Source organism: Ictidomys tridecemlineatus, chromosome 14 (genome assembly GCF_052094955.1).
Source record: "Ictidomys tridecemlineatus isolate mIctTri1 chromosome 14, mIctTri1.hap1, whole genome shotgun sequence".
NCBI lineage: Eukaryota > Metazoa > Chordata > Mammalia > Rodentia > Sciuridae > Ictidomys > Ictidomys tridecemlineatus.
The window spans coordinates 21,882,310-22,170,667 of NC_135490.1; the positions used below are offsets into that span (position 1 = coordinate 21,882,310).

Consider the following 288,358-nt stretch of genomic DNA (forward strand, 5'->3'; position numbering starts at 1 on the left):
AAGAAATATTGTAACAAAGAGGAAAGATGAACAATGTTGAATATTTGAGAAGATAAAGGTTTTAGGGGAGGATTTATTTGGGGGGGTATAGAAGATGAATTAGTTATTCAGTGCTACATGAAACATTACTACTCACTTGCTTCTTACAACATACAGTCATTATCTGCAAGTTTCTGTGGAGTCCAGACATGACCTAGCTGTGTCGTCTGCTTCAGAGTCTCAAGAGACTGTCATTTTGGTGCCTCTGTGGCTGTGGTCTCATCCGATGCTGAACTTGGGAAGGATGCACTTCCAGGAGCTGTTACAGCTTTTAATTTCCTGTGGCTGTTTGACCAAGGACCACAGTTCTGATACCAGGGATTGAACTAAGGGACATTCAACCACTGAGCCATATCCCCAGCCCTATTTTGTATTTTATTTAGAGATAGGATCTCTGTGACTTGCTTAGCTCTTCACCTTTGCTGAGGCTGGCTTGAAACTCACAACCCTCTTGCCTCAGCCTCCCCAGCTGCTGGGATTAGGGGCATGTATCACCAAACCTGGAAAGGACCACAGTTTTGATGGCTGTAGGCTGGAGGTCACTCCTTGCCCCATGAACTTTGCCAACATGGCCACTTGCTTTCTCAAAGCCACTGAGGGAAAGAGTGTTCTTACAAGACAGGCATTTTGTATCTTAAGCACATACATGTGCCCAATCATGCACATTGTCACTTTTGCTGTATTCCAATTATTAGAAGCAAGTCACATCCCACCCACATTCAAGGGGAGGGAAACACAAAATCATGAATACAAGGCATTATAGGGATCATCATGTCTATGTACCATGGAGGACTTAAATTTGGTATTAAATTTGGAAGGCAATAGCTATAGGAGAAGCAAAATCAATCAGAGGTCAGGGCTAGGTTCAGGGGCACAAGCCTATAATCCCAATGACTCAGGATGCTGAGACAGGAGGATCACAACTTTAAGGACAGCCTGAGCAATTTAGCAAGATGCTGTCTCAAGATAAAAAGGCTTGGGAATAGTTCATGGGTAGAATACCCCTGGGTTCAATCCCCAGTACCAAAACAAAAGCTGGGGGGGGGAGTACCAAGGACAAGGTAGACAAGGGTTTAGGTCACAGGTGAGTATGATGAATTTGGAGAGGAGGGCGGCTTTTTTACTTGCAACATACAGGAAAAGGGAGTGAATGGGAGAAATGGTCCCTCCACACCCTGTTTCATTTGTTTTTGTTTGGGGATTGAACCCAGGGTCTCTTGAACACTAGGCAAGTGCTCTGCCTCTGAGCTCTAGCCTCAGCCCATGGGAAAAATCTTGACGTGGAAGAAGGAAAGTTCCCAAGAGAGCTCACCTCTGGGGACCTCTGTGTTTCTCAAGGAGTAGGAGATGGGGTTATGTGCTGAGTCTGAGAGTGAAGGGGGATTTGAGACAGTTACTATGGAGAATGTTGTAGATGTTAGTTATAAGTGGAAATAAGGAGATCAAAGGAAAATAAAAAGCAGACAGGTTCAGCTTAGATCATATAACATGAATGGTTTTAGAATTCTCTTCTAATAATGCTAGGTACAGTGTAAAAATGTCTGATTATTGCATTTAAGCTATGTAAGGAGGCAAATGAGATCAAATGTAAGAACAGAGGTTTTTTTTTTAATTTAATTTTAGTTGTAGATGGACACAATACCTTTATTTAGTTGTTTATTTTTATGTGGTGCTGAGGATCCAATCCAGGGCCTCGCATGTGCTAGGCTCTACCATGGAGCCACAACCTCAGGCCCAAGGACAGAGAGTTGAAAGGGCAGATTCCCATGGGGGCAGACAGTAGTTTCAATAAGACTAAGGAAATGAAAAAGAATTTTTAAAAATAATAATAATAATGTTATTTGAATTTCCAGCAAAAACTGAAACACTATCTCCTCCAATTTTTTTTTTCTCCTCTTTGGCTTTCATAACATGAGCTCTCCAGATATTTTTATTCACTTGTTTGAAATTTTGCTCTTTTTCAGTAAATCTTGTTCTCATGCTCACCCTTTATCTGAAGGTGATCATCGGGATTTTTCCTTGGGTCTGTTTCAGGGTGATTTCACCCACCCCCATGGACTTAATCACTCTCTAAAGGCTGCCAATTCTGAAAGTCATATTTCTAGTCCAGATTTTCTCATTAGTTTTACCGTATGCCCAGCTGCTCGCATGAGCCACAGGCATTAGAGCTGGACATTTCAAAACCCAGAAAGCATCATTTCTCCCTCCTCCCGCCCCTCCCCCACCCCCAGGGCTCCCCATCTCCAGGAATGTACCACCATTTACTTATTGGCTCAAAGGAGTCCTGATGTCATCCTTGATGCCACCCTCTCCTTTTCCTTTACCCCATACCCATTTATATAACACCTCACCACCGTTCTCCTTTTTCTAGTCCTACTCTTTGACTTTCATCATTTCTCTTCCACTTTCATTTTTTTTTTTTTTTTTTTGGTACCAGGGATTGAACCCAGGGGTGCACACTGAGCCACATCCCCAGCACTCTCTACTTTTTATTTTGAGACAAGCTTTTGCTAACTTGCTTAGGAACCTCACTAGGTTGCTGAGCCTGGCTCTGAACTTGCAATCCTCCTGCCTCAGCCCCCGGAGCCACTGAGATTACAGGCGTGCACCACTGAACCAGGCTATATCATCATATTTTGCCAGATTACCCCATCCATCTGCTGCACTGCCTTACTACTTCTAAAACAGATTCTCTGCAATCTTTTTACCCTCCCTATAGATAAAGGGAGCTTGCACTATAAATCTTATTCTGTCAACACCTCTCTTCCCACCCTGACACACACACCCCACTTAAAATTCATCATTGACTTCCTTTTGCCCATAGAGTAAATAATAGAGGATAAATTTTTACCAAGAACTTATTTTGTTCCAGCACTATGCTTCACTTTTTACATGTTAAAATTATAAGTCCTTTAACATGCTATTTCAGAATATTCATTACCAGGTCCTAGAGTGGCTTTGTAATCTCATCCTTGTCTATTTCCCCCTCTTTACCTGGCTCATTACAACTCAGTCTTCAAGAATCAGCTCAGTTGCCTGGAAACCTTTATCCTAGCTTCAACTTCTCTTATGAAACACAAGCCTATCACAATCTATGCTGTTACTCCTGTCATTTGTCTGTCTGTAACACTACTCGGCCTTATTAATTATTGTACCTGCAATGTCTTTAAGTACCTCCTATAGTATATAGTCAGTAAATATTTGTTGAATGAATACATGAATCTTGGATGTAAAACAATACAAGAATTGATGGAATTCAAAGAGGTAGCTCTTTGTGTGGTCCCGTATCTTTATTTTTTCTTCATGTTGATAATTTTTTTTCACATTTAAAAAACCAATGTCTAATATTAAGCTACATTATGCTGTGATGTTATATAATATGCTACCATCCCCCACAAATCTTTAGTTGGGCCCCCGATACAAGAAAGCCTTGAAGAAGCAGTGCTAGGGAAGAAATATATCTTCAACAGCCATATTCCCCACTTGGGTGACTGGAATACGTAGATGAAGTGTCAAATTCATGAAGCAAGGAATGAGAGCTAGAATTGAGTCGAAGAGGAAATAGTGGCTAGGGGCAACTAGGCAAAAACATAAGTTCTCAAAGTCTGGTTGAATGAGTTCGCATAATATAGGAACAGGGGATTTGAGCTAATTTTATTTGAATCTCAAGGCACAAAGTAAGCCCCGTTGTTATGGAACCGTAATAAAAGTCAATTGTATGTCTATGATTACTCTTATCACTAATATTATGACTGTTGTTCAGCATTGTTTATAGCTACCTGGAGGAATAGCAGAGAAGGGAAGGAAGGGTTACTAAAACAGATTAAAGACAATATGTTTTGGGGGAAGAATCAAATAGAACTTCTTCAAATGAGATCAGTGTTTTAGGTTTTTGCAGAAGACCTTTGAAGGAAAGGCTTGCCTTACCCCTGACAGAATATATATCTAGTGTTACAGAACTCAGGGGATATCTACTTTTTGTTTTCTTTCCTAACAAGTGTGTAGTCATGTGCTAGTTAATGATGGGGATATGTTGTGAGCAATGCATCATTAGATGATCTCAACATTATGGGGACATCACAGAGCAGATTTACACCAACCTAGATGCTGTGGCTTACTATAGAATTATGCTCTAGTCATTTTATCCTAGGCTATAAACCTGGATAGCATGCTACTGTCCTGAGTACTCTAGGCAATTGTAACACTGTGATATTCGTATTTCTAGGAATATCTAAACATAGGAAAGATACAGTAACATAGGAATAGGCATTTTTTCAGCTTTCTTATAATCTTATGGGACCACTGTTATTAGTCATTGACCGGAACATTGTTATGCGGCATGTGGCAATACGTTGCCCCCCCTTTTTTAATAAGTTCATCTCTTTTATTTTTTCATGGTACTAGGGATTGGTCCCAGGGGCACTTTAGCACTGCACTTGTTTTTTATTTTGAGTACTTTAGTAACCACAGGTGATAGGTACTTAAGATTAATTTTCTAATCTTCTAACAAAAAAAAAATTTCTAATGAGATGATTTTACACGACAGAATCTTACCTGGGCATGGTGGCTCATTTCTGTAGTTTTCCAGTGACTCGGAAGGCTGAGACAGGAGGATTGCAAATTTGAGGCCAACCTCAGAACTTAGTGAGACTCTGTATCAACTTTTAAAAAAATAAATAAACAAAAAGGGCTAAAGATGGTAGCTCAGTGGTAAAGCACCCTTGGGTTCAATCCCAATACCAGGAAAGAAAAGAAAGATAGATACTTTAAGCAATGAATAAGAAAAATCTATATCTTGAGAATCCTGAATAGTATCCTGAGAAAACAATGGCTGCCAACTATGTTGAATAAGGTTGGGTTTGTGCGATTCCAGAAAGTACCTGCAGCAGAGCAGGGCAGGGGTGTCTCCTACCTTCCTCATCCCACATCTTGGGTTGCTGCCATTGTTTATCTAGTAAAGGATATAAAATTATTGCATGTTCTTTTTACATTCACCAGGATCACTCACATGAACCTCAGTAAGACTCTGTGGTTCCTCTAGTCCTAGAGCATCCTTTCTGCCAGCATCTCTGCCCCACAGCTGGAGATTAAGGTGCATCTATGTGTTTGCTCCTGGGCTCACACTGCATCATCTTTCCTATTGAGACTGGGTATGAGGGGATAATGAGTAAGTGGAGACAGCTACTTTTACTCAAAAAGAAACTGAAAGTCATGAATTCAACAAATATGAACCATTATTTTGTGTGAGAAGAAATATATACACAAAGTAAAATTACAATATAAATAGTTATTATAAAGGCATGTTTAAAATATAAAAAACATACATAAAGAGTGATTAGTAGGGTATGGGAAGAAATAACAGGGAAAGGTCCATAAAGGAAGTAGCGTTGACACTAAACCCTGACTTCAACAGGCAGGTTGATTGGGGAAGGGAATGTCAGGTAAAGGGGACAACATGAGCAAAGATTTCCAGGTGAAAGGAAAGGTATTTTAAGAATATTTCACAACAGTGTGATGTGGTAGAAGATAAGGTAGTATGATTGGGATCTGGAGTGTCCCTGAAGGCCCGTCTCCAGGACAGTGATGTTCAGAGGTGGGCTTGTTGTGTGAAATGATTGGACCATGAGGGCTCTGACCTCATCAATGGACTAATTCATTGAGGAAGTCATAGCTGAATGGTTATTGGGAGGTTATAGAAACCATGGGAGACAGCTGCGGGTGGCACGCACCTATAATGCCACCAACAGCCAAAGTTCTGTCAGGTCAAATATCTTCCTAGCTTCTCAAATCTTAGCAGGAAGTAAAAACAAGCTTCACGTGAGTGTCAATGTGCCTCATTGAATTGGAGTTCTACTCAGATTTGTTTTCATAGATCCTCTTTTGCACCTCAGTGACGTGGGAATCCAGAGGATTGCAAGTTTGAGATGAATCCTGTCTCAAAATAAAATAAAAAAAGGGCTGGGCATGTCACTTAGAGATGAGGTCTCCTGGGTTCCACCCCCAGTACCACAGTCAAACAGACCAACAAACCAAAAAGAAGAAGAGAAACGGTAAGAGGTAGAACTCATGGAGCCGGTTGAAGGGAGTAGGTTCTTGGGTCATGTCCTTGAGAACTTGATCTTGTCCAGGGCCCTCTCCTCTCTCTCTCTTTCTCTTTCTTCTCTTTTGAGCTTCCATGAGGTAAGCAGCATTGCGCCATGATGTTCTGTCTCACCACAGTCCCAGAAACAACGGAACCAGGTCATCATGGGCTGAAACCTCTGAAATCATGAGTCAAATATTTCCTATAAGTTGATTTTTCTCAGGTATTTTGTGGCAGTAATGAAAAGGTGACTAACATAGGGAACAGAACAATTTACATTGCTATAAATAGAAGTGGAAACATTTTTCAGAATATTACTGTGAGGCCTTTTTTTTGCCCTCTTAGATATTTTGCTATGATCAATGTTTAGATGACCACATCAAAAATAGTTTTGGTTGCATAGTTGGGTTAGTATACAAATTTTAGTGTCTAGATTGGGATATGAACTGTAAAGAATATTTGTATTTGAACAAATAAATCATAGAAGAGAATGGTTTTCACTATCACAACCAACAAAGAAAAATATAAAAAAAATAACACTATATAGTCTTTTATTTTTTATGCATGTTATTATGGCATTTTTAGTTCTAGCATTGATTTGGAAGTAAAAATAAGCTTCACATGAGTGTTAATGTGCCTCTAAGTGTCTTACCTCATTGAACTGAAGTTATACTCAGATTAGTTTTCATAGATTCTTCTTCTTTCCTGTTAAGATCCTAAAGGCTAGGTAAATGTTCATAATATCTCCTTGAAATGATAGATTTGGCTGTTGGAGGCATGATGAGCAAAGGTTTTATAGAAATGTCTGTGAGTATTTGGTGCAGTGAGGTTCAATCTGATGTCTAGCATACAAAGGGTGTGGGAAGATCATCTGGAGTCCAGTGAATGATGCTCTGACCACCCTCAGACCTGTCCTGCAACTCTCTCCCAGCACAGCAGCCTCAAATCACTTCCGTTTTTGTTATGGTTTGGATATAAGGGGTCCCTGCCCAAAGCTCTTTGGTTAATGCAGGAGTATTCAGAGGTGAAATGATTGGATTATGACAGCCATAGGCAAATCAGTCCATTCTAGTTTGAATAAACTAATTAATTAGTAATTTGAGGCAGGCAGGGCTTGGCTAGAGGAGGTGGGTCACTGGGCCAAGTCCTAGTAAATTCATCTCCCCTGTGGTCCCTTCTCCTTTCTCTGCTACCTGGCTGCCATGAATGAAACAGCTTACTTCCACCGTGCCCTTCCACCATCAAGTTCTGCCACAGTTGGGCCCAGGGCAATGGAATCAGCCCACCATGGACTAACCTCTGAACCATGAGTGAAAATAATCAGGTATTTTGGGCACAGCAACACAAAACTGACTAACACAATTCTCTAATTAAAGAATATTATCATAGCCCCTAAAAAAGGAGCTACCTACTAATTATTGATTCCTTCCCATCAACCCTGCTGTCCCTGCAGAGCCCTAATCTACTCAGTCTATATGAGTTTGCCTCTTTTGGACACTTGATGGCCATGGATTAATACAAAATGTGATGTTTGTGTCCGGCTTAGTATAACTTAAAATAATGTTTTCAAGGTCCATCCATTATATTATTATAGCATGTATCAAAGCATGCTACTTTTCATGGTATAATCAGTATATAAGTAAAGTACCATCAGGTAATCTTTGCAATTATTTACTTCTCCCTTTTCTGGAAGAGAATTAGACATCACCACCCCTAAAGACTTTAGACTTGATCATGTGAAGTGCTCTGGCAAACAAGGACATGCATTTTTTAAAATTTCAACTTTAAAAAAAAAAATTTTAAAAAATAAAATTTCCACTTTTTTTTTTTCCCCGCCTGTGGTACTGGGGATTAACTCCAGGGCCTCACACAAATGTTCTACCACTGAGCTGCATCCCCAGCCCCACTCTGGCTAACAGAATATGAGTGAACCAGACAGGTGTCCCTGCCAAGTAGAAGCTGGAAGGGTCAGTGTGAATTTCCACTACCTCCCTTGTTCCTCCTCTTAGCCACAAGAATGACCTGGATTGTGCTGTCCGTTGGCCTGGGTCCCAGAATAGGAGGATCCATGACCGACATGTAACAAGAGTAAGAAATAAACTGCATAAAGAGCAACTGATATTTGGGGGTCATTTGTTATTGTACTGAAGTAGATTGATATTCATGGAGGAGAGAAATTTCATTTTATTGTCAATTGTGGATAAATATTCTGGTGGGGAATGTTATTTAAGATTTACTTTGAGGACTAAGAAGGATTTCAGCGGACAAAAAAGGCAATGGGAATAGCATGTGCATATATGCAAAGGGAAAATGCAGAGAATTCAGGTGTTTGGGGCGCAGGATAAAAAATCTGATCCAGAAATGATGGTATGAATGGAGAGAAGTGGAGGAGATGACTGGGAAAATCCTTTCAAGCATATTTACAAGAACTTGAATTTGAACATCCCACTCTGGGGCTCACCATCTCTTGCAGTAGACAAAGAAGAGAGTCTCTGGAAGAGAAGGCTGTTAGTTAATTGAGATGTTTCCAACTTTGAGGACATTTATTTTGAGGACTGAGAGAAAAGGTCCAATTCAGAGTCAATATATAAACATGCAAAAAAGAAAAATGGTGATCCAAGATGGAAACTTGGAAAGTTTTTCTGTAGCCAGGAAAAAAACAACAAAGATCATAGAAGGTAGTGAGAAATTTAGAGGTGGAGTGAGTTCAGATCTCAGTGTCAGGAGAAGAGACTGTTGTCCAAAGTGACAGTAGCACAGCCTTGGTAGGGAGTACTGTCACTCCTGAGGAGGAAACGGGTGCAGAGGCCTTAAACAACTCCTCTTGAGGGTGGTGCAGAGTACCTGAGCAACATGCGAAATACCTGCAAAGATTGCTGGTACTTAGCAAATGTTTGACCTCTTTATTTTTCTGTATGGAATTTACTAGGTCCTTGAATATGGACTCTTCTCAAGCCAGCACCCACAGGTCAGTCAATGTCTGTTCTGTCCATGTGTTCTCTCCCCTGTTCCACTTAGCTCACTGCCATCCTCCTGTGGCCTCTCAGGCACCTCTCATCCCAGAAAATCCCATATCCTAATTTTATGGTTCATGGAAACCATGATTTAAGTTCTGGGTGAATTTCATGTGGACTTTAATCTCTTTTGCATGGCTTGCTGGGTTATGTGGTTCCTGAAATGCTGTTTACAGCATCAGACATCCAAAAAGTGGCACAATTGGTTTGCACATAGACACTGAATCAAAGATTTACCTGAAACCCAACAAAATAAATGAAGCTAGGTGCCAAGGCCAATGTCTCGGCTTGGCACCAGAATCACGAGGCACTCACAGCTTTGTAGGTTCAAACAGCAATTCTTTATTCCCGCTCTCACACCGCCTCCACACAGGTCCAGGGGCAAACACGTTCTGCTGTCTCCCGCACAAACCACCTACTCCACGAGGCTCTCTCCAAATCCCATTTTAATCTCACGAGAACTCAATGGGAACAAGCAGCAGGAACACCCTAATCCCAGCAATAATCTTCAACTTCCAACTTCCCTAAAACCCATTATCTTAAACTGGCAACGCCTTAAACTCAAGGAGCCGGTTACTTCCTCAAACCTGATCAGCTCTAAACCCGGATCTGCCTTGGTCCTTGAGCAAGGTCACCTCATTAAAGCATGCATGCAATGTTCCATCAAATGTCCTCTAAGCAGCATGGGGTACGCTTGGCAAGGAAATTTCGATGCGTCATTCCTACTTGGTAATGGCCCTCAGCATCTCCCCCCTTCTGATTAATTAAACAACAAGCAATGCGGCTTAGGACCGTGCCTGGTAGGTTGTCCAATTCAACATATGGTTCTTACCCGTCATCGGATGAACTGACCTCTAGGCGTCAGTCCCCTGTCTTAGGTTGAATCCACTGCAATCAGATCAACCCGTCGCTGACTACCGGTCCAGCATTCAGCCATGCTTGTGGATAGGCCTAAGCACCAGTGGGGGGGTGAGGTTCTTGCCTCACCTCTGTTGGCCCCCAAATTTAACCTTGGTGCCAGTGGGGGGGTGAGGTTCTTGCCTCACCTCTGTTGGCCCCCAAATTTTAGACCATCACTAGTAGAAGGGAGGAAGATACAGAAATGCCACGACACCAAGCCAATTGACGGCTCCTTTGGAAAAATTGCATCACTGGTGACACCATCAGCAAAGATGTCAGCATTACCACAATTAACATGGGGTGCGCTGGCAAGGAAATTGCATCACTGGTGACACCATCAGCAAAAATATGCCAGCAGTACCACAAACCGCTGCACCAGACGATAGTTCACAATGCATGCAACTGATAAATAGTCCAGGCAAGTTCTGCAGGCAGTTCAAATCGGAGGAGTCTATCAATATGTCCATTTCCTCCCAAAGTAAATCAAGTCCTTGATTGAGCATTACTTGTTGAGTTATATTCATTGATGCATCAGTTTATACAGTTTACTGTGGTAGCTATCATAGAAGCTGTAGTTTGGTTTTCTTTGTCTTCACCGGCACTGGGATGGAGATGGGAATTCTGGCAATGATGTTAAAGAGACATTATCCTGAACAGAATTATTAAATATGATGAAAAGGAAAAGTGAAAGTAAACAAACAGATCTGTTAATCACCTTTAAAAACAATAGTAAGCAAACAGATCTGTTAATCACCTTTGAAAGCAATCATTAACAGCTGTTTAACTAATTTAAATTAAACCACTTAAATCACGTGAATAAAAAAAAAATTCGGATCCATTTTTTCATGAGCGCTCCTCATATAAAAATATGGACATACACACATACTGACATGCAACACAAAACAGTGCATACATAACATACAACATATAAGACAATAATAACGGCCTTGTAGCTTTACCTAGGTAAAATCTCCATTGCAATGTTTAAAAACTCCACAGTCAAAAAATAAAACACAGTCAAAAAACAAAACTGATCAGAAAAACATTAACCTAGGTTTGTATGAGCTCAAAAAATAAAATAGAACTTTACGATGTGGGAAAAATGCAATAATAAAATAGATATTGAAAAAAAGGCACCGTGGTTAATCACTGTCGCAGATGTAAGAATAGCCAAGCTGGAGCTCTGGATATCAGCTGTTATGGATTTGAGTCAAATTATCTTTTTTTTTTTTCTGTAGAAATTGTTTTGGTTAGTGTCTCTGGAATCCAAATCGGCTGCTGTTCTCCCTGTAGAAACACAAAAACAGAACCCCGACTCCAGACAAACACTGGGTCAGAAGCTTTCCATTGTCCTGTTAGAATATCTTTCCAAAGTACCTTAGGCTTATGTACATTTTTCGGATACATATATCTTTCCGCAGCACTAAGTCCTGATGAATCCAAATTTAGAAAGTTTAGAGTAAAAAAGGGTTATTTTAAGTTTATCTTTGGGGGATATATATACCCCTTAAAGATCCTTTTAAATTTAAGTCTTTCAAAAGCATTCTGCCTTACTTTTTAGAATTATTTTGGTCCTTATAATTTTTAGATGTGGTTTTAAACCATAGTTGTCTAGCCTTTTGCATTTTCTATCTGAAATACCTTTACTTGACATTTTCAACCTTTTCTATCTTATTTCTATCTTCTAGTTTTCTACTAAGGTTTTTATATTTACCCTTAGTAGCTTTTTTCTCTCCTAGTTTTCTTTTGTTGTTTCTTTTTCTGTGGGTTTAAAATTCTTGTCTTTCTACATCTTTTTTATCTTCCGATATCTTTTTTATCTTTCTACATCTTCTCTCTTTCTTTTTTTACCTTCCTGTACTTCTATTTTTGAAGTTTTCCACTTCAAAATTTTTAATCTTCTTTATCTAAATCTTTTATCTTATTATCTTCCCATTTTCATGGGTTATATTTTTTTTCTCCGTCATGAAGGCATCTTAACCACCTTCAATTTAACCTTTTAAAGCCTTTTGCAACTTATTTAGACATTTTACAACCTTTTACTTTACCACACAAAGATTATCTCATCTCCCTCTTTTTGGTTTAATAAGTAATAGTTTGATGAGTAAAGCAATCTTTTTTCCGCCATGAAGGTATCTCAACCACCTTCAATTTAACCTTTAAAGCCTTTTAATTATCACCTATACTGTACTTTTAAATGTACTTTTTCACCACCTACAGCTTCACTCTTTTAAATGAGGCTTAGATTCTGTTTAAATCGCTTAATATTAGTTTACATGGCTGCCCTTCAACCAAAGGCTTTTTTTTTTTAAACTCCATTAAGAAGCTTTGTCTCAATCTGCCATGTACAAATACCTTTTTTCTTTCTTCCTTTCTCAAGCTTTTAAAGTAAGTCTAGTTTCCTCAAAATTTTTTTAAATGGCATTTACAACATTTTACTTTACCATACAGAGATTATCTCATCTAGAAACATTTATTTAACCTTTAACCTTTTATATTAAAATATATTTCCATATCTTGAACCTTTTTATATCCCTTTTTTAACCATTAACACTTTTTATAAATTCACATTCTGAAACAACCCTTATAAAATTACTCCACTTTAATAAGATGAAATACTTTCATGTTTTTTAAGGTACTATTATACTGTAATTGAAACCCAACTGAAACTTCTTATACTCTTTGTATATAAATTACACATGATAGAATCTTAACACTTAGTAACCTTGTTTCAGCAAAGACACAGACCAAAGCAATATTAAACCTTTTTCCATTCACCAATTTATGAAAACACACATAATGTTTAAATATATTACCTTATGGAACTTAATAAGTAAAGAGTACTTGATTTCATATCTAGTGGTTGATATTTTAACACTTTAGCTTTGTAAATTAATCAGATGTCTGTAAAAACCAAAATCTTAAACAAGTCTGGTAAACAGAACTAGCCATCTCTTTCTTGTTGAAGAAAAATCCTTCTACAGGATACCATGATGGCCCCTTTGATATACTTAATAACTCGTCTTTAAAAAGCCATGGGCTACATTTTTGTATCATATCAACATATGCCCTAATTTTTCTTGGTCTTACTGGGGTGCCTCCTTCCTCTAACAATCTCTCTTCCTTGGAGGCGAAAAACTTCAAACCTTGAGTCAACCATTTTCCCCAGTTTGCCTGAGAAAGTTCTAGGAACAGGCAACTTGAAATAAAAACAAAATAAATCAAAACAAGAACACATTGTTTTTTGAAATGGTCACCCATTCTCTCGCCTTCCCTCAGGGGGGAGCGATTTTACTCACCTCCAAATTTCAGACGTTCCGCGTACGGGCCACCAAAATGCCAAGGCCAATGTCTCGGCTTGGCACCAGAATCACGAGGCACTCACAGCTTTGTAGGTTCAAACAGCAATTCTTTATTCCCGCTCTCACACCGCCTCCACACAGGTCCAGGGGCAAACACGTTCTGCTGTCTCCCGCACAAACCACCTACTCCACGAGGCTCTCTCCAAATCCCATTTTAATCTCACGAGAACTCAATGGGAACAAGCAGCAGGAACACCCTAATCCCAGCAATAATCTTCAACTTCCAACTTCCCTAAAACCCATTATCTTAAACTGGCAACGCCTTAAACTCAAGGAGCCGGTTACTTCCTCAAACCTGATCAGCTCTAAACCCGGATCTGCCTTGGTCCTTGAGCAAGGTCACCTCATTAAAGCATGCATGCAATGTTCCATCAAATGTCCTCTAAGCAGCATGGGGTACGCTTGGCAAGGAAATTTCGATGCGTCATTCCTACTTGGTAATGGCCCTCAGCAGCTAGGATGAAGCTGCTGCCTGGCATCTAGCAGGGCTGGCAGAGACCTCCTCCACAGCACATGGAGGAGCAAGTGCACAGCATTCCCTGATATATTACCAGGAGCTCCAAGCTGTAGAGGGGAGCCAAAGCAGGCTGCTAACACGTCGGAAGAAACTTGGTGTGAATATACATATATATGTTACATATCTATGTGAGCAGATAATATGCATCTATATATAGTCAGCAGAAGCTGGCAATGAAAACAAGAACTCTCTACTTTCTCGGCTTACTCAAACTGCATAAAAATAGTGTTTGACAATCAAAGGAACAATGTGCAAGCCTTTGCTAGCTAAAGGCTGTGTGCTCGTCCTATGAAAGAATCTCTTAAGTATCTTATGGTCTGGCTGCCTGCTGGGTTCAGAAGCCAGAGTCCAGCTCTTTGTCATGTTCTGTGATGATTTAACAGGGATAATTTCAAGAAGGGTTTTACGCTCAGGCATTATTCATGTGTCAGGGAAGAAAGGAGAGCTTTCTCTGAGCTAGTTCAGATTAGGTGATTTCTTGGAGTGATGACTCCAGTATATGATAGGTGAGGCTGGGACAGGGTATCTGGGAAGAACGAATGCACACAAACCAATTGTGTAGATTAAATGTGTTAAATATATATGCAGATATGCAAGCACTGACACCCATTACACACATTTTTGAGAGTTCATAGAGTTTGAGGCATTGGATAAAATTTCTGGGGATTACAAATACACATTACATTATAATTCTATTGTAATTTCATCTCATGTTATTTGATATCTGTACCCTCAAAGAAATAATTTATTCTACAAACATACATTGAGCATCTATCATGTGCCAGGCACCATATTTGAAACTTGACATTCAAAGATGATTAAGCAGAGTTCCTGGCTTTGAGGTCCTTCTCAGACATTCAGTATGACCAATGCACGTTATTATTCTGCAATGTAACTGAGGGCTATAATACTGCTAGGAATAAAGTATTTGGGAATTACAGAAAATCGTTCCAGTTACTTTTGCTGTGTAATCAGTTAGCCAGGACTTACTGGCACAAATGACCATTTTATTATTCTTACAGATTTGGTGGGTTAGGAACTTGGCAAGGACACAGAAGAGATGGAGAAGAGATGAATTATCTCTGTGCACAGTGTCTGGGATCCCAACTGGGAAGATGTGATGACTGTAACTCTGGACCACAGTATATACACATGGCCTCTCCATAGAGCTGGGCTTCCTCTCATCACATGGCGTCTCAGGCTAAAAGTGAGTAGGTTCCAGCAAGCAAGGTGATGGTCCCATCATCCTTTATGACCCAGCCTCCTTACGGCCCTAGCTTCACTTTTGCCATGCTCTATTGGATGAAGCAGCCTTGAAAAGGAAAGGGACAAAGATCCAAACTCTTAAAGGGAGGAATGTCAAAGAATTTTGTGGCCACCATGAAAATAGAGTGCTTCCCTAGCTTGGATTCATCAGGGCTTCATGCAAGAGGTGTTATTTGGGATGCATCTTGAAAAAGGAAGAGAAGTTTAAAAGGAAAAGTGGGGGGGGGTTGGAATAAAAATGATTCTTCATAGGAAATAATACAGTGTGGGCTCACACATACATAGGGACTACAGAAATACAAGAGGAGTGGATCAGTCATCGGAGGAAAGCCAGTCTCACTGCTTTCAGTGACATCAACATGTTTGGGCCACTAACTCATCGCCTCGATTGTCCATCAATATACAAGATGTTTATATTTTGGCGCTACAGATTGAACCCAGGGGCACTTTACCACTGAGCTACATCCCCAGGTCTTTTTATTTTTTTATTTCTACTTATATTTTTAAAGGTTAACTATAAAACAGCCTCAGGCTGGCCCTTCAAGAGGTATCCCAGAAAACGCACTGTTATTAAAACAAAATGAGGAAATGTGGTGCTGAGTCCAGGGGTTGGCAGAGGAGCTGTGAGGGACAGTCCCTGCGGGTCATGCCTCTTTCTCCTAAAGTGCAAGTGCTCATTGCCCTGAGGTGGGTGTGCATCAGAGTGGGCTTCCCATCACCTATGTCCCCCACAACTCTTGTCCCGTCCCAATTCTACACATTGACAAGTTTTTCTCCATTAAGCATCACCGGGGACTTGATGCTCCTGTCAAAAGCAGTTATTGCATGCAGCTCCAGCTCCAGCTGAAAGCTGATCTTCATATTTTTTCTTTTTCTTTTCTGCAGTCCTGGGGATTAAACCTAGGGGTACTCTGTATTTATTCTGTATCTATTCTATATCCCCATACCTTTTTAAAGTTTATTTTTGAGGCAAAATCTTGCTAAGTTGCCTGGGCTGACCTTGAATTTGCGATCTCTCTGCCTTGGCCTCCAGAGTAGCTGGGACAGGCAGGCACCACCATGCCTGGTATTCTCCATGTTCTTAAAGGTGCTGTGTGGTTTTTATGGAGTTCATGTCCCCATTCTTCTTGATGACTGTGGTAAGCCTGGCCACCTGCCTGGTAGTAATGTCAACACTGAGTGACTTCAGGGAGTCATCAAAATTCTTGCTGTCTACTGGCTTCCACGTGCCCAGAAAGGTATCCATCATACCTTCTTGGTTGGACTAGGCTGATATCCATGCTACAAGAGGAAAGGTGTGCAGAGACTCCGAGATGAGCCTCCATCTTAATTTCTAACGCAAATCTTCAAAAAGTCAAAATAAAAAATTTAAATGTAAAAATGCTTATAGAATATGGATCTAAAGAAAGAATATTTTTGTACAGTTGTACAGTGTTTGCATTTTAACCTACGTGTTATTACAAATAAGTAAAATAAAGTTTTGAATAATTATAAAGTTTATGAAATAAGCCAAATTTCTTTTATTATTGAAGAAAGAATTTTTTTTAAAAAATAAATTTAGTGTAACCTAAGTGTAGAGTGTCATAAAATTTCCTGTAGAGCAATCAGGTCCTAGACCTCTACATGCCCCCTGCTGCTGACTCACTGACTCACCAAAGCAGCTTCCGGTCTTATAGGATTCATTCATGGCAGTGCCCTACATGGGTGAATCATTGTTTATCTTTTATACTGTATTCTTTTCTTCCTTTTTGTTTTTCTTTTGTGGTAGTGGAGATTGATCCCAGGGCCTAAAGCATATTAGACAATCACTCTACCAGTGAGCTATGTCTTCTGCCCCTTTTTAATTTTATTTTGAAATTGGGTCTCACTAAATTTCTGAGGGTGTTGCTAAATTACTGAGACTGGCCTCGAACTTGTCATCCTCATGTCTCAGCCTCCCCAGTCACTGGGATCACAGGCATGCACCACCATGCCTATTTATACTGTATTCTCATTGCACCTTTCTATGTTTAGATATGTTTACCTACATGAACACTTATCATTTGGTTACAATTGCTGCAGTATTGCTAGGAGCAAATAGGTTTTAAAACATATCTTAGGGCTGTAGGAGGCTATATCATGTAGGTTTGTGTAAGTACTCTCTGATGTTCACAAAATAGTGAAATCACCTAATGATGAATTTTTCAGAATGGATCCCTGTGGCTAAGCAATGCATGACTGTATATTTATTTGGGAGAGCATTGTGAAGCAGATAGATTTAAAATTGGTCCCAAAAGTGAAAGGACTACTTTTTCTTTAACAAACATATACAAAGCATGCCGATTTCAACTCGACCCTGCAGGTAGCTATTGTTATTGTTCAATTTCAGATTAAGAAATTGACTCCCAGAGAGATTAACTAACTTGTCTAAAGTCACACAGCTGGTTGGTGGCAGACCTAGGATTCAAAGCCCGGCTTCTGAGTCTAGGCACCACCCAAATGTGATACCTTACCCTTAGACAACTGGAACTGAACAGTGGCTAAAGTGGAAGGCAACACTAGGACCTTGAATTTGATCCCTGTGACAACTGGAGCCACTGATTTCACCTCAAATAGCAATAAATGTAATCTAAATTGTGTTCACATAGCTACTTATTGGCTGAGTCAGATAAGAAAACCAGTCTTTGGCCAGGCATGGTGGTGCACACCTGTAATCCCAGCAGCTCAGGAGGTTAAGGCAGGAGGATCTTGAGTTCAAAACCAGCCTCAGCAGCTTAGCGAGGCTCTAAGCAACTCAGTGAGACCCTGTCTCTAAATAAAATACAAAAAAAGGGCTAGGAATGTGGCTCAGTGATTAAGTGCCCCTGGGTTCCATTCCCAGCACCAGGGAAACAAGAAAACCGGTTTCTGGCTTTTGGTTCAGTGTTCTTCACTAGTCCCCGAGTCTCTCGTGCTTGGAGATAGTATCTTTTGGGATCTACACCACTTCTGAATCTCTTAAATGATAACATAAGATCTGGACTCTTAAAAAAAAGCAGACATCACTGGTAACTCATGCCCTACACTTAGGTTTTATCAACAGGGTACTCCAAAATCAGTTAAGCCAAATTAGTTGGCTTACTACATAATTGTTTCAAAGCTAAGTTAGAAGCACACAAGGCATGCTTCTGTGGTTTGACTCTCCAAGATGAAACATGGTATGTAATTAGAAGCAGCTCAACCTCTCCATCAATTTAACTCCTTTTTTTATGGCTGTGAGCTGTAGCTGATAGAATATTTTGCTGCATGGTGTGGTGCCATTTAAACATACATTCTGACACCAGTCAGGACAGACAGTGTTAATGTAGCAATATGACTGACTGAAAACACCAGTACATTATCCAAGTACAAAATGGCTATGTCAGCAAACGAAGCATTGGGTAGAGAGGATGAGTCAAAGAACATTAACCTTGCATTCAATTTGAGTCTTACATCTTTCACTTCCGTGTGTACTTATGGAACCAAAGATCCATAATGGTTAAAAGACAGTGATGGTGGTGGCGGTGGCGGGTGGGGGGTCTGCCTCAGAGAAATAAAAGGAACAGTTGGCAGCTTAATATCAGGTTTTGTGGAATTAATGTTAAATGGACCTTGTGCTGTGCTAGTCATTTTCCAAAAAAGACATCTAAACATTTTCCATTGGGATGACTGTGCATTTTCACTAAGATATGTTAGAAAGTGGTAGGAATAATGGAAACAATGGAAACGATAATAACCCTTGCCTCAGAAATGCCCGCCAAGCTGACTTAGGAAAAAAGATCGAAGTGAGTTAAGTGGATCATTTGTGAAATTGAAGGTGGTTTAAAGAGCAAAGCAATACTTCTAGAATTGATATATGCAATATATAAAGACACAGCATGGGAGAATTTTGGCAGGAGGTGTGCAAATATATTTAAGATATATATATATATATCTTTAATCATCTTTTATATATAATTTCTTTAATGTATCATATATATTTATATATAATATCTTTGTACAATACCTTTAATACATATCATGTATTTGTATATAATATCTTTAATATATGTGTGTATATATGTTAAAACTATGCTTCCTGAATGTATGCATATTTGAATTACCTATGCATTTTACACAAACTTCTTTTCTCTGATGAGGTGCTTGGCATGTCTCCTACTTTGACTTCCTAGACACCCACCTCCAGCTGGTAGCAGGAATGGAGAAATGAAAGCATCCAATACTGGTTTGTAAACCAGACCAATGGCCAGCATTGGGACCTCCTTTCTTTCTTCTTCTTCTTTTTTTTTTTTTTTTTAGTTGTTGATGGACTTTTATTTTTATTTATTTATTTATTTATATGCATTGCTGAGACTCAAACTCAGTGCTTCACACATGCTCGGCAAGTGCTTTACCACGGAGCTGCAACCCCAGCCCCCTTTCTTCCCTTCTTGAGCCTATTGGGTATTGTGTGTGTTCAGAGTGAAAGAGAGCTGGGTACACGCATTGGTATGCCACAGCCTCCTCTACAGACACTCACACACTCTGTACGCGTTTCTTGGAAAAGCAAATAAGACTGTTCACTGATCTCTAAGCTGTCATTTCAAAGACACATTGGTGGGGAAATTGATCTACAAGTATTAAAGCATTTTTGGTTTTGTGGCATTAAGTTGACACAAAATGATCCCATATTCTCTTCTAGACCAGAATCTATTAAGTACTTATTTGAGTCTATTATAGACACTCATTTCTCTTTAGAGAACCTTTCCAGCTAAAGCCAAGTGTGTCACTAGCAATGGAATATGAAAACTTCTACTTACATAAGCTCAAAGCATACAAAAAAGGGAATATTGAGAATTCCTATTTGTAAGTTACATGGATTCCAAGGGTTGAAGAAGGGTGTGTTCCATGGCCAGGATGTGTCGCTGATTCTGAGCACTTACTTTCCAAGTTTGTCATGCGTATCAAACTTTGGTTAATGCAATGGTCTTCCATGCTGAGACCATACATGGTATGTTTGCAAAGACATTATTATTCAATAGAAGGAGTTTGGGGAAAGAGTTTATTTTACCTTCCAGAGAGAATTGCTTATAAGAAAAAGGGACTATTTTTGGATTTTTAAAAATTCTATTAATGTCAGCTCTATTGAAACTCTTTGATTTTCTACCCTGTTGCTTAGAAACATTTTATTAAATGTTGTCAGTGCTTCATCTGATCTGATTTAAAATGTGACTTTTATCTGTCACTGTAAAATGAGCTCTTTGCTTTGCTGTTTTCCAGTAACTGTGTTCTAAGTTATTTATAGTTATTAAAAATGTTTTATTGACAGAAGGATGATAGATCAGGGTGAGCCAACGTCTGGCTTATCTATTTTAAGGACCTTGGGTGGGGGTTGGTATAGCAGAAATTTATAGCAAGCAAAAACAGGAGTGATGAGATTTTAAAAAACTTTCTTCACCTTTGACCCTGAGAATCTGAGGGTAGGCAGAATGAAGAATGGTAAGGGTTAAAACTCCTTTACCAAATTCCTGCAGCCATCCCTTCTGTATTCAGTTGCTTATCACCATCACCTGAAATTCCACCATCAGGGATATCACCTTAATCTTGCTAAGCTATCAGATTCAAACTTACCTGAAGACTTGAGTAATTAGGTAAGTATGAGACCCAGCTGAAGTGAGGTTCATCAAGAAGCACAGAGGGATCAGGAGAGTGGGGATGAAAGGGAGGGTTAAAAAGAGACAAAAACAAAGATGACATATTTGGAGTCCTCCCCTCCTCCTGCTGCCCCACAGGCCTGGGCCTTAGGCTGGGGAGTAATTGGCTTCCAGAAAAGGGAGAAAAGTCAAATCTACCTGAGCCTACTACTACCCTCTGCTTACCATGACACATCCCATGGGGCAAGGCTGGGAAATTGTAAATAGAATAACTAGATTCTATTCTCCTCATGTAGCCCCAATATTTTTATAGAAGTTGTTTTATAAAATTCATAAAATCCCTAAATGTTGACTCAATTGTATGGATGGTTTTCACTGGGCTACCCCCACAGCCCGCACTGCCCCCTCTTTAGATTTATCCTGATTTCCATGAAGAAGAGCTGCTTCTTAACAAGGGATTAATTAGTCATTCAGTTAAACCTAACTGTTGGTCTGGGAAAGCACCAAATGTTGTTTATAAAAGTAACACCCATGCTGGGCACAGTGGTACACTGGGAACAGACTTGGGAGGCTGAGGCAGGTGAATTGCAAATTTGAGGTTAGTGAGACTGTCAGCAACTTTGCAAGACTTTTTATTTTTATTTTAAATGAGAGTTTTTTTCTTTTTTTAACATTTTTTTTTTTTTTAGTTGTGGATGGATACAATAACTTTATTTTGTTTTTACCTGGTGCTGAGGATCGAACCCAGGGCCTCACACATACTAGGCAAGCACTCTACCTTAGAGCCACAACCCCAGCCCAACTTTTTATTTTTTTAATTTATTTTTATTTTTGGTGGTGCTGGGGTTTGGAACAAATTTTTATTATTTTATTTTTTTTAAACATTTATTTTTAGTTATAGGTGGGCACAATATCTTTATTTTATTATTATGTGGTGCTGAGGATCGAACCCAGTGCCTCACACATGCTAGCGAGCGCTCTACCACTGAGCCATGACCCCAGCCCACAATTTTTTATTTTTTTAAAAATAAAAAAGTCTGGGAATGTAGCTTAGTGGTAAAGTAGTAAAATTGTAGCTTAGTGGTAAAAACCCCTGGGTTCAATCCCCAGTATATTAAAAAAAAAAAAAAAAAAAAAAGAATCCAGCTCACACCTTCTGAAAAAAGCAGCAGCTATTGATATTATAGCTATATTTCTAATTAATATACTTGTATTATGTCTACTAATAGGTATCTTAGGATTGCTATATTAGACCTTGAAGATTATCTCAAATCAATTGAAATTAAAAATCCCTCATATACTCCAACAGAGTTTCTCCCTATAGAGAGGGTGGCATTGCTTAGTAAACTATCATTGTTATTATTTATTAAATTTTCTCTTTGTAAAAAAAGACTAAGGCCCAATGACTTGATGAACTTTTGTGGTTTCTCTGAGTTCTGTGTCCATTTAATCATAAAGGAGTCTGAGATAATGGAGCACAAAGCCAGCAAGACACAAAACTTCCCAACTGGTCACTGCAGTTGTACATCTGTACACACACACACACACACACACACACACACACACACTCACATTTAGGTAGTGATTCCTGTTCCTCACGTTCCCTGATAGGGAAAAGGCAGCCTCATGTTATTACTATGGATTTGACCATTTCAACTGTAGCACTTTGTGTAATATGTAAGGCTCAGTATTTCAGAATCTCTTACCCTGCTGGGTGATTGGCTTTAGCTTCGGAGTCCAAGACCTAAAATAATAAACAGTGGCTTTATCTGACACCAAGGAAAAGCAAATTACTATTACACAGAGGTGATCAGACTACCTTAAAGTTTCACGTTTCATGGGTAAACCGACAAGGCTCAGGGAAGGGAACTTCATTTATTAGAGGATTTTAACTGGGAGATGCTAAAAAGGAGCATGAGCTAAAAAAAAATATTCAAATTGATCATAATTTGATTATGTCAATATCACTTCCAAAAACAAATAGGTTTTAGCCATGATTCAGGCAGCAAAAGCTAATAATAACACTGTGTGGAATTACTATTTTTGCCCATATGCATCTGAGTAGTTGAAGCAATCTCATGGTATGATTAGGCACAAGTCCAATCTATGACAAATACTGTGGTCTAAAATAGTTACATGGGAAACCATTGGAAATGTATTTTACGTCTGAGAGCTCTCAACCTGGTGAATCAGTACATTTTACCCTGTTATTCAGTGTTTATATACTTCACTGGAAAACAGAAAGCATGTTTCCACCATTTTATATCGATGGTCATAATTGAGGTTGATAATGCTTTATACTTGTAATATTCTGAGGAGCTCATGACGATTGAGTGTTGTATGTTCCCCGATCTTAAGGCAGCTATTCTTAAGAAGTACGAGATGATGGCAAGATTCTATTTCCAGACAAAACGTGGACCATTTAAGTGGAAAGATATTTATAAATAATAAGTCTGTAGATAGGTGAGATATAAAATCCTGCCTCACTGTAAAACATTGCTTTTTGTATGGGCAACTCTCAACTTGTAAATTCCATGAATGGTCAAAATGTGCAGAAGCAGGTACTCTTGAGTTTCCTTTCTTTACTTCTGTCAGTTTCTGTGCCCTTAGACTTAGTAGCCTGCAAAATAATTGTTGTTTGACAGCACTGGTGAGGTGGCTTGCTTATGTGGCCTAACCTACTGAAGATGGATGGAGGTTTCAAATCTGGCAGAGACTTATGGAAATTTTTTTCTCCTTCACAGCAACTGAAGTGGACAAAATGTTAGATCATTTTGTCTAGAAGGAAAAATGTATATATACATTTTAATGTGTCCAAAGCTGTAGGGTAACAAGAACACAGCAGAAAGTCAGTGGAATAAAATAAATCCCCCGTGTACCCTAGCAGAGGTTTCCTCATATAAGGAGCATTCTGTTACTTGGTAGAATCTCACTTTGTCATTATTTATTAAATTCTGTCTCTAAAAAAATAAATTAATAAATAAAAGAAAGAAAGACTAAGACACAATGGCCTGATGGACTTTGGTGGTTTCACTGTGTTTTGCATCTGTTTAATCATAAAGGAATCTGAGATAATTGAGCACAAATCCAATGAACAAAAACCCATGGCCTCCTTCTTTCATTTATTGAATCAAAATTAATTTACTGTGAGCTGATATGAACCCTAACACCTGAGCATGCATAGATGCCCAAAGTCCACCTCTTGACAATGCTGAAAGTCAGACTTATGGACAGATTCAGTATGCTAACTGCAGCACAGAGATAATCAAAGGAGGTGGGGCAGATTAGGAAAGAAGGCCAAGGATTCCAGAGGTGATGCAGAATGAATAGCAGATAGGTAGGAATGTGTAGGGGAGGGCTCAAAAGAAAAGGGAGAAGAAAGGGATTCCCTTAAGCAAAGACACAAAGGGAACAAGCAGGGAATTATTTGTTTTTCTTGAAGCATACAACTGATAAGGAATAGCAATGCTTAAGGCTGGGGGGAGAGAGAGAGGCTTGATGAGACTGAGACAGGATGGGGAAGGAGACGTGAGGGCAGCACAGTTCTTGGATGCATTGTAATGGCCAGGGTTTCAAGTAGAGAAAAAAAATCATGGCAAATGAGGAAATTGGTAGATCTTTCTGTGAGCAAGTTGGAGAACCAATTTGAAAGGTATAAGATTATAAGCAGCGAGCTAAGAGAAGGCGGGGGGGGGGGGGCGGGGGGGGGGCCGGCTACACTTAGGATATAAAAGGGAAAGGAAAAGGTGTGAGGTTGGCCCTGATGCAAAAGCATGGCTTCCCGGAATGAGAAGATTTGCAATGATTCACTGCCTTCAGGTCATTTCCAAATGTTTAATTTTATGGAATTGTCTGGGGTGGGGAATATATCTTGAGATGAGATTGACATGTGTGCCAATCAAAATTGTTAGAAGTAAGAAACAGAAACGAATGCTGGATAATTTCACCATAGAGTTTATTAATAGATATTGGGTAGCCCATAGACTTTCTAAAGATGGCCAAATAGCCTCAAATAGCCAAGCTTAGAGGTTTAGGGACTGCTCAGCCAGTCTTGTGGTAAGTTTAAAACATGTCTGAAAATTCGTACATACACACACAAATACATACATATGCACATATTCACATATGTATATATATTTGGTAACATATAAAATATATATTTTTGTGCATCATAATTATACATAATAGAGTCATTATGTCATATTCATTCATTTATGCACATAGCATAAGTTGATCAGTTTCATTCCCCACTACCTTTCCTTTTTCTTCTTCCCTCTTAAAACTTGTCAAGACAGGGGATGGCTGCAAATTCTTTGACACACTTGCTATTAAGAATTGGCATCTATGTCCCTTCCCCTTGAGTTGGGTGGGCTTGTTCCTGATTTGAAAAATAGAATATGGCAGAAATAATGCTCTGTAACTTTTAGGTTAGGTCTTGGAGCCCTGAGCTACCATGTGCAAGGTCCAGCTTCCCCAGTTTTGCAGAAATTACATAGAGAACTATGTTTCATGAATTCTTAATTTTTGACTCATCTCCCCCCAGCCTCAGACACGTAAATGAAGAAACCTCCATATAATTCCAATCCCCAGATTTTAGAGTTATCCCCAGACAGTTTAGAATCCCATCCAAAAGGTCATCCTCATTGGGCTCTGCCCAATTTCCCGACCTACAGAATCCATGAATATCATAACATTGTTGTTATAGGGTGGTTTCTTGGTACAGCGATAGGAAATCAGAACACAGCATTGCCTCAGTGGCTGGCTACAGACCCTGCAGCTAGTCCTACTATAACCACATATACCAGCCCAGATGACAGAACCTCGACCACTGCTGGCCCAGGAGCAATGGAGGTGCTGCCAATCCACCCCCGGAGGAGAATGGATGCTGCATGGCCCCTGCTTCCCAGGTTACAGTCCTCCTATTTAACTTCTGAGGAGGATGTGTTTTATTTGTGAAGCCACGTCTGAGCTGCAAGGAAAACTGGTAGAATATTTGGCATTCTCAGCTTCCAGAGTGAGAAACAGGCTCTGTCTCATGGGAGGGAGGATTTCTCAAACATGGGAAAGGGTTTTAGATACCGAGCTGCCTAAAAAGAGTGGCAAATGTCCATCACTGGGTGCACTGCCAAAGCCAGTGTGGAAATGGGCACTACTCCTGGCAAGACTCTTTAGATGGCACAGACTGAAGACAGGGGTACACAGCGATGGGGTTCCAGGAAGGAGGTGCTATCCCCTACTAGGGCCAGTGTAATGAAGGCAAGACTTCAGGATTCTTATCCCACACCATCTTGTTTCAATTCCTGGACTTTAACTAGTACTTAAGTCTTCCTTATTTTTCAGATTTTCTAGGTCATGTCATTCCCATGACCAAAATCCTCCAAAAGGTTGCTCGTCTCAAATTAAAGGCTCAGTTCTTACAGTGCTGACCATGCCCTACAAGACCAGCCTCCCTCCCACCCCTGCCTTCTGTCCTGCTGCTTCCCTTTCCCTAACTCATGGTGGATTCTTGCTGTTCTTGGGAAACTCCAAGCATTCTCCTATCTAGGGATTTTTAATTTATTCCTATTATGGAGGCTTTCATAATAAGACACTATATATGAAACAGGGATATGCCCCCTTTCACCATCCTTTTCTCTTTACCCTGCATCCTTATTGGCCCCAGCACTTATCACTAACCAATGTATAGGTATTTATCTATTTGCTTATTGTCTCTTTTCTTCTCCTAGAATATTAGCTACTTGAGGGAAGGGACTTTTTTCCCCCCAGGCACAGTATCTCTAGTGCCAAAGCAGTGAGTAAATACTTATTGGCTTTGTTTAAGAATTGTTAGCCTTAATGCCTTTGTTCTGATGCAACTGGTTATTATTGTAAAATAAGGTCTTGGCCTGTGGCCAACTTGGGAGGTTTCTGTGTGGATGTATACAAGGGCTCTACTAATGATTTCTAAACATGTTTATGTGCGTTGTGTGTGAAGTGAAGAAGAGACACACACCCACGACAGGTTATGCCTTTCTTCTTGTTATAAATCTCTACACCATTATACTGATTTTTTTTCTTCATAGCACTTATCACTTTCCATCTTCTCTTATTGGGTATCTGTTAACTGTCAATGTTGACTAGGTCATAAGCTCCATAAGAGCAGGGACTCTACCTTGTTCACTCTTGCATTTCCGATAATCAGAATGTTACCTCGCATGTACGTAAGTAAGCAACCAACAACATTCTTTGAATAAATAACAATTTTATTCATCATCAATATTATCATTTGCTATGGTAGTATACATATATATTAATATATACATAAATCATATTTATTTGCAGGAATATGGATAGAGGAGAATGGACAACAGTGCAACCAAAATAGAACAAGGTGCCCTTGACCCCTGGGCTATGATAGCGCTTGCATAAGGCACAATGAATTGAGAATCCAGAATGGAGTTCTATCAATTTTCTGGGTAAAGATAGATGGATGATCAATTGGATTTAGATATTTTGGCATGACTTTGTCAAGGTGCTTACATTGCCTTGTGATGGGAAATACACAAATCAAATAAATTTGCACATCAAAAATACCACATGCATTGTTGACATGGGGATACTAGGCTCTGCTGTGTGTGTAATATTTCTCTTACCCAAACTTTAGCCATGTATCAGCCAGTCCTGGAGGTATGACAAATGGGAATGAAAATTGGATTCATGCATAAATACTTCATGAATCTGAGATGGATGGACTCAAACAAACCCAAGATGGTCTAATTTATCAGGATGCTTTTATCAAGCAAGTGTAAATGGAACGTCACAGGAGACAAGGGCAGTAGTTCTTTGGGCTTCAGAAGCTGTATTTCTGTTCTAAACCACACCATCATGATTATTATCATTCAAGATGAAAATCAATGATCCCGTTTTCTGACAGCGGTTGTTCGTTGTTCCCAGGAACTGCCGTCTCTCTTCCCTCAAGAGGGCATTTAGAATTTACAGCTTTCTCCCTCGCCTTGTTTATCGTGTCCTGTTTATTCGCAGAGTGGCTGGTGATCCCGTGCCAGTTTGGCAGCATTAGGAGGGTTTGCTCTCACATTCTCTCAAGAATAAGCCTTAGCTCTCTGGTGGCTTAGAATTCCCTTCCAAATGATGACTGCGGCTGGAGAGGCCAAGAACTTTGTGCCAATCAATCCTAGTTTCTATGGCTACGAAAGTCCCCTGAAACAGATAATAAGGGCAGATTGTTCTTTATTTCTGAATTCATTGATATAAAGTGTTTTTTAAAAATCCATACTGTAAATTTATTCTCTCTCTCTCTGTCTCTCTCTCTCCCTGTGTGTGTGTGTGTCTTTCTCCTACCATTGGGATTATAGCCAATACCACTAGTTAGTCCCCAACTGTCATTTATCTCTACTGTCTTCTTTTCTAATGTAATCCTGATTTTGTTCATCCCTCTCAGTAGCTATTGATTTCCGAGAGAAGATTGACCCTAATCGCAGAGTGTTTATTCCTGTGACTGATTTTGGGATGGGTATTTTGCTCTTTCGGGGTAATGAGATGTGAGGAGAAGTCTACTAGTATACTTACGAGACAGTTCCCTTCCCCAAAATAAAACAACACAAACAAACCAATAAGAACAAGAAGAAATAGCCCTCTCCTATTTTCTATTCCCAAATGGCCTGTGTGAACAGGTGATGGGCAGTTGCCTTTGCCATCTGGAGGTTCTCAGGAAATCTAGTTGAAGGAACAGGCAGCAAATGGGACTGTCCAAGACTAGAGAAATCCTTAGTACTTAATTATGCTGATGATTTAACCAGGCTTGGAACCTCTTCATCTCCAGAGTCCCTATACAAGATTTTAAAAAATCCTAATATGTTTAAATCTATTTGAGTTGGGTTTTCTCCTACGGACAGCCCAATTTCTCCCTAATTCAGCTATTTTCTTTCTAGATGTTTGCCCAACATGTCTCTGTAATTCTTCTCTCTTTGCTGGCTTGGGAAGTTTTGAACAACAGTAAGACTTTCTAGTAATTTCTATGCCACAATATCAAAGATGGCAAGTCTGTATTTCCAAGAGAAGGCTATTAAATCTATTTTTCAGTGCTAGAAAATTCAGTGTTTTTGTATTGTATTTTTAATATATAAAATTTCATTTCATATTTTCATTATCTCAATAGGTTTTTAAAAGCCTGTCATGTGAGGAAGTCCAGGGAGAAGATATTTCACAATCCCAAATATACTGAGAGAAAAAACACCATTGCCAAATTGCATGTATATGTGTGTGTGTGTGTGTGTGTATGTGTGTGTGTGTGTGTGTGTGTGTGTGTGTATATATATATATATATATATATATATATATATATTTTAAGTAGCCAAGACGGATTTCTCAAAACCAATGAATTATCATTGTTCTATGTGTTTCCTCATCTTTGTGTTCTCCTCCCTATTTCTGCTAATGGCACTCACATTCTTAGTCATCTAGGCTTAAAATCCCTTAGTGTATTTTTGGCTCCTCTCCCTCTTTGTCTGGAAACCATCTGTCGAAAGCCCCTGATGATGCCTTCTTAGAAATGTCTCTTACATCCCTTCTTTTGCTCTGCGGAGTTCAGACCCTCATCAATAAACTGTAACTCTTGTAGTTCCAGGAACTTAAAAAAAAAAAAAGCCCCCTGAACTGCTATCTGTGCCTCCATTTTCTCTCCATCCATCTCTCCAAAGCAGGGCCTCTCATGTTCGCCCTCTCCTTAGAGAGGCCGTGTTGCTCAAAGACACAATCAGAAAAGGCATTCGGGTCCCGTGAGCTGGCTCCTGTGGACCTTCTAATCTCCAGTCTCCCTGCTGCCTGTCTTGCATTCTATGTTCTAGCCTATGAGTAACCTTTGCCCTTTATTGCCTTGACCACTAATCCCACATTGAATCTCTTTCTTGGAAAGTCTTTCTTCCTTTCCTTTATCTGTTCACAAGCGAGAGCCCTTCATGGATTATTTAAAATTTTCTTCTCAAAGTTCTCCTTGTTTCTCCCAATCAAAAGTATGCTGTTTCTCCCTTGAAATTCACTAGGATTTTATCTCTTTTTTTTTTTTTTTATCAATGAAGGCATTTACTACTTTTTACCATCCTTAACAGTTACTGACTACTATCTTACATATGATACAAAAACGTGGTGTCAAATATGAATGGTCAACAAATATATGAAAAAGTGTTCAACATCACTAGCAACTAGAGAAATGCAAATTTAAATGACACTGAGATTTCATCTCACTCCAGTTCAGAATGACAATTATTAAGAATACAAGTAACAATAAATGTTGGCCAGGATGTGGGGGAAAATGTACACTCATACATTGATGGTGGGACTGCGAATTGGTGCAACCACTCTGGAAAGCAGTATAGAGATTCCTTAGAAATTTGGAATGGTACCTCCATTTGACCCAGGTATCCCACTCCTTGGCATATATCCAAAGGACTTAAAATCACCGTATTATAGTGATGCAGTCACATCAACGTTCACAGCAGCTCAATTCACAATAGTTAAGCTATGGAACCAGCCTAGGTACCCTTCAACAGATGAAAGGATAAAGAAAATATGGTATATATACATAATGAAATATTAACCATCCATAAAGAAGAATGAAATTATGACATTTGTTGGTAAATAGATGGAACTGGAGATCAGCGTGCTAAGTGAAATAAGCCAATCCCCAAAAGCTGAAGGCCAAGTGTTCTCTCTGATATGCAGATACTGACTCACAATAGGTGGGGAGTGAAGAGTCACTGGATTGGACAAGGGGAGTCAGGGGACAGGAGGGAGGATGGGACTAGGAAAGACAGTAGAATGAATCAGACATCACTTTCCTACGTTCACATATGAAAACTCGACCAATGTAACTCCACATCATGTAGAACCACAAGAATGGGAAGTTATACTCCATGTAGGATATATGTATGATACATCAAAATACATTCTCCTGTCATATATAACTAAAAAGAACAAATAAAAAATTAGATTAAATTTCAAAAACTAAACAATCAAACAACAACAACAACAAAAACATGGTGTCCTTGAGGACAACAACCATTTTTCTATTCTCCTTGGAGACTACATCACAAACACCTAAAACATAAAGTTGAGTTACTGAAGAGTGACTGGCTGTCTGCTAGATATTAGATCTTCTGTGCATTGAAACCTTATCATCCTCTGATTAAATTAAATGTAATAAAATTTTGGAATGAAAGAGAAATCATTTGTCTTAGCAAGTTAGTCAGAGACCACCTGAGGGAGAAGGCTTTAAGGGGTGATGAATTCAGAGTCATGTCAACTGCGAAATAGGATTGATTTCTTAATTACATATTCCAGAAATCTTCTTCATGTGAAAAAGATTTTGAAAAGCCAACAAATGCTTCAAGATTATTTTCTAAGTCTATAAGTCCTTTGTGGGTTTTCATCCGATGATTATTACTTGAACTTTACAAAAAAAAATCAGATTATTTTGCTTTACTGAACACTACCACTTCTTGATGAGCCAAGAATGTATATGTACTATTATCAAGAGAACACAAACTTTTACAAGAACAAAGTCATTTTTCCACCTTGGCTGACTTATCAAGGTTAGGGCGGAGGTTGTTCCTTTTCAGGAATCCTGATGAGCCACAGGATTATCTAGTTATCAGTTAACACAGGGAGTTCTATGGAACCTCAGGAATCTTGAATCAGCTGCTCTTCAGATAAACAGTCCAACACACTTAGGTATGCAGGAATTCTGAGATATTTATAGAATTACTCTTTACATCCCCTGCCTTTTTAAACCAGGGATTGAAACCAAGGGCACTTAACCACAGATTCCCTTCCCAAGCCCTTTTTATTTTGGACAGAGTCTCCCTAAATTGCTTAGGGACTTACTGAGTTGCTTAGGCTCACTTTGAACTTGCAATCCTCCTGCTTTATAGCCTCCTGAGATGCTGGAATTACAGGCATGTGCCACCATGCCTGGCTTCACATTTTCTTATCTTTAATTTTTTTTTCCCATCTGATTATCTTAAATTTAATACACAGTGTAAAACAGAAGTAAACACAGAGATTATTAGATTAGAAAAACATCATATTCATTTCCATGAAGATAGTGCTTACTGGGGAAAAGAAGATAATAAACTCTGTACTACAGTAGAATTTGTTCTGACTCAGTTTAAGAACAGATTATAAAATACACACTTTTATAACTGGTAAAAACAACTTTCAGAATATTTAACAGGAATAGTTAAGATTTTATTTACACAGTATTTTGATGACATTGAAAAACAAGAGTGCCAACTTTCTGCCTATATCTGGATCTCACAGGTCCTTTATTATGTGGTTATAAAGAATTTAAGAGGTGCTCAGAGAAACTTAGTAAATAAGTCAGCTGAAGTTATTTGCAAAGAGAGTTCAGAAAGATTTCTACCTCTTAGTTAAACAGTAGCTAGAGTCCAGCTTCTCATGATTGTGCAAATGCTGGAAATGAGGGATTATAGTGAGGTTGCTGTTACATAAGAAGGCAGTAGCTGGGCCTCAGTGCCAGACACCAGGTCAGTGGGGAGCTCCGGGATCCAGGGCCATTCTCAGATTTGTGAGGCAGTGATTTTAGAGTTCAGCCATTCAGGAGAGCATGACACAGAAGCCACAAATGAACTTTGGCAGGAATAAGTTTGGAATGTGGCTCTGAGTCCCATTCTCACCAGGGCCTCTAGGCTGTTATTAAACTTCAGGAAAGAAGCGTAGTGTTAGAGTAAGACAAAGAACTAGCTGCTTTGGTTTTGAGAGTCTTTCTGTCTGCATGGTGTCAAGGAGAATGTGAGGGGGATGGGTATATTTTCATGGTTGCAGATGTCATTTTTGCCATTGGAAGATCTCTCTATGTCACATGGCGGTGTGATTCTGCCATTAGAAGACCAGCCCTCCTGATTTTTCCATAGTTACTACTTCTGAGAATGATCAGAAAGGATAGTGAGCTTCTTTGCCGGTGGAGTGCTGGGTTGTATGTAGGGAAGGGTACAGGAAGAAGGGCACATGGGTGTGGAAGCAGTTTGTCACCTAGGGAAGCAATTCCTGACCTAGTATCTTGAGGCCTCTAAGATGAGTTTGATCTGCGTCCCGAAGAACAAGGGTGAACAGACAATGTTCTGATGGTGGTGACAGTGGCAGGTCCATGGCAGTGGAGGGTGGCCTTAAAAGGAGGGAGGGAAAATTGCCTTGTGAAGTGCAGGGATCAGTATAGCAAAGAGCAGTCAGGTTAGTGGAAATAAATCAGGCCTGACCATTTTGACATTTGGAAAGAAAGGTGGAATTAAGGAGGTATACATGTTAATCTTTCAGTGACCCTTATAAAATAAGGGGGGGGAAGTGAACCCCCTTTCAAATATTAATTGAAAACAATTAATATTTGGGTATTTTATGTATGTTAGTTTATGTGTGTGGTGACCAAAAATGTCTGAAAGTGACCAGAGATATTCAGAGCTGTGATGGTAAATCGTGGTTGTCAACTTGACTGGATTGAGAGACGCCTAGACACTTGGTAAAGCACAGTTATAGGTGTGTCTGTGAGTGTGTTTCCAGGGACAGTTGACATGTGTCAGCGAACTGAGGGAGGAGACCCACCCTGAATGTGGGTGGCACTGTCCAGTAGACTGGGGGCCCAGGTGCAACGGAAAAGTGGAGGCGGGAGGCTTCCCTGGGCAACCACGATTCTTCTTGAGCAGTATGGGTTTTTGCAGGTGGCCACAACTTGTAGACACAGGACTTTAGTTTCTTCAGCCTTTGAACGTGGACATATACTAGTGACTCTCCAGGGAGTTTCCACACCTTCAGCACCGAACTGGGCCTGCCCATTGGTTCCTCTTATTTTGAGGCTCTAGCTTCTTGGACTGAGCAGCTACTGGCTTGCCTGACCCTTCAGCCTGCAGATGGCCATGGTGCAAATATCCAGCCTTTGATTGTGTGCACCGGTCTAACAAATATCCTCTTATAAGTGCATATGCATTCTATTTGTTCTGTTCTTCTAAAGAACCCTGACAGTACAATGGCAGAAATATGAGAACCAGTACAAAGTCAATATCTCCTGAAGTGTATGTTTGCTTATGTAAATTCAAGTACCAGTCTACCGGTAAGCATCTGGCTAACCTTTAGGCCAGAGGAAAACAAGGTGTTCATTACCCAGAGGCCTGGTAACTGGTCTAAGCTTCCCTGTGACCAGACCAAGATGCACAGACACAGAAAGGTGGTTTCTCTGAGGATGAAGGGTGACTTCTTGGAACAATGAAATTGTAGCAAGTGGCAGAAATCCTCCCTCTCTCCACAAATGGTGTGAATGGTAGCCCTTCCCAGATGCAGGCCTGGGCTGGGAAAAGCAAATGTATGTGAGCTACACAGAAAGTGCAGTCTCGGGTTGTCACAGTCAATGCAGACATAAACGGGCGTGTCAAGCGCCATTTAGCTTTTTACTTTCTCCAGCCTCAATCTTGAAACAATTCCCTCACTTCATGAGCCATATTTTCCTGCTCCTACAACAAGGAGATCCACAGGCAGCACTGTCCTAAAAGCAAATCAGGAAAGATAAACACACCTTTCTATTTAGGAAAGGAAAAATTAAGCTCTTTACTGCTCGTGGGCGAGTTTTCATTTGGGGAAATTTTACCTTGGTGAAGATTATAGAAAAGGCAACATAGGTTCCAGAGACCGAATTGGCCAATTGTCCTTCACTAGAATTCTTTTTGTTTGTTTCTTTTGAGGGGAAAAAAAACTTGGAATTAAGCCAGGGCACCACTCTGCACAGTTCTTGTGTTCACCTATACCAGGGGTGCATTTACTGTCCCCACCAATATCTGCACTATAGAAAGGAGGTGGTTTTATTCACCTGATCCTCCAGTGACTGTTAAGTGCTTGCAAAGAACATGACATGTAATGGCCTAGAAGTAATTTTAATGTCACAATTTATTTCTCTTGAATTCACCACGGATTTCTTCCTGTAGAAAATTGTCTCACCATGATAGAACTAGAGTGGACGAAAGCCTTTTCAAATATTGGGTTAAAGTGACAAAGAAAAGAAAATGGGGGAAAAATTTTAAAGTTGTATTCTATTCTTGAATAAAATGAATCTACCAAGAAAAATCATTGTCTTAGACTGTTTGGACTGCTGTAACAACAATACCACAGACTGGATGGCTTATAAACAACAGAAATCTATTTCTTACAATTCTGGAGACTGGGAAGTCCAAGATCAAGATTACAGCAGATTTGGTGTTTGGTGAGGATCTGCTTTCTCATAGATGGTACCTTCTCACTTTGTCCTTATGCATTGAAAGGAGCAAATGAACTCTCTTGGCCCATCCCCCCTTATTTTTTTTAATACTGGGGATTGAATCCAGGGGCATTTAATTGCTGAGCCACAACCCCAGCCCTTTTATTTTTTATTCTGAGACGGGGTCTCACTAAGTTGTTGAGGGTCTCCCTAAGTTGCCAAGGCTAGCTTTGAACTTGCCACTCTCCTGCCTCAGCCTCTAAGGTTGCTGGGATCACAGGTGTGGACCATGGTGCCCGGACCTTGGGCCTCTTATAAGGGTTCCACCCTTACAACCTAATTACCTTCTAAAGGCCACACCTCCAAATACGATTGCACTGTTTTAGTTTTCAATGTATGAATTTCAGGGGGACAGAAACATGGACTGAAGCACCCATTTTGGGAATAGGGCTCTGTACAAGTATGGTTTCAGATTTAAAGAGATTCTTCAAAATGTACTTTTTGGGCCGGTGGTGGAGCTCAGTGGTGGAGCTCAGTGATAGAGCTCAGTGGTAGAGCACTTGCCCAGCATATGGAGACCCTGGGTTCCATTTCCAGCACAAAGAAAAAAAATGTAGTTTTTAATCTTTCATTAGAACCACATGTCTAATTTAATTCCTAATAGATCCTAATTAGCTGCAAGATACACCTTTTTGTTTAATTAATATGTAGTAAATGCCAGTAGTCTTTAGGGTTTTCTGGGAAGCACTATGCAGATATGGATGTGATACTGGTCTTTACAGGGCTCACTGTCTAGTTCATGCAGAATCTGTATGAACTTGCTTTTATGGTCTTGGGAAAATTATTTCTGTTTCTTGAGTTAAAGTACCTGTAAGACAGGGAAGAAGAAGAGTGAGTACTATTATGGAGGGGAACCAATGAAAAGGCTTAGGGTTTACTCACTTTTCTAAATATTCTTTGATACTAAAAAATTTAAAAATGGGCCAGGATATTTACCTCCTGCTGCTATTGATGAGTAGAAACAATCTTATAGGACTGTGAAATGCATCATATGAAGAGAAAACAGAATAAAATTTAGAATAAAAATAGGAAATCAAACATCATAGTTGAAGTATCGCAAGGATTTTTGTGTTTAATCTGAATTTTGAGTGGAATATATAGATATTACTGATGCTGTGATTATAAAGAACCTTTTGAACCTGATGAAAACGAAGAATCTTAATTAATTCATCATATTCAAAATAAATGAGCATTTGGATGATACTATTCCACCAAAGTCTGCCTTTCACTATTAGTGGGAATTATTTTTCAAAAATGATTTGACAATTTTATTTTTAAAACAGAACACTAATTAACTTAGATCCAAATGCTTTAAGCATTGAGGAGACAACCATGAGTAAGACTGAAGAAATTTCTTAACTAGAAATTATGTAATGAGTACAATATTTTGTGATTTTAGTAATTAATTTACATATGCTGATGCACCTACCATATGCCATATTTTACCAATTCGTTGATATCTGGCGTGGCTGGTCCTGGGTGACGATATGAAAAAATTGCTTTTCAATTTTCTCATGCCTCCAGTGGACAGCTCCTACCTCAGTCTTGCAGGAAGCCAGCCAGCACTCACGGTATTATCTGGCCACTCAGGAACCTCCACCCAGTCCAGTCCTGCCCATCTGCTGGGAGTCAAGATTTCTCCTCTGCCCTCTTCAATAGTCCTGTCTCTCTAGGTGCTCACATTTCAGTGGGTCAGGTAGAGAATTAACATGAAACCAATTCATACTAGGAACAAAGGATCCTGACAAGAGTTAATGATGATCACAGGCCTAGGACATTTGCATAATAAAAATATTACTCAGAGGAATGAATCCTTCATTGTGGCATTTCAAGGGCTTTGAATGAGGACCTTTGCAGACTCATCAAGTGATTCTGTGCAGGAATAGGCCCCCTGCACTTTCCTTGGGTTTGGATCAGGCCTCTTTTCTCTCAACACTGTGACCAGTTGTCTTAATTTTAGTACTTGAGATGGTAATTGGCATTAGGCTCTCACTGAGACCTGTAATGCTTTCTTAATGTAATATCAGAATTGATAGATATCTCATTATTGCCATGATGCAGTAGTTAAAGTTAGATCTTGTCTTATTCAAGGACAAGAATGTGAGGACCACCAGAGTCACAGAGGTTGTTTGTGTTTTTGCCCATGACTTTTTCTTTTTTAAAAAAAAAAAAAAATTGGAGATTTAACCAACAGGTGTTTTACCCAGTCCTTTATAGCCTCCCCAGTCTCTGGGATTATACAGCCATGTGCCACAGCCACCAGCTACCCAAGATTTTTTTTTTCTTCCATTCTGTAAGCCTCAGTTGTAGGACTTTGGAGCAGTGGTGAGTACTAGACATTTTGGATCTGGGAGTAATCTTCTTTCCTTGAGACTTGGTTAGACATGTAGAAACTATGTCTTTCTTCTATATTCTGCCTGTCTTGGCTGCAAGGGCAATTTAGGGTATGAACCGGCTGTTCCAGAGTTCCTACACTCTGACCTAATGCTACCTCAGATTCAAGGCCTCTCAAGAATTCTCTAGGATTTCAAGTGTGTGAATGTCCCCTCTCTTCTGCAAACTACCCCCATCTTCATTGTCCAAGCCATTCTAAAGTGCTGGGAAATCAAGCTCCAAGAAATGGATAAATTGGCACATATTTTTATGGAAAATCATACTTATTACAATTGGTTCCAAATAAATTCCACTTGTCTAATTAAGCAGATTACCGATTTTAAAAAGTGTGTTCTGTACATACCAATGTCTCTAACAGTGTCATTCACAATAGCCAAGTTATGACACCAGACCAGGTGCCTGTCAACTGATGAATAGATAAAGAAATGTGGTATATACACATGATGGAGTTTTATTCAACCATAAGAGCCATAAATGAAATCATGGCATTTGCTGGTAAATAGGTGGAACTGGAGAACATCATGCTAAGTGAAATAAGCCAGGTTCAGAAAGTCAAGGCTCAAATGTTTTCTCTCATGTGTGGAGAGAGGAAATTTTTTTAAAAGGGATCTGTTATGGCTTGGATATAAGGTGTCCCTTAAAAGCTCACATGTGAGACAATGCAAGAAGGTTTGGAGGAGAAAGGATTGTGTCACAGCATAATATAATCAGCAGATTAATCCCTGATGGGATAATTGAATGGTGGCTGGGGGCAGATAGGGTGTGACTAGAGGAACTGATTCACTGGGGGCGTGGATAAGGGTCTAATTTTTTTTGTATCTGGAGCGTGTACTCTCTGTCTGCTTTCTGATCATGGCCTGAACCTCTTCCATCCACCATGATATTCTGCCTCACCTTGAGCCCTGAGGAATGGAGCCTGCTGTCTGTGGATTGAGACCTCCTGAAACCTTTAGTCCTCAAATAAACCTTTCCTCCTCTACAATTGTTCTGTTCTGGTCCTTTAGTTATGACAGTGAAAAAGCTGACTAAAACACCATATCTCATGAAAATAAAAGGGAGACCAATCCAGGAAGGAGATAAAGGATTGGGAAGAGGAGGATAAGGGGGAAGTACTGTGGTACAAAATCTACCAAATTATGCTGTGTCCATGTATGAAAACGTGTGCACACATACACATACACATCTAGACTCAGACCATTGCAGCGAATATGTATACATTTTTGTTATTGATTGAGACACTTTTATGATTGGGTATTGGACCGAATCTAATTTAGGGGTCATAAAGCATAGCCACCCTCTTTAGAGCTCACACAAATAGGAAAATCGTATCAGAATTTTTCTATATTGGTGAATTAGATGTTTAATGAAAAAGGAAAATAGTTCAAAGGTGTGTAACTCTAATTTGTATTTTTACATAAAAAATTAAAAAGTCTCAAAGAAAAAGATCTAAAATGGCAAATCCAAATGCATATGTAGGGACTTGAAGAAAACACACTGTTTCCCATGTTCTTGTTGTCCACAGTTCACCCTCTTTAGTTAGTAATAGTCATATTCATGTGTTAGAGCAGAAAGCCTTCCAGTTTTAGCTGCAGATAAACCATTACAACTGCTCTGCTTTTATAATCACACTGTAAATTTTTCATTGATTCAAAATGATTGGGTGTAGAATGTTATGATTAATATAGTCTGGTTACTGAGAATCTGTGTCTTTGTATGAAACACAACAATTACCAATTTCAAAGAATTCATAGATAGTAAAATACACCTAATCCAATCACCTCAAATTCATTAGAGAATTAAGAGAAAGTAACTAAGCAAGACACAAGAACATGCTGGGCATAGTGCCGTACACCTGTAATCCCAGCCGCTACAATTGTTCTGGTCCGGTCCTTTTGTTGCAGCAGTGAAAAAGCTGAGGAGGCTGAGGCAGAAGGATCGCAAGTTTAAGCCAGCCTCAGAAACAGCGAGATGCTAAGCAACTCAGTGAGACCCTGTCTCTAAATACAAAATAGGGCTGGGGATATGGCTTAGTGGTTGAGTGCCTCTGAGTTCAATCCCTGATTGAACAACAACAACAACAAAAACCTACCACATTAATCTACTGAAGTAATGAATCAGCTGATTTGTATATACATTTTTTTTTCTGGCTTTTGAACCACCTTTTATTTGAGTCTTAGGCTTTGGGTATGTGTTAGGGAGGTGGAGAAAGAACCTGATTTTGGCTTTAACGTCTGTTATGGTTTGGATGTGATTTGCCTCCCCAAGTTTCACATGAGGGAGGCTTGGTCCTCAGTATAGTGGTGGGACCTTTGAGACGGGACCCAGTGGTAGGTCCATGAGCCACCTGTAAGGACTGGTGGGGCTTTCATCCCTCTCTGGCCCTTTCAAGATTTGATCTCTTCCTCTCACCTGCAATCCTGGATTCTAATGTTGGCATCCACTATGGAGGGACGCAACCAAGGGGAGCCCTGGCAAGAGGCTTTGCCTGGCTGTTTGGACTTTTGGCATCTGAAACTGTCAACTAAATAAACCTCTTTTCCTTACAAAGTTAGCTTGTCTCATCATAGTAATGAAAAAAAAAAAAAAAAAAAAGACTAATACAACATCCCTATCAGCAGAAACCATCTGAAACTCCTGTTTCCCAGTGGTACACGTAGTTAGTGTAGTAGCAGCAGGAGTGCCCAACCTTTTATATGGATATGATTTTAGTATGTATTGTCAGTAAAGCAGACAATTTTCTTGTGTCAAGGAGTGCATTAGGTTCCCAGCTCAACAAAGACCCAGGGACAGTGTTTAAGACTTTTGACTCAGCACTTAAAAATCTATCAACAACAGAATAGTCTACTACATGAGTTCCCCATTTAGGATTTCACTTGCAAGATGTTCAAGTAAAAAAAAAATTATATATATATGTGAATGCTGTGTGTGTATATAATTTTTTTTAAACCACTCAATTATTTTGCTTGCTTGTTTGGTGTGCTCTACAGAAGAATACCGACTTTGTCCTTTTGGTTAATTTTTCACTTGCTAAGTCTCCTTTCTCATCCACCAGGACACTCACCTCTTCTAAAAGGAATCAAGCTCTTGCAGCTCACTGATCCTCAAAGTACCTACTTGGCCTTAACCTTTGATTTGGTGTTGTTCAGGTAATCCATGGTGGTTCTGTTCCTGATACCTTCTCTTTCTGTGCACTCTTCTGAGAGTTTCCCAGTCATTTTGGCAATCTTAAGAGCAAGTCTGATGTTGCGTGCTACAAATGATTTTGTGATTTAGATAAAAATCTCTTTGAAATTTGTCAGGAAAGAGTTAAATCTTCTGAAGTAGGATGTAATTTTGCAGTTTTACATAGAAAAATGGTTCGTTTTTTTTTCTTTTTCCCAAGAAGTACTGCAGATGCCAAAAGTGGGGATAAGAATCCACTACAGATTTCATATCCCTGGGAAGAGTAAATCAGGCTACAACGACATGCCCTTCAGGTAGGACATGATACACATTCCACACACTTGTGCAAACCCTTTATTAAAGCAACAATCAAGATACAAGATAGATCTTTTTTTTTTTTTGCTACAGTAATGACAACTTATATTAGTCATTTGTTTACATCCTTAATAGATTTTTAAAAGTGAACATTTTATAGTTCACATAATCATCAGATTGACATTTCTGCCCACATTTTTTCATCTTATTTTCCAATTTAACAAAGGACATTCAGAACTACTGAAATACAGCAACCCAAACACAGGTGAAAGCGTCTTCTTTGATCATAACATTATTAGCTGTTACATGGTGCTGGAAAGTTACATTGGGAGGCTTTTATCACTGGTCAAATGAAAATAATTTATGCCAGAATATTCTTAGAACTACTTCTATTTTTACATTTCCTTTAATAGCTTTCATTTTGATTGTAAGATTCTTAGCATTAGCCCCTTAATAAATTCCACCTCTTAAAAAAACAGTCACTTAAAGAGTGTCATCATCCTCACATATTTTCTTGTCTAACAGGTAAACACTGAGTTCTTTGGGAAATGTAATAAGCAATTCTGTTCTATTTGATTATTTTCCCCCACAATTGATCTGTTTAATCCAAACCTGCTCATCACTGAACATAATTATAAAAATGTCATTAGGAAGATTAACTTTGCTATCTATGTTGAGGGTTTTCTTTTTTAATGAATAGGTGAATGTAGAAGTGACCAATATCTTGAAGATAACAGGTGCTCAAAATATATGGGTGAATATACCATGAGGTTTGGTAGATATTTAAAGTTAGCTTAAAAAGCAAGACTAGAAATAGGAATTACTTTGGGGAATGCCAAAAGAATAGGTGAAAATAGGTAAAGGATAGTAGTTGAATTGTGCTGAGAAAAAAAAAACATTATCTGAAATATAATTTAATGTTCCATTTCTTACCAATTGAAAACACTGAAAGGAAATCTCCAGTTAACAGAAGCAGAGGGATTGCCATTTACGTTTTAGCACTGATACACCATATTTTGAATGCTGAAAGGTGACTGATTTGCCTTCCTAAAATATTTCTTCCAGCAGCAGGAGCTGGTATTTCTACAGTCGAGGTGGTTTGTGTTGGCTGCATTGCACGCAGCTCACTGGATGGTCAGTGTCCCTGTTCAAAACATGCAGGTGTTCTCTGTGCCTGACATTTTCTTCACATGCTACAGAGCAGAGCAGATCCTAGATCACTGGTGAATAACAACCCAAGCATTAGATTTAAAACATGCTATCTATTAAAAAAATTTACATAGCCATGATCCAATGCACTCAGTCTACCTGTCAAGTTGCTTTTTTTTTGTAATCTCACATGTGCCCTTCCAAAGGAAGTTGAAACACTCAGACTTGTGCAATTGAAAATGAGCCAAACAATTAAAAAGACGAGGGAAGGGAATCCCAGTATCCATTGTGTGGGATGTTGGGCCTTTCAGCCTTAGTTGTAGAAAGGCTTACAAGCATCCCCAACGAGATGGACATAATGACATGGCACGACAATGTGGTAGGTGAGAACACTCAGGCAATTTTAGAGTGATTCCTTTATGTTATATTTTACATACATCACATTTGGTTCCTAGAGATTTTAGTCAAGTATAAGTATTTCTTTTTGTCAAGTATGATGTACAAAAAGATGAGAATAGCAGTAGATGTGCCCTAAATATATGAAAATATAATATAAAAAAGAAAACCATTATAAATTACATAGATTTCCCATATAAAATTCTGCTTTGTACCCATTTAGAATAAATACCATCCAAGTTTATAGATCATCTAAGTGAATTAAGTATGCACACATATCTTGAACTTTTTAGAAGTTCAAGAAAAAAATTGCTAGGATATGACCAAGAAGACTCAGAAACCAGAAGTTGTTTGGTTTTAAGAATGACTACATAAGACCCAGAGGACATGGCTTGGGATTTAGCGCTGGAAATTTTAAAATTGCTCAAATAAGTCCAGTGTATGAGTGTGTGTCTGTACAATACTTCAGCCACACTTCTAAGAATTCCTAAGAAGCTTGACAGTTCACTTTATTTTTGAAAAGTCATGAGGTCTACATTTCATATTCTAGCATAAGGGCCTCTCTCATTTCATGAATGCTGTAGGATGGAGAGGAACCGTATAGGATTTCTGGAAGGAGAAATTTTCATTATCAGCCAAGCTCCCTGTAAGTTGGCTGTTATATCAAGAGCATTTTGATGCCTTAAAGAAGGAGTTGTGAAAATCTATATCACTCCTGCCCCACCAGTCCAAAGAAGAGAGACCAGACCATTCCAGAAACATTCTTTGGTCACACATTTCAGCTCTTGTTTCATAAAAAAAAAGCTGCCCAGTTTATTATCCCTAATCAATCTCTACATGGAATGGATGCCTTCCGTGGTTTTCTTGTGGAAATCAGCATGGGGTTTGGTGGAATGAGAACTGGATAGAATGGGGACAAGTTCACCTGACATCACAGATGAGTTTCCTAGTCTCTGATGCTATTTTGGGCTTATAATTTGAAGGTAAGAGTTTGTTAATCTCCACAACAATTGGAAACCTTTATATTCTAAGAAGGGGAGACAAAAAACTAACCTGCAAATTAAAAACAAAACCATAACCCAGGGATGGGAATAGGAAAGAGAGTGGAATGAATCCGACATAACTTTCCTATGTCCACATATAAATACATCAGTAGTGAAACTCCACATCATGTACAACCAAAGAACAGGATCCTAATTAGAATAAATTATACCCCATGTAAGTTTGTCAAAATATACTCTACTGTCGTTGTACGTGTAAAATGAAAAAAAATTTAAAAATCGGCAAAAAAACAAAAAACAAACAAACAAAAAAAACCCAAGAACAAAACCCAACCATAATCCAGATAGCCCAAACAGGAATGATGGTCTTTTGACTGCTCACTACTAATTTCATTAGGTGAACCCCCACCCCCACCACAAGATGCTTCCAACTAGGTGACCTTTAAAGGTATGTCTGGTCAAACCGTGCCTTGCCAGATCACCTTCCATATCAGTTACCTATAAATAAACCCATCATCCAGATCTCTCCTAAAGCCATGCCCACTGACCTCAGTTACAGAGCCAGACACCTTTAAGGTGAAGTATGGATCACAAGAGCATCCAGTCTCATGCACCCATTTTTGCTCCCATTTGTTCTTTTCTTGTGCAAGGGGGATTACTGAGGATTGAAAACATTCCATAAAACTCTGTTTGAACTTGAGGGATGTAATGGACCACTGAATACTGCCTGCATGTTTTACAGATGAAAAAAGATTAAACCCAGGAAGAAGGGACCTTTCCAAGATCACTTCCCCAGATGGTGAGAGTGAAGACCATGTGGGTCTGCTCTCTCACTGTGGCCCTTTTAACCTCTGACTTCACAGCCCCAGATGCTCATCACACTTGATACGGCCATGACTCCTTTGCTTTACATGAAGATGTAGTAAAATACCATCCTAAGACTGAATCTAAATTATGGAAGTGGTCCTAATGATTTTTGGGGGGTGGGGGAGGAGAGATTCCACAATTTGTTTAAGATGCTATGGTTTTTCAAAACTAATTCTCTTTATTTGAGTAATGCAGCATAAAAATATTTGGAGAACCCAGGGATGAAAGCAAAAAATCTTTAGAGTAATTGTGAAAAATACTAAAGATGTTAATATTGGTCTCTGAGAGAGTGATGGCGTTCGGAGCTCATCTAGTCTGCCCCCTCTTACAGACAGGGAGAGTGAGGCCCAGACTTGCCCCATGCCAGGCAGCCAGTTATTGGCACAGTCAGGGAAATGTTAAGCCTCTGGATGACTAGTTTTATCTTCTTTCCATAACATCACACTGTCGTGTGGGATTAATAATTCAATAATTTTGGCATAAAACTTGATGGCATGGTTCTCTATGCCACCACCCTAGTCATTCACTCTCCCTTTCAAGAACCAGGAAGTCAGTAGGTCGTTTACACAAATGGACCTGGTTATGCACTTCATAGATCCTTGTATTTATTGCCCTAAGTCAAGTGTTTTAGTTGACTGACAGTGCGTGGTCCTGCAAACCCTTCTGAGATGCCAAGACTCTATGACCTATAGGAATTCATGAAATGCCTCCGTCTTTGGAAGCGATACATTTTCCAGGTAAAAGAACCAGTCTTGGTTTGGAGGATGATGTTACTTCAGTGTAAATAGTTTTCATGAGCAGAGTGGGTATATTTAACCTTTTACAATCTCCCTCCACACCTCGGTTGAGTTCCCCAAAAGGCTCTCAGAATTGGACAGGTAAACACATTTTTTATTTGACTATTAAAGTGCGATTCTGGGGCCAAGTATTTCTCAGTTTCATTAGAGCAGCTTCATTGGAAACAAACAAACAAAAGCAAAGTATGAAAACAGACCTGGGGAATGAAAAAAAAATAATAATAATGATCCTAGCAACTACTTTGGAACATCACAAATGACTTGCAGATATCAGTCCTGGAACCGGTGACTGATACCAAAGCCTCTGAGGTAAACCTTTCTGGAGAAAAATAAAAGTGAAGGTGATAAAGAGGACTCCATCAGAAAGAGCAATTAGTATTAATATAATATCAACTACTCTGTCATAAAGGAACAGTGAACATAAATAAAACTGAGAAGAAAGTGCAACAAACACATGTATACGTGCGTTTGCTATTGCAGCAGATCTATAATTTTTAAAAGGAAAAGCAATGCCGATGCATTGGACAGAGCTCTGGAACTCGGGAATATCTTACAGTAGTGTACTCTTTGCCAGAAGGGCATCGCCAATGAAGGGGTTTGGCAGAAAATGGCCCATTCTAAAATTCATATCACAGGGACGGATACCTTCTGTGTGACCCTTATCAATTCTGCACCCTGATCTTTCTCGCATCCTTTCTACGGAGGAGGTGCCAGTCCCGTAACCTGTGCGCAGCTGTCTCCCCTTCTCCAACGGTCTCACTCCTACCTACAGGGATGAGTCTCCTGGTAAGGCTTAGCGGCAAGTGCGAACTACATCTGTGTTACAAGGAGCAGCCCCTGATTTTCTCGATATGCATAGCTTTTCGGAGTTGCTGTTAGACATGGCTTTCGTAAATAATGCAGGTGTTTTTGTCACGTGTCACGGCTGGCTCTGTGACTTCCAGGTGAGCTGGTGGCAGGCCTCGGTCTGACACCTCCACGGGTGTCGGCTCATCGGACGTGAGCTCGGTGGATGTGACATCTGTAGAAGGTTCTGCGGTCTCCGGGGAACGCTCGGCTGAGGGTTCTGTCTCCTCTTCATCTCTGACCTCAAACTGTACCCCCTCTTGGTCGTCCGCGTGATCCTTCTTGGACTGGGGGTGAACCGACACCTTGATGGCAATCTGCTGAGGCTGTTCGTGCAGCGAGGAGGCGTCCGAGTCCGCAGTGGGAGAGTCACTCCGCTTCAGAGAGTTGGGGATGGTGAACACCTCATCCCCGTCGGTGGCCTCCTGGCCTTCGGGTGTGTGCCTTACAAAATTCTGTCCCTGCTCCTCCAGCCCAACCACTTCCATGATTTCCTCCATGATGGTCCTGCAGTTCATGATGAGGGGGGGCAGAGGCACACTCCTGGCCAGCTCTTCGATGTAACGGGCGAACTCCATGGTTTTGAACTGGGTGACTTTGGCAAGCTCTAGGGTTTTGGCTGAGGTGATGATGGGGATGCGCTTGGCGATCTCAAAGGCCTTCTGCAGCTTCTCTGCACCTTCTGTCCTAAAGAACTCGTTGATGGCTTTCTCGGTCTTCTTCAGGTGGCTGCTCATCATGCACAGGCGGGTGATGTTGAGGATCATGACGATGGTGAAGGCCACGAGGCAGACAACCATGTAGTAGACGCCCATGTCTCCAGAGGTAAAGATGACTCTCAGGGTCACCGTGTTGTTCACAGTGCCGTAGATGTTAGAAGCCACGCACGTGTATTTCCCGCGGTCTGAGAAGGACACCTTGGTGATGTTCAGGAGGCCGCCACTGAGCATCTGCCACTTTCCTGTCAGGAGAGAAGAGATGATAACCAAGGACATAGAGTCCCCGTTACTACAGACATACACTGGATTTCCAAAAAACATCTCCTAACAGTTACAAGGGACACTGGCTCAGTGTGCTCACTATGTGCCAGTGACACGTATGAATTCGTTTCATCTCTATACCTGCTCAGTGAGGCGATGCTAGCACTGGCCCCACTTTATAGGATAAAGAAAACAAGGCCCCCATTAAACAGTCTTCCCAAGGCTACATGTTTGGAAGTAGTAAAAACTAGACGAGCGAACGTGTATTCAGTGAAGAGGCTGTATTCTTTTTTCTTGTTTCTTTTTTTGTGGTGCTTGGGATTGAACTCAAGGCCCCACGCATTGCCAGGCAAGGGCTCTAGTCCCAAGGCTGTATTCTTCACTACCACACAATATGGTGCGACTCCACATCCTAGTGGAAAAGGAGAGGAACGATCTGGAAAACATGGCTCTTAGAAAAGAACTCCTTAACCGTAGCATCTGATTTTCTGGACTGCCTGTGAGCATGACTACTGAATACATATTCCCTGAGGATTTTAATGCCTCTCAGAATATAAAGCATTTAAGATTCAATATCGAATCGGGAGTAAATCAATTATAATTGTTTACTTGGGTTTCTCATATTTGAGATTGATCTTATCCTTCTACAATCTCAGTTAACTGGAACACAATTTATGTCATTAATTTTGACAATCTGCAATGAAGACTCTAGACGACTTCAAGTTACAGGCTGATAATGTGACGGTTCAGAGGCTGGGTATGAATTCCTATCGGTTTGCTTTTAGCCTTGCAAATAAATTAGGCCCATGACAATGGAAATCAGCCTGACAAGAAAGAATGCACTTTGAAAAATGCAATTCTTCCATCCCCTCCCTGGAAAGGATCTTGTGCTGCTTTGGGAGTGAGGCTCTGAATCCAGGGACGTTCTCCATTCATTCTTAGTTTACCGGCAGCTCAGGAGACCCCTGGGAAACACCACACTAGGTTTACTTCCAGGGTCTTGGGGCTGAGTGAGAAATGAAATCCAACTACCTCCCTGGGCTGTCCTATAGAGCAAGGAGTCTCCACAACCAGGCCTCTTGGGAGTTCTAAGGAGCAGGCACATATTTCTTGATAAGAGCACTGTAATTCCCTGAGCCAACCAGAGAAACCTCTACTGAGAGTCGTGACAGTTTAACCCACAGCTTTTAAAAAAGTATCTACTCTGCATTTTATTTTACTTCTTTCTTTCCCTTATGACAATGACTTTTACTTCTAATTAAAAGCTTCATGCTTCCCCAAATCAGCATGCTTAAAAAACAAACAAAACCCAAAAAACTCTCAAGCACGTAAGTGACCAGGGTCTCATACAACTGTGGAATGCAGCAACAGAAGGCCTGTTCTATTCCAATGTCCTCTGTGCCAAGGGACATTCCTGAAGAGGCTCAAAGGGGCAGCGAGGTACCTTCCTGTAGCTACTTGTGCTATTGGCTCACTGGCTGTGGTGAACCTGGCAGGAGGCCTCTTGGTAGATGTTGACACATTACTGTGCCTTCTGAAAGGACGTCAGTGAAGAGTGGCTCCTGGCATCCCTCAGTAACATGTTTCCAACAATTCAGCCAGTGTACTGCCCCTAGGAATAGACAACACTGGTTTGGGAAGGCTACACAGACCCAGTATCTAGACTGTGACATTCTCTCTCATTCATGGGTGAGCTTTCCACAGCTCTTCTTCCCTGAGCATCAATTTTGATTCTTCAGTTGCAGATTAATTCAAATATACATGACTTGGGCCAGGGAAGTTACTATTGTCTTATTTTATATTTGCACGTTTTATAAAATAGACCATGGCAAGAATGGGAAACACACACACACACTGGTTGATGGAAAGCTTATTCTATATGGAAGGAACTGGATTCCAGAGATTTACAGACTAGACTTGTGGGAATTTCTCATATTTATCTTCCTCCTTTTGTTGGGAAATAAAGTAGGAAATAGGGTGCAGGACATTGAGAAGGTGCAGTTACTTCTGTGGGGAATGACTAGGATCAATTTGCTTATCTCTTCCTTTTCCCCAAACCGTTTTATGGAGAAACCCTGTAAACACAAGGACACAGTGGTGTATTCTTGGGCGAAAAGAAGAAAAGTAGAAGAGAACACTAAATAAAAGAAGCATCTGGTAGAAACATAAAAGTTTTTTCCCCTATGTCTGAATAACAGTTTTAATGGTAATTTTATCTAATTGTTAGAGAAAAAGAAAACACAAAAATACATACTGGTTACAAGGTATGGATGTTTTTCTCTACTGAATATTTTAAAATGTTTCTGAACTTGACCTCCATAGTTCTTTTCCAAGATGATTTTAATTGTGGAACTGTATCTAACCTGGAACCAAGCAGTTGAACTCAGCAACTTGTAGATACTTTAAAAGTTTGTTGTTACAGTGTTAAAAAGGACATAGTTTGGAATCAAACTCAGTCTAACTAGCCAATACCCATGGTTCATTCTGGGAAGAGTGTGAGATGTCTGGCAGATGAAGAATGACTTGGGGAACATATTCTGACTCTTAGCCCAGGACTGTGGATCCCTAGAATAACACTTCTTAGATACTATATCCCACACTTACTCTCTTTTGTTCTTAAAGTCTGAAGACCAGCCATGCATCTTTAACTTCACTATAAGCCATGACAAATATGAATTCACATACTATGATCCTACAACAGTTATTACCAAAACCCTAGTCAAATGGCTGAAATCACAGTTCTCTGCCAGCAATTTCTTGTTCTAATGTAGGACAAAGGCATTGAAACAACTCTTCAGTTTTCAGTCCTTTACTAGATTCCTCAAGAACACACACACACACACACACACACACACACACACACACACTCTCTCTCTCTCTCTCTCTCTCTCTCTCTCTCTCTCTTATTTGATGGATTAAGGTATTATGAATGCCATTTAGGATTCTGTTCATGTGTGATATGGTGAAATGAGTATGTGACCTGGACTACAGATTCTATTAGCAGACCATCAAACAAGTCTAAAGTTTTCAGAAGGCAAAACAAGTACAGCACGCGCACACACATGCACACACGCACTTACACATGCACATCCAAGGACTATGTCAGAAAAACTATAGAGTTCTGACCTTCCAACTTCAAAGGTTATACATGTCTGTCTCTCTATGCTGATACATACATTCATTCCTTTCTAGAAATTAAGGCTCTAAATACTTTCTCTCAGCCTCAGCTTCCCTTTGGATTAGTGAAAACTAGATTTCTGCATGCTCTACTACTGCATAGAGCTCTGAAAACTTGACTAGTAAGATATCCCACATTCTGTTCTGGGTCTTCTTCCACCAGGTTGGGGCAGACTAAGAAGAATCTCCACACTGTACCTGCCCAGCCAGGAACATTTTGAGGACATGCATCTCAGTCTAAAAGTACCTTGCCATGAGACTTGACCCACATGAAGCAAGTATATACAACTTGATGTTCCCAACTAGTTTAAACTATAACTGAATAGGAATGTCAAAGCTATGCTTTGAATTTTCATGAAGCTTCACTGCTTCTGTACAAATAAATACCTGAACTGTCAGCAGCTCATGCCAAGTCAGTTCTGGAGGTGACGATTTTGGAGGCAAAATAAAAGAGGTAGACTTAACCATGAATATAACAAGGTAGACCTGTATGTAAAGCATTCTTCCCACCAGCTCCTTATTCACTTCCTATGCCTTGCTCAAATTGTAATGTCCCTTGGAACTTCCTCACCCCTTCTCTCCCCACTGCTGTAAGGTGAGGCACATACTAAACACTGCATGTGCGTTGTTGCATAACCCGAGATCACCCAGGAATCCGTCAGTCTTCCCCCCAGAAACCCCCTGCATGTGAGTGGTGGGGACAATCTCTCCTTGCAGATGTGTGTCTGAGCTGTAACTGCGGTGCCCCCGCTATTCTGCACAACAAAGCTGACATTTTTAGAAGGGCAGCGATCTTTTTTTTTTTATCTTGTTCGCTCAGTCAATGGATATCACTGAACAAATGGTCCGTGTACCAGGCTCCACGCTAGAGGATCAGAGTACAAAGATGAGTTCTAAGAAGCGATTTTCTGACTACAGAAACCACCCAGCCCAACAGGGAAACAGATTCTGGCAGCCAGGTCTAGTGCCTGAGCTGGGGGAGAGCACCAGGATGGGGTGGGAGAGGGGAGGGGCCTCCCAGAAGGGGGCAGCCCTAAGCTCCTGCAGGGAGAAGAGGGATGGGAACACAAGGGCTCTAGTCCAGAGGGGGATGGGGAGGGAGGGAGCTTGTGAGCAGGAGCAGGAACACATGGGGGCTGCTGCAGCTGACAAACCACGTGTAAAACTGAGGGGTGGGGGCTTGGATGGAGACAAGGCTGGAGAGGAACGCAGGGCCAGGTCACCGGAGAGTCCCAGATGGGAGCTCTCTATTTATCCAGGAGAAGGGCAGCTGCCCCTTCTACCTTTGTACCTCATTTGCCATGAGCTTTCCCAGACAGACCTGTCTTATTCCCTGTCCAAAGGGGTCCCAGGACCTTCCCACCCACTTCCTCTCTGCCTCTCCTACCTCCCTGCGTCAAGTCCCTGCCTGACCCATTAGCCTAGTTCAAACCCCACCATCATATCTCCCTTAGACCCCCAAGAAAGCTATCTCTGATCCCTGCTTAAGTTGGTGAGGAAAACCTGAAAGTCTGGAAGCAGATGGAGCTAAGTATAGGGATTTTTTAAATGAGTGGGGATGGATACTCTATTGGGGTAACAGTCTGGTCACTTGACAAAAACTAAAGGTCAACCCCTATCTTATGAAATGTATAACAAATTTCAAGTACTCTGAAGATACAAATGTGAAACTAAAAGTAGATTATATTTTTCTATAAATTTGGGATAGAAAAACCTTTTTTTAAGCATCTGAAGAATATCAGAAGTGTGCAGGCATGGTTGTGCATGCTTGTAATCCCAGCACCCCAGGAGGCTGAGGCCAGAAAATCTCCAACTTCAAGTGAAACCATCCTCAGCAACTCAAAGAGGTCCTAAGCAACTTAGCAAGACAAAATTTAAAAAGGGGGGGGGGTGCTCTGGGGATGTAGCTCAGTGGTAAAGTGCTCCTGGGTTTAATCCTCAGTGCCTTTAAAAAAAAAAAAAATCTCAGAAGCTTATATAGGAAAATCCAGATTTCCTCCAAAATCAAGATTTTTTTTGCACTATAAAACATCATATTACAGAAAAGCTAAAAGCAAATGGCTGGGAGAAAATTCTAGGATATTTGACAGACAAATATTTAATGACTATAAAATTTAAAGAACTCCTGTGAATTAAACAAGTCAAGACAAAAACCCAAAAGAAGAAAATGGGAAAAGGTCATACAGTCACGTATATACATATAGCAATACTAGTGTCTATTTTATTCTGCTGCCCTTTTTATCCCCTCTTCCCCTCCCCTCCCCTCAATGTGATTCTGAAACCTGTACACTCAGAAAAATGAGAAATTATACCCCATTTGATTCAAATATATATATATATATATATATATATATATATATACATATATATATATATATATATATATATATATATATATATATAAAAAGAGAGAGAATTGGGGAAATGTGAAAAAAAATAAAATGGGAAAAGGATATGAACAGGTAATCACAAAACAGTGAATACAAATGGTGTCAAAGTATACAAGATTACTACTGATTAAATAAATTAAAATTAAAAGGCGTCAAAGTAAAGTTGACCTTTCATATTGCTAAAATAAGGTCACTGATTACACATTATCTTGCTGAAACTGTGGGGAAAAGAATACTCCCAGGCATTGCAGGAAGAAGATAGGCTGGTCAAACCTTTGGAAGGTTGATTTGGAGGAATCCAACAAAATTTAAAATGAATTTAACTTATGACTCACTTTTAGACTCCTTGAAATTCATCAAATCAGGCAAGCCTAAACTGGCAATTCATACATTAATGAATGCAAGAAAATCAAGATAATGAAAAATAATCTCCTTTTCAAAATAATGTTTCTCTCTATGGACATAGTTCTAGAGCTTTCTTTCCCTGCCAAATGTCTCTGTGAGAAGCTATAGCTCTGTCCCATACCAGGAAGGTGACTAACTTGGCATAAATGTGCTCAGCATGGTGGCCTGCACACATTATGGCACAGTGTGATACCAATAGAGCAGTGTCAGATAGACCTTTTAGCAAAAAGATTAATAGCATCACATGGCTGCAGCTAAACTTAAAAATAGCAAGAAATTCTGTGCAATAGGGGTTACTGTGACTCAATATGCAACCAATATATGGCACCAGCAGAACTATCTATTGCTTATGCAAACAACTTCTGATCAGATTACTGCTGCATAGAAATGAGCAGTATTAACTAACACACACAGGAACTGAAGAACTACAGGGACAGTCTAGACTATACAGAGACTCTGCAATCAGTTTTTCTCCAAAAACCATGTTTACTGGAATCCTAAATCGTCCCAGCTTTTCTGGAGAATCACTAAGCATTGAAAATTAACAGTATGCCCAAATGCCAAGCTCGTAGAACTTTCCACAAATTACTTATTTGAAGGAAAGGATTTTTGTCCTCAGAGATATCATATACTTGGTGAATATGAATGTATAAACAAACCAACGCATGGTTTATCTAGATCCCCAAGGAGTGGGATAAACAGATTAAAACTCTGTTCACAATCTCCTTTAGATACTTGGACTCTTAAGTTACACATAACCCTGGCTTTCCAAGGAGGAGAGTTCAATCTACCATAACAAATGTGCTATTTTCTTGAAATCAACGTACATACAAATATTCAGGTGGTGAGAGTTCTGACCCATGTTTATGCAAACATGAACAGAATATTCACTTGAACGAGTTCTCACACTAAATTGACATTCTTCAAATTGGCACAAAAAATGGTGTTTGTGCCAATAAATGTGGCGCATGTTTTGCACTATGTGAAATATAGACTACTGCAGAGAAAGGATCCATGCCTTTTTACAAAATAGAATTGAAAACAAATTTAGTACTGCATGGCTGCACCTGTTTCAAGGCTTCTGCAGGAGATGACAGCTCCTTGAAGCCACTGCAAAGAGTCAGGCTGTAAATACCACAAGCTTTAAGGGCTCTCACGCTCCCACCTGTACCCACCACGCCTCCTAAGAGACCTCTTCAGAGAATACCAGGGCAACTCGAACAAGCTATTTTCTGTGTCATGTGGAGCAGAGGTAGCCTGGGACAACACAGGCTCAGCTCAGCTTTCAGCTCAGGAAGGTGGGGGTGGAAAAATTTTGCTGTTTAGAACCTGCAGTTCTGTTATGCTTAAAGGTATTAATATCTGAAAAGAACCTAAAGCCTTTTTACATTCTGGAAAAGGAAACATCGGCTCCTCTAGCTAATTTGATCTAGTCCTTTTAATTTTTTTTAAAAAAGTGCCAAGCATGTAGTTCCATGTGGGTTAGCAATAGACTTTTCTGATGGTATCTACAGGTAGTCTCCCCAAACAAGAGCACCCTATATTTGCTTCATCGGAATAACTTCCATTTTGGGAATCTCTGCTGTTATCTGTATTGGAGATAGAGCTGGAGGGTTCTTTTTACTACTAACACTGAAGCTGTATGGGCTCACATCCAAAAGGGAGCACAACTTTCTAAGGAAACACACAAAGTGGTAGTTCCCAGGTTAGCCCTTAATATGGTTGAATTTTGAAAACAAACCATACCATAAGTTATACCCTTCTTATGGAAAATTGCATTATGGGTTCAAACATCTGACTTGAAAATCTACTTGGAAGGTTTCCTTTCAGTTAGCCAAAGGGTGTTCCCTTGGTTGAGCAGGGTTCTCAATCTTGGCACTGAAGCATTCTGGGCTGGATAATATTTTGCTGTACACTGTAGGCTGTTCGGCAGCATCTCTGGCTTCTACATGGTAACATCATCCCCCTCCCCCCAAACTGCATTCTCTATTTTGATAACCAGAAATGTCTTCAGATTTGGCCCTATGGGCTCTGGGTGGAAAACAGGTTCCGGTTCAGAATCACTGGCTTGGCAAATATAAAGCTTATCCTGGGTCAGCTGTGTATCCTTTGAAATTTCCACATACTCTGCTTTTCAGAGAGGGAAGGATATTGGAAATCAAAGGGCACCTTTTACACAAAAGTGATGCACTGGGAAAGGAGTCCTCTGAAGGAGCAATTTACAAACTTGCTACCATTGTGGTTATACCATTATTTTAAAATTTCAAATAACATGTAAGGGTTATTGATTTTTTGGGTGTTTACTAAAAGTTTTTAAAAGATTGAGAAATTGAGATTGAGAATTAAGAAATAACCCAGAAAACAATTTCTTTTCTTTACAAAACATGCTACAGGAAGAAACTGGGATTTTAGCATTTGAAATCTATTATTGTGAGGATATCATAAAACATTACTACCATTAGAATAATAATAACCACCATTAGAATAATAACGATGGCTGCCATTCCTGAGAGCTTGGTATGATCCAAGTACTATGCTAAGTATTAACAATAGTTTTTTCAAGACTCAAAACCCCACTCAGTAGGTAGTACAAAAGTCTTATCTATATTTCATAATTGAGAAAACTGTGGCTTGTTGTCTCTCCCAGAACCAGTTAAAATGAGTTTCACAGCTTATTAAAAAGTTCACACATGCGCACAAAAATAACAATGTAAACTAAAGGTAAAATTGATACTAATGAATTCCACAATACCAGAGCAGCAGCCCTGACCACTGTGAACTTTATACAACTTAGCTGACTCATGTGCCTTTTCATTAAAGTGGTGGTGGCTCCAGAGGCTGAGGCAGGAGGATCTGGAGTTCAAAGTCAGCCTCAGCAAAAGGGAGGCGCTAAGCAACTCGGTGAGACCTTGTCTCTAAGTAAAATACCAAACAGGGCTGGGGATGTGCCCCTGAGTTCAACCCCTGGTACCACCCCCCTCCTCCCACCAAAAAAGGACTTAATTATTTTTGGTGACAGGATGTTACAGGAGTATGAAAAATTCACAGAAAGCCTAACTTAAGGAAGAATTTCAAATTTAATCTCTAATAAGACAAATGTGTTTATAAGGGTCTATACTAGCTGGTTTGTTCTCTCTCTCTCTCCCTCCTTCTTGTACTGGGGATTGGGGACTAAACTCAAGGGTGTCTACTACTGAACTACATTCCCAGAACTTTTCATTTTCTATTTTGAGACAGGGTTTCACTATGTTGCTGAGGTTGGCCTTGAACTTGTGATCCTCCTGCCCCTGTCTCTGGAATTGCTGGTATTAACGGGCCAGTACCACTGCCCTGGCTCCAGCCAGCTTTCTTGAAACACTTACTTATCATACATTAAAAGTGCTAATGTAAATTTCAATGGTTTAAAGTCACAGTAAGAAGCCATGGCAAAAATACAGTGGCTTACTAGTACTTGAAATAATTGGGGCTTTTTCATAACTCTTCCTGGCAACTACCCATTTCTACTCTACCTCTGGTAAAAGGCAAACAGAGAACAGCAGGTATTGTGGCCATTTGTGGTTATTCCTGTGGTTTGAATTCTGAGCTACTTCTGTAATATGGATGATGGACCGTCCCCAACAACTCCAGAAGGTGAGCTACCAAAAATAATCTCCTTCCAGATGTAGATTACACATTCGCTCCTCCTGACCCTGTGAAAGTGAAGTGATAGGCACCAGAGAAGCCAAGTGAACCAGCTGCTGCTCCTGCCAGTGGCAGGAAATAGCCCATTCTGTCTAGGACTGGCGAGACTGGAATGAATAACAGCTATCTTACTTTCTCAGCATGAGAGAGAAATGGAAGTATTTCTTTCCTGGCTCATCACAAAGCAAGTGAGTGGTAGCATGTTCCATGAGCAGCTCACTAGGTGATACTAAATGCTGTTGGGAGTGTGTGTCATGTGCAGACACCGTGGCACCAATTCTCACCCTGTCTAACTTTGATGGTGGTCATGATGCCTCTTCCACCCATAGATTCCTCCCACATTTCCTCGGGCTGGGTTAGCTGCCCTACAGTATTTCTGCAACCTCAAGGGCAAGCAGATACTGTGGCACAGAGGGAGAATCAACACCAGCTGGCCATGCTCTGGTTGTGTAATGTCTGCCCCACTGACCCAGTTTCTCATCTCTATATGGGAGGATTAATAACGCCCACTGCCATGCTTCTCGTAAGGATTAGAAACAATACTGTACTTAGTACAGTATTTGTACTTAGTACAGGGGCTTAGTGAGTGACAGTAGTTGTTAATGATGATTACCTTGATTTTTTTTTTTTTTAGTTTGGTTTTAATGGTAGTCCTAGTGTACCTAGGTAAGGTGCTGGGATGTCAGCATTATTTTTCACTCCATATTCAACTCTGTTGAGTTATAAGTTAAATATGGCTCCATTTAAATTTCTAGCCTATTGGTTTGAAAATTGAGATCTATGTCTGTGTTATGAAATTGACAGTTCCTGCATCAGTAGTGAAAAGTTAAGGATTATGGGTTCTTTAACAGGCCATTCTAGCTCTGAGTTCTAATATTTAAGCTCTCATTTCTGCTATTTTCTATGTATTGCTTGGTTGGTAGGTGTAATGCTTTGTGTAGTACCTGATGTAATTTCTGCTCTGAAATTACTATTATTATGCATTATAATTATAAAAGCTGAGCTGGAACATCAAGTACTAGTATTGTGAGTGCTTTTTAAAAATCAAAAGTGTACCTTAGGAACTTAAAACGGTTAACACAGCAAGGCTGCTGGCCACAAGAGTGCTAAGTTCGGACAGAGTAGTTCTCTACGTCAAAGACTTGAAGTTCACTGACAGGTTGCCACTAACGACCATCTGAGCATCCACAAATGAAGAAAAGTGAGCCCAATATGACCACCATCTAGTTCAACTCCTCAATATACAGATGACCAACAAATAGCATCTGCTTGCCAATAGTGAGTCCACAGTTACAAGGACCTTTTCAATGAAGACGTCACACATTTTAGGTACAACTCTGGAATAATGCTCAAAGAGTTGTGAGTAAAATTCAGGCCCCAGCATGATGCTGTTCTGACTTAGCAACCAACTCTTCAACACCCATGGATAACCTTTGCTTCAGGGTCCATGTGAAAGGTAGATTCAGGCTTGGAGTCCTTGTTCCCCTCAATTCAGTCACCCTGATATCTTAGCAGTGGCCCCACATTACAGAAAGATCTGGTGAAGCTACAGAGGCCTGAGTGTGCCTGTTACCATAGCTACCACCCAGCTTTCATAAGTGTGATGTCACATCCTTCTGACGTACAGTCGTGGAGGAAGGGGTGGTAGAAATGGAAATCAGTGGGGGGGGGCGGTGGGGGTGTTCCCTCAGCATTCGGCTCTCATTAGCTATGGCTCTAGTCATACCCACTTAATTAACAGCAGGACCTTGGGAAAAATGTCAGTAAAGGGGGATTTGAACTGTAGTGTCTGGTCAAGGCCCTTTTAGCTGGAAATTCCTATGGTCCTACAATTTTACTCAAAGGGGAAAGATTTCCACCCTCAGCTTAAACATCCATGATCCACAATATATAATATTTTGACTTAAGGGAAGAAGTTTTATTATACTGTACAGTCTTGGATAGCTAACCCAAAGCAATGTCAGTTATAGCATTACGAAAGCCCACATCCCAGGCAGCTAGACTTCTGGCCGCCTTAACCATTGGGAACACGGCAGGCAAGAAAATTCCATTCACTTAACTCCTGAGGAGTTAGGAGGCATTAGCCTCGATTCTTTTTTGGAGCAATTAAGATAAAATGAAGGAAAGAGATTAAAAATGTAGGTTTTCCTGGAGCAGAAGCTCTTCTGGGGATTGTTCACTGGTTAAAGGGGAGGGCCCAACAGGAATGAAATAAAGGAATAATCTGCCACTCCAGAACAATGATCTTTTTACTCCCCCACCCCCCTGCCCTACTTTATCACACAGCGAAATGCTGAGGAAAGTAGATTAACTCCTTCAGGTCAATCAGATCAGGCCTGGATTTTCAGACAATCACTTCTCACACCTAAAACAAGAAGTGTACCCATTCCCCAGGACTCCATCCTCTCTCTGGCTGGGCTTAGGAAGGTCATTCACACTTTTTGATCAGAAACTCATTCATTAAAAACCCAGCGTTCTTCTACTGTCCGGTGCCATTCTTAGGATTGCATCCTCCTTCCCTCTTGGCCTCAGTTGGGAAACTTCAGCCAGGTCCCCAGGAACAGGAGATGACCACTGCCAGTGGCTGAGAACTGGCACAGAGATTTCTTTTAAGAAGCGTGGTCTTCAAGTCCCCAGTGGATGAATTAAACTGACATTCAATGATAAACAACTGCTATATTGTTTACACGAGCCATTTCCATGAAAGAAGACAAGACTCCCTTACAAACGGAACGTGTCCTTAGGGTGTCTATAATGGTTTCGAGTTCATTATAGAATTCCAAGAAGCCTTTAAAAGACTTCCATGTTTGCCTTTTATTTTCTCATCAATGAGTGAAAAAAATGAATTAATTACTGCTTTGGATTTTTAAGAATATATATTCTCTCTCTTGCCTCTGAAAAACAAGACAAAATAGTATTGTTAAGTGATTTCTATGAGAACAACCAGCATGAAGGGTGCTGGCCTGCAAGTCTGTGTTTATATTTTATGATATTCAAAGCCTACCTCCTCCTTTCTCCTTCTCATCCTCTTCTTCCTTCAGCAGCTTGCCAATGGAGTTATACCACTTAAACTGCAGTTCAGGGTTGCCATAAACACTACAATTAATCAAGGCACTGTTCCCTTCCTTGACTATGATATGGTCGGTTCTGGTGATGATAATGGGCACAGAGCCCAAGACCACGTCAGTGCCATTTAAAGTGCTGTTAGTCACACTCTCAGCAGTTGCTAGAGTGGACATGAGGATTAAAAAGGGCACAGAAGGTAGAAAGCACAAAGTCAGATGGCTCTTCAATAGATCCATCTTCTTTGCTTGCTCGGTAAGGCAATAGATGGTTTGCCAATGGAATCTTGTCTCAGACAGCACACTGTTCAGAACGGGCCATGGGGCAAACCTGTCCTGGATCCATGGAGTTGGTGCTTCATTAAGAATCTGTTAAAAGAAGAAAAACCACACACACACACACACATAAATATTAGCATTTATACTTTCAAATGCTATTTGTAAAATAATAAAAAAATTTTAAAAAGATACTATTTATAAAAAGTTAGCAATCCAGCTAAAATACAAACCCACATCATTTTTAAACAAGACACAAATCCAGAAGGTGTTCCGATGTTAAGTTCTATTTTTCACAGAAATTTTAAACAGTATAACTTTGCTACTTTTTGCTGTTAAAACATATAGCTCTTATAGGGCTCGGGTTGTAGCTCAGTGGTGGAGCGCTTACCTTGCACGCGTGAGGCCCTGGGTTTGATCCTCAGCATCACATAAAAATAAATAAATAAATAAATGGAGATACTGTGTCCATCTACAACTAAAATAATTTTTTAAAAAATATAGCTCTTAGTAGGAACAAATATATTCCTTTTACATTGATGTTACCTTATTTCATGGAGTTCAAAAATTGAGGCTTCTTTCATACAGCATTACAAGGTTTCTTTCTAACCCGTCACCTGTCTTCATTGTGACCTTATTGATCACCGGAGGTGTTTCCTAGTCTCTTCCAGCAAACATGGCTTCCAGCCTATCTCACTGCTTCCTGCTCCAGGTCAGCCAGCATTTGGAAGGACTCTCTGGAATGAGTCTGCCATTCTCAGAACTTGCTATTATGACTTCCAGGACATTCCTTCCCTGCACCTCATGCAATTTCCCCTGCACCTGTGAACTCTCTGCCTCTCTCTCTCTCTCTCTCTCTCTCTCTCACACACACACACACACACACAAAATCCCCTGGTTTCAATACCCATCTGCCTCCTAGAGGCAGGGGGCATCATCAGGATGTGTGGGGTGGCACTTTGGGTGGCTACGCTTCCATGTCCAAAGAGCTAACCTTCACCTACTCAGTTCTTCATTCCAATCACTAATTCTGCTGCCACACCTAGTCTACAAATTCTAAGTTCTGAGGTTCCAAGTAATTATGAAGTTCTAAATAAATCATCTTTTAACTGCAATTGGCCATCCTTCCAGATATTACTCCCCTCACTAGGCTTTCCAGGTTTTGTTGTATTTGTTTGTTTCTTTTTGGTACTGGGCCAGGGGTGCTCTATCTCTGAGCTACATCCCCAGCTTTTTAAATTTTTATTTTGAGGCAGAGTCTCCCTAAGTTGCTCATGCTGGCGTTGAACTTGTGATCGTCCTGCCTCAGCCTCCTGTAGCAGAAATTAACAGGTGTGCCTGATGCTTTCTAGCACTTCTGTTTTTCTCAGTCTCTGTCTCTTTGCCCCCTCCTGATCTGTAAGCTTTGTTTCTGTCTCAGTCCATACTCAAATCATATAGACTACAATCCCCCAAATCCCCAAATCCTCAGTTCCTGTCTTCATGCACATGTACTCTGTCAGTCCATGACTTTGATCAAACCTGTTATCCGAGCTCCTACACCCCAGAGGCTGGAATACACTGGAGAGAACCGTACAACCAAGTAATTATTTCCAAAATGAAGGAATGATCTCCGACCTCACCGGGCCCTCAGTGACATCTGGCAGTTTGCTTGCCAGTGCTCAGCCTGCTCAATCTCCTGTTTCCTTACTGGTATGGGCATCTTCAGCTTGCCAATCAACCATCTTGGCACAGCGATATTCCTACGTTTTCAAAACAAACCAACACCCCCTTTCTTCCGTACTAAAACGTGCAGGCATGAATTCCCTCTATTCATCTTCCTACCTTTTGGAAAGCATCCTGTGCCTTATATTAAATCCCTCACCTGCCATTCACTACTCCTCAAACTACTGTTTTCAGAATTTTATCTGCTTTTTCCTTCAACAGCTCTTGTTCAGGGCTACCTGTCATTCCCAGTTACCAAGTTCTCATCCTCTCCTTACCAAATATTTGTGACAATTAAAACTGTTCACCATTCTTTCTCAAAACTCTCCCAGGCTTCCTCACTCACCTTCGGATTGCTCTCATTGCCTCCAGAATCCCACTGGCCTCTTCTGTTGATCCACAGCTCTGTCCAAGTTCCCATCCCCAGCCTTTGCTCCACTCACAACCTAACAACGCCCAAGTCCACGCACGTTCTCAGTCCTCTTTCTGATTTTAGATTGATGTGACCAATTTCCCATTGGATGTCTTTACCTGGACCCTAGATGTCTTACTGTCAATTTAATGCAGCAAAACTGAACTCATCATCTACAAAACATGCCATGTTTCTCAGATGCCTATTTTTTTTTTTTTCAATGCAATGACACAAGCTCGAGCCTGGACTCACAACCATTGCAAGCTTGAGCCTGGACTCACAACCATTCCCAACACAGCGGTCCCAGGGAGTGAGTCCTGGTCCTTGGTTCAGTGAGATTTTATAGGTTTGGGGGGGGATTTGGATGCCTATTTTTAGTTCTAGGGACCACCATTTGTGCTGTGCCTGGGTATATCCTCCATTCCTCCACTGTATGCTCCCAGAACACTGAATCACACATTGTTGATTTCACTTTTTAAATACTGCCTGGATTTGTTCCATCATTGCCATCTTCTCTTATCAAAAACTGTGTGGTGGTAAGCCTCAGTTCAGGCCTCTCCAGCTTCTCACCAGAAACCATGTGCCAGCCTTCTGCATGATCTGCCCACCTTCAGTTTTTCTTGCTTCCCATCGAGTGCCTATAACCACTGCTGGAGGTACCAATCTATTACCTGGATTTTTACTGTGGTAAAATTGGCAACAGTGCCTGCATTATAAAATCTGAATTTTTTTTTTTGCTTTTTATCAATTCAAAAATATTTATTGAATATCAATATTTTTGGTCCTGAGGAGATAAGAGAAAAAAGACCTTGAAACAGACAACAGATGAAGTACATATGTCAAAAAGGATTTCAGTTAGTGATGCACACTTTGAAAAACATACCACCACGTGCTCAGTGCTGAGTCAGGCAGTTAGGGAGGACTCTCCTGAGGAGGTGGCCCCTGAGCCAGGACCAGTGATACTAAGACTGGGGTAAAGAGTGCTTTGAGAAGAACAATCAAAGCAAATACCCAGAGGAAGCTAGCAAGGGAAGGAGCACTGCAGGATGGGCTGGAGAAGTGGACAGACCTAGATCACCTGAGACTCTGTAGGCCAGAGCAAGGAGTTTGGATCTTATTCAGTGATCACTGGGAAATTCTATGCCAGGGAGTTATTATAGGGTATTATTTCTTTTTAAAAAATCAAGTTGACTGTGGTATAATTTATGTATCATAAAGATGCCTATTTTAGGCATGCATTTTAATGAATCTTGACAAATTTACACATCCATGTATCTACCACCATCAACAAGAGGCAGAACATTCCTATCACCACTAAAAGTCCCCTGGCGCCCCATCCCAGTTTCAGGGTTCCTATGGGTCCAGTGCTGTTATTTTTGTGTATTCTCCCAAAGAGTTAAGTTCCATTTTCTCCCCATATGGATATCCAGTTGTTTCAGGACCATCTGTGCAAAAGACTCTTCTTTCTTCAATGGACTATGTTGCCTTCTTGTCAGAAACCACCATGGATGGGTGGGTCTGTCCCTAAACTCATTATTACATTCTGCTGATGTGTAATGTCCATCCTCATGCCAACACTACATGACCATGCTCCCAACACACAAGGCGTTCCGTGAACTTGCTGAAACAGATCTATCCAAGGGCAGAAATGATGATTCCATCTGGTATGCAATCCCTGGTGGTAATAAATTAGCTTTAGACTGCATAATTTTTCAGTAGAAGAGAGTTTCCTTGGTGGGTGGATTTCCATACTCCCCTCCTGACTTCACTGCGTGAGTGCCTTAGTGACCGGCACATCTCCCTACCAGCAGAAACCCTGGCAGAGGGAGATAGCACAAGCTGCGGTTGCACCCCAGATACTGCTGTGACTCTGGAAATGTATTTCTTTACTTGGCTGAACTTGTGGTTTCCTTTTATCAGGCGGTTGTAAGATGACATGTTCAATATAGAAGAGTCCTCAGGAGCACAGCCCCAGGTTTTAGACAGAAGGGGCCAGGATTGGGGTTCTAATCACATTGATTGGCTGTGTGTTGTTGGTTAAGTACTTAACCAAGCACAGGATGATGATAAGGATTCGTGATCAAATGTACATCCAATACTTACTGCTTGGCTTGATAAACAAGAATTATTAGCAGCATGTACAAAGCATCTTTTACCGGAACTGGGCTTTTTCAGTCTATTTTTAAGTTATGTCATTTAAAAAATATACCTTGTTTGGGTTTTGTTTGATACTTTCTTGACTATTGTCCCACCCCCAGAAGTCATTACAGATGACATCCGGCACAGGGTCCTTTGCAGGGACTCAAGTCTGAAAAAGTGTGAGCTGTCCCTCTGAGCTCAAATTACAGTGAGTATCCTGAAGGCAAGAACTGGTGTCACTTCTCTTTGACTCCTGATTCCTAGGCTAGCAGATTCCTGGGAAAGCTGGGAATGGAACCACCATTTGACCCTGCTATTGCCCTTCTCGGACTATTCCCTGAAGACCTTAAAAGAGCATGCTACAGGGATGCTGCCACATCGATGTTCACAGCAGCACAATTCACAATAGCTAGACTGTGGAACCAACCCAGATGCCCTTCAATAGATGAATGGATAAAAAAAATGTGGCATCTATACACAATGGAGTACTATGCAGCAATAAAAATGACAAAATCATAGAATTTGCAGGGAAATGGATGGCACTAGAGCAGATTATGCTTAGTGAAGCTAGTCAATCCCTAAAAAACAAATACCAAATGTCTTCTTTGATATAATGAGAGCAACTATGAACAGAGCAAGGAGGAAGAGCAGGAAGAAAAGACTAACATTTAACAGAGTCATGAGATGGGAGGGAAAGGGAGAGAAAAGGGAAATTGCATGGAAATGAAGGGAGACCCTCATTGCTATACAAAATTACATATAAGATGTTGTGAGGGGAATGGGAAAATAAACAAGGAGAGTAATGAATTACAGTAGATGGGGTAGAGAGAGAAGATGGGAGGGGAGGGGAGGGGGGATAGTAGGGGATAGGAAAGGTAGCAGAATACAACAATTACTAATTGGGCATTATGTAAAATTGTGGATGTGTAACTGACGTGATTCTGCAATCTGCATTTGGGGTAAAATTGGGAGTTCATAACCCACTTCAATCTAATGTATGAAATATGATATGTCAAGAGCTTTGTAATGTTGTGAACAACCAATTAAAAAAAAAAAAAAAAAGAAGATGCCTGACTAAGTACCTCGAGTTGAGGGAAAGAGAATCAGAGACAAGACACGTAGGAGATAGGTCCTAGCAAATACGTGGAATTAATACACATTTTTTTTTCACCATTAGGGAGAATGTAACAAATGCAAGATCAAACTGAATTTTAAAATGTATAAGTCAAGAGCTATTTTCAAGTTTTGGTGTTTTACTTTCAAATACAATGTGCTAGCAAGAATAAAAAGAAGGGGTTACTGCTGTGCTATGATATTTTAATAATGTCAGTAGGCACTTTGGGCTGGAATATTGACTATTCAGAAGTGGCAACTAGTTTCTTAGAATCCTCAAGAGGTACAGAGACAGAGATGTGCTCATTTTAATGTGGGAAATGGTTTCCCCTCTCTTCTCCATTCTTACTCCCATCCTGTGCCATTTCAAAGTTACTAAGGGATAGAAAATGATGCACAATTTACAGACTGTATTGAAGCATTTTTAACTCTAAAAACTGTGAATATCTATTTTTTAAAATAAAGCACTGAATTGACTACCACAAATGAATTAATAGTTTTAGTAAGAATTCACTGTATCATGTACCATACCCTTTCAGTTGTGATTTTTTTTTTTTTTTAAAAAGCATTTGTTATGTGCTGGGCACCCTGCCAGGGACCTAGGGGCTGGGGAATGCTACAGAGCTCAGTAACTCATAGGCCACATCCACTTATGATCCAACCAGGGGTAGAGAGACAGAGCATTTCAGCCTAATCTCCAGGAGTGGGTTTGGGGATGAGCAGGTGGAAGGGACACTGGATACCTGGGAGATAATTAGGGACAATTAGGTTGTTGAAGGCCTACCCAGTATCCATCACCTTCCCCGCCTACTACAAGTCCAGGGCTCATAGAGGGTCTCATCCTTCTGGTCCCCCCCCCCACCCCCGCCGCCGCCCTGCAACATGGCATCTGTAGAGTGTCAGAACTTCTGATAATCTTCCCTGCATGTGATATTGCACTTACGTTTTAATGTTGAGGAAACATCTTCTCACCTTCAAGGAGAGCCCCTGGCTGGCAGAAACTCTCATACAATTCTGCAGGGTTTCCTCAATGGGAGGCACCCAAATGACATTGCCCCGCGTGCTACACAATGACACACTTACGTGGACTCCAGTGGCAACTGCTTAGAGTGAATTACAAAGCGTTGCCTGAAGAACCTAGGACACTGTGTGACTCTGGATGTTGGGGAATATTCGAAGGTGACCTTATTTTAGCCTCTCAGTCTGGGATCTTCCAACAGACAGCGAGGTATAGAGTTAATAGCACTCCAACACTGGCTCATCCCCCAAGAGAAAACCTTGAGTACTGTGATCCAGCTGCTTAAATCCTACTCCTTCAAAATTCAAGAACAAAGACCACAGATTGCAAATCGAGCTTTAGCCAGAGCTACAATGGACAGATTGTTAAGCTTGATGTGTTCGCTCATGGGCTTTGGGAAGACTTTCAGAGAATATTTTCTACAAACCGGGGCAAAGAGATAATATTTAGCAAACATCACAACGTTGCTTCTTTAATTCCACCTCTTCCTTATCTCCCCACAGCTTTATTTTACCTAAAGACGGTTAATGAAAAGCTTGAGTCTTATTTCTTGTTTCTCTACCTATAATCAACAAGTCCACTGCCCAGGCATTTCTGGAGTTGGTAGAGAAAGGGCTTCTTGTTGACAAGTGTTCTGAACTACATGAATATACATTATTGTTTTTTCTTGGCAGTGTTAATGCTGGCATCTCCCCATCCACTACGATGAATAACTTATACAGTTACACAACTGGATTTTGTCACAACATATTGAGAGTCACCAGGATTTTCTGTGCATGAATGATGCTCAAACACAAAAACAGCCTTTGGCTTAAAGACACTTCTTGATAGGTTTCCACTGAGGAAGAAAGGAGGGAATGCACGCAACCTCACAGGAATTAGAGGCATTAAAATACAAAGTCATGACTAACAGCTAACTTCAAATTTCTTTCTCCTATGTCACAATTCACTACAAAAATCCACACAGATCTTTTAAAATTAAAAATGATTTGAGTCATTTCAGAGAAAAAAATTGTGACACCAAAATTCTTACTGGCTCATTCTGTCTCACTTAACAGAGGAGTCTCTGTGTCTGTCTCTCTTTCAAGACCAACATATACTAAAATTTTAGGTTGTTAAGGTGATCTCTGAATATGGACTATGGAAATCAGAGTCAAAGGCCAAGACGTTTGTGGAATTTCCATGAATAACCCCAGGGGTGGCACAAATCTAGTTATGTTTTCTCTGGATGCCCAGTGGTATTACAGGAAGACAGGTCCTCTGTCCTTTCTTCCTTTCTTTGACATGTTCTAGTTTATCTGGGTACAGAGATTCCCAATGGCTCTGATCCTACAAATATCCAAGTCAAATTAAGGGGTGGGGCAAAAGGACAGATGGTCCACCTAGATGATGAATGACTAGTTCAGGAAGATGGGGGCTGGTTCAAAAGGAAATAAAATGCTAATACCTCCAGAGAACTTCCGCCTCTAACCTGTTGCCAAGGTTACCTGCCTCCTGGGAATTATTCCTCCCAATAAGGAGTTGTTAATGAAGTACTTCCTGTGTGGCTCCCTTCCTCCCCTCCTGGGAAGATATGGAGAGGTACCCCTGGAAGGCTCCTTTCCCACCTTTTGGCCAGGTAGGCAAGATAGGAGAGGGCATGAAAAGAAAGGATAAAAGGGGCAGGATACTCCCAGTCCCTCGGGTACCCGCTTTGGACCCCCTCCTCTGTGGAGGAGTCTCTGTCTCTGTCTCTCTCCTCTCTCTGTTCTATCCTTTAACTAAAACTTGTTGCTCTTGCCTCGACCTTTCTCAGTCGTTCAAACTCAACACGAGGGGAACAACAAGGACCCGATCCTGTTTTATTTCCAATGTTGATATCATCACTGGTCTTAAGATGGTAGGAAGGAAGTGCACTGCTTTTAGGTCCCTTCTAGAAGCACAGAAAGGGAATCGATTCAATCCAAATCAACACACACCAAATGAAAAAAAGGGCTTTGCACCAGGCACACCCCAGGGATCAAAAGCACAAGGTAAACCAGTCCTCAGCCCTGGTCATCTGAAAATCTAGTCAACAGTTATAGGACGGTGAGACATCTGCCTCATCAGAGGGGTGTCTAGGATCCACTGGGGCACAGTGGAGAGATCACGGTAGTCTGGAAGAGCCAGGAAAACCTTTTAGAATTGACACTTTAATTATAAAGGAGTCACCAAATGGGCTGAGAGAGAGAAGTTGACCCCAAAGAGGAACAATATATTCAAAGAAATGGTGATTAGGGAGAACGTGATGTAACTAGAGAAGTGTATTAATTAGGCGTCACTCAATGGTGTGTGGGAGAATAGAGGAGGAAGTAGGCTGGTGGAGATAATGATGGATGTCGCACACACAGGCTTTGCAAGGAGGCTGAGATATGTCTAGTTCCCCTTAGATACAACACCCTGTGAAGGTCAGTGCGGCTGACAATGCTAGGAAATTGCTACAGTATATACTTCAGGAAGGAAAGAAGAGAGTCAGGTGTGGTGTACTCCTGTAATCTCAGTGATTATGGAGGCTGAGACAGGAGGATTACAAATTTGAGGTCAGCCTCAGCAAACAAAGAAATAATAAAACACCCTTGGGTTCAATTCCCAATACAAAAGAAGAAGAAAGAAGAAGAAGAAAAGAGATCTAGCAAGCAGGACCCAGAACTAAAAGTAGAGGGGAAGAGGAAAGAAAGAAAAAGAGACCCAGGAGTTAGAATATACAGGATTTACATCAGACCTCCCAAGCAGCAGTGTCTGGAATTATACCAATGATTCTCTTAGGAATGTCTCATTTGCCAAAAACCAAAGCCTGGTGTTACTAGTGGAATGCATATGAATATATGAATGACACCTTTCAACCAGCAACCCCCTTGGGCAGCACCATCTATTGGCTCCACACTTGGGAGAAGGCCTAAGTGCTAGCAGTGGCCATGCAGGGTCCACAGTAGCTCCAGCCTGGTCCCCTCACATCCACATTCACTTCACTGCCTGATGGAGGATGTTGCAAGGACAAACAGCAGCAGTGACACTCAAATGGTTGAACTGTCACAAAATGAGGGCTATATGGCAGCACATCATGAGAAATTTTAAGGTCTATGTTATTGAGTACTCAGAACAAAGGAAGAAAAAGAGACCAAGGAGCAACCTCGTGGCATTGTTGGTATGCCATTTACTTATTAATTGTGCAGAGTTAGGATAATTTCCAACCACTTATTGGGTAGAATAAAATACATACCCCAACTTGCTGGGCTGCTGTGAAGATTTACCAGATGGGCAGTTTAAACTCAGGGAAAAACATAAGGTCTCATATGGTCTACCAACTACACTAATATTAACAGCCTATAGAGAGTTTGATACTATGTTAGTTGTTTTGATACACAAAAGTTTATATTTTTCAAAAAAAAATGAAGTTTTAAATTACTGTTTTTCAAACTAATAAATGAACTACAGACCCAGATGCCACCTTTTTGATACTTTAATGGTGCATATTAGGAAATCATTCTTGGATCTTTATCACATTTTTCCCCCACATGGTATGTTGTTCTGATTAAAAGATAAGAATGATACAAAATAAATGTCTTAGAAATATAAGGCTTAAGTTATCCAGGGTCATACAATCATTTTAAAAAATCACTTTAATAAGCAGGTGAGCTATTGTTAGGTATCCAACTAAATGCAAATGGCAGTTAAGATTGTTCCTCAGAAAGGGACATGCTCAAGGGATCTGTTACTACAGTCTTTTATGGAGAAGAAAAATCAGAAAACTTTATTAGGAGGAAGAGAAAAATATTTTATTAAAAGTTTTCCTCTATAATTAATAGACCTGGAAACACATGACCTGGAAAAACTTAAATATATTTTCAAAAACTTGGATGTCTTTTCTTTATATGTGAAATGGACATCCAGAGAAGGTAAGTGATTTCCCCAGGTCATGCAATTAATTTAGTGGCTTAGAACCAGAATAAAAAGTCTGTGACTGCTCATGCCTAGACAGGCTTGGGAGTATGTTAAAATCTCTTAGTTCTAGAAAGGCAATTTTTAAGTTGTTCCAGAGTGATGAAAGGTATTCCAATCATACATGAATATTTTATTTTATTTGGTGGGGGGAGTACCAGGGATTAAACTCGGGGCCACTCAACCACTAGCCACATCCCCAGTCCTATTTTGTATTTCATTTGGAGACAGGGTCTCACTGAGTTCCTTAGTGCCTTGCTTTTGCTGAGGCTGGCTTTGAACTCATGATCTGCCTGCTTTAGCCTTCCTAGCCACTGGGATTACAGGCATGTGCCACTGTGCCCAGCATACATATATATTTTAGAAGAGCTTACTGGTGTTTCAGCACATCTTTAACTTCCATAAATTCTCCTTCCAAATAAATGGGATAAAAAATTTGGGGCTCAATTAATGAAAATCCTTAACTGACCAGAAATACACTTCTACAGATATCTGATGATAGGGAATAAACCAAACCTAGGCACTGACTACAAACAGGACGGATACACAGGCCAATGGTGCCTTCAAGCCAATTCAATCCCCCAAGCAGGTTATGATGTAGATTTTTTTTAAAAACTTGGATTCTGTTTTAGCATTTTTTTTTAACCTCTGACACATTCTTGCCATATTCCATAATGAACTTAAGGTGGTTCAGAAGCACCTCAGTTTTCTGATTTTCTCTGCCTCTCTCTACCATGAGAATATTATTTTCTGCATTTTCCCCTTGAAAAAAAATTGTGTCCTTTGAACACTCATCTGGAATACGTACATAGGGAGAATTAAAATTTCCTTCTAGTCCCAGTAATTTCTTGTATCCTCTGCTAAACTCTAGCACTACTTCTGCCCATTTTCACTTAATGTTTTAAATTAAATCTCGAGCCCATTTCCCAAGAAGTTTGTGATATATTTAGTATATAAGCTCCTATATTAAGAGTGAAGCCAGAAAGGAGATTATGAGTATCTAGAAGCCTACATATATCAGTGAATCAGGACACTTCTCAGGGCCTGGAAAAATCGTTGGAGGATCCCATAGGTCAGGGGGTATTTTACTGAAGCACTGACTCCTAGCTTCCTGTCCATGAGTCCAGGCTGCCCAGCACTATGCCTGGATGGAGGTGAACCCATGTTCCCCATGCAGCCTGCAAAGCACACTGTCTAAAAATCAGAAAGCAAGGTTCTCAATGCACTTTCCTAAATATGATGCAGGGCCAGAAGCAACTGTAAACTTTACTTTTTTTTTTTTTTTTTTTGGCTGCTTCTGGATACTTTGTTAATTCTTAAGGCCTTGATAGTAAAAGAGCCTTTGTGTACACACACAGCTGGGCAAAGGTAACTCAGTGGCCTGGAACTTGGAGTGCAGTTTCCCACAGGATCTTACAAAGGGTGGTTGATTATTTTGCAGTGTGACAGCCCATAATAAAGCTCTGGAACTCATTAGGAGAAGAACAGTATTAATAGTATCCAATCAGGACACTGTAACTTCTAATAGGAACATATCCTGTGTTCCAAGAGGCAGCCAGAATCAAGAACATGCCACTGGGCTCCCAGCCGAGATTAGATTTATTACTTTAAAAAATCAGAACTGCTGCTGATTTACTGGTCCTCTAGACCTTGCATTTTCTGCAAATTCTATCAATTTCTTAGAAGCTTTAGGTATATGTCTAATCTTCACCACAGAACTAACTTTAAAATATAAATTAAGATTTCCTAAAAGTAGGTCTTCAGAAAAGTATCTTTTCCTTTCAGTGAAACTTATGATGCTGGTGCACTATGAAGGTGGCCCTGCTGGTGGCAGAGGTTCAAGGTGATGTGGAAGGAGGTGGCAGTGGAAAGATGAGTCAAGCTGATGAGGGTCATTCTCTGTGCCTGACACATAGGTTCTTAATTTACATTTCAAAATGTCGAAGCATCCCTCTCTCCCTGTTCTTTGGTTGTTTGATTAAAGCTATTCTTTCAGATTCACAGCACAGGAGCTGGATCAACTATGGTTTCTTCTTTCAACAGAATAAAATTTTAACTGTTTTTTAAAAAAAGAGTGCTCAATAACTGGAGAGGGCAGTTTAATAGCTTTTTCTCTTTCCCTGCTTACCAGCTCATTATCACAAAGCGGAACTGCATAACCAGCATTCCTCTGGGTCCCACATGGGAAGTAATTTTAATGATGTTTGGTGAGAACTGGATCTCAGTGGAAAACAGATCAGAAGAGGTCCTGCCATTCAAACTCCACATGTTTGAATTCTGATTAAGAGCATGACAATAACTTCCGTTATGGGCACCTAGCATTTATGGTATATAAAACACTGTCACAATTAGGTGTTATCCCCCTCGCTGCACTCTAAGATAAGGGCAGGCCTCTGTGATTTTGGCCTTGCAACAAGCTTAGCATAGATAACAGGAACATATCTCAACATTGTAAAAGTTATCTCTAGTTTTTCTAGTGTTTTGAACTTGAAGGGGTGCTGTATTTTGTTGAATACTTTTTTTTTTTGCATCTATTGAGATGATCATGTGGTTCTTTAGTCTATTAATGTGATGAATACATTCATTGATTTTCTCATGTTGAACCAACCTTGCATCCCTGGGATGAACTCCATTTGATTGTGGTGCACCATTTTTTTTTTGATATGTTTTTGTATTCAATTTGCCAGAATTTTATTAAGGAGTTTTGTATTTATGTTCATTAGAGATATTGGTCTGAAGTTTTCTTTCTTTGAGGTCTCTTTGTCTAGTTTTAGAATCGGGGTGATACTGGCCTCATAGAGTGAGTCTGGAAGTGTGCCCTCTTTTTTTATTTCATGAAATAATCTGAGGAGTTTATAGCAGCACAATTCACAATAGATAAATTGTGGTAACAACCTAGATGCCCTTCAACAGATGAATGGATAAAGAAAATGTGGTATATATTCACAATAGAATACTACTCCGCGTTAAAAAAGAATAAAATCATGGCATTTGCAGGTAAATTTTGGACGGAGTTGGAGAATATTATGATAAATGAAGTAACCCAATCCCCAAAAAACAAATGCTGAATGTTTTCTCTGATATAAGGGTGCTGACCCATAATGGGGATTGGGCGGGGAGCATGGGAGGAATGGAGGAACTTTAGATAAGGCGAGAGGAAGGGAGGGGGGCATGAGGGTAAGAAAGATGGAATGAGATGGACATCATTACCCTAAGTACATGTATGAAGACATGAATGGTGTGACTCTACTTTGTGTACAACCAGGGACAAGGAAAATTGTGCACTATATGTGTACAATGAATTGAAATGCATTCTGCTGTCATGTATAAAAAATTAGAATAAATAAATTAATTTTAAAAAAAAGCAGGGCCAAGCTGCTGGCCCATGCCTGGATCCCCTTGAAGAGCCCACGACTCTTGTAATCCCTACACAGTGATCAGTGAGTGCACGCCCCAGCTTGGGCAAACTAAATGCTAAACTGTCTAAATTATCATCATGTCCAGGTAATTGTTATTTTAAAATTATATACGTAAGAGCAATACTTTTCAGAATTTGGTTGAATGTGAATAACCCAACTGACAGTAGTGTACATCTGAAAATCATTTTTCCACCAGCTGCATGTTTTTCGGTGTGATAAGATGGCAAATTTATCATAATTAAGCAACATCACAGTCATGTTTTAAACCAGATCATAGCTTAAAATGGGGATTCACTGATTTCCATAAGGAATTTATACAGGAAGAAACTTTGCTTTTCTCCCAGTTTTGATGGGGAAAGGCCCTGCAAGGCTGAGCATACTTTGCAGATGTTCTCAATGATTTCTCAGCTGGGCAGTCAGCTTTCTTTGAGTGATAAAACAATTAGGAGCCAAACATATCAATTAAATGGAACTCCAAGTATTTATGAAGTCACTATTATCAGTTTAGCACCAATTGCTGTGGGGATTGGAAAAAGTTCTTTACCCTAAAGGTATTTAGCATCTTAGTGACAGTTGCATACAAAGCAATAAATCTGCACTAGGTAAAACACCACAGGAACTCATAGGAGAGTTTAGAAGAGTCTGAAAAGGTCACAATGTTCCCTGTGGCCATGTCCTGAAGGGTGAATAAGGAAGATCAGACAGTTTTCCCAGCAGGGGTAACGGCTTAGTTGAGACAAGTAAGGGTAGAAGTAAACACTATAGGACACTTAATCAAAACCTAGGCTACAGTATTTTTTGCCAGGTTCATGTACTGCATCTGCTGTGTGTGCACATCTAGAGAACTTGGGGGTATCAGGAATACACTAGTGAAAGAAGAGGAGGTAGCCATAACCTGGAGGTAGAGATGAGGTACCCTACAAACTCAAGAGGGAATCAAAAGTCCTCAGTAGCTTCTGGATACACAAGTGCACAGGGAAATGCTGAGCTCCCAGCAAGGCAAAGGACTGGTAATACATGTTTTCTGGAAATTAACTTTAAACTCTTCTAAAGTGTTTTTGAAATGGAGAAAACAAGGTTACCTTTGGGAAGTCTAATGAGAGCTAAACTTGGTCACTAAGTAATCTAGGGTTGTCCAAACCTTGAAGAAGAAACAAGACCAAACCCTCCCCCAACAAATTTGGGGCTGCCAGGAAAAATGGTGGAAAGTTGGGTAAGAGCGGAAGTCAGCCTGGCCAGTAGCAGGACAAGGCACCCGGTGCCCGAGTTTAGTAGCAAAGGACAAGTTTGCAAAATGAGATGAAAACAGCAGCTGACAAGCAAAAATGCTCAAAGGTCACTGGAAGCTTAAGCTACCCATAGTCATCCTAGGCTATCAAGACCTCTAGGGAAGTCCTGAGTTAAACCAGTGGCCAAAACCCAACTCAGGCTTCACTCATATACCTTCCTCTCTAAAGACCAGGGAAAATGCATTTGCATGTTTTTTCACTAGTCATTATTTGTCCACCTTATCCTTTCCAGGGGAATCTTGCCTTTGGGGAATAAAAGTGTTAGCTGGTCTCATTGGCATGGTCCTTAGTGCTACAGATTTAGAGCTCTTGGTCATTTCAAGAATGTACATAAAGGGGGCAGCTGCTAGAAGAGATGTGTCCCATCATGTACTGCTTTAATGAGCCAAAGAGAACAGTCTGAAGTAGCCCCAGCCTGTACCCTCCAGTGCTGTCAGAACTGGGTGGTCCCCATCAATGGAAAATTCTGGAGCATTTACTCCAACCTATTTATTTTCTCAAGAAGCAAACCCTTCCTTTATCCTCTTCCTCCCACCATCAGCAAACTCAAGTCCTCTAAAGAAGAAATGGGCTAAGATTATATTTACACAGCTATTCAAGAAACTTTCCTCTTTCCCACTGATTACAGAGTCAATTTCAGACCATCCTTTAAGTAAGTTGTTCTCCAATCTACAATTAGAGAAGTCCACCCCACATCAATTTTCTTTCAGTCTCATCAGCAAGCTTCAAATGCTTCCATCTAGAGGTTGGGAAACTATAAGGGAATTAATTCCTTTCTTTTATGCTTCTCTTTCAAAGTCTGTGCTTGGCAAAGTAAGGTTCCAACCTCCCTGCACATGACTCTGGGGAAGGGCTTTACTGCCCCTTCTGCTTTAATTCTTTTGGGGGTACATGTACGTACTAGAAATTGGTCTCTCTGGACCTACAAATTCTTACCCTGGGTAGGAGAGCACCCGAGAGCTTCCCTAAGACAAGTGTGCTTCTGCATTTCTGTAGCACCTGATACGGATAATCTAATTAATTACGTGAGAGTTGTTTAAAATGCCTCATTTCCTTCCTTGACTCATGCGTAAATCAGTCACCGAGTTCTAGTGATTCTCACTTCTAACTATCTGGCCAAGATATCCCTGGTTTCCCCCTGGTGCTCATCATCTCTAACTGGGACCACCATCCTTCTTAACTAGCCTCCAGCCATGCCTGCATCCAACCCACATGCCATGTTGTTGCTAAAGTAGACTGGTCCTAAAAGATCTGAAACATATTCCATGCATTCATTCTGTTAATCATGTAGGACACACTTGATCCTTCATGGTCTGACTACCCCTTTAATGTTGCCTCTGCAGATTCCCCTCCTCCCACCTCCCCACACCTACCCGGTATCCTTACTGAGTCCTAGTGGCTCCCAAGCACCTCCATCCGTCTTCTGTTGCCTTCCTTACCTTACACATCAGGCAAGCCCCTACTTAGTTTTTAAATCTTAGCCAGAAGCCTTCAGGACTTCTCTGGCAGCCGGGACACTCTCTTGTCACTGATTTTCAGAATATATGCATATTGTCACTGCAACTGTCTTTGTGCACATCTGTCTTTCATTAGATTGTTAGATCTGAGGTTCTATCAACATTTGTTGAATGAATCAGTGAATTATGAATGGGTGGAATATGGACTTGAGAGACGCTGGTTTGAAACACACACTTGGAGACATTAGTGCATGGGTGACTGATGCAGTCCTGGGGAAAACTAATCACCCAGAAAGAACACAGTGGGCTACAAAACAAGACCAGGTCAGAATGCTGGGAAAGCAGAGGATGAACCCTCAGAGGAAGGGCTAAGAAAAAAGACCGCAGGAATAGTCAAGGACTCAGTATCTCAAAGATCAAAGCAGAGGAGATTAAAAAACCGAGAGTATGGTTTATTGTGAAAATGTGAAAGAGTCATAATGGAGTAACTGTCTCACCCTTAACAACAACAAAATATGTGAAAAACTAGGAAGTTATGAAAGAAGGGCTCTTACACATGATTGCCTAATAGTAATGATCACAGAAGACTGTGCCAGAGCCATCAGTGTGCATAGAGGCCAGCACAACTTACATGCAATAACTCTACAAGGACAAGTGCCCAGCAGCTATCTGTTCAACCTCTGATGCTGCTCTTGAGTCACTGTGATGAAGATTACTGTTGCAAAACACCTGACATAATCCTCATTTTTGCCCTTAAAAACCTTCCCTTGCTTCAACCTCTCTGAATATGCACATGATTGTCTATGGCTTGTGTGTTCCCATTATGAGGTTCTGCTATTCCCAAGTAAATATCATAATTCTTTATAGACTATTCTTTTTTTTTTTAGATTTTTTAGAGCTAGTGCACCACAGAGGTAAACAAAAATTATTGCATCATTTTATAAGAACACTTGGGTAAAAGTTTTATGAATTTATTCAAATGAAAGTTGTGCAATATAAATAAGTACAGTTTTATTTTTATTAAGATAAATTTTAATCAAATTTTACCATTGTTTTCAGTATGAGATATTGCTAGCCCAGCACTTGCTCTACCACATTGTCTGAAAACTGTGTGTTCCTGTACTAATTTTCTTCTTACAGTATCAATTTGGAGCTGCTCTTGTAATATTAAAGTAGAAGATTTCTTGAGTTTAGATTTTCCCAACACAGAGAGACAACAACTCAAGCAGTCTTTAGAGGGCAGATATTGAGGATTTGTCCATAAAAGAGATTGAATGTGTATGTTTCAGAAGAATGACCAAATTTCCAATATTTAAGCTTGGAAATTAGATGATCTAGTATTTAAAGCTGCCACCCATCCCCCACCAAACACAGAGCCCAAGGCAAACAGGGCTAATTAACTGTGGTGTTCTCCCAGCTGAGCCGAGGCAAGCCTGTGACTACCTAGTAGCTATTACCAACTGGTCAGAGTGGGCCTGTGTGAAATCTCATCATTTTCAAGTTAATTATGTTAAATTTGAGCTTTCACAGCTCCCTGCTCACGTGGCAATGGATGTAGACATCAGGACAGATGACTATGGCCAGGATGACGATGAGCCAAAACAAAGTATTGAGGACCCTCTAACTGACAAGTTCCAATAACTCACTCTGAATTGAAAAATCTTAAATTCAACCATTCTAAATCGGGGGCCATTGTGGTTGAAATATGATTTGGTCCTTCTGTTTTAATTTTATGCCTTTCTTCTATTAGGAATTGTGAATTAAAGTCTTCTTAAAACTTTTAATTACACACACACACACACACACACACACTCCCACACATCATTTCAGATCATCTCAAAGATGTGAATTATAATAGGCTGGTTCCAGATCTCTATTTGCCACTGACTACCTCTGGTTAGGCTCCCCTTACCAGACTGCCTGTGAAATTTGGAGTTTAGCCATACATTCTTTTTTAGAAAAACAAATCTGGCAGCAGCCTGTCCATTTTGCATTGCTATTTAAAAATCCTTCGTGGGTTTGTCATTATTTACGTATAATGGGATAAAATCCAAACTCACATACATGAGGTTGAGTTCATCACAACAAAAGGACTACTTTACTCCTCTCCTACTGCCCCTGCCCCTTATTTCACCATTTCCAAATCTTTCTTTGTATATGGTTGTGTTTGCTTTCTTTGGCAAATACCACGAATTTAGTGACTTAAAATGACACTAATTTATGATCTTGCAGTTATGAGGCTTAGAAGTTTAACATGTCTTTTTTTAAAAAAAAAATGGTTCTTTTTGTTATATATGACAGTAGACTCATTTTGACAAAATTACAAAAGCATGGAATATATCTTGTTTGAATTTAGTCCCTAGTACCTCTCCTTCCCCTTCCTTCCCTCACCCCCTGCTCCCTGCCCTCTACTGATCTGCCTTTTACCCATGGTTACTTTTCTAATTAATTTCTTGTGGATGTACATGATATATGAATACACCATGGTGAATCTCTCTATGTACATAGGAAAGTTGGGTCAAGTCCATCCCACTGTCTTCCCCCTCCCCTGCTTCCTTTCATTCCCTATTGTCAAGTCTTAATGGGCTAAAATCCAGGAGTTGGTAAGGTAAGGATCCTCGTGCTGGTCTTCGCCCGCTCCTAGAGGCGGCCCTCATTCTTTATTTTGCAGCCCCTTCTCATCTTCAAAGCCAGTGATGGAGAATCTTTCCCACGTGGCAGTACTGTGACACTAGCTTCTGCTTCCCTCCTTCACTAAGGACACTTCTGATTACAGTAGGCCCAGCTGGATGATCCAGAATAACCTTCCCATCCTGAGATCCTTTACCATATCTGCACACTCTCAGAATGGACATCCCGGGGAGTCATTTTTCTGCCTGCCATAACTGTGTTCCTTCTGCCCAGAGGATCCACTTCTGTGCTTGAAGACGCTGACCCCGTCCTCAGGCATTCCTTAAGATCCTGTGGAAATGTAACCACTTCTATGAGGCCCTCTCTCTCCTCCTTCTCTCTCAGGCCTGCATGCATGCACAGACTGAAGCACTGGTACTGTAATTTATTTGTCCTCAAGCATATCACTGAATCAGACCATGAGTCACCGAGTCTTACTCATTTTGCAGCCTCAGAGGCCTAACTATAAAAGTTTGTGGAGAAGAAAAATTAACGTGATATTTTAATGGGTAAAGAACTTCAGTGGAGGTAGAGGCAAGACCAATAAAATATCTGCAGAAGCTTCTGTTAGGGAGTATGACTTATAAACTACTACTGACAGCTCTGAATTGCTTATTATCACATAATCAATCAAACCCCTAAATATTTAAACCATTCCAGAGAGGTATTACAGCAAACTTAAAAATCAACCATTTGCATTCTATTTCTAACTTTAATGTGATTTGCTGTGGATTACAAAATATTGTAGAAGTTTTAAGTGTCCCCCTGGATTTGGCTAGAAAAGGTAACTTGCACCCCAAGTGCTAGGTCAAATGACAAGTCAGAGAAGTGATATCATATATAAGATTTCTGAATTAAGAATCAAAAACAAAACACTGCCTATCAAATCTCACTGGGCTGGTCAGAGGATAAAAATAATTTGGGCTACAATATTTATTTAACATTTCAGTATCTGGAAGTTCTTACACAAAAATTATTAAAAATCCAAATTAAGCAAAATTTAAGTAGCCTCAAATACATAAATTGCAAGCCAAAGAAGCAGTTCAATAAATTAAGGACAAAAGATCTATTTTAAAAGTCAATGGTCTGCTATGAAAGCATATTAACACCAAATAATACAGAAATCCAAACACCTGGAAGTCACCTAAAAATGAGGTGCCTAGCAGTTGAACTTTAAAACCCAACAGTTAAGTACAAAGAAGAAGAGATTATTACCCGTCTTTTAACTTGAACACAAAGTTTGCTTTGTTATTTTGTCTTCATTAGCAATAATTAAACCTCTCTTTAACCTAACTCTTGTTCATTTTATTAGTTTTATGTTAGGACACGGGAATTTTTGAAGCCAAGGGTAGTATGTTAATAAGCTTTTGGTTAGACTTCATTTTTTCCCCCTTAGCACTGAGAAAATATTTAGGATTTTTAGATACAGTAGTGGGCCTATGGATCTGTATTAAACTTCACATTCCTAAAAGGTAAATTAGGTTCAGCTGACTCCTACAGATCAGGAGCAGCACAAGGCTAAGGGGAGACTCTCCCTACTTCCACTTGGGAATTCAGACGGAGAATATAAAAACTGATGTACAGGGTAAGTTACATCATAGCAGATTTTAACCTTGGTGCATTTTCATAGAAAAGGGAAGCAGAATTATTCTATATTTCTGTTGGGGTTTTCTAAAATTTCCTACAGAAGGAGCAGGAAATACATTTAGGAATAATCAACATCACTTGGCTAAAGGGGAGAACCCATGGTCTAGTCTGTGCAAATGGTGATCATTTTGCTACTCTTGTCCAGGCATTCAAGGTCTTTCCTGCAATTACATCTCATTTATGTATAAATATAACATACAGCCAACTTGGAGACATTACCTGGAATCAGAGTCCGAGTCATCTCAAGATTATAAACAAGAACCCACCTTAAAGGCTATTTACAGCTCAATGAAATGTCAATGCATTTTAAAGGTCTATTAAGGCTGTGAACAAGAAATTTATAATAGGCTTAATAAATAAACAACTGAACCACTAAGTAGTACTTAGGGAAACAGGCTTGAGCATTTAGGTTTAGGCAGAGGTAAAACTAGTTCTCAGTAGGACAAAGACTGTTTACCTTGCTCTGGTTAGAACCAACAGGGCTAACAGTGGGGGTTTTAGGAAGAACCAACTGTAGAAGCCCCAGTGGGGTCTACAAATTGCATTTTCTGTATTAGTAAAACGTCAAAACTATATTGTTCTAACTTACTCTCTCCTGAAAAGAAATCTTTTCCCATCTTGTATTTCATCTTGAACAATTTTACTATGTTTAGCATAGTAGTAACTGGGAAAAATGTGTTTCATCTAGAAACAAACGTGAGAAAACTTCAAAAAACATTACACTTCTGCAGTGCTAGGTTTCCAAGTTTTTCATATAATGCCAAGATAAGGCAAAATAAAGACTGCTACAGTAACCAAACTTGACAAGTGTCCTTAAAAACAATGACACTGAACTGTAATAGATTATTTTCTACAACGTGAACAGATAATGGATCTGCATTCTTTTGTTTTTCATGCTAATTTGCTTTATAAACCTCCCGACTTTCAAGCATAATATTTTTTTGGAGGAGGCAGGTTAATGCTCACGTTCACAATAAATCAGTTTGGCAAACATTTAGTTTTTTAAGCCAACGAAGCACGTTTCCCCATTCTAGGCCATGAAGCAGTTCGATGTCAACTTGCTGTGGTGTCAAATGCGACAAACTCTAAGAGCTCCCGTCGCGAGGCGGCGGCAAGCTGCACGGTTTCCCGCACTCCTGCAGCACCAGGACGCTGCGCCCTCTCGGCCCCTAAAGCACAATCCGCACGCACCACCTTCAGTGCCACAGCCAGAACACTCTCCTCCCTGTGCGGGGTAAACTGAGGCACCGTGACCCGAGTGATGCAGAGCTCGATGAGATTCCCCGTTTCTGCTCGGCGTCCACTTGCCCCAGGAGACCTGGGCAGAGCACAGTGGACAACGCGTTCCCTGCCCTCAGAAGGTTACAGCAGAAGCCTAGGAGAGGCAGTTCCCAGCCCACCAGCCCCCGCCCCGAGCAGATCTCGAGCATCCTGAGACCCTCAGTAGCCGGCTGCTGGGACCTCGCTGCGCCTTAAGGGAGCGAACAGTCTCCGCCTCCGGCTGTGCCAGACCAGGCGCCCGAAAGTTCCGCAGCTCGGGCGACTGCTCGGCCGCTGACCCGATGCGGGGCTCCCTCCCACCCGTGCCCCACCGCTCCAGCGCTCCGGGTGCTCCCGCTAACCTGACACCGCTGCGCCACTCAGGTGGTAGCCGTGCACCCCTCGCCATGGCCAGCTGGAAAGCTGCCGCAGCGCCGCGCTCTGAGCCCGATGCCTGGAGGTGCCTAGTGCGGTCAAGCCGCCTCCGCCGGCGCCTCGCAGCTACGCGGGCTGCGCCACCGGCGACCGGGAGTGCGGAGCTTACCAACTACAGGAGCCGGAGCCGGCCGGTGCCGAGCATGCCCAGTGCGACTAGCCGGGCGGCGCGGAGGCGCGGGGCCGCGCGGGGTGTTGCCGCCGGGTTTTCGCGGCAGCCGCGTCCGGGGGCGGGGCGCGGGGCGAGCCAGTGGGAACCGCTGCATCCACCCGCAGAGGACCACGGAGTGGCTGTTGTGCGCCCCGGAGTCCCTCATTCAGCGAGCGCAGCCTCTGGGCGGGGCTCAGTGGCCCCCAGGGCTCCGCACCAGCACGCCTAGGGTTATTTAACCAGCGGAGGGCACTTATTTTAGGCGCTGTCGTGCTTGGGCAGCGTGACTGGTGATTTTCGTGGGGGCAGGGCGCCACCTGGGCTCGCACCGCAACTTTTTTGAGAGTCGTACTCACTGATGTTCAAGGACACCCCGGAAAAGGCTAAGATTCTTAGAGTGGCATGGTGGACGCTAATGGAAGAGGGTGCTCAACCAACACACTCCCAAACCTAGCCAAGTCCGTCCAGCCACCTTGCAATCAGAAGCTTCTCAGGCCTTCCTGGCTGTGCGCTGTCAATTACTAAACGCTATTTAAAGCAAAGCCTGCACACGGAAGAGGCTGTAAGAAAACACGCAGACATCCACTGGTGACTGCTGAGAGTTGGGTTCCGAGGATTTTTTATTTTTATTTTTTTCATTTTCTTATTTCTATTTGTGGTTTCTGTATCTTCTCAAAAGAACAATTTTTTTTAAAGGCAGAATAATTCTAAAATTGTTTTTTTTTTACACATCTATATAAGTTTCTCGCCTGTACGATCCTGCAACATTGGTGACTTTATTTTTATTTTTTTAAAGACGTGAGAGAGCAAGTGAATTTGGGGGCGAGGACCAGGCTCCTCCTTCCCGGCTCTTCTTTGCCCGCCTCTTGGTCACGCCCCAAACCGGCCCTTTTACTCCAGCGCCTCCCTCTTGGCGGTAGGTTGCTGTGAAAATGCGGAGAGGTGGATTTTGCAAACTAAAGCGTATGATGGCTTCTGCAGCCAGACTGGGTAGGTACTGCCGTCAGGTCAGGGATTGCTGTCAAAAAGAGATGAGGCTTTAAACAACTCGGTTTCTCTCTTTCTCTCTGTCCTTGGCAAACTAAACCCACGCACGCCGGAGCTCACGCCTGCAGAAGTGGGTCGGGATTCAACTGAGCATGCTCCGGGCAGTGCCAAAGTGCCGCACGCGGCTGCCTCTGCTTGTCCAAGGGTGATGTAGTACATTGAAGCTCAGGAGGTGGGAAGCAAAGCTTTAAAGATTTGTAATACATCGGCACGTGGACAGGTCACCCATGCCCGGGTCCCTGTTGGTGGGGAGGGTGCGCGGGATCTGACATTCAAGTGAATCAAAACCTGAAGATTGTGATTACAAATCATTTTAGCATTATTTTATAGCATCTCGAATAACAACACGTTTTAGCTCAAAAAACTTCATGGGCTTTCTTTCAAGAAACCTAATCTTTCTTTTCAAGTTATTCAGTAGGTATTCTTTACAATTACACTAAGGCCCTAAATTAAATCAATGTCCCTGCTCTCAAATAATTCTGTAGCATTATATTATTTTTTCCTCTTAGACATTACTGCATTCACTCAGACATATTTTCTTTCCTCCCTTTCCCTTTGAATCTCAAAGAACCTGCAGGATGCTTTTGGTATCTTAGAAACACTTGCAGTAACTGTGGAGAGCTTGTGGGGTTTTGTTTTGGTTTTTTGGTACCAGGGATTGAACCTCTGATTGCCTGCCCTTCACTCATGTCACCACTTACACTTCCCTCTTAAAACCCCACCATCTTCCCTATCAATCACAGAGCAAGGATCTCCTAAGTGGATCCTCTCTGTGTCTTCTCCCACCCATCCTCATGCCTCCTTAGATTTTTCTTTTTGGCCAAACTATATTACTGTATGTCTGCTAAAAATCGGTAAGTGAATTCACAGTGCCTTCAGTATAAAGTCCACGTTTTAAGTTTGAACTGGCTCTTGCCTTCCTCTCTAGATTCGCTGCCTGCAGGTGTTCCCTAATTTGGCCAAGCCTAATTACCTGATGTGTGAATCCATACCTCTGTGTACTGGTTGCTCTTTTGTCTCTCCAGTTCACCTGGCTAATGTTAAGCCTTCAGACTGCATGTCCCTCTGACCTTTCTGTGGTGACTCCTTCTTGAAGACCTTAATTATGGCCCTGTACTGTGTCACCATTATGGCCCCTGACCTTAATTTGATTTCCTTCATCTCCTCCACTTGTAGGCTATGTCACAACTATCATTGTATTTCAATTCTCAGTCTCAATAGAACTTTTCTTAACAAATGAATGATAGACAAATGTACACATATAAAATTTTAAGTTTTTTTTTTTAATTTTAAAACTTCTTTTTGAGAATTGTAAGTATATTGCAAAGAAAAAAAAATACAAGAACCGATTACATCAGATGCAACCTGCTGAGTGATTGTGCTCCTTTGAGTAATAGAAGTGAGATCTCAGGTTTGACTCCATTAAATCCAAGCATTTTCTTCACCTTCAGAAATCAGGGAGTGGTTTGTGACCAATCTGAAGTACTTGTCTAATTGGCCTGTAATTGCATGAAGTTCAGTATTGTATTGCTAATTAATCCACAAATTCCTTTGTTCTCTATCACTATGCTTCCTTCTGCAATGTAGTTATAACCTCCTAATTATGTGGTTACTCCTCAGAGTAATTTTTTTTTTTCTGTTGAAAGAGTGGCACTACAGGGCGGCAGATTAACTATTTAGGAATGAATATAATTTTTACAATTCTCTCAGCTCATGTTGTCAGCCAACACCTAGAACTAATTGTGAGGGGACAATCACCTGCTTCAGAATCCCCCTGGGGATGATGAACCCATTCTAGACCTCCTGGATAGAGTGGTCCAGGATGCAGTGACTTCAATAAGCCCCTGCAGGTGATTCTGTAAACTCTATTTGAGAAGCAGTTCTAAGTCATGTGATAAAAGAAATAATAATAATAATTATTAGTTCAAAACGTCAAGAAGGCCCTATTTTGGTTTACTTTGGTAGAGAGCTGTATATGCCTAGCAAGAGTATGAGTCCATTTTTAAAAAAGTACTACCCATATTTGTAATTTTTGATTAATTTTAGTTTATATTAAGAGAGTCTGTAGGATAGAAGCATAACCTAATGAAGTAGCTTCCTATTTTTTTTTTTACTTGTAGAACCACACAGGAATTTTACCTGGTGACTGATAGAGGCCAAATATTACTCTCCAGCACATCCTTCCTAAACTCTGTCTCCTTCCATGGAGAGTGAATAGGGCAGGAAGGAAGTTTGGAACCCCCCTGGAAGAAAGTACTGAGGAGTATGATTCTTCCCCGGAAGTCTGAAAGAGCATATTTAGGAAGGGGTTTTCTGGGGGAGGAATTGAAGGAAGCAAACACTTTTCTCTTTAGTCTTATGACTTGCTGGTTCAGAGGAACAAAGCCTCTTGAAAAGCCTGAGTCAGTGTTAGGAAAATATTTCCTTCCTTGTGAGCAGTTTAGACTGTGTATCAAGGTTGGTCCTTAAGAGGGATATGTGTGTGTGTGTGTGTGTGTGGGGGGGGGTCTAACCAGTTCTCTCCAGCTGTAAAATCAAGAGATCAAATGGCATGCCTGCAACTCATGAGGGGCAGAAGACCCAGCTTGAAGGGTCACACCCTTCCTGACCTCCCTCTAAGATCACACCAAAGCCCTTCCCTCCTAGCCAGTTTGCTAGACTGGATACTAACAGCTATCACGGTAGAGCTCCCCTGCCTCAGACTTCATTGTTGTAGGGACATGAGTTATTGGCAGGAGAAGGGATGCATTTAGTACTTCATCTTCCTCTTGTAGGGCAGGTTTTCCTGAGAACTGGGTGGATATTTGCATGGGCTGGTTAGAATAAGGCTCCTTTTAGTGATAGAAGTATGGAACAGAGGCCTGGAGATCCTGACTAGGGAGATGGCTGAGCTCTGGAGGAGACCTATTTGTAAAGAATTTGATTTTTCAGGGTCTTTGCCCATGGATTCTGGAGAAGTCATGTCCTATACATGGCTTGGAGTTTTATACCTCTAGTTTGTAATGTCCTTGGGAAGGCCAAGCATCCCCTGGTAAGATGGAGGAGGTTCAAGCTGGGTGACCCCAGTCATCAAACAAACAAGCAAACAAACACAACATCCAAACAAGACAACATGTTCTCCAGGATTGTGGCTCAGTGGACCAATCCTTTGTCTTCAGACTTGACCGCAAGGCCATGCCACCTACTTCAGAGGGCTGCTCAGAATGGGGGGGGGGTGTGATGCTCTAAAGCCCCTGGAAGCTTCATCGTGACCTCAGCAGGAATGAGTGTGACATAAGTGTGCAAAGTGAGACATCCAAAAATAAATGTAGCAAATTGCATTGTGATTTTCTGTGCTGGTGATTTTCATGCCCCACCCCCCGTCTCTTTTTGAGTAGTTGTTTATTAAAAGTAAAAGGTAAAGAAAGAAAATTTTTTATCTTTTGGAAAAACGAGTCCAAACGTGGACAGAGGCTGAAGGGAAGCTCCGAGGTGTGGCAAGTCGGTGAGGTGAGTGGCAGGTCAGCCCATAGACCTGAGAGAGGGGCTCGTGGAGGTACTGATGGGATCGGAGGGTGCAGCTGGTGAAGAGAGCTGGCTTTTATTTTTTAGGATGTAAAAGGTGCTGGTGGGCTTACTTCAGATGGACACTTGGCTTCCTTTCTCAGGAGCTTCCCTTTTAGTAGGTGGGGTGTTGGTAGAGCAGGGAGCCACCTCTACAGGTTCTACCCTAAGAGACTCCATAGTGGGGAGCTCAAAGGCCCAGGGCGTCCACACATTGCCACAACAGGAAAGGGGATTTGACACTAAAGTTTCCTTTGGATGATGTCACAATTCTGACTTGACCCTGGAAATTAAAGTTTCCTAATAAATGGAAACTTCTGTTCTTCCCTATTAGAAAGTGCACAGTCCCAATGTGGCAACCTTCTGTATGATGCCTACTTTCTCTCCCTGAAATAACAAATTGCATTTCTACCCTTCATCACAGGGATGATTGGTTTGTTTTGTTCTCCATCAAGGATAAATTTGCTCACGAAGAGTTTTTCTTTACCCAAGGATCGTGTGGGGGCTATAAGTACAATTATTTGGCGAAAGAAATAGCTTTCTTTATTTGGACCACATTTGATTTTCAGGCAGGTATAAACTCTACCGCTTTTCTTTAGGAGTCTTTTGGATCTAATCTAGTATTATTTCTGGCACGTGATAAATGCCAATAAATTTGGTTGAGTTGTATGCTGGAATCGATGTTATAACTACACATTGAAGTATCTTGGAGGTGGTTGTCTTAAAATACAGAGACAGTTCACTTGGTTGAAATGTCATTCAGACTTCGGTGTTAAGTCTGTATGGAGTTGATTCTACTTCTGTTTTTGTTGACATGTTTCATCTTGGTCACCAACTTGGGTCAGCCAAAGCTACCTGGTAAGTCCAGGATGAAGGCTTGGACAGGTGCAAGAATAACACTGAAGGATTAAGCTACCTAAGGAATAGTTAGTGGCTATTTTTGCAATACCATGATTCATGGTCTCTATTTGAATAGATTGGCGTTTTTATTAATTTCAATAAGCGTGCCTTATTGTTTTAATTTTGAAGGCATCTTGAAATTGACCACCCCTAGAACTTGAGGGATATTGTGATCTATGAAGTAAATGGGGCCATTTCCTTAAAGTGTAGAGAGATTGCAACTTGCTGCGGGGCACTGCTAAAAATTACCAGGAAGCATAATGACATTGACTTGCACTGACAGGGAGAAAACAGAGTAGAGTGTAAAAGGACTGCAGATCTCTCTCAGTGTGATTGATTTCATTGATTTATCATGCTGTATGTGCACTTTGGCTTGTGGTTCTAATTACTCAAAATGGACTGAGCTTGAAAGGAGAATACCAGCCATCTTCAGGAATCTTTGACGGTTACATGGATATTACATTTAATTACATTAAAAGTCCTCTAAAGCTTATTGCCCACGGGAGACGGGAGTAAGTAGAGCCGCCTGTCATCTCCTGGCCACTCACCTACCCATAATCCGGCTGGCACTGGACCCCATTCAGACGGTACCAGAAAAGCAGGAGAACAGGCTGAAGTTCTCCGTTTTATAAAAGAGCATCAAAATAGTCACCTATAGAAAAGCCGCCCTCCTTCGCTCTGCCACGCACCCCTTTTGCAGATTGGAGTTGTTTGTGTTTCGACTATATTCTCTCCTTGGGTACTTGGGTGCTTTGGGTTCTAACTGTCTCAATTTGGTTTCCCCCTCTGTCTCTTGTTTTCACCGTGTTTACTCTCACACTATTTATAAAAATAGTGTGCATTATTTAATTTCCTTTCAAAGAGCTATGGAGAGACTAATGAGAAGATTAGTGGGAAAATGAGGAACCAAAATCACCCCTGGAAGAGTCTGGGACACTTGTCAGATATATGCCAGACTGTTGCCTTCCTGTTCTGTCCTGTTAGCCCAAACTCCAGGATAGTGTTCAAAGACCACATGTCTGATTATTTCTTATAAGATCCTGCCTCAGGCATAGGTTTCCTTTAAATTCAATTGTTGTCTAACTTAAAGTATTAAAAATGTGATATGCTGGGAAAGTCAGGAACATGCCAGTTATATAATTCAAGGATCTCTGACTTTTACTTTTTATTTTTTATAGTCCTTGGGATTGAACCTAGGACCTTGTGCATGCTAGGCAAGCACTCCATCACTGACAATACCCCCAGCCCTGATCTCTGACCTGTTGGCTCTCACTGAATACCCTTTTTCCATATGTGTGAGCTCTGCTTACAGAATGCTTTGAACAGTGAAGGAACCTCACCAGGACAGCAGTATTGCTAGCTTCAAAGAGGCCACTGCATCATCCTTTTGAGGCTCTTGCGCAACCTCCTCAGCCTCCCTAAAGTGCCTGTGCCCCTGCTCCAGCAGGGTCTCAGGAGAAGGCTGTGAGTGTATCTTTCTGAAGACAGTTCTCCAGGGGACAGGAGGCTGGAAGCTGAAGCACAGAGTCATGGGGGCCTTGGGGTGCTCAAGGTCACCCTTTGTCAGGAGTGATCCATCTTGCCTCATGCTCCAGCTGCTTCCTGGTGCCTCTCCTCTGGCATCAGGACTGATGGATGAAATAATGTAGTGGTCATTTGCCACTGCCCTTCCTCAAACCTCCTAGCCCCTTATGGTGGCACCAGAGCTTGAGGCCTGGTGTTGGGAATGACAGGACTCTACTGCTGACCGCTTAACTGTCCCTGCTTCCCCAAGCATGGGCTGATGACCTGCCACATTCTTGTGCCGAGGTACTCCTGCACCTGCTGTGGCCCTATTAAAGGTACTTGAGGTCCTGTGGATGGCCCCTGAGGATTTCCTTAGTGTCCCTGAAAATCCCATCAGCGGAGCTACAGCTCTATCTAGAATTACTCTATTGTTAGAGCAATAGGTTCCTTGAGAGCAGCTCAAGAGTGGGACCATGGAATGACAGAAAGCCGGAATTTAAGAAGAGGATATATGTAAGTCTTTACTTCCTACTGCTGTCAATGGGGGGCAACTTTTTAATGAAGTCAGAATCTTTAAGATATACAAATGCATAATGATAGTTTGGGGAGAGAACAGTTTTCGTTTCTTGTATTAACTGTCTGAACATTAAGATGACTGTAGATCACATCCATGAAGTGATAAACTGAGCCATGGTGTGTGAGCTTCCTATGATTTGCTCTCAAAGTCATCACACGAAATTAGCTACGTAATTCATGAGTTTTAGAATGGATTAGATGCAATATTTCGAACCAGAGAAACAAATATTGTGAGCAAGTAGGAAAATCAAGTCTAATGCACACATTTTAATTTATTGTAAAATAAATATGCCAGATTTGCCTAACAGTTTAGGGACATTGCATAATTTATTGTGACAGCTCATTTACGAAAGAACCAGGATGTCTTTTTTTTTTAAAGCCATAAAACAAATTAGAGTGACTCTTATCCCATGATTTATTTATGGTGGAATATTAATAAAAATATAAAGCATGATGAATGCATTTCCAGTGACAGAATTACATCAAGAAAAAATTACCAGTGACCATAAAATAAAATGAATTTTACATTCTTAGTCAATCTGAAGAATTTTGCTAAACAACAAATCAAGTGATTTTATTTTTATGTGGCACAACATTAAAAATGTTTTATTATGCAAACTACATTTAATGTCTATTATATATTGCCTTTCTTCTCAATTGAGGGTTAAAACCCTGTGAAGACAGAGGTCATGTCTCTCATTCTCATAGTCTCTGCATCCAGGTATTATCCTGCATTTAGAGGTACCTGCTAAATGTCTATTGATGAAATATGAATTTGATAGTCATCAATACAGTTTTCAAATACATTGAGTTTTATTAAAGTAGGAAATAGATGAAATAAAGACAATGACTTCAGTTTGAATAGTGGTTGTTCTTCTGAAAAATAAACAATGATTATTTGGCCAAACGGATATTTGGGGAATTGGTTTTTGTAGAGTTAGGTTCCAAAGTTAGTAGATAATAAAAATTGATCTAGAAAATCTCTTAAATGGACCACAGAATTTAGCACATCTCTTTGAGTATAAAACTCATACCAAGATTCTTATGTACACAAAAGTTTCCAAAAGCAGAGATGAAAGTGAAGTCTCTTTGCACATGTGTGGGTGGCACCCACACCCATCTGTCTTGAAGAATTGATCAAATTCCCAGGTGAATGGACGTGAGGGAGAGATGCTCAAGATGTTTCTGCTTGCCCAGAGGATGCACTCCATTCTGTCTTAATAGTCAACCTTCATATGTTCCTCACTCTGAGAAGTAAATATGATATAGATAAGAAGTCATATTCGCTGTATCTTATAGGGAATGGTCAGACACTGCAATTAAGGAGTCCACTGCCTTTTATAAAGATGGTTTTATTTGAGGTGAAGGGAAACTGGAAGTGATTTTTCTGATTGAATTACACTGTCTCAGAGTTGCTTTGGCTTCAGGATTGAGGAATCCTGGAGTGCAGTTCACTCAGAAATTTTGATCCAGCAAAGAACTGCGTGACACTGTCCTGTTTGGTTAGTTACCACTCTTCGGATCACAATATACCACAGAGTGACAGTAAAACATCATTTATGTCTGAAAAGTAATTTCACTTTGTTCTGGGTCTTAGGAGGACTGTGTAACCACTGTCAAAAGAAAATTGTATAAGGTGTAGTAAGTCAGTACAGTATGTCACCATTATAAGCAAAAAATTGCAAAACCAGATCCGCAGTCTAAAGTTGATTGTATGTATGAAGTTCATCATTAGCAGTGTGTTTGGACAAAGGTATAGTATTTCCATTCCACTGGTGTGAGTACACTGTACATGTCTCAGCCATTGTTTTAATGATGTCTTTTCTAATTGAAGTTCCCACCAGAACCTTGTTTATAACCTGCATGTGGAACCTGGATGGTCAGAACTTGTGCAACATTATCCTGAGATAACTTGATGGTTTAGACGTCAGTAAGACTGTCTTGAATCTAGGCTTCAAATATATACTACCTACGATGGCTTAGCTTAGCGACAAGATTTATTCCTGAAAATTCCATGGAGGGCTTTAGCTTCAGAATGGTTCTTGGGGGTTAGGAGAGCATCAATACGTGCCATATTGTTGAGCACAAATGGAATGATGGGTAGTGCAGAGTCCGTGGACTCCATGAATTTTTGTGTTCTATTAATTTAATTACAGTGATTATTTCTCTTTGATTATCTGCTCCGTGTAAAGGGCAATGTCATGGCAGATCCACGTTGTTTTAGGCTGTGAAAGCACATGTTATTCTGATAGCACAGGCCAGGTCTGCATTTCCACTGAGTTTCAGAGTAGACCTTGCAAGCCCATAAAAACAGACCCGAGCAACAACAATGAACAGACCCTGTTTATTTCAAACCATAGAGTTCATAATGTCACATTGTCCAGATGTTTTACGCATATCACCTCAAGTTCTTTTGAAAAATAGAGTTAATTAAGTGAATTAAATAAAAATAATGGGGACACCCCTCCACCACCTCCACCAGAACCAGAGCAATACTAACACTGAAGAAGGAGAGGCATAAATTTGAGAATCAGGATGATTCTGGATCATCTTTCAGGCTGGTAGTCAGAGATAAAAGTCCAGTTCTTTCCCCCAAAGTGGCTCATATGCCAATTGGTGCCCTGTTTGACCAAGAACAAGAAATATGACTCAAGGAAATCCAGTGTGAGGGCCTCATGTCTGGATGATCTCCTGAACAAGCTGAAGATTTGTGGAGCATTCGTGCCAGCAGCCTTCCATTTGATGCAAAACCCAATAAAAGCCTCATCCGACCCCTTTTGCTATCTGTTCATTGGATCTGCCACCAGCCACCAATTTTAAAAGAGAATTTACCAAACCTTTGAATTTATAAGCTTCTTTGTAAAACAATTCCCCCCTCCATCTGCAACTCTAATCTATGATTTGCTTTCAACGTCATCACATGAAATTTGATATTGTACAAACATCTGACCAGCAGCCATTTTTTACTTTGATGATGTAAGCATTTTGTTGGGAATATATATGCAATCAAGCACTTAGGAGTTTTAGAGAGTTTCCAGGGCCTGTCTCTGTAAGAAGGTAATGTACTTTTTTTTTTTTTCTTAGTGCCCAAAATAATGCTGGGGGCACAGGCACTCTGGTTAATTTATTATGTACGTTAGTGATGCAAGAGATTTTCTCATTGCAAACAAGGTCAATCAAGAAAAATGTGTTATCTTCCTAGAGTAGACTCAATAAATATTTTGAGAGTCAACAATTTACTATGACTATTAAGTGGAATTTGCTATCTTAGCTTTGAATTGCATATGAAATATGCTTTTAAATAGTATAAACAATGCCACCATACATTAACCTTTCTAAATAGTTAAAAATAGTTTTTAAAAAATATTTCTCTAGAATTAATTAAAACAAACATTTTTTAAATCGTTAAGAACAGATTTAAAAAAATTTAAATCTTTTAAGAACAAAGGAGACTTCAAGAACATGTAATATACAGTTCTCATATAGGAAGGCAAATTACATTAAATAACTTAATTGGAAAGTGAATATTTAAATTTATTTCCTGCAGCATGACTTAGCAAGGTCTAGAATTGTATATTTTTTGCCTAGTGAGCAGAAATTTTTCTTCATGATGAATTCACTTACTCCCCACATGTGTTATTTTATATTTTTGTAGTTAATCGAATTAATAACATTAGTCAACATTAGTCATAAAAATCCAGGTCATTTCATGATTAAATAATATTGTACTTATAATTACTTCTAAACACGAGTTTTAGTTGAATCTCTTTAATGACAAAGTTATCAAAAATTTACTATAATATTTTCTGTAACTTTTAAAGAATTGATCACGAGGCAAAGCTGCCACCTTCTGGCTAAGATTTATTACTTCACTTTAGAATTCAAACTCTTTTTTTCATTCACTACAGCATAGGATGCAATACAATTTGAAACAATCCTACATAGACTTTTGAGACTTCCTAGGCTGTAGGCTTGAGATGTGGCTCAGTGGTAGAGTGCTTTCCTAGCATGCACGAGGCCCTGGTGTTCAGTCCAGTCACTGACTGGCACTGCCAATAAAAATATTTTTTTAAATGAGATTTCTTTTTTTATAGGTTGTTACAAACTGAAAAAATTGGAGCTTGGAAGTTCTAACAGTCATTTCCACAAAGCCAATAATAACAAGTCTATAGCTGCATATTTTTGAGTGATAGAAGAGCTTAAAACTAAACTGCCTTACTCTTGGGCCTTATGAGCCAAGCTGTAGCTTAGAGGTTCCTGAGAATGGTGAACCTGCTGCATTATGGTCCTCCTGTCTTTTCATTTTCTGAGCACAGTTTCACAGATGCTGGTAATGCTGCTTTGTACCCTTCAGGGACCCCAGCCTCAGGCTGCCTCCTATCCCTTTGGCTGACCCTGAGCCCCACCCTGGAGTCATCCATCACTGAGGCTATCATTAGCTCTTTGCTACAGTGGCACAGTCATGCATCCTGATCATGGGGACTCTTCAAATCTGAGCTTGAGGGCTGCTTTACTCCTGAAGACCTGTGTGGCAATTCCCTACAATCTGTTTCTCCTTTGTAAAGTGAGGCTAATCTGTTGCCAGTTGTTTTGAGCATTAAATTAGGTAATGCATGAAAAGCATTCACTCTATTATTATTTGTGAGTCTTTTAATATTATACGCTACATGTCTGTCTTTAGTAGTTAGAAGATTCACTCAGATATGACAATATGACATTTTCTCCTATCTATATTGACAAATCCATTTTTTATCCCTGTTTCTTCCCCTTTTGTACTTTGAAGGCCCCCTTTGTTGACAGACAGAATTTGTAATTCCTTGGACTAGGGAAATAACTGAATCACCATTAACATGACAGACAGCATCTGGAGGCTGGAGAGATGTTCCCCAGGGCCCTCCCAACATTTAAATCTTCTCTGGCTTTGCTCATTAAGCCTAACTTTGTATTTGCTAGAAAAAGAGGATAATGATGATGACTATTTCAATAAACAAGAGCAAGTGAGGCAATTAGTTCAATAAATGTTAATTAAGTGCCAACTACATGCAGTTACCCTGAGAATACAAGATCAGGAAAAGAGTCCCAGTCCAGAGCTACAAAAATCTCCTCATTCTTTTAATCCCACTTCTGAAGCACCTTTCCTAGGTACTACATGATGTCACATTCGGATTACCCAAGTTTGTTTTACGTTTTTGGTCTTCTAAGCTTCAAGGGCCTGAAATTTTTCATAATTTCCTTCTTTCCTCAGAAGAGTTGAGCCCGTAGATCTGCAGGATAAGTCTCTGGCTATCCCAAATGAACAGTGTTCACTGTATAAATTAAGCATTCGGGAAAATGTTCATCTTTTTAAATGCGGTGTTTAGCAAGTGCTTGATGCATGGAAAGTGTTCCATAAACACATGCTTTAATTATTGAAAAAGATTTTCAAGTTGTCAGGGTACCATTTAATTTGAACATACTTAGTAATTTAAGTGTGGGGACAGCTGACAGGATGTGCATAATGTGGTATTCCTGGGAATAAGGAGAAGGTAAGAGCAATAACTGGGAAAAGAGGCTGACACCTGAACTTGCATCTGCACTTTCTCTTCTCAGACCTGAGCCTCTGGGAACCCACAATGAGCACAAGGCAGGGAAGTGGGGGATGAAGCATTTAGGGAGGGATGTTTATAACTTTTATTTTTGCTTATGACAGAATCACTGTTTTCCTTTGAGTTAATTGGTAAAAATACACGAGGACAGGTTTTCATAATATCAACGACCCAGAGGCATGCTGGTTGATATTTCTCATATAGGTCACCAGGAATGACGTTTATGCCTCTGTGCAATTCTTTTCCTTCCCTTCTCTGTTGACCCACTCTGGCCAAATTTCCAAATGCCCTGTCCTGGCCCAAACCTCTTTATTTCTAGGTCACCAGTAACTTCTGCATTGCGTGATCCAGTGGATCAATTCTTGGTCCAGTTAAACTGGGTGGCGGTGCCTGCCTGGCTCTGTTGGTCCTTCTCCCTGTTTGCTGCCCTCTCTTCCCTGGCTCCCAGAGTTCCATACTCTCCTGGCACTTTCTATCTGATAGCTCCTCTTCAACCTACTTGGGCTCTTCTTTCCTTCAGCCTGTCCCTGTTGGCCTGGAGTGAGACTGGAAATGGATGTTGCAGATGTCCTTGTTTAATATGGAGTCCCTAATCCAAGAGGACTGCTGTCCTTGGAAAAGGGAGATATGGAGGCAGACACGCACTCAGGGAGGAGGCCCTGGGAGACGTGGAATTCTGCTGTCGGAAGCCCGAGGACAAGCAGAAGCCAGCATGGGCCCTGAAACAGATCCATTTCTGCACCTTCAGTGGAGGTTACTGGTGACCTGGGAAAAAGCAGTCTGTTCTTGTTTGGACTTCTAGATTCCAGAACTTGGAAATAATAAATTTCTGTTGTTTCAGCCACTCATTGTATAGTACGTTGTTAAAGAAATCTTTTTTTTTTCTCTTTTGGCTTAATGAGACTTTACTAAATTAAACTTGTCTAATGTCTTTAACAGATTGGCCTCAGAAACAGGGTCCAAAGTAGACCTCCAGTATCCTCAGATGCCCTGGGTCATTAACCAAAGGTCCTTGCCAGGGCCCACTGTGTCCACTGGTTCTTGTAGCTATTAGAATTTGGGGACAAGTTGTCTCAGATTTGAGCTCCAATAATTTGTGTTTTTAGCTCTGAGTGTATCTGAGCAATTCTTAGACTGGACTGGGTTTGGGATCAAACTGGATCCAAAACTTTACTGAATTGAATCCAGGCAAAGGGTTTGCGTAGGTGTCTTTTTGATTACAGGCTTGTTTCAATACACGAAGTCTGAGATTCCACCTTGTTGGACTCCAGCTAATTTTACACATAAGAGCTAAGTACTCAGGATTTGTGTATTTTTGGAAAAATTGTGTCAGCCTTTCTGGAGAAAACTTAGACTTAAAAGAGCCACCAAGGAGAAGTTTTAATTAAGTAAAATCATTTACTTGCAGGGCATATTAGAAAAGAGGAATGGAAACCTCACCAAAAGCAGGGACGCATTTGTAATTGCTATGCAGAAGTATCTAAAAGACTGAATGGGTTAAAGATTGCCTTCCTAAACTTTTCTTACAGAGGCACATGAAAAGTTTAAGGACCAAGACTGCACCTTGACTGAATTAACCCCGACTTCGCATTCTCTCTGTCAATCTTTACTAAATGCTCTACATCCACTAACCGTCCTGCTCCATTACCTTTGCACTCAGAAGATCAAGAAAAAGAGGGAAGTTAGACAAAAATGCCTTAAGGAGGGAGAGCTCTGACCAGCCAGAATTTCCTGCTATTGCTGCATTTACTCCTTGGTCTAATGAGCTTAGAGCTGAAAGCCCTTGTTTAAAAGGCCTTCTCTAAACTGAGGGAAAATCCTTGAAAATTTACCAAGGGGTTGAGAATCCTCATAGGAGCTTACAAGACAGGACTCCCGGACCTTTGCCAATTGATTCACAGGATGGTAGGAGCCTGCAGACCGGAGGGAGCCTGAGGAGGAGTCTGTGAATGATTCTCCAAATTCTCCTCACAAGATAGGTCAAAAGAACTGCTGAAAACCTTTAAAGCTGAATCCCCAAGGCTTTTTGGTTAATTATACAGTTTCAAAGAAAACAAGCAAACTCTGATGAACCAGTTTCAGATTACAGAGTTTATTAGGAAATAGTACTAGTAAAACAATCCAATCTGGAAATAGAGCAAGAGGCATCTCCTCCAGGACTGCAGTGGCAACCGGTGTGTCTGTAAGTGGACTTCCCCTGAACTTAGCAGCCAAATTAAAAAAAAGGAAAACTAGGATGAGAACTTAGAGAGTTCTGTTGAATTGGTGGCCTTGGCTGAGCATTTTGAGAGGATTTAAGAGTAAGAGAACCCACACCCCCCACCCCCCGAGTCTAGCAAGCTTATGTCTCTCCAAGTACAACAGTTACAGGGAATGAGACCAAAGGAGCCCTCTCATCCTATTTTAAATGAAGAAGTCCCAGAACCAGAAATCCTGTATTTCAAGGCGTCTACCTTCCTTACAAGCAGCAGGACACTGGGAGGTGCCCTCTTTTATATCAGTCCACCAATAGACCTTCTGTGTTTAGACCCAGCTGGGGTCCCACTAGAGGAAGCCTGTAAGCTGATAATCAATATTGACCGGGCTCCAAGGGGTGAATGGGTCTCTGTACTACCTTTAAACACAGAGAAACAAAATTTAAGACAAATGCGGGGAGGGGGTGGGGGGGCATTGTGGCTCATTGGTAGAGCACTTGCCTAGCATATGTGAGGCACTGGATTCAATCCTCAGCACCACATAAAAATAAATAAAATAAAAGTATGATGTCCATCTACAACTAAAATAATAATAATAATAATAATAACAACAACAACAACAAATGGGGGGGTACTGCACAATTCTGGTGTATACTGGGACCACTTTACCTTCCATAAGCTCCACTTTAAAGAATGGTCATTTCTGTTTTGGGGGTTTTCAATCAAGGTAAGAAGTTCCCACCATCTGAAACCATCCAATTGACTTTAGGGACATTTTTAGAAAAACATGCCTTTTTTTTTTTTTTTTTAATTATGTGATACTGTTCCAGTAAGCTTTCTGGGTAAGACTGACTTCCTAAGTAAAAAGGGCATATAACATTCTCTTCAGAGGATTGTATAATCTCAGGATTTCCCAACTGTATGGAACCAGAACTACTGTGCTCTCTATAGACAGAAATAGGTAAATTCAAACTCAGGGCTGCAATGCGCTGGATCTTTCTAATATATATGGATTATTTATGGGCTTCTTTCTCTACTGATAGAGGAAGGTTAAATGTGTGGAGTCCATTAAAGACTAAATAGACCATTCTAACCCTTTTGCCTAAGTTAATCCAAAATACACTAAAGCCTGAGGCAACTCAAGGACTTTCCTCGATTGTAGAGAACTTAAACCAACAGGGACTCGCAATTCCATGCACCAGTCCTTGTGAGACTCCAGTCCTATTAGTTAAAGAACCAATTGGACAAGTTTGGTAATGCCTTCAAGATTCTCAAGTAACTTATCAAATTGTGATACTGAGGTTTCTTGTAGTTCCAAACACTAATACCTTCTTGTCAAATATCACTGATTCAAAATGGCACACGCGAATCAGCCTCCAGTCTTTTTGACTTAAATCTTGTCAGTTTATACTAAAATGTTTTCACGTGTCTATTTCATAAATAGGCTCCACTCGAATAACAGCATCTATATCATGATCTGGGGGTTCAGTTATGAAGACTTAAAAATCACAAGTATGATAATAATGTTTGTATTGTTCATACTATTTTTCTGAAGAATGAAACCTGCACCAGATATACTGGCATAAAATCATAAACAATAATAAACATTCTGTCATGAGAAGAAATAGCAAAGCCCAAACCACTGCCCAACCAACCAATGCAACAAACAAACAAACAAAAAAACCAAACCAAACAAAACAAGAAAATCCAAACCAACCCCCAAAACATAAAACCTAAATGGTACACAGTAACCAACCTTTGCACAGTAACAGACCTTTGCTTTCCTTAGTATCCTTGTTGAGAAAGAGGTCCGGTATTTGTGTGTTCTTGGAAAAGTCAATAGAATACCTGGACTGTATCACCCTGAGGCTTACTGAAGCTGCTTTCTTTTCTCCAGTAATTGCATCAGGACCTCACAGTCCTGCAGCTTCTTAGAAATTCTACTCTCATTCGGGACAAAGATGATTCAGTGTTACACTCCCCCAACTGAACAGTGCCCTGAAATGGACTCATCTTACTTACCTTTTACAGCAATTTGTACATAAAGATCAGAAAGTTTTGATGGAAAAGTTCCAATTTTTAATTGGAAAAGTCCACTATTCAGGACATGACCCGACTCCCAAAGAGATTTCTGTATTGCTTGAGAGAACAAAACCTATTCAGATTCCCCTGGCCTACAACCAAAGACAATTAAGAGGTTTTCTTGGACTTGCAGAATACTGCAGTTCTTGGGTCCCCAAATTTCCCCTAACAGCCTTACCATTTTGTGAGCTTACTAGCAATACACTCCCAGAGCCTTTAATAAGGGAAGACACTTATAAGCAGGCTCTAACTAAATGAAGCTGACCTTACAACAGGCCTCAGCCTTAGGAATTTCAAACTATTCTAAATCTTCACCTTGTTAATTCATGAGTGTAATAATCAGGCATTCAGAGTTCTTACCCACGAATGTGGGGGACAACATAGGCCCATCTTGTATCACAGTCTGCAATTAGACCTACTGGCTAAGGCATGTCCTAAATATTTAAAACAGAAGCAACAGCAGCCAGATGGGTTTTAGGAAATGAACTTTATTATATGCAAGTCCAACTTGCTGTGAAAAGTCTATTAATTTCCAAACTCAGCATTTCTTAACAGTAGACTACTAGAAATTGGTGAGATTCTTCTCCTTTCTCCTGCTGTCCATCTAAAATGTTGCACCATAACCCTATCACTTCTACCTGATGATGGTGAAAAGCACAATTGTATGAGTGTAGGCTGAGAAAGAGTGGCTTCTCAGGTTGATCTGTGAGATGCCCCATTGGATAATCCTGAGTTCATGCTTTTTGATGAATGGGAAAATATCAGTTAAGGGTCTCCCATTAAACCAAGATGAGTCAATAGAAAAGGGAACTCTTTCCCAGTGGAAGTTAGATTGGCCTTTAGGGTTTTTTGCTCTTACCCAAGTTTGTGAATAGCTAATCTGTAAATGTTTATGCAGATAGTAGATATGCTTTTTGGAGTAGTCCACAATTTTGGCATGTTGTGGGAACAAAAATGGCTTCTTGTTGTTGGACCCACATAAAAAACAGAGTCCAAGTAGATGAACTCCTTTCTGATATCCCATTACCCTTATGGATTGCCTTTGTTAATGTTGAAGCCCCTACCTATGAACTAATCCTGAATATCAAGGAAATGTGGTATCAAGTAAATGAATATCAAGTAAATATCAAATAAAGAGTGCAATGGTTCCTGACAAAGTTGGTATATGAAAGGATATAAATTCAATGGTAAGCATGGACTCATAGAGGGTCAGCCAACCACCTGGTCCTCCCTGAGTCCTCGAAGTTTCCATTTTTAATCGTTTCCATTCTTCAAGGAACAATTTCCCTAACATCAAGCCTCTGCGTTTCCAATGAGACTGATTCTGAAAACCCAAAAGTAAAAGGGAAGACTGTGCTATTGTACATATCACTACTGCTTAGTTTCTTACACTGACTGGAAATACTACCCTGACCTTTCTATTAGTAACCTGTTCACTATCAAATATGGAAAACCTATCCAAGTGATGCCTGCAAAAGGTATGTATTTCTAGGTATTGCACAGTCAAGACCAAGGGACTACTTATGTAGGTACAAATAATTGCTTGTATAATGTTACTGAATTAGGTCTAGTAAGGTCCCTTTCTACTAAATGTTGTTATGTAGTATTATAGCATGCTACAGGGGTACCGCATAAAAGTAAGTTTCCATCAGACCTTGTTTAAGAGCTGCACAGACTTATGGATGAACAAATTTGACTGACTTCTATGCAAGTGCCACTAGGTGGCCCTCTTTTCCATTCCCTGAGGGCCTATATTGGGTCTATAGAGAATTTGCTTCCTGTTTTGCCTCCTTGTTGGTTTGGATCTTGCCATCTGCCCTGGCTCAGTCTTGGCTTCTGGATAATATTCCACCATCAGAGGGCAAAGCAGTCAGTAACTGAAATTAGTGCCAAACTTGAAATAAGTGAAGATAAGTTAGTTTCCTCTGAAGAAAGTTTCCCATAGGGTTCCTATGGAATTACTCTGGACAGCCAGCAGAATCTAGTCATATGGAATTTGAAGCTACTCTGCAAGTAAGGGTAAATCTTGGATTTTGTAGTCGATCAGTTCTCTCTGGGGTTCAGTTCTACTTAGAAGCCATTATCCAAAAAGTAAATGAGATTATACATGTTTGACACACATTTAGTGGAACATCATTCATCTTTTTCTCTCTTTGCCCATGTTGGGGGCTTGTATAAATTTGTGATGAACAAAACTGATTATCGTACCTATTCTTCTTCTGATTTTACTACTACAGAAAACTTAATCTAAAAGATGGATGATATGACTGTTTCTCTGGACCTTGCCACTAACTAAATTAGGACATTTCTCAGGGAGAAGGAACTCCTAATGTATTTATGGGAGCAGCTGACAGTTGGTTTGCAGGCATCCTGAAGTGTGGTATTCCAGAGTTTTCTAATGTTTACGTTTCTCTTTGTGGGTCTCCAGATTACTGTGTTAATAGGCTAATTACCAAAATGATACCTCTTAATCATTATCACGCCCTGAAAAAAGACTCTGATCAGCTGGACTTGAGTGTTGCTGAGCTACCTTTGTTACATAAACTTAGTATTGTTTAATTTTGATTAGTTAAGTTTGTGGAGATGCCAGTCAAAGAGTGTACTCTAGTTTCTTCGTATTACACCCTAATGACTGTTGTCACAACCTTCTGATCTTTATGTGCAAATTGCTGCAAAAGTAAGATGAGTTCATTTCAGGGCACTCTTCAGTGAGAGGATGAAACCCTGGATCATCTTTGTACTGAATGAGAGTAGAATTTCTTAGAAGCTGCAGGACTCGTTATGGAGTGCTGGGCTGGGACATCTTTGTTATTGCTGAAAATTACTAAATGAAGTAAGTAGAAGGCTTATTTTATCTCCATAAGTCTAATTTATACTTTCCTCTTCTCCCAGTTAAGGGGATTGTTAGGTCTTCATCTTGGCCGTCCTTTAGGCCCTGAGTCTCTTTAATCTCTTCTAAAGAGCTGTGACCAGTTGCCTCAGAAATAAGGATTTGGACTTGGGGCCAGGTGCTTTGACCTTTGAGGTAGAAGATGATGGGACATTTCACCCAGATGCCAAGTCAATAATAAGTATCATGGAGATATTCATATACACAAGGGATAGAATAAATAATAAGGAGATAAACTTCCAGTTCCTCAAAGGAACCCATAAGTTTACAATTGCTGGATCTTGAAACACAGTGTTAATTTGTTAAACAGTGATAGAAAACTAATACAGGGTATTTATGGTGCACTATCACAATGAGTACCTGTTGTTTAGATATTACAATGTGCATGCAAAAGAAAGCATCTTGAAAGAAAAATGATAAATGCTGACAGCAATTATCAATGGGGGCTTTTACTTTATTCCTCACACTTTCTATATTGTTTGAAAGTTTAGGATAAGAATATGTTACTTTAGGGCTGGGGTTGTAGCTCAGTGGTAGAGTGCTTGCCTCTTATGCATGAGGCACTGGGTTCAATCCTCAGCACCACATAAAAATAAATAAATAAAATAATATATTTTTAAAAAGAATATGTTACTTTAATAATTGGATGGGAAAATAATGATTTAAAAAAATATATCCTAATACCTCAAAGGGTTGTAGTAGATTTCAGTAACATAACTGATAAGAATGTGCTTTTGTACATTATGTAGTATCATGAAAACACAATGTAGTAAATTTTCCTATGCCCACGATTTCCCCTCCTTACTTAGAATTAATAGGCCTAATGCCTTCAGGTAGGTTTAATTCCAGAATTTTATTTTAAAGGGATGTCTGAAGCATATGATAATGTCTATGGTATTCTTACCAAAGGATTATTTATAATTATAATGGTCAAATTAGAACAATTTTTATAATAATCTCTCACTAAATTTCCCTAAAAATAGAAAAAAATATACCTTATATATCATTTTGAACTTATTTCTTTAAAATTTCAAAATAATGTGTTTGGTTTCGAAGATTTACAGGATATTATAAAGCAACTACTGAGCACTTCACAATAGAATCCAAGATAAAAATATTTTTTGCAGGTTGAAAATTAATCAGAAGCTATAAGTAAATTCTAAATATATTTTGGCCATCTGATGGACTTAAAGGCATTTCAAAACTTGTCTAGTTAAAATAGGACATATACAGACATGACACATTTTATGGAGTCCAATATAGAAGTCCAACATCAATGTTCATTTCTTACAAATAAACACAAAAATAATTTATCTGGAAAATCTATGAGTACTATAATCAGTTTGATTTCTTCATAAATTTTCTTTTATAAGTTGAGCTAGTCTCTGGAAGGCCTAAAATAGAAAAGAGACAAGAATGGATGAAATCAGGAGGCTATTTTGGAAAAATCTATCCTAATTTAAAAAATGCAAACAGATTACTTATGCAAAGTTGAGATAAGGAGTTGAAAAATTACCCTGGACATCACTTTTCTCTGGGGAGGATGCCTCCAACATCTACTATAATATGTAGATGGAAGCATATTGGATTTCCAGGATAATGGGGGTTCTTATAGACCTCACAATCAATATTTTCCATTTTACCTACAATGGAAATTATTTTATATTTTCATATAATTTCTGCCTTGAAAATGCATTTTATACAGTTTCAACTGTCCAACTCTCTTCATATATAAAAGCAGAAATAATTTATGAAAAGCACATTTAATGATAGGAGAAAGCAAAATCCCATCTCCCAGGTTTAAGCACAAGCACCTCTCAAAGGTGAACGGCACTGTCAATTGATAGCTCTTCTTTCTAATTCCAGATGTGTAGCCCTTAGGATCTTGTTTCTTTGCTTCTTTTCATTTTGGTTAAAGCATTACTGAGATTAACTTAAGAATATATTATTTTATTTGACCCTTAACTGATGCTATTTTCTTCAGAGAAGGAGAGTGAAGGATATTATGAATTTGTACTTCTCATTCATGGTAACTTTGTGACGAAAGGAAATGGGTTTTCCCTATGACATGTTGGGAACTTTCTGGGACTGCTCATTAGGTTCTGAAAGGTTCATCATGAAGACAGCAAACTTGAACTCCAATTTCGTCTCTTTTATCTACAGAAGCCTAAAGGGGATGTTTAATGGGAGTTCATGACTGGCTCTGCTTTATAGCATCCCAAGAAGACATTCAATACCGTTCTAAATTACAAAGTGAACACATGCACCAAAACCCAGAACTGAGAGCTAGAGTAACTAACAGAATATGGTCCTTACCACATCCATCTGTTCTGGAGAGACTGAAGAGAAGGATACTCTGAAGTAAGGGCTAGGGGCCGAGCTGTCGACATAGAAAGCATTTCCAGGAAGCATTAAGACCTAGGAGACATGGTGGGACATCAGTGATGTTCCAGTAAGGAAAGGCTAAGAGAAAACATAGGTAAAACTGTTCTCAAATGGGGACAAACATTTTTAGGTTTAAAAGTGGTAGAAGGAATCACAAAATAAAATATTCACACAAAAACTGCACACGCCATACAAGAAACAAAATTAGATGCACAGAAACTGGAAACCTGTTTACCATAAATATGGCCAATGCTATTTCTTCTCCATGTATAAAGAACACATAGAAATGGGAAGAATGATGGAGAAGAACATTGATAAAATTCTAGTTTTCATGTGCAAAGGACACCCTAAAGAAACAGAAATGGCAATTAATGAATAAATGCCTCGCCTGACTAGAAACTAATATAGATTCAAACAATGAAACACCATTTCACGATATCAAATCTGAAAGTGTCAATTTGTTCTCTTTCCACATTTTTATTGGTGTATTGTAGTTGACCATAGTGATAGGATTTGTCCTTACATATTCATATGTGCACACGGGATAATCTGGCCAATTTGGATATAATTTGACCAATACTGAAAGAGATTTTTGAGCTGGGAAACCTGAAAGATAAGCAGATGTTATCCTGGAAAGAAGCAGGGAACAGTGTCTTAGGGAGACAATATGGAGTGTGAACGCTCTGAGATGGCAAGAAAATGGTGCGAAGAACTGAAAGGAGATACCAGTAAATAAATAAATAAAGTGAAGGATTAAAAATGTTAACCAAGTGTGTGAAGATAGAGTGGGAGAGCAACTGCAGAGACACTCGACCCCTGAGCTGCGGCTCAGCCATCTTTACTTTTTGAGACAGCATCTTTCTAAGTTCCCAAGCTGGCCTCAGACTTGGAATCCTCCTGCCTGAGCCTCCCGAGTAGCTGGAACTACAGGTGTGAACTACTGTACCTGGCACAATTGCACTATGTCAGGAACAGCTCACTGACTGGAGACTCCACTGCCTTTTCATCCTGGACAAACACACTTAATTCTTTAGCCCTCCATTTCCTTCTTCCTTCCTTCCTTCCTTCCTTCCTTCCTTCCTTCCTTCCTTCCTTCCTTCCTTCCTTCCTTCCTTCCTTCCTTCCTTTTGGTGGGAATTGAACCCAGGACCTCACTCATGCATTCTAAGTACCTGCTTTGCCACTAAGTTATGTTCCCATTCCCCAGCCTCTTTCTAGTTGTGTGTGGTCACATGGGTGAATTATAACCAAAGAGGTAAACCAAAGTCATGAATCCTACTTCTAGTCCTGGGCCCTGAAATGTTCCCCTGTGTGATCTCCCACACTCTTTCCACTTTGCAGCAATCTTAGAATCCGTATGAAGATTGGGAAACAACAAGATGGAAGGAACCAGGTTCTCTGAGTCACTGCTGGATTTTATTTGCCTGTGATTGCAGCTTTGAATTTTATGTGAGTCAGAAACAGACTTTTGCTGGGTGTGGTAGTACATGCCTGTAATCCCAGGAACTTGGGAAGCTGAGGCAGGAGGATTGCAAGTTTGAGGCCAGGCTCAACAATTTATTGAGGCCCTAAGCAATTTAGTGAGACCCTGTATCAAAATAAAAAAATAGAAAGGGCTGGGGATATAGCTCAGTGGTAAAGCACCCCAGGTTCAATCTGAAATAAAAAAGAAAAAGAAAAAAAAATAGACTTCTATTGTGTTAAGTCTTTGAGATTTTGGAGTTTATAATTTACAGCAATTAATGTTAACTAGTGAAATTATGGCCTTCAAAAACAAAGTTCTGTTTGTTCTTAAATGGTAAAATTGGGTACTGTCCAGTAAAACAAGATGAGCTGGGAGTGAAATAATTTGGGGGTACTCTTGGAAAAGGATTTCAAGGCAGAAGATGAGTTTCTTGGTACTGATTAATAAAATATGAAAACTACCATTTCTCCCAATAAAGTGGAAAAGTTTTGGAATAGACTAGAAGCAAGGACATGTAAGAGAAGGAAGGAGTGGTAATAATCTCTTTTAAGATGACCAAACTTGCAGGAAAAATGATAGAATGAGATGACCATCATTACCCTAGGTACATGTATGACTGCACATATGGTGTGACTCTACATTGTGTCCAACCAGAGAAATGAAAATTTGTGCTCCATTTGTGTACAGTAAATCAAAATGCATTTCCCTGTCATGTGTAACTAATTAGAACAAACAAACAAACAAAAATAGTGTAAAAAAATGACCAAACTTTGGGCTAAGGCAGCAGTGATAAATTGGAGATTGTTTAGAAAATGTTGAGGAGTAGGCAGCAGAATAGACAGAATAAATGAAGAAGAAGAAGAAAAAAAACAAGCAAAGTTAAACATCAAGTCCACATTCTTAGCACTTAGCTCAGAGATACAAACACAGAGACATTAACCGAAGTGCTTGATGATAATGGCATTGATAGAGAAGCAAAGAAAATATAAAGTTGATTTATTATATTAAAATGTATTTGAGAACTAAAATCAGCATGCTATAGTGTAGACACATCAGTGTTTACAGCATCGTGATTCACAATAGCCAAGCTATGGAATAAGCCCAGGGGCTGCCCACAGACAAATGGATAAAGAAAATGTGGTGTATACACACGGTGCAGTATTATTCAGCCATAAAGAAGAAAAAAAATCATGACACTTGCAAATAAATGATTGGAACTGGAAAATGTCATGGTAAATGAATTAAGCCAGATACAGAAGGCCAAAGGTTGAATGTTTTCTCTCATATGTGGACGCTAGAACAAAATAAGGGAGGAAAAAAGTAGGGACATCATGAAAATAAAAGGGATATCAATGGATTAGAGAAAGAGGATTAAAAGGAAGAAGAAGTGGAATGAAATTGACCAAATTGTGCTATGCACAGTGAATTCTACCTTTATGTTACTTACAAAGCACCAATTTAAAAAAAAGATGGAGAAATGTATTTGCTTGATATAAATTAATTAAATATATATTAAGTACCTAGTATGTGACGCTACTTGGATTAGAATAATGAGTAAAGTGTGAGTCCTACCCTCAAATAAGATGGATAGAAAGGATAATGACTTTGCTCAGGTGGTCTGTCTCTAGATCTAACCTCTAGAGTCTCTTACACACCAGCTTAGGCACCCTGTCATCCACCAGTCAATTCACTCTCTCCTTTTATGTTTACAAATCCAAGACAAAAGGCATTCTAGAAACAGACCTCTGTGTTTACAAAGATTCAATGACAAACATGATAATGGAATTAATAAATGCAGAGGGATAATTTACCAAATATAATTTATTTGGTAAATTATAAAGCTATACAGAAAAAAAGTTTCCTTTAGGATTGATAGCCTAATCAATGCCCCCAAATGAAATCTCAGAAGATTTAATTATACAAGGAGAGAAAAAAAAATGACATATGAGCTAATTTTAATTGAAAAAAATCAGGATACAAACTTTTTCATGTAATTTTAGCCATGCAAAATAACCGCACAGCCGAAGGTTGCCAAGAAAATCACCATAAGTGGTCACAAAATCTGGGTGGTGAAATGATGGGCTGTTTTTAAAATTTCCATTATAATTTATGCATTTTTCACATTTCCTACTGTGAGCACACTTTACTTTCATAATCCAGGAAAACAACAACAACAACAACAACAAAGAAAGTCCCTCCATTGGAAATACTAGTGGCTACAACTTACTAGGTGCCAGGTATTTATTAGTCCAAGTGCTTTACACAGAGAATTCATTTAATCATAGCAACCACTCCTTTGAGGGATGGATTCTGACTCTCCCTGAGAGAAAGCACAGGAGGGTGACTTCCCCCACACCTCGTGTCCAGTAAGGGGTGGAGCTGGACTGAAACCCAAGGAGTGTGTCTCCAGAGGTCGTTCTGAGCCACTAAAGTAATCATCCACTGAGATGAACGATAGTGTCTCTGTTGACTTAGACCAGCCGAGGAATTATAGAAGCGCACATTTATTACAATTTGAATAATGAGAAAAATACCTAATATCAGACCATTTCTTATGAATGGTGGGCAACCAAAATATATCTCTGTTTCATTTTTATTCAAATAAAAGATTACCTTAAAGAAAAAGAGCAGCTTTCCTTTCGGGTCCTCCCTTCCACCCACCTCCCAGGTTTACCTCTTTCTTAAGGGCTTTTTCTTTAATCAGTTGTTCTGTGTCGGGAATGCCTTTAATTTTAATCCATAAGAACATTCCGGCAACGGGAACATTCCATTCTGCCAAACCTACAAACAAAAGGAGAATAAACATCTTCCAAAGGCATTTCGGATGGTATTAAATGTATTGTTCCATGACACATGTGCAGTGATTATCAACTAGTTCTTCCAAAAAAAAGTGCCTTCAGTGATAATATTGATTTTTTATTTGTTGTTTTTGTACTTTGAATTGGACCCATGGATGCTTTATCACTGAGCTTCATTGCCAGCCCTTTTTATTTTAATTTTGAGACAAGAGTCTCACTAAGTTGCTTAGGACTTCAATAAATTGCTGAGTCTGGCCTCAAACTTGCAATCCTCCTGCCTTGGCCTCCCAGGCCACTGGGATTACAGATAGATGCCACCAGGCCCAGTAATAACATTTTTTGAAAATATAATTTTATGATCCTTGAAAAATTAATGTTCTAGGTCTATTTCAGAGTCAGTGTAGGGATAAGAGGTAGGGAGAGAGACTGAATAGCTCCTGAGTACTCATGTAAAGCTGCAGCTAGGTTTTGTGGAGCTCGGGGAAGTGGTGCCTCTCTCTCTTTGCGTAATTAGGACACACCTGGGGCAAATGTGTTTGTTTCATTTTAAAAGAGGATTCTTCATCTCTTTCTGGAGTCTTCTGGTATTTCGATAAATCCCATTATTTAGTTTAGAAGTCCAATGAATTCTTTTTCATCAGAATGCAATTAATTATGAAAAGGAGGGCTTAAAATTCCAGCTTTCTGTTTCCCTGAGTGTTAGGATAGGGAAACCAGGAAGAAAGGATAATTATTTTGATTTTTAATCACTATCTTAAGAAAACAACAACAACAATTTGTTGTTGGTTAAAAATTTTTATTCAATATTACTATGAAAATTGGAAAATCGTACTCTTATCAAACAGGTAATAATTCTGTTTTTACCAAGACTTTATAGGGAATGAGATATGACAGAAATAAGGAACTGATATTTTTGGTTTATTACTGTTCTTATCAAAGGCTGCTTTTGATAAGACATTTTTAATGATACAATTAAAGCTGTGTAATCTAACTTTTTTCCACAATGAAAAGTAAATCTTAAGCTTCTTACAAATTAGCAATAGGTAATATTAGATAAATGAGGCTAAGGATTAAAAGGCAAAATCTGTGTCATGAGAGATCTGCCTTAGACTATTATTTGTCGATACAGTTTAGTTAGAAATAGAGTACATTGTTTGTTTGGGACAAAATTTTGAAAGAACTATAATATTTTGAAGATGGATGTTATTTAGCTTTAAGCAAATTATTTCTGGTTGATTTTTAGACTGATTTTTTTGAACCAAAATTCTTAGTGCAGACAATTAGGATGGGGAGAACTGTGCCAGGGTGGTGGGTATAGGATGCTACTTGTGAGATTATTTGAGGCAACATTTCCTTGATAAGAACACTGCCAGACTGTTGACTCTTTCCCACCAGATTGTTCATTCACGGTGTTTATCATCCATTCACATGGGTGCTGCTGTTTATCCAAAGGGCAGACACATGTTCCACTCACCACTTAGCCACTTGTCTGCAGCGGCCAATACTGCATCCCTCTGGCTCCTGTAGAAATCAGTGACCCTGGAAGAAGAAATCAATAGCAAGGGTGTGTTCAGTCCATTGGCTGCAGAAACACAAAAAAGGCTCTGGAGAGCAGGCTGTAAGAATTTTTTTTCTATCTTGACTACATTCTTGATAAGGGACCGGAATGTATTTGCATGACCTATCTGGTGATGTTTTTCCCTTTATTATGGGCTGATTAGAACAATGAAAATTAATAAAGCCAAAAGGTTATTTCTATGTAAAACAGGGAATGTAGAAATAGCAGGACTGGTCCTTGTGTTTAGGTATCTCAAATGGTCATTGGGAGGCTAGGAGAGTGCTCAAGATCAAAAGTATACCAGAGATTCATCTGCACTCCTCTGTATTTGCATCAGTTCCTGTGTCATGTGTCTCTCATAGTAAATTGATTATTAAATAAAATATTTGTATGTATGAGTAGTTTATCCTCTAAATTGAGGATATAACTTAGTGTGAATTTCAGATTGTCGTGGACATGGGTGGCCCTGGCTTTCAGACCGTACCTGGGATGCTCCTGAGTCTCTCTAGAGAAGAGCCACTAAGATGAAGAGGCTGTGACTTCTGGGAGACTATCTTATTGCCTATCTCAGGATACTTAAGGAAGAAGAAGAGGGAATCAGTACTGGCTGCTCCATACCTTGTCCACTGGGATCTTAACATCTTATAAACATCTTAACAAATGATTTGATACCTCTGTACATGAGCCAGGAAGCCCTCTTCTCCCCACTGCTGCAGAAGCTCCAACACCATGAACTAAAAGAGACAGAATGGTAACAAATGTCACGGCTCACTCCCTGAAAGTGTTTGGTTTTGTCAGATGTACAAGTAAATCACTCCTGATTACATGTGTATGCATATTGGCTGACTTACACCAATCAGTGATTTATAATAAACAATAATTAATCACATGACTACCACATTAGTCAAAATGAAAAATATTTATATAGTCTTGTCATATGCTGGGCACTGTTGTAGCATATCGATAGATTTTTGGCTAACTTAATCTTTGTAACAAGGTCATTATTAGGCAGATTCTTTTTATTTTACCAATAAGAAAAACTGAGGCATTAGGGCTAATTTTTCTGATGAAGTAGTCAGAGAACTCATATTCAAGGACAGACTGTCCAACGCCAGATCCAAGCCATTGCTTACCAGTCTATTGCCTTTTCTCCCCCCACCCTCCTTTTTTTTTTAAAGAGAGAGAGAATTTTTAATATTTATTTTTTAGTTCTCGGCGGACACAACATCTTTGTTGGTATGTGGTGCTGAGGATCGAACCCGGGCCGAACGCATGCCAGGCGAGCCACTGCCTGAGCCACATCCCCAGCCCGCCACCCTCCTTTTCAGTGGCAAACCCAGGGCCTTGCACCTGCTAAGCAAATGTTTTGTCACTGAGCTGCATTTCCAACTAAAATACACACACACACACACACACAGTAGATATGTAAGTTCTATAATATTTAGAGATTTTTCTATTTAAAGTGGAAGTTCTAAATGTTATAAACTAATATTGACTCTTTGATGATAGCAGGTATAAATAACATGGGAAAAGTCTCTGACCCATTAAAATATGGGGACATCCACACTTTATGGAATTTATAAGACCAAACAAGTGTCCCATAAAATACAAACTTTCAGATACATTTTGAGTTGTTACATAGTAATTCTATCCTTAAAATCTGATTTTAAAGATTGCAATAATTTTCAAATATAATAATTTCTCAGAGCTTGTGGGAAAATTTATACTTTCTCCCAAGTTAAGTTGACCTTCTTTTCATTAAAATGCATTCCGGCTAGTGTCTGCAGGAGAGGGCATCTGTGCAATGAAGGCCATCTGAGTTACTTAGTAACTCAGATGTAAGAGGTTTGAATTTCGTGCTCCCACGGCAGGTTCCAAGACAATAAAGCTAAAGTCAACATTACTTCAAAAATTCAGTTCCATTTTGTTCTGTTTCACAGGCTTTTTTAGAGTCCCCTGAGGGTACAAGATTAATATGATGCCCTGATTCTCAAGACGTTTGGGTTTTTGCTGCTCAGCAACACCAGGGTCATTCAGTTTTCATTCGCCTGGTATCTGATCTTCTAATTCAGTCTGTATTTAGAACCAGATTTAGCAGTGGTGATTTTTCTTCCCTGTCACTGTAGCTTAATCTCATTTGCCAACATCTACTTTATTCTTATCTGATTTTTTAGAACTCCTGTTTCCTAAATGGTACTTACCTGTGAGAAAGTACAGGGGTGTAGGGATGAAACTTGAATGTGTAAAAGAATTCTTTCTATCAGGGGTTTTGGGCCAGTTAGGAACCCTACCCTCAACCTATACAAAAACAGAAAAGGCTCCATGTCAATCCCGTATTAACAATTAGTACACATCACCTTGCTGATTTCATGAGGAAGAGAGCAGTGATCTGGGCTCAGATGGATCTAGACAATTAGAACATTCTAATAAAACTAAGTTCTTATTTTTTCAAATACAAATTTAAATTAAAGTGTACATGTATAAAATCATGCAGGTCTAGCCAAGTATTTCTGAATCTCCTCTTTCTAGTCTCTCTATAACTTTAGATTCATGGCCAAGCATCTTTGACTACTGGAGATGAATAAAGAGAAAAAAAGGCCTATATTCATATTCACAAAGAGACTGGTGTTTATCAGGCAAGTGGAATACAAGTATCTTAAATGAGAAGAATTGTTTGGACTAAACGATACTGAGGCCAATCTCAGGTTAGAGACACAGGACTTACCCAGAGGACAGGACTTTTGAGAAGCTGTCAGCTCTGATGACACGCCCATCAACATCCATGGAAAGAAATGTTGGTTCCCAGGGCTTCAAAGGAGAAGAAAATTACTGTTAATTTATAAACTCAAACTGCAGGGTTATTTGTACAGAGCAGAGAAGAGATGGATTTGAAACCTGATGGCACTACTCTTATCTTTGACTCAACCCTTTACCATGGAGAAAGTAACATGTGCACGTTCTTTTACTAGCATCTGCCTGTCTTCAAGGCTTTTATTCCAAATACATTCAGAAATGCTTCTGTCTTTGCCCAGATGCCATGGCTACGAATTTAGAGGTTTCTCAAACAGGCCTTCTTTGTTCCAGGAGATAAAATCTGGATTAACAGATTTAGAGGAAGGATTCAAGAAAAATTTGTTTGAACAAGATCAAAATGAAGAGAACCAGAAGCATTCAGGATTGTTGAGAGAATGTTGATCCTTAGAACCAACTAGAAAGATGAAGGGGGACAAAGAGGGGAGAATAAAGTTGAAAAACATAGTCAATATGAAATAATGACTTCAAAATTTACTTCAAACCTAGGTACAAAGAAAGGAGTTCATGGTCATGCTGAGGTAGGAGGGCAGGTAGGCAAAATAATGTTCTGGCAAATCACAGAGAATTTCTGTTTTTTGTTTTTTTTTCTCAGTGGATTTAAAGGGAGCACTGAATCCAAGCACATGTTCTCTGCAACCCTGAGAGCAAGTAAAATATCAGATTTGAGGAATCAGGCATTGGGTAGTCTCCCACTACCACTGTTCATTAGAAAATAGTAATTGTGAAAAGCACATCTGTGTACAGTGAAAAGGAATCTAAAAGCCCATTATTCTGCAGATATTGTTCAGAGCATAAATGACAGAAATGGCAACTAAGTGGCCTGTTGCCTGAGGCCTCCCTCTGTGTGCAGAATGGAGAGCACTAACTGATCACATGTCTAATTCTTCAGCTTGAACATGGCTTCCCCGACCTTCTTAGCCCTACCATCACATGGAGGTCGACACCCAAGGTGGAATGCTTAAGGAGCTAGATAGAACAGAATTTCAAGTTCAAGACAAGCAGCCTGACTTACTCTGTTCACTTAAATGCATGGTACAGAGAGCCAGCTACTATTTTAAAGGTAAACAATTTCTAGAAAGAGTAGTAATAGAAAAAAATGAAAAGTGCTAATCCTGAGATAAAACTGGAAGACTAAAAAATTAAAGTTGGTAGCAAGTTAGTAATAATGCACTAATTTCAGTGCAAAAGTAGACAGTTCTAACCGAGCAGCCAGACTGACCTCAAATGCTGCACAATAACTTACAACTATGTGTCTTCTACAGGTGAAATGAGTTGACATCATCACTTACCTTGTTAAACTGGAGAAAATAGTAAGGATCATCTTCTATTATGAGGAAATCATATTTTCTTGCAAGCTAAAAGGTTAAAGTAATATATTTACTTCTTAGGAACTATCTAAAATTAAAATCATTTGGAATTGTAATTTTTTTGGTACTCATTTGTCCATTCATTTGAGAAGTGGCTGAGGGTCTGCCATACCAGGCAGTGAGGATAGAGATGAATGAAGAACTAAAGACTCCTTTTCTCCAGAAACCGATGTCTAGTGGGAAAGAGATGCATAAGCCAGTGGGCAATGAGCAGAATAATCATTAGATGCAAGCAGAGGTTAAATTCTAGGAACATTCAATATGATCAAGTTTGAGAGACAGGTAGTTATTAGGTTGAATCCTTGGGAAGCCCTCTCTGCAAGGTAACACTGGAGCTCAGAATGATGGGAATAAGTTGTACAAACATCAGGGGAAAGATTCTAGACTGAGGAATGCATGAGAGTAAAGATCCTGGGGTAAGCAGAAAGTCTGGCATGTTTAGAAAGAAGGCTAGAGTGACTGTAGCAAGTAGGCTTGGCAAAGATGGTCAGAGAAAAGGCCCAAGAACAGAACTGACCATGTCATTTGGCTTTGCAAGGTGAACACAGGAATTTGGACTTTAACTGCAAGAGAAAGACACCCGGGACTGAAACCTGAGACTGGCTTCACATTTACCAGGCTCCTACCCTGCAAAGAATGGTCCATTGGTCAAAGACCGAGAGTGAAATGCAGCAGTGTCCTTATCCTAGTCTGGTGACAGCAGGTGTAGCTTAGGAGATGGGTCTAGGAATGGTAGTGTAGAAAAATGGATGGATTTTGAATGAACATGGGGGTTAAGTTCACAGGATGGACTGGATGTGGAGGTTGGGTGGAGAGAGGGAAAAGAGAGGGATGTACGCTAACTAACTCTTTGTGGACATACTATTTATGGGGATGGAGTACCTGGAGTGGTTGTGGATTAGAGGTTTGGGGTAGAACTGGGGAAAACAGGAGCCCCAGTTTGGCCCTGTTAAGTTTGAAATTCTATTAGACATCTATGTGGAGATACAGGTAGAAAATTAAGGACAGAAGTCTGGAGTTCAGGAGAAAGGTAGAGCTGAGCAATGTGGGAGTCATATGTGGAATGGAATGTATAATCGTGGAATCAGATAAAGCTTTCTTGGGGGTTTAGGGAAATGAGCAGAGAACCCAGGAGAGAGCATAGGAGAGTACAAATAATAACAAGAAAACGTTTTGAAACTATATTTTCTGAGTAAAAGGACCTGATTAGTATCTGTCTTACGATTCCACTGAAAATGATTAAATTCTATATAGTTTAATACAATTTTGGTACTTATTTTTTTAAAAAGTTATTTATAGGGAAAGCTTAGGGAACACAGATATAGAAAAGAGATTTTAAAAACTTCTCTTATTTTTCAAAGATTTCTGTATAGTTCAATAAATGTTGGATACTTTAAAAAATGTTTAGGGTGAAAATCTAGGCATCATAGATACTAAAAGAGATTTTACTAAAAAAAGAAAAAAAAAAGGAGCATGTCTCTTATTTTTGAAGAAAAATAAGAGACATCTTTGTTACCCGAATGATAAAAAATAGGAAGCAGAAGAGACAAGTTAAAAAACCCAAATTTGAAATAATGAAAATCAAATGTGGGCCAAATATTAAAGAAAAAGAAATCTCAAAGTTTAACATCAGGCCAAGAATGTTATTTCTGTCATATGAAACATCAATTAAGGGAAAAGAAAAATTTCATCAACGAAGGACATAGTGATTTCTTGTGTCTAAATTTACTAGAAATCTCAGCATCAGTGAGCTACTTTTATTAAAAATTATCTTCCTCATAAGCAAGAGGGTAACAAGGAAGGGAACTTGACATCACTCTTCCAAAAATATCAAAATAAAAAAGCATAACCACCTAACCCATTTTTCAAAAATACCTCATAGATTTTCTTTTTTCGGTCACCTCTCAATGAATTTCCAGTTGGGTTGTTGCCATTTGGGACAGTGTATAGAAATTTGGGGGTCTTTTTCTTGGGGTCCTTTGAATCTTCTGGTTTCCATTTGCAAAGTATTTCTGTGAGGGAGTCCGGAATAATCCCATATTTATCGCTGGGAACATTAATAATGTTGCAGCCCAGTGGTAGCAGCTGTATAGCACAAAGAAAGTCCAAGAGTCAGACAAGAATACGAGATGGAAGTGCCACTATTTTTTTTTTTTTTTTTTTTAGTATGGACCAAGAGCATTTTACTTACACCCTTGAAGATATGAACCTGTACTCAGCTCCAAGCTCTGGAGGGCTGAGGTTACGTACTGTAATTCTATTGTTCCTCTGGGGTAGATTCTGTTATTGTCCCACTCTACCTCCTGTCTGTTTGCAGGGGAAGCATTATACTTCCTTGCCCCATTTAGGTTTGACTTGGCCATGTGCCTTGCTCTGGAAAATATCTTTTGAGCAGGGGTGAGGGGTGTTCCCTCCAAACAGAAGTTTTATAAACCCTAGCATCTACGTCTGCTTTCCTTCTTCTTTAAGATTGGTGGTGTTTGAGATACAAGCTGCTTCTGTCAACTTGAGGCTTGGCATGAAGGTGACATAGGAGAGAATGGCAGCAGTCTTGTGAATCTGTAGTGTGAGGGAAACAAACTTTTATAGCTGCAAGCCAATGAGATACAGGGGTCTTTCAGCATACAGTCTCACATAGCCTTTTCTGAAGGAATTGTTTTAGAAGGCAGAATTTGAAGTGGTTCTTTTTAAAATTTTTTAAAGATTTATGTATGACAGCAGAATGCATTACAATTCTTATTGCACATATAGAGCACAAATTTTCATATCTCTGGTTGTATATAAAGTATATTCACACCAATTCGTGTCTTCATACATGTACTCTGGATAATGATGACCATCACATTCCACCATCATTTCTAACCCCGTGCCCCCTCCTTTCCCCTCCAACCCCTCTGCACTATCTAGAGTTCGTCTATTCCTCCCATGCTCCCCCTCCCTACCCCACTATGAATCAGCCTCCTTATATCAGAGAAAACATTTGGCATTTTTTTTTGATTAAACAGGTAACTTTGAACACCTGCAATGATGGGAAATGTGTAACTTACTTAGGCAGTCAGGTAAGACCAATAACTGAAAATTTCTTATTCTGAGTTGAAATCATTTCCCTGTAGTTTCCACCTTTCAGTTCTGCCCACCTGAGAACATGGACAAATACATCTAATTCTTCTGTCGCATGGCTAACTTACATATTTGAGAACAATTTCCTGTCTTCTCTGGGACCTTCTCTTCACTGCTGTGGTTCCTATAACCATTCACTGTGGTTTCCAAATCCCTATTCATTATGACTCTACTTTCCTGTACTTGTTCCAGTTTGTGGACATATCTATATGAAAGCAGAGTGAACCAAAGAAACCTAATTCTCGGTGGTGAGGTAGAGGATCAGACTTTTATTCTGGCTATTCTAGTCTCATTCATTTCACAGTAGAGTGGGAAATCCTAAGTATGCCATATTAGTTTGAAGTTATATTAAGTTGACATGCAAAATGGTTACACTTAGGCATACTGCAACAAAAGATGGTAAATACACAGCAAGTTTTTATAAATTAAGTCACATTTCAAATAAAATATTAAGATGTGATTTGCGCACTCATTAGTGCCTATACATTTGGATTTTAATAAAGAAATGTATGCAGCAGAGGATACATTTAACCTATTTCACATACATCATTTAAGATTCTCTTGTTTACAGATGAAAGATGCTATTTTAGTTTTCAGTGGGCAGATAATTCTCAAGGAGCAAAGCTTTCTTCTATTTACTGTAAGAGAAATGCTGTCATACAGAAATGTGTACTCACAGCTTGAATGGTTGCTGAATAAGCAGGTTCATTTAGGAGGATGTTGTCTCCAGGATCAACAAGCATTTCAAATATCTAACAAGAGAGGCAGAGGTAAGCTTGGATAATATTATTTTCATGCTCAAAACCTTTTTTGTTGTTTAAGTTCAGAGGACTCTAGAGTTGGCAAATTTTCTGTAAAGATCCATATAGTCACTATTTTGTTGACCATAGTGTCTGTGTTGCAATCACTCATATCTTCCTGAATAGTGAAAAAAAAAAAAAACCAACAAACCCAACCAGTAAATGGGTGACCAAGTTCTGATAAACCTGTATTTACAAACTTAGATGCCAATCTGGGTTTGGCCTTCAAGCCATAGTTTGCCAACTTACATTCTAGGGTGAAAAAGAACATAACTGGCTTGGCTCCTAAAATCCATTGTTTCCCTTTATTGCTTCTTTGAAATGTGTTAAATGCCTACTAGTAGTCAGGCCAGTGTAAGGTTCTGCAGATTAAATGCTGAGCAAAAGGACAAGGTTCTAACTCTCACAGAGTTACCGGTCCTCTGGAAAGTTAGACACTATGCAAATCTATATGTGATCAAAAACAGTGGTGCTTGCTATTAGGTACAGATGCACAATTGCAGGGCTTGGGCATTTAGGGAACTCAGATAAGGCTTCCCTGAGGAATTGATAAGTTGGTGTCAAGGTGACAATACATACATTTTGAGAAACTGAAAGAATTCTGGGAAGTGAGATTGAGTATCCAGAAGGAGGTAGAGAGAGGCTAGGAGAACTGGGCAGACACCACACCACGCAGGCAATCAGGTAAAGGGAGGTGAGTAAGAATTTTAAGGAAGGAGTGGGGAGGAAAGCTCACAGACAATCATTAAGGAATGGGCCTTCTGGCTGTAATATGAAAGGATAAAAGAAGAGCGAGAGCATACGGGAAAAAGTTTGGGAAGTTTTTAGGGTGATTAGGGAAGTTACTGCTGCAGTCCCGGGGATAGGTGGGGTAGTCTGAAGTAGAGAGGTGGAACTGTAGAGAAGAACTAAGAGCTCTTTAGGAAATGAAAGCCAACAGGGCATGAATATGGACCACAGGGCAGTGAGGAAAAAGAGTTGTCAAAAAACGATTCCTAGAGTTCTGATTATCCAACTGATAGATGGTGGAGATGGTGCTCCTCACTGAAATCCAAAACCCAAACCTCATCCATATCTGAGGGAGAGGATGAGGAGCTCTTTTGGTTTGGTCTTTTAGTCTGGTGGACGATGGACATACGAACTTGGAAAGAGTTTGGATGTTACTGGCATATGGTTGATCAGATGGTGGTGAACGCAGGAATCCAGCAAAGTGCACAGCTGAGGAGATGATCTGCCAGGACTGAGGCTGAACTCCATAAAGTAATGATGGGTAAGCACAGGAGGACCCTGCAAAGATGTGGCACAGGGGAGCTGGAGAACCATGCTACAAGGTTGGGAGACCCAGTGGAGAGGAATTTAAGAAGGTTGGCTGGTTGATAGTGTTAGAGGCTATTTAGAGGTCAATTATGACTAGGTTTGACAAGTCTTAGAGTTTTTGACCACTGACATCATTGGTCTCAGGCGATGGGTTGTTCCAGCCTATATCAAAGGGGTCATAATAATGACTTCTTACCTAGTGATATTTCACAATCCTGTCCTCAAGCCCTTCTTCCTATCATTTTTAGCAACCTACATCTCAGAACCAAAAATAGGACCATTTCCAATAGAGACAGGAGATTTGACTTTTGTTCTCCATTTTGGCCTGTGATGTTCAACTCATTTTTTTTCTTATGGGGCTTTTAATATCTTAAGACAAACATGTTCTTCTGAAAAGTTCCAATTGACTCAAACTTTACAGAACATCCTAGGGCCAAAAAAATCACTTATGTGACTTGTGCATTACTAAAAGACCAAACAAAAACCTAATTATGTCCATTTTTCCATTTCAATTAGGGGACATACAAAAGTCAAATATCCTCAATTAAAAGGGAAGGCTGTTTCTCATCTGACAGCACTGTTTAATAGATGCAGACAGAAACACAGTAGCCCAAAACAACAACATCCTTCCTGGATAACAAAGTGGAAGAAACATTAAACCAGATCCCTACTAAGGCCCCTGTAATAAGCATGTACACAAATAATCAACTATTTATTTACTAGGCCATTTGTGCTATCTTCCTTCTTTTATGTGACTGGTGTTGTGACAGGTGGAGAAGAAACTGTCTTGAACATCTTTCTGTAGAAAAAAGCTCGTCATCTACTTGCTAAAATAATTGTATTGAAAGAGATTTAAATATGAAATCAGAGAATCACAAATGCTCGTCCTCATGCAAAAGCTCTACCAGTAGCCAATCCTTTTACTTTTTTTTATAATTAAATACAAAAAAGAGGAAGGAAAAATTGTTTTAACTTCTAAAAATCTTTAAAAGGTATTATTACTACAATCCATTATTCTCTAATAATAATTCAATTAAAATTCACTAAAGCTAACCAGATTACAGTTTTCACAAAATAAAGAAGAAAAATAGCTATTCTGGTTTAATATAAATAACGATAAATAAGAGTCATATTTTAATTTAGATGTGAAGACTGAATATACAGAATCTGTATTCAGGACTGATTATTCATGAAAAAGAAAAGAAAAAAAAACTCAAATAGATGAAACTGATCAAACATGGGTCTTTTTATTGTGAGATCTACCAGTGGTGATTCCAACTGTGGAGTTCTAAGAACCCAGTAAGGAGGCAGATGGAATAGATGACAGAGGTAGGGAGAAAGAGAGAGGCAGGGGGATGGAAGGGATGAGAGAAGATAGAGACAGACATGTATAGCTGGTCCCTGACTTAGAATGATTTGACTTATGATTTTTTCCACTTTATAATGGTGTGAAAGTAACATGCACTGAGTAGAAACCGCACTTTGAATTTTGATAGGGATCTTTTCCTAAGCTGGTGATATGGCATATTGCTTTCTCACAGGATGTTGACAGTGGCAACTCCCAGTCAGTCAGGCAATTGTGAGGGCCAGCAGCTGTGTTACCAAGTTATGAGATTCAGCAAGTGTTGTAAATGTACGTCTGACTTTCCCAGATTTTCAATTTACAATGGGTTTATCAAGATGGAGCCCAGTTGTAAGTCAAGGAGTGTCTGTATAAGATCTAGAGAAGTATAACCACAAGGCAGATAAAATGCAAGCAGTGTTGAGCCTGGGGATTCCATAAATAGGCACCAAAGGAGTACCATTTTCATTTCAGAGGTATGAGGATGTGCCCTCTAGGGAAGTTTGAAATTCTATCAGAATTTCATATATACAGGTAAAAAATAAAATGTAACCCAAATCTTTGAGCCAGATAAAATGAGGCAATGCTCATGAGCTTTTTTTGGCTTTTGGTAGGAATTGAGTATTCTTTTGATGGGGAATCTCTGTTTAATGATTCATAGCTCCAGGCCATTGGTCACATGCTGTGTATTTCAGAGAAATCAGACTGACAAGTGATATTAAGAGCAGATAATTTTTGAAAGTCACAATAAGGGAAACTTATTGTAATAAGGGAAAGAAGAGGGAAATATTGATAGATTAACTTAAAGAATTACTATCTGGCTTTTGTTTATTGGAACCATCCCATATATACACTTCTGTCCCTGGGCTTTGTCTTTGAGTTTTCCGTTTATATTCTAGGTGAAGGTAAGAAAGACTACCAGTATTCTACAAAACATGAGCCTCTTGTGGTTGAGGGAGAGATCGCTATATTTAGGCATATTTGATTCTTGCATGATGGCTATCTTTTCCTTGCAGTCTTACCTTACAAAGACCATCTTGGGAGCCAGATGTGACACATAAATCCATTTGTCCTTGACTGGGTGGATAATGAATGGTGGGAGGATTATGCAATTTTATTTGCAACTGTTTTAGCCAGGACACAAGTTTCGGAAGTCTAAAGTATAAAATGTATTTGTAAATCGGTAGTAGTGAAGTTATAGTAGTACTAATCATAATAACAGCAGACAGAAAATAAAAGGTATCTTTATACCAAACCCATTATACATTCAAGTTAAAAATCCTAAAATGCTAGTGTCAATATTCCCATGTAAAAGATGAGGTAATAGATTTAGAGATTAGAAAATTCACATACTGTCAATGAATCAGAAATTCACATAAAGTCAATCATTTAATCAATGAGCTGAGATTTGAATGTACACCTTTCCGATTTGAAAGCATAAGGTCTTTCTTTTAGCTAGAGCATACACTGCATAATAGATTCCTTGTTCTCTTTAGGAAGCTTTCTGAAGACTTCTTGGAAGTTCAGGCTCAGTAAATTATTTGTATCATGGAAAGAAAAGCTTAGGTATAAGTTACATGTAATTCATGCACATTATATTTCAATATATTCTTCAGTTGCAAAATAAAGAAGGTTCTAATAAAGTCCCATTTATAGATTTCATTAACTGTCTTTTATCCTTGGAAGAAGACCAGGTAGCAAAAGTCTTAAGGTACATATTTCAGCTTGCCTTTAAGAAGTTAGAGATTTTTGAACCTTTAAAAGCAATGTATTTGCATAGTTACCTGTTTAAATGGGGCCCTTATTCAAGATTGCTGCTTCTTGCATCATCCATTTCTTCCTTTCTCCCAATATGCTTTTTCACCTAGCCATCTTTTCAGTTGTCATACTCAGCTCGACTCATACTTCCTTCTAGAAGCTTCCCTGGCTTTCCCAGCCATTTAAGTTTGAAATGTAGTGACTGAGTAATGTTAAGTAAATATTTAATATCCCTTTTGTTTTTAATTAGCACTTGAAAATTCTTCCCTGAACCTCCCTAATCATGGAACACCTCATTAAAAAGCAATGTCACTTTATGAGCAGGATATGAAGATGAGCAACCATAAAATGATGTTATCTATGATGACCTACCCAGAAGTTGTAGAATACTGAAGTGCTTCCTTCATCACCTCTTCTCCAAACTTGATGGAATTTCCATTTTCTACAGTGATAACAGCACTCTTAAAGGGGAACATTTTTGCATTTGGAGTTCCAGCAGCCAGGGAGATGAGTGATTTTGGTGCCTTGCTCACAATATCAGCTAGGATAAACATGGAAGGAGAAGAAAGATAGTTATCAACAGAGACAACTTAGTGTGCATTATAGTCAACTCCAAAGTGTAACAATTTCTGGTGATAAAATGTGCTGTGGGTGAATGTTGGTGTCCACCCCCTCTCCATTGGTATGTTGAAACCCAATACCCAATGTAGTAGTATTAGGAGGTGGGGGTCTTTAGGCAGAGCCTTCATGATTGGGATCAGAGTCCTTAAAAAAGAGATGGGGAGGAAGGGCCCCTGCCTCCTTCTGCCATGGAGGATACAAACTAACCCCTTTCACCACATGAGGACCCAGCAACAAGGTACCATCTATAAAGAATGGTCCTCATTTGACATGGGGTCAGCTGGCACCTGGATGTTGCACTTCCCAGCCTCCAGATCTGTGAAAGATAAAGTTGGTGATATTTTGATGTAGTAGCCCAAATGGATTAAGAGAGAATGTCAGTCTAAAGTAAATACAGAATAACTTTTTCTGGGCTTCCTTGTTGGCGGTGTGTGTGTGTGTGTGTGTGTGTCCTGAAGAATGGAGATGATCAAACAGAAGGCAGAGGGATCAGGAATAAGCAAAGTGTCACAGAAGACCCTCTTTCGCTTAACCCTTGCCTTCCCGTGAGTTTTGGGGCTCAGCCTGTCTCTCCTATTGTCCAGTCCCTTCCAATTCCACACAAATCTGCACTGTGTATATGCCTCCACATCTTTCCAGGAAGATTCTATGTGGCCAGCCTCTCTTCCAAGGATCCCTCCCACAGGAGGCAGCCTGACCTCCTCTGGGGCTGTTCCTCCTCCACTCTAGCAGGGCTTCTTTGAATACAAGGGCTAATGCCTACTTTATCTCTGCGTGCAGAGCCTGGCTCACAGTGAGCCTTAGCAGTGGAATAAAAGGTTGCCACCAAACCCTGAGCTGGAAGAGCAGCGTTCTCAGTTCCACCCCGGCACCAGGGGCATTACCCCGTTTCTCACCGGTGGCTCTGATGGGAGAAGTCTTTCGGACTGCGCTCCTGGCGGTTATGAACCGTGCGTAATTCATGCCTCTGATGGCCAAGCACCCAGCTCCTTCCTTCGTCAGTGGCTCCGGACTAGAAAAAAACGAAACAGCGCGCCGGGTGCTGCCTCCTAATTCCCCACTTTGGCAACGTGACGTTGTTTGTCCCCGAACACGGTGACCAGAGGACACGACAGAAACTCCTCCCTGGCTGAGGGCCGCGTTCGGTCTCTGGGTCTAAATAGGCCTGGGGAGGTGACAAGTTGGGCAAAGTCCACCCGCAGAGGGAGAGTCCGCGTGCCAGGTCCGAGAAGGCTCGGCCGGCCGCGCCCTCTCCCGCCCCCAGTCACGGCCTATGGTCACCCGACGCGGCACCTGGGGTCCCGGGCCAAGACCCTCTCGGCTGGCGCGCAGGACGTGACACGGATGAGGCCTGGCCGCCAGGCCCTTGCGATCCCGCACCCTAGTCTGAACCCATTCAAACCTTGCAGGACTCTTTTGCGGTTGGAAGTTGCCCCAACCCAGCGTCCAGATTGGTGCAGACTTGTCCCTCGGAAGTTGACGGGCGGCTGGAGGGACCCAGAGGTTCGCCACGATCCTGATCTTTGAGTGCCATCTGGTGGTCGCCGTGGTTCATTGCAGCGCGACATCTCTAAACTGAGCCCTGGAGGTCACTTGGGGCTGCGCTCTGGTGGGTGCGCGGGTACCCTGCGTCTTCTCTGCCACAGACAGCATTTTACTGGTCCAGACCCTTGCTCTGAGCAATTCTCATTTTTTTTATACCAATAAAATTATCGGCACTATCCTGGCAAATGACCAAGGCGACCTAGATGAATTCCAGGAACACTTTCTCCACGATCTCGTGCTCAGGTGGTAAAAGTGAGGGCGGCCTGTTGACAGGAATTTTTGAAGAAGCACCCAGAATGTCTCTTCAGTGTCACAGTCGGTCCTCTCTCCTGTTGAATCTCCTGACTTTTCATTATGTCAGAATTAGGTTGAAAGTGGTGTTGCATATGGCGGAAACAAGGAGATGATTCCATGAAACCCTTGGTTTATTGACATAAACAGAATTTTTTCTTTGGTTCATAATATTGGGGGGAGCGGGGAGAATGTAAACAAACTTCAAGGGGAATACACTTGATAGAGGAGGTGTGTTGACATTTCCAAAATGATTGCAGTAGGATGGAAGCAGGCCTTTGTGGAAAATAAAGTTTAATTAAATTTCAGGAATACCTTTATGTACTTGATGACCATAGCTGAGGTTGGAGATTACACATGAGGTCTCTTTATACCACCTGCTAGTGTTGGTGGGGGAGGCTTTGGAGGTTTTCTCCACTCTAACAGAGGGTCACTTCATTGCAGCCTGACCTTTCAGCATTGGAGAGGCAGCTGAAAGAGCATAGTTGCCTCCCCATACACTCCAGGTCTTCAGAGAACCCAAAGTAAAAGATTCAAAGTCATCAGATCATAAATGCAGGTTTTCAACCTTTAAACAGCTTGTGAATTATTGTCTATTCAATCTGTCCTGGAGTCAGATAGATGAGGTGGTGGGGGCCACTGATTTGATTATAATCTGGGTGATGATTCAGGCCAGCTAGGGAGAAGTGGCCCCTGAGAGCAGATAATGGGATGCCTGGGGGCTATGCTATGGTTAGAAAATACAAGGCAGAACACAGCCTTGGTGGTGGGAAAGGAAGTGGCAAGGGTTAAGTGGTGAAGAGCTTACCAGTCAATCAACACTGCAGGTTGAAGGTAGAATTGATTGTCAGGGAGGCCAGACTTTGGCTTTGTCAGGAGCAACGGAGGAGTTCTCTTAAGGGAACTAGATTAATGAGCAAGGCTCTCAGCTCGGTGCTGCCTCTTTAAAGACTTGGCTTTAGGACCGCCAGAGGATAGAACTAAAGGGGCAGATCTTTTCTCCAAACATTGATCGGATCCTTACTCTGTGCTGAAACTGTCGTGAATTTAAGACGATAACCGAGACAAGTCACTGCTCTTGAAGAGCAAGAGGGGTCACAATGTCCTACGATACAATGTCTGCATCAGAGGTGGATGCAGGCAGCTAAGGAAAGCAGAGAAGGCAGTGATTATGTTTTGTGAAGTTCTCAGTTGGATTAGAAACAAAAGTTTCTATTCATTTCATCTTCCTCTTATGGTCTTGGTCATGGTCACATGGTCACAGTCTAAAGTCAGAAAGGGTCACACTCTGCTTAATTGTCATCCTATACTGCTTTCTCTTAAAACTCAGAGGTCACTGATGGAAAGATTCGTTTGCCACAGACTTTTCACAGTCCTTTCTATAACCTGTGAGGGAATCAAGCTTCAGAACACTAAGTTGGTTCTGAGAAATTTTGTTCAAGTTCCCATTTACATACTTTGGGGCTAAGCTGTTGAGATAGTTTGGGAGGTGAAGAGAGATGGAAAGTGTGTGTTTGTTGGGGGATGGAATGGGAAAGTATATTACCTATTATTATGTGACAAGTTATCCCCAAACCCTGTAGCATAATTAATCTTGTAGGGATGCCACAACGCAGTAGGACAGACTGAGTGGTTTAAACAATGGAAATTTATTTTCTCAACTCTGAAAGCTGTTGGTCCAAGGTGGAGGCGTTGGCAGGCTTGGTTACTGTGAAGGCTGTCCTCCTTGACTTGCAGATGGCTGTCTTCTCTTTGTGTGCTCACAGGGCGCTTTCTCTGGGTATTCCTGCAGCCTCTTCTTCCTCTTTTAAGGACTCTAGTCATATGGGATTAGGCCACATCCTTATGAACTCATTTCATTTTAATTGCCTCTTTAACGTTCCTGTTTGCAAACACAGCCACATTAGGGATTAGAGCTCGGACATTACTTATTCCAAGATGAAATTGTGCTTGCCTGACCCGGAATAGCCAGAGCCAGGATGTTATGAAGGAGAACTCATACCTGCTTGTCGGAGATAAGACTTGGTTGTTGGACTGCCTGAGGATAGAACTAAAGGGGCAGATTCTTTCCCCAAACATTTATTGAATTCTTACTCTATGCTGAAACTGTAAGGAATTGAGTTATTGCCCTTGGAGAGCAGTAAAATCCTTCTTGTTCTGCACACCCCCTCAAGTGTATACACAGATTAATGCAACAAAGTTTTATCTTAAAATTCTTTGAGACTGCAACAATTCAGATAAGGTGCTTTAGAAAGAACACAGCTATCTAGCTATTAATGTACCTCCAACCATGAACTGACACCAGCTCTTGCCTCAGTCTCCATGACCAATGAGCTGTGTATCCAAGCAGTTTATGTGACTCTCTCCCTATTTGTGAATAAAAACTTTGCTTACCCTTCCTCCTTTTTTTCTCCATTTCTTTCTTCTTCTTCTTATTGATGATCTACTCCTTCTCCTTCTCCTCCTCCTCTCTTCCTCCCTCTTTTTCTTCGCTGAGGATTGAATCCCAGTGCTTCCCACATGCTAGGCAAGAAGAAGACAGAAAGGGAGGAAAAGGAGGAGGCTAGGCAAGTGCTCTACTACTGCGCTACAGCCCCAGCCCTCCCTCACCCTTCCTTGTTAAGGTGCATCTGTGGCTTGCCTTATTGTGCATTCTGAATTATAATTCTTTTTTTTTGCTTATTTCCAAATATGTTTTTCACATTTAGAGAGAGAGATTTTCTCCATTGTCTGTTTTTAGTTTGGTTAGGCTTCCATAGGTGAATTTTATTTCAGAGATGGTGGGACACAATTTAGCTCATAAAAATAGTGAAAACATCAAATATTTATATCATCATTTTCATGGGGCAGGAGTTCAAGAATCGCTTAGCTGACAGCTCCGGTATAGGACATCTAAAGAAGTGAAAGGCAAAATATTGGTTGGAGTTGTAATCATCTGAAAATTTGATGGGATTGAGAGGACTCCTTCCAAAGTGCCCACATACCTCATATGTTAGCTTCATACAGCTGCCAAAACAAAGAACTCAAACTGGGAGGCTTAGAACAATAGGTAGTAATTGTTTCATATTCTGGAAGCCAGAGGTATAAGATAAAGTGTCCTCAGGGTTGGTTTGTCCTGAGAACCGTGAGGAAGTATCTCTTTCATGCTTGCTTTCAATCTTTGGCATTTGTAGGTTTATAGTTGCTCTGATTTTCACTTTCGTCTTCACTTGCTGTTTTTTTTCCATGTGTGTCTGTGTTTAAATTTGTCCCCCTTGTATGGACGTTAGTCATATTGAACTAGGGCTCCCCTTAATGACTTAATTTTACTTGATTATCTCTGTAAAACTCTATCTTCAAATTAAATCACATTTTGAGGCAATAAGACTTAGGACCCAAAGACACTATGGGGGAGTCTTTTTTTGGGGGGAAGGGGAGACACAATTTTATCCATAACCCAGGACTATTGGCCGGGGACCTCTTGCTGGCTATTGGTAGGAGGAATGGGATGCTGTCCATAATATACCTCTGTGTAGGGATGCTTGGAGGTGTATGACATGGACAGCTTGTTTGAGAATATCTTTGATGACCTACTGTCAGAATCTATTCTTCACTGCTCTGTCATATTCTCTTCATTATAAATGAGTTGCTAAGTCTGGTCCACACTGAAGGGAATCAGTTTCATCCTTTGAAAGAAGGAAGGCCACATAGTCGGGGACATATTTTGAAGCCCTCACTGAAGCAATCCAGGGTTAGATCAGTCAGAAATATCAGTCAGAGTAGTGATATGAGAGTGAAGTAGGAATCGCATCGTGGAGATATTGTCATAAATGCCAGCGTCAGACACTGGGGCACTCAAGATAGGACTTACTGAATGAGAGGGTGGATATCTGCAGTTGGTGATCAGTCACACTAAACAGAAGAAAAGCTGCTACATATAGAATCAGAGAAAGAATTCTCTGGGGAAGACAGTTGTACCAGCAAGGCTGCCTTGCTAATTTCAGATATTCTACTTTTCATTTCTAGATTTTCTCTTTGGTCCCTCACAAAGTTTCTCATTTCCAATTGACATTTACAACCTTTTACATTCTTTGTGAGTGTGTCTTCTAGGTTAATTGTAATGGTTTGTTTAACATGGTTACAATAGTTGCTTTGAAATCCTTGTCTGCTAATTCAAACATCTGGGTCACATGTTGGAAGGGCGACCCAGAAAGGAAAAGAGTTCTTTTTCTTTGCTTTTTTTTTTCCTTGAGACTAACTCATATTTTCCCTGACCCTTTATATTCTAAGTAATGTCATGAATTTATCATGACATTGCGACTGTTATGCTGTAGCGACTCTGAATTCTGTTATATCCCTCCAAAGAGTGTTGAGGATTTTGATCAAAGAGTAATCTCTCTCTCAAGTCAGATCAGGTCTTTCATCTTTAGCTGGATTATCTTTATTCTTTCCTGTGCATGCATTGATGATGGATCAAGCAGGAAGTGGGACAGTATTAATATACAGAATTTGGGATGTCTTTTCTCAGACCCTCTCTTTTTGGGGATTTCATCATCCATTTTTCAGTGCCTGTAGTTGCCTTGAACTCTGTCCTTTCCTTCTTTAGGCCAGAGACACTGCGGATTTTCTATTAGGGTTAGCTTCTGCCTAGGTGTTGATTTTGGCTATTCTCAGGTGGGAAGGTGTAAAAAAAATTCCAAGTATAGATTGCCTGCAGATTCTGTGTTCTAGTGGTCACTTTCCAGAACCTTCAGATTTTATTTCCTTTCCTTTCTCACCCACCCTTCTTTCTCTCTCTCTTCCCTCCTACTTTCTATTTTCCTTCTTGAATTTTGTGCATGACTTAAATTTGTTGTCTGGAGGAGGTACGAGTCCACTAGAAGCACACTTGATCATAGCCCAAATGGCAACTTGTGGATACGTCTTCTTTAAACAGATCTGAGGCAGTGTGGTATAGATAATGGTTATGGCTTTGGAGACCAGACTGCCTTGTTTTAAATAGCCTTCCCACTTACAAGCTATGTGTACGGGGCAAGTTACTTAACCTCTTTATATCTAAGTCACCTATTATGTAAATAGGATAAAAATGTTACCTATTTCATAGGATTATTATAAGTACTAAATGCACATAAATTTGCTTTATAGCATATGATATAACAAGTGCCCCTTAAATGTTAGCTGCTTTTATTGTTGTTATTATTAGCAATATTAATAATGTAAAGAGGGACAACTCAAAATATTCAGAGAAATCCTCCTTACAAAGGAAAGAAAATCCTGCTTAAGAAGGATTTCTCTCAAGACCAAGGGGACTATATCCACTGAATTGAAAATAATTACTGAGTACTTAGCATCAAGTGTAAACTGTAGGTTGAATTTACTAAGACCAATAAATACCACCTATTCTTTATGAGCAAGTATATGTATGTGTATTCAATGAATATGAAAAATCAAGAGATTATGATAGGGACAATGAGAAAAATATAAAGTACATGGTCCTAGTACATACGTAAAGCACAGAGATGGGAATGATTAATTTTAAAGGAAATACTTGTTTCTCACTGAACACACAAATTTTCCATGGTCTGAGAGAAATTTAAGTTTCAGAGAACCAATGTGACTGAAGACTATGCTAGGCTTAAAATCTAATAAAGAGAAGTGTGTGATTTTATCTTATTTAGCCAACTATTAGACATAATAGAAACTCAGAAAAGAAAGAACTATTTTATGCCTTCTTGACCACTTGTTTTTTTGCTCTTTTTTTCTGTTTTGTTTTGTCAAAAAGAAGTATTCAGCTGGCAGCTGAAATGAGATTAAAAAATGGACAGCAGGGTATTGTTCCTTTGGATAAGTCAAGTCTCCCGGGGCAAGAATTGATTTGGCAAATGTTAATTTGATGTTTCCTATGGGCCAGCGTTGTACTAGACACTGATATAGGAAGGCAGTGCAGTGTGGTTAATGGTATGGCTTTGGAGTTCAGACTGGTTTTAAATCTTGAGCTTCCCACTTACACATATGTAGGGGGCAAATTAGGTAACCCCACAGTGCTATGAGACTCTAAAATGGTATAATGTTGCAGTCTTGGGGGTCAAAAAACATCGTGTCTTTAGAGGACATGATGTTCCTACTGTGATTTAGTGGTTGAGTAGAAGAGTGGGTAAGAAGCAGGCCACTTCCAACGGCATAAGCAGGATGAGCAAAGCTTTACTGAGTGACTGGAGAGGGTATCTTCAAGGAAGTGAAGGAAAACTAGACATAAGAGGTGAGGGGGAAGAGGTGAGACTAGGGAGAGAGCCAGAAGACCAGTCATATGGCCCAGGTAAGCAATGGTCAAGGTTGTATCCCTTGTCCCAAGAGTAAGAGAAACAACTGAAGAGGTCAAGTTGGGGGGAGGAGGTAGGGATAGAGGTGGTGTGGGAGGTAAAGAAGAGTTGGAAAGGGCACCATGATGAGATTTGCATTTTGCCTGCAACATATTAAGATGAATTAGAGGAAGAACTAGTGGGTAAAGGGAGATCAGTTAGTAGATTATTATAGTAATATTAATGAAAGTTGGCTTTATTTTGACTGAGAATTGGTTATGAAGGCAAAAATGGAAAGAAATGGACATATTAGGAAGTAAAATGAGCATCATTTGATGGGTTGGAAAGGGAGAAGGGAGAGGAAGTGATAAAAATGATTTCTAAGTTTCTGATAGGAAAAGCTGAGTGGACAGTGGTATTTACGGGGTATGGGTAAAGGGAAGGGGCTTAGATTTGGGTGATGCTATTTTGAATGTAATAGAAATAAGAGTGCTCCTATTACTTGTGTGTAAACCAGGATACTAGGGTAAAGAATGGTGAGCACTGTTAGCACAAATGTAGTAAACAAATTGGGTAAGAAGGTAGAACAGGATTTGCCTTGGTTTTACTTTTTGGTTTTAGCTAGTAACAGAATAACGTCTTCAGAAAGAGGGAGAAAATATAGATTTATATTATTGTAATTATATATTACATATATATTTACAGAGATAAACTTCTCCTCCATGCTACTAGCAAACCTTTGTGATTGTGTAGAACACTTGATTGAATGGAAATAAAGGGGAATGGAGAATTGTGGTCTCCAGTCAGGCCGAGAAACAGTGACTTCATTTCCTTCCCTCTTCCCTGTCTTTAATGGTCTTGGTGGTGATACCTTCTCCAGAAAGAGTTAAGTCTTGGTATGGTTAGACCTTGTGTGGGTAAAGGTTTAGTTTGAAAACTAGACTTAAATGGTAAGATGATAAGTTGTTAACGATTAATGGACATATTTTAAGCAGAAAGAGTTTCTAATTTTTGGATTGTGAGCAAAAGTTCATTTGTTGGTAGGTTGGTTAAAACTTAATGTTTATTTTTTTTTCTTTCAATTAATGATGCATGAAGGGTGATTGAAGTTTCTGTACCTTGTTTCTGTTGAAATACATTCTCAGTTGAAACTTGCATTTCTAGAAAAGTGTATCTGTTCGGTTTTGATTAAGCACAATTTAAGAAGAGTTGATTGTATTCTGTCATTGTTTCAAAAAATGTTTACTGAGCATTTTATATATTTCTAGGTACATTAGGCACTGGGGATACTCTAGTGAACAGGACTGCTGTAGTTGGTTATGGTTTGTTCCTCACAAGTTCATGTATTGAACGCTCGGCAGTGGCAGTATTGAGGTGGTTGAAACTTAAAGAGATGAAGCCTATTATTTCCTTATTTTGCCTAGCTACACTGGATAAAATTTTAGGTACTATATTGAATAAGGAATGGTGAGAGTGGACATCCTTGTCTTGTTTTTGATATTAGAGGAAATGCTTTCAGATTTTTCCATTTGGTATTGGCTTTGTGGGGTCAAGGGGAGGTATTAGGGAATAAAATCATCTTATATGCATGTATGAAAATGCCATAATAAAACCCCTGATTCTGTATAATTAGTTTGTACTGAAAAAAAACTAAAAGGATGTGGAATCTACTTGAAAGTTAGGTCACGGGGGCTCCATCAACATGTCTTTCAGCAATGGGTCAGGTCTCCTGTGGGATATTATAAAGTGAGGTCATCCATGCCCTGGCTCAGTCTTCATGATACTGGTTCACTTTCTGCTTCTCTACCATGTTGTGTTGCAGCCAAAGGAGCTCTCACCAGCACACTGAACCATGCTGTATGAACCCTTTGGTCTCTAGACCTGTGGACCAAACAAACTTGTTTTTTATTTTGAAGTTACCCAGCCTCAGGTTTGTTGTTATAGCAACACAAAATGAACTAAGACATAACAAATGCAGTTTCTGTTTTTTTTTTAGAACTTCCATATCAATACATTACTAAATACACAACTAAAAGCTTGTTCAGCTTTAATATGTAAGCATCCATGAGAAGCATGGCAAAGTTGAGGAAGTACAGTCTACCTGGAGTTAATATAATAAGTAATGAAGAAGGTGCTGGTAATTGACTTTGGGATTGTGGGTTGGTTGGATCATAAAAGGGTTTGTTATCCAAATGAAAGAGTTTAAACATCTTAACTGCAATAGGTAGGTTTTATCTGTGCTTTTAAAGATTATTCTGGCTACCAAGTTGGAGAAATAAATGTGTGGAGTAAAAATAAATGTATGGAGTCACATTTTCCTTTTATAAAAGCCAGGTGGGAGATGATGAAGACTTGTATTAGATGGTAAGAATGGGAATGTAGGAAACAAATAGAATTGAGAAATACTCAATGGACAGAATAAGGACTTGTGACATGTTGATGTGGACAGGGAGAAGTTAAGGATGAGTCCAGTGTGTTAGTTTCCCAGGTTTGACATAACAAATCACCACAAACAGGGTGACTTGAAACAACAGAAATGTATTCTCATAGTTCTGGAGGCTGGATGTGTGGAATCAAAATGTCATCAGAGCCAGCACAGTGGAGCACACCTGTAGTCCCAGCGACTTGGGAAACTGAGGGCAGGAGGATCGCTTGGGCCCAGGAGTTCTGGGCTGTTGTGTGCTTACGTCGATAGGGTGTTTGCACTTAGGTTCGGCATCAATAGGGTGACCTCCCAAGATGTGGGGGACACCAGATTGCCTAAGAAGTGGTGAACCAACCCAGATCAGAAATGGAGCAGGTCAAAAAGTCATCAGAGCCTGTATAGATTTTTTTTTGGGGGGTGGTATCTCTTCTTGCTCTTCCTAGCTTCTGGAGGTTGCTTACCATGCTCAGCATGTTTTGACTAGTAGCTGTAGCATTCTGATTTCTGCCTCTGATTTTACATGTCCTGCTTATATCTCTGTCTCTCTCTTTCTTTCCTTATAAGTACACTAGTCATTGGATTTAGAGTCCCCTCTCCTCCCGTATGACTTCTTAACTTGGTTACATTGGCAAAGGCCCTATTTACAAACAGGGTCACATTCACAGACTCTGTGTGGACACACATTTTGGAGGAACACTGTTCAATCCACTACAGTAAATGTCTAAAGAGGCCTCAAATGCAATAATCCGTTAGATAAAAGGACACCTGGGGAGTTTACAGGGAAGAATTCAGCAAAGAAAGGTAGTGTTTTGAGAAGGACTGAAGGCTGCTAACAGGACAAACGCCAGCTAGTTCCCAACTCTGGGATCCCGTGGGTACACCACTGCACTGCCTGGGAGGGTGGGCGGTCCCACAAGTCAGTCTTGGCTATGGAGAATGACTCTGGAACAGGCCACTGAGTTCTGTGCTAAGGGCAGCATGGTCTGCAATGCCGAGTGGAGCACAGGGCACAGCCCTCGGGAATTGGAGGATCAGGGAACCTGCCCTGGGGAAATACACATGTGGAGTAAAAATAAAAGTATGGAGTCACGTTTTCCTTCCCGAGACCAAGGAGTGACAGATTGCTTGTGGTTTTGCAGGGGGTCAGGACCGAAGACACCAGGATTAATGGCAGATCACATGTGTCCTGCTGTATCCCTCCCAGCATAGAACTGGGTGGTTCAGTTGCCTGCTGCTCTCAGAGTCACTGGAAACCCACTGTGGCTGTGGCATTGGCCCACTTCTGGGGCACACAGGCCAAAAATGCTCCAGACAGAATGTTTGCCTGGTGCAGCCCGCATTCTGCCTTCACTTGTTCCTGGGTGAAATCCAGCTGAGAGCAATTTCCACTAGCTGCAGCCATAGTTACTCTCACTTGACACCTGCTGGGTACCACACCTGAAAGTTCCAGGGGACAAAGAAACCCTGGACACCTTTCTGCTGTCAGGGTGAGTAGCCTAAGAAGACCTGGAGAAAAGGTTTGAGCAGCCTAGCCCATGATCATCCACCCCTACCCCATTCACCCTCTTTGCACCTTGGCTAGGAGGGGGAAAAATATATATATACACACACACACACACACACACACACATATATATATATTCATACACACATATATACAAATACACTTATTTGTTTATACATGTATATACATATGTATATACATATTTGTATATATACATATGTATATGCATATATAAATTTTAAATTATACATTTCTTTTTCTGATATTTTCATATTTTATAATTTTTTTTTATTTTTACTTTTTAAAAGTTAATTTACTTTTGTTTACTTTTATTTTTCTTCTGTATTTCCTTTTCATTATTTTTTCTTTTTATTTCCTTTTTTTTTTTTTTTTTTTTTTGGTGATGCTAGGGATTCTGCTGAGGGCCTCCCTAGCACCGGGTGAGTGCTTTGCCTCTCACTTACACTCCCAGCTCAGCTGAGAGGAAGTCTGCCCAAGTATCAACATGACCCAATCTGGCCTGAATCCTGGTGAATACTTAAAGACGAGGAGGGGCTGGTGTAGTGGTGCAAACCTGTCGTCCCAGTGACTTGGGAGGTTGAGGCAGAAGGATATCAAGTACAGCTTCTGCAACTTAGTAAAATCCTCTCTTAGAAAAAAAAAAAAAAGGCCGGGACAATGGCTCAGGAATGACACGCCCCTGGGTTCTATCCCCAGGACAAAAAGAAAAGAAAAGGAAAGAAAGGATGTAAGCTCCCAGGTGTCCACTCATCCTCAGGTGGGCACACCTTAGGGTGTTTGAGCTCCCACTCTCGGGAAGGCTTCCCTGCTGTAGCAGCAGAGAGAAGAAACATGTTTACTAACAGTGCACGTTTAGGAGTCCTCTATCACAGTTGCACCTGCACCTTGTCTGGTTGTACATTATTAACAAAACTGGAGGTGGGTGGCATAGAGGGGGAGTTGTGGTTCCAATTTGTGCCTCTTCCCATGAAGCACATGGATCTGCATCAGTGTCAATCAGAGGACAAGAGTTTCTGGCCCTACCACACAACCGGAGCAAGCAGCATCGTAGTTATTTTCAACTAAAACTGCCAAGTACCAGCAGTGCCTGTGGACACGCCCGTCGCCTGATTAGGGATACCACTTCCTGGGTAGGAGTAACTATGTTTTTCTACATACAGCACACCTGACTCAATTTTCAGAGTGCTCCCACTCTTGCAAAACCTGCAGAGACAGTGGGTATCTCCATTTTAAACTGTTATGCTTGTGCCCAAATCCACAACTAACAAGCAAAGAAGCTATACAAAGATTACACTGTCATGTTCAGTGGGAAGTAAACTCAAGAGTACCTGCTGAACCCTACCCTAAGACAGATCATCAGGAGAAAGCCACTTTCCAAGAAGGTTATCACATGAAAGTGGAAGAGATACCCATCTCAGCAGATATTCAAATCTCAACATAGAAACTCAAGAAATATCGAGAAATATGAAAAACAAAGTATATGGCACCTCCTGAAGCTCCATAATAGATTTCAAAGATATCAAAGTAGGTGACATTTTGGATAAACAATTCAAAAGAATGATTTTTAAAAAGCTCAATTAAATCCAAGAAAATGCAAGTAAATAGTTGAATAAAATAAGGAAGACAACACAGGGTATGAATGACAAGTTGAGTAAAGAGACAGAGATATTAAAAAAGAACAGACTAGATCAAACAGAGCTTGAAGGGTCTTTCAATATATTACATTCAGAGAAAAATAAATAAATAAACGAATAAATAAATAAAGAAAGAAAGAAAGAGAGAAAGAAAGAAGAAAGTATTTAATATCTCTGGGAAACTATTAAAAAATCAAACATCTGACATGTAGGTGTCCCTGAAAAAGAAGAACTAAAAATTGAGGACGTAAATAACCTCTTTAATGAAATAATGGCATAAAATTTCCCTAATCTTGGGAAAGACATGGACATTCAAGTTCAGGAGGCATTTAGAGTCTCAAGTAGATATGATCAGGAAAAAACCTCTCCACGTACAATATAGTTTAACTGTCAAAACACAGGACAAAGAAATATTAAACAAGAAAAAAGTGCCAAATCATACTCAGAGGCAAACTTACTAGACTAATGGAAGATTTATTAACAGAAACTCCAAAGATCTGGAGACATGGAATGAAGTAGTTCAAGTCCCGAAATGCAACCAACATTACTGTACTCAACAAGGCCATCTTTCAAAATTGAAGAAGAAATAAAGACCTTCCAAGACAAGCATAAACTAAGGGAACAAGGTTGATGGATGATACATGATACATGCATGTATGGAAATATAACAGTGAATCTCATTCATTTGTACAATTAATATGTTAATAATTATAATAAAAATTAGAAAAAATTTCAGGCTATGTTTACAAGGTATACATGAAACAAATAAATTTTGTGTTTGGATTTTGGTCCAGTTCCCAAGATATGTCATTATGTATAGGTAAATATTCCAATATGAAAAAAAAGTCTGAAACACCTTGGGTGTCAAGAATTTTGGATAAGGTATACTCAACCTGTATCTTGAAAATGGTCACTTCTTTCTAGTTACTGTCCACAGAGTGTAAGTCACTATCATATGCCTCTCTTATCCTCAATTTTAAATTTCTGTCTTATCTTCTAAACCTGAATCAATTCTAATAACATTGCAGCCAGAGTAAACTTTTTAAAGTGTAGATTGGATTATATTTCTCTCCACTTAAAATCTTTTAATGATTTCCCTTGGGAATCCAGAGTAAAATCTTTTTTTTAAAATTTGTTCTAATTCGTTATACACAACAGCAGAATGCATTTTGATTCATTTTACACAAACGGAGCACAACTTTTCATTTCTCTGGTTGTACATGATGTAGCGTCACACCATTTGTGCAATCAGACATGTACCTAGACATCAGACATCCACCATCTTTCCTACCCCCATGCCCCCTCCTCTCCCCTCACACCCCTCTGCCCAATCCAAAGTTCCTCCATTCTTCCCATGCCACCTTCCCACCCTATAATGGATCAGCGTCCACATATCAGAGAAAACATTTGGCCTTTATTTTTTGGGATTATTTTGCTTAGCATGATATTTTCCAAATCCATCAGAGTAAAATCTTAAGAGTCAAGAGTAAAATGCTTGTGGTCTTTGGAGTCTGCATGATCTAGTCTCTGGCTATGACTCCAGGTTCACCTATTACCATTCTCTCTCCTACTCTTCCTCCATCTGCATTGGTTTTCCCAACAGATCTTTATTATACCAAGGTCTTTTCTACCCCATCATTTTTCACATGGTGGAAAGAACTTCACTATTTACTGATGTTTCAGTTTTGGGGGCATTATTCAAAAATTTAGAGATAATAGGAAAAGTTCACCAAACATCTTGTTTTTTTCTGTTCTGAATTTCCTCTTTTCCTTGTGTCTTTTCTCTCAATTTCTCCCATTTTAATAAAATAAAATGGAAGGGTGAAAGAAGCAGTAAATGACATGTAAAATTTATGAATTTTAAAATATGAACTCTTTGAGAATATACAATCCATGTAACTTCAGATGTAGTTATTTAAAATTTTCCATGTTTCCTGGCTTATTTAGCATTTGATTCCCCCATCAAATGTTAAGATATTAGAATTAAACTATTTAATTACAGAATTAGGTATTATCTTAGGCAGTTAGCAGAAAGAGGATATTTCATGAAATTTTGGCTTCATAAACTCATATACTCATGAATTGGAATTTAAAATATTTTAAGTTTCTTCTATTGATTAATATCTTAATTTGTTTGGGCTGCTATTAAAGAATGCATAGACTGAATAGTTTATAAACAACAGAAATTTAGTTTTTACAATTCTAGAGGCTGAGAAGTTCAAGATTAAGGTGCCAGCAGATTTGGTATCTGGCCAGGACCAGCTTTCTGGTTCATAAATGATGTTTTACAGTTGTGCTTTTCCACGGTGATGGCAAAGAATCTCTCTAGGTCCTCTTTTATAAGGGCATTCCTTCCAAAGGTCCTGCCTCTTAACACCATCACCTTGGAGGTGAGGATTTCCACATGTGAATTTTTAAAAATTTTTTAATTTATAAATGAACTATAACTTCCCATCCTTCAGGTTGTACATGATGTAGAGTTCTATTGGTTGTGTATTCATGTATGAACATAGGAATGTATTGTCCAATTCATTCTACTGACTTGCCTACTCCCATTCCCCCTCCCTTCCCTTCATTCCCCTTTGTCTAATGCAAAGTACTTCTCTTCTTCCCTATTCCTCCCTTATTGTGAGTTAGCATCTGAATATCAGAGAAAACATTTGGCCTTTGGTTTTCTGGGATTGGTTTATTTCAGTTAGCAAGATGTCTCCAGTTCCATCCATTTACCAGCATATGCCATAATTTCATTTCTCTTTATGGTTGAGTAATATTCCATTGTGTATAATTACCATGTTTTCTTTATCCATTTATCTGTTGAAGGGCACCCTAGGTTGGTTTAAAAGTTTAGCTATTGTGAATTGAGCTGCTATAAATGTTGTTGTGGCATCATCGCTGTAGTAGGTTGATTTTAAATCCTTTGGGTACATGCAGAGGAGTGGAATAACTGGGTCAAATGGTGGTTCCATTCCAAGTTTTCTAAGGAATTTCCATTCTGCTTTCCGGAGTGGTTGCACCAGTTTGCAGTCCCACCAATAATGTGGGACTTCCCCCCCCCCCACATCCTTGCCAGTATTTATTGTTGCTTGTATTCCTGATAATTGACATTCTGACTAGAGTGAGATGAAATCACCATGTAGTTTAAATTTGCTTTTCTCTAATTGCTAGAGATGTTGAACATTTTTTTCATATATTGGCCAATTGTATTTCTTCTTCTGCGAAGTGCCTAGTTAGTTCCTTTGCCCATTTATTGATTAGGTTAAGTGATTTTTGGTATTAATTTTTTTTGAGTTCTTTATATATCCTGGAGATTAAGGCTCTATCTGAGGTTCACGTGGCAAAGACTTTCTCCCATTTGTGGGCTCTCTCTTCACAGTCTTGATTGTTTCCTTTGCTGTGTAGAAGCTTTTTAGTTTGATGCCATCTCATTTGCTGATTCTTGATTTTACTTCTTGTGCTTTTGGAGTCTTGTGAAGGAAGTCAGTTCCTAAGCCAACATCAACACGTGAGTTTGGAGGGAACACAAAAACATTCAGACCATAGCAACTCTGAAACATTTTTCAAGTGTCCACTTTACATATATGTATGTGAATATATATGTATGTTTATTAGCCACAAGAATATGCATATAATTGGATCAATAAATATAATTTTTGTGTCATAAATGAAATGTTCCATTACACAAACAAATTCCAGAGCATCTTTGCATGGACAGTTTGAAGGCTATTCATGATGCTACTGACGACAAAGGTTTAAATGAACTCCATATATGAGCAATTTCTTCATTCAGTGCATTAGTTTTCTAATGCTGTGCAGCAAATTGCTACCAATTTTAATGGCTTAAAACAACACAGGTTCATTATCTTGGCAGCTTTTAGAAGTTTGTAAGCCATGGCATGGAGTGACTGGATTTTCTGCTTAAGGTGTGACTAGGCTGAACTCAAGGTGTTGCCTGGGGCTGCCATTCCCTTCTGGGATCCAGATCTTTTTCCAGGTTCTCTGGTTATTGGTAGGATCAACTCTCTTGTGATTGCAGAACTTAGATCTTCATTTTTCTTCTAGCTGTCGGTTGGGAATTGCTCTCAGCTCCTTGTGCCACCAGAAGTTTACTATAAAGAGGTTCGCTTTTTCCCAGACCAGACAACTGAGGGATGCTCTGACTTTCTCTTCTGCACCTACTGGAGAAAACTGTACTTTTATAGGGCTCAGTGATTAAGTGAAGCCCACCATGATCATATTTTGATTTTAAGAGCAATGAATCTGGGACCTTCATTATATCGTCAAAATAGTTTCATAAAAAAAAATTGGGTTAGTGTTAGTTTGAATAGCAACTTTATTCCATTTTATTAAAAAATGTTCCAAGAAGGCTAATGAATGAAATCTATATTATCTTGTAGTTTTTCAGTTTTTTTGGCATTTAAAGTATATTACTAAAGGTTATACAATCAAAATACCAAAAACTATGAATTATATAAATTCATTTCCGTTTTCAAATTTTAGGGATATCTTTTAAAGTTAATATTATTATTACTGTGTAAAACATCTCTATGCCTTCAAAGTCAAACTTCAGTGTAGACTATGCAGAAAAGTCACATACATTTGTTTCCTGCTTTCTATTTTCTCTTTCTCTTTGTACATAACTATTTATATTGGTTTAAAAATCAGTATTTAATTTTGCAGATAAAGAAATTTCATAGTTTTACATTTATATTCTCATTTTTACATTTATTACAAAAGGCATTATCTTATATGCATTTTCAGCACCTTGTTTTTTTTACTAAAAGATAAAATAAAGCCTATTCTATGTAGTATACATATATATAGTTTTTTCTTTCTTTTTTTTTTTTTTGTACTGAAGATTGAACCCAGGGGTGCTTGATCACTGAGCCACATCCCCAGCCCCTTTTATTTTTTATTTTGAGACAGGGTCTTGCTAATTGCGTAGGTCCTCACTAAGTTGCTGAGGCTGGCCTTGAACTTGCAATCTTCCTACCTCAGCCTCTGGAGTTTCAGGATTACAGGTGTGTGCCATCATGCCCCGCTTCCTTATTCATTTTTATAGATACACGGCTTCAATTGAGTGGATGTCCCAAAGTTTATTCAACCAGTCTTCCTGTTGATAATTGGGTTATTTCCAATCTTTTGCTAATACTGTTACTGGAGTCCTAGATTAGAGGCTTGAGTATGAGGATTGAACAATTCAGATCTAGCTACTGAATCCCCCTGACCAAAAAACAAGCAAACAAACAAACAAACAAACAAAACAAACAAACGAACAAACCCCCAAACAAATGGAAAAATAATGACGAAAAATAGGAAAGGAGTTTTAATCACTGTAGTTATACTGAGAAGATGAGGAAAATCCATGTCCTTAGTCTTGTCTTTGAGGAACTGACCATGGCTTTGAGGTTTTGCAGACAGGGAAATGAGGGCAAGGGTTGGGGGTTTGCATAGCCCTGGGGCCTGCACAGCTGCCAAAGCAAGTGATCTCAGACGTGGTCTGGTTCATTATTTTGGTTTAGATATGAGTTGTCCCCCAAAAGCTCATGTGTAGGGCAATGCAAGAAAGTTCAGAAGTGAAATGATTGGGTTATGAGAACTTTAACAATATCAAGGGATTAATTACTGGTATGGATTAACTGGGTGGCAACAGTAGGCAGGCAGGGTGTGACTGGAGGAAGGAAGTCACTGGGGGTGTATTTTTGGGTTTGTATTTTGTCCCTGGTGAGCAGAACTCTCTCTCTGCTTCTTGTGTGCCATGTCCTGAGCTGTTTCCCTCTACCACGCCCTTCCACCATGATGTCTGCCTCACTTCCATCTGAGAGCTAGGAAGTCAGCCAACCAAGGACTGAACCTCTGAAGAGTATGAGCCAAAGCAAACTCTTCTCCCCTAAGTTGCTCTTTTCAGCTATTTTGGTCACAATGAAAAAAATGTTGACTAGAACATCAACCATCATCTCAGGATTGGTCAGGTCGGGGCCTTGTCACAAAAAGAAGGTACTTGTTGGCTTTGGGCAGAGTTTCAACTCTTGTCAGGAGTTGTTTATCTATGAGACCTGTTGTTCCTGGAATCAAAGGTGACTGTAGAAAGGAATGGCTCAGGCCAACTCAGAAGGAAGAAAGAAAAGTCAAAGGCAAGATGAAGTCAAAACAGGAATAGGTCAGTGACCGGGCCCTCTCCAATACAAGCAATACTGTGTTGCCAAGCTTTGTGCCAATTTATTTTGGGAGTAGATTCCTGGAAGAGGGATTATTGGTCAAAAGATAAATGCCTAAATAATTTTGCTAAACTTTGAGAAATTCCCCTCTACAAAAGTTGTACCAGTATCTGTCCAGTTCTACAAAGTACTCAAGTGCCATTTTCTTCAGTCTTGACAATGAAGTATATTATAAAACGTTTGGAAATTTACCAGTCTAATGTATGAGAAATGATATCTCCCATTTTAATTTTCATTTTCCTTTCAAATACCATTCCAATATTGGTGTATCATGTTACTAGCTTTCTGTGACATTGAAAGAGGAAAGCATGATATTAGTCCATGAAAATAAGAAGCACCGACCAAAATTTAGCCCACATAAGAATTATAACTATGGAATTGACTAGATGCCTCCACTAAAATTACCAGGTTACACTCAAAATGTTTCTAGAAAAATTCTCATTTACTACACTATAGGTTTGAATGTTAATGTTTTGAATTTTATTTGTTATAAATAGTAAGAAAAGGTACAATTCTCTTTTTCCCATATAAACACCGAATTGTAATACCTCATACAACATTTTAAATTTGACACTTGAAGGCTGAGAAGGAAGATTGCACGTTCAAGGCCAGCCTCAGCAACCTGTTTCAAAATAAGAAATAAAAAAGCACTGGTAATGTGTTTCAGTGGTAAAGCTCCCCTAGGTTCATCCCCAGTACCTCAAAATAAATATGTAAATAAATTAGGTGTTTTCATTAATGATTTTAGGTGGGTTTTTGTTGTTAATCTTTGTAATTCCTCATTTGTTTTCCTGTGGCCTTTGGTGTCACTACAATGGGGACAAAAGGCAAATGCAGTCTTGGGCCTTAACTCATAGCTTGTTAGGCATTAAAAGTGTGGTCTGTGCCTTTTCCTTCTCTCCTGCTCCGACTCATGGCTTGTTAACTATTAGCCCATGTTGTGGCTCAGTGCATACGTCATTATTTTTCTATTTGTTTGGGGATTTGTTTGTTGTTTGTTTTGTTTGTTTGTTTGTTTTTTTGGTCAGGGGGATTCAGTAGCTAGTCCTGAATTGTTCAATCACCACATAAAAATAAACAAATAAAATAAAGGTATTGTGTTCATCTACAACTAAAAAAGATATTTAAAAAACTATTTAAAAAAGAGTACAATATGTGCCTTACTTATAATGCTAAAATAGTCTCATTGCCCTCAAAAAAAAAAACAGGTGTACCATTAGGGCCTGGATATCCCTGCTATGACTGTTACTGGGTAAAGGACTCCTCAATTCTTATCTCCCCAAAAGAAAGATTTCATTTAAGAGACACAGATAAAATAAGAATGAAGTGTTCATTTACTGAAATGAAAGTATGCTCCAAAGAATGTGATATAGAACTCCCTAAGAGAGGAGGTAGCCTGTGTTTTCTGAGTTGTGGGCTTTTGTGAACTGCTTGGGATCCTGTCATCCCATGAATTATTCACTTGGGACAGGTACAGCCATTTTTCACTTAATTGTAGTGGCCTGTGCCAGTTTTGCTGTGTTGACGAGTTCCTCAGCACAGGCCACACATTTTCTTTGATTGACAGAGAACTGTGGCCCTCAGAAGTGAAATGGCCAGTTTCATGCTGCCCAGGGATGGAGCCTGGACTTCCTTTTCTTGCCTCCCTTTCTCATGTTTGTTTACTTGTCTACTCTCACCCTCCCCTCTCAAAGACTGGGAACTCTGAAGTCCTTTGGATTGATGGCATCAGATCATCTCTTTGGCTGCTCTCTGGTTGTTGCTGTCCAGGGGTTAGGATAGGTAGGTTTAGGGTCTTTCCTTTAGCCTAAGAGGAGGTATTGGATGGTATGGTGACTTGATTTAATACAGATAATGATGGCAGTGGGGACTCAGGCACGAGAAATTGATAGTCTCCAGTAAACTTCAAGGACATCTGGAGGTCGACACCTGTTTTGTAGGACCATGGCAGCCAGGGAATTGACCTGTTGTTGTAAGGCAGTGAGGGCCTCCACCATGGTATGCAGGCAGGTCAGTGTACAGGAATGGTCTGCCATATGTTATTTCAGAAGGGCTAACCTGGAGGCAAGTCTTTGAAGCAACTCAGAGTCTGGGTACATTATAAGGGGACTACTGCAATCTGAAAGATACAGTTTTTACTGGGAGATTAAGAAGTATAGTAGCCAAAGGTCCTAATAGTAGTAATAGCCAGGTGAAGGTAGGTAAGTAAGCTTTAATAGTTTTCCATCTTTATACATCTCAGGATCTAGAGTTTTATTCTAAATGATTTGTTTTGTTTTGGTACTGAGAATTGAACCCAGGGCCTCATACATACTAGATAAATACTCTGTCACTAAGCTACATCCCCAGCCCCAGGATCTAGAATTTTATTGAAAAACATGTCTGTTAGATCATACTTGAATTAGCTCAGGACAAACATGATTTTATGAGTCTCTGTTGATGGTTATCATCAGGTACTTATGTTTAGACCCCATTTTACTTTTGGTAGGAAGGGTACAAATGCACATCTTAAACTACATTTGAAAGGGCCATTGTTTTTTCTCTTGTAAATCCACGCATGACTGTTTTTTGACTTTTCTTTTACCTGCACATTAGTAAATTTATCTTTGGTTATACTTTCCTATTGAGTGTTTAAGACCAAGTAGGTGACCCTATGCTGGCTAAAATTAACCTCTTTCCTTGCTGCTGTTGAGGTCAGCTGAGACTCCTCAGGGTCATTTTAGGAACTTGTGAGAAGCCTCTTGTGTTCCTTTTGTATTTTTTCTTACCCATTATGCCATCTTCCAAGATGGGTCAGGGTCTTACTGACCATATGAGGCTTGCCTTAATAGTGTTAGGGGCATTTCTCTTTCAAGTGACACTCTTCTTTATAAAATGTACACAAGTTATCCTTATTCTCTAGGGTTCTTATGATTGCCCTGATTTGGAGGTTGAGTGACTCACTGGAATTTTTGGGTCGCTGGAGGGATCCTGTGAATCCCCGAGTCTTGCTTGACCCCAGAAGGCAAAGGGCAAAATATTGGCTATTTTGTTAGCCCTCATATTTTCTTTGCCTTTGGTCTCCATATTTTGGTTGACGAAAAACCAGAAGGTCAGTTACACCAGTCTTGAAGTGGGAATTAATTTTAACTTTTGTAATTCACAGTTATCCCTTCCATTTATTTGGGGTCAGTTTTAGAACTGGGAGTCCTATCTGTCCGGTAGGTGATGGCTTATTAGCTCAAGTTACTACAGAATGTTCTATTAGAAGTCATACTTCTGGAAAATATTAATAGATAGCACACTTTTACATGGAAAATACAAAATGAAATTAATAAGAGTAAAAGCATGTTCAGTTCATAATGATAAGAGTGGCACAGTTTGCAATGCCAAGTATTTGGGCACATCCAATTCTGTTTACTCAAAGATGATAGTCATGATACAATTCAAAGCTCACAAACATAAACCTGAAAAAAGTTGTTCTTCCAAACAGTTATAGCTTGGCAGACATCCGTTTGATAGGGTGCTTTCCCAAGCTTTCCGTTTCATAAATGCACTTAACATACAAAGAAGCCAGCGTGCCAATCATGGCTGACACTGAGTCATTGGTTCAGATGGCCACTTGTTGCTGTGGGACAGGTCTAGGTCAGCCACCACCACTGTTCATCCCCCTTTTTAGGATCCTCTAAGGAGAAGATCATTTTTTTTCCTTTTAGTCCTAAGTGAGTTTGAGGGTTAGTCCTTGAATAATTGCTTAAGAAAACAACCCTTGAGTAACCAATTTTTGTGGTGGCACATGTTTGTGATCCCAGGGACTTGGGAGGTTGAGGCAGGAGGATCACAAGTTTTAGGCCAGCCTCAGCAATTTAGAGAGGCCCTAAGCAACTTAGTGAGACTCTGCATTAAAAAAAAAAAAAAAAAAAAAAAAAGGTCTGGGGATGTGGCTCATGATTAAATGCCCCTGAGTTCAATCCCTGGTACAACAAAAACAACAATGACAAAAACAGCAGAAGAAATGCCATTTTTCTTCCCATTTAGAGAATAAGACTCAATATTTAATGTAGGGGTCAAGTTGTATTGCAGAGAACAAACTGATTTCCTTTTCTTAAATCCTCTGCTTTAAAATAATCCCAATTTCTCTGGAGGGTGAATCTCAGGGTATGAACATCTGGGCACCCATTTGGAAAAGAAAGACAAAGTGCATGTGAGAGAGTGAGGCATGTATTCTGTCCTTCTCAATTTAGAACCTGTCTACCATCCCAAAGGGCTCTGGCCTTAAGCACAGTGACCGGGTACTCCACCCTTCCCTGGCTCAGTGTTCTGGCCCTATGTGCTGTCACAGGTTGTCCTGAGTACAGGACCTCCTTCCTTCCCAATTGGAGATGTTGAAAGCCTGCAAATTCTATTTCATTTTTCTGCCTGTGATACAGAGCCATGCTGTCTGTGGAGCCAAAGTAAATGCAGATATCCTCTGTCACTGATTCTTGTGACCATACAGGGAAGATTTCAAATGGGTTGCACAAAGTAACAGGCATGAGTTTAATACAGGAGAGAAAGGGGAAAGGGGAACTCTTTCAAGGGAGGAAGGGAATAATGTGAATCCTCTTAGAGAGGAAAAGAATGGTGCACCCCTCCTGCCCTCCTATTTTATTAGGGTTCCCAGGGAAGTTTCCATAGTCCCTCCCAGGTCCACCTCTTAACTTTCAAATGATGGCAGGATTGCATCAGAATTTCAAGTCCATACTACACATGTTCTTATCCTTTGGAGGGGAGATTTTACTATTTTAATGAAATGTTAAAGATCCAAGTCAACTCTGAGTCCCTTTGGCCTGAGGCAATCAGTTCTTATAGATTCTAGGGTTGGGGACTTTGCTTCTAATTATCCTGTGTCCCTGAGTGCTGGAATCTGGTCTGTATAAGGGTCACAAAAGTCCCCCCTTCAGGGTAAACCTTGTCCTTATTAGCAAGGAGGAGACTTTTGGGCCTGCATTTCTTCTGCAGATAACAAGATGTTTGCTGAGAAATGCAGCAAATCCTATTGACTAAAGTCAGCCAGGGCCAGAGTGGCCTCAGGCAAGCTGCCTTTCAAAAGAAAGCTTGTGGGGAGGGGGCAACACAGGAGGCCCAGTCCACAGAACTATCCCTCCACCTCTTGTTCCCACTGCTCATGCCTGTCTGCCACCTATCACCCGGATATGGGCCTAGGCCTTGGCATCTATATTCTGGGGACCTTCTTCCCTATTGTAGGTCAGGATTGTTGCTCCTATGAAATTCCTCACCCTCTGCTGGAGGCAGAAACCTGTAATTATGGAGGTAAATAGGTCACTGCAAAATGCCCAGCCCAGGTGACAAAGCTGTAGTGGGTGCTTGCCCCAGAGGAAAGGAAGGTACAGTGAGGCAGGCAGGGTGTCACATCCTGGGCCCACAGCACCCCTCCCTGCTTCTTCCTTGATGATCTCCGCCTTGTTTCCCGAGGAGTGGTGCATTCCCTGATGCTCTTTCTAGCCCTTTCCTCTTTGATGCTGTGTTTTCTGCTCTTTTTCATTTCTTTTGCCCAATACGTTACACATGCCAAACTTCGTCCTCCACAAACCTTCTATGTCTTACTCCGACTCTCTGCAACTGGCTTTAGTCTTCTGACTTTACCCTTATCTTTCTTTTCCTACTTTGAGACAATGAAGTCATTTCACTTGTGGACAAAATCTTCTTTCAACGTACAAAATCTTTTCTTATCCCAAAATATTCTCTTTTCTTTTCAACCTTCCTTACCAGAGATGTCCTCATACTTATAGTCATATTTAACTTCCTTCACATCTCTCATTTATACTTTTTTTTTTCTTGGTACCAGGGTTTGAAATCAGGGGCACTTGACCACTGAGTCACATCCCCAGCCCTATTTTGTATTTTATTTAGAGACAGGGTCTCACTGAGTTGTTTAGTGCCTCGCTTTTGCTGAGGCTGGCTTTAAATTCGTGATCCTCCTGCCTCAGCCTCCTGAGCTGCTGGGATTACAGGCCTGCGCCACCACACCAGGCTCATTTCTACTTTTGATTCCTGTCTTTCACACTCCTCTGAAAACACTCTACGGAGCCATTTATATGATTTGCCGCCATGTTCTTGTCTCCATGTGCTTTTGTCTTTGCCTTCACTCCTTACTCACACTTCATCCCAACACGTGTAGGAGCTGGGGAGAGCTCAACAGCTGCCACATCCTGGAGGGACTAGTAACCTTGGCGCTGGTTGTTATCAAGGGTGAGAGCCAATAGAAACATTGCCAGGGCTCCCCCCAACCCCCACCCCTTATAGCAAGAACAGAAAATTGCTACATCCTTTGATATATCATTATCAGGCCTTGAACCCCAGGCTGGACAGCATGACCAGCAGCCCTGGGTGCATCAGGAACAGTCCCTACCCCCATGCTCTATGAGCCCTGTCCCTGGGGTCAGGGAAGAGACAGGGATGGGGAGCAATCACACCGTGAGGTATGTGGCCTGGCCCCTCCTAAGACCTCGGCACTCACAGACCACTTACCCTGCAGGCAGAGGGAGGTGACAGCCTGGCTAGTTTGCCTTGTTCACTGGTTCACACTGGTTTCTTGGTGCCACACACCAGACCCAACACTGGATCCCTCTGTCAGCCAGTGGTGGGGCACCACTGATGGGGTTCTCCAGGCTCTGCAGAGCCTAAAATGGTGGCATTTGCTACTCTGCAGCCTCCACAATCCCTGTCTCTGCCATGTCCCTCCATTCCACAATTTGAGACACTTAAGAAGTAAGACTGGATAGAGACCCTGGGGTCTGGGATCAATTCAAGGACAGAAAGAACATTTGTGGAAAAGAAAAGGGAGAAGGTGGAAATCCCAACTGCAAGGAAACAGACCAGAGCAGCAGGCATGGCAGAGGCAGACTGGTGAAGAGAGGAGCAGGAGCGAGTCTCACGGGTAGCCCAAGAGAGAGGTTGGCTAAAGGCCTGTCAGGTCTTTCACTCTTGCAGTGATTCAAGTGCAGTCTGAGACCTGGCACCAAACAGTTTATTATTGTCTCTTACAGTTATATGAGTTGACTGATCTCAGTGGGCAGCTCTCCCCTGCAGTCTCCTGGGTTATAGTCTAGTGGAGGTGGGAGATAGAATCATCTCAAAGTTTGATTGGACTTGACATCCAGGTTAGCTGTCTAGTCACAGGCAGCTGATGATGACTGTGGGCCGGGAGCTCCATACTCAACTGAGGGCCAACACCTGGCTTCTCCATTTGGCTTAGACTTTTTTTTTTTTTTTTTTTAAATCTATAGTAGTTGCTAGGGCAGTTAATGATCACATCTGCAAATGGCACAGAATTGCATTTCCCACATTGAGTTAATCGAAGCAATTGCAGGGCACAGTTCGATTTCAAAGGGTAAAAAAATATAAATATCTCTTGATGGGGGAGTGCCAAGTCAAATAGCAGAAGAGCATAGAGGATAGGAAATCATACTGAATTTCTCTTTAAAAAGTACAATCTGCCGCATGACATTTTTTTAAAGGTATGCTGTCAAAGTATAACACCATGAATTATGCATCTGAAGCTAAGGAATGTCTAACATGAATATTTAAGTCTTCTTTACCCAAGTTTTTCACACTTTCATAGATAGTGAAGTTTTAACTTTTTCTTGTTTCTATCTAAGGGTTAAAATAAAATTCCCTACCGAGAACTGTTTCTCTAGGTTCTGGCTTTTCTAGTTTTATTATATCCATTTTCTTTGCCTTGTCTAGAGTAATCAGTACAAATATTCAATTTCAGTGCATAAGGTGAACTTTGCTGGCTTGCTAGAGAATTTTGTAGTAGAATCTCTATAAAATTGATCTTATGATCTTCACTCATCCCGGGACAGCTTTAAAGAATAAAAGAATTACGTCCAGGTACTTCTTATCATCCACTGCATTCATAATGTAAAATCACTCTTTTAGGTTTGACCTTCGGATTTATAGCTCTTGCGGGGCATTATAATGTAATGACAAAAATAGTTAATGCTTACAGAGTGCTCACTATATAATAGGTGCTGTGCTCGATATTTTAAATACATTTCACTTTATGATTCGGATACTCTTGTAGATGAGGTCACTGAATCTTAGTGAAGTGCAACACTTTGACCAAAGGCACACAGCTAGTAAATAATAGAGTCTGAGCATCCAAATCTACTGGATAAGAGAATGAATATATTCCCAAAAAATCTGATCTGGCTTTGAAAACTGGACAATGACTTCTTCAATGCAAGGCTACTCTCATTTTGATTTAGTATAAAATGGCAAACACTATCAAGACTATACATCAGATAACATAAACGAAAGCCCCAAGAACCCCCAGTGGTCAGTGGGCATGCAGAGGGTCCTAGAGGTACAGTTTTGCTATACAAGGATTGACCCTATATCAGAGTTCTCTAGAACCAACAGAAATCAATCAATCAATCAATCAATCAATCAATGATTTATTACATTAGCTTACATGGCCAGCAGCTGGAGGGTCCTAGAATGGCTGTCTGAAGGCTGAGAGCTGAAGGAACCAGTAGTTGCTCAGTCCAAGAAGCTGGAGCTTGGGGATAAGGTTCACTGATGCATCCCCAGTCTGGAACCAAAGGCCTGGTCAGAGGGTGTTTTGGAAGAGTCGAGGAGCAGGGCTGTGATGTCTTGAGGTGATCACAGCAGCAGTGGAAGCACCCACTCAAGAAGAATTGAGCTGATATCTGCTTTGACTTCCTTGTTATTCTACCTTTTTGTTCCATCCAGGCCCCCAACCTATTGAACTGTGCTGCCTTAAATCTCTGCCAGATTTATCATCACCTTGGAATTCAGTCTCAGAATGGCCTCTAGTCAAAATCCCAGTAGAGTCCTCCTTCCCCCTGGGCCTCTGAGTTTAGTCTTCACCTTGTGCAGTCCTGTTAGCATTCTGATCTCGTGTGCTCCCTCCAGAATTGCCCAACAAGCTCTGCTCACAACATTCAAATGCTTTTTAGACTGCATCTCTAAACTTCTCAAAATTTCTCTCACAGACCAGCTGTAAAGGCTTCTGAACTACATGGTGAGGTTAGATAAAGCAACCACTCAGCTTTTCCTGACCAATTTATGTTTTAGTCAGTCAGCTCCTGTGTCTCTGTGAACAAAAGATCTGATAAGAACAACTCAGAGGGGGAAAAGAGGTTCTGTCCATGGTTGGACTTTGTAACTCTGGGTCCGAGGTGAGGCAGAACATCATGTTGGAAGGGCATGGCAGAGGGAAGCAGCTCAGGGCCTGACTGCTAGAAATGAGAGAGGGAAAGGGAGAGAAATAGAGGTGGGGGTTGGGGAGGGGAGCGGGTATGCTTCATTCAACAGGAACAAAATATAAACTCCAGAGTCATTCCACCAATGAATGATCTCCTTCCTCCAGGCACACACTTCAGGCCAACAGTTACCAACCAGGTAACTCACATCAGTGGATTAATCCACTAATTAGTTTACAGCTCTCAAAATCTAATAATTTAACCTCTGAATGTTCTCGCAATGTTTCACACATGAGCTTTTGGGGAAAACCACCTCATATCTAAACCATAACACCCTGTTATCATATAAGGCACTATCTTACTATGCCACAGGTTTTTTTTTGTGTTTTTTTTTATTGGTTGTTCACAACATTACAAAGCTCTTGACATATCATATTTCATACATTAGATTGAAGTGGGTTATGAACTCCCAATTTTACCCCAAATGAAGATTGCAGAATCACGTCGGTTACACATCCACAATTTTACATAATGCCCTATTAGTAACTGTTGTATTCTGCTACCTTTCCTATCCCCTACAAAGCCACAGGTTTTTATCTCGGTGCTATAAAGAACCTGACCATGACTCACTATAGATATACTTTAGTCTCTAAAGAAGGTGCATCTGTATTATTTGGGTTGCAAGTACACTTATTTTGATTTCTGGAAATAACTTCTAAGAGAGAATAACATATATGTGGGAACAAAACCACATACCCACTACTAAGTGCAGATGACCAGTGTATTATGCCTCAGTCAAAATGCCTGGCATGTATCTACAGACCTACACACACTCCTGGAGAACCTGGCAGCTGCCCTTAATGATTAAGTCCCTCCTGACTTTGTAATAGGGGAAATGGCTCATATTGGTGTGCTTGGTCTAAAAGAGATGTCAGAGAAATACATGCGCATCAGATAAAAAACAAAACAAAACAACAGAATAGATTGTTCCACAAACTTTTTTGTTATTTCTAATGTCAACTGCTTGTTGGTTATACCTGTTTATAATATTCATCAATGTTTCATAGAGAGGAAAAAAAATCAGAATGAACTATTTCACAAATTGGTTTTTGATTTATGACAACAACCTCTGTGTTTCATGTCTGACTGTCAGATGAATCAGTGTTTCACATGGCGACAACCAACACTAGGTCTTCTCTGTTCTTCAGTGGAAGCCAAGAGCTGACATTCGCCCCCCCTTCCTTTATATCTTTGCCAGCATGAAAAGAATTCTTTCACAAATTTGGGATAAAGTGCTGAAAGTGGCCAGTACCTACCCGTGGGCCTTTATCTTGTGAAGACTTGAAAACTGTCCCAAATAAGAGAACTGTAGCAGCTGCCTGGGTCACCACCCCATTAAATAATCAGTGTCTGTGTTCCCTAAGATTTCATCCTAAGACATTGACAGCTGTGTAGCAATGGCAACAAAATAATGTTTCTACAGGTAAACGACAATGCCACTTTGGTAAATTGGAACCCATCTTTGATGTATGAGGCAGGATTCCATCGGGAAGTATATGACATATTTATTGCAGCAGCATTTATAAAGGCATGGCTTGACGGTGGAGGATCTGCTAAGATAGTTCAGACTCAGGGACTACACCACCCGAGAACTACAGAGGTGAGGAGAGGGGTTTGGGTGTAAAAGAGATTATTTTCCAGGGACTGTAACCTGGGGTAGAGGCAGTTAGTCTGGGGCCCACCTCCAGGGAGGGAGCCCAAGGACCATACTAACCTCACAACCCTCTTTTTATCTTTTTCTGGGTACTCACCATTGACTGAATCCAAATGAAAGCTACAGAACAAGGGAGCCTGCTGATAGGTCCAAAGGGATGTGTGCCCATGGCCTTAGGCAAAGCAGAGAAGCTAGAGGAGCCTGGATTTGCAGAGCAAATGGAAGACAAGCAGCAAGTGTTTGAATTTCTGTTCTAATCCTATCATGTGTGTGTGTGTGTGTGTGTGTGTGTGTGTGTATTTATATATATATATAAAATGAAAAGGTGTAAATTTCTTGTTTAAGTGGAATATAATTGGGATTTTTACTTTCATTGTGGTACATCCCTGAGGGGAAGAGCAAGCTCCTATCATTGGGAGACATTTTTGAATTTTTATTGATATTGAGGCGTATGAACAGATACCATTGGCAGAACTAGAAAAGACAGTCCTAAAATTCATATGAAAAAGACCTAGAACAGCCAAAGCAACTCTAAGCAAAAGGAGCCATGCTGGAGGTATCACAATATCCAATTTTAAATTATCCTACAGAACTATAGTAACAAAAAAGCACATTAACCAATGGAATCAAATAGAAAACACAGCAACAAATTCACACAGATAACAGTCATCTGATTCTTGACAAAAGTGCCAAAGACCTCTGTTGGTGCCGGGAGAAATGGATATCCATATGTAGGACCAAAGTAGATCCCTGTTTCTCACACTGCACAAAATTCAACACAAAATGGGTAGAAGATGTAAGAATCAGACCAGAAACTTTCCAACTGCTGGAAGAAAGCATAAGGTCAACATTCTGACAAAAAGACTCAGGAAACGACTTCCTCCATAGGACTCCTAAAACTCAAGGAGTAATACCAAGAATTACTAAATGGGATGACATCCAATTAAAAAGCTATCATGGGCCTTTATCCTGCAGATTCTTGGAAACTGTCACAAATAAGGAAACTATACAGCAAAGGAAACAACTAGGAGCATGAGGAGAAAACCTACAAAGTGAGGGTGCATGGATTGCTAGAGGATGATGACTTCAGTTCTTTTAGATAAACACGGGGGGGGGGGGAGGGGGAGGTATGTCTGGGTCACATGGTGGTTCCATGTCTACTCTTTTGAGGAAACCCCGTACTGATTTCCACAGTGGTTGTACTAATGTACGGTCATACCAGTAGTGTATAAGTGTTCCTTTCCATCCACATCCTTGCCAGCATTTATTTATATTCTTGAGGGCTGCCATTCTAAGTGGTGCAAGATGAAATTTCAGCGTAGTTTTAACTTGCATTTCCCTAATTGCTAAAGATGCTGACTTTTTTTTTTTAATATGCTTGTTGATGATTTGTATTCCTCTTTTGAGAACTGTCTGTTTAATTCATTTGCTCATTTATTGACTGAGTTATTTGTTGGTTTTGGTGGTAAGTTTTTGGAATTATTTATATAGTCTAGATATTTATCCTTTGTCAGAAAAGTAGTTGGCAAAGATTTTTTCCTATTCTGTAGGTGCCCCCACCCCCTGCTTTTTTTTTTTTTCTGTTGGAGCAGAGAAAAAAATCTGATTGAAATCATTTAAAGTCCTAAAGCAAGGATTAAGATTGAAATCATGATTTTGAAAGCCTGTGTTTTTGAAATTTCCCAAGCAGACTCTTTGAGGTCATCTTCTTCCAACTAATAGTTATGGTCTATCTGTGAAGCCTCAAGCAAGACAATGAGCCTATGGCACCATTTATTTTTACCAAAAGAATGGGGGCTTACCCCACAGGGAGGCCTTGCTGAAGGATGGTGCAGAGAAGCAAAGATTGTTTTAAAGAAATCTGGGGGATCTGTATACGGGGTAAAGTTGGGAGTTCATAACCCGCTTGAATCAAACTGTGAAATATGATGTATTAAGAACTGTGTAAGGTTTTGAACGACCAACAATAAAAAAAATAAATAAATTAAAAAAAAAAAAGAAAACCAAAAAAAAAAAAAAAAAAAAAAGAAATCTGGGGTAGTGTTGGAATAGCAAGTCTTTCAGTTTAGAAGCTTCCTTTGTAGGTGTGGCCAAGAAGTGACAGGGAAATTATAAAACCCAATGAATATAGACAATAGAAACAATCCAAAAGGTAGCTTGTATTCACATGATAAAATTAAAATTATCAATGCAAAAATATTTAGAAAGTATGCAATTTAATTTTTTTAACAGAAGACAGCTTTATAGGTTGCAGAGGAAAATTTTGGCTAAATGAACAGTTTAAAGTCTGGTGTTTTACAAAATATCAGACCTAGTCATGTTGGTTCACAGTGTTCAAGTGAAGTTTTTTTTTTTAAATATTTATTTTTTAGTTGTAGTTGAACATAATACTCCTATTTTATTTATTTATTTTTATGTGGTGCTGAGGATTGAGCCCAGGGCCTTGCCTGTGCTAGGCGAGTGCTCTACCACCGAGTCACAACCCCAGCCCCTTAAGTGAACTTGATTTTGGCTCTGAAAAACAGCTTACTTAATTAACATGGGGGTGGGGGGAGAGCTAAACCCTGGAATAAAATATTGAAAAAGGGATGTTTTAACAAAATCTTGGAGAAGGAGGACAGAAGTGCATATTATGAATTTTATTATTGTAAAATTAAAAAAATTGTTGATTTATTTGTATTTTGTTCAGGTCTCCTAGTGAGTTTGTGTGGAAATAAATGATAACGCCAGCATGGCATTAAGCTATCTGAGTGGCTTGCATCTAAATGACAACGGGATCTGTTGAAGAACAAGGAAATCTTCCTACTTGACAGGCTTTAGGGTTTTGTTGTGGCTCTTGTTGGATGTGTGGGTGCTGGTAGGAATTTCAATGACTATACCGATTTCTGGGCTTGACTTGATGGGCCCTGCTGGTCTGGAATTTGGGTGCTCTTTTCTTTTCCAACCGCTTCATGCTGTGGTACTGTGAGAAAGAGTGCCTGGTGTCCATGTTTTTTTCAGAAAAGAATATGAAGTCTTCCCAAGGGAGGCTGGATCTGACCTGTGATGAACTGGAAGCATGTGACAATGATATGGTCAGTATCTTGCCGGGTGGTTCTCTTTGGGACTTGTCTTGAGATGGATGAGACTTTCAGTTTCTTTCTTTCTTTCTTTCTTTTTTTTTAATAAAAATATTTTTTTATTGATTTTTTTTAATATATGACAGTGGAATACATTACAATTTACATTGCACATATAGAGCACAATTTTTCATATCTCTGGTTGTATATAAAGTATATTCACACCAATTTGTGTCTTCATACATGTACTTTGGATAATAATGATCATCACAATCCACCATCATTTATAATTCGATGCCCACTCCCTTCCCTCCCACCCCCTCTATCCTATCTAAGGTTTGTCTATTCCTACCATGCTCCCCCTCCCTACCCCAACATGAATCAGTGTCCATATATCAGAGAAAACATTCGTCGTTTGTTTTTACAAAAGTACAAAAACTTTTGAAGAATTTAAGCAAAAGCAAAAATGAATAGGAAAATAATGCATGGGTGTAAATAGTCCTATGTGGTTGCTACAAGTGAGCTACCAATCTAGCTCTAAGCTTCCAAGTGGCTAAAGCTTAGAAGGAATACAACTGCTGTCAATAGTTTCCAACTTGGTGAAGACATGAGGATATTTGAAAATGACTGGCTCCCACTTTAGACATTCTGGATTAACTATAACAGGGAAGAGGCCTCAACTGCACAGACAATACCACTGTAAAGTTTGGGAAATACTAGAATAACAATAAGATTTTCATTGTCCAGAAGCTAAAAAGAAACAATTGTTCAGGGATGCAGAGTTCTATGAAGTATTTTTTCTGAGGGTTTTTCTAAAAAAAGGCATCCTAAGTCAGGAAGTAGTATACTACTTTCTTTTTATTTTTTTATTGGTTGTTCAAAACATTACAAAGCTCTTGACATATCATATTTCATACTTTAGATTCAAGGGGGTTATGAACTCCCATTTTTACCCCAAATACAGATTGCAGAATCACATCGGTTACACATCCACATTTTTACATATTGCCATATTAGTGACTGTTGTATTCTGCTACCTTTCCTATCCTCTACTATCCCCCCTCCCCTCCCCTCCCATCTTCTCTCTCTACCCCATCTGTTGTAATTTAATTCTCTCCCTTGTTTTTTTCCCCTTTCCCCTCACAACTTTTATATGTAATTTTGTATAACAATGAGGGTCTCCTTCCATTTCCATGCAATTTCCCTTTTCTCTCCCTTTCCCTCCCACCTCATGTCTCTGTTTAATGTTAATCTTTTCCTCTTGCTCTTCTTCCCTGCTCTGTTCTTAGTTGCTCTCATTATATCAAAGAAGACATTTGGCATTTGTTTTTTAGGGATTGGCTAGCTTCACTTAGCATAATCTGCTCTAATGCCATTCATTTCCCTGCAAATTCCATGATTTTGTCATTTTTTTAGTGCTGCATGATACTTCATTGTGTATAAATGCCACATTTTTTTATCCATTCATCTATTGAAGGGCATCTGGGTTGGTTCCATAGTCTAGTTATTGTGAATTGTGCTGCTATGAACATCTATGTGGCAGTATCCCTGTAGTATATACTCTTTTAAGGTCTTCAGGGAATAGTCCGAGAAGGGCAATAGCTGGGTCAAATGGTGGTTCCATTCCCAGTTTTCCCAGGAATCTCCATACTGCTTTCCAAATTGGCAGCACCAATTTGCAGTCCCACCAGCAATGTACAAGTGTACCCTTTTCCCCACATCCTCGCCAGCACTTATTGTTGTTTGACTTCATAGTGGCTGCTAATCTTACTGGAGTGAGATGGTATCTTAGGGTGGCTTTGATTTGCATTTCTCTGACTGCTAGAGATGGTGAGCATTTTTTCATGTACTTGTTGATTGATTGTATGTCCTCCTCTGAGAAGTGTCTGTTCAGGTCCTTGGCCCATTTGTTGATTGGGTTATTTGTTATCTTATTGTTTAATTTGTTGGATTCGCTGCTCTGGCTGTTTGGAAACGTGTGGGGCGTTATAGCAGTAACTCACAGCTGCCCACATGGAGTAGTGTGGGATGGAAAATTGAGATGAGAGCTGGTAGGGAATGTCTTGCAAGACTGTGGAGCTTAGTGGAAGCAATTTGCTGCACACAGATAGAACAGGAGGAAGGGGACAATGATTGAATGAGGAGGTAGAAAAGAAATATGTGTGGGTAAGCGACCCAGAAAAATGAATTCCTGGTAGCAAAGGACACATGCATAGTAACTGACCTTAAAGTCTGTCTAACTCACTGAGACTGATCATGAATGTCTTTTTTGGTCACCTTTGCTATGGGGTTGCCATGCTCCCAAGTGCTAGTGTTAGTCAGCTTTTCATCTTTGTGACCAAAATGCCTGACAAGAACAACTTAGAGGTGCTAAAGTTTATTTTGGCTCATGGTCTGAGAGGTTCAGTCCAATGGTCAGCCTGCTTTATTGCTCTGGGCCCAAATGAGGCAGAACATCATGGCTGATATAGTGATAGGGCAGTCAGGAAGGAGAGAGGGGGGGGGATTTGGGTGGGGGCAGGAAGCAGCTGCAGCAAAAATGCATACTTCCAGGGCATTCCCCCAAAGACCTACCTCCAGACACAGCCCATGTAACTAGGGTTACCACCCAGTTGGTCCATTCAAACTATAAATCCACTGATTCGGTTACAGCTCTTGTACTCTAGTTATTTCCTCTCCTGCATTTACACCGGAGCTTTGGGGGACACTTCAGAACCAAGCCATAACAGCTGGTAAACTACTTAATGACAGCCCTCTTTTTTTTTAATGCCTATCCAAGTCATTTTCAGAGCTATCTGCTTGCCTTAGTTCCTGGAATGTCCTGAAGTATTTCATAATCATTTCTCGAATACATGAATACTTTTTAAGTATTTTACACGGCATTTGGCAATTGGGTTACATAGGTGGATAGAACCACATCACAGAGAAAAGAAGAGGTTAGACAGAAAAGTCTTACAAGAGTCATGGTACTTACTAGCTGGGTGGGTGGTGTACACCTGTAAACCCAGCAACAACAAAGGCTGAGGCAGGAGGATTGCAAGTTCAAAGCCAGCCTCAACAACTTAGCAAGGCCCTAAGCAACTCATGGAAATCCTGTCTCTAAATAAAATATAAAAAGGCTGGGGATGTGGCTCAGTGGTAAAGCACCCCTGGGTTCAATCCCTCACACACACACACACACACACACACACACACACACACACACACACAAGTCATGGTATAATGGAAAGGAGAGCAGAGAAGTACACAGGACACATGTATTTTTTTTTGCCTGGTTGTGACACTAATAGGCTTTGTGACTTTAGGTGATATAATTATTTTAATTCTCCTTTGGAAAGTCAGGGAGCTTTACTTGAAAAGAAATATTAAATATTTTATTTGAAAAATGAATATAAAAATAAATGTTAATAAAATTTAAAAAGCTGTTGAAATGATGCTTGATCTATTACTGAGTTGAAGGGTAGGAAGTCAAGTGGAGTTAGTTACATAAGGGACAAACTACTCTCTAAAAAGAGGCAATCAGTTGTTCACTGGAAAATGTTTCTTCTTTTCTTAATTCTTCTTTTTTTAGTTGTAGGTGGACACAATACTTTTATTTATTTTTGTGCGGTGCTGAGAATTGAACCCAGTGCCTCACAAATGTGAGAGGAGCATTCTACCCCCGAGCTAGAGCTACAGCCACAGCCCTGGAAAATGTTTCTTTTACATCAATTTTTCCCATGTTGAAATTGGTTCTGCTGGCATCATACCCCTGGGAGGCAGTGGGCACATGGGAAACATTGGAGTTTTTGGAGACAATCTTGGATTCTATACTTCAGACATGTTGAGGCCCACCAAGCGTGAGAAGAAAAGTGATTATTGGACTGATATGAGGGTGACCACTCTGGGGGAATGGGGGATGAATTTTAGCCACTTAGAATTAGTGCTCCCCCCAAGAGGCGTCTAAGGGATCTGGGTGTTTTTTTTTTGCAGAAAAAAGAGAAAAATCCATTATTTTGTACAATTAATATGCATTAATAATCATAATAAGAAAGAAAAAAATTTACAGCGCAGAAATATTTCCCACTAGATGGGGAAAAACACTCCAAGTTTGCACATTTAAATCTACTGAACATGAAATACAAGCTCAGTACCTTTTTTTGGGTAATGTTTTAAGATTTTTAGTAAATAAGAGAGCTCTCTTAAAAAAATGAAAAGAAAAAAAAAAGGAGTTATAGAAAACTGTGTTGTTACGACTGCATTAGTTGACAAGAATAACACATGACATTGATTGGGGGTTGGTTGCTAATGTTATACATCCCCAGATAAGAATTGCCATATAAAAGGTTTTCTCAGAGGTTATTAATTTTCTGGCATTAGGGAGCCTGCAGAAATCTGAGCATGAGGTCAGAACGATGCAGATATATGTGGTTTTATGCTGCATGGTTCCCTGGGCAAAAGAATTCTGTAACCTCATTTCAACTCTGTGTGTGAGCAAGTGACATTCCGAGTCTCTCTCAGACATGTGCCTGGGTCAATTATTTACATTCTTAAAGTTTCAGTTCCTTATACAGAATTTCTGTATAATAATGCCTGAATGGCAACTGTGCTGTAAGGATATGAGATCAGACTTGTGACATCTTTCATCCAGTGTTTAGCACATACAAGAAATTAAATAATTGGTAGATATGAATTTTGGTTGTGCAGAAAGCAATCCCCCTGCCAACAAAGTTTTTTTGTTTTCTTTTTTCTTTTCCTACCAGGAACTTCTCATCTTTTTAACTGCATTAATAATAGCACCACTGGAGAGGGGTATGTCAACTGGTCCTAGTTGAAGGAGGTGAAATTGACAGTACAGTGGCAACTCTGCCAGAAACATGGAGCAATGAAGTGGCAATTTGGTGTCCCCCATATTGTTATAATAATGTCACTGAAGGTGAGCTCAAGAAATAAAATTGAAGCTTATTTTATATAAATGTTTTACCGATTTTTTATTGTTCTTATTTCTTTTCGTGGTCAACTAGTTTGAAAAGATTATTTTGGTATTAGAAATGGTCTGGTCAAGTTGGGCGCCATGGCTCACACCTATAATCCTAGCAGGTCAGGAGGTTGAGCCAGGATGGTCATGAGTTCAAAACCAGTCTCAGCAAAAGCAAAGCACTAAGCAAATCAGTAAGACCCTGTCTCTAAATAAAATTAAAAAAAAATGGGGTTGAGGATGTGCTCCTGAGTTCAAACCCCTGTACTGCCCCCATACCCCCCTCCCCCCAAAAAAAAAGTCTGTTCAAGGGGAAAGAATCCCTTAGGGCAAAGGAATGTACACATTCTGGATTCTAACTAAGGTGTCTTTAGCAATCTTTTTCTTTTGAATTTAGTTTTCCCATGTCTACAAAGACTGAGAAGGCTATGACGTTGAGTGGAAAAATTAGTCTCTGAAGGCTTTAACTTCTAAGGCAGCAAGTCGTGTCTCTTTTGGGCACAAAGCGATGAGAACCTCCACAAGCCAAGCTCAGACTTTCTTGAGGTTCGGATGCAGGAGCATTTTCAGGCTTGAACACTAGGTGTCTCCCTCGCACTTGTTTTTAGCCCAGGGATTCAGCGATGGTGTTTGAGGCTCAGGCCTCGCGCTTGATTGATGGTTCTGAATCTTTCTCCCGCACTCACAGTACGTTTGTTTCACTCTCCTGCTAATAACGTGCTCTCTGCACGAACCTCATGCTCCTGCCTCCATTCTCTTGTTTATTGAGGAACAGAACTCCTTGATACTCTCCATTTCACTGCTTCCAAGGTCCCAACATTTTTGCTCTTCTTTTCTGCAGAGTGTCCTGCAATATACCATGCCTAGCTTTCTATCCAGAGTTACTCTTAACTCACTGGATCTGAAATAGCTTCTGAGAAGTGTGGTGAGTCATCGATTTGTTCACCGAACAAATAGTTCCTAGGTTTGTGTTTTGTGCACAACATAGATTCACGTTTTGATATGAAAGCTCAAAGTTTTGCTCCAGACGCATTTAAAGAATACTAGCTATAAAATGAAAATTCCCCAAGGTACTATAAAGGATCTATGTAATAAAGGATTTATAAGAGTGTGGAGAATGGTCAATTTTTTCTTAAAAAAATGTGTACTTTTTCCTTAGAAAAAGATGAATCCATTCTCTTGTGAATGCTTTGGGGAGGGAGGGGCTTATTTGGAGAGTTCTATTTGGGGAGGGAGGAGCTCACTGAGAAAGAGGGATAATAAGTGTTTGGGTGGTGCAGGAAGAAACTACCTGAAGAGAATGGAGAGTAGTAAAAAGGATTGGCTTGGCTGGGCACTGCCTGGATCCATACCCTCATGGAGTCTGATAGATAGTGATTAATTACCTGGAATGAACAGACCCTTACAGTGTGCAGACCCTGTAGCTCAGGGATGACCTAGTTACATGTCCCAGGTAAGCAGTCATTATCACTGGGCCTTGGGCTGGGGATGAAGCAAGTGTTCAGAGCAACACTTTTCCTATCATGTGTGAGGGTCTGAGTTTGAACCCTAGCCATGCAAAAAGAAGAAATAATAAATGTAGGCATTATTGTGTTTAGCTCCAAGTCGTCCACAGTTAACATCCACAACTAAGATGTGACTGAATACTCGTGTCAACATCACTCTGTCTATACCTGGAGATATTAGTCAATTATTCATCATCTAAGTGGGGAATCAGTGTAACATCCCATGTCTTGAGCAAGATACATTTTGGCTAACTTGTTCTTCCCTCTGCCAGGCCATAGGAACTAGCAAGCTCAAGTAAACACTGGACTTTAAATTTTTTTTGTTTTGTTTTTTTGTCATACAGTTCTGTAAATTTTATCAATGCTTTATAATTATATGTCATTGTGGATTTTATTGTTACATATTTGTATAGGCACCACCATGACCACTGCATTTCCAATGGCTGAGCATTAGCAGGAGCTTCTGTTTTGGGAGAAGCACCTGACCTAAGAGAGGCAGAGGTAGATGCCACAGTATTATAAAAGAAGCTGTGGTATTATAAAAGAAGGCCTACTTAAGGGGCAGAACAAGGACTATGGGTGATGGTGAAATGTCAGGAGGCAAAGTCATTGGCTGAAATATTTGCCTACTTGAGACAGTAGATGCAACCATGATTTTGTAGTTCCCTTCACTCTTAAGGAAAAGCTTAATTCTATTTTGATAAAATTTTAGACTTCTGCATATATATAAAAAAACCTAATTACTTTCTTTTCTTGAAAAGTCAATATCCTTTGAAAGTCCGTCATTGACATCATATGCTATCCCGTGGCTTTATCAATACACTTACCAAGGATTTGGATTTTTATAGGGAGGACAAACTCATCAGATTTGTAAGTGGTATGCAGTTAACAGGGTTGATTAAAAAACCCTAAATGAATCATAATATATTATTAGAGAGAATGAAACTCTAAAAGAAGTATAACTAGGATAAATATCAAGCACTATATGTAGTTGTTGCTTTATTATTATTGAGTCAATATTTAAAACATAACAAAACAAAAATAAGAAAACATCAGAATATAATAGTTCATAGTATAATATTTGGAGTTGTACATAACTAAAAAGTTAAGATAGATTTACCTTTGTGTTGTAGATCATGTCATGGAGATCATTAAAATAGATCTGCTGAGTCATGGAAAACTGTTCCATTTTTCCCTCTTTGGGAACTATACTTTGGAGGATCGTAGTCTCAAAGTCAGTTTTATATATTCTGGAAATTTCTGACCAGAGAAATTTCCATGAGTTGAATAAATTGAATAACTTTAATTTTCCATGGTTCCAATCAAGAACAGTATCTGCATGAATCAGCTTCATAATTCATGGGCCAAACCAAACCAAACGACCCTATCCATTTCATTGACTTTCTCTCCTTGTGAATCAAAATAAATTGAGCATTGAATTTGTCTTCAATAAAGTGCATTTTGGAAACCAAACCACCTGGAAGGGAAGCAATGAAACAGTTTTCCCTTCTGCAATATTTTCTTGAATTCACTAAATGATTTAGGGTTAGGCACAGGAATATATATATATTTTTTAAAAAATCTATGTATCTGAAAGATTTTTGAACTTTTGATTTGATACTTTAAAGATTCCCATGTATTTGAGAAACATGTCGATGTTAATGATATGATTCATCCCAGCAACTGACAGCACATTAGTTATTGGTTTTGCAGAAGTGGAGCTGGCTCATTTTTTTTTTTTTTTAAATTTTTTGGGGGCACATGGAAACATTCCTCTGGATGATAATGTAATTTTTCAAGTGTTGATCAAGATGAGAGATTCTACAGTGCTATCCTTAATTTCTTCACAGTCACTCTATGATACAAACAATTTTTTTCTCTTACACTTTCACAATTCTCTACTCTGGTGTCACGATTGCTGAACTTCTTCACGATCACCTAGCTCAGACACAGGCCCTGCTGTTCACAGTCTCTGAGGGATCGGTAGTGAGCTGCTAATGTACACTACCAAGTTGGGGGTGGCTCCCTAGTACTGGTGGGGCTGCAGACTGGCAGTAACAGAATCACTTATTGTAAGAATGACATTTCCTATAATAAAAAATTATAACACACAAAATAAAACCACACTAGTGTTCAGGAATAGGATTAGAGAGATCTAGCAGAAAAATGTGTGAAATCATCTTAGAGACAATAAGAAATCATACTCCTTGTTATGGGTTGAATATTGCAAGCCCCCTAAAGGCCACGAGTTATAGGCTTGGTTGTGAGTCTGTGGCACTGTGGGAAGATGGTAGCACTGGTACAGGGTGGGGCCTAGTGCAAGGTCAGTGGGAGCACGCCCTCCATGGGTTACGAGACCCCCTCTCCCTTCTCCTTTCTTTCCTTTTGCTCCTGGGCTCCCATGAGGTGAACAGACGTCTTCTGCTTTGGGCTCCCAGCCATGATGTTCTGCCTCACCACGGGGCCAAGTGACCATGGACTAAAACCTCTGAAATCCTGAACCAGAAGAAACCTCTCCCTCCTAGAAGCTGATTTTCTCAGATAACTTGTCACAGCGATGGAAGGCTAACTAACCTCTCAGTTAGCCTGAGCGGTTTCACCCAGCTGGGAAAATAATCAATGTGTCATGTAGTGCTAGTGGAAGTGGATTCCCACGAGGGAGTGGGCAGCCTCGTGGTGTGAGCTCATCAGGCCACACCTGGGAATCGCTTTCAGGTTTTAGCCCTGTGAGAAGCAATGGCAATAGTGAAATCATTAAAAGAATAGAGATTCTCTTGAGTGCAGAGGTTGGTGTACTATTCTCATATTTGGACTAGGAAAACCTTCAAGTTCTTGGGTAATTTACAGATGGCATTGCCTCTAAAGATTCAGCAGAAGGTCAGAGAACTGAAGGTAGAGATTCCTGAAGGCTTTGCTTGCGGAGGAGTCCCCAGCACAGAAAAATGACAGACACAGAGTAGTCATTCAATATGAACTGAATAAGCGACTACTGGATTTCTCGCTAATATGAAAAGTGGTGTTTGAGCTTCCAATTAACTAGAGCAATGAAGATGTGACCGTCCATTTAGGCTGATTTGTTTAGCAGTTTATGTGATCTCTTAATTGTGAACTTGTACATGTGTAAGGAGATGTGGATATACAAAAAACAAAAGAACAAACACAACAATGCTACATTTTTAATCTGAAACCAGAATTCTTTCAACTTACCTCAGCTGAGCAGCTTACCTAGCCATGATTTTTTTAATGCTACCACCGCCAGTGAGTAGATTGCAATACTTATCTCTCCAACCAAAATTTTGACTATTTGTGAAAGACAAAATTAGATGGAGCTAGAATCAATAAAGAATCCGACTAAGACACTATAGTACAAATGAAATGAATCATAGGAAATGAAATGACTTCTGACAAATGCCGAGATGAATGCTGTTGCACGAAACTTCGGCTTGTCATTTGAAATTGATATTGTAGGGAAACTAGTTGCAGCATGAACTTTAATATATAAATCTTCCATGGCACCGGTGTTCATTAATTTAATTTCTAAAGATGCTGGGCATTATGATATCAAGTATATTTCTGAGCACCTCTCACTCATTTACTGATTTCAGGCATCCAATTCTTTTTTTCCCCTGTAACTCACACAAATGAACTAAGAAGGAAGTTTATTTTAGAATTCTAGAGCTCTCATTTTTGCTTAAACAACTAATCATAGGCATTTTTAAAAATTATTTTGTACTCTTTTACTTTTTGTAGTAAAAAGGTGGAATTTGAAAATTCAAGACCGTATTTGAGAATACCACCAACACAATGAGATTATTCAACCTGATGCCTTTTGGTGAAATAAATAAATGCAGATGTTCCCCAGGCTTATGATGGAGTTATGTTTCAATAAGCCTATCATAAATTGAAATATCATATGCAAAGATTCTTTTAATACACCTAACTTACCAAATATCCCAACTTAGCAACACAGAAAACCACAAGAGTAATGGCTGTTTTCCTTCATGATCATGTAGCTGACTAGCACCTGTGACTTGCTGCTGCAACCTAGCACAACAAGGGACTATTATATCACATATCATTAGCATGGGAAGAGGTAAAATTGAAATTTGAAGCATGATTTCTACTTATTGCATAGTTTCTGCTCCATTGTAAAGTTGGAAAATTATAAGTTAAACCATCATAAGTTGAGGAGCCTCTGTGTTTGTCTGGGTGTCATGCAGATGTATAAAATAGTTTAATGGGCAGCAATCATTTGGTGACTTAAACTTTCACTCTTTGGAAGTGTGCAGAGTTGTAGAGTACACTAGTTGACATACCACCTGAAGAGGATAATGATACATGGAAATTTTTTTGAAGATCAGAATTTATTTAACAAGAAGTTTTATAATGCAAGAGATTAAAATGCATATGGATATTATAGATTCTTACAGCTATATTAAGGCATAATTGGCTAATACAATGGTGCATATTAAAGAGGTACAATGTGATATTTGATGTACATATACATTGTGAAGTAATCACCACAATAAACCTAATGAACACATCTATCATCCTTTGTTGTCATAAGAATACTTATGATTTACTTCCTTAGCAAATTTCAAATATGTAATGCATTAACTATATTTACCATGCTGTACATTATATCTCTAGAAATTATTAGTCTCATAATGGCAAATTTGAACACTTTGAACAAAATCTTCCAATTCCTAACCCCATCCCTAACCCTTGATAACCAGCATTCTACTGAGTTTTTAATATTTTAGATTTCACATGAAAATGAAATCATGCAATGTTTGTGTATGTCTGGCTTATTTCAATTAGTATAGTGTCATCTAGGTTTAAACATGTTATCATGAATGGCAGGGCTTCCTCTTTTTACAGGTTAATATTCCATTGAATGTATCAATATCACATTTTTAAATTTATCTATTGACAGATACTTATGTTGTTTTTCTATCATAACTTGCATTAATAATTTTTCAGAAAACATGGGAATACAGATATTATAGATATCTCTACAATGTAGTGACTTTATTTTCCTTAGGATATATAATCAGAAGTGGGATTTCTGGTTCATATGATAGTTCTATTTTTAATTTTTTGTGAAAGCTCATTATCATTTTCCATAATGGTAGTATCATTTTATATTCTAACAAACAATGCATATGGATTCCCTTTTCAACACATCCTTGCCAAAAAAATAGTTTTCTTTTGACTTTTTGATAATAACCATCATAATAGGAATGAGTTAATATCTCAGTATGGTTTTTATTTGCATGTCTCTGATGGTTATCATTATATAAAGACCTTTTTTGTCTTTGTGTTTTTATATAGCATTTGACCTAAAATCTGCATTTCTGATATAATTATAGTTACCCCTGATGTCTTTGGTTTTCATTTGCATGGGATATCCTTTTCCATCCCTTTATCTTCAGTTTATGTGTGTCATTAGAGTTGAGGTATGTCTCTTGTAGACAGCATACATTTTTGCCTCATTTGTATGTTTTAAAATTCATTCTGTAATGCTATGTCCTTTGGTTGGAGAATTTGATCCATTTACATTTAAAGTAATTATTTATAGTTAAGAATTACTACTATCATGTTTTGTGTTATGATAGTAGTAATTCTCAACTATATCACTATGACTAAAATATCTGACAAGAACAACTTAGGGAAGGGAACATTTATTTTGGCTTATGGTTTTAGAGATTTAGTTTATGGTTGGTTGACTCCATTGCTCAGGGCCCAAGACATAGCACAACATCATGGTGAAGAGTGTGGCAGAGGGAAGCTGCTCACTTCATGACAGCCAGGAAGAGGGTGGGAGAGAGGAAGAGATGGAGAGGAAGAAGGGGAGAGGGGGAGAGGGAGGGAGGGTGAGGGAGAGAGAGAGAGAGGAAGAGATGGAGAGGAAGAAGGGGAGAGGGGGAGAGGGAGGGAGGGTGAGGGTGGGGGGGGGAGAGAGAGAGAGAGAGAGAGAGAGAGAGAGAGAGAGAGAGAGAGAGAGATTGGGAGAGGTGCAGGCAAGAAGGGGCCACAGGGAAGATGCACCCTTCTAGGGTATACTCCAGTGACCCACTTCCTTCAGCCATGCCTCACCTGCATACAGTTACCATCCAGTTAGTCCATTCCAAGTAGGATGAACTGATCAGGTGAAAGCTTTCATGATTCAATCATTTTATCTCCAAACATCCTGCATTAATGCAGGAGTTTTGGGAACACTTCATATCCAAACCATAATGTGCTCTTAATGTTTTTCTTTCTTTTTTAAGTACACTATTTGTTTCTTTCTTTTCCCCCCTTTTTTTTCTTTGTAATTTAATGATTTTTCTATAGTGGTATGCTTTGACTCCTTTATATTTATCTTTGACTCCTTTAAATACAATATTTACTATACGTGTCTGTTTTGTGGTTAGCATGAGGTTTGCATAAAACATCTTACAGATAGACAAGTTTATTTTAAGCTGCTAGCTTAAACTACATACAAAAGCTCTTTACTTTTTTAACTTCCCTTATTTTTACATTTTAATGTCACCTCTTATTATTTGTGTATCCATTAACATGTGCTTGTATCTATGGTTGTTTTTAATGCTTTTGTCTTTTAACCTTTGTAGTAGAGTTATAAGTGATTTACACACCATAATTATAGGATTGGAGTACTTGAATTGGAAAGTGTACTTATTTTTACCAGTGATTTTATAATTTGATGTTTTCATAATACTAATAGTAGCCTTTCATTTCAGTTTGAAGAATTCCCTTTAACATAGTTTCATAAAGCAGGTCTAGTGGTAATGAATTCCCTCAGTTTTTGTTTTTCTGGGGAAGACTTTATAGTTCCTTCATTCCCAAAGGATAGCTTTGTTGGGTAATGTAAGCTTGGGTGGCATTTTTCTCCTTTAGTGCTTTAAATATATCATTTCTGTCTTTTTCCCCTGTAAGTTTTCAGCTGAGAAATCTGCTGATTGTCTAATGATAGTTTCCCTGTGCATGAGAATCTTCTTTTCTATTATTATTATCAAGATTCTCTCTTTGTCTTTGCTTTTTTTTTTCAGTTGATTATCAGGTCTTGGTGGGGTCTTCTTTGGGTAGAATCTGGCTGGAGACTTTTGAGTCCCATGTATTAAATGTTTATACCCTTTATCAGATTTTAGAAGGTTTCAGCCATTATCTCTTTAAATAAGCTTTCTTCCTTTTCTCTCTTCTCTTTTCTAGACTCATCCTATAGGCTTTCTTTATTCTTTTTCATTTGTTTTTATTTTTTTTCTTTTATGATTAGGTATTTTTGAATAACCTCTCTTTGATTTCACAGTCTTTCTTCTGCTTTACCAAGTCAGTAGTTGATGCTCTCTATGGCATTTTTCATTTAATTCATTGTATTCTCCAGCTCCAGAATCTCTGTTCAGTTTTTATGATTTTAATCTCTCTGTTAAACTTCTGATTTTGTTCATGTATTATATTGTTATGGTTTGAGTATGAGGTGTCCTCCAAAAGCTAATGTGTGAGACAATGGAAGAATGTTCAGAGAAGAAATGATTTAGTTACAAGAACTGTAATCCAATCAGCTAATTAATCACCTGATGGGATTAATTGAGTGATAACTGGAGAAAGGTAGGGTGTGGCTGGAGGAGGTGGGGCATTGGGGGTCTGGCTTTGGGGGTATATATTTATATCTGGCAAGTGGAGTCTTTCTGCTTCCTGAACATCATGTGAGCTGCTTCCTGCTGCCACACTCTTCTACCATGATGTCCTGCCTCACCTTGAGCCCCAAAGAATGGAGCCTGCTGTATGTAGACTGAGACCTCTGAAACTGTGAATCCCCCAGAAAGCTCTTCCTCCTCTGTGGTTGTTCTGGTCAGGTCTTTAAGTCAGAGTGGTGAAAAAGCTGACTAAAACATATATCTCATGTGTTATATTTATCATATTGTTTGGTTGTCTTCTGTGCTTCTGAGCTTTCTTAAAACAATTATTTTGAATTTTTTGCAGGCAATTTGTAGATTTTTATTTCTCTAGGTTGGTTGCTGAAAAATTATGATGCTCCGTTGGTGGCATTGTTTCCTGTTTTTTTCATATTTTCTGTTACCCTGTGTTCAGGTTTGTGTATTTCTTTTCTGGATTAGTTACTGCTTCTAGAATATATGGAATGGTTTTGGTGGATAAAAACATTAATCTATGGGTGTGTGTGGGTCCTGGTGATGAGGGGTGCCAGGGCTCTGACACCAGGAAAGTGCAATGGTGTTTGCTTCTGGAAGCTCTTCCAGCTGAGGCCAGTTATTATAGAATAATAATGAGTCCTAGAAAGCTAAGACTATGGATGTTCATGGTAGCAGTGGGGAATGTTGGGGTTTTCAGTAGTGTAATCTACTGGAATTCTCCTGATTTTTTTCTCCTACATGAGGCAATAATTTTTGGTTCTTGTTCTGATTTGTGGATGCTGTTGCTGTGGTAGTAGCATTAGTGTCTGATGTAGGACAACAGTGGAACAGCCTTGGAGCTGATCCCTAAAGCTTGGACACATGGAGAGTGACAGCAGTGCTGGAGACCAGGAAGTGGACTAGCTCACTATGGTTGTGTAGTCATTGTTTGGCACCTGGACTCATGTAGAGAGACCATTGGTCCAGGATGGTGCCAAGAATGGACAGTCACAGTGCAGCCATGGAACTGGGGTGTGGAGTGTGGGCAGTGAGGAATGACAACAGCTCTGTGGTCTGTCTGGGGAGTGGATTAGTACCATGAGACAGTGACCCATATATCTGAGTTGCTGATGCTCAAGAATGGCTGCCATCTATTTTTTAAAAAATCAATTAACCCATGTAAGAAATCAACATTATTAGTTGATGAATAAACAAAGCCTACAGTCATTCTTATAAGTGAATTCATAAATGCTTTTTGGATATGACATGAACATTTTATAGTGAACTGAGGCTTTGTAATATAAGGAGGAGCTGTTTTGATTTGGTGTGGAAAGAGTGTGAAGAATTTAGCACCTAGAAAGAGAGGGGTTTTAAATGGAGAAACTTTGAATTGGGCAAAGGGGAGGGAAGGGAGAGGATGGGGCATGGGAGTAGGAAAGATGGTGGAATGAGATGGACAGCATTACCCTAGGTACATGTATGATTGCATGAATGGTGTGACTCTACTTCATGCACAACCACAGAAGTGAAAAATTGTGCTCCATTTGTGTACTATGAATCAAAGTGCATTCTGCTGTCATGTGTAACTAATTAGACCAAACAGATAAATAAATAAAATTTTTTAAAAAAGGAAGAAAGAGAGGGATTTTAAATCCATATTCTTTCTGAAGCTACTCTTTGGAGATTAAACTAAAAAAAAAATGAGTTGACTGAGTTTACATGTCCAAAGACCAGGGAATCATTTGGGATAAGGCCTTCTCCATCAACTTTAAATTCAATGATAGGCCCAGAAATTCAGAAAATATTCAGATTGTCTGAGAGTTTATGCTGAGGCAAGCATGCCTACAGAAGCACTCTTCTGTAATACCCTCTCTGGTAGCATGACAATCTGAAGTGCCCATTTACCCGCTCTTGAAGCTTCCATCTGACATACTTATGAATATAAAAGAAGGGGAAGGATAAAGTCTCTGGACTGGAAATTTTAAACTGATGCAAAATTCACATTGTTCTTTTGCCACTTGCTAAGTCTTCTACCTAAATTGTCATCATCCCTCTTTTAGTGCATATCAAACTATTTTTATATTTTATCTCCAGACACCTAGAAATAGTACCACTCAACTATATACATAATGTATGATATGCCTGAGTTTTTCATGGCTTTTTGCAGTCACTTATTTCTTTTTCCAGACTCATTTTTACAATTACTTCCCTGTCCACTTCTTTTCACATAGGCCAGGCATGTGGATTAAGGATGTTTGATGAGGCCCGTGAAGGCCTGACCTCACTTGGTCCTGGGCTCCTTATTCCAGGATGCCAACAGGGCTTGAGGCCAGCAAGGGAGTGGCTGCCAGCTCAGTGGGTTGGCACTCTGCTCCAATGTCTTTACAGCAAGGGCTTTTGCAGTTGAACCATGATCCTAGAACACTCTACAGAGAGTCTTTTATACTCCCTGAACAGAGTCAGGTTTCTTGTTGCTCTTTAAATTGATTCATAGCATTGATTTTTCAATAAATAGACATAATTCCCTCTTGTAGTAGAAATGTTGGAAAATGCAGACAAATAAGTAAAATAAAATAAAAATAAGTAAAATTAAAAAAATGACTACATGGAAATAAACATTGTTAATATTTTGATGTTTCCTTCAAAATTTATCTCTGGAAAAAGTTTCTTTCCTAAATTATATTGTATCACACATGGTTTAGAATTTATGCAAACCTCTTCCCACTTAATGTTATACTGTGAACATTTTTTAATGTCATTAAATAACCCTTGAAACTATAAATTCTTACTGTTTGCAAAATGCTTAGCTATATATATATATGTTATAATCTATAGGACGATTTTACCATGGTTGGGTATTTTAGTCATTATCAATATTGACTATTTCACATAGCTAGGACATGCTCTGCTCTGCATACAAATCATGTGCATCTCTGAATTTTTAATATTTTATTATGAAAGAAATCAAAGATATATAAGAGTAGAATTAGTAAAATGAATCTCTATCCCCATTTCCCAGCTCATCAATTGTAAACTCATGGCTCATTCTACACATTCAGCTACACATTCTATGCTTCATGCTATTGTGAGGTAAAGTTCCAGACATCATTCACATACCAGGATATATCTGTAAAAATCAAGGATCTTTTAAGAATCATAGATACTTTCCCATTATCTTACCCAAAAATATTAGCTACAATTCCTGAATTTCCTACTCTTTTTAGGAGGTGGATTTTTAAAATAGATGTTCACTTCCTCAACAATGTGACTCTTGATAAAAATCACTCTTTAGAGAAGTTTTAAATTTGTGCTTCAACAGTGGTATTTAGGAATTTCGAGTGCCTGGCATCTTGACTCTCATTGGGCTATTATGTGGTATACTATTGAGCAAGTTGAAAGGTTAATAACAGGGAGACAATGGAGGGAACTGGTTTAAGCATTCATTCTCTGGAGCAGACTGTGTGGGCGTGGGTCTGTGACTTACAAGTATTATATCTGAGATTATATAGTCTTATCTGCAGTTGTGGCAATTACCTTTAGGTTGACATGCATTTTATAAGTGAAGCACTAATTTTACCTTATTTTTTCTTTGTTTTGATTCTGTCTGCTTTAAAAAGTTTACATGGGAATTAAGTTAGAGGGGCATTAGTTGCTAAGAAAGGAAAAACACAATATGACAATTTGACAATTCATTAAAGTTGTGCCCGAATTTTGCTTATTGTAACCAGTGTTGTAATTAACACATTTTATGAACAGGACTCTTTTTTTTTTTTTTGGTTACCAGGTACTTAACCACTGAGCAATATCCTCAGCCCTTTTCATTTTTGCTTTTGACACAGGGTCTTGCCAAATTGCTGAGGGCCTCACTTTATTCTATTTTGACTATTCTTATCATTTTGTGTAGGTAGGATTATAAAATCAAAGAACATGTTACTTTTTGGGAGGAGTGTGGGATTTCTTCATAGCTACTTTTGACCTGTTTTCTAGTATGTTTATATATCAATTGGAGCTGCCAAAGCAGGTATGAGTGAGCTTACCAATTTCACTTTGCCTTTGGAAGTATTGGTTTTAATTTGGAAAATAATTATCTTTTTTTTTCTATGAAGGCCTATCATGATTCTCCAAATTGATTATTAGCAGAATGAAATATTTTCCTTTTATATGTTCATTCTTTTATTTCATCTTGCCTTCTGGGAAAGAATAACTGAAAAGTAAGAGAAATCCAAGTTAAAAATAGAATGGGAGAAGAGATCAAATAGAAATTCTCAAAAATGACAAATTGTGCTTTGAGTAGTATTAGTGGTGAATTAATTTGGAAGCTCTGAGAAAAGTTATGTGATGTGTGATAGTAAATGTGGTTCCCACCTTGGTAGGATTCACTCTCTTGTAGGGTTCACTCTTTTAAGAATAACAGGCAGGAGTGCTTAATAAAGGAAGAGGAGGTGAATACAGAGAAAGGAACTGAGAGGGTCATTTAAGACATCTTGGTCTCACTTCCCTTGCTTCTGATTGAATTCTTACACATCATCTCTGGACCCTTAGAGAAAGAAGCCTCTGACATCTTTACTTTCATCTCTTCACATACAACCCATTTCCTCTAAGCTGAGTCTAGGAGATATTTCTAAAACATGAGTATGTACATTGTTTGATCTGTCTGCCCACTTGGGGCTTTAGAACCTGTGGACCACATCTGATGAGGAAATTTGTCAGCCAACACAGGACTTCCAAAATTTATGCAGCCACGTGTCTGTGGATTGATGGTCAGCTATAAACTATCTTCTCCCTAGGATTTACAGCTCACAGGAGATCTTGGGGTCAAGGCCACCCAGTTATTTCTTAGAATGGCAGTTTATTGCCTTGACAGATATTTTAACAACTATTTCGTGCCATAAATCTTTTGATAAGAAAGGTCCTACCTGTTTTACTACCTGAACATGGTTCAGAAATTGCAGAGTATGAAAAGGTAGTAGGTAGTATTTGTCAACAATTTTAATGTTCTGTTTTCAGTAACCTGAGTAATTTACTGGCAGTGCATTCCGTGTTTAGTATCACTGTTGGAGCTTGAGAATTTTAGAAAAATAAAATCTATCCTTGTTGGAAGAACAAAGGATACATTAAATCAAATCATAGTCTATTCATAGTGTAAGGTCATTCAATAATGATAAAAATAAAAACAATCATAATAACCAACTCTGAGTGCTTTCTATATGCCACAAATTACGCCAAATACTTTATATTAATTATTATTATTTTTTAAATTTATTTATTTTTATGTGGTACTGAGGATCAAACCCAGTGCCTCACATGTGCGAGGCGGGTTGCTCTACCACTGAGCTATAGCCCCAGCCCAATATATTAATTATTTTAACTTTCAAATTGAATTTTTACTGCTACTCTATGAGGTATATAATTAAAGGTCACATGTGAATTATAGATTTAGATGCACCTGGCCACTAAATAATGTAAGTCCATAGGAGGGAGAAATCATTTCCAGAATTGTTAGAGATTTCAAGATGGGATAGAATTTGAACTATGTTTGAAGGCTGAGTAATGATTGGGAAGGCTAATGTGAGAGGGAAGCTGTTTAGATGAGAAACGCCTTTGAGCAAATTTCTAGAGGCCAGGAGCTAAATGAAAGTCAGAGGAGAGTGTTGAAGAACTATAGAACATTTTCAAAAGATCAAAAAGAAAATCCATGATGTTAAATAGGCTGAGAATGAAACACATGTGTGTAACTACAAGGCCTATGCAATGAATTCTCACTTTTTCACTTGAGTTTGGAAGAATGAAACGCTAGATTCTGAAGCTGTTTTCAGTTCTACCCTTAGCCTTTTAATAGGCTACTGTGTCCTGAAATTTTTTCTCAGCAGCAGGTCATGGAGAAAAATTGCCTTGCTGTGTAGTCCTGGGATTCTCTGTTGGCCCCTAGTAAGTACTCTATGGTAGACTAGGCACCAGGTGTAGGTCTTAGTGATCATGCTGAAAAGGAAGCACTATTTGGGATCCTGAATTATTTAGGAAACTTTCTACTTCTCTCATAGAAAATGTTTCCCGTAGAAAACTATGGATTTTTCTGAAATTTTCCTTATGAACTCACTTTGTGACTTGCTAGTCTCTATGTACCACTTACTGTCATATTTAGGACTGCACACCCTGGAAGCCAAACTTTCTGCCTATAAATCTTAAATGTTCCACTGATTTAATTTTTTAAACTGTTTCCATAAGCCTTCCTTTCTCTGATAATTGGTTTTCTCACTTGTGAAATGGTGATAACAATTGTATGAAAATTATACTGTGGCTTTGGGGTATATATTTTGTATCTGATGAGTAGAGTCTCTCTCTCTCTCTGCTTCCTTATCTTCATGTGAACTGCTTCCCTCTGCCACACTCTTCTGCCACGTTGTTCTTGTCTCCGCTAGAGCCCTGAGAAATGAAGCCGGCTATTTATGGACAGAGACCACTGAAACTGTAAGCCCCTGAATAAAACGGTTCCTCCTCAACAATTGTTCTGGTTGGGTATTTTTAGTTACAGCAGTGAAAAATCCGACTAAAACAGAAATTGGTATTGAGAAGTGGAGTTGTTGCTGTAACTAACCTGACCATATATTTCATTAGTTTTTGAAGCATTTGGGAATTAGAGGAATTTTGAGATACTTAGCAGTGCAAGCTAGAAATGCTTTCAAATGTTGTAATGGAGCTTAATGACTGATTCTGATGGGAGTTCAGAAGACCAGATGTTAATAGGACATGGATAGTGAAGACAGGGCTCTAGAGGGTTTAGAGGAAAAGGAGGACACTATTGGACTATAGGCCATTCATGTTATGTTCTGGCTGAGATGTTGTCTGCATTTTGCCCATGTCCTGAGACTTTCTGTGAGACTGATTTTAAAAATGATGGACTTCCTAATCTGGTGGAAGGAATTTCTAACAGCCTAGCATTTAGGCAGTGGCATGGATATTGCTGGTGGCTTTTAGCTAAAATTATTGTGAAAATCAGGAGCAGAAAGAGAGCAGAAAGATTTGAAAAACTTTGACTTGAAAATGCAGTAGTAAAATTGGGCCTAAGGAAGTTGCAGTTGTTAAAGATATTACCACACTAAGATTTCATCTCACCCCAGTCTGAATGGCAGCTATTATGCATACAAACAACAATAAGTGCTGGCGAGGATGTGGGGAAAAAGGTACACTCATACACCGCTAGTGGGACTGCAAATTGGTGCAACTACTCTGGAAAGAAGTATGGAGATTTCTTGGAAAATTGGGAATGGACCCACCATTTGACCCAGCTGTCCCTCTTCTCCTTGGTCTATACCCAAAGGACAGCATTCTACAGGGACACAGCCACATCAGTGTTTATAGCAGCACAATTCACAATAGATAAACTGTGGAACCAACCTAGATGTCCTTCAATAGATGAATGGATTAAAAAATGTGGCATATATACACAATGGAATATTATCTCAGCAATAAAAGAGAATAAAATCATGGCCTTTGTAGGTAAATGGATGGAGTTAGAGAAGATAATGCTAAGTGAAGTTAGCCAATCCCAAAAAATCAAATGGCAAATATTTTCTCTGATATAAGGAGGCTGATTCATAGTGGAAGAGGGAGCATGGGAGGAATATATGAACTCTTGATAGGGCAGAGGGGTTGGAGGGGAAGGGAGGGGGCATGGGGTTAGAAATGATGGTGGAATGTGATGGTCATTATTATCCGAAGTACATGTTTGAAGACACAAATTGGTGTGAATATACTTTGTACACAACCAAAGATATGAAAAATTGTGCTCTATATGTGGAATAAAAATTGTTATGTGTTCTGCTGTCACATATAAATTAAAACATATTACCACCACTAAAGAATTGCTAAGGACTTTGCCCAGAGTCAATAAGAAAGAGGGCTTGGGGCATCTCAGGAGCTGGCAAGACCAAACCTATCTCAGCCTCAAGGGAGCAAAACGTAAAAAATCTCTTGAGAAGAGACTAGTGGGGTACTTTTCTTGTACGAGGGGGCCTAGGAAGTTTTTCCAACATGCTCAGCTCCCCAGGCACTCAAAGGCTGCTGCAGCCGTGGCCCCTGGAGGCTTGGCTGCTGCTTGAGATGGCAGCAGACCTCGGTGTCAACCATGTGGTACTGGTTTTGCAAGATTGCAGGAAGCTGGATTAAGGAGGTCATGGAGGCTTCCACTAAGATTTCAAAGGAAGGCCTGGGAGGCTAGGCAAAGTGTAGCAGGGTTGGAGTTCCTGCAGGCAACCCCTGAGATGATAGCAAAGTGTGGAGATTTGAAGAGGAAGTGAAGCGGCAGTGGAGACCCCTGAGATTAAGAAATGACAGTAATATGGGACATCATCTCAGGAAAGCTCCAGGAATGGAGCAGAGACGAACCAACAGAAAGGCCACTGCAACCAATAAGGCCACAGGGTGGATCTACAGAAACCCTCTGGACAGAACATCACCATGCCATGTGCCCCAGATGCCAGAAGTGGAGCTACAGGACTTGTTTGCCCAGCTGGATTTAGGTCTTGCTTTGGTCCTATCCCTTCTTTTTATGCCTTTTTTTGTGTGAGTGGAAATGTTTATTCTGTATCTTTATGTATTGAATACTTGTAAATAGCTTTTGACCTTTATAGGAGCTCACAATGCAAGTTTGCCCCAAGTCTCAGAGGAGACTTTGGACTTGAACTTTTGGGAAAACTTGGAACTGTTGAGACTACGGGGACTCCTGGAAATGGACCAAATACACGTTGTGAGTTGGTTGTGAGCTTTTCGGGGCTGGGGTGTCATGTTATGGTTTGGACGTGAAGTGTCCCTCAAAATCTCATGTATGAGACAATGCAGGAAGGTTCAGGGGAGAAATGATTGGGTTATGAGAGCCTTAACCCAATCAGTGAATTAATCCCCTGATAGGCATTAACCGAGTGGTAACTGAAGGCTGGTAGTTTGTGGCTGGAGGAGGTGGGCACTGAGGAGTGGCTTTGGGATATAAATTTTGTATCTGGCAAGTGGAGTCTTTCTACTTTCCGATCCTCATGTGAACCGCTTTCCTCTGCCACACTCTTCTGCCATGTTTTTCCTGCCTCGTCTGGAGCTCTGAGGAATGAAGCTGGCTGTCTATGGATGGAGACCACTGAAACAGTGAGTTCCTAAATAAACTGTTTCTCCTCTACAGTTGTTCTGGTTGGGTCTTTTTGGTCACAGAATTAAAAACACTGACTAAAACCTAGACTATCAGGCCCGGCATTGTTTTTGATTATGTTTCATATGAGAAATAGAAGGCAACACGTACTTTTCAGTGCTTCCTTGCAATCTGTTGGATAACATCAATATTTTTATATTATGCTTTTTCAATCCACTTCCTCATGCTAAAATATAATTTGGGTCCTTTGATTCAGTCATTATATTTTTGGATAAATACACATTTTCAGTCTCTTTGAGATGTACCCTGTTTTGATAAGGAATGTGTTACTGTTTTATAGACCAAAGTTCAAGAAGCCAAACTCTTTCTCTTCCTGAACCTCCTTAGAGTCTGTGGAGCATGAGATGGATGCTCCTAGGGAGTGTGAAGCTCCCTCCTAGGACACAACGTTCTCCTCTCTACACTGATCTGTGCCTTCACTTGCAATTCATGTTCGCCCTTCAGGAAATTCTTTTCAAGCTCTGTTTCATGTTTTTGTTTCTAGTTTTAAATAAGTAAATGAGTGGTCATTGTCTTTTTCTAAGTAGCATAGCAAAATACCATAGACTGGGAGGTTTAGAATCAAAAATTTATTTTTTCACAGCTCTGGAGTCTGGTAGTGCAAGATCAAGGTGCCAGCATGGTTAGTTTCTGGTGAGGACTCGTCTTAGCTTGTTGATGGTTGGCTTCTGGACATATACTTATAAGTGGCTTCTTAACGTGTCCTTACAAGGTGGGGACAGAGAAAGAAACATGGAGAGAGAGAGAGAGAGAGAGAGAGAGAGAGAGAGAGAGAGAGAGAGAAGACAAGAACAGTAGAGAAGAGCACTCTCAAGAGACCTGAACAAATGGTACACAACACTTGCTTCTCACTGAAAAGGAGGTGTGAGGGAACATTCTTCACCATCTGGGACCACTTGCTCCCATGATGACCACAGCATACCTCTCTGTTCCATTCAGCCCTCTTCTCATTGAATTTGGTTTGCTCCTCTGATCCCTCTTGTACTGTGAACTCTTTGAGGTCAGACAGTTTGCCTACTTTGTTGTTTCTACTAAAATGACAAGGTGATGCATAAATGTTGTTTTATAAAAGAATAAATCAGTGTTCCCAGTTTTAAGCATAAACACATCCTACATCTTGTCACCATGGTCTTGCCCATTTCCTTGGTTAAATATTTTTTTTCTTGGCTTCTCATCCACCTTTTCAAGTTGCTAGATGGTTTTCCTGTTCTTTTTTTTTATTATTGATTGTTTAAAACATTACAGAGCTCTTGATAAATCATCTTTCATAGGTTTTCCTGTTCTTAATGTAACAGGCAATGCAGGAAAATGGGCTTTTCAAACTGCTTAGCATGGTTCTTCTTCTAGTTACTCTGTTGTAATAAAAGCTACAGGTTATTAGCACATCTGTGATCCAACCCCCCACCCCCCGTTTTTTTATTCTTATTTATTTATTTATTTATTTGTTTTTATGTGATGCTGAGGATCAAAACCAGTGCCTCACATGTGCAAGGCAAGCACTCTACCACTGAGCTACAACCTCAGCCGTATGAACCCCCCCTCTTATGTTATCCATTTCTGTGTGCATTTATTTAACACAAAGGATGGAGGAAGGTCAAACTCACTTTTGTCATGTATACTCACCAAAACTCTGTTGGTCACTTTCATTCCAATATGAGGAAAGCTAGTGTCTTCTATTTCAAAAAGATATGTGATTGCTAATCTGAGTTTTTTTCCTTTGCTTCGCATTTTTCCGTAATTACACAAAACTCATTTCATTGAAAACCTCCATAAACTCCAAACTGTCAAAACAACACCCACCACAATTCATAATTGAACCAAACTAAAAAAGAATATAACACACACACACACACACACACACACACACACACACACACACACAGAGAAACACAGCCTTAAATGAAGGTGGCATTAATTTTATGCTTTGCTGTAGTGGAAATCTTCCAAATTGGTAAGTTTTTGAGGTTAAAGAGATAGAAATCCTGGTCCCTGAATCAAGACCAAAGGAAATAAAATATAAGGCAAAGTAATGAATTACGTTCAACATGAAAGGGCTGTGAATCCAGACATCAAATGTGACCAAGTGTGAGCTATTTTATTTCCTTGAGTGTTGCAGATGCATGAAGCATCTCTGATTTCTCAAGATCCAATATGAAAAGTCAGCCAGGTAGCTGCAGTTCTATTTCTTTGATGGGAAATTAGGCGAGACTGGAACGCGAGGCAGAGCAGTGCTTGCATATTTTTGAGGTAACAATGGAAAGGTCACGTCTCTCATTAGTATTAGTCACGAACAGCCCGACAAGCCTCAACTGCAACTGAAGATGGGGTACTGGACCGGATTTAATACTTCAGCATGGCTGCACCTCGTCTGTGAAGGCACTAGGAGGTTTTGGGGGAGTGCTTATCTACCCTTTCCGCCACCTGCAAGCATGGTTATTTAGTTGGCTTTGTTTCCTGTCACAGTGCCCTTTGCCTGTCTTCCCGCGCTTAATGCACTGCTGTGTTTAGTGCATTTGCACTGATCTCTTAGCTGACTTCCCAATCTCTGTTTTGACTTGTCTGGGGCGTGATTCAAAATTTCCATCAAAGACAGCTCCAGCCAAGTTCGTTTTTATGGTCCTGTTTTGTGAAGCACACTTGATTTTTTTTCTTCACACTTCAACAGATTTAAAACATGATAAAGAGTCTGGAGGACAGTGATAATCTATGGACTCATGCAGATCTGTCAAGGTGTCGAGAGGAAGCAATTGCTTCTTGGGTGAGAATGATGACATTGACTGCACCCTACAGCCTATGAACAGCATTCTAATGGCAATTCGACATTTGTCAAAGGATTTCAGCTTTGTTCTTGGCTTTTGTTTGTGCTCAGTCATCTTAAAAGTTAGGCATTTATAGCAGAATTCTATAGCAGCAGTTTTAACAATTGTAACTAACAATTTCACCGAGCAAACTCATGGCTCCTGATTGTGTGACATCATGGGTAATACCTTAAACTTTATATAGGGTTAATAGTAGTTAGTTCCCTTGGTTGCAAAAGAGACATCACTCAGAATTCTTGCAGGAACAAACATTAGAAACCAAAAGGGTTACCAGCAGGATGGATACATGTCAAAATGCCCAGATGAAAAGGAAAACAACAACAACAACAACAAAGCCAGTTGTCAGTTCATACTATCATGTTGCCCAATTAAAAAATTTTTTTTTCTAGTTGTAGGAAAGAATTTCTAAAGAAAAGCCAGCAATTTATGCTTTGCTGTTGACATCAACATATTTCTGCATGCCTATAAAAAATAAACTTTAGGAAGAGAATGGGATTATTTAAAGCAGTGGACTAGATGTTAAGAAATCCAAGATAAATGAAGTTAAGAGTACAGTCTGGAAGAAACTCACACTGTAGTGAGCATGACAGACACACCAGGCAGCACATGTGTAATATATATGGGAGACAGAGGAACACTTACCTGACTGAGGCAGCAAAGATCGCTTTCATAGAGAAAGTGACATCTGACAGGAATCTTCAAAGATGAAGTGTTCGACAAAGTTCCGGAAATGTTAGAAAATACAAACCCAAGCCAAGGCCTCTGGGGAACGTGTCATAAAGAACAGGCCTCGGATGGTAGAAATAGCTTAAAGCTTTCAGATTCCCCTTTATTCCATTATCTTAGATGGTTATAAGATAAACAATCCACATAGAACATTTGTTTTTAATTATGCAATTTATGAAGAGCATTTTTATATTAGATATTAGTTGACAAGAGGACAAGTGAACATGAACAAAAGCTAAAAAGGGAATGAAAAGACATTACACATTTCATTGCAGGAGTCTCTCTCTCTCTCTCTCTCTCATTGTGTGTGTGTGTGTGTGTGTGTGTGTGTGAGAAAGAGAGAGAGAGAGAGAGAGAGAGAGAGAGAGAGAGAGAGAGAGAGAGAAAGATAAAGAGAGAGGGAGAGAAGTTGATTAGGAGGGCAACCTCAGTGGCTATATGAGGGATACATTGCACTTGGGCAGGGTGTGGAAAATTCTGGAAGCAGAGACACCCATTAGGAACCTCAAATAGGATGAAGAAGCTAAGCATATGAATAAGAATGTTGCCAATGGAAAGAGAATAAAAAATTAAGCTGAGATATTTCACAGATGGAATTGATAAAGGAATCTCTTCATTTGTTGCTGATCTGTCTAGGACTTCTATTTCTTCTTGCTAGGTCTTGATAGGTTATTAGGTTTCTAGGAATTTATCCACTTCTCGGTCGTCTAGTTGTTGTTGAGTAACTGTTTGTTCATCATAGTCTCTGGTGTTTTTTTTTTTTTTAATTCTGTGATGTCATTTGTAGTGTCTTTACATTTCTGATTTTATTTGAGTCTTCTCTTTTCTTAGCTTATCTAGGTGGTGTCTGTTGATTAAAACAAATAAACAAACAAACAAAAATCTTCTCAAGACTCAACCTTTTAGGTACATCAATCTTTCCTATTGCTTTTCTATTCTCTATTTCATAGATTTCTGCTCAAATATTAATTACTTCCTTTCTTTGGCTAACTTTAGGCTTAGTTTTCAAATTTAGAGGTATAAATTCAGGTTATGTTTTGAGAACTTCCTTTCTTTTTTAAATACGCATTTTTAGCCATAAATTCCCTTAGTACTGGCATAGGAAACATTTTTTTTTAATTGAATGCTTGTGGCAACCCTGAGTTGATCTAGTCCATTGAAGGTGGCGGGGAGTTGGAAACTGGGGTGGGGTGGGGAGTTGGAAACCAGGTACCTGTTCAGACAGAGATCCATGCTGAGAGCCACGCCCACCAAAAAATGGTGAGAAAGGCTTTCCAAGATGGAGTCGGTCTGCATCCAGCACCTGGGTGTCTGGTGAAGTGGGGGAAGATGGGATGGCGTTGCTATCTAGCTATGGCTAGATAGCAGCTAATTGACCTGAGTGGGAGTGGAGTGCAGTCTGGAGTTCTGCAGAGGTGCTGATCAGGTGATTCTGCTATGTCACTTCAGAGCCATGTGTATGCTAGAACTGCAGGCTTTGGGTCTGGAGTCAGACCCAAAGGTTCTCAAGGAAACAAAATTGTGAACACAGTGAACACAAATGATATTATTGGAACACAGAGGCTCTGATTTCTGCACGGGTGGTCGCAGCACTGGTGGTTTCTGCAAAAATCCGCTGTATAGGGGTCCTGTTGCATGGTCTGAGATGTTGTATTTGCACTTGTTGAGACCTTGTGCTGTATTGGATTCAAGCCACAGAGCAACCGGGAACAGTTCCTCTTCTATTCCGCCATCTTGGATCCTGACCTGTTGTCTAAGTTTTGAATGCAAAAGGAAGGTTCTCAAGGAAACAAAATTGTGAACACAGTGAACACAAATGATAAAGAAGCAAAGAGTCTTATCACGGATGTGGACAGTTTTTCCAGTCTGGGTAGAAAATCCAATCAGCTACAACGTTCCCTTATGCTAAAGCCTAATTTAGAATAAGAACCTAACCATCTTAATAATCAATGAGGTCTATGAGATAAGGAAGCTGCAGAAGAAAAGTTTGAAGCTAGCAGAGGTTGGGTCAAAAGAGGTTTAGTAAAAGATGCCATCATAACATAAAGGTTCAAGGTGAAGCAGCAAGTGCTGATGGAGAAGCTGCAGGAAGGGAAGTTTTGCCAAGTGTAGTCTTCTTGGTTTGAAGTTTCTTTTTTTTTTTTTTTCCCTTGTAACATTTTGAATATATCATCACACTCTTTGTTCTAGAATTTCTACTTAATTTTTAAAAATAGTTGTTGAACCTCTTAGTCTGTTCAGATACTGTGTTTCTGCTTTCATTCTGTGGTCTTGATGATCACTTTGAATTCTTTGACAGGAAGTTTGTAGCTCTCCATTTCTTTAGGGTTATTGCTGGATCTCTGCTTTGCTCCTTTGATGGTACCATGTTTCCCTGGTTACTCATGATTGTTCCCACTTTTCACTAGTACATGTGCATTTGAAAAAGCATTATTTTCTTGCAGTCTCTATAAGCCTGGCTTTGGCAGGGAACTTCTTCCGTCACTCACATGGCTGGCCAGAGATTCTGAGTGGGTTGATTAATGGGGCCTGCAGACAGTGATCCTGATTCCAGGATCACTATCTACCACTGGGTAGGTGGGTCTGCTCTTAGGGTCTTAGGCTGGATATTGTGATCTAGGTTTTAGGGGATGAGAGAACCAACCCTTTTCTTTTTCGTAGTGCTCTAGCTGTGCCAATTCCCTCAGTGTTTGGGGTGAAGTGGTAGAAGTAGGCCTCTTGGGTTATGTTACAAAATGCAGAGGAGGTCCACCATAACTTTGTCCCCTATTTCCTCCACTGTTGAACTTGTGGCCGGAGGAGGTCTCTTTCAGTGCTTGTGCTGTCCTGACATGACAGGAGGCTGGTACAGGTAAAGTAATGTCTCATTCCATGTTTTTTCTCATTGCTGTGTTCCACCTGAGTACTATCACCTCTAACAATGATTCTGAGCCACTCCAAAATCTATTTTGCCCATGGAGGTTGTTGTTACAGTTTAGATATGAAGTGTCCTCCGTTGTACCCGAATTTTCAGAGGTGAAATGATTAGATTGTGAGAGGTATGACCTAATCAGGGGATTAATGTACTGATATGAACGAACTGGGCAGTAATTGTAGGAAGATAGGGTATAGCTGGAGGAAGAAGGTAATTAGGGGTATAACTTTGGGGTTTATATTTTGTTCCTGGTGAGTGGAGCTTCTTCTGCCTCCTGATTGCAAGGTCCTTAGCTCCCTTCCTCCACCACAGCCTTCTGTCATGATGTTCTGCCTTATATAGTGCCCAGAGCTATGCAGTTGTCTAACCATAGACTGAGACCCCTGAAACCATGAGCCAAAATAACCTTTTCCATCCCTAGGTTGTTATGTCAGGTACTTTGGTCACAATGAGGCAATGTTGACTAAAACAGTTGTTAAATTGGTGTTTCTGTGGGAGGATAAGGGCTGGGACCCCTTATTATGCTATCTTGTTGACATTATGCCAAAATCACCCTACTTTAAACCACTGTATTTTTAGGTATTAAGAGATGATTACTTTTGAGAGGCTTACAATCTGGTTGAGATATTACATTGTGTGATCTCCCTCACATGAAAAACTACAAGACAGTCTACCAGGTTGGAAACCCAGGGAAGACTTGATGTTGGGGTCTAGAGTCTGAAGGTAGAAGCCTAGAGGTAGAATTTCTTGCCTATCAAGGTACCTCAGGTTTTTCTTTAAAGATCTTCTATTAATTGCAATGAGAACCAAACCGATTATGGAAGCAACATGCTTTACTCAGGCTATCGATTTAAATGCCGGTCTCAACTAAAAAATACCAAGCAACATTTGGACTGGTTTTTGACCCAAAACTAGGTTTCATAGTCTAGCCAAAAGGACATAGAACATTAATCATTACACACAAAAATAGATGACAGAAAATGTTGTAGGTGGAAGAAATTATATTAGTGCTGAAATTGACAGAAACAGTTGACAAAGAATGAAATGGAGGGTAAGCCTGAAAATATGGATGGAGATAAGAAAAATCAGAGCTCGTTAGAAAACTATAGTTTCTTTTGCTTGACATGAATGTAACAAGGAAGGGAGTGGTGGAAATTAAACTTTAGGGAGGAATCATAGTATTCCACAAAGACTGGGATAAGCAGTTTGACTTTATTCAGAAGGCAGTAGAAATCTAGTGGAGATTTTTGCTCAGAGAATTTATATATTTTGAGCTGCTATCAAGTTTAATGTGGAAGCAATTCTAAATCAGGGTCATTCTGTAGTTGCTTGGCTTCTTTGGGAGCAGTTGTTCTTCCTTTCTGTTATATAACAATGCAGAATGATTCATTTGGAAGATGTCTGTGAACCAGATGGAAATCATTATTTGGAGATTCAAATTATTATTGTTGGGGAAGTTGGTTGCAAATGTTTTATAATTAAGATACTACCTGTTACATAAAAAGTTGATAAATATAAAATGAACCTTTGAATAATATAGAATTCTTCAATGTTTAAGTTTGTAAATATTCTATTTACTTGCCTGATTTCTTTCTTTAAATGCTTGGTGAACTTGGATAAAAATTTATGTAACATTGGAAAAAAATGCTTGACTAAGAAAAGTCAGATATATTTCCATTATTTACTCTTTTTAACCAATAATTCTTTAGAAAATTTTTAGTTTCTGATTCATCAATTTGAATTAAATCCCTTTAAGTTCCATTGTGTCTTATGTTGCTTAAGCAGCAAATTTTCCCTGTTTTTATATTTATGCTCCATGAGACAACTTTATGTTACTGTAAAAAAAAATACCGAGATGATTAACTTATAAAGAGGAGAGGTTTATTTTGGCTCACAGTTTAGGAGAATTCAGTCCATATTTGGTTGGTCCCATTACTATTGCACCTGTGGTGAGGGAGTACATTCTGGTGGGAGCACCTGGCAGAGAAAAATCCTTACTTTATGACCAGGTATGAAGAGAGGAAGAGGAAGGGACCAGGCCCCAACATGCCCTTCAGGGACATTCCCTCAGTGACCTAACTTCCCCCCATTTTGTCTCACTTCTTAAATGTTCCACCACCTCTAAGTAGTACCATGGGCTGAGGATCAGATGCAAGTCAAGATTTGGAGATTCAAGACCATTTTTGTTGGGAAGTTATACATATGGATCTTGGGGAGATTTAAAATCCAGATGACATTGTGATTTATTTCTCAAGTCTTCAGGACATTTACTTGTGAAATATTTTCTAATATAATGAATAATGGATAAGCTTGAGGAAACATAGAAGTTTGATCATGCTGTTCTAGGGAAAAATATTCAAATTTCTCTTTTGGAGAAATTTGTGTGTATTAGGATTTTAATGATAAAAATTTCCTCTATTTACCTATTGGTAATTATTTTTTCTTCATATTACTATACTAGAAAGATGATCCATCTAATTAATTGTTTTTTTAAAAGAATAATAAATAGTTTATATTAACCTGGTTTCTAAAACCCAATATGTTAGACACCTTCAACAGTGTGCCTTGGAGTAGAGTACTAGAAGGTGAAATTGGGATCCAGAATACCTGGTTTCGACTCTGGCTCAGTCACTGGTTTTGTGCTTTGTGAAAGCTACTTAATCATTTGCCTCAGTTTCCACACTGGTAAAAGGAGGAAAATAATAATGATTTACTTAACCAGGTTGTGAGGGTCAAACAACTTACTGATATGAAAAGTGCTTAAACCACTGCTTGACATACAGCACACTCTGCCTGTTAGCTCTGATTTTTAGATGAAAACCAATTTAGAACAGATCAGAGTTGTTCTGAAGAATTTAGTACCATCAAAAATGCTGAATGACTCTCTTCTGAATATGTAGAATTTGACCTCTCTGGAAAACCCACTCTTCCTAGGAAAAGTTGTCAGAAGAGAAAGCTATAATTTATCTTTCCTTGGACATGAATACATCAATTCCTAACTTCTGCAGTCTTTAGGTGTCTAATTAGTGCCAAATCTTGGGGGATGTCAAGCAAAGAATAACCTTTAACAGATAGGGCGAAGGGAATATAATTTCATAGTTGTTTTGGTAGAACTCATACGGCGTCTTGCAGGTAAGTAGAGAGATGTGTGAACAGGTAGAATTTTGGTCAGCTAGAGTGTAGATTGTGGTTTTTTTTTCTATGTAAATATAAATATCTCTAAGAGTGTTCGTATTTAAAAACTAATCCACTAAGTGAAACCACTTCTGCAAACATCTCTTCACTTTCATGGCTGGACTGATAACTTGTCAGGATTGTGGTAGCGCATGAACCATACACAGTATGTAAGTCTACTGATATATTTTAGGGCATTGTATAACATTTGCTTTATTGTCATGCTTATATTATGGAACATCATATGTGTTATATTATCTCATATAGGCAGTAGTTATGTTTCATAAAAAATTCAAAGTTTTAAAGGTGATTAATTAAAGACTTAATTCTGAATCAATAAAACTACTTCTCCTATGTCTCTAAATGTCTTATTATACTAGAAAAACAAAGACAAGGAATTTGTAGTTTCTGATCCTTAAAGCCAGAATAGATACAGAAAACCAAAGGAGAATTTTTCACTTAATTGCTTTCTTTTTATCAACCCTTTTGGTATTTCATAAATCCCATTTTATTTTCATTGACATCTTAGGTCTTCTGTTCATGTGCCCCAGGGCTGGTGATCTTTCTTTTTTTTCTTTAAACATTTCCAATAACTCTGACTGTATTTCTCTTCCCCTTGCCCTTAAATAACTACTGCTCCCTATTATCTTTTCACTTTCCCTCCCCACAGACTATTCTTTAATTTCTAATTTTGATAAAAACTCCACAGTTTTGGTAATAGTGTGGGTAAATCCATTTCCCTCAAAGCAGAGTAAAATATGAGGAATGATCTCCTTGACCTGCTCACACACTTAGTTCCTGTCATTTTTCAACAAATATTTGAGCCCTCACTCTATGTACAACATACCAATGTCGTAAGTGAATTCCCTTGCTTTTCAATTTAAACATGTTTTCTTTTTAAAACTCAGAGAATCGCTTTTGGAGCATCTTCATATCAGTTTAACATGGAAATATATTTGTTAACAAAGGATCATTCAATCTGTTATTTTTTTTAATTTATATTTTTTTAAATTTATGAAGTGCCTACTTTATCTCATCCAGTGGCAGATGCTGTAGGGGAGTGGGACATGAATACATTCGTTCCTAACTTCTGCAGTCTATATCTTTGGGAGGAAACTGAGGGAAAGAGAAGAGATGAACTAATATGTTCAGAGTACGTGCAAGGTTGTTCATGGTGTTCTCAATTAATATTAACAATAGCCTTGTGGTACACCTAGTGATCTGGATGTACTTTGTGTCCCCTGATGGCTTGGGTGCTGGAAGCTTGGTCCCAGTGTGGCCGTGCTGGGGTGACCTTTAAGAGGTGGTTATTAGTGGAATATATTTATGTCATTGGGGTTACCACCCTCAGAAGGGATTTATGTAGCTCAGAGCAAGCTGGGCTCTGCATCTCTCTGGCTTCCTGCCTCACCATATGATCTCTCCCTCTCACATGGGCTTCTGCCACGATGCCATCGACCAGGATATGACACAGCCCCATGGCTCTCTTCAGAGGCCCAACAGATAGGTCCTGGATGTTCAGCCTCCCAAACTGTGAGCTAAAGAAGCTCTCCTCTCTTCCTTCCTTCATTTTTTTTCACTCCATTTTCCCCTTTTATTATACTTTACAGTCCCTCAGATTTTGAATCCAGAGTTTCTTTTTTTTTAAGGTTAGAAAAGGAAATTATAAAGCTGGGCTCAGTGGTACGTGCCTGTCATTCTAGCTACTCTGGAGGCTGAGGCAGGGGACTCACTTGAGCCTGGGAGTTTGTGACCGACCTGGTCAAAATAGAGAGACCCCAGCTTATAAACAAGAAAAAGTTCAGAGGAGTATCGGCAGAGATTTATTTTTGTCATTATTTTTTAGCTATGTGAAGTTTTATTCTGTCACATAAGACTCTTCATCTTTGATCAGTTCTCGGGAGACCAAGAGAATAAAGTGTCAGGAGCTGTGTGATGGATGAATCTCCTAAAGTTGCTTGGGAGAGGTTAGAGTGCTTACCTAGTCTAGCATGTCCTGGGTCCCCGTGGGCCTGGGTTTGATTCACTCCCAGCTCTGCTGAAAAATAAAAGAAAAAAGTTGCATATGACTTCACTGTGACTAATTAGGCCCAATTAGCTCGGTCCCAGGTTCATTATTAGTACAGGAGTTGATGACAAAAATTAAGTAATGAAGGGTAAGTCTGAAATTCCCAGTACAAGAAAAAAAAATGCAGTTGACATCCTAGAATGTCTTCTCAACCAAAGGTAAGGGTTTAATGTACTTGGCAGCGTGACATTTTCTTGATTATATTTCTCAGCCATAGTTCTTTCACTCATCAATTGGAGACCATGTTTTCATTAAGTTGTCATCTCCTCCCATTTTCCAAGTCATAACAAAATTAAATTGTTGATGCTGTTTATTTCATGAGTTTATAAAGCACTAAGTGTAGCTTCATGTGTGTGGCTTGGGAAAGATCACACTATTCACACAGTCTTCCTGATCTATTAGAGAATTCTACCTACAGGTGATTCAAAAAAAGCTAAAAAACAAGACCAGCATTTCTAATGTAAAGGTAAGTGGGTGCCCCCTAGTGTTCAGTTTCCACAACTACTGGCGTTATGACTTAAAAATCTCCATGAAATGCCAATTTCCGCAATTAGTCTCTTGGGCATTTATCTATATCCATATCCATATCTATATCCATATCTATATCCATATCCATATCCATGTCCATACCCATGTCTATTTTTGGTGGAAAAATGAGATCATGAGACTTGGGATGCCCATGACCTACAAGTTAGCATAAAAATCACTGCATACCGGGCGAAAGGAACCAGCGTCATGGATTTCAGGACCCTGGGAAGGCTAGCCCTCTGTGAGCCTTCAGATTTCCAGTCTCATCTGCACTGGCTTCTCAGATGCTGTCCTCTTTGTTCTCCTGATCGTGTCAGAGACCAACCAAAGTGATGTCTGAGGTGTGCATTCAGAGCCTTTTCCTGGTTTCCCTCTGAAGGTGGCAGGTGACCTTCATACAGCTCCACCCAGACACGTCCCTGGGCCCTCCCATTTCCCTGCATTTGGATGACCTAAGCATGTCTCAGGCAGTCCTCTTTGAACAGCAGCTGTGTCTGTCTCTTTCTTTCAGATTCCTTGCCAGACTTAGCTCGTGTGTTTTTACCTGTATTCTCTGGGCATGGTAACAACTTACTGAGGGGAACACCAGAGGTGACAGATTAGAGAGAGCAAAGTGGATGGGTGGGGGTTCTTGCCATCTCCTTTCTCTTGTGCCATCAATAGTGAGGAACCAAAGGTTTTTAAAAAAATTCAAAAATTTTTTTAACTCTGTGTGAAGTTTGCAAGGAAGTGCACAGGTGGGCCTAAGAGAAGAGGGGTCAGGGATGTGACTGAAGTCCAGAAAAATCACAAATCTATCTCCCATTATCACCACTTCTAAGTATTCTGTGCCTCAATTTCATCCAGACTCTAAACCCCTTTTCTTGGTAAATGTGGAGCTTTCACGTGTTTTGTTATAGCAACATCAAATAGACTAATACACCTATTATTATCTTTGTTTTATATAAAAAAACCCTGAGTGTCAGAGCAGTTAAGTAGCATACATAAGTATGGGAGCAAGAATTTTACCCCAGTTCTGTCCTGCTTGCAGTCTTTCCTCATTGTGTATACTACACTAACTACTAAAAAGCAGAAAAAAAAGGGTTATGAAAATAAAGAGTATGAGAAATCATAGCACTGTTTCTTCAGGGAAGAGAAAGAAATTACAAAAATAAAGCAAAGAAAAAATAAAGGTGAAACTGATCATCTATTAAACTGGAAATCAAACTTACTATCACCATTACTAAAAAAAAGTAAAATTGATAGAAAAACAGATGGAAAAACCTCTGAAAAACTTGATTACTTGATTAAAGCTGAACTCTTAGGTTCTTCACATTTTCTATGTCTCTGCATTTCAACTTTTCATATGTATTCCTAATATCAACAGCTATGAAAGTGCAAGAACAATAAGCGGTTATATGGAAATTCCCAGTAGAGCATAGCTATTTCACTATTTGCATTTTAATGGGAAAGTTTCTTTTCTTGGGTTCCTTATGAGTTATGAGAGAATACCAATTGTAAAGCAAAAAGTAGGTTTTAAAATGAAAATGCACTTGAAAGATCACACAAAATCTTGTCATAGTGCATTAAGGGTAATCTAAACCAGACTTGCACCTAACATATTTGTCTACCCCAAATTTACTTGTCTTTTACCCGTTGCTGCCATTGTAGATCTGAGAAGAGTATTTATGTGTGTCTGAGTTTGGTTATAAATGGTCAAATTCTCCATTATGCAAAAAAAGTAAGTGTCCCTGAAAGCATTTTAAGTTTTAGAATGTTATACGATGTCTTGGATGCACTAAAAAAGGGGAAAAAGTTTCTAGTGGGTTGAAGCTGGAACACTTAAACCAGTGGCTCTTAGTTTCTACGTTAAGATTTGACTCTTCAGATACTTGAATGACTAAAACTATTTAGGCTTTGCATTCTGAGAATCACTTGCACTGGACAAGGTAAAGGTTCTTTTTACACTTTTCCAGCTTTGTTAAGAGATAATTGACAAATAAAAATCATATTACTTATAGTATATAATATGATGTTTTGCTATGTGTATTTTGTGAAATGATTAAACCAAGCTAATTAGCATATTAATTACCCCATATGTGATCATTTTTGGGGTGAGAACATTTAAGATCTGCTATTTGAATTTTCACATATACATTACATTATATCTGCCTTGCTGCACAATGGATCTCCAGAAATGTCTAACTGAAATTCATACCATTTAACTAATATCTCTTCATTTCCTCCACTTCACATAATCTCTGACAACCAACATTCTACTCTGTACTTCTATGAATTCAGTTTTTTAGATTCCACATATAAGTGAAGATCATTCTTGTTTTTGTAAATATAGGTTTATTGGAACTCCGTCCTGCCAACATGTCTGTAGCAATTTTCATGCTCTTTCAGGCACTTAGTGAGTAGTTGTGACCATATTGTTCCCAAAGCCAAAAATTGGACCTTAAGAAAATGTTTGCTCACCTATACTGGGAGCACCAGACCTCACGTAAGTTTAACTGGGCTCAGTCTAACAACAAGCAATCTCACACTAGAATATTTCAAAGATAGTGTTGCTTTAATAGTATTTTCCTTAGAGAAAAAGTAGTGGAATGAATCTGACCTAACCTTCCTATGTACATATATGAATGTACCACAGTAACTCTCACCTTCATGTGCATCTGCAAGACACACATTTTAAAAACCACTATAAGTAGATAGCGGAAAGATCAGTAAAGTAGAGGGAAGGTAACTTGGAGAGGGAGGAGGAGAGAGAAAGAGGAAGTACTGGGGACTGAATTGAGCAAATTATATTCCATGCTTTTATAATTATGTTAAAATGAATCCTAATGTTCTGTATAGCTAAAAAGAACCAAGAACCAATAAAAAGAAAAAAAAAAAAACAAACCAAAACAGCAGTTTCCATGGAATCATCTTTTAAAATAAGTTAATGTCTTTTGGACAAGGAGAATAGGAATAGAATATTCACACTTTATTGATTTCTTGTTGCCACATATTTGCTCCCATGTGCTTTCAGATGCTCATTCTCCTTCACCTAAGCTTACCTGGCCTCTGTCTTTAAACCCCAAATCCTCAAAGAGGGAGTAATGCTCAACCTTGTGCTGCCTGGCAACGAGGAATGGGGTAGAAAGTTATTCCGTGAACTTCTATTCATACTCCATGACTTCTTTATATCCCTTGTCTCTTTGTCCCCATGTGAGCCATCAGGTGTTAAATCTTTCTCTGTATTCATCCTGTCCCATTTCAGTTTTTCCATTTTCCTGACTTTAACTCATCATCATTATTTGCAAACTGCGGCCAACAAATTCCTGTTGTGGAAATGGCTGAGAATTTCAATAAGCTTTAGATTTAACTCCTTGGCATTTGAGTTACAAGTAATTCCTAGGGTAATGAGAAGAACAATGAGATCCACTAACCCTTTGAGGTGTCATGACAGGAGAAACCAGAATAAAATCAATATATTTGATGTATATGAGCAGAAAACTTTATAGGGATTTTTCTGAAAGAAACTTTTAAAATTCCCTGGGTTGTCAGATTTGTTTTTGGAAGCTGTCTCATGATGCGATTGCTCAAAGGGTGTTTTACAAAGCTGGAGAAATTTCAGATCCAGTAATATCAGAATTAATATAACAAGAACAGCATAGAGAGGTTCAAGAATCTATTTTAAGATGAAACATCAGAATCGAGGAGGAAATAAACCACAAACAATCAGAGGACTGAATGAGAATCACTACTCCATTTTAATTACAGCATCGCACATGCACAGATATAATAACTCCATTACCTGGATGTATATTTTCATGAGGAATCTGTAACATAAATTCAATGGCAAGCAGATTGCTATCACTAATAGTATCATTTCTCCTTAGAAATAGAATACAATCGCTGCACACTGGTTTGTGAAAAAAAAGATTAAGAGCCCCACACAACATTTAAGTATTTTCTCCATTTCTTGTTTAAAGTGCCTTTCTTTATGGCTTCTTTTCCAAAGGGTTAGGAAAAAAGGGAACCCATGAAGAGTTTGCTTAGTTTTGTTTACTTCAGCTTCTCTTTTCTTCTCTAGATGGCAGTCGAGCTACAGGGATTTAGACACTGCTCTTGTTGAAAGCCACAGAGCAAGCTCCACTGTTTCCGCATAAGGTATTCTGCTTGTCACAGTCCTCCAATAATGGTGATGGGGATGTTAACTCAGGAAAGTGACATAACTGTGACAAAATAGGACGAGTGCCGTGAATGAAGCACATCTTGAGGCTGTACATCGGAACAAGAGGGCTAGAGACACAAGGAGTCTATAGAGAAGGATGGGAAATCAACTCCACAGACTAACATTGGATTCCCTTCCAGGTTGACAGCAATTACGGTTTTGTGTATTGGACTTAAAATTTGAGGTCAGTTGTGCTGATGTGAAGACAAATGAGTATTTGGAAGTGTATGAATGCAAATTTAGCGCAATAAAAATTATAGACAATGTGAATATTTCATTCTTAGTCTTTTAGATCTGAAGAATTTAACTTATTTTAAAATATGATTGAAAACGAAGTGTTACTAATACAACATTGATTTTGGAAAGCTCTGAGTGCATTGGTAGAATTGAGTCCAGGTCAACTTAGATGACTTTGGTACTTGATGCTCCTTATTTTGGCCATTTTATTTTATTTGCATGTGGATGTTCAGTTGCCCAAGTACTATTTGTTGAAAGATTATTCTTTCCCCATGGAATTATTTTTGAATCCTTGTAAAAATCATTTGGTACATTAAAAAATTAATATATTACCCTGAAACTTTTTTCCATATTTAAACTCTTTTAGCAATCATGCATATACTATTTCTGAATTCTGTTTTTCTTTTCTTTTTCAGTACAGGGGATTGAACCCAGGGGTTCAATATATTTGGATGCTTAGATTCTTCTTTGAAAATTTCTATTAAGGCCATATTTCTATGAATATATTCTGTCTATTGATCCTTCCTTCTATTTATTTTCTTAATAAATTTTTGGAAGTAAGGATTATCGATCAATTGATTATTGAGATTATGTGGTTTCTTGTCACATGTACTGAAAAGAAAATAAATTGAATTTTGAGAAATTTAGTATATATAAGAAACTTAAATCCAAAAAATGTGAATTATGAAGATGGAGAAGTTCCATGATCTGCCATTTGCAAACTGGAGATGCAGGAAAGCTGGTGATGTAATTCCAGGCCTAATGTAAAGGCCTGAGAACCAGGGGAACTGATCATATAAACACAAGTATGAAAAAGGGAGAGGAATGATGTTCTAGCTCAACCAAGTATGCATTAGGGGAGGACTCCTGGATTGCTCTAAATTTTGTTCTATTCAGGCCCTTGAGGGAGTAGATAATGCCCACTTACACTGGGGAAAGCCATCTACTGTACTGAGTTAACTAATTAAAAATCTAGTCTCATCTGGAAACACTATTAGACACAAACAAATATGCTTAATCTGAACACTCTGTGGCTCCGATAAATTGACACAAAGTCAACAATTACAGAAAGAAAGATCTTGAAGACGACACTTTTTGAATCATATACACAAAGTGTGGTGTTTTCTTTCTCCAACGGAATAGAGTTCCTATATTTTCAGAAATTAGAGTGGCAGTGGGAAGATGTTAAATCAGATGAAGCAATGAGATGGAAAGAGACTCAAATGCTGGGCATTTGAAAAAAGATATTTATTTCATAGTGAGGAAGGTTTTTTTTTTAAACTATTTTTTTTAAATGAAGAAGCGTAATGAGTGTGAAGTAGGAATTAAATAAACAATGAGTGTTTTAAGGAATTTTACAGGTTGGGTTGGAAGTTCTGTGAAAAATGAAAAAGGCAAACCGGAAATGCCACCCTGTTGAGACAATTATCATGTCTCAGGTGATGAAAATAAATCACCACTTCAACACTGAGAGGGGAAACACCAGATAGCTGTAAATGATCATGACGTTTGTTTTTAATTTTACAATTAAAAAAAATACAGAGTAAAAAAGGTAGAACATAATTTTTGCTGCCTGTCTCCTTCAGGAGTTATCATTAGGGAATAAAAAGACAGATGGTTTTTCCAGAAATTTCTCTGTAGAGCTAGTATTACAATCTTTGCATAAGGCACTGATTCCAGGAAAGGTGAGATGAGCAGATATTTTTCATTATAATTATACCTTTATGTCAAAGCCAGGTAATTGAAACTATGCACTAAAAGTTAAAGGCTTGAAAACACTAACACCATGAAAAATCATTTATCACCAACTTTAAAGCGTCCTTTGGAATTGACATTAACTCTGGGAACCCACAACACCACTTAATATAGATTAGAAGATGCTGTTGGGTGACCTTGGAGAATAGTAAATATTATTTGTAGAGGGAACATTTTGGGAAGGGCAAACAACAGTGAGAAAGAAAAAAAGATGCAGGTAATTGGGATATAGAAGCACAACTGAACACAATTTGGAATGGACTCGAACTGTATCACTATCTAATTAGTCTCCAAATTGTCAATGGTCAGGGAAGGTATTACGGTTTAGATATGCGGCGTCCCCCCCAAAGCTCATGCGTATGACAATGCCAGGAAGTAAAATGATTGGGTTTTGAAAGCCTTAACATAATCAGTGCCTTAATCCACTGATATGGATTAACTGGGTGGTAGCTCTAGGCAGGTAGGGTGTGGCTGAAGGAGGTGGGTCACTGGGGTCTGTCATTCATGGACTCTGAAACCATGAGTGCCAAATACATTTTTCCTTCTCTAAAAACGTTCTTGTCAGTTCTTTTGGTCACAGGAATGAAAAAGCTGACTACAACATAAGGGAAGAAATTCAGCTTTAGGGAAAAGGGTGGCAATGCAGTTTTAAACAAAATAGCACATTTCCCTCTTTCCTTCTCAAGAGAGCTGCACTGTAGAGTTATCCAAGATCTTACTGCAGTGGGATGCCTGGAGGGAAAATGGAAGGCGCATAAAGAGCTGGAAGTGGACTCTTGGAGTTTTAGGGGGATACAGAAACATGAACCAGAGGGGAATGCCCGATCAACATCAAGGGAACTGAAGAGATGGAGAAATTTCTGAAGAATGCACAAAAGAATGCACAAAAGTACCCATGAAATACAGGGTGGGTAAAAACCTGCCAGGTCCAGAAAGCACAAAGCCAACTTTCAACAGTGCTGGTGAGGCATCACCATCGCTCTCTCCTCCACTCTATCTCTCTCCTGGAAATAATTGCTTGGTGCAGAGAAGCCAAGGTTAGCAGGCTAAGGAAAAATTGGGGGAAGAGCAAGAAGATGCCAGAAAGATGTCTGCAGGTGTTTCGCTTGTAGCAGGCTGTAACTAAACAGATGGGACATTAATGTAAAAATTATTATGGAGTTTTGATTGTCATATGGAATTAGATAATTTAATTTTTAAATGAGAGTTTGAAATTGCCCGTAGGACTTGTGCTTAAGATTGATGTAAAAGTTGCAAGACTTCCTACGTTTTTGTTTCAGGTAAGTGGAAGAATTGGGAAATTCTAGGAAAATACATGCACTTTAAGATTGAAACATATACAACTAACGTTTTCTTCTGTCTCAATGTAATAAGAAAGGAAAATGCCATATAAAATCATAGAGAAGAATAGATTTAAATTTAAACAAGTAAAAAAAAAATCAGGATTTTTTTTCTAGGTCCTTGTGTGGTCAAATTACCTGAATCAATCTGTAACAAAGATGAAATGAGAAACTATCTCACTAGCAGCAAAGCATCTATAGGTTATTCAAGAAGACCTCATCGGTTAAGTCTTTTGAGAACAAAATATTTTTTTCATAATTTTTTTGTAGTTGTAGATGAACAACATGCCTTTATTTTGTTAATGTAAATTTATTTTTTTATGTGATGCTAAGGCTTGAACTCAGTGCCTCACGCATGCTAGGCAATAGCTCTGCCACTGAGCTACAGCTCCAGCCCTGAGAACAAAATATTTTACCACAGGTATATGATAATGTAATAATGTTTCAAGAGGCAAGGTCAAAACAACAACAACTACAACAACAACAACAACTGAATAGGACATACAAGGAAGTTAGAGGACTGGAAAGAAGTGAGACATAAAGAACAATAAAACATATATGGCATTTGCTTGAAGACAAGTTGTTGGATAAGTTCTGATTTTTTTTATGCTTTTATTTTGGTAAGATTTTGCTTCTTTTATGACAAAGAGTTAAGTGTTTCATTAGTAAGAAACATGATGGACAGAAAAAGGTTTGGCTTAAAAGTATGTGTTAGTAGACAATTTCACAAACTGTCCAAAAGTTCTGAGTTCTATGTAATATTCATAAGACTTGAAAAAATTCCCGAGTGTTATGATTATCTCTTGCTCCAAAACAACTTATGCTTGAATTTCATAATTGAATGCGGATATTTTATTTTGATCATGATTTTGTAGGTTAGAAATTCTGGAGGGCCAGACTGGGTGATTCACCTCAGATCAGTTTGGCAGCCGTGGGCCGTAGGATAAAACCCCAAGATGGCTTCTGCCTTCACGTATCTGATGCCTTGTAGCTCTTGGCTTCCTTTTCTCTTTGCACAGTATGTCTGGGCCCTCTCCTATGTGGCCTGGCTTCTCACAGTTGTTTCAGAATAGTTGCTCAGGGCTCCAGAAGACCCGGTAAGAGTCACTTGTTCTCCTACAGATGGAACTTGGAACTGGAGTTATGCATCCCTGATTCTCCATATTGGTCAAAAATGGTCATAGCCCACTTTAGATTCATGGGAAGGGGAAACCAATTTCCATTTGTCTCTGGAAGGAAGGTCAAAGGTTTTTCAAGTTTCTTCAATCAGCCACACTGTGGTTTTTCTCTTTTTTCTTTTTGGGTGGGGAGAGAGGTACTGGGAATTGAACTCAGGGGCACTTGACCACTGAGCCACCTCCCCAGCCCTATTTTGTATTTCATTTAGAGACAGGGTCTCACTGAGTTGCTTAGCACCTCGCTTCTGCTGAGGCTGGCTTTGAACTCCTACCTCAGCCTTCTGAGCCCCTGGGATTGTAATTGTGCCACACTGTGGTTCTTAACCTTTTTAATTTACTGAGTCTTTTGAGAATCTGATGAAGATTTCGGGAGAATGTATGCACCACATTTGGTGTACAGTTTTGGTGGAAATACCTATCCAGAAGACTTAAATATCTGAAATAAAGTTCCTTGATGAATTTCCATTCATCAGAAATAGTGTTACCATCATTACCTTGCTGTCAGATCCACTAGCTTGTTTCTTTGGTCCTACTTTGTTTTTTCTTGAGACACTCTTGATTTTCTTCTCCCTCAACCTTAACCTTCTCTTCCTTTCCCCTTGAGGTCTGTCTTTGAAAAGATCTCGGTTGAAGTTCAGCAGTTATAATTTCACAAGGTTCATTTCTCTCAGGGTGGTAATAAACCTATGAAGTATGACTGGGTCAATATTTCTCCAAATGAGTTCTTTTGTCCATAATTTATATCCAGCTGCAGACATTCTGTGAGTAAGAAAGATAGAAAGGAAATCATCTCTTGGGACAGTATTTTAATACCAGATGTCATCGTCATGAACCAACTTTTAGGCTGTGCACAAGGATAACCTTGTTAACTGATTTTTCTATGGGTGCCCAAACTGTCTACCTGGATTTTGGTTCTTATCAGCCTCTGAATTACAAAGGTTGTTTCTCAATTTTGTTCTGTAAACATATGATTGCTGCATCCTGCAGGAATTGAAATTAGGCATCCCAGTCTTGGGATTTTTTTTTTCTTTTTTCTTTCAGAGACAATAAAAGGCTTCTTTGGCTTTGGCTTTTTATGAGGATGCTTTGCATCCTGCTCACATGCCTTGTAATGTAATCTCAAGACACAGCTGTTGTTTCAGAGAGTTCATTCATGTCAGCAGCAATTAAAAAGTCCTTTGTTTTCTAAACATGCTTCCCCAGCTTGCCTTGAAGGGCTTCTCAAACAAGGATGCCTGCAGCTTGAGGAAAGGAATCTTTATTGTGCGTGGCAGACAGGGTGTGCCGCGTTCATTTCCCTGTCTTGTTCCATGATTTGCAGCAGGTACACCCGTTCATCTTCTGACAATGAAGTTTTATATATAGAAAATCCTGGGTCACCACTTTGCCATTTTGAGATACAACCTCTTCCAGCCATGAGTTAGAGCACACTTCTAGATGGGAAGCAAATCAAATACCGAGTTTTGGGTACCACTTTTCTTGGTGTTTTTTTTTTTTCTTCATTTTACTTTGCAAATGCATCCTTGGTACTTGAGCCTCAACAGCCTGATTTTTGCCTCATTGTCAGGTGAGGTAGGTCCTATTGGATATTATCTCCTGCTCCTGTACATACTTCAGATTTCAGGTTTGGGTACCTGAAGGATGGAGGGAGAGACATGTGAGATCATGGCAGAGCATCAAAAAGGCAGGTTCTTAGCCAAGCGCAATGACACACGCCTATAATCCCAGGGGCTGTGGAGGCTGAACCAGGAGGATCCAGAGTTCAAAGACAGCCTCAGGCGCTGAGCAACTCAGTGAGACCCTGTCTCTAAATAAAATACAAAATAAGACTGGGGACATGGCTTAGTGGTTGAGTGCCCCTAAATCTAATCCCCAATTTAATCGCCCTGACCAAAAAAAGGCAAGTTCTTTCCCCATCAGTCCTCTTATCCTCTCTCAAGAGCAAGTGAGTTCATTCTTTCTGGAGGGTTATACAAAATATGCATGACATGCTCCTACCTAAATTTTACTCTTGTGAATTGGCACCTCATACATATTAAGATCAATGTCTACTATGAACATTTATAAATATTAGTGTTATTAATCCAAGTGTGTATCTTTTAGATTGCTACACATGCGAAATTTCCAATTTTAATTATTCATGTGTGTGCAGTAGTGGTGCTGGTTGGGTGGCTGGAGTGACTAGAATACTACTCAAATAATAAGTCCTTTCTGGTTTTGTTGATTACTAGGCTTTTTGGTTTGGGAGAAGAGGATGGGATGAGGGTAGGGAGAGTGAGCTAAGGAAATGAATTTATAGTAAACTGAAAAGCCGAACTTTTGCATGGACAGGAGGAATAGTTTTCCCTTAGCTTTTTAAACAATCAAAATGAGCAACTGGCCTTTCACGTGAGATATTCGTTTACCTACTTGACAATGAGTTATATATTTTAGCAAATATAAAACAACAACAAGATCAACAACAACATGCACTCCACAGTCTAGGGAAAAATGAAGGTAGAACAGGACAAAATATTTGCAATTCAAGTTTTATAAATCTATAGATTCCCTAAAGTCTGGTGACATTAAGAGCAATCATATATGTATTTTAGAGATGATTTTTCAAAAGTGAAGCTTTTGAATATCTTGCAAGCTGGCTGGTGTGCACACGTCTGGACTCTGTGGTTGCCACGTGATTGATGTGAGCTCAACCTTTTCTTAGCTGGAAAGCTGCCCTTAGCAATAGCATTCTCTTCTCTCCCAGTGTCTGAGATTTCTCATAAAAGACAGCCAGAGCAGTCTAAGGCGTAACATCCTGATCCGTCTATATTACAAAGCACTTCTCTTCTGCTGCTCTTATGAAAGAAAAGATCAAGATAATCCTAGTTTATAGAGTTAGAATTGATCTTAAATCAGCTAGTCCACATCTTGCTTTGCATAAAAGGAGGCAGCATTAGGGAGATTAAGCGATTGGCGCAGTTACATTCTACTTAGCAACAAAGCCAGGATCTGAACCCAAGTCTTTTGACTAAGTCAATTCCAAATATCAAATTAGAAAACTTGGCAAAAATGTACTAGGTGATTTTTTTTTTTTACTGTTTTATTGCAATGTATTTTACATACCATAAAATTTACCCATTTGATGTGTATGGTGATTTTAAAAGTATATTCTCAACCTTGTATGACTTTCACTGAATGTGAGAGCATTTCAATAGTCCCCTCAAAAATGTCCCCATTAAGTGTCATATCCTGTCCACCCCCAATTGCCTGTGTCAACTCCAGCCCTTGTGTAATCTGTGATCTACTTTCTATTTTATGAATTTTGTCTATTCTGAACATGTGGAATATGTCCACTATGTGATCTTTTGTGGCTGGTTTTATATGGAATAGTGTTTTAAGGACCTTTTATGTAGTAGTAAATATCAGTACTTCATTCTTTTAAAATTTCAAATAATATTCTGTTGTATAGGTAGACCACATTTTATTTGTCCATTCATCAGTTGATGACCATTTGGGCTGTTTCCACTTTTGGGATATTACAAATAATGTTGCTGTGAATATTGTGTATAAATTTTTAAAGGTGTGATATTTTAATTTCTCATGGATATATACCTGGGGATGAAATTGTTAGGTCATACAGTAACTCTATGTTTAGTATTTTGTGCTACTGCAGAATAGTTTTCTATAAGCTTGTTTTAAAAATAAAGTCAAGCTGAATGCAATGGTGTATGCTTGTAATTCCAGTGGCTTGGGAGGCTGAGGCAGCAGAATGGCAAGTTCAAGGCCAATCTCATCAACTTAGCAAGGCACCAAGGAACTTTATGAGACCCTGTCTCAAAATAAAAAAAAAGGGCTGGGGTAAATTTCCCATGGGTTCACTCCTCAGTACCCTCCTCCCGACCAAAAATAAAATTAAATATTATACTAGCCACTCCCAGTGTTTGGCTGGCACAGAACTACCTATATGCACAAGTCAGAATATGTTAATGCATGTTAAAATTTATGAAGAGGTAAAAGAAATTAATCATACTTAAAAATAAGACTTTTAAAGGCAAAATCATGCTTTTTGTACTGAATAATTTGCATGGTCTACATTTAAACTGGTTAACATATAATAGGTGTGGATTTATAATGATACAGATTTGGCCAAGTAAATATCAATGGTCTCATTAATTTTGCATTTTCCAGACATAGAAAATGAAAGCAGAGTTTAAATAAAAATGCAAAAGTATTAAACAATCATCAAGAGAGAACAGTGGCATTAAAGGAAGGAATTTGTCCTCCTGCTTGGGTCCTCTGAACACTAATTGTAGCAGGGGTGTTTACATACTGAGGAAATTTTTGTTTGAAGCAGCATTTTGTAGACTCATATGGAAACAAATCAGAATGAAGTTATCACAATTTTCATTTGTATTTCTAGTAAGGTATTTTGCCAATCATTTTTGTCCCTATATTTTTTACCCTGTAAAATGACCAGAATGCTTTACTGTAGGTCCAAGTCTGTGTCTTGTTCTGAGCTCCACCACAATCCATAGGACGTCACTCCTCACCATGGAATCCCACCTTCCTCTGGACAAGAGCAGCCATGTCCCACTCACCAGCTCAAGGACATGGGTACCTGAAAACAAATGAGATGATGCATAGAACTTTGCAAACTGTCAAGCTCTGAAACGTAAGGCATTTCTATTGGCCAGATAGAGCTGTGCTCACTGTAGTGTTCAAAGTTGTATTTTAAATGTTAAGAGCACTGATACTTATTCTTGTTTCTACACTGACCTCTGATTAGTAACCTACACTATGTAAAGCATTTAAAAACATACTTCTAAGCTAAAAGCACAAATAAAAATATAAAATGGGAAGAACTGACAAATTTCCTTAGTTATTACATTAAACATGAAAAAAAACCCCACCTCCACCACCAAACAAACAAAACCAAAAAAGCTTTTTCCTCCACCCCACATTTCTTTGGAATATATTTGAAAATGCATAGATCCAAGAAATTATGGTAAAATGCAATTTATAGTTTACATAACCTCATGTTGCATTTTATTTAGTTCTTTCTTTTTCCCACAAACACTTGAAGCCCATGGTATCCTTAATGTCACCTCTTTGAGCTCTTTTGCAGAGGTGAAGTCACATGAGACTTCACCACAGGTCAACTGTGGGCAATTTTAAATAAAATATATGTAACCCATTATATTTCTGCTGATTCTACTAGTCATTTTAAAAATAAAGTAAAATAAAACTGCCATTGTCAAAATACACTATTTACAATTTTTTTTCAAGTTTTATTTTAAGGAAAATGAGATAAAGAGCTATCTATAAAATTCATATCAATTAGCAAATTAAAAACAGTTCTGGGAATATGTCCCCTACAGTACTTCTATTTTGTGTCTTATTACTTAACCAATGTAAGTATGATTTCATTAAATGAAATTTGGATTAAAAGTATTCCTGAGGTAAACATTCACCCTAAAATAATATATTAAACACTTAGAAAGACGGTTATAAACTTTTCCTCGGTGAAAGATTGTAGACAGAAGACTAAGAAGAGGAAATTTTTAGTAAGAATATATCAGCAGAAAACATAATTAGCAGCTTGTCGAGATCATTAAATTTTGCTACTGTCTAATTTTATGAGAGTAGCAGCTGCTCTGCCACTGAATACCTGAACATCAATATCTTAAGACAACACAGAGCCTGGCTTTGGGTTATTTTTTTTTTTCTGCACCCAAGACAAAAAGACAGGGAAATTCACCAGGTGCTATTTCTGGAGAAAAATGACTTGCATTATGAACATCTTCAATTATTTGCCTCGCTTCATATAACTTCCTCTTTCCTCCCTCCAAGTTCTCATTATTCAAAAGTCATTTACCACTAAATTATAGAAAAATAGCTTCTCCTCAAGTACAAGTGGAGTGAAGCTGGGTGTGAGTCAATAAACAATTACGAGGCTCTCAAATCATCAAAAAGATGCCGTCTATGACATATGACCAGTGCTGATCTCAAAGCACATGCCACCAGCTTGTGGAGAGACTGGAAGAGGTAATATTTTCTCTTCTCTGGAACTCATGGTCCCTGTCACCTCAACTCCAGGGAGAGTTTTTTTTTTTCAAATAAAACATATTGTTTGGGGGAGCCTATACTAAAGATTCACAAGAGCATCTTTTTTTCCTGAGAAAAGTCCGGAACTCTAAACATATTTGGCAGACAGAGCCTGATATTCTAGCCGGGGTATGGCTTGGCCCATTGTTCTCTGCTTGAACTGGTAGAATTAGGGACCGTGTGGCTCAGATGGAGAGAGGCTTGGAGCCAACCAGGCCTCAGTTCAGAAGGGGCAGCTTATGAGCAATGTGACCTTGGCAAATGCCTGTTGGAAAATCACTGGATTTCTTGAGACCTCAATTTCTCCTTTTGTGAATAGTTAAGTATATGAAACCAATTAAAAAAACAACGTAGAAAGTATTTATAAGGAAAAGACACATGTTATATGTGGAAGGCAGTGTTAGGCTTCTTCACTCTTCCCTTGTCATTAGAATCCTGAGGCTATCTGGGTGACAGAGTACCCAGATCTAGGAGATTAGTCATGATCATTTCAGGGCCAACATGACAATCTCGTTTTCCATTTCCCTGACTGGTTTGGAGACATACAATCCAGTTCTGTGAGGGAAAAAAGCCTTGGGGCTCCTGGAGAGATTGTCAACTCTGAGTGTTGAGAGCAAGAGTTCTCTTTGGTATTGGGTTTTTTAATGCAAGGACTTGGGGCCTGGTGCTGTGGTAGCTGATGGGCTGTGCAAACCCAGGACTGAGGAGGCCAGTGCAGGGTGGAGTCTGGGCCCTAATGTCATTGTGGAGCAGCCTGGGGACTGCCTCATTCAGTCTTGCATTAGCAAGTACCAATCACCCTGTGTAGTAAACACCTTGTGTTTAAGCCACCCTGAGTTGTATTTTCTATTATTTGTAACCCAAAGCATGCAATCCAAAAAATAGACCAAGTAATAGGTTCTAATCAGCATATTTTCAAAGGGGTAGATTGATATTGAATATTCAAAACCCATTTTATTAAGTTGATAGAAAATAATTCACAACTTCATTCTAACTTTAATTCTATGACACATTAAAGAATTTATAGTGATTCAAAAATATTAAAAATATTTATTTATTTTTATTTCAGGGAAGATATAGTAAGAAAAGTTAGTTGATGACAATTGGATTTATTTTATTTGGAAGGCAAAGCAGGCCACCGTTTAAATCATGAATTGTAAGGGGATTTAATAATTATTACAGTGTTTATAATTTATTTATTTATTTGTTTGTTTTTGTGGTACTTGGGCTTTTGAGATTATAAAATGCTGGGATAGGGCATTTTATAATGTAGTTTGAGAGGCATGAGACCACTTAACTGCTCCCTTGACGTAGCCAACATTGTTCAAGTCTGTATTAATTCTCAAATTACTTAAAGGCTTTGATGAATCATACTACTTTGGGAAAGATTATTTGACAATAAAGCTAAGAACTAAAATATATAAAAAAAGAAATCACTGTGAACTATACCTCTGTCCCTGCACCATCAAGGGGATGCTAGTCAGAACTGCATTCCACTGGGATAGATTTCCGGTGTTAATATCATGCATATTATTCTAATGAATCTAAAAGTGTGATATTTGAGAAAGACCCATGACTTCTACAGACTGCATAAAATGTATATATGCCAAAATCTGCTGAAGGGAAATGTAATGGTTTTGTGCAACAATGGCAAAAGGAAAACAGTAATTAAGTACTAGAAACAAGAACACTGATGGTTTGGGTTTAGTACTGGTCTATATTATTCTCCAGCATGGGGGTGAAGATGGGGCTGGTGAAACTCCTTGGCTGGTCTGTGTATTGTTAGCAGGCTTCACTTTTCCTTAGGAGGAAGGCAGTGGGCACCGAATTGCAGGATTCTGTGAACAATCACCTTGGAGCTGCCAGAGGTAGTGATGGAGGAAAAAAAGCTGTCTATCTTTAGCTTTTGGGGTTCCTGGGAGAGATTTCTACCAGTCTCCCCGCACTCTGCTCTGGCCATACTGATCCATGTGCTATCCCTACTTTATCTCCCAAGTCTAGAATAGTGGCTGGTACATAGTAGATATGGATAAATTTTGAAAAAATAACGGCAACCCAGGTAGATTCTGGGCTTGTACTGCCATTTGAAATTCATCAAAAATTGGTAAATGCCCCCTATTTTATAGTTACAGCCTAATAGCTTTGTGAGTCATGGGTAAATTACATTTCTTTTTAGTTTCCAAAGGCTCTGAACCATGGTTTCCTCTGAATTTTCCATTTTCCTTCTGCATTCTGCTTTTCCCATGTGTTGTCCTTTTTCTTTATTTTACTTCTTGTTGGGTTCCCTCCATCCTTCACTCCACACGATTTTGTGCACAGCATGCTTGGTTAAAGGTTTGTAGTATGGACAAGATAACCCTATAAGAAAACACCTTAAATAAAGTAGCAGGTTTCTGCTTTCTTAAAATCCATGGCTTTCTGTACAGGGAACTTTTGATAGTTTAATCAAGCTCCATGTCCTTCAATTTAGTTGATCCTAACTTTTCTCTTTGACAAGGTACTGAATTCCTTCTAAGTATATCTGAATATCAGGGCATTCTTCATTATCAAGCCAAATTTCATTTCGTATAATTTGTACCTGTTGGTGGATAAAATTAACTTCCCCAATTCTCTGATGCCCATTTAAAGCAAGTAGCATGTCTTTTCCAATGGCACTCAGTGTTCCGGGGCTTCATAAAAGTATGAAGAGCTTGAAATGCAGTTGGATTACACATAATTTTCTCAAAAGTGAAAATATTTCTCCATATGGAAAGTTTTATTTATTTTGGAAAAAATGTACTTTATTATTAGGCTTCATATTTTAGTTCTTTGGCCACATAGCACATAGGCTGTGGTTATTAGTATCTATTGACCTCTTAAAAATGCTTCTATAACTTGTCTTGATACAGTTAAAACTGAATATTTTAAATAATCTAATATGCTTTTTCTGACAGACAAAATATTTATTATATATGAATTCATGCTTTATTGCTAAAACTTGAAGAGTTATAGATAAATTACAGATAAAATTGAAATGATGAAATACAGATAAAATTGAAATGATGCATTTTGCCAGAAGAAATTTTCTATGAGGTTTAATGTGCATTTAATTCAGAACCTACTCAAGATTGGCCTTCTCTTCGAGGAATGACTATTCATTTATGTGGCATTCTGTAGAGAAGTTTAAGGAAAACAGAATAGGCAGCTTCACTCTGGTTTTTGGCACTAAGCAACTCTGATGATTAATGACCTACATTGGAATTGGTTCTTGGTTACAGATGCCACAGACATTCAAGAAACAAGACGATAATGAATGGAAATATCTCAATAGTTCAACTAGTGCTTACTCACTGAGGGATTAAGGTGACCTGACATGCTACGATGAGACTGGTTATGTAAAATTGCATATGCTATTTTTAGCTTTTCCTTGCATGACAGTTTTTTGCATTTATAAAAATCTTAGAATTAGAAAAGTCTGTGAAAGGGAGAACATTTTAAAACAAATGCTACCAAAAATATCTGAAACCGACCTGCTAATCAACCTAAGAAAAATAGTTTCATATCTTCTGAGCAAGGGACTTTTCCTATCATCTATTTTGAATGGGCTGTGTTGTTATTGTCAGTCAGACTCTAACCTTATAGAGGTCTATGCTTTTGAGAAAATTCATGGGAGTAGGGCATTAGGGCCCCCAAAGAAGCAAAAGCCAGAAATCACTGAGTGTGATCATTTTACAGAGCTGGTATAGGATGCAGGTCTTTTTCTTCATTAAATTTAGTGAGATTTGCAGTTAGATTTGTCCCTTCAGATTTCTGCACACTCGGATTTATCATTGAGCCTTAAACTTTACCAATAACTGACCACACCATATCCACTCATCTTCTTTTGCCTCAAAGATTAATTTTCCACAAGTCTCTATTCTTTGGCTTCCAATCAGAGATTTCAGATTTGTGCAGACTGGAAGAGATGTGGTGATAGCCAAGAAAGAATTCTTGGCTGAGGACCAGTGAATGAGATGGTTGGAAATATGAACATCCAAATTGTGTTTGGAAGAACAGAACATAGTTCAGCCTAGCATCCGTTATGTAGATGCATCTAGTGCAATGGATTGTAAATGTTAAGCTGCGCTGTAGGGGAATCAAACATCACTTACAATTGCTTGCCAATATTTCATAGCGTTGAGGTTTTTGAGTAGGATGATGAGATGTGCTGATGTCCTCATGTGTTAGGAGGATAGTGCTTTTGTCAATGCAAAGCACTTGTGGAAGAAGGGAAAAATTGGAAGAGGCACTGAACAGTTTTCATTAGTTCACCACAAAGATAATGAGGACTTAAATTAGGGGAAGGGAAGTTTGACGAATGAACCTAAGAATTATTTCTGTGATAGAAGAGGCAGAGCTTGAGGTATAACAGAGGATAGAGAAAATGTAAAGAGCTGAAGCTGACTCAGAGTTTTCTGGCCTGTGGGGACCAGGGGGGATGTCTTTGTCATGTGAAGTAGGTGGACATGATGAGTTGGTTTATTAGGGAAGATGCTGAGTTTGTCAGCTATTTCCCACCACTGAGACAAAATACTTGAGAAGATCTACTTAAATGAGGAAAGATTTACTTTGGCTTACAGTTTCAGAGGTTTCAGTCCATAGTCAACTGTCTCCATTGCTTTGGACCTGGGGTGAGGTAGAACATCATGATTGTGGCATAAGGCAGAGGAGTTTGCTTACTTCATGGTGCGTAGAAAACAGAGAGGCAAAGAGAAAGGGATCAGGGACCAGACATAGTCCCCCACCGTGAGCTCCTTTCAACGTATCTCATCTCCTATAGTCTACCACACAATTCAGCTTGAATCCATCAATGGGTTAATCCACCAAAGAGGTTAGAGTCTTAGGTCCAATCATTTCCCAAAGCTCCACCTCTGAACATGGATGCACTGGAGACCTAATCTTCAACACATGAATCGTTGAGGGACACTCCACATCCAAACTGAAACACTGAGTTTTGGATATGTTGAGTTTGAAGAATTGTCGAGACACTTTTCTGTTAATTAATATCCTGTTAAAGGCAGAATTTATGGGGGAGGCCAAGGATGAAAAACAGAATTGTGGTCCTCTCCTTTTTAAGAAATATTTTCTCAACATGATCAGAGATTCAGTCTTCCAAGGGGAGGTTCATGTTTGGTCCCTTCATGCCTTCCTAGCTTCTAGCACAATGATTGATGCATAAATTGCACTGAATAAATATTGAGTGAAATTTGATCATTTTACTCTCTTATTTATTATTTCTAACTTTCTACCAGTTATTCCTTTCTTCCATACTTTTCGTTGGTGCATCGTAGATAATGGTGCATCATACATAATGGTGAGATTTGTTGTTACATATTTGTACAGTCACACAATATCAAATACAATTTGACCAATGTTGTTCTCCAGTATTTTCCCTTTCCCTCCCCTAGTCCCCCTAGTCCCTTTCTTCTACTTTACTCATAGTCCTTCAACCTTCATAAGGTTCCCCCCTTTCTTTTTTTTCCTGTCTCAATTTTGCATATGAAAGTAAACATATGATCTTTGACTTTCTGAGTTTGGCTTACTTTCCAAATATTTTCCTGAAATTTTATTCCTTTTTTATGACTGAATAAAACTCCTTGTGTATCTATACCACATTTTCTTTATCCATTCATCCATTGATAAACTGGTTTCATAGTTTGGATATTGTGCTGCTATTGTTAGAGTACACTGATTTCAATTCTTTAAGATAAATACTGAGGAGTGGTATAGCTAGGTCCTCTGGCAATTCTTTCACTAGTCTTGTGAGAAAACGCCATACTGATTTTCATAGTGATTGTACTAATTTAAAATCACACTGACCAGGTAAAAGAATTCCTTTTCTCTACATCCTCTTGAGGATTTTTTTTTCAGTGCTGGAGATTGAACCTAGGGCCTTGTGCATGAGAGGCAAGCTCTCCACCAACTGAGCCATATCCCCAGCCCCTCTCTTGAGAAATTTTTATTGTTTGTATTTTTGATATCTGCCATTCTAACTGAAGTAAGTTGAAATTTCAGTGTAGTATTCATCTGTATTTCCCTAATTGCAAACAATAGTAAGCATTTTTTTCATATATTTGACGGCCATTTGTGTTTCTTATTTTGAGAAGTGTCTGTTTAGGTCCTTGCCTATTTATTAATTGGGTTGTTTGTTGTTTTAGTGTTAAATTTTTTTGAGTTCTTTGCATATTCTGGATATTAATCCTCTGTCAGAAGAGTAGATAGATTTTTCTCTCATTATGTTGGCTCTCTCTTCACACTCCTAATTGTTTTTTTTTCCTTCTGTGCAGAGCTCTTTAATCTGATCCTATCTCATTTATTAACTCTTGGCACTATTTCCTGATCTTCAAGGATTCAGTTGAGAAAGTTGTTGCCTGAGACCATATACAGGAGTGTTGACATTACATTTTTCCCCCTAGGCGTTACATAATTTCTAGTCTAATTCCTAGATCTTTAATTCGTTTCGAGTTGATTTTTTTTTTGTGTGGTGAGAGATAACGTTCTAGTTTAATTCCACTGATATACATAACCAGTTTTCCCCGCATCTTTTGTTAAAGAGGCTCTCTTTACTCCAATGTATGTTTTTTGACATCTCTGTCAAGCATTAGATGACTGTAGACATGGGGTTATCTCTGTGTCTTTCATTCTGTACTATTGGTCTATGTATCTTGCTTTATGCTAGTGCCATGCAGTTTTTGTAACTCTGTGGCAAAATTTGAAGTCAGGTATTGTGATCCTGCCAGCGTTGCTTTTATAGCTTAAAATTCCTTGGACATTTTGGGTCTTTTATTCCTCCAAAGGAACTGTAGGATCTTTCCCCCTAGTTCTGTGGGGAATGTAATTGGTATTTTGATGTGCATTATATTTAATCTGTATATTGCTTTTGGTAGTATGGCCATATTAACAAAATTAATTCTGCCTATCAATAAATATGGACAGTCTTTCCATCTTCTTGTGTCTTTTTCAATTTCTTTCATCAGTGTTCTGTAGTTTTCATTGTAGAGGTCTTTTCCTCTTGGTTATATTTATTCCTAGGTATTTATTTTAAACTGTTATATCTAGTTTTCTAGTGTTTTGAATGTGTGGGGTGCTGTATTTTGTCAAATGCTTTTCCTGCATCTATCGAGATGATCCTATGATTCTTATCTTTAAGTCTATTCATGTGATGAATTACATTTATTGATTTATGTATGTTGAGCCTACCTTGCATCCCTGGGATGAATCCCACTTGATCATGGTACACGATCTTTTTGATATGTTTTTGTATTTGATTTGCCAGAATTTTATTGAGAATTTTTGCATCTATGTTCATTAGAGATAGTTTTCTTTCTTTGTTGTGTCTTTGCCTGGTTTTGGAATGAGGGTGATATTGACCTCATATAATAAGTTTGGAAGTTCTATCTCTTTTTCTATGTCCTGAAATAAATTGAGGAGAATTGGTATTAGCTCTTGCTTAAAGGTGTTGTAGGACTCAGCTGTGTATCCATCTGGTCCTGGGCTTTTCTTGACTGGTAGGCTTCTGATGGCATCTTCTATTTCATCACTTAATTTTGGTCTGTTTATATTATGTACATCTTCCTGATTCAATTTGGAAAAATTGTATGACTTAAGAATTTTGTCAATGCCTTCAATATCTTCTATTTTATTGGAATATAAATTTTCAAAATAATTTCTAACTATCCTCTGTATTTCTGTAGTGTCTGTTCTGATACTACCTTTTTCATCATGTATGCTGTTAATCTGAGTTTTCTCGCTCCTTCTCTGCTTTACCATTGCTAAGGATCTGTCAATTTTATTTATTTTTTCAGAGAACCAACTTTTTGTTTTGTCAATTTTTTCAATTGTTTCTTTTGTTTTGATTTCATTTCTAATTTTAATTATTTCCTGCCTTCTACTGCTTTTAGTGTTGATTTGTTCTTCTTTTTCTAGGGCTTTGAGATGTAATGTTAGGTCATTTATTTGTTGACTTTTTTTTCTTTTAAAGAATAAACTCCATGCAATGAACTTTCCTCTTAGTACTGCTTTCATAGTGTCCTAGAGATTTCTGAATGTTTTGTCTGTGTTCTCATTTACCTCTAATTTTTTTTAATCTCCTCCTTGATGTTTTCTGCAACCAAATGTTCATTCAGTAGCATATTGTCTAGTCTCCAGGCTTTGGAGTAGTTTTAATTTTTTACTTTGTCATTGACTTCCAATTTCATTTCATTATGATGTGATAAATTGCAGGGTAGTATATCTAATTTTTGTATTTGCTAAGAGTTGCTTTTTGGCATATTATATGGTATATTTTAGAGAAGGATCCATGTGCTGCTGAGAAGAAAGTGTATCTGTTTGATGCAGGTTGAAATATTCTTTATATGTCAGTAAAGTCAAAGTAATTAATTGTATTATTGAGATCTATAGTTTCTTTATTAAACTTTTGTTTGGAAGATCTATCCAGTGGTGAGAGAGGTGTATTAAAGTCACCTAGGATTTTTGTGTTGTGGTCAATTTGACTCTTGAACTTGGGAAGAATTTGTTTGGTGAACATAACTGCACGATTTTTTTAGGGCATACATATTTATAATTGTTACGTCTTGTTGGTGTATGGTTCCCTTGAGCAGCATGTAATGTCCATCTTTATCATTTTTTATTAACTTTGGCTTGGAGTCTACTGTATTTGATACCAGGATGGAAACACCTGTTTGCCTCCACAATCTATGTGAGTGGTGTGATTTTTCCCAACCTTTCACCTTCAGTTTGTGTATGTATTTTCCTATCAGATGAGTCTCCTGGAGGCAGCATATGGTTGGGTCTTTTTTTTTTTTTTTTTTTAATCCAATCTTCTAGCCTGTGTCTCTTGATTGGTGATTTTAAGCCATTAACATTCAAGTTTATTATTGAGACATGGTTTGTATTCCCAGCCATATTTGTATATTTTTGTTATTTAACTTGACTTGATTTTCTTCTTTGATTAGGTTTTCCTTTAGGGTACTACCTCCCTCTGCTGATTTTCATTGTTGTTTTTTGTTTCCTCTTCATGGAATATATTTCCAAGGATGTTTTGTAGTGCCGGTTTTCTAGCTACAAATTCTTTTAACTTTTGTTTATTGTGGAAGGTTTTGATTTCATCATCAAATCTAAAGCTTAATTTTGCTGGATATAAGATTCTTGGTTATTCCATTTTCTTTCATAGCTTGATATATGTTGTTTCAGGATCTTTTAGCTTTCAGGGTCTGGTTGAAAAATCTGCTGTTTTCCTAATTAGTTTTCCCCTATATGTAATCTGACTCCTTTCTCTCTTGGCTTTTAAAATTCTTTCCTTATTCTGTATGTTGGGCATTTTTATTATAATGTGCCCTGGTGTGGATCTGTTGTGATTTTGTACATTCAGTGTCCTGTAGGCTTCTTTAATTTGGATTTCCAATTCATTCTTTATGTTTGGGAAGTTTTCTGATATTATTTCATTGAATACATTGTTCAATCCTTTGGTTTAGAGTTAAATATATGTATCATTATTTTCCTCTTCCTAATTTGGAAGGTAAATTGCACCCTGGAGAGAGAGGAGATTGAATATTTCTAACATGATCACTAACTATTGTAGATCTCTGTATTCAGGCTCTCTAAAGCTAATTTCTTTTCTTTTTTTCCCTTTACATTATGATTAATTGCTTCAGCAAGAAGTTCAAACTTTATTGCAGGTCCTCAAACTAAAATTAATTTTATTGTTTTTGGCAATATATTGCCAAAGAAATGTACTGAAGAGAGAGAGAGAGAGAGAGAGAGAGAGAGAGAGAGAGAGAGAGAGATATTCAGTTACATAATATTAGAAAAAAGTTTAGTTTTCAACAAACAAATCAAGTTTCCAAAATATAGAATATTGTTAAGGTGCAAAATTGAACCAGTTTTTTTTTTTTTATAAGTAAAGACACACATGATTTTCTTTCAGTAATTAGGATGTTTTGGTAAAAAAAAATGGTTTTATCAGCAATTTGCTTTTTATACTGGGAATTGAATCCAGGACAATTTACCACTGAGCTACATTTTCAGTTCTTCTTCTTTCTCCTCCTCCTCCTCCTCCTCCTCCTCCTCCTCCTCCTCCTTCTTCTTCTACTTTTGTTTTGCTTTAAGACAGGATCTTGCTAAATTGCTGAGGATGGCTTTTAACTTGTAATCTTCCTGCCTTAGCCTCCCAAGTCACGGGATTAGAGGTGTGGGTCACCTTGCCCAGCTTCATCAGTTTTTGGTGTAATCATCTTGTAGCCCAAATTGACCAATCTGAAGGGTTATTACTAATAAGACGAGTATAGTGTAATTTTTTTTCAATTTGTGCTATTTCTTTACTGCCTAACTCATGTTATTTGTATATTATCCCTCTTTGTTTTTGGAAATTCTAAATTATTATTTTTTTCTGAAAAGCAACTTTTGTGTTGAAAATCAGCTTTTTATGGGATTTGACTGAAAAATGACTTTGGATACTGTATCTTATTTAAAATGAGAATAGTAAGCTACAATAACAATTTTTAATAACAATCGTCAACAACTTGTAAAGTCTTTGAAGAAAAAAAGAATGCGTATTTAGCTGTATGATTGCATGTAGGTACATGTTACAGAGTTTTGTTCAACAGGGTAAATTTATGTGATATATACATGATGAGTATGGATGAGAAAATAAGTGGTCATTCAATAGTGAATACATTTAACATTCTAGCAGAGACAAAAAACTGCATTAACTTGGCCCCAGGAACAATGATCACTCCTCTGTTGAGTTCTTGAACCAATGACTTTTAAAGTTGTTCAGAAGGAAGCCATTATTAAAGCTCATTTCCTATCATTTCAGTCTGAGAGTAACATGGCATATCTGAACTGGCAGACAAAAGGCACAGAAGGTCTATTGACTGCTCTTTGTTCTTGCTGGTGTGTGATCCAAACATTCAGGAGACTCCCAATGACATTTCCCTTTTGCATTTCTTTTCTATTCCAAGTTAAATGTCACATAATGTAGTAGGTAAATCTGAGCATTGACAGTCTCTGTCATTAAGTACAAGCTCTAGTCACATTTTTTTTTTCCTCTTGGAATAACAGTCAGGGCTGTCACCTTCCCTTCCATCTTCAGAATACAACCTTATATAAGAAAGGTAGGCACCATGATCATGGAAGGTGTGTTCTGCAACGCCCAGTAACTCTTTGCACTTTCAATGTTTCAGAGCAGTAGAGTGGCAGATGCCAGCAGAATGCTGTCCCTTGTCATCCTTTTTCATTTCTTACTCTTCATCCCTATGGCTGCCTTGGAAAAAAAAGCATAAAACCTCCCAGACTGAATCTAATTGTACACTCCCAGGTGGACAAAAACTGTTCCCTCTTTGCGCCTAATGATCAGTTTATGATCTAAGGAAGGAGGATTGATAGTCCTGGTTATTTTTATCCTTACTAGTGCTGGCACAGATGCTGATTTTATCCTGGGAATTGTCTAGAGAGGTCTCTCCCTGGGTACATCATGGAAATAGACTCAGTCTGCTTTCTGAGTACCAATAAGGGATTTTTTTTTTCCTTTTCCAGGCCTCAGGGTACAGATTACCTTTTAAGAGGCAAATATCCTCCTTTGAGCAGAGTAAGCTCTGTTTTTCCATCCTTCAGACTAATCCGGTTCTTGTTCCTTCTTTCTCTGCAGTGACTCTTAAACTCCTGCCATGCTGGTGAGATCTGCCCCTGCAGCTGTCCACATCCTCTGCCTGTCTGAAGCCTCAGAATGACAACTTGACCTCCAGCATGGACCTCTCATTTATTTCTCATGAAATAAATTTGATCTGAATTCTCCATCAATCATCCGCCTATAGCCCAGCCACTCCCAATGGATCCCTAATGGAGATAAAGTGCTGACAGTGACTCTTGCAAAGGACTCCTCTTTATTACCAGTCAGGGATTTGACCACACACACTTGTCCTACCTGGTAAGCAAACTTCGTGTGAGCTGGAAGGCTCCTTTTTCCGTCTCATCTCAGGCTCAAGTTCTAACAGGCTGACGCTTCTGATCTTGATGCAGCACAGTCATTTTATTCTGAAGATAAAAAAGGACATGGAAAGACGAACCCATGAAAAAATTCCTGTTAGATGTACCCAGCTAGAGTCTTCTCCCCTGCAAAGAACACCCGTGGGCTTCTATCCGTGTGCTGACTGCACAGAGATCATTTTAGGATTTGAATCTTTGTGTCTCCCTAAAACTCATATGTTGAAACTGATTCCCCAGTGTGATGGGGAGGTGGAAACTCTGGTAGGTGATTAGGTCATGAGGGTGATGCCTTCGTGAATAGGTTTAGCTCTCCTCTAAAAGAGAACTCAGAACTGCCTTTCCCTTTCTACCATCTGAGGACCAACTAGGAAGCACCCACTATAGACTAGAAAGTGCCCCTCACCAGACATGGAATCTATGGCACTTGGATCTTAGAATTCCCAGGAACCAGAACTGTCAGAAATAAATTTGTGTTGTTTCTAAGCCACCTACTCTATTAAACAGTATTTTGAAAGACCAGCCCAAACAGATTAAGGCAGACCAGTGCTCAAATGGGAAACACCCCCCTCCACCAAATGATCAGGGGTCAAAGAAGTCAAAAGATTTATTTCAGAACTTTCTATTTATTTTTTTTATTGATATTAAAATAGTTTTTCCTCTTTTGAAGTATTTTAAATGTACTCTTGGTCTACCCCCACTCTTTTTATTTAACCTTGACTATTATTAGAACTTTGCTCCATCTTTGGAGGTGGGTGAGGTACCCAGGTAGGGAAGAGAAAAGCATCAACCACTTCATGAAGTCCATAATTCCATCCAATTCTACACACGTTAGTGTTTTCCCATTTGCTTTTTTAAAAATATTTTTTAGATGTTAGTGAACCTTTATTTCATTCATTTATTTATATGTCATGCTGAGAATCGAACCCAGTGCCTCACACATGCTAGGCAAGCGCTCTACCACTGAGCCACCATCCCTCCCCTCTCGCTTGCTTTTGACAACAACTTTTGACATAAGCTGGGCTGTGTCAGCAGCCCTGTGTCTGCATTCTCATGACCTGGGCTGGTGGCATCTCAGGACCCTTCCTGTACTCTGGGCCAGGTGCTGTGTCTCAGCATTCCCTGAGAGCAGCTGAGCGGCTCCTACACACACCTTCCCTCCCCCCCACATCCTGACCTCACATGAAGTCTTGCCTTCAAGTGGGGGGGGTCTTCAGAGCAGGGGTTCTCCATTAGCAGGAGGAGATGAGTGGACCCCTCTTCATTTCCTCTTACATAGCCTAATTTCTCTGTAGTAACACACAAAAATCTTACTGATTCTTGCCTCTGTTCTTTTTTGAAATCTTTTTCTTGAAGGCTTTTAAAATTCAACTTATCCTTCAAAGTTTTTTGTTGTGTTAACTCCAAAATATTTATAATCTCTGCTGAGAATTTAGAGATTCACTTCATTCTACTTTATGCCTCTGTTCAGTAAAACCTACTTCTGTTCTTGTATTAATACTGTCTCTTTATTTTTTTCTTATTACATCAACTAATACTATTTAATTTTCAGAATTCTAATGATTATACTTGATTTACAAGCCTAAACTGTTCTACTTATTACACACACATACACACATATTTACATATCATATATATATATATATATATATATATATATATATATATATATATATATAAAACTTTAAGCTCCATTAAATCTTACTTTCCCAGTCACTGACAGTCCACAACTCTCCCTGCAATTGCAGAATATCTGGGGTTACTCCCTTAGAGCTGAGATAAATGCTGCAGTTTCTTCTCCCTCTCTGCTCTGGTCTACAGTAGCAATTAGCTAATGATGTCTATGACTTGCAGGCCAATCTGACCTACTGACTAATTTACAACCTGTAAACTGGGAATGGATTATACATTTTTACATTGTTTTAAAAAAGTTAAAAGAAGAACAATATTTTGTGAAATGAAAATTAAATGCAATGCAAATGTCAAGGTCCAAAAATAAAGTTTGGTTAGAACAAAGATGAGCCCTACCCATTCATTTGTGTTTTTGGCATGATACAACCACAGAGTTGTATAGTTACAACAGAGATGATGTGACCTACCAAACCTAAAATATTTGCTATTTGGCTTTTTTTGAATGAAAGTTTGCTGATTCCTGTTCTATAGGAAAAGCCCAGTGTGCTCACTGCTCTCACCAGAGGTGGATTCTCCCTGGACATTAATAATTAGAGGAATCAGACAGGATTTGTGGAAAGATCACACTGGAGTCCTGTTCTTTGACTTTCTTTCTTGGCTCCTAACCCTGTTCTTTCTTTTCCTCTTTCTACTTGACCCTCTTCAGGCCTTTTATATCCACCAAATTTTTCTCCTGATCTACTAGATCTCAGTTCACCTAAAACAATGTTGTAGTCTTATCAATATTTTTAGGGCTATTTTTTTCTCCAATGAGGAAAGTGGAAACAGGTAAAATAATTACATTTCCCACCTTTTCAGACTTCTAAATAAAAATCAATGTGTCATTGCATCAGCTGCTTTAAACCAGTTTTTAAGATTTATTAAAATGTTTGAGGAATAATGAGCCTGATAACTGAGGAGAAAAAGTAAAATGAATATATGATAGTTTCCAAGACATTATAGAGCATAGTATGGGGTGGAATGAGGTTTTGTGTTCCCTGAGTCCATGTTGTACTCAAGTTCTCACACCTGGTTAGTTAGTAGAGGTAATTGTTCAATCGAGACCAGAACTCAGGTTTCCTAACTCCCTTAGTGCCACTCCAGCTCTCCACATTTCTTTAAATAATATTTTTTTTCCTGGTAAAGAAAAAAAGAAAACAAAATAAATTCCATATTTTACATATTTAGTTGCAGAACAAAATTACCCCAGATCATAATCATGATATGAAGCTAACTATAAAAAGTTATTCAGGAGAGAATTACAAGCGAATTCTGTGAGATGGCCATCATACAATGTGCACACAGAAAGGTAGACAGAGGGCCTCTCCCAGACTTCCTTTGTTAAATACCACTGAACTGCAAAAGCAATAATTATTTTATCTCCTAGAATATTCCACTGTTCCTATTTTTCCTCCTCACCACTAATTTCAGATAACTTGATGGCATTTAAAGTGGGAGAAAAGAATTTGTATGTAAATGAGGGAAAGAACAAAAATTAGCTATTAAAGTCCACTGGATTCTAGAAAGCTTCACATTTGATTTAAAAAACCATGATTGTACAAAAGTGTTTAAGAGTATCTGAAGAATTATTTCTATTAAATTATTTTATTTTGAGGATAATAATGTGATTTTTTTATTCTAGAGTAAAAAGGATTCTGCAGCAGTTTTATAATAAGAAAGCAACTAGGTGAAAAGTATTTCAAAACTTTTCCTGACTGACCTATGACATTGCAGCTATTTATCAAGGAGTAGAGAGGCATTTATGTTTATGCCAATTCATTTTCATTCTTTTTAAAAACATGACTTTTCAATATTATGTATAAACATCTATGAAATATATATGTGTGCACATATGTATGTATATATACATAGAATTCATCAGTAAACTTTTTATCATAATTATTTTGAGATCAAAAGTATTAACTATTTCACATAAACACATTTTATTTTTAAAATTCATTCATTATTTTTTTCAACTAATTCTTTTCATTTATACATGACACTAGAATCCATTTTGACATAATTGTCAAAGTATGGAATAGATCTTGTTCTAATTCAGTCCCCCATACTCCTCCATCCCCTCCCAACCCCCATCATCGGTTCCCTTCTTTCTGCTCTACAGATCTTTGTGCCATTTATCCATAGTTATTTTTTTCAATTAATTTCTTGCAGATGTGCATGATGGTGAGATTCACTGTGGTTTATTCATCTTTGTACATAAGAAAGTTATGTAAGACTCATTCCACTGTCTTGCCTTTTCCCATCCCTCATCCTTTCCCTTCATTTCTCTTTGTCTACTCCATTGAACTCCTATTTGTTTTATCCCTCCCTACCCTTAATGTGAATTAGCTTTCACATATCAAAGAAAATATTTGACCTTGGCTTTTTGGGACTGTCTCATTTCACTTAGCACGACAGTCTCCTGATCCATCTGTTTATTGACAAATATTATAAAGTTATTCTTTATGGCTAAGCAATGCTCCATTGTGTATATACACCACAGTTTTTTTTTATCTGTTCATCTGCTGATGGGCATCTAGTTTGGCTCTACAGCTTAGCTATTGTGAATTGTGTTGCTATAAGTATTGATGTGGCTGCCCCTCTGGAGTATGCTGATTTAAATGCTTTGGATATGTACCAAGGATGAGGTAACTGGGTGGTTCCATCCCATTTCTGAGGATTCTCCATATTACTTTCCAGAGTGGTTGCATCAATTTGCTGTCTCATCAGCAACGCATGAGTATACCCTTTTCCCCACATCCTTGTCTATTTCACATAAATATATTTTAAAACTTTAAATAATGTAAACAGATTATTTGAAGCACCTTATGTTCATGTTTATTGTTTGAAAGTAGTCATCACTAATCTCTTAGAAGATGTGAGGCCGCATATAATTTCAAACACACTGTAGAATCTGATATTTACTATTATATTTATTATTGTATTAATATATAGTATATTTATTATTATATATTATTGTATTTATTATTATCACTTATGTGATTCTTACATGTTCCCTGAAATGCTTATGTGCTAGGTAATGCAGGAATGTTAGATTTCTAACAAAATTAAAAAGTGTATAATATTGAGTTATGGAAGATATCATTGATAAGATTCTAATATCAAAAAGGGTGGTAGAAAACCAAGAGTTCCTTGCTTTTGTGTATGTGCATGCACACTATAGACATTGTCTCAGGAAGAATAAGAGACTCTCAGAGATATCCATGTTGTGAGCTTTGGAACATGTGAATGTGTTACTTTACATGTAAAGGGAAACAGGTTCTCCTTTCAGCCTCTAGAAGGTGGGAAACCCTGCCTATATTTCAATTTTAGCCTTATAATAACCCATTTCAGACTTCTGAACCTCATGTCTCTAAGATAAATCTGTTTTATTTTAAGTGACTAAGTTTATGGTAAAGTGTTACATTAGCAGTTGGGAACTCACACAAATTCCTTTGGGCAGTCTGATAATGACTATGACTCTGTTCTATGGACAATGTTTAAAATGCATAAAATAAAACATCTGAATACATGATAAAGAGGAAATGAATTATATTAAAAGACTTTACTCACAAGATGAAACAAATTTATAATGTAGCAATATATGTATGCTTGTGTTAATGTATTAAATGAAAAGATAAACCATTTATAATATAGGCAAGTTAAAGTTAAACTCTGAAGTATTCATCAGTGTGAAGGCTAAACTACTTGGTACTGGGCCCTATTTAGGTTGAACAAGCTGTGTACTCCTATAGCAGACTAGGAATTGTAATTAGAACAGTCTAGATTTGCAAAACATTAGCATTTGAGTCTCCATATCCTTCCAAGTTCAGTCAACGAATAAGTGTTGATAGAAAGCACTGGAAAACAAAGTCATCCTCTGAGTCACAAAGATAAAAGCACATGATTTCATTGTTAACTAAACAACCATGACATAAGAAATTATCCAATAGCAGGCCAGCTATATTGTACAAGCATCTTTACAAAGGAAAATTGCATGCAATCCAAAAGTGGGTTTAATAACTAACATTATTTCAAATTAGGGGTGAAGATAAACAATATTTTGAGATGTCTATGACAACCATAAGTGGTATGAAAATATCTGTGCTATGTGTGAGAAAATGATGGATACCAACAATACTTCTTTCCTATATTTATAATAAAATGAAATGCTAAATTTTCAGTAGAGATTGAGAAGGATTCCATTATTTTTTTTTCAATTCAAGTTCACAGACCCTCTAAATTCTATCTAGAGGTCCCAGTTAACAACCACCAACATGAAAACAGAAGAATGAGTGGTTTTTTAAAATGGAGCTGTTCATCTTCTTCCTTTGCACTCTGTTTTGAGGTGAGGATTGTCTTGGTTGTGAGCATAAGTCACATTAATACACAAAGCACATGGCACACTTGAGGAGCCTTTCTGTCCAGCCCCTGAGGGTGGAGCTGTGGATATGGTTAAGGCTCAGCATTTTCTTCCTCTTCATTGACATCTTTTTCTTCCTTGATTTCTTCCTTTCTGCATACTTTGCTTTTTCTGATGCATTTCTCCTATTAGGGAGGCAGGTAATTTTTTTCTTAAGAAAATAATTATTCTGTGTAGTGATCAAGAAATTAAATAGGAGGCCAAGAATGGAGGTTAGGCAGGTATTTAGATAAGATCATTTGTGACATCATATTTGTTAATGTATTGTATGAATTGAATGTATTTCTCCTTCCAAATTCTTATGCTGAAATCCTAACCCCCCAAGTGATATTAGGAGATAGGGATTTGCGATAGTTTAGGTCATAAGGACTGACCCCCTCATGATGGAATTGATGTTCTAAAAGGGACCATTGAGAGCTCCTTCATTTTTCCACTGTGTGAGGATGTAGCAAGAAGTTGCCATCTGTGAACCAGGAAGTGGCCCTCAACCTGTTGGCACCTTTATCTTGGAATTCTCAGCCTCCAGAACTGAGAAATAAACATTTATTTTTTAAACTGCTGAGTCTATAGCACTTTAAAATAAAGCCTGAAAGGATTTTGTAATAAACATCATGTGGAAATCAAGGGAAAAATAATATTACAATGTCCATGATATCATTTAATCAAGGAAACTTAAGGAATCTGAGCATAAACATTCTGATACTGCAAACTATCAGAAAACTGTTACTTAAAAAAATCTTTTCCTATCAGAGAGTAGATTCTATGGTCCAGTAGACCATACAACATTAATTGTATGATTTATCTCAGAGAATAGAGTGTTCTCTAAATGCTTAGGTAACCACTGATAAAAAGAATGAAGTGTCCATTGTTTAAAAATCAGAAAAAAGGACTTATTTCCCACAATTCTTTGTAGATTTCATATGACTCATTTTTCATGAAATACTCCTCTTTTCTCTATAAAAATAGTGCTCTTATCTAACTTGCTGTCATGAAGACAAATTGAGCTAGTCAACTCGGTAGTAAAATAGACCTCTGTTCAAATGTAGTCAGTAAAAAGTCCAGCTAAGTTGGCATTTTTCAGGGTTTGCATTAAAGCAAGAGAAATGATAACTTGCTGAAGAGCAAATCAGGCAAAACAGACATCCAAGTTCAAGAGTAAGTTGAAGTCTGCAAACAAGCTCTGAGTGTGCTTCAAAGTGACAAGTGAAATCGCACCTGAATTCTGCTGTGACCACCGTGAATTTGACTCCTTATTTAGCTCCATCAGACAAAGAGGATCTCATGAGGGTTTTTAGGGAAAACCCAAGGTGTACCATGGCAAATGAGAATATATAATAAATCAATGGTGAGATGCTGCTGGCTATAATGGAAGTTGCTGATCCATAACAGAGACTTTGGATTAATTTTCAGTGTAAAAAATGCATCTGAATAGCTGATCAAAACTTTTAAAAAACCAAGGTGATGAATGTCTTCTCTTATTAAAAGCTGAAAGGCAGAAGTAATATTCACCATAGTGCATATGTTCCATTCTAACTAATGTAATTTTTGCTTTTAATCTCAGATTTCATATGCTATGATATATTGCAAACTTCCTCCCTCACTGATCATCTACACCCACTTGTAGTTGTGTGCATGCATTCCCCTATGTGTGGCATAGAGTATGAGTAAAGGAAATGTGGATTCATTCATATGAATCACAAATTTCATAATTTGCAATATATTATGTTTATTAACGAGTTTGGAGGACACTTATACTTATCTATCTTGATGGAACCCTTGGAGCCAAACACAGAACTGTATACATACAGCTTCATTTAAACATGAAGAACTCAAAGTCCAGAAATCCCTTAGTGTTCACAAATACTATCGATGGCCACTTAGTCAACAGTTATAAGGATTATCACCAATTTACCAGTTGTGTTTAAGTGCTCTGGATTTTGCCCACTTCATGTTGCAAGCTACCCTTGTAAATGTAGGTTTTAGACACTGTGCCAGTAGATCCTGGGATGTGGGATCAAGGATTGGGAGTCAAAGTACGTATCATCATGACTCAGAATCAAGAGGAGAAATAGGGTGGAAATTCACTGTATGTATTATGTGGTTCAAGAAAGAGCAAAACGCAGGGAGTTTCAATTTGACTTGGCTTTTGACTAGGCAGTTTCAACACGGGTGCATCAAGTTGGTTATATCAAATGTCCAGGTTGGTCCCTTTTGTTATGTAGACTTTCCAATTAGTATTTTGGTCTTTGGGATGCAGAGCTGAATCTTTTCTTTAATCTTGTTTAACCATTTAAGAGTTGGTAGATAAAAAGTAAACTTCTCCTACAGGTACTATTCTGAGCGTCACGGATTCCATGATGAATTTAACATTTCTTGCCCTCAAGGAGTCTGACATTGAAGATGGGGTTACCAATAGGAAATTTCTTCTTGCTTAACACCATAAGATTTTGACTGGAGGCTTTCATTTTAAAGAAGGAAATTAAGATTTGCTGAATTTTGACTGTGAATCCAAGTGCTATGCTAGGGGCTTTTACATTCTTTATATCATCCTTAATCCTTGAAAGAATCCAATAATGTGGTCGAGTTCCCACAGCATGTCTGCCAGTGGCTTTGAATAGTTTTTTTGGGTAGAATTAAGGTTGAGTCTTACTTCACTGCTTTCTAAATGGATCTTGGTCAAAATACTTAACCTCCCTGAATGCCCGTCTCCCTAATAGATTAAATTAGTTGTAATTAATAATATCTACTTCCAGGGTAAAAAAAAGAAAATTAAATAAATTAATTTCAAAATATTCAGCATACTGTTAGAACTCAATAAATGTTTTCTGTCTTATATTCTTCTCATTTTAAATAAAAATTAAGGCAATTTTCGATCTTTTGCACTTGGCTTCTCAGGGATAAAACTCCCATAACGTTGGTAATACTGGAAAGACTCCAGTGACATAAAAGCTTATGATCAATGGTCAGGTCTTGCCTTCGCCCATCAGTGCTGGCTCTAGGGACCCACAACTTCTGTTATATTAGGCATGAAGTGATTTAACTGTTATATTCTGTGCTACTGTTAGCAGAGGGATACTTAATGGTTTTACATAGGTAGTGTCACGGCTCTGTGGTTACTTTTCTTAAAGAAAAAGTTTGATTTCCTTCTTCTGTTCCCTTTTGACAACAGAAGAATACTGATTTCAGTGATGGAATGACTAATAATAAGGGCACCCAAAGCAGACATTTCAAAGCATTACAGCCTTAAAGGGAAAAGAATGTCCTAGAATGATCAGAAAAGGCTTCTGACTGGCCTAGAACCAACCCCTTAGACCTGGAGGGAGGAAGAATCAATATCAGGCCACATTAAATGTTAGAATGTATTTCTTTAAAATTTATTCTGTAAAGGATATTTAAACACTTTTAAAAATAATAATATGTAGGATTAAAAAAATCGCACCATAGATTGAGCTTGCTTGAAACTGTTGCTGTTCCTTCCGTGCACTTCTGTGGGGTACTTTGAGACATTTGAGATGACCTTGGTAGCTTTAAGTAATAGGTTCATCCTTTTATTTATTGTTTCAATACCTATAAATGGCATCTTTTAACACCCTGGGTTGTAAATGGGAATATCACCTTTCTTATCCCTTTGTCCTACCTCTTAACTCTGCCATCAGTACTTTTCCTGTTTCATTGCTGTTTCAACCTTAGGTGTAAAAGGGTAGATGAAGACACTATTTTGCAAGGAAGTCAGGAAAACAGATTTAAAGAGAAGTATAATTATTTTAAAAAGTATAATTTCTCTCTGTGTTAATCAGACAAAAAATACTTGAGATAATCAACTTATGAGATGGAAAGAGTTATCTTGTCTCATGCTTTTAGAAGTTTCAGCAAAGGTCACTTGGCCCCGTTGCTTTGGACGCATGGTGAAGTAACACTTCATAGCAGGGAGTGTGGGGTGGAGAAAAGGAGCTCATCTCATGGTACCCAGTAAGCAAAGAGAGAGGCAGGAAGAGGTGGGTTCCAATATCCTTTCAAGGTCATGCTCCCCCACTGACCTGACTTTCTTCCACTCGGCCCTACTTCCTACAGGTCCCACCACCTGCCAATAATACCGCAGGTTGGAGATCAAGCCTTTAAGATATGGGCTTTTGAGAGACATTCCATTCTAAACTATAGCTCTCTGGTTGATGCTCCTCTGAAAACCTCAGAATCCTCAAATTTTGGTGTGTGTAAGAATCCCCTACAGTGTTTCTTCTGTCTGAGGTTCCTTGCATCAAAGCTCTAGGGATTTTGAAGTATCCTGTGTGTTTGAAGTGGGCATGGGAATATTTATGTCCATGATACTCTGCAGACAGTTGTGAGGCAGGTGGCCCTCAGAACATATTGTACAAAACATCAAATCTCTGTTCCCTTGTTAATGAAGTGTGACTTTTCTTTTAGCCCAAGATGGCCGACAACGACATTCTAAATGTGAGCTATGCACCTTTTAACTCTACTCAAGTGACCACCTATCTGGAGACCAAACACAGTCATAGGGCTCTGGAGTTGTTGGAAATAGCGAGAATAAAATATATTATATCTAGGACAGAGTTGTTTTTTTTTTTTTTTTAGTGATGGGCAACTTTATCCATCATGGGCAGACTCACATCTCAGATTAATGAAAAGAATTAAATTGCTGAACACCCCAGAGAAGATCTTTCAGTGAAAACTGCTTCTACACCCAATCTTTGTAGAAGTTAGTGAAGTTCCTCCCCAGGATGGAAGGCTAAAAGGTTTATTGAATTTTATTGAATACTTTTAAATTGAGGATATTTCTTCCTGAACAGAAGTAATGATGGAGATAGCACACAGTATTCTAATTATGCACTTCTAATGCACTGTAAGAAAGACACCAGAATGGTCCATTAATTTTGTTTTTAGATGTTCACCCATATCTACTTTCAGATGGACAAAGGACACACTATAGGGTACCCTCACTTCCTTTGCTGCTAACCTCTGGGACAAATTACAGGATATAACAGACATTCCTGTTGTTGCTCGGTGCCACCTACATAGGATGTGTCAGTGAGGGTTCAGTTAGGGAAGTAGATCCCCGGTGAATGCTCTGTCGGAATTTAAGGCCTCACACAATTGCAGACAGAGGGAAGCAAGGGCCCAATGGAGGGTATCGGGTGATCAGAGCAAGCACCAACCACACTTCCTGAAGCCTTAATATGGGTGGATCAGCCAGCCTCCAGAGAAATCAGACGAACTATGTTCCAGGATTCTGAAAGCAGGAGGTCCTGACTGTCTTTCTATGGCAGACAAACCAAGGAACAGAGTAGATGAATTGGGTGCTGGTGATGGGGGCAACCATGCCTGATAGTGTCTTTGGGAACCAGATGTGAGCCCAGAGAGAGGCATTTTAAGTCCTGTGTGCCTGGACTCTGTAACAGGGCCAGACGGACCACCCATGAGCAAACTGTTTGAGCAAACTTCCCCGTTGCTATCTCTGTGAATCTAGTCAATTGTTTTCAGAGTGGACTGAAGAACCCACACTTGCCATCCAAAGAAAGGAGTCAGCTTAGGAAGAGGGAGCTGCAGACATCTGCAAGTGTCTGAAGAAATTAGCAAAGCTCGTTCTCAGCTGCCCTCTCCTTTTCTTCTGCCTTCTTCTCCACATCTGGAGGAGCCCAAATAAAATTAGAAAGTCAGCTGGGAGAAAAGAAATTGTTTATATTCTCATTCCAGCCTCCTGAGCTTGACTCACCTAGGAGGAGTGAGGTGTTTTAATTTCACATAAAATTCAGAATGAAAAAAAAATTGCACCAGGCTGGATATATTTATTACTATTCTTATGATTGAAAGTAAATAGAGGTTTTTTTTTGTCATCTACTAGTGATTAAGGGAGTTACATACTTATCATAGATTTTGTGCAGGAGTAGGAAAAGAACGAGGCTCCCCAAATGCATTTGAAGAACAAGTAGAACAAAGAATAAAGTTGTTTTCTGATGAAACCACATGTGCTTGAATGTTCAGCCTAGCAGTCACTTGCTTTGGTAAAACAATCAAGCAACACATAGTAGGCAGAACCAGTGTATCCTTGACTCTAGTTTATTTATCTAAAAGCTGAGTTAGAAGAAAGGTCTTTCTGAATATGCAGGAGGTTTGCTAAAATAAATACATGCAGTTTTATGTAGTTTTAGAAGTATTAGATGGTACCAAACTGAGCCTTGTTGAAAAAGAAAAACATGTTGAATAGTTCCAGGGCTGCTACCAAATCATCAGTGACTTCTCTCTTGTTTTTGGAATGTTATTCACTTCTATTGAGGGTTTCCATATGGACAGAGAATAAGTCTGTGATGTGTACATTTTGCTGCTGGGAGGAGGCATTTCATAAAGCCTATTGTTTTACTGTTTTCATCCTTTCCAAGTCTATAAAATCCACAAAATGGAGTTGGAATTTCTGATTTTTATTCAAGAACATAGAAAATAAAATCAGGACAATGCCATAAATCTGTATTATTTAAGTCCTGATCTCCTTTTACCTGAATTTATGAACTTACATATGCTGGTGAAAGGTTGGAAATTAAATTTCTTATTCAAAAGAGGATAAAAATCTTAGATAAAAATTAGAAAGAAAAATAAAGTGGAATGCAACCTCAAACCAACCCTAATCTCTCCCCTGCCCTGAGAAGTAACCCTAGTTCTCTTTCTAAGCCACAATTCTTCAAGTAATATTTAAGAAAGTTTTGATTCTTAATTGCATTACTCTAAGCCTTTTTATTAAGCTCTAATAAAAAAGTACAGAGACATTCTGGAAATAAAGCATTCTGTTGAACCAAAATAATTTTGTTAGTCCTTACACACCTTGCTTTCTTTTCTTGCATTAAATATCATCTTCTAAAGAGTAAATCAAAAGATCTAGCCTGAGGAAAATTCTGTCCTTTCCTCTGATTTGTGTTTGTTCAATATCCTATGCAGGCATAGGGTGGGAACCCTTGGAGTTAAAATACTGGCTGAGCTTGTTACGGTACACCCAGCATGCAGATTTCCCCTTATGCCCAATGAAAGAGTTTACTAGGATACCTTCCAAGATATAAGCCCAAATTACCCTATTCCAGACCTTTTAAAGTGCCCATTTAAAAGAAGCTATTAGAAAAGACCATCTCAGGGAAATAATTAGCATCTCCTCCTCAGCATGCTTTACGTTGTGTCCTTGAGTTGAATCTGATGGCGGAAAAGCAATGTACTTGGTTATTAGACTTGCCCTTTGTAGCTACCCTCCCTGTTCGGCAGTGAAATGGGATGCTCTTGGTTTTTATGAAAGCTGCAACAAGAAAGAGGCATAGGAAAATTGCTCCTTCATTTACTCTGACACCACCTATTACATTATTTAATGTGCCCTATATAAATTCTTATGTGAGAGTTTTTTTTTCTTTTTTTAAAGAGTGTGATTTCAGGGAAAAAAAAAACTCACCTAATTATTTCCTCTAAGGAACTCATTGCTGAACCTCTTTCTGATTATAGGAATTGATGATCATTTACCTGGTTGCATTTTATTTTTATGGTTCTGAAATACAATTTATTAACTTTTTAAATATATATTTTGTTTCAAATTATTTTTGAAAATGAATAGAAATTAATTAAACAAATAAATAATCTGTTATTTGTCTTATTTTTTAGCCTGAATAAACTACCTTTAAGGCATATCTTAATTGCCAAGGTATTTTAAAAATATATCACTAAAAGATCCTTATTTTAATATGGAAGCAACATTGCCAATTTTATAATGCAAATGTGGTGATCCCAATAGCTAACATATGTAAGGTATTTGAAAGAGGACCTGAATCTTCCATATAATAATAATAGTTGAATTTATCTTCAATTTACTTACCGTCTCTATATACACACAATAATGCATCTTGTTCAGAGTGTATTTAATTTCTTTTATTTATTGTAATTTTCTGTTATTATGTTTAGTTATATTGTCAAGTTGTCATTATATAGTAAGTACATGTCTACACAGTAAAAATAAAGTGATTGATTCATTTACTATTTTTTTAAAAAAACATACCTCCTAACTCATTTATTTTTTAGACTGTTTTTGCCCTTTTCAAAAAACTCAATATATAATATCTAATCTTTGTTTTTTCAATATGATGCTTTCTTCTTTTCATAATCAGCTGTATTTTTGTAAGCTTTCAAAACCAACAATTACCTTGATCTCTTAGTTCCTTTATTGCTATAATATCCCACCTTTCTCTTAGAAGAATTTCAAAGGACACAAAAAGCAGATCTCCAAATTAGTTGGGTGGAACACATTTAGCACTCATTGATTATTTCTGAAATAGTATCTAAGGCAACTATTTTTTGGATAAAGTGATTTAAGTTAACAATATGTCATGAAATATTAGAATGAAAATTCCATAATGAACCCCATGTTTTATAAAAATAATTGCTACTTTTCAAATCTGTTATTGAAACACATACTTTCTGGAAGACTTTACCTGTTAGAAAGTTATAGTTGTAAGGAAAACTCTAAACCACATGGGTTTAATACCTGTTTCCCATTAGAACTGATTCATTACTGTGTTTTAATGCCTATACTTCCTTAACTTGAAATTGTTTGAATCTATAATTTCTTTGTGGGTTTTTTGAGTTCATGGAAGTATGATGGCTATATCAACCAGTCAAAAGTGTGTTGTATAACCTGACAGCAAGACTCATGTAGAAGATGAGCTATCACTAAATATGATTTGTGGTCATAACAATGATGGAAAATTGATAAGAAGGAGTAGTTATTATTTCCTGTTCCATCTCCCTTCCTTCCTTCCTCCTACCATGAAAGACATGATTTGTTATTTTTTTCTTCCATTTTCCATGTCCAGTTAGGTTACTGTTTGTTTTCACTTTTTTCCTTTTAAAATTCTCCGGAGATAGTGTGTGTCTATGTTTGTACAAACAACACAGAATGAAGCAATTTATTTCTTCCAATTATTCATTAAGCTCTATTGATCTTCTTTTATCCCTCCACCACGGCCAAATTCAAGTTTATATTCTAGATTTCTAAAATAATTAATAAAAAACTTGGTTGCCCTATTATTTAATTCTTAAACACAAACTAGCAAACAGGAATAAAATATCTTGCCATTAGTTAAAGTTTACAAGTATTTATGGTTCCGGGACCTAATTACTAAGGTTGGTGGCAAGAAAAATTGTGGAAGGAGCATCTTGGGTTCCGTATGAGCAAATATTAGAAAAAAGACAAACTGAATTCAGAGTACAAATTTACTCATTAAACCAATATTTATTTTGTTATAATATGTGCTAAGCATTTTTTTTTGGGGGGGAATGGGTATGCATAAGTGAATAAATTCTCATCTCAGATGTGACCAAAGCACTCTAGATTTGGTATCCTTATTTTAGCCACCAGTTTCAACATATATTTGGTTATTTTAACATCTTGATATCAAGTTACCAAAGAACACTTTATCTATTGCCTTGGATAAGCATTAAATTCTTATTATGAAACAAAAACATATTTAAATTATTTTACTACTTTCAACTCGAATGGTAGTAAACGTTTGTAGGATTGATTTTTATTTCTTTAGGTGCTATGGTAAATAACAGAATAATGGCTAATATGCATCTTTATATATAACTTAAAAAGAAATTTAATTGTATCTGTATTATTTCACTTTACAGAAATGAATTTAAACAAGGGGAGCTATTTGAAAACTGTAGTAGATTTTTTCAGCAGTTTTTAAAGGTGTGAAGAGCAGAAGTCTTACATCATTTCTATTTGTTAATAAAACAAAACAAAACAAAAATCAACCAAAATAAAACACGATCTTTGATACTGTATCTATTAAGCCAGATACATAGATATGAGAGGCTTTGTTACTGTAGAGTGAATGCACCATGTGCATCTGAAGCAGTTGATGTCCTTATTTCATGTTTCCATGAAACACAAATGGCCAAGTTTAAGAAAATCAAACATTCCCTTCCTCAGTTTGCTTATTGCCATGCTTTTGTATGATTAATACATGAAGAAAATGAAATATTTTTAGTTGATGATTTAAAGGATTTAGAAAAATGGAAAGTATTTCTTGGATGGCAAAGAGCAATGATGTGTTGAAGAAATGTGTGGTGTGGCCAGTGATCTACTGGGATATCCCCACATATGAGGAAAAAGAAGAAGGGAAGGAAAACTGAGAATGAGGGAGGGCAGGAATTTTCAGGAAATAGGAAAGTTTTTAGGTTCATGTCAATTGGCTGAGGGAAACCCCATCTGCAGTGGGCAGAATTCTTCAAATATTATGAATCATAGAGAGTCGGTGTGGGCGGCCAGGGGGCTGGGTGCTGGTCCTTGAGACAGAGTTCCTAGTGTCAGCTCAGTTCTCCTTGGTCTTATTTAAACCTTTCATTTCAATCTCCTTGAGGATGTTTTTCTTAAGGGGAACATATTCTGGATTCTAAAATTGAATTTATTCTAAAAAAAAAAACCCAACTGTATTTGTTCCTTTTTTTAATACATGACAATAGAATCTATTTTGATATATTTATACTAATATGGAATATATCTTATTCTAATTAGGATCTCAGTTGATACTAGAATTCAATTTGTTTGAATTTAAAGCTAACTTTGTTTTTCCTTTTAGTTTTATTGATTTTATTTTTTTAAATACACAACAGCAGAATACATTACAATTCTTATTACACATATAGAATTTATAATATCCCACCTTTACTACTACTTTCATATCTTTGTATATTGAGTATGTTCATGCCAATTCATGTCTTTATACATGTACTTTTTTTTTGCATTACGATTCTTATTACACATATATACCACAATTTTTCATATCTCTGTTTATATGTAAAGTATGTTGACACCCAATTCGAGTCTTCATACATGTACTTTGGATAATGATGTCCATCACATTCCACCGCCCTTGCTAATCCCCTGCCCCTCCCTTTCCCTCCCACCCCTCTCCCTTATCTAGAATTCATCTAACCTTCCCATGCTGTTGAAAGAAAAAATCTTAAAAAATTTTACTTAAATTTATTTATTAAGCATACATGTCAAATGTTTTTGGTTTTATGTGTAAGTAGGTTTCTAGGGAAAGAGTATGTGTCTATAGTAAGTTTTGGTGGACTTAAGTCAGTTTCAAAGTCTTCTAAGTGATAAAGGTTTTAAGGTACCTTTGTGTAGTTATTTTTGTATCATTTTCTCCTAAATTTTCTGATAATGTAAACATTATTATTAGTTTAAAGGAATGTCATTGATACTATCCAGGTTAGGCAAGCATGGTCCATGAATCTAAGAAAATGTTCAATATTTTATAGTCAGGAAAAATAGATTTTGTATCTTGACCTTTAAGTTAAGCTTTTCTTTTCAGAACTATATTACCTTGCAAAGTACACAGGGAACCAGAGCCAACTTGTGACCTTTTGTTAACATGTAGTCTTGAGAAATGGGGAAAAGTCATTGCATAGATCAGGAATTTTATTACCAAAAAGAATTGGGAGTCTTTCGCAAGTTCTGCCTGTCTTAGAAAGATAGCTAGCTAGGTAACTTTGGGACAGAGATTCTCTTTTGGAGAATGCCATACTTCCTGAAAAGCTATCCAGAGGCCACTATGTGGAGCGAGAAGCAAATAGATTGCTGAAGGTAAAGATGGAGCAGGAGGCAAAGAATTACTTGTCATGTTGATATCAGAGCATTTGTGAAGGTTCTTTCTATTAAAAGTAGTTTGCCTACAATGTAGCAGACTCCAGTGAGTACTAATTGAAAATTCCCTTGGTAGACAGAGGCTGTGACTGGATTGGGGAGTGAACTAGATGAGGACAATGGGTACTTTCATAGCTATAGAGCAATGATTGCCCAAATGGTTGGTTTCCAACAGCTAATATCCACGTACCTTCAAACACACCCAGAACCTGATATATCTCACCAGTATTCCTGTTGTCAGCTTGGACAAGCCTACCTCATTATTGCAAATCCCCATCTTTCTACCCCTATCCTTACTCCACTACTTACTCTTTATATAATGATTGCAGAAATCCTGTTAATGTTTAGAGAAAAAAAATATGTCACTTCTTTGCTCAAAACTCTGCTGTCACTCTCAAACCCCATTGAGTGTGACTCTAGATGGCCACCTGACTTCATCTTCCACTGCTTTCCACCAGCAAATTCTGCTCCAGGCATAATACCTCCTTTGCTGTTCCTTGAGCATGCTAAGTGAGGTTACTTCAGATCATTTGCTCTTGCTGGTATCTCTTCCTGGATAAATTGCTTTGTCTTCAAATGTTCCCTTCTCAGGGGAGTCTACCTAATCACCCTAAATAAAGAGCAATCCTCTTCTTTGCTACCCTCCTGTCTTTCCTGCTCCTTTATGTTTTCTGCATAGCAGGCATCACCATATGATGCCCTTCATATATACTTGTTCATTTGTGTTTGTCTGCTCCTTTCGTTGCTATGCATACACCTTGTTGAGAGCCACAGCCGAAGGGGCCCCAGCAAACTTCCAGCTGCCAGCAAACTTCCAGCTGCCAGCTGATGATTGGCCCCAGCAACTTCTAGCTGCCAACTGATTGACTCCTCTGTGGTGATGCTCATTGGGCTGTTTCCCTGCCCTTTCAGACCATGGAGCTATTCATTGGAGGACTTTTTTGGCTCCGTCCATGCGACCCAGCCAATCGGCCTCAAGAGCAGGAGGAGTGGGGGAGGTTGAGAGGATTGTGGGAAGCAGTTGGGCTCTGAAGGTTTTCCTGAGGAGCTGTTTTGTTTGGCGTGTGTGGTTCTAAAAATAAAGTTAGTTTCTTTTGACAAGTGGCTCCTGAATTGTGCCCAGCCAGACTGCGGCACACCTTATGGACAGGGTGTTTGCTTATGGTTGTTTCTGCAACACATTGTACAGAGTAAGTGTCTAACAAATATCTGGACCAACAGATCACTACAAAAACTAGCAAAACAACTTCATTTTTAATAAGTGCGTATTCAGGGCTGATGATGTTTAATTATTTCTTGTTAAGTGCAGATGCTCCTAGACTTATGGTGGAGCCCATCACACATCAAACATATTATATATCAAAAATACATTTAATACATTTACCCTACTGAATTATCATGGCTTAGCAAGGCAGTACAAGTAGAGTACTGGCTGTTTACCCTGGTAATCATGTGGTGGACCAGGAGCTGCAGCTTGCTGCTGTTGCCCAGCATTGCAAGGGTATTCTACTGCATGTTGCTATCACAGAAAAAGATCAAAATTCAAAACATAGTTTCTTTTGCACCATCACAAGGTCAAAAGATCACAGGTCACACCACTGTAAGTAGGGAATATCTGTACTGGGAAGACAAAATGCTTTAGGAATTAAAAACTAAAAAACTAAGTTCAGTTGTAAGATAAAATAATTGCATGATTGAATACATGGATTAAAATTAGTATTAGTGCATTTGTATAAACCAGTTGTCTACACACTGAATGACCTCAAGTGCTCCAACTTTTTCGGTCCCCTTTCCTTTAGTATCTTTTAAAATTTTTATGACACTGTGGATTAAATTTAGGGCCTTGTGCACGCTAGGCAAGTACTGCACCACGGAGTGAGCTACATCTATAGCCCTTCCTTAAATATCTTGATAATATGGTTCAAGCTTCTATTCCTTGTATTACACAAGAAGTTAGTGATCCAAAATATTTAGCAATCTATTGGCAGATTAACTTTGTTTTTCTTCTTCTCATTTTTAAAAACTTAACAAAAATTACCAACTTGTAATTAGTGGATATGAACAGTGACAAAATGGTTAAAAATATCAAAGTTAGAACAGGGCATTTTCACAATCTCATCCTACTAGAAACTGTACTTTCCCCACCATCTCATGTTAAAGTTTTAGGTAGCTTCCCTTCTCTCCTCAGTCCTCACCAATCCTTCACCTGCCCGAAAGTAAGGCCTGCTTTATGAAGACCCAGGAGAGAAGGCAACCTCAGACCTGTGTACCTCTTCATTCCTAAAAGTCTCTGGATTGGAGGGAAACAGGAATGGAATAAGGGGCCCGAGGGGTTAAGGAGTGGCCTCTAGGGCTCACTGTCCATGATGTCCTCCCAAAGCTATCCTTGACCCTGTCTTATCCTTGATAGGTATCACTGTCATAATGGTGAGAGAGAAAAGAGAAGGGGTTACATGATCCCCATACTCCTAGGTTAGTGAAATCCCTGGGGAGACCAGCCCAGGACCAAAGGAACCACATTCTTCCACTCCATCCAGAGGTGAACAGTAATTCCCTGAGACACAACATCCAGAGCTGCTCTTCTTTCTCATTGTTGCTCTCCTTTCCCTTGTCATGGTCTCCATCACAGAATTCATTGCTATTTCTGACCTGCTGTAGTTCTCAGGAACGCTCTCCTCTGCATCTACCTCACAGCCCATAAGGTCTGGAGACACAGATTGAATTTGAATGTTAGGTGTGTGATTCAGCATCTTTAGGTTTTCAATGATTGTCTGGAAGATCTGATCCAGACACTGGGTGAGTTCTGATTCTCAACATGACATCTGGATGCAGTGTGAAATCTAGGGCAAAGTATTCAAAGTGTTCACCATAGGCAAGCTCTTCACTAGTGGTCTCTTCTACCAGCAGTGATGCCTCCTATGTCTAGCAGTTCACAACAGTTTGGAGAGCATAGCCATCATCACCCAGCACTAGGAGAGGGATATCAAAACTCTTGACATGTTCAACGCATTATTCATATCCTTGGTTGCTGAGGTAGAGGCAACCCAGTCAACTCTCCACCCTGGAGCATGATGCATGTGGGTTGGTAGAAGTATACCACCTGGTTGATGACAGGCTGATAAGGTGGTTGTATCTCTGATCATCAATGATGCACATTGAGATAGGAGTAGCAAGCATTCTTCTTGGACTTCATATATGTCAGCTATGCCAGGGAAGAAGTAATTTCCATACTTGTGGAAGAACATTGTCTAAATCTGGTTATTGAGGTAGAAGGCTTTCTGAACCTCATTACCATGATGGATACTGGTATCAATGTCGTGCACCAAAGGGTGGTACTTGAACATTTCCAACATGCCAAGTACAATGTCATTGACATAGAAGAAGCCAGAGGCCTCAAGCTCCTTGGCCTGGTGTAGACCTCCAGCATGGTTAATGGCAGCATCACAGATTCTTGTTCAGCAGGTTTGCTCTTTGCAGCAATCTAATAGAACTCAGAAGAGCTGGGGAAACACTGCAGAGTTCCTGTGCACAATGAGGGCATTAAGGCCCTTGATGAAGTTTTGCAAATTGGTGGGGCTGACTCCCTGCAGGAAGTCAAGATAGTCCTTGGAATGGAAGCTGCACCTGTCATGCTGGGAGGCCTGGTATGACTTGAAGAAGGTCCCCTTATAGAGAATGTAGTGCAAGACCAGGCAATGGGGCTTCCTAGGGTTCCCTGCTCCTGTGCTCCAACCTTGGCTCCATCCCTGTAAGGGATGAGGGCTTTTGGGAACTCAGAGTAACTATGGAAGCACCATGAATCTTCTCCTTTACCTAAGACACAAGGTGTCTAGAACCTAGAAATCCTCCCAATCAGCCTGCCGTTCCTTCCTTCTAGTACCTGCTGGGTATCCTCTGAGTTTCTCTGAAATTCTCTGAGTTTCCCATCTGCTAAATTTTCTCCCCTTTTCTATACCATGGATACCAGTTTCCTACTTCCTTTATTTCTTCAGTGCATCACTAACGAAGGCTGATGAGAATAGCATATTTCAAAAGAAGGTTTGAGGCAATGGAGGGGAATAACAGCAAAGATTACTGTAAGCACCTATTGGAAATTAAAGTGTCCTGAAAAGTCATTGCTTCTCTAGGCATCTTCCTGAACATCTTTCCTGGGCCACGAAGAAGAGCCTCCTGAGTCCAGTATCCTAATAAATTTTCTCTGGAGGGACGTTTTGAAGTTTTCTGTGCTTTTCAAGTGTGTTCAAGCAATGAACAAACTGTTTTCAGCCTGATCTGAGGGAGAAGAAGCACAGAGGTAAGGAAGGTGGTCTCCACATGGAAGCACTTAAGCAGTGTGTCAGGGTGGGCTGCTTACCTGTCAGTGTCTGTCTGTCTTCTTTGGCTCATCTGTGCTTTGCCCTGTTACATAGTTTGTCTGGGTACATTCCATTACTCTGTTTGCAGCTCATACAGAAATGTCAGTAATTGACCTTAACACTTCTCTTGTGTCAGTTGCTGGGTGCACACGGTGCTCTGCTGCCATCATTCTTCAAAATGCCAGTTTTAATGGAACACTCTTCATTATACACAGCACCCTCCTGCTGAAAGGTTATAAGTTTGCACTGCACAATAAACTCGTTCTGCCTCAGCTTTAGTACTACTGTAACTTATTAAGAGGATCCTCTTCAGAGTACTACACAAAAACAATACTTATTTCTAACAAGAACTTTAAAAGTCCGTTGGACCTGCATAGAGGTGACGGCAGAATGCATACCAGCTTCACTCCTCTGTCATTAAAATGCATTGAAATTCAAAGGGAGCATGGAGAAGCATGGAGACCTGGTGCTGTGGAGTTGTCTAATCAATGGAACTGTTCAGCCTTGAATAAATTAACATGAGGCGATGTCAGCTCACTGAATCCCAGGAAATCACATCTTATGGAAGAGTAATTAACTTGCTAAAACTAGGAGAGCAGGAGATGCCAAGATTTGTTTAGAAAGATTTTCAGCCCTATCAGAGATCACGCTAAAAGCAAGTGGTGTGCATGTTGACAGATGCCTCTTTGGGAAATGAGTTGGAAATTGCAGACAGATCCCACCACTGCTCCGAAGTTAGGTTGTAGTACAGCAGAAGTAAAGATGCTGAAATTCCCCCAGATGCACTGCTCAGAGAGGAAGAAGAGTCTCCTGACTCAGTATTTCAGGATTTTATGGCTTTTTCTGTTCGCCATCACATAAACTATGAACTCCTGTCACCCAAGCCTGTGTTTGTTGGTTTTACTCTCCATCTGTAGATGCCACTTGACCTGTGTGTGTGCTGCTGCAAAACCACTCATGCCCATATCCTCACATGCCAGAATCATACTTATGTCTTTATACATTGCCTTGTATCTGGTGAATTTACAATATACATCGGATGAAGAATGAGATTCATAAATAAGCATGTGGTCAGGGAACAGGAGTCTACTGATGAACTCCTACAGGCTGAGTTAGAATAATTATATCTATCTGTTGCTTTTTTTTTCCCTCAATTATTCTCAGACATGTGTTTTCTCGCCACATTCCAAATCCCTTTGTCTTCTTCGAAAATAACACCTCTCTCCTGCTTCAGGCTCTTAGTTCATGTTCTCTTTTTGCCTCCTAGAATTCTCTTTCTCCTCATCTTCAGTGGTCAGTGGTCAGTGTCTTTTTATATAACTTTGGTCAGAATTGCCTTCCCTGACTATGTCATCTATGCACCATGTGGCTCCCATCCCCAACCATCACCATGGTACTTAGTGATATCAAAGTAAGTAGTCTGCATGCTACCAGAATGTAAGCACCATGAGGGCAAGAACTCTCCCACTTATTCTCTTCCTAGTTCCTGGTGCAGTTTTTAGCTAAAAGTAGTCTCTCAACAGATGTGAACATTCTATAATTATTATCACACGTTTTGAGACAAATAACAGAAAAATATTTTCAAATCCTAAGATTTGAGGTCATTTTCAGACATGATAGAAAAGGTGCTCTCAAGTTAGATTTTCAGGGACAGAACATTCCTTCTGAATTGAAAAGAAAGCATTTTAGCCTAATGAAATAAATGGACATGATTTTTATCTTATGTTTTTGAGATGGGATCTCTCTCTGTTGCTGAGGCTGGCTTCAAACTCCTGAGCTCAAGCGATCCTTCTGTCTTAGTCTCCCAAGTAGCTAAGGACTACAGCAAAATAATTTGAACAAGGGATTTCTAATAGCTGCTCTCCTATCAATGGTTCAGTTTACATCTAATACATAAGTTCTAAAAAACTCACTGTTTGAAAATGATTCTTTCACTAATAATAGTACTTTGATAAATTGAAGTTTAGTTCTTGGCACAAAGAGAGATCCCCTAAATGGTTTATTCCTGTTTAGTGACTGTTCACCAGTAACTTTCCCCATCTTTTTCCTTTACTGCCATTGCTTCCTCCTAGGGTTTCCAGATTAAGAAGTAAAAAGATAGGATGCCCAGTGGACTTTAAATTTTCAGATAAATAACAGGTCGATTTTAGTTTAAGAACATTTTATTTGCTATTTGAAATCCATTGGTATATCTAAATACTTAAAAATCTACTTAAATATACTCTGCACATACTTAAAAAAGAATTCATTATTTATTTGAAATTCAAGCTTCACTAGGCGTTCTGAATTTTGACTGGCAATAATTCTTTCACCACCTTAGATGATAAGGTTTTTTGAATACAAAGTTATATTTATTACAGCAGCATCCTTAAAGTACAAAGAGCAGTGATAGGTTCTTCATATGTATTTATAGACTGATGGAAACCTGTCCTGGAAAGAAACAAACAATCAGATATTTCTAATGTAACTTCCATGCAGAGCCTGGATTACCAAAACTTTATCAATGAACACTGCCTAAAATTCTATAAGGGGAGCTGTACTCTAAGGGAGCCCACGCTTCTCTTGTGGGTGTACCAGATGCTAGTTCAGGCAGAGTCCCATACAAACTTCTGTCTTTGCTCCAGGAGATGAATGAATGACCCTTTAAATACAAATATTTATCTATCATCTATCTACCTATAATCTTCTATCTATCAATCATCTATCCATATCTATCTTTCTCTCTCTCTCTCTCTCTCTCTCTCTCTCTCTCTCTCTCTCTCTCTCTCTCTCTCTCTCTCTTGCTTTTACCTGGGCAAATAATTTAAACTTAGATCTATGTTTCTCATATTTCCCTTCGTTTAATTTGTGACCTCTCTCAAGGGGCTTTGATAAAGAAAAATGGCACCTCACAGTGATGACTGATGTGTGATTACTTAGTACCCCAGGTAAGAGGCTGTGGACGCTGACACTTCTTGAGACCAGGTACATATCAGAGATGAATGGGAAGTAAATTTATAAGTAAGCATTCATTAGGGGGAAGGCTCGTGGAGTCACACTTCAGGCAGATTTCCTCCGGAATTTATTAGCAAAGCCACTGCTTTGTTATAGATGTAGTTCAAGTTAGTTAACTCAGGGTGCTTATTTTATTTAAAGTAAGACATGAGTAAATGCAGTGTGTTCAGAGTCAAAGAACTCCACTGACCCTTTGACTCTGATGCAATGACCTCCACCCTTTGGGACACTGAAACGGCACCCATTGCATTTTGACAAGGGACTCTGGGTGGGCCTGGGAGGACATGGGCTGTCTCAGCCTGGGCTGTAATTGCAATGAGGTCTCCTGTCACTGCTATTATGCTCCCTTCCCTTTACACATGAAGGATGAAGGTAAACTGCCTTCAGTTCTAACTTTTGTGATTTCACATCTGATCTGATTATTGCTGAGTGACTGCCTTGTTTGGAGAATTCAGGGCTTTGATTGGAATTTTAAAAGGTTCTTTTCCTGTGGCCAGATTTCTCTTTCTCCCTGTTTTATGCTTGGCTCCCTCACAGGCGGGAGACTCTTTGAAGTTGGTGGAAGCTCAGCTTAAAGGGACCATCCCTGCTGGGTGTGCTGTGTGGGCAGAGGGTGGGAAACCAGAAAGCTGCCTCTGGCTTTTGTTTGGTTTGTGACCTATCAGGAAAAATAATGTGATTAGCATTAAACAATATGTTTGGAGAATTCAAAGTTTAAATAGAACTTATTTAAAAATTTTTTAAAAATAAATTTTCTCAGAAAAATGAATGGCTTCAGTGTTTGTGTCAATCAAAACGACTCCTTGAATACAATAATTCACATGCTTTGCATGTTTCCCACAGTGTTTATGACCTCCAAACTCAAAGTCTAGAATCTTTAGAACAAGTGGGGTTCCTGGAGGGAAATAGTCTTCAGAATGCACATAGAGCACTTATTACGAAAACCTGAAACCTCTGAAAACCTCCACTCTTCAGAGAGCAAACTTGTTAGAAAGTGATCCCCCAAAACATGATCTTCAGAGAAAAAAAGCAGCACGTGTTTGAGAGAAGCAGCACTCACTGATTGAGCTTGGTGTATGCAGCAAGTACACAACACACAGACTGAGGTCCATTCATTACGGGGGAAGGCTTATGGAGTCACACTTAATGCAGTAATGCCCTCCTCTTGCTTTGAAAGTTTCACTTTCACTGCAGCTCATCCCTGGTGTTTGTGCACTGCCATCTCAAATTCCCACAATTAAGATGGGACTCGTGACTTCCCTTCCTTGCAGACACTAAGCATACTAGCATCTGGAGGACCTGTAACCTTTTTTAACTGGGCTCTTCTTCCAGCAGAAAAATAATTCTTAGATGGTGCTTTAACTCCTAGTTTTGGCAGAAAGACAGATTGTCAGGGTAATAAATTAAAGGAACCTCACTGCAGCTCTTTTGGCCAATGTTCTACCACAGGCCCATATTAATAGTTTATTCCCTTTAATATTATTACATGATGCAGGCTTTATTTAAATGGATTTGATGGGTCTCTTGGTTGGCTTGACAACCAGAGGGAAAAATTAATGTTCTGCATTTAATCTCAGCTCAAGGCGCTAAATTATTTTGGAGGTCAAAACCGTCATGCATATCATGCTAAATTATGGAATGTAATAACTATTAGCTAGCTGTCTATTTATGGATTTTAAAAATTGTTTACTTCATGCACGTTGGACTAATTTTTAAGTGAATCTCTCTTTTACGTTTTTCCTCTGATGTGCCACTGTGATCCTGGCTCTTGCTATTGTCTTAGTAGAACTAATAGAAGATGCCAGGTGCCCTTCTTATAAATGATGTCTCACTGGCTAAATGTTAATAAACTGCAGAGAGCATTTCTTCCTCATGTGGTTCCATCTTCACATGAAGTTTAAGTATGTTGACAAACACAAGGAGTTCATTGTAAGGACATCCGTTAACTTATTTGAGATAAAGTTCACAGAATGTTTTGCGTAAAAGGAATATTGATTGCTAAACAAATTTTGTTGCTGGAGGAACTAGAGAACCATTTTCTAATTTATAAAGAATGATGGGAACAATATTGAAAAGGGATTGAAGTGTAAAGCGACACATAGTTTGTTTTTCTTTTTTTTATAAATGATTGAACGGAAGGTGTGCTAAATGAAGTATATAATTAATGCATTTATTATTTATAGCGGGAATAAATGTTATGTTCTTGTTCTTTGGAATGCTTATCTTAAAAGGTGGACTAATATCAATAGCATTATGCAAGACTTGAGGTGTAACAGGGCACTCCATTATTGATTCCTGGATATTTTTATAATGAGTTGTAAAAACTCTATCTACATTTTTAGATATTAGAAAGAGGTGAAGGGGAAATTTGAAGGAGGCCCCGGTGGTTCTGTCCCAATTTCGCCTCCTCTGGATTTTATCTTAACTATAGCAAGTGCTTTCTATGTACGAGACTCTCTGAGGTTAAGCAGTTTTAACTGCTTTACTTAAAGCAACATCAGTCATGGCCAATGGGCCATGATGAAAAAAGAGCTTCAAATAGGAAGGTGATTTTTCTTCCTAGTAACGAATGGCGATGGGCCAAAAAAACTTCCAGGGCTCTCCAGTGCAGGATAACAGCTCATCCGAGTCAGTGTCGGGAGCACTTGACAAGGGAGGCTACTGGTACATGCGGGACCACACGGAAAGGGCTGAAGCAGCACTCTTTGTCCCATCTTTCTTGCTGCCTTTCCTAGCTGGCTTATAAATTACTTCATTCATCTAAATGAGAGCTCTTTGGAAGGCGGTTGGTTTGGGATGGTGGGTCCATCTAGTCTTGCAGGAGAGCCTGCCGTGGCACTCTAGCCATGCAGAGAGGCGGTCCAGCAGGGGACAGGGGCTGCTCAGCCTCCCTCCTCAGCAACCACTGAGCCAAACCAAGTACCCAAACTGGCAAGCACCCTGGTGGGTTCCAGGCTCACAGTGTCAGGAGGGGAGGAAAGAGGCTTGACTTTTAATACACCCCACCCGGCGCACCCTAGGTGTCTGACTGCCTGACAATAAACATCGAGGATCCGTGCCATGGTAATCGGTCAGGTCCTCATCTTCATCCAGTGTCTCAATTAATGTGGATACAAAAAAAAAAAAAAATGAAACAAAGCATCTTTGATTAGTACTTATTGGCTGGGGTAATGGATTAACGTACAGATGAATAGGACTTGGTTCCTGCCCATGGCTTCCTTAGCTCAACCTTCCCACAAAGGAGCCCTGGAAGCAACCTTCAGGGAAACCAAGCCAGGCCCAGGTATGGGGAGCCCACACAGATGGAAAACAACATTTCATAACTTAGGAAAGACAGAGGAGATGGCAGGATACCAATCTCACCCTGGGGCAGAGAGGGGCTCACATCCCTTGTGTGGGAGGCTTCTCTATGAGGATCAAAGAGAATGGAAACCCACAGTGAATTGGAAGTAGAAAGGTATTTTAGAAATTGTTCATTATATTTTGGGGGGCTGCTGGGATTTTGGGTTGGATGTTTTAGCCTTTTTAAAGATTTGTTTAAAAAAATTTACCAAAGTCTCTTCTTGCTTTCTCTTTGTGTCATTTAAAACTGGAGATACATTATAGTTAGAGAGACTTTTAGGCTTATAAAAGTTGGGGTGAACCCAAGGAATAAGCAGCAGAGAGTTGTTTTTAAGTGTTTCGTTCTATTATCCCTTACCATCTGTAGCCCCCAGAGAAAAAACAATACTACTAAATTTTGGACATAAATAAGTGGGTAAAAATAATGTATCAGCTTCTCTAATGGCAGTTTGTAAGGAATCACTTTGTAACTTAAAAAAGCATTTCTTTTAAATTTAAATATATTTTAAAAAGCAGTGCTCTCTTCCTCTGCAATTAGGTAACAGTTTTTGTGCCAAAGCTTTGTAAGTCTAAAAAGTCCTTAGAGAAATAAAAAATTAAACAAATTGACCAAATTATGTTTTGTGCACGTATGAATATGCCACTAATCCCACTATTCAGTATAATTATGATGCACCAATAGAAAACAGAAAATAATATGTAATAAAGAAGAAATAAAAATTAAACAAAATAAACCTACCAATATTTGAAAATGTAGGTATTATTGTTAAGGATGCTGCCCATAATTCTGTTATTACACTGAAATGTTTGGGCATCAACAAATAAAGAAATAAAGGTGCTAAGCACTCTATATAATTTATAGAAAATTTATGAATAGTTTTACTATTAATTAATTTCTGAGTGACAAACAATTTTTGGCTAGGAAAATAAAATAACCCCATGTTTCAAAGGATTCTGAATTCTAGAAGCTACAAGAGCAATAATTGGTATGTTAAGTAATCAATGTCCATGAACAGAGTTGAAAATCCTACCAGGTATCTATGAAGAGCAATTAAAGATTATACTTTAGTTAGGATACAGGCAGTCACAATTAGATTAGACAGGTTTGATATTAGCTAAAGATTAGTGGGAGAAGATATTTCAGTTTTTCTTTCACATTTACAGTCTACATGCTTTGCCTATAGGATATTGAGTGATTAGTCTATTGGATATACTGAGGTTGGTAGGAGTGCAATTCAGAATCAGGTCAGTTTCTCTGTCTCTACTGCTTTGGAGGCTATCTCTGCATCCCCTTTGGGTGACATCTTCTATGAAACCCTTACCCTTTAATTCCTTTATAACTTTAAAAATATCTAGTTCAGTCGAAATCAAAACCTTGTTTTTGTATCAATTGCAAGCTTCTCCCTCACCCTGCTCTCTAGGGGAAGCAAGGAAGGTCTATTCTGTTTTGATTGATTCCTGGTTTCACTTCCCCTCTCCTCTGCCCTTTGCTTATGGCTTCTCCAAGTAGGGTTTGGGGAAGAGGAAAGATGGGAGAAAACGTGGTAAAGTGCATTTTTACTAACTCTGTGTTTTATCTGGTATTTTTTCCCATCTCTCAGAAATGTATTGCATACTTTAAAAACAGGAACAAAATGACTGCAATCAACATTTACTTTAGATTGTTCATGTTAGCAAAATGGTGGACTAAGATGCTCTGAGCTCTTATTCCCTCAAGGAGACAGCAACTTTAACCAAAAATTGACTAAAATAAACTTGCAGGAAGGTGAAGACCAGGAATAACATGAGTCTCACTTCTGTGGACCTGTTAGGATGTTTTGACCTGGCGCATTCATCTTCTAATTCTTTTTCTTCTTTTTAGAACTCTCTTTGGATTCTCAGATAATCTGTGAATCAGATAAGCCAACCTTCCCTCATGTTCTCTTTAGTGGGTTCTTGTGAGGGAACTCAGTCAGGATTTCCACCCTTCCTAGTCTGCTTATTGTATTAGTGAAAGAGAATATTAAGCTACCTTAAAAAGGAGATTGAATAATGATATCTTAATATCATATTATCATATTATCATGTATTCTTAAAGTAAAAATAAGAATTGTATCTTGAAGGAGGAGGGATGAAGAATATATATAAAATATAGCTATTACAAAGGTTCATGATCTTCCAAAAGCTCAATACAAGTATTATTTTTCTTAGTGTTTTTATTTCTCATCTCTTTTATTTGGCCAAAAACAAGTTAAAATTGTAATTAATCAAATTGACTTAAAATTTATTTTTTTTCCTTTGGGGGATAATAATGTAAAAATGTTGAGAAATACTTGCTTCTATAAAGTAGCGATTTATTATTCTCTCACTTAATGGTCTAGCTCTGCTCCATAAGGTCATTTAGGGATCTGCCCCTTCCTTACATCTTACTGCTACACCATTCCCTAGGATGTTATCCTGGTTTGCATGGTCAAAGCTGTCATGCACATGTCTTTTTTAAAATGGAGAGAAGAGGAAAGAGATGAATCTAGAGCAAACAATTTTATCTTAGCAAGTTTTACAAAAGTTGTGCCCATTACTTCTTACCCTACGTTGAGGATAATTTAGACATGTGGTTAATTTTAGTGGGAGAAGTTTGGGAAAATAATCTGTAGGTTGGTAGACATATGTCCAATAAGAAGGGAGAAAATTTCTGTGGGAAGTAGATCTGCTATACTGAATAAGAAAATTCACACTGGGGGGGGGAGGCACTTAGGACTCCTTTTCAGCTGCCACCTGCAGCCCACAGAGCCCCTTTCTGCTATTGTCCCCCATCCTGCAGAAATAGTCTTTGAAGACCATTCTAACCTGTCATGCAAAAGGTCTATATGGCCAAAGGGAGCTCAAGTAACCTTCCTGTATTACATGATAGATGGCACTTTGATCTTATGGCTCCTTTCTCTCTTCTTTGTTCTACACATGTAGACTACACCAGATAGCCTGATGGCTTCAGAATTCCAAGTGAGGAAAATATAAGGGACATATGGTAGTGAAGCAAGAATTACATACAGTCAGCACAGATAGGTAAATCGAGTCAGGTTGGATCAAGGAGGCCAATTTTGAGTGAGTCCGGCAAGTTGGAGACTATCCCTTGAGGGACTGAAATGTTAATTCTTTCAGAGCCCTTCCTCTACCCTTATCAAGAACCTCCATCTGCTCCAACCTGTTGCTAAGGTAACCTGTCCCAGAAATTGCCCCTCCCTACAGGAAGCCATAAGGTTGTTAATTAATGTGTCCTGGGCAGCTCCATCCTGCCCTTTCCCCTTCAGCCCACCTGTTTCCCACCTTTTGGCCATCCCACCCAGCATTCATGGGCCTAGTCACATATGCAGGAAGGAGAGAGATAAGGGGAAGAGGGCAGGAGAACAAAGGAAGCCTAGGACATAAAAATGGCAGAATATCTCGCTTCTGGGGATATCAGGATACAGCTATGGCCCCCTTCTCCCTCCCAGGAGAAGTCTGTTACTCCTTTCTGAATAAACCCTGCTTCATATGCTTGCCTCAGTGTGCTTCTCTAATGTTCAGACTTCAACATGTGGGGAAGCAGAAGTCATCACCAGTAACTGGTGGTATCAATAGGATCAAGAAACTATATGGTTCTCTAATCTTCTAGTAGCAGATGCCTATCTCTTCAAGATGGGGAGAAAGATGCTTCATGAGATACAAGGCTCTCTTCTTGCAGATATTTCACAGGCACTTAGAAGAGTTCTTAACCTTCCTCACTTCCCTTTGGGGGTGAAAGTCAACACTATCCTCTCTCCTGTGGGAATAGTGTTATGGATCGGATGTGAGGTGTCCCCCAAAAGCTCACATGTGAGGCAATGCAAGAAGATTTGGAGGAGAAATGATCGAGTTGATTAGTTAATTAGCCTTAACCTAATTAGTGAATTAATTCCTGATAGGATTAACTGAGTGGTAACTGGAGGCAGGTGGTTTGTGGCTGGAGGAAGTGGTTCATTAGGGGTGTGGCTATGCGGTATATAGAGCGTCTGTAGAGCGCAATTTCTCCCTCTGCTTCCCTGTCATTCTCTTCCACCATGATGTCCTTCCTCACTTTGAGCCCCAAGGACTGGAGCCAGCCACTTATGGACTGAGACCTCTGAAACAGTGAGCCCTTTCATCTTCTACCCTTGTTCTGGTTGGATCTTTCAGTCATAGCAGCAAAGAAGCTGACTAAAACAGTAAGGGAAATGCCATAATACTTTGGATTCCTTTATGTTAAGAAATTATTCCTTCTCATCAATTTCTTTAGAATTGAAAACTTCTCTGAAAAAGAAGAGTAGGACCTGGGGTCAAATGATACAGCAGATGCCTTTTCCATTATAGTTCAGGCAGCTGTAGCAGAATACTATAGGCTGGGTGGCTTGTGCAACAGAGATTTATTTCTCCCAGTTGTGAGGGATGGGAAGTCCAGAATACTATAGGCTGGGTGGCTTGTGCAACAGATTTATTTCTCCCAGTTTGGGGAGTCCAGGACAAGGGTGCCAGCATGGTCAGGTTCATCTGGGTGCAGATGTTTGTTTTCTTGCTGTGTTCTCAAATGATGAAAAAAAGGTTAGAGAGTTCCTTGTGCTCTATTTTATAAAGCATTAATCTTATCCACGAGGCTCTTCCTTCATGACCTAATTACCTTGCAAAGACTTTCCCTCCTGACACCATCCTATTAAGAGTTAGGATTTCAACATATGAATTTTGGGGGCACATAAATGTTCAGTCCATTACATTTATTTTGTGCCATCTTGTTCCTTCTATTCATCAAAACACTTTAGTTATGGACAGAATTAAGCATCTGCTCATCATTAACCACCTCAAGTATTTACTGTGGGCTTCTCCGTTTCTCTGTCTTAAGACCTCCTTTAAAGCAAAAGTCTCCTTGGACAGCTTGTAGGTTCAGTCTCAAAGTGTGGTGCAGACAATACCCCAAGCAACCTTCAACCAATGGGCAAGCCAAGAGATCAATGCCCAGGCTCCCTCCTTTTGGGAGGACCATCCTGGAGACATTCTGTGTTTCTCAGAGGTTCCTGCAGAGAGGCACCTCTGTGACCCTTGGCACAACTTCACTAATGTACCACAAGTTCTCTGTTCTGCTTTCCATGTCTTGACTTTCCTGTCCCTTCACTCCTGCTTTCTTGGATAGAATACTAATTGAACCAGCTGAGTAGAAATCCTGTTCAGAATTTCCTTGTGGGGGAAACTAAGTAAGACAACCATTTTGTATTTTGCTAAATCTTAGAGCTGTTAGGAATTTCTCTTTAGAATGTACTTACTTATTGTTATGAGTTGTGAGGTCCTCAAAATTGTGAATGACAGATTTTCACATGTATCTCTTTTTCCTATAATAATGTTTTCTTAAATTCCCTTAGCATTATATTAAAAATCAGTGTTCAATGAAACAAAGAAGCTTATTGTTTTACAACAAATATTGTTGAGTGAACTATGTGCTAATGTCCTAAGATTGAGTTATCTGAGGAAAACCTGGCTAATGGGCCAGTGTGAAAAATATCAGGTGTCCTTTCTTGTTAGCCTAACTATAGGCTTGGTACTCAGGAGTAATTAACTTACCCAGGGATTGGCTTGTTACTTATGGGGTGATATTCATGTTAAAATATCTTCAGGTTTTAAATACAAAGGCATTTTATCCTTAAGAAATTATGAACTTATGTCCTTTGCCTTGATTATACACATTGTAATCAGAAGGTTGGTTCTTTGTGATGCATATTTGTAAGGGAAAAGTTAAGAGGTTATTAAATGTGCATTGAGATTATCATAAATATAATTAGTCCGTGATATGCATAATGTTTTACATAATTGATATGGGGTCACTTCCTTAGTGATTATTTGTAAAGTTAGAGGAAGAAAACATGTTCCTAGGAGAAGTATTTGCTTTCTTTTTACCTTTTTGTAATTATAAATAATTGACCCTGATGTGAACTGGAACACAGAATCCATGTCGTGAAACACCTGGTCTGCTTCTTCCTCTCAACTCTTTTGTGGAAGGTCAAGTTGTATCCTGCAATTTACTAAAAATGCTATTATTATTGTGTTTTAACAATATTTTTTTTGAAGTTGAAATGATGGCTGGCTTAATATAGAGAGCCTGATAAAAACTGTTATAAATCACTAGTGGTTTGGGGAAAAATACTAGATTCCAATTACTTACGATTTCTACAGTTTCTCAGAGAATTGCTTAGGACTTTTATGTCTTTTTGTCACTATCTCTAGTAATTTAAATTTGTTGGATTTGAAAGAAATTGGTACAAACACTTGGAGATTATTCAGAAAGTTTGTTTCCAATCCTCTTACAAGAAATAGGTTCAGAATTGACCAGCAAGTAAACTCAGCTTTCCTGGAATATTGTTAAAACAAGCTACAGCATCCCTTGGCTCAGGCCTTTCCTATACACATAGAAAAACAGCTTCCAATTTTCACAATGGCACAGTCAAATTTCTTTGTTTCAATACTTTTTGTGACCTAGTTTTAAAATTTTGAAGGTTGTTTTCACTTTTTTCCAGTGCAGAGCATGATATGCCCCATCAATTTATGTACTATTATACAGTCACAGTATACCTCTTACTTTGTGGCCTCCAAAAGAAATCTGAGGTATGCATTTTTTTTTTGTTCACAGAAATCATTCTTGAAAAATTCGTGTACATAGATGCACGGCTTTAAATAGAGGGGGAAGTTTTTTCATTTAAAATTATTTTATTAAACTATAATTCACATATAATACAATGGACCCCCATATATACAATTCAATGGCTCTTGAATAGTTTTGCAGATATACAGCCATTTTACAGTCAACTGAGAACATTTTTTTCAATTACAAATAGAAGCCCTGTACTGTTTAGAGCAACTCCTTCTATACACCTATTTTTTCCCATCCTCAGCAACTGCTAATCTTGTATCTCTATATTTTTGCATATTCTCAACATTTTATATAAAAGAAGTGTATGATATATGCTCTTTTCACACAGTATAACATTTTCAGTTTGTCCATTTGTGGCACATGCCATGTTTCATTCCCAGTCTATGGATGCATCGTAGTGTGTTAATGTATTCATTTGTGATAGGAATTTCGGGAGTTGCTACCCATTGTGACTAAGGATGCTAGAGGAAAATTTATGTGGAGATTTTTATTTGGAAACCTGTTTTTATTCTTTTGTATATATATCCAGGAATGAAATTTCTGGGTCCTATGATAATTCTACATTTAATTTATTGAGAAACTATCAAATTATTTTCCACATTGGCTGCATCATTTTACATTGTCATCAGTAATGTAAAGAGGTAGAATATTGCTAAAGTACCCAAGTTTAATGAATCTCCAACCTAAATGCTATCTGGCTATCACATACACTCATGAATTAGGAGCATTATAGTGTTATCTTTTATCTGTTACATTATCTGACAGAAGTTAATGATTTCCTTTATATTCAAAATGCTATTTACTTATTTTAGAGTGGTTTAAACTGTTCACATTTTCTTCTGTAGTAAAATTAAAATTTTGTATTTTTTTGGAGGAATACTGGAGATTGAACTCAGAGGCACTCCACCACTGAGCCACATCCCCAGCCCATTTTTGTATTTTATTTAGAGACAGGGTCTCCCTAATTTTCTTAGTGCCTTGCTTTTGCTGAGGCTGGCTTTGAATTCACGATCCTCCTGCCTCAGCCTCCCCAGCTGCTGGGATTACAGGCCCAGCAGTAAAATTAAAAATGTTATAATTGTCTAAATTGGCTTAGATTTAAACATTGCTGTATAGACAATTTCTTCTGGTAGTTGGTGATATAGTCAATAACCAGATAGAGAAATTTACATTTTGGAACAAAAAGTTTATAGGAAGGAAGACTGCTTGGGTATAAACTGTTATTTTTTAAAATTTATGCTCTCCAAGGAATTGTTTTGTCACTAGGCATCCTGAATTCTGACAGAAAAAATTTAGGCAATGGTATTTTAGCTGCCTTTTATTTTGCCTAACAGCTTCCTCCTCAGCACTTACTGAAACTATTCCCTTTTCATCACATCTTTCACATTACCTTAGCTCAGCTTTTTATGGAATGCTAAAATATTGCAATTATATGCTAGATGACTGTTTATGGCAATTTTAGGTTCATCTCATATTTTCTTGAGCCATTTTTGTGCTTCAACTATCATGGTCTCCAGTTGCAAGCTTTTATCTCACTTAGTCATACACATGCTTATGCTGGGGCCTCTCTGCCCCTGCTGGTTGGGTTGCCTATGAGAGCTTGTCTACAGTTCTAACAAATGTGCAGTGAGACAATTAAAACCTTCATGTAACCTCTGTTGAATGATCCGGATAAATGTTGATGAGTTTATGTTGACCTTTTTCCAACTTGAGTAAGCAAAAGCACATTGAACGTCATTCCTCAGAAGGTTTTATATGTTGGTATTTGCAAAAATTGAATGGATATGACAGATGACAATGGACAACAATAAACACAAACCATTAGTAGTCCCAAGCCTCAGTTTGTACCAGTTGGAATCTTTATTATACAGAATCAACTCCAGAGTTCTAGTACTTGATATGCCATGGTTCATCTGACAAGTACATTTTTCTCAATCCTCAGAATTGGGAAGGACAAAGATATTTTATGTTTCTATAGGAAGGATAGCAGTACACATTCACTGTATTGCCCTCAAATCCCATCACAAGATAATCCTCAGGAAGCATTGTCATCTGAAGTCTCTGCAAAACATCATGTTCCTTCACTATATTAATTAATAGTATCATATTTGATAAGCAAGAAGTAAAACATACTGTGGGTATATTAGTGAGATCTACACATGTCTATTCTTACACTTACTGGATTACTTGGGACACTACAAACTCTGGTGTGGTCCAGAGCAAGAGAGGCAGTGATGTGAGTTCAGGTTGTGATGAAAGCTGCCCATCAACAGAACTGATATTGCCAGAGGTAGTCATAATGGACAATGATTCTGCATGATGAGTTACAACATAGTCCCCAAAGTTTCTGAAGCAAAACCTGCTATAACAAAGGACGACTGCTTGATATTTAAAAACCATCCTTGTCATCCTTCTAGACCCCAGTACACTGACCGTCTGGCCATGGAATATCAATTGAGTATGAAATTTGAGTTGTTCATCATCATTTGGATAGTTTCAAATCCATAGTTTCGTGATATTGGGAAGATGTGTCAGTGGCACATTCAATATTGTATGCACACTGTTCAGTGCAAATGTTTTTTTTCAAGAACAAATGTAAGGTTGAGGGCATAGGAAGTTGCATGACAAGTGTCCTGGATTCCCTCTGTTGCATCAATGCCTCTTCTGAAACTGTCATCTATAGATTCATGAAGTGTTCCCCATGGTCAATTAGTACAATTAATAGAAGTAGAACAAATATGGTGCATTTCACAGTTTGGATCAATGTGTTACTGTAGCTAAAATTGTGCTGCTGCCAATTATGGTGCCACATGAGGACATTAAAGAGGGGAAATCCTCCCAGGAAATCAAACTGCAAGCAGTTCACTTGTTTTTTTTTCTCCTTGTATGAAGGGAGAAATGAATATCATAGATTACAAGACATTAGCAAATGGTTCAGCTGCTTTGTTAGAGAACTTAGAATAAATACACCAGAAGATCTAAGATAAAGAAGCTTGGAGCAGAGGCTGGAGTTGTGGCTCAGTGGTAGAATGCTTGCCTAGGATGCATGAAGTACTGGCTTTGATCCCATCACTGCACAAAAATAAACAACAACAACAAAAACCTCAAATAAATAGATAGCTAAAGGTATTGTGTGCATCCAGAACTAAACAGATATTTAACAAAGAACTTTAGAGCAGAGGCAGGTGGATGGACCATGTGAGTGGGTACAGAGCACATAAATCTTCCCACATCACATTAATGTCTGCTAGAAAACATTTATTACAGAGGAGGAATTTAGCAACCAGCTGTATAGGACAATAGAATGACCTAACCTGTGGAATTCACTCAGCCTCTTTCCTAAGTTAATCTAGTACTTGGGCAATGGTCCCATGAATAGAATGACAGCAATGATGGAGGCCATGACTGTGTCCAACAGAATCCAAAATGGGCCATTGGTGAAGCACAGCCTGCCTGCAACAGACACTGACACTGGGCCTTCTATCTGGCACTTTGCTTTCACATTGGCCATTTAGCCACTGGAGAAGACAGCGTATTGTTCTCAGTGGAATTTATGATTATTTTGTATCTACTTATATTTCTTAAAGTGTCTCTGTAAAGAATGCCATCCAAAAATTTACAAATACCTGATTTATTGATATGGAATCTTGCTTAACATTGTTTCAGACCTCTTTTGTTTTGAAAGAGGTGCAACAATGGGTACATCACCATAAGATTCAATGATCCAACCATATACTGCATCACCCTGAAGCAGCTGGCCCACTAAAATGTTGGAATGGTCAATTAAAGGCTTAATTAATGTGCCAGGACAAAGACAACTCCATATGGTGTTGGGGCTGCAATCTTCTAATTTGTATTATATCACCAATGTGTGGTGCTCTGTTCAGAATCTAAGGGGTTTGGCCTTTTAGTCATTACTTCCAGTGAAGCATTTTTGGAATTTATCACTTGTGTCCCTACAATATTAAATTTTGCTAGATTGGAATCCTCATGACTCATGGGTGTGGCAGTTTCACTGAACCTGAAGCTACAATGTTCATTTTGGGGTGACAATAAACATTCCACTAAACCTTCACTTATAACTATTGGCTAAGTTTTTTTTTTTTTATTTTTAAGAGATAGACCAAAAAGTTGATCCTGATTACTGTGACATTCTAGGGTTGACTGATATAAAGTGGAATGAGAAAGTTTTTCTTTAGAAACTAGAATATTCATTGGGGGTGATTTTTTTTTTTTTGCCTTCATGAACAGTGATAATTGAGTATGGGCAATTAACAGCTTCTGTAGTCAAGAATAAAGCAATTGTGGACTTTAGCTCCATAGGGATAAAGTATTGGTTGGAGTGTTGGGTGAGGGAGAGGCAATCTGGATGGAAAAACTGGTTCCATGTTGGAATTGGGATTCTTATCCATTGTAAATCTTAGTAGTATCTTCTTATCTTTTGCACAAATCATGAACACACCAGCCTTAAGGTTCGGTGATGAACCAGGGCTTAATAGAGGACACAAACAGAACCAAGCAGTGCAAAGGACAAATAGTGTTGACCATTTTTTAAATATTTATTTTACAGTCTCTTTATTCCACTGTTATTGCAGAAGCAATTAGCTGCATGTAGGTGTAGCCTGATAGCTCTTCATTCAACCACATCACACATCTTTTGTTTTTTTTCCCTGGTACTCTCCCACTGCTGCTGTTTGGAATTCCTGCAAGAAGTCTAGTCAATTGATGCTGGTTCATGAACAAATCTGGAAGTGCAAAAGAATTAACATTCTCCTCCAGAGAAAGTTTTCTGATATCTCAAGACATCAGTAGGATAGACTCCCAGTGGCACATGGGGTAACCTACTAAAAATCACATTCTCAGATTGACTTTTCCTCTTTCACTTTCCCCAAATCTGCTGTGTCTATTCCTTGGGGTCCCTTCCCCAAATAAACTACATACACACAAACAGACCTCTGGCTTTGTTTTTGCACTGAGAAAAGGTCAGATGTGGCTTTTCTATTTTTAGCCTTTTTAATTTCCATATATCTGACCTTACTATGACCTTACCAGGCAAATATCTCTAAAATATAAAAGAGGTCACGTTACACCAGAATTGACCACTTTTTGCTAGATTCCAATGACTCAGTATCTCCTCCTGGCGTACATGACCCTGTTAACTGCTTGGAAAGTCAATTCTAAGAACATCAAGGGAGGTAGTAGGAGTGGCCATGGGCTGAAGTCCTCTGTTGCCTCTCCTTGACGTGGGTAGAATAACCCTTCACCAGCTATTTTCAGAAGAGGAAAAGAAGCTAAGCAAGAAATCATAGATTTTAAGAAAGATAATATTCTTCTTTGATTTAAGCATGTTTTTGCATTAACTGTATCAGAGACTCTAATAAGTCTCATCCAGTTCACTCATTCATCTATTCATAAAACTCATATTGAGCAAAGAACTTACTAATGCCTCTTATCTCAGTGAGATAAGAGGCATTAGTAAGTTCTATATTCAGGCAGCTTTTTTATTGTCTAGTGGGGGCTGTTTTATCTCAGCTTCTTCAGATTGGGGCTTATTAAGGATCATGAACCAACGCTGGCAGGAAGATAGAAGACTGAGACAAAGAAATGTAGCCAGAAAAGTCTTCCCTGGGTACTTAAAAAAATATTAACATATGCTCCTCATTATTTGGTAAGTGGTGCTTTGAGGTACAAAATTAGCAAACAAGGTACCTGAGCTTAATTATTCATCTCTACTCCTTATTAGTTATGTGAACTTGGGCAATTTTCTTAGTCTTTCTAAGTCTTCTTTTCCCTTATAAAATGAGGATGAAGAAATCTCTGCCAACTTGTTTGAGGATGAAATAAGACAATGTGATAAAAAGCTGATCCCAGTTTTTGGCTGTGATAGCACTCACTAGATGATAGTTTCCTGTCTTCACCCTCTTTCCATCACTATCTCATTGTGATAATCAACTGATTAATTCAACAAAAGAGGAAAAGCTATTGAATTAATCAGTTGTTTTTTAATGATAGAATTTATGGTTCTTGAGTTTTCTGGACACAGATCTTTAAAGGACCCGGGGATGATTGTGCCTACGTTCACATTTCAACTTGGTTTAGGGAGGAGTTTGGTAGAGATGGAAGATAAGTAGTAGTAGAAGAAGGGAAGTGGTCACATAAATTAAATATGTTAAGGATGAATAATTTTGAAAATGTCTATAATAATTGAAATTTGGAAATACAAACAAAGGGTAAAAGTGTCTTGTCCTTATGTGAATATGTGATGTGGAGAGGGCCAGAATCCCCTTTTTGCCTTCTCCTCTTCTCTTTTCAAATGTCAATATTATAGGAGTTAGGATGAATCTCTGGTCAAAAGAGAGATTAGGAAAGTTGGAAGAAATGGGATCAAGACATCTTTGGGTATTCTAGAGAATTACAGCAGAAGGTTTTCCTCTTTATTTTGCAATCGATTTCAATGACTCTTCTTCATCATGACAGATATTTTTATTTTTTTGTTTTGTGATGCTGGTGATTGAACCCAGGCTTTATGCATGCTAGGCAATTTCTCTATCACTGAGCCATATCCCCTGCCCATGAGAGAGATTTTCTCTCTCTCTCTCTCTCTCTCTGGTAATGGGGAGTGAACTAAGAGTGTTTAACCACTGAGCAATATCCCCAGCCCATTAGAGCTCTCCCTCCCTCCCTTCCTCCCTCCCTCTCTCCCTTCCCCAGGAATTGAACCCAGGGATACTTAACCACTGAGCTACATCCCTGGCCATTTTTATTTTTTTAAATTTTAAGATAGGGTCTCACTAAGTTGCTTAGGGCCACACTAAATTGCAAAGACTGCCTTTGAACTTGTGATCCCATGCTTTCATTAGGAATATCTTTTATTCCCAATGCTGCAAAGCGGCACAGATGAAGGCTTAGGCAACAAGAAACAGGGTGCTTAGAATCTGCTGTGGAACCTAAGAAGTTTATCTGAGGAGACTCCTATGATTGACCAGGATAGAACAGGAGGCTGGACAGGAATTCTGACCAGGAATTAAGGTTATACATGTAGTAATGTCAGTAAGGTTATACATGTAGTAATGAAACTGTAGTTTTGAGATGAGATTAGATTCCCACTTCACCAATCTCTTTCTGGGTTCTTGCCTTGCAAATTTGAAAAATAAAATCCACAGACAATAGTGGAAGGGAAGAGTAAATACATGAGGATTTATCTAAGTGAGAAGAGAGAGAAAACCTTTATGCCTCATACCATTAAAAGCCCATTTTGGTGCTGATTCTGGGTAGAACATGATGCAAAATCTATGTTAAACATGCATTGAAAACAGCACCTTTGAGTTTTAATTCTTCCTATCAAATTCCATTTGGGTTCATTTCTACTTTCTTGCAATAGGCTTTGAGAGTTCTCATTAATATTTCTATAGTTAGTCTCCATGTGTGGGTTTCTGCATTTATACAAGAACTCAATTGGGACCAGTCACTTCTGATTGCTGACCGTTCACTATTATTCTGTAAGAGCATTTTCTGGGCTATGGCCATCCAGGAAAGACTCACAGTGTCTGATGGTGCAGGACAATAATGAGAAACTATAGTGCAAACATCTGAATCGACAACAGAAAAAAGCTTATAGTAACTAAAAGCCTTGTAATGTCATTGTATCTAATGTCAAGATACATTGGTTGTAGAATAAAGGGATAAATGACAGGCAGTATTTTTCCCGAGGAAGGAGTTGTAAAATCAGCCAAATCTTTCCTCAGAAGTAGAATAGGTCTCTGAAATAAGTCACTAACCTAAGTGGCACCTATGTGACAATATTATTAGTGTTCCTTTCTGCACTCTGGCTTTGGGGACTAGCTGATGATTATGAGAAAGGGAAGTGGATAGCTTTTTGCTATTAATGTGGTATGAGGGTTTCTTCAGGCCAATGAAATTAATGATTTAACGAGTACAGTTTGCATTTGACCAATTTTGAATTTGTTGGCTGATACAATCAGAAATGGAGAGGTTATAGGTAAGGGTGAGTATAGCCTTGTGGAAATGGGTAGGCTTTCTCAGAATGCAGCACCATCAGGGGACAGAAGTACAGTTGGGAAGAAGACTGTAATTTGTCTTTATGAGACAGTTTTGAAAGATGAGTGACTAGTCATGATTGTCAAGTCTGTGATTGTGAATGGGATTTTAATGGTCTGGACAAGATGTAAGTCTAAAAACAGGCATAGCCTTTGATATGTTGAGAGATGAGTCTGAAGGGTCCATTTCAGATTCAGGAACTGAACAATGATAAACTAAAAAGCTGTAAAAAGCCTCTTCTCTGTGAGACTGAAACAATGGCTTATAATGATCTCCACAGATTTCTTGAAAGGTATTCATTTTAATTCAAGGTTATCTCTGAACTCCTGGTCTAAAACGTTTAGATTTGATATTAAACTGATTAAAACATTCATAGACTATGTCTCAAATAGTTTTGGGCTTGACATTCCAAGAACTATAATTCTTCTTCTTCTTTTTTTTTAAGCCAGCTCAAATCTATAATTTTAGAAGTAGAAAAGAAACTTTTTAGATCATTCAATGTAAACTTCTCTTTTTAAAGATGAAGAAACATGGTATTTTGAAGAAGAGTAAAGTCATATGGTACTAAAGTACCAGTTGTTTGTATTACCTTGAAATTTGTTCTTACACATTTGATAAAGAAGTCATTTTATCAAAATTATTAATGAAAAGCCTAATACAGAAACACTACATGGCTCATATCTCTAATATTTTTCATCAGGATTTGATTATACAGATGATCCTCAACTTATATGGGATTTTGTTAAACCACTGCAAGTTGAAAATATCACAAGTTGTAAATTCATTCAATACACCTGACCATGTGGACGTTATAGCTTGGCAAGTGCTGTGGTTTGAATGTGGTTTGTCTTCCAAGGCTCAGGTATTGGGATGCTGGTTCCCAGGATGGTGATATGGGAGACGGTATGGAAATTTAAGGCCTGGGGGACACCTAGGAGGAGATATTTAGATTGGTTGTGGGCATGCCCTCATAAGACATTGGGAGACCCCAGTCTCTCTGTTTCTTGTTTAGAGATGTGATCTCTTCCTCTCTCAAATGCTCCCACCTTGAAGTGATATATTCAAAAGTTCCCTTACCAGAGCTGAACTGATGTCAGTGCCATGTCTTTGAATCTCCTTAACTATGAACTAAAGGAACTTATTTTCTTTGTAAAGTTATTCTTCCTAAGAGTTTTCATTATAGTAACGGATGCATGCAGCAATTAAGTGAACTGTAGGTACTGTTTACCTTCATGATTGCATGACTGACTGAGAGCTGCTGCTCAATGCTACTGCACAGCATTGCAAAAGAATGTTCTAGTGCATATTGCTAGCTCAGGAAAAGATCAAATTTTAGAATTTGATATATGGTTTCTACTGAATGTGTGTGTGTGTGTGTGTGTGTGTGTATATATATATATATATATATATATATATAAAATTTTTTAAATTTTTATTTTTTTGCATCATTCTAAAGGTGAAAAATCCTAAACTGAATCATTTTAAATTGGGAATTTAAATGATTGCAAAAGCAGAGTTTGAAGAAATTGGCTTGTATCAGTTCTCATTTGGACTCTCTCAATAGACTACTGACTAGTCTTTGTGTTTTTGTTCTTGCCTATTTTCTACACAGTAGCTGCAGTCTTCTTTAAAACATGTACATCAGATTATCTGACTCCCTCACATCATTTGGAATACAATGGACATGTTTTATGATGGCTGAAAAGTCAACACACCATTTTGTTATGGTCTAAATTGGACAACTTGTCCCCAAATTCATATGTTGCCATCCTAAACAGCCTCTCAGAATATAGCTGTATTTGGAGATGGAATCTTTAAAGAGGGAATTAAAATGTGTTCATTAGGGCTTTCAATCAATATGAGTTGTGTCCTTATAAGAAGAGGAAACTAGCTCACAGATACACACAGAAGGAAGACCATGTGGAAGAAGAGGAGAAGGCAACCACTTACCACCAGAGGAAACTCGACACAAACCCTGCCAATACTTTGATCTTGAACTTTTGCCCTCCAGAATAGATAGAAAGATTATAGATAGATAAAGAAAATATCTGTTTTTTAAGCTACCTAGCCTGTAGAACTTTGTCATGGAAGACCTACTTGACTAATATACATGTTTAACCACTACCACCTTCTTGCAATCTTCTCTTCCTTAATCATTGCTCTCCAGTTATACTGTTCTGTTGTTGTTATTGTTTTCTTTACCCAGTACTGCAAACTTAAACATAGTAAATGCAGGATAAAGTCATTACACTTGTTCTTTCTGCTTACATTCATTTGTACAATGATCTTAGATTAGCTGTCTCTTTTCTTTCCCTTTTTTTTTTATTGTAGTGGGAAATGAACACAGAGGCACATCCTCAGCACCTTTTATTTTTTATTTTGAGGCAGGGTCTTGCTAAGTTGCTTAGGGCCTGGCTGAATTGCTAATCTTGCCTCAGCCTCTGGAGTTGCTGGGATTGCAGGTAGGTGCCACATGCCCAGCCCTGTGTTCTTATTTCTGTGACAATCTCACCTTGGCACCAATATCATCTCCATTGAGAAGTTTTCTGTCATTTCATATTTAAAGCAGTCCCCCATCCTCCTTAGTAATGCTCACATGACCCTGTTTTCTTCACTATAATCTTTGTTATTAAGAATTATGTAGCTTATTAATTTGTTAGTTTATAGTTTGTGTTGAGAGCCACAGCTGAAGGGGCCCCAGCAAACTTCCGGCTGCCAGCTGATTGGCTCCTCTGCGGTGATGCTCATTGGGCTGTTTCCCGTACAGGCCACCAAATGCCGGAGTCTGGCTGGGCACAATTCACTAGCCACTTGTCAAGCAGAAACAAACTTTATTTTTAGAACGGCACGCGGCACCACAGGAGCTCTTCAGGAATTCCCTCAGAGCCCAACTGCCACCAACCCACCGGCTTCCTGCGAGCCTCTCAACCCCCACTCCTCCTGCTCTTGAGGCCTATTGGATGGGTCATGTGGGCGGAGCCAAAAGAGTCCCCCAATGAGCAGCTCCATGGTCTGAAAGGGTGGGATCTGAAAGGCCACAGCCTAAGGGGCCCCAGCAAACTTCCAGCTGATTGGCTCACAGTGACTTCGGCTGTGGCTCTCAACAAGTTTGTCTCTTTCTCATCCCATTTCAAACTAGAACATCTGCTCTAAGGAAACAAAATCTTGCTTTTTATCTTAGCCTTATTCTTTGTTCTAGAATCATGCCTGGGATATAGCTGGACCTTTATTAATATTTATTGAATAAATATATACATGAATTAATAATGATTAGGTTACAATATTACATCTCACTATTTCAGAGAAGCAGTCATGTACATGATGGTGGCAATTGAACTTCAGATAGAAGTATTGGGAGTACCAAATGGAAGAAATGACTTATGGTTGGAGAATTTGGAATAAATTTAAAGAAGATAAAATTATTTGTGTTAGATGTATAAAGAAGTAAAATATAAAGTAGAACTGTAGAATAAAGTGCATGAAAGATGATTCTACTTAAGATACAAGGAAGATCATTGAAGAATATTGAACAGCAATGTTACCTAATGAACAGGGTGTTTTTGCATGTTTAGACTGATTATAATAGGATGGGTTAGATGTGAGATGTTAATGGTAGAAAACTACTGTGAGAAAATGACAGTCTTTTTTTTTGTGTGTGTTAGAACACATAATTTCCCCCTTTCTATTAGCCATAGGAATGAACAGTGATGGATAGATCTATGAGTGGTTGCAGAAATAAATGATAGGGCTTAGAAACTGGCTAAATGAGATTTTGGTAGCAAAGTGGATGAGATATCCTATATAGCATTTTGGCATAAATTTCTGAATTATTACAGCAATAGGGATGTCAATAAAGAAAGGACAACCAAAAGAAGGACCTTATTAAAGGAATATATTGAGTGTTAAATACTGCTGAAACTTTCAGTTATAGGTATTCAGTATTGAATTTGAAAATTGTGTCTTGGGCTTAGGAAAAAGGTTATGTCAGTAAAATAGATTTTCAAGTCATGGAGGAGAAATTGTGGATGAGATTTCTAAAGAGTAGTAAAGAGGAAAAGTACAAAATCTCGGGTTGAGAGGACTCCCAGACTTAGGATAATGAAGGAAGAAGTTCAATAATAGATAATAATAGATAGAATGAGAGAACTTATCATCTATGCTGTAAATAGCAACATCTATGTAATATAGTGGAAGAAAAGGGATAAGCAAATCTTGGAAATGGGGAGTTGTGGTGGTGATTGCACAGGTATGTATAATGGTTTTTTTTATTCATTTATCTGTAACTCATATGTCTTGGTTTACCATAACTTTGACAGTGATAATAATAGCCTGTGGAAGGTTGGATTTTCCAAAGTTGGAAGCAACAATAGCTATTAAGCCATGGGCTGTCTTAGAACCTTGCCACTCTCCATGAGGAAGGAATCTAAATTCCCTCCTCTTGAATCAGGGTAGACTAATGACTGGTTTGTGACACAATTGTCATTGCTTGACTTCTAAGCTTGGTCATGAATGGTGATGCAGCTTCCATTTTTACCTCCTAGAATATTTAACCTTTACTGCCATGAAAGCATCTGCCCTGATGATGCTAAGCTTAAGGAAATCCAAGTTAGTGCACATGGGCCAGATGGAAGGGGCTTGAGATTCTGAAGAGAGGTGCCCAGCTTGTCCCCAGCTGCTTCAGTCTCACCTGTACTCTGACCTCTAGGAAGACTCTAGCCACCTAGCCCAGTTATCTCCAAATACCTGACCCATGGAAGCCATAAAAGTTTTAACCAACAAATTTTTAACCATCTAACATTTTTTTTTATTTTATGTTTTACACTAATTGTGCCACAGATTTATTCTGGTTGGTTTCCAGTGGCTCAGGCTCTTTTCTATAGGTTCTTGCAAAATGTTCCCCTGGGTGGAGTGAGCTGAATCCACATATCTTTTCTCCTTGTCTTTTTCCTTTTTCTAGTCATTTTCCTTCACACTTTGAGCAGGCTCTCTTGGCTATCAGATTGCTTAATATTCTCAATATGTACACTAGTTCTCTTGGCAAGAATCTTGCCCTTAGCCGATTTGTTTACAACAATGCTGACAGAATGCCCGGTGATATTATCATCTTCAGTTTTGGCACTGTAACGTTAGTGGGGCATTCCCTTTTGAACACTGTCTCTTTTTCATGTCGAAAACATTACTTTTTTTTTCTACATTCCCATGTGTGTGACCAAAGGAACAATTCTGTTGTCTAAAAGGCTTAGAGAACACACAGTAGGTGCCTCTCTCATTTTCATTTTGCTTGTCATTTTTGCAAATTGTGGGAAAATGATGATTCTGCCCGAAGCCCTGGGGTGATTTGTTTTTCAGCAAAAGTAACTGGATAATTTTTTTAGTAATAAAGAAACTAAAAAATTTTGTTTTATGCTCTTGTTATTCAATAAGAAACCCACTAACTTAACTTCTTCCCATGAATTCAGGGGGTCCTTTTGTCAATTATATAACATATACTACCAAGGAGTCCTATCATTTTTCCTATGGTATCTACAATTTTCTTCATCCATTATTCTAATTCTCTGTAAAGATCATTGAGGTTGACAGGTGCCTTGGATAGCTGAGGTAATACACAGGTGTTGCAGAAAGGTGTTTATGTTTGCCCATGTTATCTCATCCTTGTTCTTCATTCTAGGTGTAGGATGTTTGAAGTTGGTCCAATCCACTGGTTTCCACCCTCCAATGGTGTCCACTACCCATACTGCACTGTATATTTAAGAGGCTTCAAAGAAATTCAGCTGTATGTTTATAGGCACAGGTGCACCTTGACTCACAATGGGGTCACATTCCTGTCAGCTCATTGTAAGTTGAAAAATATCAAAAGTTTGAAAGTGTTTAACCTACCAAACCCCAGAGTTTCACAACACATAACACTGTAATGTATGAGTTGCTCACCTTGTGGCCACGTGGCCGACCGGAAGCTGTAGCTCATTGCCACTGTCCAGCATCATAAAAAAGTATTGGGAAAAGGTCAAGATTCAAAATTCAAAGTAGTGAGAGTGATACACATTCACACCATTGTAAGGTCAAAATATGGTAAGTTGAGCCATCCTAAATCAGACTCTCTTGTTATTTTAAATATTAGATTTTACTACTACTTGGTTATGGTTTCTTCCTTCTGAGGGAGAGAAGTGAATGCATAGAAACAGGAATGGGAAGACAATTTAAATGGTGATTACACTAACTTCTCACCATAATAACTCTGTGTTGAAACAAACTTGCTAAGTTTACTTTCTTTATCTATACTATGGGGACAGTAACAATATTTGCTCCAACACGTAGCTGGGCTATTAAATATGCTAATGTAAATTACCATTGCTAATAGAAAGCCTAGCCCATTTGGAGATTCAGTAGCTATTAGCTGCTCTTATTGTTGAACATGAAGCTGTGAGATAAATTTTTACAAAAACCGACTTTCTTAAGAAGTGCCGAAACCACAGGTACCTGAGTATCCATCTGGGTTTCTCTGTATTTCAAACACTGTTGCTCCTGTTGCTATTTTTAGCCTCTGCACATGAGTGATTTAAATACTCTTCACTCAAAATCCTTCATCTCATCTCTGTTTATTGCTTCATTTGAAAAAAAAAAAGGGTTAGCAAATTGACAAAAGGCTCTTCTGCATTCCTAAGGGAAGTAATTATAATTATGCAGAGCAGAAAGTGAAATTATAATTTGTAGGTTATTTTATTATGCTGTACCAAATAGTCATCACAGTATTAGTAGAAGAACTATGAACTTCAAGTAGACTTCCAAAATGCAGCAATGAATGCACTGCTATTGGGGAGACAGAGTCATTATAATGCAGGAAATGATTGGTTTTATTAATTCCTAAAGGAAACAGTACTAGGTTAACTAGTAGGAATCAATGGAACTTGTTTCTTTGTCTGCATGAGCAAGTGATGCTGAAGTGACTCAGATTTATATACATCACAAATAGCAGTGTTGGCTTTTGACTTTTTTTTCCCCCTCCTTTCCCTGCTTGGAGTTACTTCTCATGTTAGAATTTATGAGATAGAAAAAAATCAGTGAAGGGGAATCATCTGAGGCCAACTGCTGTGTGGGGAAAATCAAGAGTTCACATGTTTTGACTTGCCATCCTCACATATTTTAACAAATATTAGCGGGGTGATATTAGCAAGTGTTTACAATGACAATTCATTTTCACGGTCTTGGCTCATTGACCGAGGCAAAGAAATTAATAGCTTTATTTTATTTTTATAGCATAAGCAGCACATTGTGTGTACTGTGTAGGCTGCTGAGGTGATTGATGCGATCATTGCATCTTATAGCTTATGATAATAAGTGCATATATCATACAACAAGAAATAAAACAGATATGTCCTGCACTGCACTCATCTTCCTCTATTTTCATTATGACTTTCTATCCACATAAACTGCACAAGATGTACATACTTGACTACTTCCCTGCAATCTTATATATTTCAAACTCCAAATACTGCTGTTTTGGAAGTCTACTGGGATGGGCTTTCTACTTCACACTCTTTGAAATTGATCTGGTAGGAAGAGCATCATATTTCAAACCACTTCTTTGCAACATAAGCATTAGAAGCATACTAAAAAGCCTTTTTATGTTGATTATCGCCTAGGTATACAGACTCACTCAGTAATAGCAATGGTCATGACAAGTTTCAGAACTCTGGTAACCACACATGGTTTTGTAAATGTAAATAGCACTCTCTAGTAAGTTCTTGGCTAAGGTGAATTTCGGAGACCACAGTGTGGTATATGGTACTTGTTTTCTTATAACTTCCAAAACTCTTCTATTTTCCTGACAGTAAGACTGAAACAAGTTGTGAAAAATCAGGATCCAAGGACCAGGGGCCTATGTTGGTTCCATAAGAGGGCAGTAAAGGATTGGAAAGAAAACGTGGGAATGTGGAGCTAGTTTTCTGTGCTCTAACCTTATAATTAAACCATTTCCTGCATGGAGAGTGGATGGTATTTCAAATTGCACTAATAAATCTATGGGTTAATAACATGTGAGTCAGAACAGCATGCACCTTAATCACCGCTGTTGATCTATTTGTCTCTCTCTTCACAGTGTATTGATCTCCCCCCCCCCCCCCCCCCCCCCCGCAAAGAATGTAACACAGAAAGAACTTTATAAAATTCTCTGGTCTTTAAACTCTACTTGTTAACATATTCCTGTTGCCAGTCATCTATTAATTTCCGGACAGGTAACCATTGCTGTTATAATTTAAAATAGTCTTGAAAAAGTAGTTGCTGTGTTTCTGGTGAAGCTTCTTATTACTGGTAATTGCCTGCATAATGAATTGCAAGTACAGGATGGTTCCAGCTGAGATCAAAAATGATCATTAACTCACCTATCTGCAAACTGAGGATTTCCAGGACTTGTGTCTTACAGCAATCTTCTCCCTTTCTCACTTTTTAAAGGGCTCAGCTTTCTTCTTTCAGATTTATAGGTGTCAGCTCTCACACATTTAATACCTTGTCTGTGGGACATTTACAGCAGATGAAAAACAATCTTTACTAATTTAGAAAAATGGGAATAAAGGGAATTGTTTATGTATCTCAATTAGAAAATAAAATAAGTAGGCAATTAAATTGGGTGGGTATAGAATATTTTAGAGACGGACAGATGCTCCTAATGTTGATTTTAGGATAATTTTATACTCTGACATGGAATCTATGATATTGCAATTTTGAATTTTTTAAAAAATCTGAGACAACTTTCTCCACTCTTGAAAAAGGAAGTAGATTATAATTTTGTAGAATACAATTAGTATTTCCTCTTTCTTCATCCTGTTTCCCTCTTCTTTCTTTGCAAAAGCAGAGGTAGATTTTGAAGAGTGATGGGGCTGGGCTGGGCAAGGCTGAGCATGCAGGGTGTAGCTTAGTGAGGCTTTCTCAGGAGGTCATGGGGAGTGGAACAACAAGACCTCAAGGCCTTGTGCAAAGTGGCTCATAGTGAGAGTGGAAGGTGTCAGAGATTCTGTCCTTGACCAGATTCTAATAAGCCTCTTCTGAACACTCTTAACTATACCCTTTTGGGCTTCCACATTTATCTCTGCATTGTCCTGATTTAACAAGAATCCTGCTAAGACAGTTTAGCCAGAATCTTTCACCTGCAATATTTAATTGGGTTTTTTCATTTTCTACCACCTCTGGGTGATGTCTGATCTCCCTGGCTTGCCTTCATTAAGAATCCTACTACATTGGTTTCGCTAGCATTCCTCCTTAACCCTGATGTTTCTTTCCTCTTAGCAATTTTCTATTCAAGGATCCAACCCTGCTCCTTGTCTACAAACAACCACTCCTCCTTGTAATATTTGTTGTGGAGCTCAGTCTCTCTCCCCGACTGCAACACTCCATTGTAGTGATCTGTATATATGTAATATGATAGAATTTCTTCAATAATCTCTTTCCTACCATTTTAAACAAATGGACGGGTAATTTTATTTTATTTTATTTTTTATCAATTATGGTGCTCCCATTTTCAAGTGGGCATCTTTGGAGAATCTACCTTCACCCCTCACTGAATGGTCGGAGGTCACTGGTGACTGACTCCTGAACCACTGTTCTAGGAAAACATCTAGTGAAGCTGGTCAGGACAAAGTCTGACTTGATCATTTTGACTATTGTCTCTAAAACTGCATTACCATCAGGTTTCTTTTGAAAGCCACCTCCTGGGTTGGAAGTCTTTCTTCCTGGCTTTCTGTCTTAAGTGGGGATCATTCCCTGACTTATAGGCTACAATGTTTTCCCTGCCCTTTGTGAGACTTCTGTTTGATCCTGCTTCTCTTGAGATCTTCTTAGCTGACCAGACCCCTCTTTTGGAATCCCTTCTGCTATGGTGCGCCAGCTCCTTCTTGTTTTCGTTAAGGATAGTTTTGATGCCATTAGTCTCTTTGGGAAAACCCCAGACTAGCATCTCTAAGACCTCCCCTTTCTCATCCTTCTATTCCTCCCTCTCTTCCTCTTGCCTCCTTTGATTTGGTCTTTCCTTCAGTTCCCTTATATCCTAGGATAAGCACCTCTTCAAGTTCCTCTCTCCTCCATCCCTCTATCTACCTCTGCTTGATCTTTTTCCTTCCAAGCTCTTCAGTCACTTGAACTCTAGGTCTTTTGCCATGATCAGGGGTTTTCAAGGGTCTCAGGGTCTCCCAGAAAGCAATCACTGGAGGCTGAAAAGGAAAAGGCATGTTAAAAATAGACTTAAATACATTATCCATTTTTATCACCTTTGGAGACATCCAGAAATTCACAAAACTTTTTTTTTAATTTATTTTTTAGTTGTAGCTGGACACAATAACTTTATTTACTTATTTTTATATGGTGCTGAGGATCGAACCCAGGGCCTTGCATGTGCGAGGCAAGTGCTCTACCATTGAGCCACTTTTTTTACATAAAGAAATATTTACAGCATTAAAAATAGGACACCCATTTTGCAAATGATTATAATTTTATACAAGAGTAGAAAAGAGAATTTTTTGAAGTACTTTTTGATAATACAATGGAACTAAAGTATTGTGGGGTCTTATAAATAAATACTTTAGGCGATTTTCATTACTGTCTTGAAATTTAGAAAACAGAAATTATCAGGTAAATAATTTATGGAATTGTATAGTAGCATATAAATTAGAAAAAAATTCAATAGAATTTAACTATTGCTAGAATCTCTAGAATGATTTCCATTTTTTTTCATGTTTGTCTTTATAATTCTTCATCCTAGAGGTATCTGTTAAATTCTTTCTTTCATTTGGAAAACCTCTGCCTTTTAATATATTCTACTTTTCCCAAACTAATAAAATTCAGCTTATTATTGATGCAAATAAATTCATTCATGTAACCATTCAACTAACATTTATTGATTTCCTGCCATTTGCCTGCCCTGTTTTGATATGTACTAAGGATCATTGAAGAATATTAACAGTTTATTTGTGAATACTTTTCAGAGATTTTTAAAGAGTTATTGGTTTTAACTGAAAGGAGGACCCTTAAGGATGGCTAGAGAGACTCCCTGAAGAGTTTTAAACAGAAATATGAATTATCATTGTGAAGGTAGAGTCCTTTACATGTCAGAAGGATTCAATAAAAGTCTTTCCAGCTTTATGATTTTATATTGAATTCTCTGAAATGGCAATTTCCTTGTCTGGATTGATAATTTCCCTATTTTACCTGGTCTTTTTATTTAATTCTTAAAAAATTTCTTGTCTGTGTAGCCTCCATTGGTTTGCAAACATTAGACTAAATGTGAGTTTTAGGATGCTTTGGAACCAGTTTCAAACCCGTGATAACAATTCTATGCTGGTCATGTGGATGTGCTTTATTTTATATATAGTTTTACAGACATTATTTTCTTTCCTGTGTTTTAGCCATATTTTTAAAATAGTTTTAGTCTCTTTTAATAGTAAGTCACTTTTTTGCAGGTTTTATTTGAATAACAGTCCATAGCCTTGGTAAAGAAAACTAGAAAATAATAGTTCATTTTCTCTTTCCATGTGAGGAAAAAGGCTTTCCTCATTTATTGTTGGTTTACATAAGTTGGTACCAGAATGCATTGAATGAATGTTCTGCTAGTAACTTGAAAAATATATTTAAGTAAAATCTAGGGGCAATATTAAACATAAGAAATTCTCAGTTACTAGTGACTTTAATTTTGTCAGAATACTTACAAATAGTGTTACTTGAAATAGAAACATTTACAAGATTTAATTTCATGATTTAAGACAAAATTTTATTATTTTTAATTTTGTTTTCCCTCATTTATATTATAAACACATCATTATGGTTCTCTGTAGAAAGCCTTAACTTGCTATTTTTTCTTAACATGAACAAAATTCTTTTTCTTCCTTTTTTCATATTGTTTTATTGGTGCATTATTTCTTTCTCTTGATGTCTTGGAAAATATAAATGAGAATTAAAAGTGATACTTTGATTAAAACTATATTCTGTAAAAACTGATTCCTAGAAAACAATATATGGAAACATGATATATAACATACACATATACATCAATCTTAGCATAAATTTTGAACTGGATTGATTTTGAAGTATATAGAAATGTGAAATAATCTATTGCATATAGACCATCAGAACTCATAGGTCATACATTATCCAAGCCAAATGATTTTCCTCCATGTATTACTTTCTTTGTTACAAAAAGACTTACATAAAAGAATTTAAAGACCTGGCAGTTCTCTGATTGGAAATATAAATTAGGGAAGATACACAATAAATTTTCATTGATGTATAGGTGAGAAACAACTTCTGTAAATTATCTAGACATTTCCCCAACTCTATTTAGGATTGGTTTAAACTGATTTAGACAGATAGCTTTCATATAAATCCACAGAGAAGGGAAACTTTGCAGTCTCACTGAGTGATGACAGTGTGCAGCAGTCGATTCTGGGCTATTTCATGAGATATGCTCAAATAGTTAAGGTATTCTTTCATCTCCTCATTTGTGTCTTTCTCCTAGAACCTCTGCACCTTGCCATTCACTTTCTGGGCATATGAGTGGATGTAGGGAAACAGGAGTGATACAGCCAGGAGTTGTAAGTCCTGGCTAAGTCCTGTCCCATGCAGGCTTCGCCATGTCATCTCAACTCTTGGCACCTCCTTGATTTCCATCACTGTAATGATGCAATATTGGCTATAATTGCCAATAAAGCAATGCTGGTAATAATATGTACCTTTTAGGATTGAGATAAATGCACATGATGGCATTTTGCCCTTGGACAGACCTCAGGTTCTGTGAGTAGGCTAAAATTATACCATATTTCTCAATTTCTTTCTCTCATGCCTAGTACAGTATCTAGCATATAATAAATACTCGATTGAATCAAAACTCTATTGAAATCACCAATCCTACTCATAAAGCCATGGGAAAATATTATCTATCTTTATCACTTTGCTGTTACATATATAGGAATGATTAGTATATAACTACAAATGTATATCTCCAGGCTGAATTTCTTGGTCAGATTCACATACTCAAGGTTTTTTATTGAAATCTTTACTTGGATGTATGATAATTTCCTCAAAGTCACCATATCCAGAGTGAACTTCTGATCTGCCCAAAGTGACTTCATAAGCAGTTCTTTACTAGCTTATTTGATAGCAACTCTACCCTTTGATTCATTATGTCCCCCAAACCTTACAGTTCCTCTTTGACACTTCTTTCTCTCCCATCCTACTTCCAGTTACCAGGCAGTTTTATTGCCTGAAACTTTAAAACATATCTGGAATCTGATCCTTTATTATCACTTCTAACATCTAACATCTTGATAAATTTTTCATCATTTCTTGCCTGGGTCAGGCAATGAAGATCCCAATCAGATCTCCTGCTTCAACGTTCTTCCGTATGTGAGTCTTCTAAGCACAGAAGTTAAAATTATCTTTTTAAAATGTCGTTTCACAAAAATCAAAGCACTGTAGGGGTTCCCCACTTCACTCATGGTAAAAGTCAATATCCTCACTGTGCACTACGAGACCACATATGATTGGGATGTTAACCTGTTTTGTCCACTCCTATCTCCCCTGGCCTTCTTCCTCCCTTGAACTTTCTGGAAGATACCTGCTTTCCTTTGTGTTATATGTCATCCGTTCTCAAAGTCTTCACTCTGGCTGGTCCTTCAATCTGGAACCACTGCACACCTTCCTGTACTCCAATATTGCTTTGGTTAACTTGCTCACCTCTTTTTATAGATCTTTGTTTGAATCTCGCCTCTCATGAGATCTACTTGGTATGGGATTAGATATGAGATGTCCTCTTCAAGTTCAAGAATTTTCAGAGGTTGAGATGAATGGGTAATGAATGGGTAATGAAAACCTTAACCTAAACACTAATCAATCTACAGATGTGGATTAATTGGGTGGTAACTGTAGGCAGGTAGGGTGTGGCTTAATGAGTTAGGTCAAGGGATCCCTTTGGGGTATATATTTTGTCCTGGGTGAGCAGAGCCTTGTTTCTTCTTTGTGCTGTCCTGAGCTGCTTTCTTCTGTTATACCTTCCGTTATGATGTTCTGCCTTATTTCAGGCCCAGAGCAATGGAGTTGGCCATCCATGAACTGAGCCCTCTGTAACCATGAGCTCCAAATGAAATTTTGTTTACATTTTTGTTCTTTTCAGGTCTTTCAGTCACAGGGTGAAAAGGTGACTAAACCTACTTTCAGCACAGTGTTTAAGATTGTGACCTGTCTCACACCTTACTCTACTACTACAAATCATCCAAATCCTGCTTTATTTTTTCCCAAAATATATATTATCATCTCAACTTTTATAGAATTTACTTATATATACCATAGTTTTCTTAGTTCTCTTTACCAGAAAGCTATATGAAGGTAGAATTTTTGTTAATATATCCCAAATGCCTAGTATAGTATCTAGCATATAATAAATACTCAATAAATATTTGTTGGATGAAGGAATGATATTTTAAGTCTTCTTAAGGTAACTTCTTGGGGTATTTGGGTGTTGAAAAACCATGTCATTTATCCATAGAAGTAGATTACAAAATTACCTGTAATGTGGCAGATTTCTGGGAGATAACTTGAGCCCTTCCTCCTACTTATATCATAAAACTTTCATTTATTAAATTTTAGAATTAAAATATATTTCAGTATAGATATCTACAAAGCTACTAATATGTTTGGGGACATAAATGCATATATTCTGTATATACATATAAGGCAGTTTTTAAAGAAATTATTGGGGGCATATGTTTATTTAGTAAAAGCTCTCCACAGACATTATAGCTTAATGGTTAACATAATATTAAGACTCTGTAAAATCTTGATTGTTTATATTTCTTAGTATAACCTTAGGAAGGTTACTGAATCTTTTTCTGCTGTAAAAATTTCACTTTCCTGAAGTTGGGTACTATAGTTAGGTTATGATCACTATGGGGGCAGGGCATAGGGGCCACATACTTCCTGTTATCTGCAAAATTATTATACTCATATTTGTATGTGGACCAGGTTTATATTTTTGGAATATAAATTCTTGTGTGAGCCAGCGGATTATGTAGTAGTTGAATCTTCAGTTATCTTGATTGATTATTGTTTAAATAGACAAATACTATAAAATCTATGGTGTACCACATAATATTTTGAATTATGTATACATTGTGTGATGGTAATAGACTAAGTAATGTATGTATTACCTCACATACTGCTGCTTGTGTAGTGAGAATATTAAAATATACTCTTAGCCTGTTTTAAGTATACATTTTTATTAGATGAAATTACCATGCTGTAGGATATCTCTTGAACTTATTCCTCCCATCTAACTGAAATTTTGATTCTTCTTAACATCTAATTACCCCAGCCCACAGCACCGGGTAACCACAATTCTATTCTCTTCCTTTATGAAGTTTGACTTTTTAGATTCTACATATATGTGAGATCATGCAGTATTTACCTTTCTGTGCCTGGCTTATTTCACTTAGTATAATGTCCTCCAGGTATGTCCATGCTACTGCAAATGGCGGGATTGTCTTCTCTAAGATTGAGTAGTAGTTCACAGTGTGAACTTTCCTTATTCATTCATCTGTTGATAAACACTAATGTTGATTCCATATCTTGGCTACTATGAATAAGGCTTCAAAGAATGTGTGAGTGCAGATATATTTTCTATATGCTAATTTCCTTTCTTTTGAGTAGGTACCCAGTAGTGGAATTGTTACATCATCTGATCATATTTTAGACCTGATGGTGGTAGTAAATGTATAGTTGTAAGAAGTAAAATAGTCTTTGTAAAGGGCTCAGACCAGCAATGGTACATAGTCAGTGCTCTGTATTTTGTTGACCAAAACAAGACAAGATTTTTAACCACTGAATCTGTTTATCAGGCATATCACTTTATTGATAAGCCAATTATTTTGTTGTTGTATTAATCTATATTGCAACATATGCTTCATTTTAAGATTTAAATCCACAGTATCTGCTCTTCAAAGAAAGAACAAAATATAACTGTTGTTTCCTCCTCAGACATATACGTATAGTCATTATTTTCTTCATAACAAAGACAACATTTGTTGTTGTGAAGTTAGAGAAATGCATGATGAAGAAAGAAGAAAAATATCACAAAATCAAGTTATATCCTTTTCAGAGGGAAGTAGTTCTTGTGAACTTCAACACCCCAGCACTGCAGGATATCCAATTAACCTGTTCAAGGAAAAGTTCCCATTGTTAAAGGACACGGAGTGTATTTCATAGTTAAAAGTGTATTTGTCTTCTTTTCTTCAACTTCACACTTCCTTTTATGTCACTTTGGTTTTTCAACATCTCTGCATATTCTTCCTGAAAGAACAAAAGTAAACACAAAAAAATAAATGAAGAAAAGAAACCCTGATACAATATTTGAGGTTAAAAAATAAATTGCACACAGGAATTAAAGAATTCAAATGGGAACATAAATCACTTCCTCAAAGCACTGAAATTTCTATTTGAAAGTGACCTACACATTAAAGCATCTCAGAATATTATTATAGTGAAGGACCATTGGGAAGTGGGTGGAGAGAAAGGAAGAAAAGAATATTATATTGTAAATCATTTTAGTTTAGTTTATTGTACTAGGTGCTAGTGGCTGGGACTGGAAACTATCTTATGGAGGGTTTCTGAGTTTCTGGTCAGACTCCATTTATTGATTTATATTGATTTATATTATTTATATTATTGATTTATGTTTATGTTTATTGATCCCTACTTTGGGATCACTCAGTATAATTATCAAGCTTGGTATAAATGTTTATACTTTTATTGACATATGAATACTTCAATTAAAATTTTATATAAAAATTACAAAAGTAAAATGAGTACCAAATGCATTAGAGAAAAAGATTAAATTGTATCCTGTGTTTTCCTGCATTTTGGTAGAGCAGTTAGCTAATGGTAGTGCGGAGAAAGGAAACATAATCCTTCTTTTTACCTGGCAATACAAAATACCTAAGTTTGTGTGTGGAGGTTTATATTTTTGAAATACATATTCTTGTGTGAATCAAGGAATTGTATAGTAAGCAAGTTCAAATTTATATTTCTATGAGTAGATACTTTATAAATTTAAGGGCACATCATTATCTTAGCTCATTTGACATTATGCTTCAGGGGAAAAGTATTATATATATTTCAGGTATTAAAGTGTATATACATTTCTGTTGATTTAACAACATAAGGTATGGACCCCTTCATACCCAGGTAATAAGTAGTAAGCCCATTCACTTTTTCTGTTTTTAAAGTGTAATCTTTGTGAGATTAATGTTCTCTGTTTTGTCAAAGCTATACCTGTAGTCTTAATTTCCTAACATGTAACAAAATGTGTTTGTTGTAATCTAAACCATGTAGTTCCAGTGTAGCCATTTGGGGCACCCCAGCACATCTTCCTTTGTCCTTATCTTCCAATCATAATGCCTATTGTGTAGTAGGTGAAGCAGTCATAATTATAGCCCTTCCTTGTAGATTGCAACCCCAAACTCCTCCTACAGAGCAAGGGGCAGAGTTTTGTTAGGAATAAAAACCTGGGCAGACTTCCTGCCCAGTGTGCTCACTTACCAGATTTTTTGGTAGCACATCCTTCTGCAGAAGTAAAGTTTGCCTTGCTGAGTAACTCTTGAGTATGTGTCTGGTTTCTTGTGATACCCCAATATTTCTAGCATCTTAGAAGTTATTTGCCAATGTCAAAATCTTCTGCTGTAGTGAAGAGGGCCTGGTGTGCTTTAGAGTACCAATAGACACTAGGTTTTTGACTTTGCAAATGTAAGGATTGCACACAAGTTGATTTCACTTAAACTTCAACTGACAACCCTTCTGCACGGAGAGGGAAGACAAAAGAGTTTTGCCCAGTCTGGAGCATTCTTCTTCTGGGTTGTCTTCTCCAGGAAGCCTTCTAGGATGCCTGGCTAATTCTGAAAATCCAGCACTACATTTCTAAGGTTCAAGCATTTTGGCAGAGAGGTTTATAAATAAAAGAATTGCAAAGTGGGTTTTCTTGTCCTCAGTGTATAGCCAATAGGTTTGTTGAGTTTAAGAACTGTCAGTTGGGACCAAACTCTGAGGGGGAACTGTTTTACTTGCTTGCTAATAATCAAAAGCTGTCTAGACAGGCTCCAAGCTTACTAATTACTTACTAATTACTTTAATTATTTATGAGAACGAGGAGAGAAAAGGGAAAAAAAAGGAAGAATGTAGGAGAGGGAAGAAAATGAAAAGAAAAAAATAATTTAAGTTCTTTTTTGACAAGTTTCTGCAAGCAGCCTTCAGATTATGGTATAAAATCCTATGTGCTTGATGCAAGAGAATAAGTAATTTACTGTTGACCAATTGGCTAATTTCACTCTGACAATTAAGAATTATTTTTCCATTTTCATTGAGAATGAATAGCAAAAGATTGCAACAGAGAGCAGGCAAATAAATACATTCTAAAGTATGAATCACATTTGTCCTGAGTTACCCATTCCTAAAGTTCAATCCCTGAAGAGAGGAGGTGCATTTATTCAGAGAGGAAGGTCTGGGCAAGCTGCATGAAAAATCTGAGTCATTCTCTGGTTTTGGAAGAGGAATGGAATCATTCCAACAGGAGCGTGACACAGAGATACCAAACAGCTAGTATCTCCAGGGAACTGCAGGCCCGAGAAAGTACAGGGTGGTAGAAAGATGGAGAAGAGACCAGTGAGGGGACAGCTGAGAGCGTGACACTGTGAGCTGCCTAGCGGAAGGGGAGGGTCTAACACAAGAATTGAAATAGGGTTGTGAGAGGTAGGCCTTGTAGATGAGTTGGTTTAAGGCAGCACTAAGAATGAATCTCCTGAATATTACCTTCTTATATCCTTTTCCCTGGAGCATGGCTTGGTGATTCTTATGGATCATGTTTTTTTTTTTTTTTTTTTTTTTTTTTTTGGTATATGGGATCAAACCTAGGGAGCTTTACCAGTAAAACACACCCCCAGCCCTTTTTGTTTTTTGAGACAGAGTCTCACTAAGTTGTTTAGAGACTTGCTCAATTTCTGAGGCTGGCCTCTAACTGGCAATCTTCCTCCCTAAGCCTCTGGAGTCACTGGCATTACAGGTATGCACCACCATGGCTGGTCTAAATAATTTTTTGTTTGTTTGTGGTGTTGGGGATTGAACCCACAGCCTCAGACATGCTAAGTGCACATTACCACTAAGCTCTCTTCCCAGCACTCCGTGAGCTTTGATTTGCTCTACTGTGGGTGTATCTAAATGTGAGAGGCAACCAAGATGGCATTAATGTCCCTGTCAGCTCAACTAAAGTTTAGACAGTTTTCTTACTGACCTTAGGGCCCTTATCCCTCCTTTCTTTGAGTATTTACTTTAGAAAACTTAGAATTGCAAACTTTCCCTTTTCCTTCGACACATAAATCTTTTAAAAAGCCTCTTGCTAGTTTTACAATCCAGGAATGTCTTTCTCAAGAACCTAGGAACCATCCCTTTGAAATATAATCATCAAGAAAAATCAAGCCCCATCTCTCAGGCCCTGTGTGAGAGTTAAGAGCAGGCGTTCTAGGAACAGCAATTAGCAAACAGATGCCTAACATACTGACCAACTCCCCCCTAATGTTGTCCTATGCTCTTTCACTAATTTGCCCCTGTCCTTAAAATCTCGTCCACCTTTGATTTCTGCAGAATTGATTTAGTCTCTTTCCCTTTTTGCAATAATATCGAGCCCTAATGCATTAGTCTTGAAAAAGTCTTCCGTACTTGTTTAACTTGTTTTTGACAAACAGTGGGCCTGGAATCACACTGAAAGCTGGTCACATAGAACTCCAGCCAGCAGAGGGTCCAATATAAAGTGAAATAGGCCACCATGCCATGTTTTCATGCTTGGTGATTGGAAATTTTGAAAACGCCTGCAATGAGCACATTCTCTCCCCTTCAATTCTACATGCACACAAAATCTTCAGGAGACATCCCACTGAGTTGTAGTCTCAGCCAAAAAGTCTTTTAAAAGGTATAAAGATGAGAACTATTTGGGGCAGAATGACTAGCTGTGCAAACTGAAAATGAAATATGGAATACTGAGATGGGACTGGAGGAAGGAGAAAATCATCCCTCTGTACATTTAAGGTGATGAGTTATTTTTTCCAGAAGTATGATGGAAAATTAGCTTATGTACAGAAAATATCTTTTTTTTATGATGTTGATATTTCCAGCTAATGAAGATAATTGAATAGGCTATTTCAATGATTCTTCTAGGCCACCTTTGCTTGCAAAATCAAAGTGGGTCAAAAATGCAAATATAGCATTCTGGTTTAATGCAAAGATGGGAAATAACATAAGCAATTATCTAACAAATGGCAGCTGTTTAAACTGCAGGATACTAAACTGGTATCTTAGCAGGGGTGTGATTATCTATAGGCCATTAAAAGTTTGTTTCTTTATTATTTCATTTTTATTGGTTTAGATTTTAAAAAGGGAAAGATAAACTCCCCATCTGAAGGCTTTATTTATTTTACTACATGAGTGTTGCTCTATTTCTAAAAAGATACCATGTTACATGATTAAAGTTCTCAGAAGAGTAATTTCAACTTTTTAATTATTTGTATTTTAGAGATAAGAAAACTATGTAAGTGCTTATGTTAACAAAACTTTTTTATTTTGATTATTCCTATTCAAATTATCTTTACATTTCATACATATTGATGTGTTATGGAAAATTTTATTTTTTTTTAGTAAATTTTGAATGTATTTAACGTCTAAGGACAGAGCATCATGGATGGGATTTCATCTGTCTGTACAAAGTGTAGGTGAGATGACTTATCATTTCTCCTTTTACTTTTTATTTTCACTCCAAGTACCACTTCCCTATTTTATTTCAGGTATTCAGTATCCTGCTAATTGTAATCTGATCTCCCCTGGAGAGAAAATGGTAATTACTTTCAGGTTCATGAATACCAATTGATGCAATTACCTCATTATTTTCTTTGACATGACATCTACACTAATAGATTAGAACAAAATATGTACACTTGGCATCTTGACTTCATCAAGACACTTTGCAGGTTATCTCTGATGAATTTTTGGTTTAGCCATAGAAATAGAAACCAGATTTTAGTATCCCTAGATAGAGTAATAATCAAAAGCCTATGACTATAGAATCTGTATTAATGAACTGTTGTCAATAAAAATTTTTAAAAAGTTGTACTTGTGTATGAGGAAGCTGTGTCCTTATTCCTTTATTGTTTTAAATTAATATGGATGGAGAAACACACTAACTTTGCTTTAGTGTGATGTGCAGCCTGGAAGGAGAGTGAGCTTATTGTGCACAGAGACAGCAGCACCCACAGAAAATATTGTCTGGAAAGTTGTGGCCTGTCTATTAACATTACTTTTAGTGAGGATGAAAAAGCCTACTTTGTGGTCTCAAGTCCCATGAGGGTAGACAGACTCGGAATAGAGACTGCAAAAAGACACTGAGATTTTAGTAGAAAATACATTTAAATGAATCACTGGGCTGATGGGATTGTCATAGAGGCTAGTACAACTTTGGCTAAATTAATAGAGATGCAGTTTAGAGAATGAGAGAGGCATGTATCAGGCAACATTTGCCGATGGCTTTTAGTCCTAAGTGCCCCAGGTTAAGAGGAACAGAAACAAACTGAGAGGATATAAAGGAAGAGACTGGAAGAACATGCCTTGCCTTAGAACTTTAGGAGGCACTAAGTTTGATTGATTGAGTGTGTGTGTGTGTGTGTGTGTGTGTGTGTGTGCCCTGCTGGGATTCAAGGGGTGAATGTGAAATGGGTGCTTAGGATGAGGGGAAAGGGAAGAAAAAAAAAACAAGAGAGAGAAATGAATTACAGTAGATGGGGTAGAGAGAGAAGATGGTAGGGGAGGGGAGGGGAGGGGGGATAGTAGAGGATAGGAAAGGCAGCAGAATACAACAGACACTAGTATGGCAATATGTAAAACAGTGGATGTGCAACCAATGTGATTCTGCAATCTGTATACGGGGTAAAAATGGGAGTTCATAACCCACTTAAATCAAATGTGTGAAATATGATATGTCAAGAACTATGTAATGTTTTGAACAACCAATAATAAAAATTAAAAAAAGGAAGAGCTGCATTTCAAAGCAGGTTTCTCTGTCTTTCATTTACACCCCAAAAGTAGAGTTAGAATCAGCATATCCTAAACGGGGACATTGGTGTAAAAAAAAAAAAAAAAAAAAAAAAAACAAAACTTGCAGAGAGTCTGAAGACGTACTTTAGGGTAGGATGCAGATCCTGGAGGTATCTAAACATCTCCATCTGATAGTGCTTTACATTTCCATCCAGGTAGGGTTGATGATCATCCAGTAAAAGTTGGATGTCATTTTCCATGTTTAACCCTTTTTCTCAGATGTTTCTCCCAGCCTCTATAAGACAGCTGAAGGCCACACTTTGTTTTAAAAACAACTCTATTAATAGAGCTGTCAAATGTATGTCTTATGTTAAAGTTGCTTAAATTCTCTTAGGATTTTTATTACTAGTTATTCAATTATAACTTCCATTTTCCTTTTGTTTAATTACTCTCCTTTAACCTCTGACTATTGTTGTTATTGATATCAGATGACTAGTAAGATAATTCCAAATACATTATGTGAACAGAAAGTAAAAAACTTTGACAAGTCACTAGAAGATCTGTATGATGGTTAGTTCATATTTTTTTTCTGACATGTTTTATCAGAGGTTTGTTCACTTTCATGATTTCATTGGGGATAAGGATAATCTTTCATCTGGATGATGGGCATTGATCAATATGGCTTGGAGGAGTCAGGCTCCCAATCCCAACTCAGAATTTTGTTACTAGAAAAAAATTTTAAGTAAAATAATAAAGAATTGATATTTCACACATGTGGAATAATGCAGTATCAGTGAGGAAAACATCAAATACTGCCTGTCATCTTGTTCTCATTGATCTCATGATGCGTCTATCTAGACTTGAGTAAAACAAACTCATTCTGAAATCATCTTGATTTTTAAGTCCCATCTTTTCATGACCCAAAGCCTGCAGCTACTTTCCACTTTACAGCCATGAATGGCTCACTTACTCTTTGAGGCTATCAGCTCACAAGGATGGGGTCTTGGAGGTTTTAGTATTCCTTATTAGAAGGTTTCTGCTATGTTCCTGAAAATTGCTTTTCTCTTTCTCTCTATTTTTTTTCTTTTTGCTGCAGTAGAAAGGGGAAGAAACAGTTGTACAGATTGTTCTGTGTGACTTCTCTTATGATTTCTATCACCACAATCACCAGCTTCCTGCAGTTTCATTTCAATGCTCTTTTACCTTTAGTTAGTGCATTATTACTAACTTAAAAATAAAGAGATGACTTACTCATTAAACACTGCACTGCTGGACCTCTCAGCAACGGTCCTAAAAGGTTTCCAGATCATTTACAAACCTGCGTCTGACTGGATCTGCTTGTAGTTACAGTCTAGGCTTATTATTGCATAAATCTGTAAAGCATTTTTAAACATAACATCATTTTGTAGTTTAAAAACAGAGATGGGAAATGCTTTTGGAAATTGGGACCTGCTGTTTTGCAGTCAGCTAGATTCACCGCCCGAGTGGTTTATTGATGATTCTGCTTTTTAAATATTGAAATTTGGATGTTTTGGTCTGGTTTGTGAGGTGTAACAGTGGGTGTTAGTTTCTTTAAGAAGTGAGTCCCCGTGAATATATAATCCAGTATGACAGAGGCAGGTGATCATTACATTGATGTTAAAATATTCTTCGAAATTTTCTTAATTCCATAAGATAGACTCACTGAAGGGGCTTAGGATGTGGCTTAGTGGTTAAGTGCTTTCTGGGCATGCATGAAGCCCAATCCCAAGCACCCTCCTCCCCCACAAAAATTGACTCATTGAAATCTGAGCTCTCCATACCTAGGGAACATATTTTCATGCATGTCCAGGACATACTAAATGCTCACAGCTAGTAGGTTATTCGAGTCTCGATGCTTATTTCTATACCGGGTAAGTCACCTTCTTGCCAGGAATGATGTTGTTTCCCAAACCCACTTATGATAGTAATTAAATATTATAGTTGGGCTGACTAATGTCATTGAATGTGAATAAAAAAGAGCATCTTACTCTTCTGAGGACCGAGTTAAAGTCTGGACAAGTGAAAAAGGCAATAAAACAAAATCATCCTGTTGAATTGTGTGCAAGAAAGACACCTAAAAATGACTGGGGAAATTTTTAAATCACCATCAGGTTTCACATTCAAATTGATGAGTGGCAAAGTCTTTAGATTTTCACTGTATTTCAATAAGATTCCTAGTGGGACTTATAGATAACTGCAATAAAGATGTGTTTGGACTTTACAGATTCATACTTAAAAGGAAAAGCCTTTGTTTTATATAAATATACTGGCAGATGCATACTTTTTAGATAAGAAAGAACAATTAACACAGGTATGCTTTTGATTTTTTCTTTTATCTTTTTTGAATTATTAAGTATTAATTTTGCCCCTGTACATCGAGGACTTTCACAACGCCATGTTTATTGCTTTGAATCAGAAGGAATCTAGTGTCTATCAACAGGTGAAAGGATAAAGAAAACGTGGTATACAT

The 288,358-nt window shown here is 38.8% G+C and overlaps 3 protein-coding genes, 1 long non-coding RNA gene and 1 pseudogene across 16 annotated transcripts; 2 read left to right on the forward strand and 3 right to left on the reverse strand.

Moving 5' to 3' along the window:
- Positions 1–41,010: 41,010 nt before the first annotated feature.
- On the reverse strand, positions 41,011–82,798 carry Mfap3l (microfibril associated protein 3 like). Of its 3 annotated transcripts, none has more exons than XM_040293791.2 (3): positions 82,646–82,798; positions 59,683–60,109; positions 41,011–47,006 (listed from the first exon to the last, which is right to left on the reverse strand). In XM_040293791.2, the coding sequence occupies exons 2-3, from the start codon at positions 59,978–59,980 to the stop codon at positions 46,075–46,077; spliced, it is 1,230 nt and encodes a 409-aa protein (XP_040149725.1). In that variant the 5' UTR covers positions 59,981–60,109; positions 82,646–82,798; the 3' UTR covers positions 41,011–46,074. The 3 variants fall into 3 exon arrangements, with proteins under 3 accessions (XP_040149725.1, XP_005325561.1, XP_040149729.1); XM_005325504.5 differs by lacking the exon at positions 82,646–82,798 and adding an exon at positions 82,464–82,604; XM_040293795.2 differs by lacking the exons at positions 59,683–60,109; positions 82,646–82,798 and adding an exon at positions 82,464–82,594.
- LOC144370309 (uncharacterized) lies at positions 81,952–198,243 on the forward strand. 10 transcript variants are annotated; one of them, XR_013430280.1, is made up of 5 exons: positions 97,735–98,026; positions 155,322–155,431; positions 158,196–158,269; positions 162,997–163,169; positions 197,833–198,243. XR_013430280.1 is itself a non-coding variant. In XM_078030985.1 (2 exons), the coding sequence occupies exon 1, from the start codon at positions 82,404–82,406 to the stop codon at positions 82,914–82,916; it is 513 nt and encodes a 170-aa protein (XP_077887111.1). In that variant the 5' UTR covers positions 81,952–82,403; the 3' UTR covers positions 82,917–83,677; positions 155,316–155,427. The 10 variants fall into 10 exon arrangements, 2 of the variants coding, with proteins under 2 accessions (XP_077887111.1, XP_077887112.1); XR_013430276.1 differs by having other exon boundaries at positions 97,864–98,026; positions 155,316–155,431; XR_013430278.1 differs by having other exon boundaries at positions 97,864–98,026; positions 155,322–155,427.
- Aadat (aminoadipate aminotransferase) lies at positions 91,049–125,758 on the reverse strand. Of its 2 annotated transcripts, none has more exons than XM_078030984.1 (13): positions 125,253–125,758; positions 124,108–124,276; positions 123,000–123,132; positions 119,196–119,270; positions 117,274–117,483; positions 115,321–115,386; positions 113,943–114,025; positions 113,419–113,515; positions 111,890–111,951; positions 111,134–111,198; positions 109,536–109,642; positions 105,328–105,429; positions 91,049–91,506 (listed from the first exon to the last, which is right to left on the reverse strand). In XM_078030984.1, the coding sequence occupies exons 1-13, from the start codon at positions 125,317–125,319 to the stop codon at positions 91,477–91,479; spliced, it is 1,266 nt and encodes a 421-aa protein (XP_077887110.1). In that variant the 5' UTR covers positions 125,320–125,758; the 3' UTR covers positions 91,049–91,476. The 2 variants fall into 2 exon arrangements, with proteins under 2 accessions (XP_077887110.1, XP_005325562.1); XM_005325505.5 differs by lacking the exon at positions 91,049–91,506 and adding an exon at positions 100,590–104,405.
- An 8,731-nt stretch (positions 198,244–206,974) lies between the features above and the next one.
- On the forward strand, positions 206,975–225,777 carry LOC144370310 (uncharacterized). Its single transcript, XR_013430283.1, has 2 exons — positions 206,975–207,134; positions 220,233–225,777. It is a non-coding gene; the product is annotated as an uncharacterized LOC144370310 (long non-coding RNA).
- Positions 225,778–240,756: 14,979 nt separating this feature from the next.
- Positions 240,757–269,753, reverse strand: LOC101957902 (histone deacetylase 3 pseudogene; annotated as a pseudogene).
- Positions 269,754–288,358: the final 18,605 nt, after the last annotated feature.

What these genes read in the sequence shown, in the direction of transcription:
- Mfap3l (XM_040293791.2), bottom strand. Translation starts at nt 59,980, where the DNA reads ATGGATCTATTGAAGAGCCATCTGACTTTGTGCTTTCTACCTTCTGTG. An exon ending in TGAGAAGGAGAAAGGAGGAG is followed by an intron (nt 47,007 to 59,682) that starts GTAGGCTTTGAA and finishes CTCTCCTGACAG; the next exon opens with GAAAGTGGCAGATGCTCAGT.
- LOC144370309 (XM_078030985.1), top strand. Translation starts at nt 82,404, where the DNA reads ATGCGGGGCTCCCTCCCACCCGTGCCCCACCGCTCCAGCGCTCCGGGT.
- Aadat (XM_005325505.5), bottom strand. Translation starts at nt 125,319, where the DNA reads ATGAATTACGCACGGTTCATAACCGCCAGGAGCGCAGTCCGAAAGACT. An exon ending in ATTTTCTCCAGTTTAACAAG is followed by an intron (nt 114,026 to 115,320) that starts GTAAGTGATGAT and finishes TCTCCTTTGAAG; the next exon opens with CCCTGGGAACCAACATTTCT. An exon ending in TTCCTGGCTCATGTACAGAG is followed by an intron (nt 111,199 to 111,889) that starts GTATCAAATCAT and finishes TTCTTCTTCCAG; the next exon opens with GGTCACTGATTTCTACAGGA.